The 288,358-nt window shown below is 42.6% G+C and overlaps 1 protein-coding gene across 1 annotated transcript; it reads right to left on the bottom strand.

The window, feature by feature from the left end:
- Positions 1 to 60,409: 60,409 nt before the first annotated feature.
- Positions 60,410 to 284,560, bottom strand: FBXL7 (F-box and leucine rich repeat protein 7). The gene is made up of 4 exons (XM_044295171.1): positions 284,230 to 284,560; positions 228,395 to 228,484; positions 75,544 to 76,155; positions 60,410 to 61,800 (listed from the first exon to the last, which is right to left on the bottom strand). The coding sequence occupies exons 1-4, from the start codon at positions 284,261 to 284,263 to the stop codon at positions 61,064 to 61,066; spliced, it is 1,473 nt and encodes a 490-aa protein (XP_044151106.1). The 5' UTR covers positions 284,264 to 284,560; the 3' UTR covers positions 60,410 to 61,063.
- Positions 284,561 to 288,358: the final 3,798 nt, after the last annotated feature.

Here is a 288,358-nt window from a genome sequence, read left to right as displayed (position 1 = left end):
TGCAATAGGGGGTCAATATACATTTGGTTGCAATAAGGGGGCTAACATACTTTAGGGTGCAATAATGGTTTTACATACATATATGCCAGTGGAGACTTTTACCTATTTTTTTTTTCTGGCTCACAGTCCCCCATCACCTGGTAAACCTCCTCCCTTGCCGTATCCTTTGAGGCACGGTCATGGTAGAAGTTGTAGTGTGTGTTCAATAACTTGGGTGTCTCCTGGACCAAGCCGGGGCATTTTGGAGATATTTTTGTGGAGCAATATGTTGCTGTTATATGGTCTTCCTTGCTTGTCTGCCCAGTTTGCCCATGGTTCAGAGGGCTTTCCCTGGCATTTCCAGGACTGCTGACTGCAGATCAAACTGCAGATAGCAAAAGAATAGCTTCTGTGTGACATTCCCTTTTTTTGCAGACCAGTTGACTTTAATGGGACCAAGTACTGCAGTTTGCAGACAAGTATCATTTGAGGAAATTGCGCAATGGACATATGGATGCGGACAGCACATGGACGTCAACTGTGTGCTGTGTTTTTTTTGTTTTTTTTGCATACCATTGAAATGGATTGGAAAAGTGTCCAAACTGCAGAATGAACACTGATCTCATATACTGATGATACATTTTAGCTGATATAATACTAGTTGAATATACACCTACACTAACCAAAGTACAGATCAAGTCAGTTCCTGATTTTTGCCAGTAGATGGCACTGCATGCAAAATATTTAAGTTACTCCTTTGTTAGACCCATTCTTTAGCCTTTTTTGTTCTCCAGAATTATATGAAGTTATTTATTGTTTCGCTTTTGGTAATCCTCTTGACCCAAGGATTGTACTCTTATAAAGACAGTACTGCAGTAATGATGAGTGCAAGGAATTCTGACTGTGTCTGGAAATTGCAGAAATTATAGACCAGTAAATGAGACTTTATTGCTCTCTCCTCCTTGTCATAAATGAGGGTCACCAGCATCAGTATCTGTGATAGGATAGGTGACAGGGCCTTGAGTTGGATGCTGTCTTGAACATTCACTACAGACATTGTAAAATAATAATCCATACACAAAGCACCCACCCCACCAGCAGCTGGAAGAAGGCTGTGCCGCCCACATAGTCCTTCACTTTCCACACATTTCTTTAACTGTACACTTTTTTCATAACTTTCCCCACACCCAGGACTCTCTGATTTTTATCACTTATTATATGATGTACTATACAATTTTTTTAATTTAATTTTTTTTTCGTACATACTGTTTGAAAGCCATAACTTTTTTTGTTAACATTTAAATATTTTTGGTCTCTTTTTTGATTATACATGGAGCTTTATCTTTATGGCATTTTTATTTTAGTATTCTTTGGTTTTAATTTTTGATGACTGAGAAACAAAAAAAAGCGTAATCTCCTTTTAACTCTTTGTTTTAAAGAGTATCTGTCAGCATGATATATTAAATTCCATTGAACCAGGCATATTGGTTGGTAGGGTTGATCATGCTGAGTAAAATGATACCTGTCTTTGTCTGTAGAGTGAACTGCTGCCGAGATATCTTTTTTGTTAATGCAAATTAGCAATTTTGAGTACCAAGGGGCTGGTCGGAGCCTTTGGAGCACCGCTAACACAACTCACCTGTGCTCTGCACTCTGTCCCTCCACTTTAAAAGGGCTAGATATCTTATCTAGTCCTGTGTTGTTCTGTCTGCCTTATGGCTCAATAATGGAATGTGACAAATAGTCATTGGTGGTCCAGCGTTGTGTAAATAATATTATGGTATACCAAGGCATTGGTGTCAGTGTGTTAGCAAAATCATGCATTCCAGTGGGAATGCATGATTTTGCCAATGTGCTGTGGCTAAGATGTGGGTCCTGGCACTCATTGGTAGTAGTGGAGGTTCTGAACAAGGGAGAGAGGACTGTTCACTCTAGAGAAAAAAAAATTGGTATCATTTTACTCAGCATGATCAACCCAGGATCAGCCTGTATCCAGTGCAGAGCTATCAACTTCCTAGCCACATATAACAAACGACCGATAGTCACTTTGAGCATGTTTTCCGTTCCTAGTTCTGACACATAACCCAGAATGCACATCTTGGGATCTCATGGTATTTGCACTGTGTAGGCTTTCTGTATGACATCCAGTACCTCACCCCAGAACCCTGTTAATGCCGTACACTTCCATAGCATGTGTATCAAGCCCACAGATTCCATAGAACACCGAGGACAATTAGCATCAGATCTATAGCCCATCCGGTGTAAGAAAACCGGTGTCTTGTACACTCTGTAAATAATAAATAATTGCGAAAGCTTTCCACTTTCACTCAAGGAGGATAAAGGTGATGACTCTAATATATTAGACCATTGGTCTTTTGAAATTACCCCGTCTTGTTCCTATTTATGCATCCTGGTCAATGGGTGAGATTCCAGGTGTTTGTCAAGTAACAGTCGGTATATCATGGATATCAATACTCTCCTTTTCCCTTTTGAAACTATAAGATGAAGTGCAGTGTCCCGCTGAGACATCTCTGAACCATTCTTGACCATGGTATATGCATGTATCATTTGCAGGTATTTATATAAATACCGTCTAGAGATGCCATACACTTCTTGCAATCTGGTGAAGGATCTAAACACCGCACCCTCTAATAGGTGCTCCGTTCTTGACAGCCCTTTCTCCCTCCATTCTTCAAACCTTCCAGTAAGCTAAATTCAGTCAAGGTCAGATTGCGCCATAATGGGGCATATTCAGTGATTCCTTTAACCCCTCTCAGATGTTTGATCTTGTTTCAAACGTTATACTTTGTGCGTCATAGGGAAATGTCCGATCTTTCCAATCTCACATCCACCCCTTCTAATATCATCATTAAATCATGTCCTTTTAGGTGGGATTTAAGGATCCGGCTAGTTATATCCGTGGTCCCCAATTCCACCCATCCAAATAGTATATCCTTTGATTTGGCACTGCAAGGCCCATTTCTGATTCTGGGTACTGCAGAGTCTCAAGTTTTATTCTGGGATGTCCCTTACGCCATATTAACAGACGCAAGATTTTGGGCAGAGCCGGAAATCGTTACAGGAATATTTCAGCACCACCCTGCCAGCCAATGATCATCGCTGGCAGGTTGGTGACTTTTACAAAATCGAATCAGAAGCCATATAACACCTTATATTTATAAATATAATGTGTTAAATGGCTTCTGTGCTCCTCTGATGGTCCTTTTCGTCGGTTGGTCCCAGCAGAGGAGCACACATCACAGTGAGTACACAAACACCACACATTTAGCCCCAGATCACCCCCCATCACCCCAATTAACCCTTTGATCACCCCTTGATCACCCCTGTCAATCACTAGTGAAAGGGGAAAAAGTGATCAGTGTAAACTGTCCTTTTTTTTTTTCACTGGTATTGACCGTTAGGTTTAGGATAGTTTAGGCTCCTTTGTTAGGTAGTTTGCGTCGGTTAGCACCCAGCCCGCCGCACCGCAGTCACTGATTCGCTGATTAGCGTATCGCTAATCAGCATTGGTACTTTTATAGTATCTGTAAGTGATCAGAACTGATCACAGTCAGATTTATAATAGTATTAGTGTCACCTTAGTTCGCCCTCCACCGAAAACTCAGTGTTTGCCCGATCAGGCCTGATTGGTCGCCCACACGTGCGTTCACCCACGCCCGCCCCGCCGCAGTGGCAAATTTTTTTTTATTTTTTTATCACTGCACAATCACTTTACAAGCGCTGCGGCGAAAAAAAATAAATCTGTTTTGATATTTTTTAGCAATCGCAGCGGCTTCCGGTACTAGGCTAGCCTCCCATTTATAAGGCAGGCTTGCTTTTTTTCTTGGGTAGTCTCAGGGAACACCCCCTAAATGTAGTTGAACAAATGGCAAGTAAGGGGTATTCTTCTGAAGGGGCCTACAGGCTTCTGACCCAGTCGGATGAGGAATGGGAACCGTCATCTGACAAATCCAGTGGGTCAGAATACAAACCTGTAGAAAGCAGTGGCAGTCTGACCCAAAGTTCGGACGAGGAGGTTGAGGTCCCTGATAGCACCAGGCGTACCCGGCCCCATGTTGCTAGACCACAGGTTGCGCAGGATCCGCTTCAAGGACAGCAGAGTGGGGTTGGCGCTGTCGGATTATGTGGTGAGGCATACACCAGCAGCGCAGCCCATCCTGGACCTAGTACCAGCACTGCCGTACAACATGGTGAAGTGGCGAGCACCAGAAGGGCAGTTGAAGCTGGTACAGTGGCACGTGCATTAGTTCCCCCGTCGCAGCCACCACACAGACAGGCCCATAGAGCCCCTAGAGTCCCTGAGGTGCTCGCAAACCGTGATTGGCAGCCCCCAATTTCAGCCGCACCAGTAGTTCCCCCTTTCACCGCCCAGTCTGGAGTTCGGGTTGAGACAGCTCAGATCGGATCGGCACTGGGGTTTTTTGAGCTGTTCTTGACTCTTGGACTTAGTCGTGGCAGAAACAAACCGGTATGCCACTCAATTTATAGCCGCCAACCCAGTCTTTCTGGTGGAAACCCGTCCAAGTTTCCGAATTTAACCCCTTAAGGACCGAGGACGTACCGGTACGCCCTATTTCCCGAGTCCTTAAGGACCGAGGACGTACCGGTACGTCCTGACTTAAAATCTGAATTCCGGCGCCGCGGGGGTTAATCGAAACGGGATTTCGGCTGAAATCATTCAGCCGGCATCCCGTAACAACGCAGGGGGGGGTCATTGGACCCCCCCGTATCGGCGATCGCAGAAAACCGCAGGTCAATTCAGACCTGCGGTTTTCTGCGTTTCCGGTCCATTCGGGTGTCCTGTGACCCGATGAACCGGAAAAAGACTGCGATCGGTGGCGTAATTGTACACCACCAATCGCAGTCCGAGGATTTGAGGAGGCGGTGCTGGCCCTGGTGCTGAACGCCGCTGTCCAGGGTGCTGATTGGTGCAGGGGAGAGAGGCGCGAGATTCAAACTTCCTGCGCTCCTCTCTCCCCTCCTCTTCCTGTCCAGCACCCTGACCGTGCAGCATCGTCTAGCACCAGCTCCTGTGTCCCCCTAAATCGGCATCCATCACCCTCCTGCACCCATCGCCACCCAGGTAGGTTAGGGTCAGTGAGGGAGAGGCACCTTTAGGCAGGGATAGAAGGGAAAAGTTAGAAAAAAAAAAAAAAAAAAAGCACATTTATTCCAAACTTTTTTGTTTCAACTTTCAGACCCCAGACCCCCCCTGCCACTTGCCCCCCCCGCATCCCCCCCACCACCAGCTTCCCCCCCCACCACCAGCCCCCCCCCCACCCACCAACCCCCTCCCCCCACCACCAGACCCTTCCCCCACCACCACTTTTTTTTTTTTCTGCGTGCGCTGACTGGCCGGCACTTTTTAGCGTCCGTCCACTGTTAGCGCATCGCCCGCCCCACCACCCCACCGACCGCTGATCAGCGTTGAACCGCTGATCAGCAAGTTTGAACTTTTTTTTTTTTTTTCCTAACACTTGCCCATTTTTTTTGCCTGGACTTTTTAGTACGTGAACACCCGTGCCCCCACACACACGCACATAGAATAAAGGTTTACACGCACGCACATACACACGCACACACACACACCCATGGCCCGCCGGGTGTTCTCGGCCGAGGAGGCATATGCCCAGATTGCCTCCGACTCTGAGAGCCCCAGTGAGGATGAGGATGACCCCACGTTCCTTTTGTCATCCGCATCCTCCTCATCATCATCGGATGACGATGAGCCACCAAGGCAGCGGAGACGCCGCAAGGCGGAGCCAGGGGCCACACATGCTAGGGATCCTGTGGCCCACCCTAGTACGAGCCGCCCTGGGGTTCGTACTGGTTTCCCGGCCCACCAAATAAGTTCACCGGAGCCCCCTGCCGATGAACTTAGCTGGTGTCCCCCAGTGGACTTTGAGCCTGAGATTCCGGATTTCGCTGGCAATCCTGGAATCCAGATTCCCACAGTGGGGTTTACTGAAATAGACTTTTTTAGTTTTTTTTTCAGTAACCCACTGGTGAATTTGATGGTGGAGCAGACGAATCTGTACGCCCAACAGTTCGTCGCTCAAAACCCAGGCTCAGTTTTGGCTAGACCCGGTGGCTGGACGCCAGTCAGTGCAGCCGAGATGAGGACATTTTGGGGCCTCGTGCTGCATATGGGTCTAGTCCAAAAACCCAGTGTCAGGCAATACTGGAGTGGGGACGTCCTGTACCAGACCCCACTGTACAGTATGGTCATGACACGTCACCGGTTTGAGGCCATCCGGAAATGTCTGCATTATTCCGATAATGCAGCATGTCCACCCCGAGGTGATCCTGCCTATGACCGGCTGTATAAGATACGGCCGGTCATCGATCACTTTGGGGCCACATTTCAGCAGGCCTACGTACCTGGAAGGGAGGTCGCGGTTGATGAGTCTCTCGTTGCGTTCAAGGGGAGACTCAGTTTCCGCCAATACATTCCCACAAAGCGGGCGAGGTATGGCGTGAAGCTATACAAAATTTGTGAGAGTACCTCAGGGTACACTTACAAATTTCGTGTGTACGAGGGGCGAGATTCCCGTATTCAACCCCCAGAATGTCCCCCCACTCTGGGTGTTAGCGGGAAACTCGTGTGGGACCTTATGTACCCACTGCTGGATAAGGGTTACCACTTGTACGTGGATAACTTTTATACCAGCATTCCCTTGTTCAGGTCCCTTGCCGCCAGATCCACGTTCGCTTGTGGGACCGTGCGGAAAAATCAACGCAGGCCTCCCTGCCTACCCCCTCCAGGTACCTATCCCCAGGGGTGAGACCCGTGCACTTACCAGTGGAAACCTGTTGCTGGTCAGGTATAAGGACAAGAGGGATGTCCTTATGCTGTCCACAATCCACGGTAACAGCACCACCCCAGTCCCTGTGCGAGGTACCGCGGCAACGGTCCTCAAGCCCGATTGTATCGTCGACTACAATCGGTATATGGGAGGAGTTGATCTCTCTGATCAAGTCCTCACGCCATATAACGCCATGCGCAAAACCCGGGCATGGTACAAAAAAGTTGCGGTCTACTTGGTGCAGGTTGCCATGTACAACTCTTTTGTACTATCCCGAAGCGCTGGCAGCACAGGGACATTCCTCCAATTCTATGAGGCAGTCCTCAAGGACCTGATCTTTTCGGACCGGGAAAGAGCAGGCCGGAGTACCTCGGGAACTGGAGGCGCCCGGATCGTCCCTGGCCAACACTTTCCAGGTGTGGTCCCCCATACTGGAAAGAAGGGACGAACCCAAAAAAAGTGCAGAGTGTGTCACAAGAGGGGGATACGGAAGGACACCACAACTCAATGTGACACGTGCCCCGATCATCCGGGCCTCTGCATTATCGATTGCTTCAGGGAGTATCACACTTCCATGGAGTACTAAATTTTTATAATCCCCAACAGTTCACTAGAGAACATAAAACACTATGGCTCTCAGACTTTGGAGACACGAAAACAATTTTTCTTTCCCCAAAAAATATTAGTTTTAGTGCAGGCATCCTCAAACTGCGGCCCTCCAGATGTTGTAAAACTATAACTCCCAGCATGCCCAGACAACCTACAGCCATCATCAGGGCATGGTGGGAATTGTAGTTTTACAACATCTGGAGGGCCGCAGTTTTAGGATGCCTGCTTAGTGTCTCCAAAGTCTGAGAGCCATACATATTGGGCATCGTCGCGTGCGTAAAAGTCGTCGCTATAAAAATAACTTTTTACCAAACGCCTCGGATGAACGGTGTTAAAAATATAAAATAAAAACGGTGCCAAAACACCTATTTTTGGGCAAAATTTAAATTTAAATCCATTTTGCCGGTAATAAAGCAAGGGTTAACAGCCAAACAAAACTAAACATTTATTGCCCCAATTCTGTAGTTTGCAGAAACACCCCATATGTGGTCGTAAATGGCTATATAGCCGCACGGCAGGGCATAGAACGAAGGGAACTCCATACGGTTTCTGGAAGGCAGATTTTGATGGACAGTTTTTTTTTTTACACCATGTCCCATTAGAAGCCCCCCCTGATGTAGCCTAGACTAGAAACTCCAAAAAAGTGACCCCATCTAAGAAACTACACCCCTCAAGGTATTCAAAAGTTACTTTACAAACTATGTTAACCCTTTAGGTGTTCCACAAAACTAAATAGCGAATGTAGAAACAATTTTAGAATTAAATTTTTTTGTTACATTGCCTCAAAAAAGAGTAATATAGAGCAACCAAAAATCTAATTTACCCCAAAAATTGTCCCAAAACAACAACCACCTTATCCCGTAGTTTCCTAGATGGGGTCACTTTTATGGAGTTTCTACTCTAGGGGGGCATCAGGGGGCTTGAAAGGGTACATGGTGTAAATAAACCAGTCCAGCAAAATCTGCCTTCCAAAAACCGTATGGCGTTCCCCTTCTTCTATGTCCTGCCGTTTAGCCAAACAGTAGTTTACGACCACATTTGGGGTGTTTTTGCAAACTACAGAATCAGGGCAACCCATTTTGAGTGTTGTTTGGCAGTTAACCCTTGTTTTACTCCTGGAAAAAACTGATTATATTGGAAAATTTTCCAAAAAATAGAAATTTCTAAATTGTTTCTCCATCTGCCATTAACTCTTGTGGAACACCTAAAGGGTTAACAAAGTTTGTAAACCCAGTTTTGAATACCTTGAGGGGTGTACTTTCTTAGATGGAGTCACTTTTTTGAAATTTCTATTCTAGGGGTGCAACAGGGGGCTTCAAATGGGACATGGTATAAACAAAACCAGTCCTGCAAAATCTGCCTTCCAAAACCCATATGGTGTTCCCCTCCTTCTATGTGCTACCGTTCGGCCAAACAGTAGTTTACGACCACATATGGGGTGTTTTTGCAAACTACAGAATCAGGGCAACCCATTTTGAGTGTTGTTTGGCAGTTAACCCTTGTTTTACTCCTGGAAAAAATTGATTATATTGGAAAATTTTCCAAAAAATATAAATTTCAAAATTGTTTCTCCATCTGCCATTAACTCTTGTGGAACACCTAAAGGGTTAACAAAGTTTGTAAACCCAGTTTTGAATACCTTGAGGGGTGTACTTTCTTAGATGGAGTCACTTTTTTGAAATTTCTATTCTAGGGGTGCAACAGGGGGCTTCAAATGGGACATGGTATAAACAAAACCAGTCCTGCAAAATCTGCCTTCCAAAACCCATATGGTGTTCCCCTCCTTCTATGTGCTACCGTTCGGCCAAACAGTAGTTTACGACCACATATGGGGTGTTTCTGCAAACTACAGAATCAGGGCAACCCATTTTGAGTGTTGTTTGGCAGTTAACCCTTGTTTTACTCCTTGAAAAAATTGATTATATTGGAAAATTTTCCAAAAAATAGAAATTTCAAAATTGTTTCTCCATCTGCCATCAACTCTTGTGGAAGACCTAAAGGGTTAATAAAGTTTGAAAAAACAGTTTTGAATACCTTGAGGGGTGTAGTTTCTAGAATGGGGTCATTTTTGGGAGGTTTCTATTATCTAAGCCTCACAATATGACTTCAAACCTGAACTGGTCCATAAAAAGTGGGATTTTGAAGATTTCTCAAAAATTTCGAAATTTGCTTCTAAACTTCTAAGCCTTGTAACATCCCCAAAAAATAAAATATCATTCCCAAAATGCTACAAACATGAAGTAGACATATGGGGAATGTAAAGTCATCACAATTTTTGGGGGTATTACTATGTATTACAGAAGTAGAGAAACTGAAACTTTGAAATTTGCTAATTTTTCAAAATTTTTGGTAAAAAATGTATTTTTTTATACAAAAAAATTAACTTTTTTTACCCAATTTTAGCAGTGTCATGAAGTACAATATGTGACGAAAAAACAATCTCAGAACGGCCTGGGTAAGTCGAAGCGTTTTAAAGTTATGAGCACTTAAAGTGACACTGGTCAGGTTTGCAAAAAATGGCCTGGTCCTTAAGGTGAAAATGAGCCTGGTCCTTAAGGGGTTAAAACTTTTCTGGGCCTTCTCCTCAACATGGGCCTAACAAAAAAGCATGAATTGCGGTCATATTGATCTACGAACCCAATTCATCACATGCCCATGTTCTCTGCTTCCATGTCCAGGACACGATTTGAGACCATCCTGCGTTTCCTGCACTTTAGTGACAACAGCACCTCTTGTCCCAGAGGCCACCCAGCTTTTGACCGGCTCCACAAAATTCGGCCCCTCATAGACCACTTTAACACCAAATTTGAATACCCCTGAGCAAAACATCTGCATAGACGAGTCCCTTATACATTTTACCGGGCGCCTTGGCTTCAAACAATACATCCCAAGCAAGCGCGCCCGGTATGGGGTCAAATTGTATAAGCTCTGTGAAAGGGCCACAGGCTATACGCACAAATTTCGAGTCTATGAGGGTAAAGATCAGACCCTGGAGCCGGTCGGTTGCCCTGACTACCTGGGGAGCACTGGGATGACAGTCTGGGACTTGGTGTCACCCATATTTGGCAAGGGTACCATCTTTATGTGGACAATTTTTGCACAAGTGTGCCCCTTTTCAGGCATTTGTTTCTAGAACAGATTGGCTGCTGTGGGACCGCGCGACCTAGTCGCCGGGGCTTCCCCCAACAGCTTGTTACCACCCGTCTTGCAAGGGGGGGAGAGGGCTGCCTTGTGTAACGAAGAACTGCTTGCGGTGAAATGGAGAGACAAGCGTGACGTTTGCATGCTCTCCTCCATTCAAGCAGACACGACAATCCAAATTGAATGAGCAACTGGAGTCATTGAAAAGCCCCTCTTGGTCCACGACTATAATTTGCTCATGGGAGGAGTGGACTTCAATGACCAGATGTTGGATCCCTATTTACTTTCCCACAGAACCAGACGCTGGTATAAGAAGGTGTTTGTATATTTAATTCAATTGGCTCTGTATAATAGTTTTGTTCTCTACAGTAAGGCTGGGAGAACAAGATCCTTACTCAAATTTCAGGAAGAGATCATCGCGAACCTCCTGTATCCAGGAGATTCCGTGGCCCCAATCACCAGTGTAGTGAGCCGTTTACACAATGTCGTTGCTGGTACCTCAAACCAACCGCCACCCCGAAAAAAATGTTGTGTCTGTAGCAGGAGTGGAATAAGGCGTGACACCCGCTATTTCTGTCCTGACTGCTCTGACCACCCTGCCCTATGCTTAGGGGAGTGTTTCGGAAAGTACCACACACAGATACACTTGGCATAGGGATTGTGTCACACAGGACAGGCACACAGGGCTCTTAGGGCCATTCCACTCACTTCTTTTGCAAACCTCTCCTTTCACCTGGGACAAAGGGCATAATGTACTTCGCCACATCTCTGGGCGATTTGCGCTTTGCACATTGTCCCATGGGGAAGGAGAGGTAAAAAAAGCGAAACAAAAAAAAAATCACCGGTAAGCAAAAAAGTTAATGTTCTGTTCCAAAAGTTCTATAAAGTTTATAAAAGTTAATGTACTGTTTATAGTTAATGTTATTATAAAGTTAATGTTAATAAATTTATTGCGTTGCGGCCTGTTTTTTTTTTTTTTTTTTTTTACCTTCTAGGTGGACCAACCGATGAACCAGCTGCAGCACTGATGTGCATTCTGACAGAAGCATTACACAAAAGTTGGTGTATGCGGCGCTGCAAGACGAGATTTCTCCTCTGCAGTAAAAAAGATATGTTTGCCGAGGCTTATGAGCTGAGGGGCGGTGTTCATATGCTTTGGCAAACACTTTGTATATAATTTTTTTTTTTTTAAATCCCGGCAATGATTTATTCATCCACATCGATTGAGGTGAATGGAGAAATCTGGTTTGCCAGGGCATACGAGCTGAGTGGGTTTGGATGTTGGGCAGAGCTCCTATGTCCTGGCAGACGCCTTTCCCCTCCATTTTTTTCATCCACATTGATCGATGCGAATGAAGAAATCTGTGCAGTTCATTTTTTCTTTCAGCCCAGAGGCTGAACGGAAAAAAGAAAAAAATCTCATTACCCATATGCTCAATATAAGGACCTAATGCTAATCATACATGTAATGATTGCGGAGACCCTCAAATGCCAGGGCAGTACAAACACCCCACAAATGACCCCATTTTGGAAAGAAGACACCCCAAGTATTCGCTGAGGGGCATATTGAGTCCATGAAAGATTGAACTTTTTGTCCCAAGTTAGCGGAAAGGGAGACTTTGTGAGAAAAAAACTAAACAAAATCAATTTCCGCTAACTTGTGCCAAAAAAAAATCTTCTATGAACTCGCCATGCCCCTCATGGAATACCTTTGGGTGTCTTCTTTCCAAAATGGGGTCACATGTGGGGTAGTTATACTGCCCTGGCATTTTAGGGGCCCTAAAGCGTGAGAAGAAGTCTGGAATCCAAATGTCTAAAAATGCCCACCTAAAAGGAATTTGGGCCCCTTTGCCCACCTAGGCTGCAAAAAAGTGTCACACATGTGGTATCGTCGTACTCAGGAGAAGTTGGGCAATGTGTTTCGGGGTGTCTTTTTACATATACCCATGCTGGGTGAGAGAAATATCTCTCTAAAATGACAACTTTGTATAGAAAAATGGGAAAAGTTGACTTTTAGAGAGATATTGCTCTCACCCAGCATGGGTATATGTAAAAATACACCCCAAAACACATTGCCCTACTTATTCTGAGTACGGCGATACCACATGTGTGGCACTTTTTTGCAGCCTAGGTGGGCAAAGGGGCCCAAATTCTAAAGAGCACCTTTAGGATTTCACAGGGGATTTTTTACACATTTTTTTTACACACAATTTCAAACTACTTCTCATGCATTAGGGCCCCTAAAATGCCAGGGAAGTATAAATACCCCACAAGTGACCCCATTTTGGAAAGAAGACACCCCAAGGTAATTTATGATGGGCATAGTGAGTTCATGGAAGTTTATATTTTTTGTCACAAGTTAGTGGAATATGAGACTTTGTAAGAAAAAAAAATTAAATAATCATTTTCCGCTAACTTTTGACAAAAAAATAAAAACTTCTATGAACTCACTATGCCCATCAGCGAATACCTTAGGGTGTCTACTTTCCGAAATGGGGTCATTTGTGGGGTGTTTCTACAAGTCTGAGCTGCTTCAAAATGCGGAAATTCACATTTTTGTACCATAGTTTACAAACGCTATAACTTTTGCGCAAACCAATAAATATACACTTATTGCATTTTTTTAAATCAAAGACATGTAGAACAATAAATTTAGAGAAAAATTTATATAGAAATGTAGTTTTTTAAAAATAAATTTACAACTGAAAGTGAAAAATGTCAATTTTTTTGCAAAAATTTCGGTAAATTTCGATTAATAACAAAAAAATTAAAATGTCAGCAGCAATGAAATACCACCAAATGAAAGCTCTATTAGTGAGAAGAAAAGGAGGTAAAATTCATTTGGCTGGTAAGTTGTATGACCGAGCAATAAACCGTGAAAGTAGTGTAGTGCAGAATTGTAAAAAGTGGTCTGGTCATTAAGGGGGTTTAAGCTAGGGGAGCTGAGGTGGTTAATTCCCTAAATATCGAGTTAATCCTATCAAATCTATCCCTGGTGAGCCAGACTGGGGAGTTGTGTAGAACATATATATAAAAGCTGGGGCATCAATACCATCTTCAGAAGATTTGTCCTACCTATCACTGATAAATAAAGTTTGTACCAGGCCTTGATTTTATTAGTTAGTAGTGGGGCAAGATTAAAATCTTCAAATTCCTTTATGTTAGGAGATATGTTAATGCCCAAATATTTGAATGTCCCTACACAAGGAATATTCCTATCAAGTATCACTTGTGATTTTGGCTGACCATCTATGAGCATCAGTGCCGATTTACACCAGTTTATTGTTAAGCTAGATAACTGACCATATCTATCAATAAGATCCATTGCCGCAGACAAGGACGTTGTTGTATCCCCCAAGAACAGCAGGGTGTCGTCTGCATACATTGCTATTTTGTTATGTACAGTACCATAACAGAACCCCTGTATAATAGGAGATTTACACAGTGCAGCCGCCAATCGTTCTATCGCCAGTGCGAATAACAATGGCGACAGAGGGCACCCTTGTCGGGTACCCATTTGTAGTTGGAATCTCATGGACACACCCACATGCGCCCTAATTTTCACCTTTGGGCTGGAATAAAGGACTTTCACCCAAGCTATGAGTCTTTGCTCAAACCCCATATGTTCCAGCATCTGCCACAGAAACTGTCACTACACGCTGTCAAAGGCCTTGGCCGCATCTAATGAAAATATGGCCCTATCCCCCATATTATCTGCTGGTATTTGTAAACTAGTAAAGACTCTTCGAAAATTGATGGGGGTATGAATCCGGTCTGGTCTGGATTAATAACAGATAGTATTACTTTGGAGAGGCGCGTAGCCAGGACCTTAGCCAGTATCTTGACATCCGTGGACAGCAGTGAAATAGGTCTATAAGAGTCAGGCAGTTTCGGGTTTTTTCCCGGTTTGGGGAGAACCACTATCAGTGCTTCTTGCATGGAATCAGGTAAGAAACTTACCTCAAGGGAATAATTAAACACTGCCAGTAATTCAGGAAGTAGTGTGTCCACAAGCTGTTTATATATCTCAACAGGGAGACCATCCAGTCCCGGGGCCTTATCATTAGCCATGGATCTCACTACCTCTTCTAATTCCTCTAATTGTAAGAGGGCATCCAGAAGCATACAATCCTCATGTGACAACTGAGGGAGATCCGTCCCTTGCAGAAATTCCCCAATTTCTGAGCCAGAGCACAATGTCTTTAAGGTATACAAAGATGAGTAAAACCCTCCCAATATCTCCAAAATGCCAGTAGTGTCATGCCTAAGCATTCCGCTCGAGTCTACTAAGCCCGTAATGCAGGAAGATCCCTGTTGTGCTTTAGATATCATAGAAAGCATATGTCCTGCTCTTTCCCCCTCTTCAAAAAACTTCTGCTTATAAAATAGGCGTTTCCGCTCTGCCACCTGAAGGAGGTGACACCTTAGTGCCTTCTGTGTAACCTGCAATTTGGTACTATTCTCCATGGACGGATCCCCTGTGAAGGCTTCTTCAGTTGCCTGCATTTTTGCATGCATCTGGTCATCTTTTTCCTTAGATTGGACTTAATCCTACTTATACAGGGAGTGCAGAATTATTAGGCTAATGAGTATTTTGACCACATCATCCTCTTTATGCATGTTGTCTTACACCAAGCTGTATAGGCTCGAAAGCCTACTACCAATTAAGCATATTAGGTGATGTGCATCTCTGTAATGAGAAGGGGTGTGGTCTAATGACATCAACACCCTATGTCAGGTGTGCATAATTATTAGGCAACTTCCTTTCCTTTGGCAAAATGGGTCAAAAGAAGGACTTGACAGGCTCAGAAAAGTCAAAAATAGTGAGATATCTTGCAGAGGGATGCAGCACTCTTAAAATTGCAAAGCTTCTGAAGCGTGATCATCGAACAATCAAGTGTTTCATTCAAAATAGTCAACAGGGTCGCAAGAAGCGTGTGGAAAAACCAAGGCGCAAAATAACTGCCCATGAACTGAGAAAAGTCAAGCGTGCAGCTGCCAAGATGCCACTTGCCACCAGTTTGGCCATATTTCAGAGCTGCAACATCACTGGAGTGCCCAAAAGCACAAGGTGTGCAATACTCAGAGACATGGCCAAGGTAAGAAAGGCTGAAAGACGACCACCACTGAACAAGACACACAAGCTGAAACGTCAAGACTGGGCCAAGAAATATCTCAAGACTGATTTTTCTAAGGTTTTATGGACTGATGAAATGAGAGTGAGTCTTGATGGGCCAGATGGATGGGCCCGTGGCTGGATTGGTAAAGGGCAGAGAGCTCCAGTCCGACTCAGACGCCAGCAAGGTGGAGGTGGAGTACTGGTTTGGGCTGGTATCATCAAAGATGAGCTTGTGGGGCCTTTTCGGGTTGAGGATGGAGTCAAGCTCAACTCCCAGTCCTACTGCCAGTTTCTGGAAGACACCTTCTTCAAGCAGTGGTACAGGAAGAAGTCTGCATCCTTCAAGAAAAACATGATTTTCATGCAGGACAATGCTCCATCACACGCGTCCAAGTACTCCACAGCGTGGCTGGCAAGAAAGGGTATAAAATAAGAAAATCTAATGACATGGCCTCCTTGTTCACCTGATCTGAACCCCATTGAGAACCTGTGGTCCATCATCAAATGTGAGATTTACAAGGAGGGAAAACAGTACACCTCTCTGAACAGTGTCTGGGAGGCTGTGGTTGCTGCTGCACGCAATGTTGATGGTAAACAGATCAAAACACTGACAGAATCCATGGATGGCAGGCTTTTGAGTGTCCTTGCAAAGAAAGGTGGCTATATTGGTCACTGATTTGTTTTTGTTTTGTTTTTGAATGTCAGAAATGTATATTTGTGAATGTTGAGATGTTATATTGGTTTCACTGGTAAAAATAAATAATTGAAATGGGTATATATTTGTTTTTTGTTAAGTTGCCTAATAATTATGCACAGTAATAGTCACCTGCACACACAGATATCCCCCTAAAATAGCTAAAACTTAAAACAAACTAAAAACTACTTCCAAAAATATTCAGCTTTGATATTAATGAGTTTTTTGGGTTCATTGAGAACATGGTTGTTGTTCAATAATAAAATTAATCCTCAAAAATACAACTTGCCTAATAATTCTGCACTCCCTGTAGACTTGATTAAAACCCCTCTCAGAAAGGCTTTCATAGCCTCCCATACCGCATGGACTGAGAAGACTGAGAGCGCAGAGTAACCTACCCAGGGTTTTTGAAGCATATGTACTCTTTGTTTGGTCATATGTGTCTCCTGTAAACAGCAAATGGCAGGTTGATATCTAGATAAATACTGGAAAATGCTATGCCGTTTAGTGACCTCTGCCATTCCCCGCACATTCCAGCTAAGTACCTTGACCAGAGACGCCATTGTAATTTTCTCGTACACGTAAATGACTACCAAGCATCCACACTAGCCCATCTTTTTACCTCTTTACTGTAAGTAATGGTAAGCAAATACCAGAATGTACCCTCCCCCCTCTGAGAAATCAGAATACAATAAAAAAAATAGCAATACTGCCATTATAACATAGGGCTAATAAAAATGAACCAGCCCAACATTGTCTGCTGCATAATCCAGTCCAGAACAAATGCAGACGTTAAATTATCTTCATAGTGCAAACAACCTCCACTACTAACGCTCCTTTTATAAGACATCCCCAGCAACGTGCCCGAGACAGCCATTCTTAGTCCACAGACGTAACCCAACAGTAGGTTAGTGTTCAGACACTCATTAGGTAAATACTTCAGTTGTCCATATTCTGGTTCCTGATTGTTGTTCATTCACATCCAGCCACTGTAGTGCAGTCTCCAGATCTTCAAAAAATCACGTGGATCCCAAGACTACAATCCTCAGCTTAGCTGGAAACATCATGGAGTATGGTATTTGTAATCCACGGAGTGTTCTCTTTATTTCCACAAAGTGAGCTCTCTTCTTCTGCACTTCGGATGAACAGTCTGGGAATATTGAGATCTTTATCCCATTAATCATGAGCTCTGGATGATCCCGGGATTTCTTCAGTATAGTGTCTCTATCTTTATAATGTAAAACCTTTGCAAGAATCGGGCGAGGTGGTCTTCCGGGAGGTAGAGGTCTGGTGGGGACTCGATGAGCTCGCTCAATTGCATACAGAGAGGATAGACCTTTATCCTGGAACTTTTCGGCCAACCATTTTTCTATGAACTCAGTGGGATTTATTCCTTCTGCTTTTTCTGGCACCCCAACAAGCTTGATGTTGTTCCGGCGTGACCGGTTCTCTAGGTCATCTGTTTTGGCAAACAACACATCAATATCTTTTACGGCTGCTTTGGCCGCCTTATGAAGTAGTTTGGCGCCATCTTCCAGCTCCGAAACTCTGCGCTCCACCTCGAATGTGCATTCTGCCACTTTATGTAGATCATGGTGTATTATAGAGAGGTCCTCTTTAAGGCTCCCAAACTGAATATTCAGGCTTTTTAGTGTACAATTGCAGCTTGCTATTGCTGCCATTACATCTTTCAGGGTAGGTTCTGCAGCATCCTCTCCCTGTTCTTTCCCCTTATGGTTGCTACTATTGTGCTGGTCAGTAGCTGCCTGTAAACCTAGTTCTTGCTGCTCCTCATCTGAGGATTTTCCATTGCCTACTGAAGCAGATTGGGCCCCTTCTGAGTCTCCCCACCGTTCTTGCATACCTTTCTGGGATCTGTGAGCGAATCTCTCCAGTCGCGCCGCTATCTCTTGGCGCGCTGAAGCCGGCTAACTTCCGTCCTCCTCCTCATCAGCGCTATGTTGGCCCCGCACCTCCTGCTCTGGCTTCATCTGCGTTTTGCCTTTCTTTGGCATGTTTATGGCTGGATTGCGCACCCCTCTCCTCTACACTGCTGGATGTAACAGTGAAACAAGTGAAACAGGGCTATCGGCAGCCTGGCAGATAAAATGTCAGGATCGTGGCAGGAGCTCCTGGGGCGTGCATCTCACTCCATGTGCCGTCAGGCTACGCCCACCCAGAACATAGGTTTTCAGAGAGGAGTTATGTTCACCTAGGGTCACCTCTCCTAATGACCATAGGCACTGGAGTTTCCCGACTTCCTAGGACAGTTGTGGACACGATGCCCGGAACCACCACAGTATAGTCAAAGACCAGCAGAGAGTCAGTGCCGTCTTTCCTCAACCCACAGCCTAAAATGGTTCACCTACATGGGTTCAGGATCAACAGACATAAGAGGTGGAGCCACCCAGGCCTTGGGTGCTCTAGCAGAAGACTTCTTCTCACTAAGGGATTTACGGGACCATTCAGAGAGACAGATATCGATTATAGTAGCCAGAGTCACTAAGGCATCCAAAGCAGATGGAATCTCTCTTCCTGCAAGCTCAAGATTGATTATGCCATTGAGGCCTTCCCAGAAGGTAGCAATAAGAGCATCTTCATTCCAGTACAGTTCAGATAAGGTATGGAATTCAAAGGCATATTATCCAACAGAGCGTGCACCTTGATGGATGCGAAGAAAAGCTGAGGAAGCAGATGAGACAAGGTTCTTCATAAAAAGAAGAAGTGTTGCTGAGGCTCACCAGTCGGTCAATATGGATAGAGGTGCTCTATCACCAGTACACCTAAAAACCGTGAGAAAGTGTTATATTGGAAAAGAATGTTGTGATGGCACACTCACATTTGGTTTAATGGACTATATTTATTGATTTTAATTGGATGAATCGATTTACGTAGTTGTATATAATTGATTATATATTTAAATATGCTGTATTAAAAATAGCATAAAATTGGAATTATAAAAAGGAAGTAAATAAAATGGATTGTGTTGTGTTCAAAGTGTTGAGATAGTCTATTCAGTTGATCCTGGAACTCAAGGTCGTAAGAAATCAGTCGGTTGGAACGTTTTTCGCGGAGTATTGATAGTCTTCAGTACGTACACAGTGACGTTATAAATAGAAGACAGTCCAGTATAAATTCAATCACGTGTAAGGCGTGCAAAAGTATATATATACGTGAAGAAAATTGTATTCAAGAAAAAAGGTTTAAATTGGTGCGCATACACTTAATATTATTGTGCACAATAAAAAGTAAAAACGGAAAATCAGTGTTGATTATAATATTGGATTTCAAATGAGGTGGGTAATAATAAAAACAATGTCAAACATTTGCTGATCTCGAAGCTGCAGCGGTTGATCTTCTATTTGTCGGATGTCCCGGTAATAGAATGTCCGCTCCTTAGTGGGAGAGCAAGTGTCTTACCAATAGTATATATAGATAAAATCTATTAAATGGTTAGCCTGATATAGCTCTTTCATATAACCGTCCTGTTTGGTAAAACAATTGTATTCATATGAGGAGGAATAATTGATAATTGGGAGAGTTTACTTTACCCCTCTTCATCCGTTGCGATGTACTCCTTTGAGCAAGGACCTGCGTGGCGTCCCACGTGATCGCTCGCCTTACCATGTGATGTAGCACGTGATGATGATGCTTGTCGACGTCACACGGTGTCTGAGTTCCTGATTGGCCAATCTCTTTTGCTGCGGGATATTTGAATGATTATCGCCGGGACAGATATGTTCTTCTCCGATGATTTTTCATTCCAAATGGTGGATATCCTTTTAGTCCTCACTCGTTCCTCAGACCAGACGCGTTTCGGGACACTATTGGTCCCTTCCTCAGTGGTCAAGTTGTGGTGTGTCAGGAGCGAGTGAGGGTTTAAATGCTGGTTGCTTTAAGGGGTGTTGCCTTCAATTTGTTTGAGTTGTGTATAAATCCTGGACTGGATTCGGTTTTTGTAAATCCTGGTCTTTTCCTCTACCTTTCCCTTTGGGGGGCATGAGTCCGCAGTGTCTGCTAGATCCAAATAGGCTAAAGGACCTGTGATTACGTCATGACGTAATCACAGGTCCTTTAGCCTATTTGGATCTAGCAGACACTGCGGACTCATGCCCCCCAAAGGGAAAGGTAGAGGAAAAGACCAGGATTTACAAAAACCGAATCCAGTCCAGGATTTATACACAACTCAAACAAATTGAAGGCAACACCCCTTAAAGCAACCAGCATTTAAACCCTCACTCGCTCCTGACACACCACAACTTGACCACTGAGGAAGGGACCAATAGTGTCCCGAAACGCGTCTGGTCTGAGGAACGAGTGAGGACTAAAAGGATATCCACCATTTGGAATGAAAAATCATCGGAGAAGAACATATCTGTCCCGGCGATAATCATTCAAATATCCCGCAGCAAAAGAGATTGGCCAATCAGGAACTCAGACACCGTGTGACGTCGACAAGCATCATCATCACGTGCTACATCACATGGTAAGGCGAGCGATCACGTGGGACGCCACGCAGGTCCTTGCTCAAAGGAGTACATCGCAACGGATGAAGAGGGGTAAAGTAAACTCTCCCAATTATCAATTATTCCTCCTCATATGAATACAATTGTTTTACCAAACAGGACGGTTATATGAAAGAGCTATATCAGGCTAACCATTTAATAGATTTTATCTATATATACTATTGGTAAGACACTTGCTCTCCCACTAAGGAGCGGACATTCTATTACCGGGACATCCGACAAATAGAAGATCAACCGCTGCAGCTTCGAGATCAGCAAATGTTTGACATTGTTTTTATTATTACCCACCTCATTTGAAATCCAATATTATAATCAACACTGATTTTCCGTTTTTACTTTTTATTGTGCACAATAATATTAAGTGTATGCGCACCAATTTAAACCTTTTTTCTTGAATACAATTTTCTTCACGTATATATATACTTTTGCACGCCTTACACGTGATTGAATTTATACTGGACTGTCTTCTATTTATAACGTCACTGTGTACGTACTGAAGACTATCAATACTCCGCGAAAAACGTTCCAACCGACTGATTTCTTACGACCTTGAGTTCCAGGATCAACTGAATAGACTATCTCAACACTTTGAACACAACACAATCCATTTTATTTACTTCCTTTTTATAATTCCAATTTTATGCTATTTTTAATACAGCATATTTAAATATATAATCAATTATATACAACTACGTAAATCGATTCATCCAATTAAAATCAATAAATATAGTCCATTAAACCAAATGTGAGTGTGCCATCACAACATTCTTTTCTTCATAAAAAGAGCAATATTGTTAGTGATTGGACTGTCTCTCTCCCAGATAGGATTTGCACACGCCAAGGCCTCTCCTTCCAGATGGGAAATAATAAATGCCACTTTAGCACATTAAGAACGAAATTGGTAAGGTAAAAGTTCAAAATGGATAGTGCACAGGTTCAGGACTTGGAATTTCCACTGTAGTGAGGAGGTGGCGACAAAGCTCCAGAAGTAGTAGCAGTCAGAGGAGTAGTAACCGACGAGACCATAGGAGTCTGTGGAGGTTGAATAGCTACAGACAAGGAATCCAGATGAGCAGTCACATGCTGAGGATACAATGTTACTTGCTAGATATGCTGCTGTTGCAGTTCACATAGGATTTTGGCCAATGCCAAAGTCAGCGAATTCCATGGCCTGAGCATACTGGCAGCCACTAACCCCTAGGGCAGTGATGGCGAACCTATGGCACGGGTGCCAGAGGCGGCACTCAGAGCCCTCTCTGTGGGCACCCACACCCTGGAATAAAAGTCTGTGTTGTACCAATATGCCATAGACTTTTCCTGCCATTCATCAGCGTAGGGCGCACTATGAACAGCACAGGCAGCGCACTGAATGTAGGCTATTTAGCTATTATAGCTAAATGATAAAGTACATGGAAGATATACTATATTGGTATATAGGTTAAATTGCTGTGTTGGCACTTTGCGATAAATAAGTGGGTATTTTGTTGCAGTTTTGGCACTCGGTCTCTAAAAGGTTCACCATCACTGCCCTAGGGTGTTATTCAGCACTCTCACAGGAGACAGAACAGAACGCAGCAAGAGCGAAACTGAACCACTATCTACAGGATTAGCTAATATGGTTGACAGCTGAGTCACCAAGTCAGATAACAGGTAACACTCCAATAGCTCAAGTTGCCGTTAGAACCACAGTTAGTGTGAACTGAGTCCAATGGCAAACACGGTGGTGAGAAGTGGTATTGCAGATAAGACTGGAGTAAAGGCAGCATATGATGATAATGATGATTGTCAGAGGCAGAAGTGGTGGTGTCCACATGTTGTAATTTGTTACCGAAAATAAAGACGAAGCAACGAATCGATTTACAAGTGCTGGAACTTTCTTCATATTGTTTATGTCTGCAGAAGCTGAAGCATAGTCAGAGACAAGTCAGAGGTCAGAAGCCTGTATCAGATAGTAGCATGGTACAGATGATCAGACAGGCTCAGGGTCAGACAGGTCCAGTAGTCAATGCAAATGGCAGGCGAATAGAATAGTCAAACAAGCTGGGTCAAACACAGGAGATCAGAACAGAAGACCTTTGCTATTACTGTTAGTAACTCAACGCTCAGGCAACTTCCTAGGAGAAGCTGCTATTTAAACTTGTAACCCCGCTGGCAGGCAGGAAGCACATTACCCTGGAAGCATAAATGACAGGAAGTGGTGGGCGAGCACCCCTATGGGACTCCAGCATGGGATGGATCATGAAGGCGCTCACCTGCCACATCTGCCGGAGACAGTAATGGGCAGCGAGGCAGGAGATGCTGGGGATATGACAGGTGAGAAAGCAGGAGGCAAGGCAGAGGGTCCAGGCCTAACAGGTTATTAACGATTCATACTCCACCTGGGTCGGTATTGGGCCCTATTCTATTCAATATATTTATTAATTATCTTGTAGAGGGGTTGCACAGTAAAATATAAATTTTTGCTGACAATACTAAATTGTGTGAAGTAATTAACACAGAAGAGAACAGTATACTGCTACAGATGGATCTGGATAGATTGGAGCCTTGGACAGAGAAGTGGCAGATGAGATTAAACATTGACAAATGTAAGGTTATGCATATGGAAAGGAATAATGCAAGTCACCAGTACGTAGTAAATGTTAAAACACTGGGTAACACTGACATGGAAAAGGACTTTCAGTTGACAATAAACTTAAAGGATTTTGCTGGGGTTTTATATTGATGACCTATCCTCAGGATAGGTCGTAAATATCTGATTGGCAGAGTCCAACACCTGGCATCCTTGTCGATCAGCTGTTTAACGAGGAGGCGGCTCTCCGTGTGAATGCATCTTCCTTGTCTATTTACTACGCATTGTCTCCTGTGGAGCGGCGCCGTAGTGTAATTACACGTACTCACTCCTTTCAAGTGAATGGAGAGAGCACTTGTTATTAAACTGCACTTCCAAGACTAAGTGCAGTGTAAGGAACAGGAATGATCTCTTACATGGAGTGCTGCCTCCTCTACAAATAGCTAATTGCTGGTGATCCCAGATGTCACCTGTTGATTAGACAGCTTAAAAAATATGCCCTATAAGACGCACCTAGGTTTTTGAGGAGGAAAATAAGAAAAAAAAATGTTTGAACCAAAAGGTGTGCTTTTGGTGGGTTTTGAACTAATGGTGGTCTGTGGATGACACTGTTATGGGGATCTGTGGATGATGCACTGTATGGGGGCATCTGTTAATGACACTGTTATGGAGGGGGATCTATGGATGACACTGTTATGGTGGGGATCTGTGGATGACACTGTTATGGGGGGGATCTGTGGATGACACTGCTATGGAAGATACGTGGATGACACATATATAGCATCCACAGATCCCCCCCATAACAGTGTCCCTGTGTAAATAGTGACCCCCAATACAGTGGTGGAGGCCAGCAACTGGTGTTGAAATCGCGGCGGGGCCCAGTACTCTATTACACTGGGCCCCCACACAGCAGTATTCATATGTAAAGTGTAGGCAATCCATATGTAAAGAATAGCAATCCTCTGCGGTAGCGTAATCCCTGTAGTACTTACTATGAAACTCCCATAGCAGCAGGCAGGCTGCCCGATCACTCACTTCGTCATGCATATGCTCACGCACTTTATTAATGAAGCAGGCGGAGCATGCACTTGATGGCCCGATGTATTAGAGTACAGTGATAGCACCGGGTCCCGCAGCGATTTCAACAGCAGTTGCCGGCCTCCAGCCCCTCCTTTCTCCCCGCTGATACATTGCAGGCCATGCTGTGCAGTATGTGTTAGCAGAGTAAAAATGGCAGCATTCGCCCCATAAGACGCACTGCCACCCCCCACACTTTTTTGGGGGGAAAAATACGGTGGGTATTCTGGATCTTTGCAGGCGCTACCTGGGCACCCCTGTTGATTAGATATGGATGACCTATCCTGAGGAAACCAGGGTTCTTTTATTTTTTACACAAACTTGTTTACATGAGAACATAGTCCTCGCACTTTACAAATCACTTGTCAGACCACACATGGAATGTGTATAAATATATCAGGGACCAATACAGAGATCTCTACCATGATCTATTTATATCCAGGACAGTGACCATGGCAAGGGGATATCCTCTACGTCTAGAGAAAAAGAAGGTTTCTACCCAAACATAGGTGCATATCAATAAATTAGAATATCATCGAAAAGTGAATTTATTTAAGTAATTCAATTCAAGAAGTGAAACTCATGTAGTATATAGATTCATTTCCCTCAGAGTGATCTACTTCAAGTGTTTATTTATTTTAATGTTGATTATTATGGCTTACAGCTAATGAAAACCCAAAAGTCAGTATCTCATAAAGTTAGAATATTATATAAGACCAATAAAAAAATCATTTTCAATACAGAAATGTTGGCCCACTGAAAAGTATGTACAGTATATGCATATATACTTGGCCGGGGCTCCTTTTCCAAGAATGATTGCATCAATGCAGCATGGCATGGAGGCGATCAGCTTGTGGTACTGCTGAGATGTTATGGAAGCCCAGGCTGACTTGATAGTGGCCTTCAGCTCATCTGCATTGTTGGGACTGGTGTTTCTCATCTTCCTCTTGATAATAGAATCTTTATCCTCTAAAACATTACGGGTGAGGGCCTGCTGCTCAGCTGATCCTCTTAAACATTATGGTTGTGAGCCTACTGGTGAGCTAACCCTGGAAAACATTGGAGGTGAGGGCCTGAAGGTGAGCGAACCCCATAAAACATTGTAGTGAGGGCCTACAGGTGATCAGACCGTATGAAACATTGGAGGTGAGGGACTACAGCTGAGCAGACCGTATGAAACATTGGAGGTGAGGGCCTACAGGTGAGCAGACCGTATGAAACATTGGAGGTGGGGGCCTACAGGTGAGCGAACCCCATAAAACATTGTAGTGAGGGCCTTATGGTGAGCAAACCCCATAAAACATTGTAGTGAGGGTTTACAGCTGAGCAGACCATATGAAACATTGGAGATGAGGGCCTGAAGGTGAACGGACCCCATAAAACATTGTAGTGAGGGCCTACAGGTGAGCAGAACATATGAAACATTGGAGGTGAGGGCCTACAGCTGAGCAGACTGTATGAAACATTGTAGTGAGGGCCTACAGCTGAGCAGACCGTATGAAACATTGTAGTGAGGGCCTACAGCTGAGCAGACTGTATTAAACATTGGAGATTAGGGCCTGAAGGTGAGCGAACCCCATAAAACATTGTAGTGAGGGCCTACAGGTGAGCAGACCGTATGAAACATTGGAGGTGAGGACCTACAGGTGAGAGAACCCCATAAAACATTGTAGTGAGGGCCTACAGCTGAGCAGACCATATGAAACATTGGAGGTGAAGGCCTACAGGTGAGCGAACCCCATAAAACATTGTAGTGAGGGCCTACAGCTGAGCAGACCGTATGAAACATTGGAGGTGAGGGCCTACAGATGAGCGAACCCCATAAAACATTGTAGTGAGGGCCTTATGGTGATCGGACCCCATAAAATATTTTAGTGAGGGCCTACAGCTGAGCAGACCGTATGATACATTGTAGTGAGGGCCTACAGCTGAGCAGACCGTATGAAACATTGGAGGTGAGGGCCTACAGGTGAGCGAACCCCATAAAACATTGTAGTAAGGGGCCTACAGGTGAGCAGACCGTATGAAACATTGTAGTGAGGGCCTACAGCTGAGCAGACAGTATAGAACATTGTACTGAGGGCATATATACTGTATGGAACAGGAGGAGGATGAGTAAACAAGATTCAAACATATACCCTTTTTTAGAGGTGAAAAGGGTTCATCTGAATCTTGTGGATTGAGTACATTGTAAAGCATACATTTAAATTGTGTGTTTGTTCCTAATTAGCTTAGCGTTCCTCTGGTGGAGTGGAGAAGTCAGCAGCGATCCAGGCCTTGTTAATTTTTATCTGAGTCAACCTGTCAGCATTGCCAGTGGACAAGCGGATACGCTTATCTGTTATGATGCCACCAGCAGCACTAAATACACGCACAGACAAAACGCTGGCGGCAGGGCAGGCCAACACCTCCAAGGCGTAGAGCGCAAGTTCATGTCACGTGTTCACCTTGGACACCCAGTAGTTGTAAGGCACTGAGGGAGGTTGAGGTTGCTGGCGGGGTGTCATGAAAGTGTCCCATGCCTTGGAGAGTGTTGCCCTGCCTTTGTTGGAACTGATGTGTGTTCCCATTGTCTCCCTTGCCTAAGGAAGTATGGACTCTGCCGTACCTTCTGGTATTGCACCATTGTACTCGTCCTCTCCACCACAGGAATGAGAGATGAAAAGTTTTCTTTGTAGCGGGGGTCCAGAAGGGTGAACACCCAGTAATCCATGTTATCTAAAATGCGTATAACACAAGGGTTGCGGGTAAGGCAGCCTAACATGAATTCAGCCATGTGTGCCAGAGTACCAACAGGCAAGAAGTCGACATCAGGATTACTCTGCATCTCCTCTTCCTCCTCCTCCTCCTCCTCTTCTTGGGCCGATCCACACTGAACAGATGGAATTAAAGTTCAATGGGTACTAGCCTCAGTAGCAGAGGCAACAGTCTATCTTCTCCTCCTCCTCTTCACGGTCCAATTTGTGCTGAGAAGACGAACTGTGGGTGGTCTGAGTATCACCCTGTGAGATGTTCCTCGTCTGCCACATTCAGAGCGTCGTCCTTAATTGTGAGCAGTGATCGTTTGAGTAGACACAGCAGTGGGATGGTTACGCTGATAATATCGTTATCGCCACTAACCATCTGTGTGGATTCTTCAAAGATTTTCAAAACCTCACACAGGTCTGACATCAATGCCCACTCCTCGCTTGTGAATAGTGGCAGATGACTTGAAAGGCGACGACCATGTTGCAGCTGGTATTCCACGACTGCCTCTGCTGCTCACAAAGCCTGGACAACATATAGAACGTAGAGTTCCAGCACGTGCTCACGTCGCATAACAGTCAGTGAGCTGGAAGCCGCAATCGCTGCTGCAGCGTTGACAGGCCAGCTGAAGCTCTGGATGACTTGCGGAAATGGGCACACACGCGGCGTGCCTTCATTAGTAGCTCTGGCAAATTGGGGTAAGTTGGGGTCTTGCAGAGACCCTGATGGACGTAGGGCCCACAATCCTGGGCTTAGGTAGCACCTGTGCCATCTCAGGGTACGAGTCACTCCCAGCTTCCACCACATTTACCCAGTGTGCGGTCAGGGAAATGTAGCGTCGCTGGCCACCAGCACTTGTCCATGTGTCCGTGGTTAAGTGGTCCGTCCCAGTAACTGCATTGGTCAGGGCACAGGTGATGTTCTGGGACACATGCTGGTGTAAGGCGGGCACAGCACACCGTGAAAAATAGTGGCGGCTGGGGACTGCGTACCGAGGGACTGTGGCTGACATCAGGCTGCGGAAGGCCTCAGTGTCCATAAGTCTATATGGCAACATTTCAAGGGCCAGTAATTTTGAAAGTTGGCAATTAAGTGCTATGGCCTGTGGGTGGGTGGATATTTGCTCTTGCGTTTAAATGACTGTGTTATCCGGACCCATTCATTTCTATGGGGCTGTGCACATGAGCGGTGATTTTCACTGCATGCTCTATAGAAGTGAATGAAGCTGCGTGAAAATCGCAAGCATCCGCAAGCAAGTGCAGATGCAGTGCGATTTTCACGCATGGTTGCTAGGAGATGATCGGGATGGGACCCAATCATTATTATTTTTCTTTATAACATGGTTATAAGGGAAAATAATAGCATTCTGAATACAGAATGTATTCAATATGTGAGAGAGAATCTAAATCGCACATCCTTATTACTATGCTTTTTATATAACAACTGTTTTTATTATCAGCATGATAAAACATGGCTTTTCAGCACTATTATTAATAAATATAACCTTATGCTATGCACTAAAAGGAGGCATTAGTATACAGTTTGATCAAAGAGCATAGGCCCATTTACTACAACAAGGTTGCCTCTTCAAGTGGGGACCTACTCTAACTTTGGCGCGGCACTGTGCAGCGACCATCGCGCCCCCGCACTACACCAGCAGGCAACGGGACCCAGCAGCCACACAGCACCCTCACTGTGCGGCAAAGCCACCTAGGCCCTATCACTCCACCAGCACAACACAAAAGCAGCAATGGCCACCGCCCAGCACCGCATAATATGAACAGGTGCAAAGAGCTCACCTGTTCACAGCCTCTCAGGAACACCAACTGAGAATGCTTAGTAAAATAGGGATGTATCATGTGATGGACCATGTGATGAGCGCAGTGACATCACCAAATGTCATTTTCCTCCCAGGTCATCAAAGAAGAAGACAGAAGAGAAGCGGGGCTGCGCGAACAAGTGGATGAGGTGAGTTATTTTGAAGTAAAAAAATAAATTTAACCCCTCCACCCCTATTTTACTAAGCATTCTGTATTAAGAATGCTATTATTTTCCCTTATAACCATGTTATAAGGGAAAATAATAAAATCTACACAACACCTAACCCAAGCCCAAACTTCTGTGAAGAAGTCTGGGTTCGGGTCTGGGTACCAAACATGCCGATTTCTCTCACGTGTGTGCAAAACGCATTAAAAAAACGCTTTGCACTCGCGCGGAAAAATCACGCATTTTCCCGCAACGCACCCACATCCTATTCGGCCCTCACACACCACACCCGTGTGAAAGAGGCCTAAATGAAGTTGCCAAACAATACCCCTCTATGACATTGCTCAGCATTCTGCAACTAGTAGCTGAAGTTGTACCTCAGAGACATCCTCAATTCCCCACCACCATAACAAAATGAGCATAGATGTGGTATTAGCTTGGGTTATGGGGGGGGGGGGGGGGGGGGGAGAGGTTTTATAATAGTACAGTGTTCATAACATCTTTGATTCAACTTAGTTTCTTGAGGGGCTGATCTTTCCCAAGTATGGTAGGATGTAACAGAGTATATTAATATTTCTAGAAATTCTGGGCATCGCCAAGTCATTGAACCCTTAATTGTTTTGTGTTGTACAGAGATTATTTTTACCTCTTATTGATAGGGCACAGCTCCTGCGGATCCAGGTGGCAATAGTTGGTAAAGAACACACTATGAGCTTTCACAAGTTTAACTGAATTGATATTTACCAGTTTTGGGTAGAAACCATGAACCTCCGTTTTTTGGGAGGCAATTTATTTTTAGGACCATCAAAACAACGAATGATATTCAGAAGATTACCGTTTCTGTAACTTGGACAACACAACATTATCACATTACATGGTTTTCCTCAATAAAACAATTCCCTCTGCCTCAAATGAAATGAGATTTATAAGATTTAAGTAATTTTCATACTGTAATGTACATGACTTAGTGAATAAATCGGATCCTGTAAACCTTATTAGAGGCTATGATTGCAAGTAACCTGAACCTTTTATATATTTTCTTATACTTAATACCCAGCTGTAGCAATTGGCCCTACGAACAGCGGGAAGCTGGCAATGGTGAAACTTCTTGACAAAAACATTCTCTTTTTTGAAACAAGAAAATGTAATTCTTCTCTGGGATGTTATTGGAATTTGGTTAAGACTAGTCAGTAGCAGCATTCTAAAGGTTTACCTGTTCTACCACCTCAATGACTGCTTAGTGGATGGAATGCCCAGATCGCACTTCTATAAGTAGACTGGTGATTAAGTTGCATAGTGGCAAATCTAGGGAAGAAGAAACCCCACAAGAAAGTCATCAAAATTCCAGAGTAAGAACCCGTTAAGAGTTACCCAAAAGAAACATTTTAGATTGTCAGAAACTCAGTATAGGGTCTGGGGCTGTATTTAGGAATCAACCCAAAGGTCTGTAATCATTTTTTTGGCCAATATGGTCTTTAATGGCAAAGCATTAAAAGAAAAAAAGAATAAATGTTGAAAAAGACCAGAAATTTCCTTTTTTCCACCCACTGAATTTTAACATAATTTAGTAAACCGAGTATGGGAAAGAAAACAAAAAGCAATTTATTTGTGGTTAAAATGTTTAGCTTTTTGACGATCGTGGTAAAGAGCTGTAGCATGGCATTTGGCAAAACAAAGGCACATACAGAAAACCATATTGAAGATAAGACCGTATGTAGGGAAAACAAATATGCTTTCTAAGTGTTCAAATTTTTATATGCAAAGCCCTGTGTCCTGTTTAATGTATAAAGGAATGTGTGGAGGAAAGCCAGAAAATAGAAAAAATAATGCAGAATATAGCTTCCATACCAAGCAGAGATGTATGCGAGTATGGAAAATGTATGCGGATAGAGGGCCTTCTCTGTATACTCCAGTACTGTGAGACCATAGAATGTGATATATAATTAAGATTGTCTTCTTGACAGTAAGCATTATCACACTTTTGTTTTGTCTAGGGCAGCAATACTAGACATAGCCATGTTCCACAGAGGATTCAAGGTTAGAACATGTTTATCGGTGGCTTGGAAAACTAGTTAGATTTGGATGAAGCTTGACAGATCCACAGATATTTTAGATTACATTTATGTTTTAGTTTCTATAAATGTTAGCTTGTTTTTAAAACAAAAATTTGTCAAATTATGAACAATCTTGCAGATGTTTCAGAATAAGAATGTGTACTCATATACAATGTCTAGATTCCAAGTTTTTTTTTATTATTATTTAAATCTTAGATAAAATACACATAGTACAGAAAAAAATAATAGATACATACATTTCCTAACTCCACCAACCACCCCACTCACACTGGAGATAGAGGGGGGAAAAAAAATCTTATGCCAGAAAAACCTAAACTTCTTCACATAATGGTGATATCCAGGGAGACCAGGCAGCTAGGTATATCATAATATCCTTTATACATACATATGGTGATAGCAATCCATATTATTCCACATATTTTTCCAAACCACAATCGAAGAAATGCTAGTAGACATCTACGACTTAAAGGGACTCTGCAGCTCTTTTTAACTGATGATCTATCCTGTGGATCAGTTGTTTGAGAAGGCAACGTTGCTCCAGGAGCAGTGCAGCCTTGTCTCTGTTTCATTCAGGCCTAGTGACGTCACAACTAGTATCTCTGGGCGGGGCTAAGTTCTGTTCCCTTTAATAGGTTTTAGCCCCATCCAGGCCAGTGATACTAGTCGTGATGTCATTGGGCCTGAGGTAAACAGAGAGAAGGCCTGGAGTGCTGTTGCCTTCTCAAACAGCTGATCTGCAGAGATACTGGGTGTTTTTGCCCCCGTCGATCAGATGCTGATGATCTATCCAGAGAACTGGATAGAAAGAATTGCAGAAACCCTTTAAGAATCTTCATCTTGGTAGACATCAAGGCTTTCACTGTGGCACCAGATATGCACTTTGGAACTTTAAAGGGGTTGTGCAAGGATACCCCCCACTTTACTGCACTTGTAAGGGGAAGATTGCTTACCTGCTTTCAGATGCTGGCTCTCCACTCCTTCTCCTCCAGGCCTGCTAAGATCTGCTGGGCTCCCTTGATATAAACATTTGGTTTAACATCAGCACAGCCAATCAGTGGCTGTGGCGGTGACCAGCTGCCCTTACTTCATGACAAATGGTCACATGACTCAAGGGGATCTGGTCTCAGCCACGGCCAGTGATTGGCTCTAGTGATATCAAACTGGATTTTTTTATCGAGGGAGCCCAGTGGAGCATTGCAGGTTGGGAGAAAAAGGAGCAGGGAGTCTGGGAATCAGGTAAGTAATCTTCCTTTTCCAGGGTCCGGTAAAGTGGGCTGTTTGCCAAAACCCTGTCCCATTCTTGTGCATCTCCTTTAAGGGACATAGTATCTGTTAATATACTTGTATACAAGTAGCAGGACAGAGATGAACTGCTATTAGGGTTGAGCGAACCTGAACTGCAAAGTTCGAGTTCGTATCAAACTTTGCGAGTTCGGGTACCCGGACCCGAACCCGGACTTTTTCACTGAAGTTCGGGTTCGGTGTTCAGGTGATTTTATTATTTTCCGGTCTAACATGGTTATGATGGAAAATAATAGCATTCCTAAGACAGAATGCTAAATAAAATGGGCATGGAGGGGTTAAAAATAATTTTAAAAAAACTTCACCTCATCCACATGATCGCGCAGCCTTGATTGCACAGGTCTTCTTTCTTCAGGACCTGTGAAAGGACCTGCGATGATGTCACTGCACTCACCACATGGTGAGTGCAGTGACGTCACCACAGGTGCTGCTGAATGAAGATAGAATCTTCTATACTCATTCAGCAGGACATGCTGTGATGTCACCGTGCTCACCACGTGGTGAGCGCGGTGACCTCATTGCAGGTCCTGAAGAAAGAAGACCTGCGCGATCAAGTCTGCGTGATCAAGTGGATGAGGTGATTTTAAAAAAAATATTTTTAACCCCTCCATGGACATTTATTTTAGCAAGACTTCATTGTTAATATCTAATGCAGAATGGGGATTTGGGGAAGTCCGTATTGTTGTTTCAATACCTCAAATGAAATAGACTCCCCCGTAAAAACTTCACTTGAACAATTTTGGTAATATGAGGCAGTGTATTATTACCACTGAAAGATGATGTACATCTTGTGATAACAAAAATGTGTTTCTTAATCTCTGTAAGCCCAAATTGTCCCTTATCCAACAAGTCAAACAGTGACATTTTTCCACCATATACACACAAGCTTTATATCCCCACAACCTAATCTCTTCAGGACCTCCTACAGATATTCCCACTCAATGGAGCCAAAACCCTTTGAGCATCTAAAGAAATCACTAGAGATGAGTGAATCGAAGTTAATGAAGTGGAATTCGATCCAAATTTAAGAAAAAATTTGATTCGCACCAAATCCGAATTTACTCACGCTTTGTGGTAATGAATAGCATTTTTTCCTAAAATTGTTGCTGCACGTGTTAGGACATGGAGCAAAGAACTCTTGAATTGAGGGATCACCCACAATGCCATGCATGCAGCCAATCAGCAGCCGGCCAGCCGTGTGATGTCACAGGCCTATAAATTGCCTCAGCCATCTTGGAGTCAGCTATTTTCCAGTGTACTTAGTGCAGGGAGGGACATCAGCAGGCGCTGACAGTGGTAGAAAAGACTTTAAAACTTTTATTTTGCTTTATAGAAGTTCAGAGAAAGGATCAGGAAAAATAATTCCACAGTATTAAAGCAGAACAGGGTTCAGTAGGGGAATTTACAGCCTGGGTAATAGAAACAGTCCTATTACACCTTGCTGCACTGACTGCGGATCCAAATTGCCATTACAGTATATAGCACTGTAATTTCAGCAAACCGTTCTTGTTATTAGGGTGCAAGTGCTGTTTAATACAGCCATTAACAGGGTTTATTATAAGGAAATATTTCTGCGTCTTATTTGCCCTTGTGCGGTGCAGTTATATGTTCGAAAGCATTTTTTGGCTTGTATTAGTGGGAAAAAGGGCTTATTAGCCGTTGTGTGGTTAAGTGAGAAAATTACAGCCCTTTTTGGGTGGTATTAGTGGCAAAAAAATATGTATTATTTGCCGTTCAGCGTTGCAGTTATATGTTCTAAAGCCCTTTTTGGCGTCTATTAAAGGAACAAAAATATACACTGCCTGTCCAAAAAAATCACCAAGATCTTGCATTGATGATGGTAGAGTCTCACTGCTGTGCAAAGCCTTCCCCAGAACATCCCAAAGATTCTCAATGGGTTTAAGGTCTGGACTCTGTGGTGGCCAATCCATGTGTGAAAATTATGTCTCATGCTCCCTGAACCGCTCTTTCACAATTTGAGCCCGATGAATCCTGGCATTGTCATCTTGGAATATGCCCGTGCCATCAGGGAATAAAAAATCTATTGATGGAATAACCTGGTCATTCAGTATGTTCAGGTAGTCAGCTGGTGTCATTCTTGGAGCAAATACTGTTGCTGAACCTAGACCTGACCTACTGCAGCAACCCCAGATCATAGCACTGCCCCCACAGGCTTGTACAGTAGGCACTAGGCATGATGGGTGGATCACTTCATCTGCCTCTCTTTTTACCCTGATGCGCCCATCACTCTGGAACAGGGTAAATCTGGACTCATCAAACCACATGACCTTCTTCCATTGCTCCAGAGTCCAATCTTTATGCTCCCTAGCAAATTGAAGCATTTTTTTCAAGTTTGCCTCACTGATTAGTGGTTTTCTTACGGCTACACTGTTCAGTCCCAATCCCTTGAGTTTCCTTTGCATTGTGCGTGTGGAAATGCTATTAATTTCACTATTAAAAATAGCCCTGAGTTCTACTGTTGTTTTTCTTCAATTTCATTTCACCAAATGTTTAAGTGATCGCCGATCACGATTGTTCAGAATTTTTTTTCCTGCCACACTTCTTCCTCGAATACGATGGGTCTCCACTATCCTTCCAGTTTTTAATAATGCGTTGGACAGTTCTTAACCCAATTTTAGTAGTTTCTGCAATCTCCTTAGATATTTTCTACTGCTTGATGTATGCCAATTATTTGACCCTTCTCAAACAGACTAACATCTTTTCCACGACCACAAGATGTGTCTTTTGACATGGCTCTTTAAGAAATGAGAAGCAACTCATTGCACCAGTTGGGGTTAAATAACTTATTGCCAGCTGAAATATATTCACCCATGCAGTAATTATCCAATAGGAGACTCATAACTATTTGCTTAGTTAAATCCAGGTGGCAAGTTTTTTTTTTGGCAGGCAGTGTATATTATTTGCTATTCAGCGGTGCAGTTATATGTTCTAAAGCCCTTTTTGGCATGTATTAGTAGCACAAAAATATATATTATTTGCCGTTAAGCGGTGCAATTATATGTCCTAAAGCCCTTTTTGGCATGTATTAGTGGTACAAAAAAAGTATTTGCCGTTGTGTGGTGAAGTGAGAATATTACAGCCCTTTTTGGCATGTATTAGTGGCAAAAAAAATCTATATTTGCTGTTTAGCAGTGCAGTTTTATGTTCTAAAGCCCTTTTTGGTGTGTATTAGTGGCATAAAAACATATATTATTTGCCGTTCAGCAGTGCAGTTATATGTTCTAAAGCCTTTTGTGGCATCTATAAGTGGAAAAAAATAAGGGCTTATTTGCCGTTCAGCGGTGCATTTATATGTTCTAAAGCCCCTTTCGGCATGTATTAGTGGCAAAAAAATATATATTTGCTGTTCAGCGTTGCAGTTATATGTTCTAAAGCCCTTTTTGGCATGTATTAGTGGAAACAATATATATATTATTTGCTGTTTAGTGGTGCAGTTATATGTTCTAAAGCCCTTTTTGGTGTGTATTAGTGGCAAAAAAAATATTATTTACTGTTTAGCGGTGCAGTTATATGTTCTAAAGCCCTTTTTAGCTTGTATTAGTGGCACAAAAATATATATTATTTACTTCACGGAGATCATGTCAAACTAATCTTATAGATTTTTTTGATTGGGTGACTAAAATAATAGATGGCGGAGGTGCAGTAGACATCGCTTATCTAGACTCTAGTAAGGCTTTTGATACTGTCCCACATAGAAGGCTTATCAATAAATTGCAGTCTTTGGGCTTGGACTCCCATATTGTTGAATGGATTAGGCAATGGCTGAGGGACAGACAACAGAGGGTTGTAGTCAATGGAGTATATTCAGACCATGGTCTTGTTACCTCAGGGATCTGTTCTGGGACCCATATTGTTTAATATCTTTATCAGCGAAATTGCAGAAGGCCTCGATGGTAAGGTGTGTCTTTTTGCTGATGACACAAAGATTTGTAACAGGGTTGATGTTCCTGGAGGGATATACCAAATGGAAAAGGATTTAGGAAAACTAGAGGAATGGTAAAAAATCTGGCAACTAAAATTTAATGTTGATAAGTGTAAGATAATGCACATGGGGCGTAAAAACCCAAGAGTAGAATATAAAATCAGTGATACAGTCCTAACCTCAGTATCTGAGGAAAGGGATTTAGGGGTCATTATTTCAGAAGACTTAAAGGTAGGCAGACAATGTCATAGAGCAGCAGGAAATGCTAGCAGAATGTTTGGGTGTATAGGGAGAGGCATTACCAGTAGAAAGAGGGAGGTGCTCATGCCGCTCTACAGAGCACTAGTGAGACCTCATTTGGAGTATTGTGCTCAGTACTGGAGACCATATCTCCAGAAGGATATTCATACTTTGGAGAGAGTTCAGAGAAGAGCTACTAAACTAGTACATGGATTGCAGGATAAAACTTACCAGGAAAGATTAAAGGACCTTAACATGTATAGCTTGGAAGAAAGACGAGATAGAGGGGATATGATAGAAACTTTTAAATACATAAAGGGAATCAACAAGGTAAAAGAGGAGAGAATATTTAAAAGAAGTAAAACTGCTGCAAGAGGACATAGTTTTAAATTAGAGGGGCAAAGGTTTAAAAGTAATATCAGGAAGTATTACTTTACTGAGAGAGTAGTGGATGCATGGAATAGCCTTCCTGCAGAAGTGGTAGCTGCAAAAACAGTGGAGTTTAAGCATGAATGGGATAGGCATAAGGCCATCCTTCATATAAGATAGGGCCAAGGGCTATTCATAGTATTCAGTATATTGGGCAGACTAGATGGGCCAAATGGTTCTTATCTGCCGACACATTCTATGTTTCTATTTGCTGTTCAGCGGTGCAGTTATATGTTCTAAAGCCCGTTTTTAGCATGTATTAGTGGCAAAAAAATATATCATTTTCTGTTTAGCGGTGCAGCTATATGTTCTAAAGCCCTTTTTGGTGTGTATTAGTGGCAAAAATATATATATTTGTTGTTTAGCGGTGCAGTTATATGTTTTAAAGCCCGTTTTAGCGTGTATTAGTGGCAAAAAAAAATATGTATTTGCCATTTAGTGGTGCAGTTATATGTTCTAAAGCCCTTTTTGCCATGTATTAGTGGCAAAAAAAGATATATTTTTTGTTGTTTAGAGGTGCAGTTATATGTTCTAAAGCCCTTTTTAGCATGTATTAGTGGCACAAAAATATATATTATTTGCCGATCGGCGTGCAGTTATATGTTCTAAAGCCCTTTTTGGCATGTATTAGTAGCACAAAAATATATATTATTTGCCGTTAAGCGGTGCAATTATATGTCCTAAAGCCCTTTTTGGCATGTATTAGTGGTACAAAAAAAGTATTTGCCGTTGTGTGGTGAAGTGAGAATATTACAGCCCTTTTTGGCATGTATTAGTGGCAAAAAAAATCTATATTTGCTGTTTAGCAGTGCAGTTTTATGTTCTAAAGCCCTTTTTGGTGTGTATTAGTGGCATAAAAACATATATTATTTGCCGTTCAGCAGTGCAGTTATATGTTCTAAAGCCTTTTGTGGCATCTATAAGTGGAAAAAAATAAGGGCTTATTTGCCGTTCAGCGGTGCATTTATATGTTCTAAAGCCCCTTTCGGCATGTATTAGTGGCAAAAAAATATATATTTGCTGTTCAGCGTTGCAGTTATATGTTCTAAAGCCCTTTTTGGCATGTATTAGTGGAAACAATATATATATTATTTGCTGTTTAGTGGTGCAGTTATATGTTCTAAAGCCCTTTTTGGTGTGTATTAGTGGCAAAAAAAATATTATTTACTGTTTAGCGGTGCAGTTATATGTTCTAAAGCCCTTTTTAGCTTGTATTAGTGGCACAAAAATATATATTATTTACTTCACGGAGATCATGTCAAACTAATCTTATAGATTTTTTTGATTGGGTGACTAAAATAATAGATGGCGGAGGTGCAGTAGACATCGCTTATCTAGACTCTAGTAAGGCTTTTGATACTGTCCCACATAGAAGGCTTATCAATAAATTGCAGTCTTTGGGCTTGGACTCCCATATTGTTGAATGGATTAGGCAATGGCTGAGGGACAGACAACAGAGGGTTGTAGTCAATGGAGTATATTCAGACCATGGTCTTGTTACCTCAGGGATCTGTTCTGGGACCCATATTGTTTAATATCTTTATCAGCGAAATTGCAGAAGGCCTCGATGGTAAGGTGTGTCTTTTTGCTGATGACACAAAGATTTGTAACAGGGTTGATGTTCCTGGAGGGATATACCAAATGGAAAAGGATTTAGGAAAACTAGAGGAATGGTAAAAAATCTGGCAACTAAAATTTAATGTTGATAAGTGTAAGATAATGCACATGGGGCGTAAAAACCCAAGAGTAGAATATAAAATCAGTGATACAGTCCTAACCTCAGTATCTGAGGAAAGGGATTTAGGGGTCATTATTTCAGAAGACTTAAAGGTAGGCAGACAATGTCATAGAGCAGCAGGAAATGCTAGCAGAATGTTTGGGTGTATAGGGAGAGGCATTACCAGTAGAAAGAGGGAGGTGCTCATGCCGCTCTACAGAGCACTAGTGAGACCTCATTTGGAGTATTGTGCTCAGTACTGGAGACCATATCTCCAGAAGGATATTCATACTTTGGAGAGAGTTCAGAGAAGAGCTACTAAACTAGTACATGGATTGCAGGATAAAACTTACCAGGAAAGATTAAAGGACCTTAACATGTATAGCTTGGAAGAAAGACGAGATAGAGGGGATATGATAGAAACTTTTAAATACATAAAGGGAATCAACAAGGTAAAAGAGGAGAGAATATTTAAAAGAAGTAAAACTGCTGCAAGAGGACATAGTTTTAAATTAGAGGGGCAAAGGTTTAAAAGTAATATCAGGAAGTATTACTTTACTGAGAGAGTAGTGGATGCATGGAATAGCCTTCCTGCAGAAGTGGTAGCTGCAAAAACAGTGGAGTTTAAGCATGAATGGGATAGGCATAAGGCCATCCTTCATATAAGATAGGGCCAAGGGCTATTCATAGTATTCAGTATATTGGGCAGACTAGATGGGCCAAATGGTTCTTATCTGCCGACACATTCTATGTTTCTATTTGCTGTTCAGCGGTGCAGTTATATGTTCTAAAGCCCGTTTTTAGCATGTATTAGTGGCAAAAAAATATATCATTTTCTGTTTAGCGGTGCAGCTATATGTTCTAAAGCCCTTTTTGGTGTGTATTAGTGGCAAAAATATATATATTTGTTGTTTAGCGGTGCAGTTATATGTTTTAAAGCCCGTTTTAGCGTGTATTAGTGGCAAAAAAAATATGTATTTGCCATTTAGTGGTGCAGTTATATGTTCTAAAGCCCTTTTTGCCATGTATTAGTGGCAAAAAAAGATATATTTTTTGTTGTTTAGAGGTGCAGTTATATGTTCTAAAGCCCTTTTTAGCATGTATTAGTGGCACAAAAATATATATTATTTGCCGATCGGCGTGCAGTTATATGTTCTAAAGCCCTTTTTGGCATGTATTAGTAGCACAAAAATATATATTATTTGCCGTTAAGCGGTGCAATTATATGTCCTAAAGCCCTTTTTGGCATGTATTAGTGGTACAAAAAAAGTATTTGCCGTTGTGTGGTGAAGTGAGAATATTACAGCCCTTTTTGGCATGTATTAGTGGCAAAAAAAATCTATATTTGCTGTTTAGCAGTGCAGTTTTATGTTCTAAAGCCCTTTTTGGTGTGTATTAGTGGCATAAAAACATATATTATTTGCCGTTCAGCAGTGCAGTTATATGTTCTAAAGCCTTTTGTGGCATCTATAAGTGGAAAAAAATAAGGGCTTATTTGCCGTTCAGCGGTGCATTTATATGTTCTAAAGCCCCTTTCGGCATGTATTAGTGGCAAAAAAATATATATTTGCTGTTCAGCGTTGCAGTTATATGTTCTAAAGCCCTTTTTGGCATGTATTAGTGGAAACAATATATATATTATTTGCTGTTTAGTGGTGCAGTTATATGTTCTAAAGCCCTTTTTGGTGTGTATTAGTGGCAAAAAAAATATTATTTACTGTTTAGCGGTGCAGTTATATGTTCTAAAGCCCTTTTTAGCTTGTATTAGTGGCACAAAAATATATAGTATTTACTTCACGGAGATCATGTCAAACTAATCTTATAGATTTTTTTGATTGGGTGACTAAAATAATAGATGGCGGAGGTGCAGTAGACATCGCTTATCTAGACTCTAGTAAGGCTTTTGATACTGTCCCACATAGAAGGCTTATCAATAAATTGCAGTCTTTGGGCTTGGACTCCCATATTGTTGAATGGATTAGGCAATGGCTGAGGGACAGACAACAGAGGGTTGTAGTCAATGGAGTATATTCAGACCATGGTCTTGTTACCTCAGGGATCTGTTCTGGGACCCATATTGTTTAATATCTTTATCAGCGAAATTGCAGAAGGCCTCGATGGTAAGGTGTGTCTTTTTGCTGATGACACAAAGATTTGTAACAGGGTTGATGTTCCTGGAGGGATATACCAAATGGAAAAGGATTTAGGAAAACTAGAGGAATGGTAAAAAATCTGGCAACTAAAATTTAATGTTGATAAGTGTAAGATAATGCACATGGGGCGTAAAAACCCAAGAGTAGAATATAAAATCAGTGATACAGTCCTAACCTCAGTATCTGAGGAAAGGGATTTAGGGGTCATTATTTCAGAAGACTTAAAGGTAGGCAGATAATGTCATAGAGCAGCAGGAAATGCTAGCAGAATGTTTGGGTGTATAGGGAGAGGCATTACCAGTAGAAAGAGGGAGGTGCTCATGCCGCTCTACAGAGCACTAGTGAGACCTCATTTGGAGTATTGTGCTCAGTACTGGAGACCATATCTCCAGAAGGATATTCATACTTTGGAGAGAGTTCAGAGAAGAGCTACTAAACTAGTACATGGATTGCAGGATAAAACTTACCAGGAAAGATTAAAGGACCTTAACATGTATAGCTTGGAAGAAAGACGAGATAGAGGGGATATGATAGAAACTTTTAAATACATAAAGGGAATCAACAAGGTAAAAGAGGAGAGAATATTTAAAAGAAGTAAAACTGCTGCAAGAGGACATAGTTTTAAATTAGAGGGGCAAAGGTTTAAAAGTAATATCAGGAAGTATTACTTTACTGAGAGAGTAGTGGATGCATGGAATAGCCTTCCTGCAGAAGTGGTAGCTGCAAAAACAGTGGAGTTTAAGCATGAATGGGATAGGCATAAGGCCATCCTTCATATAAGATAGGGCCAAGGGCTATTCATAGTATTCAGTATATTGGGCAGACTAGATGGGCCAAATGGTTCTTATCTGCCGACACATTCTATGTTTCTATTTGCTGTTCAGCGGTGCAGTTATATGTTCTAAAGCCCGTTTTTAGCATGTATTAGTGGCAAAAAAATATATAATTTTCTGTTTAGCGGTGCAGCTATATGTTCTAAAGCCCTTTTTGGTGTGTATTAGTGGCAAAAATATATATATTTGTTGTTTAGCGGTGCAGTTATATGTTTTAAAGCCCGTTTTAGCGTGTATTAGTGGCAAAAAAAATATGTATTTGCCATTTAGTGGTGCAGTTATATGTTCTAAAGCCCTTTTTGCCATGTATTAGTGGCAAAAAAAGATATATTTTTTGTTGTTTAGAGGTGCAGTTATATGTTCTAAAGCCCTTTTTAGCATGTATTAGTGGCACAAAAATATATATTATTTGCCGATCGGCGTACAGTTATATGTTCTAAAGTCCTTTTTGGCGTGTATTAGTGGCAAAAAAATATATATTATTTGCCGTTCAGTGGTGCAGTTATATGTTCTAAAGACCTTTTCTGTGTGTATCAGTGGCACAAAAAAAAAGTATTTGCCGTTGTGTGGGGAAGTGAGAAACTTACAGACTTTTTTAGGTGTTTTAATGCCCTTATTAATTTATTTATTTGATGTAACAGTATGTCAGACAGAGATGTGCCAGGCCCTGCACAGGGGAATGGCAGAGGCCTAAATGTTTCTGGCGCAGGCACAGGTCGCAGCAGAGTAAGGGGGTGTGGCAGCAGGCGTCACAGCGAAAGGCCTGAGCTCCTGGTGTCATCTAGTGGTCGTGTCTTGACCAGCAACTAAGAGGTTCTTGAATGGTTGACTCGGTCATTCACTTCATCCCAATTGACATCAGACACCCCCAGCCAAGAGTCGGTGGGTTCGTCAGACACATCCTTTAGTTGGCATGGCCTGGAAGCAGACCCTGTGCCCTCACCTGTCCTCAACATGCCTCTGTCCTTTTCTGTTCCCTCAGCCAGACAAGTATTATATGCTGTGGGCTCAGCTCCACTATACAGCGAGGATGAGCTACTAGAGGACAGTCAGCAGCTACTGGCCAGCCAAGATGTGGAGGAGACGTCCGCCGATTCCTCCGGTAGGCGGGCAAGTAGTGATGAGGAGAGTGGCGTGGGAGCTTGTGTTGCGAGCGGTCAGGCACCTGACCCAGAGACCGTTGAGGAGGACATCAGTGACATGCAGACAGTACTCGATGATGATGATGATGTAGCTGATCGCACTTGGGAGCCGGGTGAATTAGGAGCTTCATCATCATCGGGAAAAGAGGGTGGCAGCTTGCCTGTGAGGCAGTGGCGGAGCTAGAAAGTCGCTAGCGTGGCCCAGGAGTCAGCAGTGGGAGGTTGGGAGCCAAACATGTCCAGGGTAGACCACCTGCTTCCCAGGAGCCTACCTGCCCGGAAAGTAGTGGTGCAGGGTTTCACAAAAGCAGCGGCGGTAGCAGTCAGTCAGTGCAGAATGTTGGCGGTATAATCACCTACTCAGCGCTGTGGCAGTTCTTTGTTAAGCCGCCGGAGGAGGTCAACATGGCCATTTGTAGAATCTGTGGGCGGAAGGTAAAGCATGTCCAGGGTGCCAATGTTGGCACCACGGCCCTGCATCTACATATGCTGCGTCACTATGAAGTGGCCTGTGAGAACCGTGGCTCCGATGTGGTGGTCCAGCCTGCCGCAGCAACCACTACATCACCCAGTGGCACACACCCGATTTCAGGCAGTCTAGGCTCCACCACCTCAGCCAAAGAAAGCTGTCTGTCCTTCCCATCATCTGCTGGTCCTGATGCTCCTGCTCCTCCTCCTATTCCTCATCAGTCATTCCGTCAGCAATCGATCACCGAAGCGATTGCCAAGAGACAACAGTATGTGTGCACTCATCCAACGGTGCAGAAGCTGAACATGCTCTTGTCAAAGTTGCTGGTGCTGCAGTCCCTCCTTTTCTAAGTGGCGGGCTCTGCACCAAAATGCCCGTACCAGCCCACATATGTAGAACAGAAGGTGGGCCAGTCCTTGAGCCTGTCGGTGTCTACCAAAGTGCACGGCAGCGCCGACGGGTGATGCTGTAACTACGATCAGTGACAATACATGTCCTTTACGGTCCACTGGGTAAATGTGGTTCCTGCATAGCCACACCAGCAACTTAGCCAGGTGACGCCGCTTTTGCCTCCATGTTCTCTCGCCATTGGTCCTGCGACAATGTCCGCCTCTGCCTCCTCATCCTCCACTATCTTCTTAATTGTAGTGAGACCTCAGCACACGTCTAGTTAGATGGTTTTTGTGGGTGCTCGTCTCCTGATAGCCTCCTTCCACCCGCGGAGTGAAATAGTAGCTTTCAAATAAGTTTTCAGAGACAGCACACCAATGTAGCTTTATATTCAACCTTTATTTACCAGTGGTATATTCTCAATATATTCTTATGACATTTATTGCTATGTGCAATGTTTCGGGCCCATTTGGTGCCCTTTGTCAAGCTGGATTGTCACGGCGTGCAGTGGAAACACGCAGACCAGCAATCCAGCTTGACAAAGGGCACCAATTGGCACCAATTGGACCCGAAACTTTGCACATAGCAATAAATGTCATAAGAATATATTGAGAATATACCACTGGTAAATAAAGGTTGAATATAAAGCTACATTGGTGTGCTGTCTCTGAAAACTTATTTGAAAGCTCATCCTCCACTATGTCCTCAGCCTTCATTGCAGGGACAAGTCACAGTGCCCCTCCAGCATATCACATGTGCATGGCACGGCGGTGTCAAGCTGTTCTGTACCTCGTTTGCCTGGGTGAACGGAGTCACACAGGGGTGAAACTGCTCCGTGTCCTTCATCAAGAAATGTAATCCTTTCTCCACGACAACTCAAAATCGGAACCATGGTGACTGACAACGGGAAGGACTACAGCGTCATTCCACTGCTTCATGTTCTGGATGCTGGTAAATCTGTCTGGTGAGGGGACTGGAGATGTGGCGCCTAGATCTCACTGCCACATGAGCCCTGTGGGGGCTGAACTGAAGGAGGACATTGGAGTACAAGCAATGTGTAGCGAAATGGGTGGTTTTTATACACAGGTGACACGAGAGGAGAAGCAGCCAGAGGAGCTACAGGGCGATGAGGAAGAAGAGGCAGAGGACCCAGACACACAGTGGCAGTATGCAGTGTGAAGATAGAGGCAGTCAGTCCCTCTGAGTCACTTGCACAAATAGCCCGATGCATGCTCACTTGCTTGTGTAGTGACAGCTGAATTGTCACCATTTGGCAGAGGGATGACTTCTGGCTCTCCGTCTTGTTGGACCCTTGCTACCGGTCCAAAATAGTTTTTTTTTACACCCGCTGAGAGGGAGGACAAACTGAACTACAGAGACATCCTATGTAGTCAGTTGGCCGTTGCCTATCTGCGCCATCGTCCACCCTCTCGCAGGTCTGACTGGGGGGCCCTCTGCACTCATGTTCCTCTGCCATGGCTGCTGTGGAAGGGTGGGGGGGTAGGAGCAGTTCCAGCTCCATCAGCAGCAACTGGAGTCTAGAGTCGCTGATGAGCAGCTTTCTTCAACCGCCTAGTGAAGAAACTAATCACCAGCAGCAGCAGTTAGACCTGGAGCAGGACCTGATCCAGCAGGTGGTGGCATTCTTGGAGAGCACCCTGCCACAACACATTTAAGACCGCTGGACTAATGGGCAGCTAAACTGGATTTGTGGCCGCAACTGGCAGAGTTTGCCTTGGAAAAGCTGTCCTGCCCGGCCAGTAGTGTGGCATCAGAGAGGGTGTTTAGTGCGGCGGGGGCCATAGTTACCCCAAGAGGAACTCCCTGTCCAGCTATGTCACCTTGCCACTCTGTAGTCTTCTGATGCTGCTGCCACCTTCACTCTGTCATTGTGCCACCCTGTGACCTCCTCCTGATGCTGCTGCCGCCACCTCCACACTCTGTCATTGTGCCACTCTGTGGCCTCCTTATGATCCTGCTGCCACCTTCACATTCTGTGATTGTGCCACTCTGTGGTCTCCTCATGCTTCTACTGCCACCTGCACAGTTATTGTGCCACCCTGTGGCCTCCTCCTGATGCTGCTGCTTCTGCCGCCGCCTCCAGACTCTTTCATTGTGCCACCCTGTGGCCTCATGATGCTGCCACCACCTCCACACTGTCATTGGGCCACCCTGTGGACTCCTTCTGATGCTGCTGCTGCCGCGACCTCCACACTCTGTCATTGTGCCACTCTGTGGCCTCCTTCTGATGCTGCTGCCACCTGAAGTCTCTGTCATTGGACCACTCTGTGGTCTCCTCATGCTGCTTCCACCTCACCACTATGTCATAGGGCCACTCTGTGGACTTCTTATGCTGTTCTCACCCTCCCCACTTCATGACTGGGCCACTATTTTGCCTTTCGGCCTGGCTGACATCATCATTTATTTGACTGTTTTTCTGATCTGTCAGAAGGAAGGAAAAATGAGAGGCACAATGAATCCTGTCTATGTTACAGCTGTAAGGCCTGTATAATATGGTCCCTATTTTGCATCAGAATTGGCTTAAGATTTGGTAGCCAAAAGCAGCAGTGGGTACAAAACACATAAGAAATGCAAATATTCCATTGACGTGTCATCTCTGTTTTGGATCCACTCCTGTTTATTTTGGCTTTAGCAATACTTATGGATTAATGACCAAATGTTGACCGAGTGAAGGCAGACAAGATCAGTTTTTTTGGGGTTATTGCTCTGACGCATCAGAGGAAGGGCAAAATAATCAGTGACATCAACACAAACCTCTGCTGACACCCTCTCCACTCTGTCGGGGGGGGGGGGGGGGCTCTACTTGTATAAGCGTTTAGTAGAACAGGTTCTATAGACATCTATGTGTAATCAGCTGGCGACAGTGTAAAAGAAGTGAGCTTTTTCTTGATACTAACATTGACCTGTAAGTTCACACTTGTTTGGTCAGTTTTGGCCCCGTAACTGCCCAAATAAGTGAAGTGTGCAGTGATTCTAAGAGCAACGCCTGTCATCTGCATGTCATACTGACTTACAGTATTGTTTCACTACCATAGCAGACTCCCTATGAGTTGAGTGTTACTGCAAGACACACCACTATAAAGGCTCCCTGCAGCCAGGAAATAGCAGTTTTTAACACGATTTGCCACAAATAAATTTGGATTGAACCAGAAAAATTCAGTGAACCAGCCAAATCAAATTTTTTTTAAATTCGCTCATCTCATGAATTAATCGTCCAATAGGAGCCCAATATTGGAGGGATTTACCTAAAGATTCCAAAAAAGAACTCTCAAGTTATTACTGACTTGCCAGACATAAAGTCATATTGGTCTTTGTGTTTCAAGTAGTTTCAACCTCCCCACCAAAACCTTTGCAAGGAACTTAGTACAACATTTAATAAAGAAATTGACCTATAGGAGTCCAACATTCCTGGGTAAAAAAAACATTCACTAGAGACACATTAAACATTTGTAGCAGAGGAAGAATGAGTATCTCCTGAACCTCCCTATATATCTCCAGAGGGATTCCATCCAACCCAGGGGTTTTACCTTTTTTGGAACCGGGGCATCCAATTGCAGCCTTTGATCCCTCAGTATTTGCATATTTCACCTTAGAGGCATACAGGGACTTGTTGAGAGCATTTTTGTAATATATAATATGTAATATATTTATACTGTATTATATGTAATATGTTAAAATAATTCACCCTCTAACTGAATAGTAGCATTACCTGGATGCTGAAGCAAGTCCAGACCACTCTTATTCCCAAAAACTTTCTTTGCACATTTTACATTTTATCCTGAATAAAAGTATTATAGGATGCTTGAAGTTCATTCCAATGTCTCTTTATTTCAATTGTATGGATCACTCAGATATGATATCTTAGCCCTTTGAACCTTTTCCCACAGAGAGTCCTCAAGCTTTTTAGACTTCTTTCCTATACCTCTATTGAGTCCCTGAAACCCTCCCTAGAAAGGCCTTTGCTGCATCCCAGACAATACATACCCTTGCTGTTCCCTCATTAGCTGCCAAAAAAACACATCAACTGCCTGGAAATTAGCTTTTACTCATTTGCTTTATCCAAACACAACAAATTAAGTATACCTTTCATTATGATTTCCCTTAGCCAATACCCAAGCCCACCACTAATTGACTATGGTCTGAAACCCCTCTAGCTAAACAGATCTTGTTTTATCAAGCGGGCTCCCTGTTGATCTGTTACCAGGATATCAATATGCATATATCATTCTCTTCGGGTGCACAATCCTCCATACATCGACCTAGATAAGCTAACAACCTACAGAGAGTAGAGTCTACCCAATTATTCTTTAGCTAAACTCTTGACCATCTATCAAAATTATAACCCATCAACATATTAAAATTCCCATTGACCAATTATAGGCCCACATTCCTTATCAACCCCAAACTGATAAAGCTGGTTTGTTTTTCAATTGAGTTGTACAGTTTATAGGTCACATTAAAGGTAGAAAAAGTTCTGAAATGATTTATCTTTGTCTCATTTTTTTTTACATCACAGTTAAACTAGACTTTTTATATCCACTGTATATAGTATATAGAACAGTGTACTGATATATCTGTACCCACTGCAACTATTAGTACTTGTACCTCACAGATCAGTACACTTCTGTAAATACTATATATCTGTACACAATGCATGTTTCATATGGTATAATAGATGCAGTGGGTACAGATATGATTGATATATATATATATATATATATTTATATATAAGTGTATAACAGTATACTGAAATGTGAGATATAAGGTATAATACACGTGACCATTGGCAACCTGTCACCTGTGGTGTCACACCTCCTTGTACCCACTAGCTTTTACCAGATTCGAATGGAGTGGTTAAAAGGTGGGCCTCCCTCTGGAGTCAGAAATCTAGGGACCCATTAATCCTAACCTGAAACCCACTGACCCCAACTCACTAATTCTAATCTTAAACCCTCTAACCCTAAATCCATTAACCATAACTCACTAATCCCTAACCCTAATCCACACAGGTGCATTTAGGCTAAACTAAAGGAAGTGCTTACATACTGTACTTTATCTATGTAGCCTAGAGCCACGTGACTAATGGCAACATGTGAACAGTGACGTTGTGCCTCCTTTTACCCAATCCATTTTAGCTTCTACTAGAGCTGCAGGAGGTGCTCTTTCCCTCCAACTCCAGTCTTACTGCTCCTATCCTACAAGTCCAAAAGAGAGGTAAGACATATGGGGAGAATATTGCTGACAGGAGGATAGGTAGTCAGGGGAGAATGCTGCTGCCAGTGGAGAAGGGGTTGTCAGGGGACAGTAGTGCTTTCAGGAGGATTTAGCAGATTGGGTTTATTACTGCTTATTCCTTTGCTCGGTGCATAGCGCTCAATGAGCGCTATGTGGCGAATGGTGGGTGCTTCCACATATCCCCTGCTCTGTGCCATAAAAAAGGGGAAACAAGCAATAGAAACTAGTACTGCCGCAGCAGAAAAAAATCATTATCTAATTACAACCAAGATTTTAGCTGCTCAAAAAAGCTATCCAATGTCCCAGTCTGAGGCCTCCTTGGTTGTAGTGAAACAAAAATAGTTTATATCCGGTTTTGCTGGATCTAATCTCTTTTTCTTCTCAAAGAATGAATTATGATACATTTGACTCCCTTTTGGAGCGAGGAAGTAAAGCTCTGCCCTGCTGCTGTTGGGAAACACCACAACTAATTCCCATGTCAATATCACGGATCCATATATAATAACATAGTTAACCAAAAAGGATATATGGATACCCACTAAGCAATATAAAATAATGTACCAACGCAAAATATACTGAAACCATACACAATTTTATTTTAATCACATAAATATTCACGATTGACAAAACAGAAGGTTAAAAACACAATTAAAAAAGCACATAGATCAAATCAGTGACTACATCACTGCTGATGAATAAAATCTCTTGCTGATCGCATTTTGCACTTGCACTTTATTCCTTGACCCGCCAATCATGCCCCACCAGCCCCAATTATTTTTTTAATTGTGTTTTTAACCTTCTGTTTTGTCAACCGTGAATATTTATGTGATGAAAATAAAATTGTGTATGGTTTCATTATATTTTGCGATGGTACATTATTTTATATTGCTTAGTTGGTATCCATATAGCCTTTTTGGTTAACTGCTGCTGTTGGGGACAGAAGGATGTCCGTGGAGTAGGAGGTGGATAAGCACCTGGTGTGGGAATCAGACCAACACGAATGTAGGTGTGTCAATAGGACCTGTCATTGTTGCTGGGTGTTGCCTCACCGCTGCCACAAAAAATATCTGCCGGACTGCGTGGTGAGGTTTTGATGTCTCTACTTTGGAAAAGGAAGGTGCCTCCCTAGAAGGTGACAGTGAAGACAGAGGGGACACCATCACATTGCCATCCAATCACCAATCTCATTCTCTTTTTCCTCTATGATGTTGCGTTCCGAAGCCAGGGAGAACTGTAGCCTACTACTACTACTACTACTATTGCTGCCTGGGTATATGATCCTGCTACTACCCAAATTCTGGCTCTGGGAGGACAGGGCCTGGCCCTAGGTCTTTTGTTTGGAACCCTTCAGTATTACAGACATTTGGTCTAATGTACACAGTTACACAAAGTATGAAACGGTTTGTCTTCACATTACCTGTAAATTTCCAATAGAAAATACTATTGTTTATTTTATATTTAGGGTACCTGCACAGAAAATCTGCATGAAATCCGCACCCAAGCCACAATAAAAAACGCACATAAATCCACACTATTTAATGTGGTTTTGTTGCAGATTTTCTGTTTATGTTAACAACCGAATTAAAGCCTAAGAGGAAAACCTACAACAAATTGACATGTTGTGGATATGAAAATCCGCATGGCAGATCAATTTCTACCCGGAAGAAAAAAGCAAAGGTCAAATGTCATTCACTTTGCTGGTACTGTATTCTTCTGCGTTTTTTTCCTCACGAAAATCCATGCTGAAAAATCACGAGTAATCTGCATAGTGTACAGTTACCCTAAAGGGTACATGTCACAGCAATTTCAGGATCAAAACCGTTATCGCAGTCATAATGCCCAAAGTAGTAACCTGTATAATTCCTTCCCTTAAGGCCTCATGCACACAACCGTTGTTTTATTCCGTGTCCGTTGTTCCGTTTTTCGTGATTTTCTGCAGACCCATTGACTTTCAATGGGTCCATTGAAAACTCGTCATCCGCGTCCGTGATCTGTGGTTCCAGTCCGTCAAAAAAATATAACCTGTCCTATTATTTCGCGGAAAATGGCTTGCGGACCCATTCAAGTCAATGGAACCGTTAAAAAACACGTAGGCACACAAGATTGTCATCCGCGTCCGCTTTTTTCCTATCATTTGCATGGAAAACCTGTCTTAGAAAAAAAGAAAAAAGAAAAGGTCAAATGTCATTCACTTTGCTGGTACTGTATTACTCTGCGTTTTTTTCCTCACGAAAATCCATGCTGAAAAATCACGAGTAATCTGCATAGTGTACAGTTACCCTAAAGGGTACATGTCACAGCAATTTCAGGATCAAAACCGTTATCGCAGTCATAATGCCCAAAGTAGTAACCTGTATAATTCCTTCCCTTAAGGCCTCATGCACACAACCGTTGTTTTATTCCGTGTCCGTTGTTCCGTTTTTCGTGATTTTCTGCAGACCCATTGACTTTCAATGGGTCCATTGAAAACTCGTCATCCGCGTCCGTGATCTGTGGTTCCAGTCCGTCAAAAAAATATAACCTGTCCTATTATTTCGCGGAAAATGGCTTGCGGACCCATTCAAGTCAATGGAACCGTTAAAAAACACTTAGGCACACAAGATTGTCATCCGCGTCCGCTTTTTTCCTATCATTTGCATGGAAAACCTGTCTTAGATTTTTTTTTTACTTTCCTTTATGTCTGGTGATCCTCCAAAAATAAAGACACACAGAAACAAAAATGGAAACGGATCACGGAACAACAGAACCCGATTTTTAGAAATCTATTAGGCACTTGTGCATACGTTGCTACTCAAGCATGGTGCACGCATGGGATTTTTTTCAGCGCATTCAGAAGGGGAGAATGTCAATCATCTTAATTTTACTTGTAGGAAAAGTAACATGCAGGAGAAGTTGGTGACTGAACTTATGAATATGCTGCACTCTTATGCCAGGGATGCCAAACATCTTGGTGCAAAATAACATACAATGAGAGAAAGTTTTGGTGCAAGAAGGGGTGCAACATGTTACCTTTTAAAGAGCCACTGTATTTTCACATAATTTCATTTGATTTCATAGAAAATTGTATAAGTAGCAAATTTCTAAATCACTTGATTTAAAATCTGCCTTCATACACCTGAAAAAAGCTGTACAGTCATGGCCACTAGGCGTCTCACTTCTAACTGTTGCAGTCCACTGCCTGTTGTCAGACAAGATTTGTCCCTAGTAATAGAGATATAGAAGACAGCTCACAGGAAATGGGGAGTGTCAGAGCTAGATGGGAACCTGAGCCTGATGAAAGAACTGCTTCTACACAACTTTTGAAGTTTAAAGGGGCCTCCTGTGTGTCTGTGTGATTTCTCCCTCTGTTCTGCGAGCTCCGGAGCAGAAAACAAACATCGTGGGTAGTAAGGGAAAGGACGTCACAGCAGTACAGTTCTGACAGATTCCACAGAAGGGAGAAACCCCTGCTTGTGAAAGAAATGCATCTAGCTGTGCAGCTGAAAGAGGAATAATATGGCTGAAAGAGACATTAGGGAAGCCCCAAAAGACCTATTACTTCACAGTTATGATTATACAAAGGAGCTAGCCAGCCCATTACGCAATAAAAAATAAAAAATCAGGTACGCTTTAAGTATATCACTATGTCCATAAGTGAAAGTCTACGTCCATTGTTTGAATTCTTTTCCTTTCAGGATCTGACTACCATATTATGCTTCCAACAATACATGAAATTCCTACAACCAAGCAAAGAAAAACAAACCACCAAATCTGATATGAAGCATTTAAAATGTATTTGTGCAGTTTTATAAGAACATCACATGTAACAGTTAAACATGTTGAATAGTCAAAACAGATTATTGGTTCATTAACATAACTAAAAGATGGAAAATTAAATACTTTTTACATTTGGATTTCTTATATGCATTGTGAAATAACCAGGTTTCCTCTATGTACATCTTTATATACGGTAATTGATCAACGTGATTTGCTATTGTGTCAGTTATGGTGAGCAAATAGAATCATTTTATTGGATAAAGTCATACTAAGAAGAGAATGCTGGTACATCACTGGCAAATGTCAAATTTATTTATGACTATGTGCACCTGCGTATTCACTTTACCCTGTTCTGCTCTCTTTGAATTTAGACGTCTATGTACGGCATAGTGATGGGTATTAGAGTAGGTACCTATCCGTACTGCTTACTGTGGTGGATGGACAAATATAATTTTTGATCAAAATATATTTTCTAAGCTCCTCATGTTTAATTGCATATTAGATGTATTAGTTTAAATATAGACCATATACTGTACGTTTATAGAATCCTGCCATGACCTGATTTTCCTTTAATTACGACTATGTACTGTATGTGAATTTGTGTATTCATTTCACCCTGCAGGATTTACTGTCAGGTTACTATACAAAGCATTTGCTGATTTTTTTTCATACAAAACAATACATCTTTGTACAGCTGCAGTCATTAAAATTGGTGAAGGGTCCTAGAACATCTTCAAGGAGTTGTCTCGCTTCAGCAAGTGGCATTAATCATGTAGATAAAGTTAATACACGGCACTTGCTAATGTATTCTGATTGTCCATATTGTCTCCTTTGCTGGCTGGATTCATTTTTCCATCACATTATGCACTGCTCAATTCCATGGTTACGACCACCCTGCAGTCCAGGACCACAGGAGTGCACAAAGGCTGATACTTTTTCCTATAGTGTGCAAGCACAGCCACGCTGATGGATTGCAAGGTGGTCGTAACCATGGAAACGAGCAGTGTATACTCTGATGGAAAAACAAATCAAGACAGCAAAAAAAGCAATATTGATGATGATAATAATACATTAGTAAGTACCTTGTATTAATTTTCTCTACATAATAATTGCTATTTTCTGAAGTGACACAATCCCTTCAATTGTATCTGCCACTGAAAGGTAACAAGTTTAGAAATGCTCTCACACTGGTGACACACTGGCAGTCATGAGTGTTTGATGGAGGACTGAACCATTTGTAAGGGCCGGATTTATCAAAATTGTCAAAAACTTCTTGTTGCCCATCAGCCATATCAGAAGCCAGCTTTTATTTTTTCCAGGACATTTAAAAAAATGAAATCAGAGTTCTCTGAGCAATGTAGACAGTTTTTTTGTTAGGCCGCTTTCACCCAGTATCTGATTTCCATCAGTGATTGTGAGCTAAAACCAGAATTGAAGCCTACACAGGGATAAGGTATAAGGGAAAGATCTGCACCTGTTCTGTGATTTGGACCTACACCTTGTTTTGGCTCACCTGGAATTCATCGCTCAGATGCTGTGGTCACAATTGACAATGGCCATTGAGGGATTAAAAGTCTGAGGGCGGGCGCCATCTTTAAAGTTCTGACTTTCACTGTACATGCATGGAGGCGGATGGGAAGAGGTTCACAGCATTCAGAGATATGCTTTACAACAGCCACCGTAGGGCATAGACACAATGGACAGGGAGGCGCCATATTGACTTAAATGGTAGAGCTTTCTAGTTAGGCTTTGTGACCTGTGTAGCGGTCAAGAGGGAGGAGACAAGCTGTGTCCATCACCTATTGTGAATGGTGGATCCTGTGTCACCAATATATAGGTGATATCTGTCATTGTGATGATAATGATGAAAAGTGATCTGTACAGACCAAGAAGTGGCACCTTAGACTTAGTGGCGAGGGCAAAGACTGCGGAGTTTATGTTTTTATTTTTTAACTATATATATAGGCATAAATAATTAAAAATAACATCAATAAAAATTCTTTTAAAATATCTCTAAATGTTTTTATTTTATTTTCTCATCTCGCCCACATTGGCGAGTCTTACAAGAATTGCATTTTGATGAACTTTTACCTGGTGCCCCCTGGTCTAATTATGGGCATGTGATTCTAGCCCTGTTTTAACCCACAATGTTTGCGGGCTGCACCTGCACAGTCAGGCAGCCTCAGGGGCAGACAGCTCACAGTGCCTGAGGCTGTTTGACTCTGCAGGCGCAACCACCGTACACTGTGGGTTGAAGCTGAGCTAGGATCACATGGCCTATGAACGGCACGTAATCCTGGAAGCGCCCGCAACATGATTAGTCTGGGGTGTACAGGGGTTGCCCGGTATGGTAAAAAAAAAAATCATCATAGTGCATTAAGACTCGCCACTGTGGGGGAGATTTAAAAAAATAACTGGATAACCCCTAATAACATAAAAACATGATTTAAACAATAGGCCATTTTCTGATGACATATTCCCTTTAAGAACTACGCCAAGCAGGCAGAAGATGTGCCAGATTTATTACAGTACATTGACCTATTTTGCTAGACATGTTAGCCACTTTTCCTTTTGCCACCTCCTTGCTGGTTTACTTTACATTAATATTTTGCTGCATATTTGAAGTGGCACATACAGGAGAAAATGCACTGTACTGTAGCCTGGAACCGGTCAATAGGACCATAAGATGACTGCAATATTATCAGTGTACATTTGTGTTATAGATATAGGGATGTAAAGCAGAATTATCAAATTTATGTGTCACAGATTTAAAAAAAAAAGCAGCAATTTACTGTCTGAAGTCTGTACAGTTAGGGTCCATTCACACGTCCGTTGTTTCTTTCCTGATCTGTTCCGTTTTTTGCGGAACAGATCTGTACCAGATCTGTACCCATTCATTTTCAATGGGTCCTGAAAAAAAATCTGACATTGTGCTGTCCGAATTTTTTCAGGACCCATTGAAAATGAATGGGTCCAGATCTGTTCCGCAAAAAACGGAACAGATCAGGAAAGAAACAACGGATGTGTGAATGGACCCTTAGAGTGTATACTAGTGTCTGATGATGGCCCTCACATTGTCTCAGGGTGGAGGATTGAGTGGCAAAAGGTGTGTTCATGAATCGTAATGAGACCCCCTTTTTTAAAAATAATATTGCTTTCTGTCATTTTTAAGCTCAGGACTACTAGTGCAAGTCACATGTAGCTCCCAAGCCAAAGGTGACCACTGTTGTATGCTAGCTGATGTGGTGGAAGCTAGAGCTCCCAGCAGTTGTGACATGACATAGATGAGATAAGCTAATATTTTTCTGGCTCTCATTGACCTTCTAATATCACCAGGAGAAGCTGCAGATTGGGAAATGTATTATAACATGCTGACCAGTGAAATGAATAGTCAACCACATACACTTGGCAACCAGCATGAAATCTGATCTTTGTCAGCGTCAGATCTTTATTCAGAAATGGACTCTCCCTCTAAGCTACAACCCTACAAATGTAACACTATTAAATGTTTAATTAGAATTTTTAGAGAGTGTGATCTGCAGTGTTCAGATGAAACTATCTAGAGATAAGCTAACCGAATCCCACAAAGTGGAATTCAATCTGAATTTAAGGATAAATTCGATTAGCCTAGAAGCCAAATTTCCTCGTGCTTCGTGATAGCCAATCAATTTAACCTGAAATAGTGTAAAATACAAAAAAATTCAAACTTACCGCCTCCATTTGTTCACAACGTGCTGCCAGCTGCCATCTTGATTGAAGATCTCGGCGGGAAATCCCGGGCGTGATGATGTCACCTTGCGCCGGCCGAGATTTTGCGCCAGATCTTCAAGCAAGATGGCAGCGGCCGGCCAGTTACGAGCAAATGGAGGCGGTAAGTTTGATTGAATCTTGTTTTAATGTACATTTTACACTGTTTTTACACTCAGATGCCGCAATGATGTATGAACGGGGCATATGAGGGGTACATCTATGGGGAGCCGCACTATCACAGCTCCCTGTTATTGCACCCGCTACTTACTAAAGAATGGGCTTCGTGACAAAGTAATTCATCACAAAGCAAATGTTTTTGTCAAATTCGGCGAATCAGCTGAATCGAACTTCTCAATAATTTGCTCATCTCTAAAACTATCCTATCATGGTTGCCTGAATAAACTATGTAATAAATATATTACTTTCCAATGTACAACAGTGTCAGGATACTTTCTTCGTCCGGTTAAATAATTGCTTATTGCATTGCTATTGCAATCAATTCTTTTATACCAATTTCTTTTAAAGAGGCATTCCTTCTCAGACATCGATGATCTCCCCACAGGCTATGCCTTACATGTCTGACAGGTGCGGGTCCCAACCTCGTTCCTGACCTATTCTGTGGATATGCCATACATGTCTGAGACAGGAATATTCCCTTAACTCAATTTAAAGCAAGCATTCCAATGGAATTCATTTCCCTTATTCTGTATGACTGACAATATAGAATATAGTGCGTTATTTGGCTTAGACTTCACATAACTTGTTCTCATATTGATAAGATTAACACCGTCTATGATGAATTATATAAGTACTATACGTTCATAAAACATCTTTCTTTCCATGTGTATGCCATCTGCACATACAAAAAGAAGGATTCATTGAATCTACTTAAGGCACTTAGAATTTGGCACATCATTGTCTTATACACAGAGATGACTGACCTCATTGACATAATGCTTGTTGTATGTTTGCGATTATGACATACCAGAATCCATTTTAATAAAAATATTAGTAGGAATTTTCATAAAGACTACAAGATGGTTGGATACAATACACTGACCATTTAATATTCTCTGAGTTCTTGCTGTCAATGGGACTTTACAGGAAGAGTTTGATATTGAATGTTTTGGATGAAAAAATAGCACATTTACTGTTAGAAGAATCCTAATATTTGATGCTATTCCGTGTTCTGGTCTAATGCTAGACATACAATGAAGGTGAACATAGAGAGGGCAATAATAAAATTATTATGTGTTTAAGAAACTTTTTCCACATACCCAAACTGTTTTGGAAAAGGTCTTTAAAAAGGAGTAACTTATAAAAGAAAAAAACTTCTAGCCAGCTCCCCTAACTTGTGCTCCCAGGATCTGTGTTGCACGGACTCCACTTGTAAACACGGAAAACTAAAGTAGAAAATAGATAAGCGTCTCAGAATCCAAAAATCTGGGCTTTATTCAGGAAAATCCATAAATAAGAAGTGGTTTCAAAAAGATCCAATCAACGCACACGCGTTTCAAACAAACACAGAAGCTGAACGGATCGCAGAGGTGTTGTCTGGATCTTTTTGCAACCACTTGGTATGTATAGAGTTTCTTCAACAAAGAAAGGCCCGATGTATGGATACTGAGATGCTGGACTATTTTCTACTTTTGTAACTTATAAGAGCTATGACAGTCTTCTTCTGCAGAAGAGGGATTCAAATGTCTATTTGACATGCACCATGTTTTAATCTGGGATAATAAACATAAATGTGTCTTGCTTGCCTAGCAAGTTATCATGCCACGTGAGCTTTTTTTGGTTTATAACTCTCCACAGTGTATATATTAATTTCATTAAATGGGTATATTGGTAATCTGAAGTTATCCCCTATCCACAGGATTGCATTTATCTAGGGCTTACATTGGGTGGCACTCTTTATACACACATGCTGAATGTAAGTGTTTATTCGAAAAGAGCTTTTGCAGAATATTAGAGGTGGTCTCCACACCTTGACTAGTGACAAGGGTAGAGGTACCCTGTATAAAATAATTCATGAGGAGCTTTACTGCTATGACATACTGTATGTAAAAGAAGGTCCACATCAAATAACAGACTTTATTTTCTGATGTGACAAGTTTTGTGGTCAGATGCTGAGAAGTACATGTAGAATATTATATAACATTCTGAAAATGCCAAAAGAAGTGGGCTTACATTTTAAAGGGCCTCTTAAGAACACAACTGTTCCATTTGGAATAACACATGAAAACTATAAGCTCATTTGAAGGGAATAGGATAGGACACAGAAAAGTTAAGTGACAGACACAGCAAAGTGATTGATTGCCTCTCTAATTATCACAAAGCAGCAGTCCTTGAACAGTGGATGGGAATTTGGGAAGTCACTCATTAGAACACCCAGGAGAAATGTATCCATTAAATTACAATTTGTCAAATATCTCATAATAAACTCAGGAAAAGAAAGTCAGGAGAAATATTGTGTCTTGCCACTATAACTAACGTCTCGAACATATGTATCCATAGCATCTAAAATGTCTTCTACAGGATTTGTAACTATAAGAAATGTTCTTGCATTATGAATATAATAAAAATAGAGGAGAATACAACCCCTAACCACGTTTGGGCTCCGCACCTGGTGAGGGCAACACTTCAAAGATAGTCCTTAAAAAGAAATACACTGATGTAAAAAAATTGCATAGTAAATCTGTAGTTGTTGAATCATCAAAAATAGCATTTTTTATGGTTTAGAATCTGTCACACTTCTCCTATCTTCATGTATAAAAGTAAACTAATATAAAACACATCTTACCAAATGCATACTGCCAAGCATCTTTTCCCTCTTAGAGGTAAAATTTGCTTTTCGGAGGTTATGTTTTCCTCTTGCTGAACCAAAGGGGTGTCCCAGCCCATACAAATTATTTAAAAAATGACTAGAATATCTTGTTGGCTAGAAAAATCTGCCCAAACATGGTCTCACTTACAAATATAAGCTAAAAACTGGAGCAACAGAATTTTCTCTTGATCGGTTCACACTGGTGTTATTGGCTCTTGTCAGATTCTCCAGTATCTCTGACACAGAGACTGGTGCTTCTGCTCTTAGTAAATGTTTTTACTATCTCACCCCTGTCCTAGTTCACAGCAACACTGCTTGTTAGTGCTGTATAATGTCCTCAGTGTATACAAGGGAGAGTTAGGGGAAAGGGATCTCCTTTTATCAATGTGTGCAGTGTACGGGAGACAACTTAGGCTACTTTTACATTGTCCAGCTGAATCCCAGGATATTTGCCAGGCAGAGGCCAGATCTCCGCCAGACTCCATTATAGTCAATGGAGCTGGCAGGCATTTTGGTAACATCCAGCAATGCCGGATCGGGAGAGCTTTGACAGGCTGTTCTCTGCCTGTCTGCCAGAGAGCTGTGCGGCAAATGTGAAAGTAAACTTAGCAACCAGTCTTCACCCATTCTTGAGCTGACAATTAGATATGAAGCCTACATTGGGGAAAAGTGGTGATTAATGGCATATACAAGTCAAATAATTGTCAGACATAGTGTTATTCCTCATGTGCACTGCACATATGATGGCTTATTCTTAAAGGGGTTGTCGCACTTCAGCAAATGGCATTTAACATGTAGAGAAAGTTAATACAAGGCACTTACTAATGTATTGTGATTGTCCATATTGATTCCTTTGCTGGCTTGATTAATTTTTCCATCAGATTACACACTGATTGTTTCCATGGTTACGACCACCCTGCAATCCAGAAGTGGTGGTCGTGCTTGCACATTATAGGACAAAGTGTTGGTCTCTCCGGTGGCTGGGAGCATGCATAGGTACGCATGCGCTGCAGCTCCTGTCCCGATAACCTCGAGTCTGTGCTGCAGCAGTGGCCATAATCCCTGGAAATGAGCAGTGTATAATGTAATGGAAAAATGAATACAGCCAGCAAAAGAGACAATATGGAGAATCACAATACATTAGTAAGTGCCTTGTATTTCTCTACATGATAAATGCCATTTGCTGAAGTGAGACAATCCCTTTAAGTCATCTAAAATTTAGGTTACACTTAAAGATGTCACAAAATATCCCATAATGCACAGGAAGGTTTCCTTTGTTATAAAATGACAGTGCCTGACACCGGTATAAAACAGACATGCGCATATTAAGCATTCATCTCATAATACATGATCACATATGAATTACAGATGAAAACGATCAATTACCTCTCCTACTACAACATAAAAGCAGAACCTTGTAAAGATAATTTGATGAATGTGCAAGTTTTCCTTCTTTCCTTATGTGGTTGTAGTACTGGAAATAACATGTTTTATGGATTACACGGTTTCTCAGAAGAAAGCGGGATTTGTGTGTTCAATTATGCATCTCTTACAGTGGCGTTTGACAAAGCGTAGAGCATCAACTGACACTTCACAGTCCTGAACATTTAACATCTGAAGGTCAAAGCAATTGGCAGCAACTATCTGTAGCCCTTGACCTGTGATGCTCTCACAAGATTTCAGGCTCAGGCGCTTTAGGTTGAAGCAGTTCAAGGCTAAAAATTCCAAACCAATGTCCGAAACTAGAGGGCATTTCCCAATGTCCAAAGATTTCAGTTTTGTGCAATTTTTTGCTAGGTACTCCACTCCATGATCGGTGATGCCTTCACAACCACGAGCATTAAGGTAGCGGAGTTTACTGCAGTACTTGGCAATGTAACGGATGCCTACATCTGTTATCCTCCCACAGTGAGCTATGCTTAGGTACCGCAGACGAGACTCCAGTTTGGCAATTTCTCGCATGCCAAAGTCACTCACAAAGCGGCAGTCACTCACACTAAATTCTTTGATAGATGTACAGTATATCATAATATACCGCAGGCCTTCATCGGTAATCCGGATGCAGCGGCGCAGGTACAGGTGAGTGAGCTGCGTGCAGTGGGCTGCAATTGTATGGAGCCCCTCATCTTCAAGCACAAAACAGTCAGTCATGTCCAAATAACGGATGGATATCTGTTTGCCATGCATTGGAGACAGTTTAATGGAAGCTTCACGGGTCAAACTGATACAAGTCACTTTAGAGCAACCTACAAAAGAAAATATGTATCATTATTATTGTAATTATTATATTATGCATTATTTAAAGCAAAAATTGAGGACCCTAAAACCAATACATAAGGCAAAAAGACCAATGTGTACCATTCATGATATATATATATATATATATATATATATATGTAGTGACAGCATCAAACAAAGGGACACTTCCATTAAAAAAAAGGAAGGTAGATGGTTTTGTGGATATCATTTTTTTATGTCACTCCTTGCATTCTACTTCCTGTACTGGCTCTTTAAAGGGGTTGTCCAGGATTTTGATGCTGATGGCATATTCCGATACGATACGATAGGCCATCAATATCAGATCAGTGGAGTTTAGACACCACACAATCCTGCCCATAAGTTGTTACACTGTTGATCCAATGCTAAAACAAAACAGTTCCATTATTGTATAGTGGATGGAGCTGGTAACTGCCATACTGCTCCCATTCCCTTCAATGGGAGCAGCATAGCAGTTACCAGGTTTGTCCATCGCACAACCGAAAGAGCTGGTAAACTCCAGAGCAGACTTCCAGGACCAGAGCTAGAAAGTAGCAGTTGATGTGCAGGGTGTCAGACGTGTCACCAATAGAAAAATACTAGACAACCACTTTATAGAGGGTGTGACATAAACTACTTTCACTCTAAAGTGTAATTGTATCAACTACTCTAGCTGTCCCTTCTCAAACATGTTTTTTATTTTTAGTTCACTTCCTTTGCAGTTTACTCTTATCCCCCATGCTTGAATCCTACTTCTTGGGTTGTCATTTGTCTGCTGTGCCATCATGCTTTATGGCAGGGAGATGTGTCCTGACATCAGCAGCACACATGACACTAACCACCCCTCTTGTTATTGCCAATGACGCTTCCTATGTCCTACATTACGAGGTTCCAATGTAGGACATAACCTACAGCAACTAAATATCCAAACAGATTTGCCACAGGGTGCAATGGTTGACTAATAACTTCAGAATGAGGCAGTTCTGATACATGGTAGTATTTGTGGAAAGTGATATAATAGCGATATCTGTTGCGTCGGATACATTTATATTAGTGGCAGAACCTCTTTAATGGGGTTGTCTGGGTTCAGAGCTGAGCCTGGCTATAACCCTTTCTTCCCTCATTCAGCATGCTCCCCCTTGCCCTGGGCTGAATTATGCAGGTCAAAAGCTTTTCCTTTAGATCCGGTGACGTACCAGGTCTTACTATGGGTATGCTAGGTGGGGACTTCCACCAAGCAGTGATCCAAGCGACGTCACCAGCACTAATGGGTGGTTTTTAGTGCTGCCTGTAAACACATGAGAATGTAAACAAAACAGCCCTTTCCTGCGCGATTCAGCGCAGGGCAGAGAAGAGCATCAAAGCAAGAAATGCTCCGATGCTCCTTTCATTCATGCTCAATGAGTGAAGAAGGGATGATGTCTAGGTTCAGCTCTGAACCGGACAACCCCTTTAACTTCCTCTTTGATGGACTTTTAGCATGGCAGTGAGTCTTGCTTGACTTTTTCATTAACACCATTCACTTAGAGCAGACATAGATCCTGTGGTGACTCAATTAGAGCATTACACTAATCAATGCAATGCTTTCCTGTGGACATCTTTATCTAGGACTACTACACATATTATATAGGTTAGATAGATAACATCTTACCCAAGTAAGCTGACAATGGGTTTAGGGCCGAAATGATTACTCAATGAAATCTAGTAACTCGACACAAAAAAATGCTCGATGCAAAATTCTGTCATGTAACCAAGGAGCGTGAGTGAAGCGCTTGATATTACTCACTGCTCTGTGGTCACCCGCCAGCCCGCACAGCGCTGCACTGGATCCTGACACATCGTCAGGACATAGTGCATGTAAGCGCGTACTATGACCCGACGCCTTGTGATGTCAGGTCGCAGTGCAGGGCATGAAGAAGAAGATCTCTGGAGTGTCGGCAGCACCCCTACAGGAGAGGTATGGTAAGTATTTTATTTCACTGGTGCTGCAGACTTATGGCTAGGAGGGGGAGATGGTAGAACTGTCGAGGGTAGAGCCTGATGGCATAGGGGGGGGAAATGCTGATGGGGCGGGGTGCAGCTGATAGCACTGGGGGGGCTGATGAGTTTTTTTTTATGAAAATGTTCTTTTAATGAGATTTTCTTATTAGAGTACTCAATTGATCGTGGGATTAATCGATAGAATTACTAAAATAATCGATAGCTACAGCCCCAAATGGGTTATATGTCTATTCAAGAGGTCTTATCATTTGTGCTGACTGCTGCAGAAGGACAATGTTTTGCATTTCATTTTCAATGACTACTGCTGAAACAAAACACGAAAACAGACACAAATTCTAAAAATCTTTAATATTGAGTTTCAAAAAATACCTCTTTCTGTTGTGAAGTGCGCCTTTAACTTCTTGTTTATCTGAACCACCAACATGTTATATCATTATGTATTTGTCATAAATCTGAACTGCACAATATGCCCCCTAACAGTCTTTACACATTGCACAGAAAAGCCTTCATGCATGACGTATACAGACAAATGACTGCAATCTGAGATCTTTTGGACCAGTTATCTACAGTTCACCTTAAATGTTCTCAATGCCTGCCACAGATGACTATATGCCTGTCTAAAGCTGTAAACCCAGCCACATGGCTTTTACAGCCACATTTGGATCCTAAAATTCATAGACTATCCAGTGATTTGAAATAAAACTCCAGGCAAATATAATGCATCTTGATATGCCTACGGCAGGTCCTGGTTCAGCAGAGCTGGATACATGGGGGCACATTTATTAAGACCAGCATTTTAGACGCTGGTCTTAATAAAGCCTTAAACCAGCTGTGGATCCGCCAAAGTAATGAGGAGGTGCAGGCCTCTCCATATCTTTGGCGCATCCAGTACCAGTTTAAATGTAAGACAGTTTCTGAGCTGTCTTACATTTAGACATTTTTGTGTGCCTAAAACAGGCGGCCCTGCTGGCCCGTCCCCTTCACCACCACGCCCACATTTTTAGACCTGGCGTGAGTGGGGAAAGTCGCAGATGCGGCTCAACTAGCCGCTGTGCCACCATCTGCGCCTAAAATACGCCTAATTTAGCATAGTAAATTCAGCATAGTAAATGACCCCCAGGGATTGTTTATAGATAGTATTTTTCTCCTGGTTTAAAAGAATTAAGACAATGGTGTAAGATAAGATAAATAAACTATTTTTGATATTTTTGGAACTGTACAAGGTGAACTTATTTTTCCTTTTAACACTAATCTCTCCTTGAACCTGCTAACATACAGGAATTACTCTGCTCATGTTCCTTATACTTGGGTAAAAGTTGAAAAACTTGAGAACAAAATATTTGTGAAAACAATACTCTTTCATCATCCCACTCCTATCTCCAGGACTTTTCCTGCACCTACTCTTGAATGCTCCTCTCTCAGACTATTCTGCTTTTAGATCCCTAAAATGCACATCTTAAAGTTAACCATGTTACTTAGTCTGCCATAGTGATCTGCACTAGCTGGTATACTTTCACTAGACACCTGTCAAAATCAGTGCATTTTCTTTAGAAATATATAAAGAAATGACAATCATGCCTTTTTGGTGGTTTTTTTCCCTATGAACATCATCTGCATTTTTCCTAATCCTATGGGGCTCTCTTTTCCCAATATCCACAAGCTGTAGGTCAAGGGTGGCCAACCCGCGGATCTTTGCCGCTTCAAGTGTGTCTCTTGCGGTGGAGATGGGAAGCAGCTGCGCAGCCTAATAGAGAACATGGCATGCGCCGCTCTCAGTGCCTACCATGTTCTCTTCACTAGCACAGTGGAGAAGGAGGTAGTCCCTCCCTCTCCACTGTGACACGGCTGCCACTGTCACCAATGGGGAGATAGCAGGGAGCAGAAGGGGAGCGGCTGTAGCCACTGCACCACCAATGAATGTAATTAATTCAAGTATAGGAGGCAGCGGGTGTCAGCGGCGGTATCACATACCCGGCACCCTGCCTCAATATCAGAAATTGCTGCAGTTCGGCGGATCGCAAGCCCTGTTATTGAGGCCGGGTCTGTGATACCGCTGCCGGCACCCACTGCCTCATATACTTGAATTAATATGTTAATTAAATTCATTGGTGGCGCAGTGCGCCCCCCCACCCATTATTATAAATTTTAACTATTGGTTGCGCAGTGCCCTCCCCTAGTATTAGTATCATTGGTGGCAGTGGCCATAGGGTCCCCTCCCCCCTCTTTATTGGTGGCAGTTCCGACCAGAGCCCCAGCAGTGTAATCCTGGGGCTCCGATCGGTTACCATGGCAGCCAGGACGCTACTGAAGCCCTGGCTGCCATGGTAAGCTCCCTGCTGCTGTGTGCACTATGCACAGGGCAGCAGGGAGAGTGTGAAGTCCTATTCACCTTAATAGAGCTCTATCAGGGTGAATAGGACAAGGGTTCTAGCCCCTAAGGGGGCTAATAGTAAATAAAAAAAATAAAAAAAGTTGATATATACAAACAATAAAAAATTAACATATTACATATTGCCATGTCCGAAAAAGTGTGAACTATTAACATATAAAAAAATATTTCCTATGCGGTGAACGTTGTAACAGAAAAAAAATCACAACCGCGCGATGTATAGCTTGTGGCTCCTGGTAGTCATACGTTTTTTTTTCTGTCTCTTTGTGCCCATAAGGTTGGCCACCCCTGTAGTAGCTGAACTACAAAGTAGAACAGTGAGTGTCCATCATTCAACACTGTTGGTTTTAGGTCCCATATTTTGCGCATCACAGTGGTTCAGGCTGGATGATACATGTGGTGCAGGAATAGACACTTTTGTCCAACCTTATTGCATATTAGGCCACACGCACTTTTCCTACAAAGACACATCCAGTAAGCCATGCCTCTTGGTGGGCTAGGCACTGACAACTTCTCTAAACCTAGATGTGCCAAATTTTGGCATGATTTACACCAGAACTTAGGTGCACTTAGTAAATGTGGGCCACTTTATTTATTATTGAGTTGGGTATTTAGTATTGTGTCGGACTGAATACTTTATTTAGTATTGTGTCGGATTGGGGTTCCTTGGACTTCCCTGGAGAGAATGATTCTGAGCGCCCACCAAAAATCTATACAGAACAATGTGCATGTCTATTTGTCATTTCATTGCATCAGAAATAAAGAATTCTTAAAGGGGTTTTGTCACTTCGGCACGTGGCATTTATCATGTAGAGAAAGTTAATACAAGGCACTCCCTAATGTATTGTGACTGTCCATTTTAATTCTTTTGCTGGCTGGATTCATTTGTCTATCACATTATATACTGCTCGATTCTACGGTTACAACCACCATGCAATCCAGCAGTGGCGGTCGTGCTTGCACACTGTAGGAAAGAGTGCCAGTCTATGTGTACTCCGGAGGTCCAAGCCACAAGAGAGGCCAGCACTTTTTCCTACAGTGTGCAAGCACGACAACTGCTGATGGATTACAGGGTGGTCGTAACCATGGAAATGAGCAGTGTATAACGTGATGGAAAATTGAATCCAAACAGCAAAGTTGGCAATATGGACAATCACAATACATTAGGAAGTGCCTTGTATTAACTTTCTCTACATGATACATGCTGAAGTGATACAACCAATTTAACCCCTTAAGGACACAGGACGTACCGGTACGCCCTATTTCCCGAGTCCTTAAGGACACAGGACGTACCGGTACGTCCTGACTTAAAATCGGGATTCCGGCGCGGTGGGGGTTAATCGGAACGGGATGCCGGCTGAAATCCCGTAACAACGCAGGGGGGGGGGTCCCGTATCGGCGATCGCAGAAAAACGCAGGTCAATTCTGACCTGCGGTTTTCTGCGTTTCCGGTCCATTCGGGTGTCCTGTGACCCGATGAACCGGAAAAAGACTGCGATCGGTGGCGTAATTATACACCACCAATCGCAGTCCGAAGATTTGAGGAGGCGGTGCTGGCCCTGGTGCTGAATACTGCTGTCCAGGGTGCTGATTGGTGCAGGGGAGAGAGGCGCGAGATTCAAACTTCCTGCGCTCCTCTCTCCCCTCCTCTTCCTGTCCAGCACCCTGACCGTGCAGCATCGTCCAGCACCAGCTCCTGTGTCCCCCTAATCGGCATCCATCACCCTCCTGCACCCATCGCCACCCAGGTAGGTTAGGGTCAGTGAGGGAGAGGCACCGTTAGGCAGGGAAAGAAGGGAAAAGTAAGTTAGGAAAAAAAAAAGAAAAAGTACTTTTATTCCAAACTTCCATCTATCCATCTATCAGACCCCAGACCCCCCCCCCCCGCCACTTTTTTTTTCAGTAACCCACTGGTGAATTTGATGGTGGAGCAGACGAATCTGTACGCCCAACAGTTCGTCGCTCAAAACCCAGGCTCATTTTTGGCTAGACCCGGTGGCTGGACGCCGGTCAGTGCAGCCAAAATGAGGACATTTTGGGGCCTCGTGCTGCATATGGGTCTAGTCCAAAAACCGAGTGTCAGGCATTACTGGAGTAGGGACGTCCTCTACCAGACCCCACTCTACAGTACGGCCATGACACGCTCCCGGTTTGAGGCCATCCGGAAATGTCTGCATTATTCCGATAATGCAGCATGTCCACCCCGAGGTGATCCTGCCTATGACCGGCTGTATAAGATACGGCCGGTCATCGATCACTTTGGGGCCAAATTCGTGGAGGCCTACGTACCTGGAAGGGAGGTCGCGGTTGATGAGTCTCTCGTTGCGTTCAAGGGGAGACTCAGTTTCCGCCAATATATTCCCACAAAGCGGGCGAGGTATGGCGTGAAGCTATACACAATTTGTGAGAGTACCTCAGGGTACACTTACAAATTTTGTGTGTACGAGGGGCGAGATTCCTGTATTCAACCCCCAGAATGTCCCCCCACTCTGGGTGTTAGCGGGAAACTCGTGTGGGACCTTATGTACCCACTGCTGGATAATGGTTACCACTTGTACGTGGATAACTTTTATACCAGCATTCCCTTGTTCAGGTCCCTTGCCGCCAGATCCACGTTCACTTGTGGGACCGTGCGGAAAAATCAACGCGGCCTCCCTGCCTACCCCCTCCAGGTACCTATCCCCAGGGGTGAGACCCGTGCACTTACCAGTGGAAACCTGGAAGGACACCACTATTGGGCATCGTTGCATGCGTAAAAGTCGTCGCTATAAAAATAACTTTTGACCAAACGCCTTGGATGAACGGTGTTAAAAATATAACATAAAAATGGTGCCAAAACACAAATTTTTGGGCAAAATTTCAATTTGAATCCATTTTGCTGGTAATAAAGCAAGGGTTAACAGCCAAACAAAACTAAATATTTATTGCCCCGATTCTGTAGTTTGCAGAAACACCCCATATGTGGTCGTAAATGGCTATATAGCCGCACGCCAGGGCATAGAACGAAGGGAACTCCATACGGTTTCTGGAAGGCAGATTTTGATGGACAGTTTTTTTTTTTACACCATGTCCCATTAGAAGCCCCCCCTGATGTAGCCTAGACTAGAAACTCCAAAAAAGTGACCCCATCTAAGAAACTACACCCCTCAAAGTATTCAAAAGTTACTTTACAAACTATGTTAACCCTTTAGGTGTTCCACAAAACTAAATAGCGAATGTAGAAACAATTTTAGAATTTAATTTTTTTGGTACATTGCCTCAAAAAAGAGTAATATAGAGCAACCAAAAATCAAATTTACCCCAAAAATAGTCCCAAAACAACAACCACCTTATCCCGTAGTTTCCTAGATGGGGTCACTTTTATGGAGTTTCTACTCTAGGGGTGCATCGGGGGCTTGAAAGGGTACATGGTGAAAATAAACCAGTCCAGCAAAATCTGCCTTCCAAAAACCAGATGACGTTTCCCTTCTTCTATGTCCTGCCGTTTAGCCAAATAGTAGTTTACAAACACGTATGGGGTGTTTCTGCAAACTACAGAATCAGGGCAACCCATTTTGAGTTTTGTTTGGCTGTTAACCCATTTTTTCCAGTAATACAGTAAGGGTTAAAATGGAAAATTTTCCAAAAAATAGAGATTTCAAAATTGTTTCTCCATCTGCCATTAACTCTTGTGGAACACCTAAAGGGTTAACAAAGTTTGTAAACCCAGTTTTTAATACCTTGAGGGATGTACTTTCTTATATGGAGTAACTTTTTTGAAATTTCTATTCTAGGGGTGCAACAGGGGGCTTCAAATGGGACATGGTATAAACAAAACCAGTCCTGCAAAATCTGCCTTCCAAAACCCATATAGCGCTCCCCTCCTTCTATGTGCTCCTGTTCGGCCAAACAGTAGTTTACGACCACATATGGGGTGTTTTTGCAAACTACAGAATCAGGGCAACCCATATTGAGTTTTGTTTGGCAGTTAACCCTTGTTTTACTCCTGGAAAAAATTGATTATATTGGAAAAGTTTCCAAAAAATAGAAATTTCAAAATTGTTTCTCCATCTGCCACTAACTCTTGTGGAACACCTAAAGGGTTAACAAAGTTTGTAAACCCAGTTTTTAATACCTTGAGGGGTGTACTTTCTTAGATGGAGTCACTTTTTTGAAATTTCTATTCTAGGGGTGCAACAGGGGGCTTCAAATGGGACATGGTATAAACAAAACCAGTCCTGCAAAATCTGCCTTCCAAAACCCATATGGTATTCCCCTCCTTCTATGTGCTACCGTTCGGCCAAACAGTAGTTTACGACCACATATGGGGTGTTTCTGCAAAGTACAGAATCAGGGCAACCAATTTTGAGTGTTGTTTGGCAGTTAACCCTTGTTTTACTCCTGGAAAAAATTGATTATATTGGAAAATTTTCCAAAAAAATAGAAATTTCAAAATTGTTTCTCCATCTGCCATTAACTCTTGTGGAAGACCTAAAGGGTTAATAAAGTTTGAAAAAACTGTTTTGAATACCTTGAGGGGTGTAGTTTCTAGAATGGGGTCATTTTTGAGAGGTTTCTATTATCTAAGCCTCACAATATGACTTCAAACCTGAACTGGTCCATAAAAAGTGGGATTTTGAAGATTTCTGAAAAATTTCAAAATTTGCTTCTAAACTTCTAAGCCTTGTAACATCCCCAAAAAATAAAATATCATTCCCAAAATGCTACAAACATGAAGTAGACATATGGGGAATGTAAAGTCATCACAATTTTTGGGGGTATTACTATGTATTACAGAAGTAGAGAAACTTAAACTTTGAAATTTGCTAATTTTTCCAAATTTTTGGTAAAAATTGTATTTTTTTATGCAAAAAAATTAACTTTTTTGACCCAATTTTAGCAGTGTCATGAAGTACAATATGTGACGAAAAAACTATCTCAGAACGGCCTGGGTAAGTCAAAGCGTTTTAAAGTTATGAGCACTTAAAGGGACACTGGTCAGATTTGCAAAAAATGGCCTGGTCCTTAAGGTGAAATAGGGCCGTGTCCTTAAGGGGTTAAGGAATCATCTACATGTTTGCATGGTTGATTTTTCCATCTGAATAGGCTAATCCATGTGTGGCAACAAGAATTCACATTTACTCTTTTTTTCCTCTGCTCAGCTTTTAAATTGAGGATTTCCAGAATTAGAAAAAAGGACTTGCTTTTGTTTCCTCAAGAAACCGCACCACTTTTATCCACGAGCTACGTTTGGTATTGAACGTCTTTCATTAAAACTATATATATAGATATATATATTATTCTTATTTATTATAGTCTGTATTAGTTATAATCTTATTTAATGAGAACAATTTAGGTTTCGAGTATAACTTGCAGAAAAGTGCTAATTAAGGAGTATTGTCATCCAACAAGAAATACTGCTTAAGGCCTAGTTCACACGAACGTATGGCTTTTATAGTTTTTTGCGGTCCGTTTTTCACGGATCCGTTGTTCCGTTTTTGAGTTCCGTTGTGTTTCCGTTTCCGTTCCGTTGTTCCGTTCCGTTTTTCCGTATGCCATGTACAGTTTACAGTAATTACATAGGAAAAATTGGGCTGGCCATAACATTTTCAATAGATGGTTCAGAAAAAACGGAACGGAAACGGAAGACATACGGATGCATTTCCGTATGTGTTCCGTTTTTTTTGCGGATCCATTGACTTGAATGGAGCCACGACCCGTGATTTACGGCCAAATATAGGACAAGCTCTATCTTTCAACGGAACGGAAAAACGGAAAAACGGAAACGGAAGGCATACGGAACACATTCCGTTTTTTTTGCGGAACCATTGAAATGAATGGTTCCGTATACGGACCGTATACGGAACACAAAAAAACGGCCCGTACACCCGCAAAAAAAACGTTCGTGTGAACTAGGCCTAATACTGTATTTGTAACTCAGAAGTAAGAGATGTTCTAAAGTTCCATCATTCTGTCTTTTTATGCCTCACTCAACAAAGGAGCATGGCTTAGGCTACTTTCACACTTGTGTGCAGAGCGGATCCGTCTGAGACGGATCCGCTCATATAATGCAGACGGTGGATCTGTTCAGAACGGACCCGTCTGCATTATATTGTAAAAAAATTTGTAAGTGTGAAAGTAGCCTCAGACGGATCCGTCCAGACTTTACATTGAAAGTCAATGGGGGACGGATCCGTTTGAAGATTGAGCCATATTGTGTCATCTTCAAACGGATCTGTCCCCATTGACTTACATTGTAAGTCTGGACGGATCCGTTTGCCTCCGCACGGCCAGGCGGACACCCGAACGCTGCAAGCAGCGTTCAGGTGTCCGCCTGCTGAACGGAGCGGAGGCTGAACGCTGCCAGACTGATGCATTCTGAGCGGATCCGCATCCACTCAGAATGCATTAGGGCTGTACGGATGCGTTCGGGGCCGCTTGTGAGCCCCTTCAAACGGAGCTCACAAGCGGACACCCGAACGCTAGTGTGAAAGTAGCCTTAGAGGGAATGGGGCTTGACTTAGGATGCAACAATCTTTGCTGAAATTGCACCACAAAGTCAGTCAAGCAATAGGTGGAGTACATTTAGGCAAAAGTATCCAACAATGTACCAAATTTATCACTCGCTGTGAACCACTGGGATGAATTTGGGGCATCTTTAGACTGTGTTTAGTTTAAGTTTATGCTTTCTAAAGATTAGACAGAATTAGTAAAAATTGACCCACTCTATTTGTGGCAGTGGCAGATATTGAAAAAAAAAACACAGAAAATGCTGCCATATCCCTTTGAATGAGCTTCTGACCAACTGATAGTAATTCTTCTACTTTGATATGCTGACAGAATGACAATTTGCCATCAGTTTTTGAGAATATAATACTAATATGGTTACACTTCATGTTGTAGCTTATGCTAAAATGGTCTCCACAACAAAACAGTAAAATTCTAATATGCCTGTAGGAAAATAAATAGCAGCTGCTCCACTACAAATTGACTAGCATATTTACATTTTAGACTGTTTGATATAGAGTCTTGTGGAGGAGGATTCAGTATAACTTGTATTCATTTATTTAAATCTCTGGTCTTTCTGTGCTCAGTCCAGTAGATATACAGTCAGGTCCATAAATATTGGGACATCGACAAAATTCTAACATTTTTTGCTCTATAAGCCACCACAATGGATTTGGAATGAAACAAACAAGATGTGCTTTAACTGCAAGTCTGTTGGCTTTAATTTGAGGGTATTTACATCCAAATCAGGTGAACGGCGTAGGAATTACAACAGTTTTCATATGTGCCTTTCACTTGTTAAGTGACCAAAAGTAATGGGACAATTGGCTTCTCAGCTGTTCCATGGCCAGGTGTGTGTTATCCCAATTACAATGAGAAGATAAAAGGTCCAGAGTTCATTTCAAGTGTGCTATTTGCATTTGGAATCTGTTGCTGTCAACTCTCAAGATGAGATCAAAAGAGCTGTCACTATCAGTGAAGCAAGCCATCATTAGGCTGAAAAAACACAACAAACCCATCAGAGAGATAGCAAAAACATTAGGCGTGGCCAAAACAACTGTTTGGAACATTCTTAAAAAGAAGGAACGCAACGGTGAGCTCAGCAACACCAAAAGACCCGGAAGACCACGGAAAACAACTGTGGTGGATTACCAAAGAATTCTTTCCCTGGTGAAGAAAAGACCCTTCAAAACAGTTGGCCACAACAAGAACACTCTCCAGGAGGTAGGTGTATGTGTGTCAAAGTCAGCAATCAAGAGATGACTTCACCAGAGTGAATACAGAGGGTTCACCACAAGATGTAAACCATTGGTGAGCCTCAAAACAGGAAGACCAGATTAGATTTTGCCAAACAACATCTAAAAAACCCTTCATAGTTCTGGAACAACATCCTATGGACAGATTAGACCAAGATCAACTTGTACCAGAATGATGGGAAGAGAAGAGTATGATGAAGGAAAGGAACTGCTCATGATCCTAAGCATACCACCTCATCGGTGAAGCATGGTGGTGGTAGTGTCATGGCGTGGGCATGTATGGCTGCCAATGGAACTGCTTCTCTTGTATTTATTGATGATGTGACTGCTGACAAAAGCAGCATGAGTAATTCTGAAGTGTTTCGGGCAATATTATCTGCTCATATTCAGCCAAATGCTTCATAACTCATTGGACCGCGCTTCACAGTGCAGATGGACAATGACCCAAAGCATACTGCAAAAGCAACTAAAGAGTTTTTTAAGGGAAAGAAGTGGAATGTTACGCAATGGCCAAGTCAATCACCTGACCTGAATCTGATTGAGCATGCATTTCACTTGCTGAAGACAAAACTGAAGGGAAAATGCCCCAAGAACAAGCAGGAACTGAAGACAGTTGCAGTAGAGGCCTGGCAGAGCATCACCAGGGATGAAACCCAGCGTCTGGTGATGTCTATGCGTTCCAGACTTCAGGCTGTAATTGACTTTAAAGGATTTGCAACCAAGTATTAAAAAGTGAAAGTTTGATTTATGATTATTATTCTGTCCCATTACTTTTGGTCCCTTAACAAGTGGGAGGCACATATGCAAACTGTTGTAATTCCTACAACGTTCACCTGATTCGGATGTAAATACCCTCAAATTAAAGCTGTCAGTCTGCAGTTAAAGCACATCTTGTTCGTTTTATTTCAAATCCATTGTGGTGGTGTATAGAGCCAAAAATGTTAGAATTGTGTTGATGTCCCAATATTTATGGACCTGACTGTATGTGTTGTCTGGGGGGTACTGTTTCTCATTATGGAGAGTGCCTAGAATACATAGCATGTGTGCAGAGTACTGTAGGCCAGGCCAAGCTTGGCAAAGATATTGAGGTTAGCTTTCGAATTAGCTATGCCTAGGCTTTTCTCTCTAGAAAGAAAAATACACAAATAAACTTTACTAATCAATCATCTGAGATCCAGAACTGCTTTGGTTGTGCTTCCGCATATCCCGTACTTCTTCCTCACTCAGTTTTCCTTTCCTTTTGGAAAGGAGACTGGCTTACATGCCTCTTTTCCAAGCATTATGTGTGGACATAAGCACAGCAATAGATAAAACAATGTATTATGAAAACGCACTGATTGAACAGTTCAAGGCTACCACAAAAACTAAGTGGATTAAAAAATAGGGAAAATTTGATCTATAAAGTACAAACACAGCAATAGGTAACAAATATTATTATGAAAAAGCACTGATTGAAAGTTTTGAGGCTACTACCAGGGGAAAATCTTATTACGAAAATGCACTAACAGTTCAGGGCTACCACCAAAAACTCTCTCTTTTAAGAAATGTGCTCATCTCTAGTTTTGTAATATTTACAGTTGTAATATTTGCAAGTACGGTACCTGAAACATCCAAATGCTCCAAGTTTGGGCATAATGATACCACGTCAAACACGGCTTCATTAGAGATGTTGTAACAATTGGAAACTTCGAGTCTTCTCAGTTCTGGACAGCACTGAGCAATAGTGTAGAGCCCTCTATCGGTGAGCCGCCTGCAGCCACTAACAATTACTGTCTCCAACATGAGACAGACGTTGGGGGTATCCTGACAAAGTCTACGTGTCAACACTTTTAAAGCCCTGTCCACGCTTAATGTTTCACCAGTCAGTCGAATAGTCCTCCATAGCCGAGGGTCCCAGGCTAGGTTATACCAACGGCGACAAACCCGTGCACAACGACAAAGTTGGTTTGTAGGTAGGTATGAAAATATCTGAATTATGCATTGATCTGGCAATCGATCTATGTTTGCCTGTTCCTTTTGATGTTTTGATGCAAGGCGTATCAGTGGATGAGTGAGACGTGTGGGAGGTGGCGAATGGACTATAGCAACAGTCTCTCCTGTAATTGAGGATGATGAAGTAGATGATCCTCTCCCATTTTGGAAGCTATGCAGGTTCTGAGGGCAAATTAGTGCAGGACTTGGTGTACTGAGTGTCCGCATGCTCAGGTCAGAATCTGAAAGAAAAAAAAGAGAACAAAACATATTAAAGCTTTTATCCGAAATGAAAACAGGATACATTATATAATACTGAAAGTGGAGACACCATGTATCACATCCAGAGGTTGTTGCTGAAGCGACAGAGAAGATGAATGATATGAATGTGTGCATAAACAGTGAATATTGATTTTCGATGTAATTATAATGAAAACTCTAATATACACACAATGATACATGGCACGACCTCTATTCATACGTATCCCTACAGCAGCATCAATAGTTGCTGACATATTAGCCACCTAAAAAAATTGCTGTATCGTCTTACTCCAAGCCAAACCTCACAAATCTTTTGGGGCATTTAAGAATCCTCTAGGTTAAATAGATGTTGTCTGATGGTCAGTAGCCAATCCACCAGTCTCATGTTTCTTCCAGTACAATAGGGAATATATTTGGAGACAGAATTATGAGTGTTCCCTCAGTAGGTAAGACTCGAATAACGAGAAGCTATAAAGGAAAAGTAAACCTGTATATACTATCAATAGACTGTAACTGACGGTAAAACAAGGCAATAAACTATTTTCCCTCCAACTTGTTCTACAAATCTTGAGCAATCCCTAACAGTGCTTCTCTTGTCAAACTGTCAGTGAGGAGGTAAATGGTGGTGCCAGCTGTTTTATGATCTTTGTGACAGCTGACATTAAACTGGGGAATTTCTCAGTGAGTGGAACTGCAGAGATAACATGAAGATTATGTGTAGAGATGTAGCCTCTAGAGCCATCATCTCGTTTACTTTCCAGTAATTCTCCTTGTCAAGATCACCTCCTGGGTGGCCTGCCTCCAGTTCAGAGGTTGCTGAATTACTGCTAAAGTCAGGCACATCTGCACACATCCACATGTGATTGGCTTGGGGCAGTAACTAGTACACAGCAAATATATCATTCCCATAGAAATGTGTTTGGTAAAAAAAACAAGGCAATATATTAACAGTTTCCACTTGGAAAATGATTTATACATTTATAGTTTCAAAAATCTGCAGTATCTGTTTCAAAAAGATAAGGTACCGGGTAATGTCAGGTTCATACATTGTTTTGTTCACTAGATTAAAAGAGACAGAACATGAATTATCTATAGGTCAATATATATAACAACCCATGTAACCCATTAAACAATCAGTTGGGGTCACGTGGAAGCAAAATGAAGGCACATCTAGCCACCCACAGTCAACATTTGGTTATTCAATACATGGAGCCTAAAGGGAGAACAAAAGCAACAAATTGAGAACTTGGGGCTACCGTGCAGAGGTGCGGAGTCTGAGTTAAATAATGGAGTAAAAAAATAAATGGGATGAGAAAACTTGGAAAGAGTTGGGAGAAGTTTAAAGATAATGGTTTAAACCAAGGGAGTCATTTACTATCAGAAATACACCTATATTAGGCATATTTCTGACGCGGATTGCGATGCAAGGGTTATTTGTGAAGCAAACTGCGACTTTTCCCCGCTCACGCCAGGTTAACAAAAGTGGTTGTGGCAAGGGGCAGGGAAGGGGGCAGACCGGTAGGCCCGTCTCATTCATCATTTTCTACGCCTGTTTTTGGTGTAGAAAATACTCTAAATGTAAGACAGCAAAGAAGCCGATGTAGAAGCCGGATTATATCAATGTGCTGGTATCAATAGTCACTCTAACTACATACAACTGGTTTGGTTGTGCATGTCCGCCATGCCTGTGACATTTCTGTGTGTGGCCTAGAAGGAATGGTACTGGTGTTGGGCGTTGACATGTATCAGTCCTATGACAACAATATTAATATAGATCATACAAAGATATCACAATGATTATGTATATGAATGTATACAAATGGGGGTATATAGCAATAGTAATAGGAGGTTATGATGTATACAAATGGGGGTAGATAGCAATAGTAATAGGAGGTTATGATGTATACAAATGGGGGTAGATAGCAATAGTAATAGGAGGTAATACCCTGTTTCCCCGAAAATAAGACAGTGTCTTATATTAATTTTTGCTCCCAAAGATTCGCTAGGTCTTATTTTCAGGGATGTCTTATTTTTCCATGAAGAAAAATACGGTACACATTTATTGTTGAACAAAAAAATCAGGGTGGGGAGGGGGATCACTTAAAATGGCACAGGGGTATCAGGGTGGGGAGGGGATCACATAAAATGACACAGGGGGGTCAGGGGGGCAAAATGGCACAGGAGAATCAGAGGGGGGGGATTACCGTGCCATTTTAGTACCCCCTTCTGATCCTCCTGTGTCATTTTGATCCCCCCCGATCCCCCTGTGTCATTTTAAATGATCCCCCTACCCACCCTGATACCCCTGTGCCATTTTAAGTGATCCCCCTCCCCACCCTGATACCCATGTGCCATTTTAAGTGATCCCCCTGTGTAATTTTAAATGACCCCCCTCCCCTGTGCCAGGTATTTAGTCCCCCCCCTTCACCAGACATCCCCCACCTTCTATCAGATATCCCCCCCCCCCTTACCTGTCACCCCTGTGTGTCTGTGCCAGCCAAGTTGTCAGTCAGCCAGACTCCGTCATGGCAGAGCGAGCAGTGGGCGGAAGAAGGCGGCAGCTTGTCCTGGCAACGGCGCGGTCTCTCTGATTTAAAGAGACCTCGCACCTCCTGCGCTGCAGCCAATCAGTGAGCTGCGTGGCGGCGCCCGTAGGGTCCAGATGAGTCAGACGCCTTACGGTACCGTAGCTTCGGGGGCCTTATACTGGGGTGGCTTTATTATCGGGGAGGCCTTATTTTCGGGGGGGGGGGGGGATGTCTTATTATCGGGGAGGCCTTATTTTCGGGGGGATGCCTTATATTACAGTGCAAGGCAAAACTAGAAGTAGGTCTTATTTTCGGGGGATGTCTTATTTTCGCGGGAAACACGGTAGGAGGTTATGATGGAGGATACATGTGTGTGTGTATATACAATATGTATGTATGTATATACACTGAGCAAAAATATAAACGCAACACTTTCGGTTTTGCTCCCATTTTGCATGAGCTGAACTACATTTTCTACATACACAAAAGACCCATTACTCTCAAATATTGCCCACAAATCTGTCTAAATCTGCGTTAGTGAGCACTTCTCTGAGATAATCCATCCCACCTCACAGGTGTGGCATATCAAGGTGCTGATTAGACAGCATGAATATTGCACAGGTGTGCCTTAGACTGCCCACAATAAAAGACCACTCTGATCGTGCAGGACAGGAAAACGTAGCAAGCAGCGTTTTTCTGTGCGGCACTATTTGACATCCGGCATCATCAGTGATGGCACTAAATTTATATGAACATTCCCATAGGAAACTATTAGATCTATTTTTGCTTCAGTTCCTCTCTGGTGTTTTCTGCACCACTCTTGAGAAAAACTGAGCCTCGTTCGCCGGACAAATGGTATAAAAAATAGGTTTACTCGTAAATCTTACGCAAACAGCAAAATTTTAGCTCCATACAAGTTTAGGTTCTATACAGCTGTGATACAGAACCCACATACATCTATTTAGCCATATGCTTTCTATTTTAACACATGAAGCTTTCTGTTATATTAAAGGGGGGTTCTGGGAATTACAGTCATGTGAAAAAATTAGGACACCCTTTGAAAGCATGTGTTTTTTTGTAACATTTTTAATAAAAGGTTATTTCATCTCCGTTTCAACAATACAGAGAGATTAAAGTAATCCAACTAAACAAAGAAAACTGAAGAAAAGTCTTTTCAAGATCTTCTGTAAATGTCATTCTACAAAAATGCCTATTCTAACTGAGGAAAAAGATAGGACACCCTTGCCCCTAATAGCGAGTGTTACCTCCTTTGGCTGAAATAACTGCAGTGAGACGGTTCTTGTAGCCATCTACCAGTCTTCGACATCGGTCTGAGGAAATTTTACCCCACTCCTCAATGCAGAACTTTTTCAGCTGTGAGATGTTTGAGGGGTTTCTTGCACGTACAGCCCTTTTCAAGTCACCCCACAGCATCTCAATGGGATTCAAATCTGGACTTTGACTTGGCCATTCCAGGACTCTCCATTTCTTCTTTTTCAGCCAATCTTTGGTTGATTTACTAGTATGTTTTGGGTCATTGTCATGTTGCATGGTCCAGTTCCGCTTCAGCTTTAATTTTCTAACTGATGGTCTCACATGTTCTTCAAGCACCTTCTGATACACAGTAGAATTCATCGTGGATTCTATGATGGTGAGCTGACCAGGTCCTGCTGCAGCAAAGCAGCCCCAAACCATGACACTTCCACCTCCATGCTTCACAGTTGGTATGAGGTTCTTTTCTTGGAATGCTGTGTTTGGTTTACGCCAAACATGTCCTCTGCTGTTGTGTCCAAATAATTCAATTTTGGACTCATCTGTCCAAAGAACATTATTCCAGAAGTCCTGGTCTTTGTCAACTTTATCTCTGGCAAATGTCAGTCTGGCCTCGATGTTTCTCTTGGAAAGCAAAGGTTTCCTCCTTGCACACCTCCCATGCAAGTTAAACTTGTACAGTCTCTTTCTGATTGTAGAGGCATGTACTTCTACATCAACAGTAGCCAGAGCCTGCTGTAGTTCTCGAGATGACACTTTAGGGTTTTTGGAGACCTCTTTTAGCATCTTGCGGTCTGCTCTTGGGGTGAACTTGCTGGGGCGACCAGTCCTGGGCATGTTGGCAGTTGTTTTGAAAGCCCTCCACTTGTAGACTATCTTCCGGACAGTGGAATGGCTGATTTCAAAATCTTTTGAGATCTTTTTAAATCCCTTCCCAGACTCATAGGCTGCTACAATCTTTTTTCTGAAGTCATCTGACAGCTCTTTTGCTCTCACCATGGTGCTCACTCTCACTTCAACAGTCAGGAACACACCAAACTAAATGTCTGAGGTTTAAAGGGAACCTGTCACCCAAAAATCGCCTATTAAGCTGTTTACAGTACCTTATAGTGCTGTATAGTCGTTTCCTGATGCACTTTTTGTTAGTTTTGCAGCATGTATGCTCAGTCAGAAATCGATGTTATATTCAGCTGCTGCCCCGTGCTTCAAGTCAGGCTTGAAGTCACGGGGGCAGCGGCCTCGGCGTCTTACATGGCCCTCTCCCCGCCCCCTGCCTCTGTGACTGACAGCCGAAATCCGATTCCGGGACCGCGCTCAACGGCCGCATGCGCAGTAAAGGGCGGCAGGAGCGCGGTCCCGGCTGCCGCGCGTACTACGCGCCGTCTTACTTTCGCCGCACTGCGCATGCGCCCGACATCCTGTATCAAACGCGCCCGCGCCCGGCATCTGGGCGCGGGCGCGTTTGATACAGGATGTCGGGCGCATGCGCAGTGCGGCGAAAGTAAGACGGCGCGTAGTACGCGCGGCAGCCGGGACCGCGCTCCTGCCGCCCTTTACTGCGCATGCGGCCGTTGAGCGCGGTCCCGGAATCGGATTTCGGCTGTCAGTCACAGAGGCAGGGGGCGGGGAGAGGGCCATGTAAGACGCCGAGGCCGCTGCCCCCGTGACTTCAAGCCTGACTTGAAGCACGGGGCAGCAGCTGAATATAACATCGATTTCTGACTGAGCATACATGCTGCAAAACTAACAAAAAGTGCATCAGGAAACGACTATACAGCACTATAAGGTACTGTAAACAGCTTAATAGGCGATTTTTGGGTGACAGGTTCCCTTTAAATAGGGCAAGCCTCATTCAACATGCAGAGTAACGATCTACTAATTATGTGCACCTGGTGTGATATACCTGTGTGAGATCTGAGCCAATTTAAGAGGGAATACATGTGAGGGTGTCCTATCTTTTTCCTCAGTTAGAATAGGCATTTTTGTAGAATGACATTTACAGAAGATCTTGAAAAGACTTTTCTTCAGTTTTCTTTGTTTAGTTGGATTACTTTAATCTCTCTGTATTGTTGAAACGGAGATGAAATAACCTTTTATTAAAAATGTTACAAAAAACCACATGCTTTCAAAGGGTGTCCTAATTTTTTCACATGACTGTAAATACTGAAGACCTATCCCCAAATAGCAGCAACCCCCACTATTTAGCTGTTGGAACTGGCCACAGCACTCTTATGAGCATTGTGGTCTCTCATTCTATTCCAACCACAGTGCCATATATTATAAAGAGGACATGTTGAGTACTGCAGCCTGAACATTATATAAAGACTGTGCTGGGTACTGCAGCCCGTACATTATATAAAGACTGTGCTGGGTACTGCAGCCTGAACATTATATAAAGACTGTGCTGGGTACTGCAGCCCGTACATTATATAAAGACTGTGCTGGGTACTGCAGCCCGTACATTATATAAAGACTGTGCTGGGTACTGCAGCCCGTACATTATATAAAGACTGTGCTGGGTACTGCAGCCCGTACATTATATAAAGACTGTGCTTGGTACTGCAGCCTGAACATTATATAAAGACTGTGCTGGTACTGCAGCCTGTACATTATATAAAGACTGTGCTGGGTACTGCAGCCGTACATTATATAAAGACTGTGCTGAGTACTGCAGCCTATACATTATATAAAGACTGTGCTGGGTACTGCAGCCCGTACATTATATAAAGACTGTGCTGGGTACTGCAGCCCGTACATTATATAAAGACTGTGCTGGGTACTGCAGCCCGTACATTATATAAAGACTGTGCTGGGTACTGCAGCCCGTACATTATATAAAGACTGTGCTGGGTACTGCAGAACCCGTACATTATAAAGACTGTGCTGGGTACTGCAGCCCGTACATTATATAAAGACTGTGCTGGGTACTGCAGCCCGTACATTATATAAAGACTGTGCTGGGTACTGCAGCCCGTACATTATATAAAGACCGTGCTGGGTACTGCAGCCCGTACATTATATAAAGACTGTGCTGGGTACTGCAGCCGTACATTATATAAAGACTGTGCTGGGTACTGCAGCCCGTACATTATATAAAGACCTGTGCTGGGTACTGCAGCCGTACATTATATAAGACTGTGCTGGGTACTGCAGCCGTACATTATATAAAGACTGTGCTGGGTACTGCAGCCGTACATTATATAAAGATTGTGCTGGGTACTGCAGCCCGTACATTATATAAAGACTGTGCTGGGTACTGCAGCCCGTACATTATATAAAGACTGTGCTGGGTACTGCAGCCCGTACATTATATAAAGACCGTGCTGGGTACTGCAGCCCGTACATTATATAAAGACTGTGCTGGGTACTGCAGCTCAGTCCCATTCACTTGAATGGAACAAAGGCCACATAACCAATGGATGTGACATTACAGGCTGAGGAAGAGGCCCTGGCACTCACCAGAACACTGTGGCTTGTTCATACAGCCGGTCAGTGGGGGTGCTGGGAGTCAGACCACCACCATTCAGATACTGATGATCTATCCTGAGGTTATCAATATTTAAATCCTGGAAAACTGCTTTAATATGATATCATGCTGGATTGTAGTGGTATTCTCCCATAGAAACATTGCTATTACCTCTGTATCTATCTGAAGGCATCCTACGTATAGTTGGAGCTGTAGGAGATCACTGTCACCATACACGGCCCATGCACATGGCTCCACAAGTGCTTGAGCTCCTACAAACTCTCATTTATTACAATTATGTAGAGCTCATTAGATGACAACAAGACGAGAAGAGTACCCCCGAAACAAGGGCCCCGGCTAAGACAAATGATGTAAGAGAGCAAAATCCCAGAAGCCATTTAAGGTAATAAGTTACATTTTACAACTTGACTGATTTACAAGTCCATAAACGTTTGAAGGCGCAGTTTTCCATAAACCGATGAAGGCAGACAAATAGATTGTCAACAACAGACACGCTGTAAATAGTTTATCAGACCAATCTCCGAAATGATACTGAAAGGGTTTCTGTCATGGGAAATAACGTTATGTAGCTGACTGACACTAGCGATGTGCTAAGGTCAGCAGAACATAACTGTGTGTTTGTTAACTCCCTGCCTGCCGCCGTTCTCTTTTATAATATGCTAACAAGTCTCTAGGTGCTATGAGGCGTTGCTGCAGCACCTAGAGGCTCGGTCTACTTGCCTTTTGGCACGCTCAGGTCCAGGAGCAGTGAGGAAGCTGGCAGCAGCCGAGGGTCCTTCACTCACTGCGCCTGCGCCGAATACTAAACGGGACGGCGCAAGCGCGGGATTATGAGGACAATGCGAAGAAGAAGGACGTCAATCAAGTGGACTTGAGCGTGCCAAAAGGCAAGTAGACGGAGCCTCTAGGTGCTGCAGCAACGCCTCACTAGCACCTAGAGACTCATTTGCATATTATAAAAGTCATTATTTAGCGTAAACGGCGGCAGACAGGGAGATATAAGGCATACAGTTATGTTCTGCTGACATTAGCACATCGGTAATGTCAGCCAGCTACATAACGATTTTTCCCATGACAGAAACCCTTTAAACCATAGGAAGCGGTTTTGGATGATAATTTTAGATGATCATTTTCCCATGGCTGGAATAAAATGCTAGGCACATTCTTAGTGATTTCTATTAATATTGTGAATTAACAAAACACTTTCTATTGTTCCCATTTATTTTACATTTTATTTGTCTTTTGGTGTCAATTACAAAAAAAAGTCTAAATACTAACAATTATTTTGGTTTTAGTTACTTTAAAATGAACAGCAAAAATACAATTGTTCTCCCAAGTTCTTCTCCACATTGTCCTAGTGGTGGGCACACTTATCCATAAATGTGTGATTGTTGGGGGTCCAACCACTGAGACGCCAGCAATCACTAGAACACTCACATGTTTTTGGGACTCCTATAGAATGTGAATACAGCGGCAGTGCTGACAGTCTCAGGCCGGGTTCACACATAAGTGAACATAAGCGCTGTTTACAAGCGTGCTTATCGGGCGTTTACATACGTGCGAGTGGAACACACAAACGCCCATTGTCGCGCATTCCCGCTCGGTCTATGTGCGGGAACGTGCGACAATGCGCCCCAAAGAAGCTCCTGTACTTCTTGGAGCTTTGGGGCGTTTTACAGCGTGATCGTACGCGAGAACCATGCCGATAGGGAAGCATTGTTTTTTGCTTGTTGAGCGTTTTACAGCGCGTAGGAACGTGCTGTAAAATGCTCAGGTGTGAACCCAGCCTCAGACTGTGTAAGGGCCATGGAAACACCCTGTTGTCAATTCATTTGTACATTTCAATGGGAATAAAAGAGGAATGGCACAATGCAGTTCTATAATGGCTCTGGAGAAAACAAAGCTGCAATACAGTTGTGTGCATGAGCCTGAATGGTTAAAGGGGTTTTCTGGAGAAATAATATTAAAAAAAATTCAAGTAAGTCCTTTTCACCTGACTGATTCCCCGCCAGTCTCTGCTTCCTGGTCCCTCTCAACACAAAGTTCATTTTCTTTCTACTCAAAAGAAGTCCGGTTGGCACTGTCCTCAGTGCATGTGAATGAGCGGGGGAAGAGAACGTCATACAATCTGGCGGTGCTCTCGCATAGAACTAAATCTCTATACGTAGATAAGAGTCATGGCATTCACTGGAGTAGCAGATAAGTTGATTTAGGCTACTTTCACACTGGCGTTTTGGCTTTCTGTTTGTGTGATCCGTTCAGGGCTCTCACAAGCGGTTCAAAATGGATCAGTTTTGCCCTAATGCATTCTGAATGAAAAAGGATCCGCTCAGAAGGCATCAGTTTGCCTCCGTTCTGTCTCCATTCCGCTTTGGAGGCGGACACCAAAACACTGCTTGCCGCGTGTAGGTGTCCGTCTGACGAAAATGAGCCAAACAGATCCATCCTGATACACAATGTAAGTCAATGGGGACGGAACCATTTTCTATGACACAATATGGCACAATAGAAAACGATCCGTCCCCCATTGACTTTCAATGGTGTTTAACACGGATCCGTCTTGGCTATGTTAAAGATAATACAAACGGATCCGTTCAGAACGGATGCAGACGGTTGTATTATCTGAACGGATCCGCACCAAACGCAAGTGTGAAAGTAGCCTTACTTACCAGCAGGTATGGAGGCAGCCTTTATGCGCTGTGCTTTGCTTCCTCTGGGAGGGGACCAGAACACACCAGAATGACAGTGACTTTACATTGCTTTACATTGTTCTGAACTTCTTTTGTTATTTAATCTGCTTCACAAACCCTTTATCATTAATTCTGAAGTCTTCCTTTCTAGAATACCATTTTGTGTAGCATTTCATTATGTGCAGTATTCCGGGGATACTAGATCTCCTTATGGAGAGTGCTTAAACGACGTAAAGAGACTTAGAGGCCAGGCAATGCTGGGACGACAGTATGCAAATGAGCAGTAGTAACACACTCTAAGGGCCCATTCACATGACTATATTTTTCTGTCTGCATCTGTTCCGCCATTTTGCAGATTGGATGTGGACGCATTCATTTCAAGGGGCTGCTGTCTGCATCCGTACTCCCATTCCACGGCACTGAAAAAAAGATAGAACATGCATTATTCTTGTCCGTTTTTCTGGACAAGAATAGGTATTTCTATCATAGGGAAGGGCGCTCTGATTCGCAAAATGAGGAATGCACACGGCCGGTATATGTGTTTTGGGGATCTGCAATTTGCGGTCTGCAAAAACGGATATGATCGTGTCAATGAGCCCTAAGACATACTTTTCTCAAAAGACAGCACTGAAACCAGCTTAGGAATACACTATTTCCAAGATAATGTAAATCAAGATCAGTAATGTCTTTTCACAAATATATTAGGCTCCAGCAAGGATTTGGTAAGAAGATGCATGATAAATATTAACATGAGCCCTGTTGACATTCAAAGTAGTTCTCATGATATATTATCAACATGTGACATTGGAACGGTCCAAGTATCTATCTGCAGAGTATCAAAGCAAGCCGCATTCTCTAAACTTAAGCTTTCTTAGCTTTGTAAGGAACAGAATCATATATTTAACTGCTAAGGAAGTTACGTCTGAGACAGAAAGATTTCTTCTTTCCATTATTTGTAGTTACTGCTCACAATGGCCAAATCTAGTTATTATGCGTGACCAAAACCACAAGAAGAAAATCTAATTCAAGCAACTTGCTGAACTTCCAACCCAATCAGCGGAGATACCAAGACCCTAGATACAGTGATGGCTAACCTTGGCACTCCAACTGTGGTGAAACTACGACTCCCAGCATGCTCCATTTATTTCTATAGGGTTCTGAGAGCAGCCAAGCAAGGGGGGCATCTTGGGAGTTGTAGTTTTACCACGGCTGGAGTGCCAAGGTTAGCCATCACTGTCCTAGAAGCAGCCTGGACCAAACTCTAACTTACTATGATATATTAATGAAATGGTGCCCCACAGAAGGCATTCAGGTCGGGGTACAACTCTAAAATGCAGTGGTCGCGGGGCTCCTGCTGGAAGTGACTAATTGGTGATCTCTTCTATGCAAAGTGCCCTCCTTCCTTGACAGCATTGGAACCTGAATTTCTGTGCTCTGTAGCCTATCTGAAAATCCCACCCCTCCCCCCCAAAAAAAGAAATTACAGAGGTCATAGGATACAATGGCACTAAAACATTGGCATTGACAGGCAACAAGGATCAGCATGTGTCTCTGCTGCCTGTGCCACTATACCCACACACATGCCAGGAGCAGAGGTTTTAGGTGTATATGTCTGGCACTGCTCACGGGACACACAGATATGGAGGCACATGACAAATTTATGGGGATTTTATAAGAACAAACATATGCATCTGTTCACAAATGATTATTACCTGAAATATCAATACATTTGTGGATGACTGTTGGCTCCTTTCACTCAACACGAGCGCTTGCATTTGGCATGGTCCTGCCCCTTGATATACCAGTATGCATCGAACCTTCACTGTACTGTACAAAACCGTAGACAGGGACGAAGTTTTAAATACGTTTCTTTCATTTCCCATATACTGTCCGAATAAATCCATAAAACACACCCAACTGCATATCACAGGGGTCACATTTAATTCTCCCCCACAGGAAAATGTGTCTGATTAAAAGATTCAGGTGCATATTCTTCAAATATGGTTTCCTATGCTAGGCCCAATTTTGTATGTATCCTAATAAAATAGCTTCATAAATGATAAAATAATTCCTACGGGTGTATTATATAGTAGAAATGGGATCTCCAATGTTCATGTTTTTTAATAAAACATATGCTAGGTGTGGCACGATCCAAGTTTCAGAGGTGACACCAGAATCTAGGTGCACCAGTGACGGTAAGCCACTGTGTACATTTGGTGGACATCTGGAATGATAACATCATCCCTTTCCAGCATAAAGTCTACGCTGTGCTGCTATCTACATTCAGTGGCTGATGAATCTCATCCGTGGGGTGCAAAACACATATTTGATGAATCTGTAGGGAAGGAGGAACTTAAGAGTAATTGGGACTCGTGCCTTTCAGTGCCTATTACATAAGGCTGATCTGTCAACCAGTAACTACGCTTTGCATAAGTAAATCACAATAACATCAATGGAGATCCAAGCCCTGCCGATTGCTAAAACGAGGAGTTAAAAGCAATGATTGACTGGTCCTTCCTTGCTACTTTCTATTGAGGCCATCTTCAGTAGCAAGGAGAGGAGACACGTGTTGGGGACGGCAGTGGTGTCGGTTTGGGTGTGGGTTTTCTTCCTTGTTACTCCAATTTTGGATCTTATTGGTATTATTTGCATTTTCCCACCCTTATCTTATCTGACACCTCTTTTGTGGATGTGTCTATACGCTATTTGTGTCTTTTCATTTTTATCAGTCTTTTGTGGCAGCGTGCATTGTTTTTGAATGCAGGGGATTGTATTCCGCATGCATCTCCATTTTTTGTATGTGTTATGCCTGTGTTCTTGATAGTAGCAAGGAAAGACAGCACTCATCAGCTGAGGGTTTCTAAGTCCTCATTTTAGTGACTGGCAGGGGTCTCAGCACTTGGATCCCCATCAATCAAAACCTTTGGTATGTCACTATGACATACTGTATAACAAATCCACGTAACGTTACTCTTTACGCACAAAGGAAACGTACAGGTCCTGTTGGACTGGGGCCCTAACAGAAAAGTACCACCTCAAGTGCCCAAATAGCCGCCCCACTCACATCCCCCCCCTTTCACTGAGCAAACACAAAAGGCTGTGACATGGAAATATCATTATGATTATTGCCAATTTTAGCCGGCCATTTCTACTCTTGGTTCACTGGGATTGTATCTGTGAACCTCTTGTTTAAACATGCTGTGCAAATGTGTTCTGCATACATGTGCCGGTAACATATGAACCTTTGGAAGCATCTATACGGCATTAACAAACATTCCCTGAATGATGAATGCATCTGACATCAGTTATCCCAGGAGAATTAAAGCACACACGGACTTAATCCAGTTTAGGCATTAATAAGAGCATTTTTAACCGATTTGCACAAGAAGCATCTATGTGAATAAGGTGCTCATGTAAACACACAAATCATACAAATGCTCTGTTCTGCAGAAGATCACATCAAAGGCATCTGCTACAAGCGCCCTGTGAAGTGACGGAGCACTATCCTCACTTAGTGGGGTGCACAGCCATCATGATAGTTTATCACCTGTCAGCACCTTTCCTGCAGGCACTGGGATTACTGCCCTGCGTAATGTTAAGAAGGAATGCTAGAAAAGATTGTGTAATATTCCTACTGTGATGAATTCCGATATGTATTCTGACAGAATGCAGAAATACAAGTAATTCCATGTCACAGAATGTATATGAACTTCAGTATTCGTGCATTAAAGGGGTTTTCAAAGATTTTGACCTATCCTCAGGATAGGTCAACAGTATCAGATCAGAGGAGACTAGACTCCAGACATCCTCGCTGATCAGATGTTCTAAGAGACTGCAGTGGTTTGGCGAGTTCCCAGCCTCTTCCTGGGCCGTGTTCATCAGTCACATGGCCTAGCGCAACCACTATTTGATGGACGGCGCTGTGCTTCGATGAGGCCAAAGTGCTCACCAGCGCACTATGGCCTCTTCAAACAGCTGATTGTCGGGCATGTCGGGAGCTGGACTGCAACTGTTCACTCTTATGACCTATCTTGATGATAGGTCATAGGTATTACACAACCTGAAAACCCTTTTAACTTCATCAAAGACTGAAAAATACTCATTATGAAGGCTAAATTTACATCAAGTTCAGTGCTCATGTTCGGTGGGACCTTTGCAACAGTCCCCCAGAACGTATCGCCAGATGTATACAGCTGTATGATGACAAAGTATGCAGAAGATAAGCGAGCAGTCTAATAGGTGATGTATCTAGATTCAGGATGTTAACCAGTGTAGTGCTGTTTTACCTTTCTATTCTGGTTTCAGCTGCAGGCTGTATATGTATGTGTGAACTTTTTTATACAGTATACCATTGTATTGAACCGTGTAGACACCGTTGTAGCTGTGGGATTACAAGTACATATCTACAAAAACAATACAAAATAATTGTCATGTCAGGAGGTCTAGCATTACCTGTACCATGCAAGATGGGAATCAACGCAAATACTTCATTTCTAGTTGCTAGTCTAGTTAGTAAAGCCCGATTGACACATAAATATAGGAGAAGACAGGCAGAGGAAATGGAAGTCTTCCCAACATTCAAGAGCAGTAGTGCTACAAGACAAGTAAATGTAGTATTACACTCCGCCATCTGTTCTGACGCTTTTCTTATGATTTCTACCGATCTGCTCATAAATAACTCTCGGCATGTTAAGTCTACGCTACACATTTGCCACCTGGCAAAGGCAAGATAAAGAAGTAACCAGGCCTCTGCCTTTCACGTTTTCCGATATGTGAACTCAGCCAGGAAAAACATTACAGTTTTTGGAAGGAATAAAATACTATGTATAAACATTTTTCCGCTCAAATGTTTATTTTCTTACATAATTTGCTAGGAGGAACCTTTGCATTACAAGGTAGCATTTCAGTTGCTTTGCTGTGGCATGCTGCACAAGAAATATGATGGTATTTGCCCCGCTATTAATGAACTGTAATGTAATAAACTTGTTTATGCTTTTCGTATATTAGTGACCAGAGTTAGGTACATATTACATAGTCACACTGCCAGCATGCGGAGATTCCATTGAACGTTATTGCTTCGCCTCTCATTTTTAGATAGATATTTACAACCAAACACAAGTAAATAAGCACAAACTTAGATTGGGCAGTCTAAAAATGTGCCAAATTTATCACAGTTACTCACACTGTATGATCTGTTGCATCTAAAGAAACGTTAGACACTTTCGCCTTATTTTATACCCTTTATTGGATGGCTGTGCCACCCCCTTGTCAAGCAAGTAATTTCTAAAACACATAATAAGGCCTCATGCACACGGCCATTGTTTTGGTCTGCATCGAGCCGCAGTTTTGGCGGCTCGGATGCGGACCCATTCACTTCAATGGGGCCACAAAAGATGTGGACAGCAGTCTGTGTGCTGTCCGCATCCGTTGCTCCGTTTCATGGTCCACCAAAAAAATTTAACCTGTCCTATTCTTGTCGCGCTTTGCGGGCAAGAATAGGCAGTTATAATAAAGGCTGTCCGTGCCGCAAAACACACAACGGTCAGGTGCATGTAGCCTAAATGTGGTAAAAAAGCATGCAAATTTAGCCAAAATCCAGGCTTAGTAAATGTCCCCCATAGTGTTTAGGTTTTGCCCCAAGGCCCAGGCTAAATAGCAACTCATGTTGTAGGAGTCTCAACATATGAAAGCGGTAAATCTAGAGTCACAGGATTTCACTTCTGCACAGTGGAAGTAGTTTATTTTGTCTCTTAATAGAAGATAGTGTACATATTATACAATCAGATCAGTCGTGTGGGATAAACATCGCTCCAAATGAAAGTGCATTCATAATGGTGTTGTGTCATATGAAAAGTACAGTCAGCTACAGTAAACCATACGAGGCTGTGGAGTCAGAGTGCGATCATTGGTATGGATGTAGAACAGACGGTGGGCCATTTCTTGAGCCTGCCCTTGAGCCTGTCGGTGTCCGCCAAAGTGCACGGCAGCGTTGACGTGGAGCTGTAACTACGGTCAGGGACAATACATGTCCTTTACGGCCCACTGGGTGAATGTGGTTCCTGCACAGCCACACCAGCAACTTGGCCAGGTGACGCCGCTTCCGCCTCCACGTTCTCTAGCCGTTGGTCCTGCGACAATGTCCGCATCTGCCTCCTCATCATCCTCCACCGTGTCCTCAGACTTCGCTGCAGGGACAATTCACAGCGCCCCCCCCCCCAGCATACCACATGTGCAGGGCACGGCGGTGTCATGCCTATCACCTTGTTTGCCTGGGCGAACTGAGTCACACAGGGGAGGAAATGCTCTGTGTCCTTCATCTCATCAAGAAAAAGAATTCTGGCTTTCTCCGTGATTGACAAGGAGAAGAACATGGTGTCGGCGCTGTGTCAATATGTTGGACTGACTATACGAACAGAGAAAGACCATAAACAATTTCTTGATTATCCAAGCAGACAGGAGTACTCCCCTGTGTAACTTCGATGTCAGCCAGTGGCAGCTCATGCGTGACTCCTGCCGTTTGCACGCTATTTGTCATTCGCCAGGCCTACAGGATGAACCGCATCATTCCACTGCTTCATGTCCTAGAAAGGATGGTGGTAAATCTGTCTGGTCAGGGGACTGGAGACGTGGTGCCTAGATCTAACGGCCACATGAGCCCTGTGGGGGCTGAACTGGAGGAGGAGGAGGACATTGGAGCACAAGCAAGGTGTAGCGAAATGGGTGTTTTTTTCTACACAGGTGACAGGAGAGGAGGAGCAGGAGCAGCCAGAGGAGCTACAGGGCAATGATGAAGATGAGGCAGAGGACCCAGACACACCTTGGCAGTATGCAGTGGAGATGGAGGCAGTGAGTCCCTCCGAGTCACTTGCACAAATGGCCCGATGCATGCGCGCTTGCGTAGTAACAGCCGAATTGTCACCATTTGGCAGAGGGATGACTTCTGGCTTTCCACCTTGTTGGACCCTCGCTACCAGGCAAAAATGGGGGCCTTTTGTACACCCGCTGAGAGGGATGACAAACTGAACTACTATAGAGACATCCTATGTAGTCAGTTGGCCGCTGCCTATCTGCGCCATCGTCCATCCTCTTGCAGGTCTGACCCGAGGGGGTCCTCTGCGCTCACGTTCATCTGTTAAGGCTGCTGTGGGGGGGGGGGGGGGTAGGAGCAGTTCTAGCTCCATCAGCAGCAACTTAAGTCTAGAGTCGCTGATGAGCAGCTTTATGAGCAGCTTTCTTCACCCGCCTAGTGAAGAAACTACTCACCAGCAGCAGCAGCTAGACCTGGAGCAGGACCTGAACCAGCAGGTGGTGGCATACCTGGACAGCATCCTGCCACCCCACATTAAAGATCCGTTGGACTACTGGGCAGCCAAACTGGATTTGTGGCTGCAACTGGCAATGTTAGCACTGGAGAAACTGTCCTGCCCGGCCAGTAGTGTGGCATCAGAGCGGGTGTTTAGTGCAGGGGGGGACATAGTTACCCCAAGAAGAACTTGCCTGTCCACCCAAAATGTGGAGAGACTGACCTTTGTCAAGATGAATCAGGCGTGGATCAGCCAGGATTTCCACCCACCAATGCCTGATGCATCAGACTAGAGCGCTCATGGTGCCACACCAACACTTTGACAAAAGAGACCAGGTTCTTCTGACTACCTGCCTCAGCTACTATTCTGATGCTGCCACCTGCCTGATACCACATATCTGATGCCAAGTGCTCCTTCTCTTACCCACCACCTTCAGCTGGTACTGTCACTTGCCACCCACTTCCCCACTCTGTCACGGGTCACTCTGCGGTCTCCTGATGCTGCTGCCACCTCCACACTATGTCACCTTGCCACTCTCTGGTCTCCTTATGCTGCTGCCACCTCCACCCTATGTCCCCTTGCCACCCTGTGGTCTCCTGATGCTGCTGCCACCTCCACACTATGTCACCTTGCCACTCTCTGGCCTCCTGATGCTGCTGCCATCTCCACACACTGTCATTGTGCCACTCTGTGGTCTCCTCATGCTGCTGCTGCCACCTCCACACTGTCATTGCGCCACTCTGTGGCCTCCTAATGCTGCTGCCACGTCCACACTGTCATTGTGCCACCCTGTGGCCTCTTGATGCTGCTGCCACGTCCACCCTGTCATTGTGCTACTCTGGGTCATCCTGATGCCACCTCCACACTGTCATTGAGCCACCCTGTGGCCTCCTCCTGATGCTGCCGCCACCTCAACACTCTGTCATTGTCCCACTCTGTGGCCTCCTAATGCTGCTGCTGCCACCTCCACACTGTCAATTTGCCACCCTTTGGCCTCCTCCTGATGCTGCCACCACCTCCACACTCTGTTATTGTGCCACTCTGTGGCCTCCTGATGCTGCTGCCACCTCCACACTGTCATTGGGCCACTCTGTGGCCTCCTCCTGATGTGGCTGCCACCTTTAGACTCTGTCATTGGGCCACTCTGTGGTCTCCTCATGCTGCTTCCACCTCACTACTATGTCATAGGGCCACTCTGTGGACTTTTTATGCTGTTCCCACCCTACCCACTTCATGACTGGGCCACTATTTTGCCTTTCGGCCTGGCTGCCATCATCATTTATTAAAAAAAAGAGAAGAAACTCCCATGGGGCAAAAAACATTCTTTGATGACGATATAAACATGAGCAGTTTGTACCTGATGAAGGGGTGTTTTCTGCCCCGAAACGCGTTGTACCACCTGCTAATTTATTGACTTAAGTTTATATTGTTTTTGTGTTTTTCATAGAGAAACACCGCCTGTTACGTTGAATCATCATTTATTTGACCCTGATTTGTCAGAAGGAAGGAAAAATTAGACGCACACAGATCCTGTCTATGTAACAGCTGTAAGGCCTGCATGGTTCCTATTTTGCATCAGAATTGGCCTTTGATTTGGTAGCCAAAACCAGGAGTGGGTACAAAACACAGAAGACGTGCAAATATTCCATTCCTGTGTCAACTCTGTTTTGGATCCACTCCTCTTTTTTTGGCTTTAGAAATACTGATGGATTACTGACCAAATGTTGACCGAATGAAGGCGGATGCTCAACAGACAGGATCCGTTTTTTGGGGGTTATTGTTCTGACAGATCAGACGAAGTGCAAAATAGTCAGTAAAGTTAACACAAACTTACTGCTGATACCCACTCCACTCTGTCGGGGGGCTCTACTTGTCTACTAAGAGTTTAATATAACAAGTGCTGTTGATATCTATGTGGAATCAGCTGACGACGGTGTAAAAGGAGTGCGCTTCTTCTTGACGCTAACATTGACCGCTAAGGCTGAGTTCACACTTGAGTTATTTGGTCAGTTTTGGCCCCGCAACTACCCAAATAAGTGAAGTGTGCAGTGATTCTAAGAGCAACGCCTGTCATCTATATGTAATACTGACTCAGTATTGTTTCACTACCACAGCAGACTCCCTATGCGTGTCACTGAAAGGCACAGTGTTCTACACCACTATAAAGGCTCTCTGCAGCCAGGAAATAGCAGTTTTTTAACGCGATTTGCCACAAATAAATACGGATCGTACCAATTTTTTTAGAAAAATTCGGAGAACCGGTCAAATTTAATTTTTCAGAAATTCGCTCATCTCTAGTCATATTACATGTGAATACATGAAACTGTATTATATCTTAGGAAAAAGTAGAATCTGCTTACGTTTTCAACAAATTGAAGATTCCTTATCCCTTTCTGTAAACTCACTGTAACTATTCAGAAACCTCTTTAGTCACTAAAAACCAGTGTAATAAAAGACAAGAAAAGGGGAGAAGGACAAATGCAGCTGCAGCATCTCCCCTACAGTGCGTGTGAGACTGCATGCTGTGAGAGGGTAAGAGAATCAAAAGAAAATTAGTAGGAGGAGGCTGCTCACTGGCACTGACCACAGCTCTTAAATCATATCGGCAAGGTCTGCCAAAAACACTAAGCTCTAATACAATAGCTGAGGATGTATATCTAAAGAAACCAATTTAATGTGTAAAATACTTTAAAGGTTATGGAGACCTCTGAGGGGCAATTTTTCAAGCTAAATACATGTATTTTTGCCAAACATAATTTATGTAATTTGGTTTTATAAAAAGGTTGAACTATTTGGCTTCTGCAGCCACTATGTAATCACAGTACACAGCAAGCTGCAGAATGCCGTTCATCTGTCAGAAAACTTATCTCACAACTCGATCTTCTGCCAATTCTGTGTTCTGCTGTTTGATCAGCTCAATTAAATCCAATTTTCTCAACTTCGATTTAACTGGGCTTATATGAACCTTCAAGAGAATGGAATGGCTGGACATCAAGCCGTGAGATGAGTTCTCTGACATGTGAACGCCATTCTGCAGCTTGCTTGTAGTGTGATACACGGAAGCTATAGAAGACATTCGTTTTAACATTTTTAATAAAATGAGGGGCAAGATAGTATAATCTTGTGAATACTGCTAACCTAAATATCCTAACTGAATAGCAACAACATATTCCTTGGGTTATCACATTTCAATGCTAGTGAGCAAATATACAATTATATTTCCTTTGGATATATATTTATTAAACGTTTGGCTGCCTCTTCAATAACATTTGGAATCAAAATGATGATGACCATATGTTCTCTATAACAGCACTGCTTGTACATATAATTTTAAATATATCATGTCTTCCTCGTTTTCTTCCCTAGGTAACAATGTCTGCTATTTTGGCTTGCCTTCAGGAAATCCCCAGAGCTTCTCTCTTCTCAACAGGAATAAACACAAGGAGTAAAATGCCTTTCCAGAATGTAAACTTGGCAAACATTCCCAGGATACACAACAGAACAATTGACTTTGTATTGGATAGACTGATAGCATTGATTCTGTCTCAATTGGCTAGCTGGAATGTATAAACCTCTGCATGTAAAAGAGCTATTAGGCCATGCTTGTGTAGAAGTGAAGGAGGATTGTCTCTATCAATATGCTGTTTACTGCTTTATTACAGAGAAACATAAAACCTGGAATGTATTAAAAAAATTATGATCTTGGAGATGCTAATTACTAATAGTAATATTAATAATTATTCTGTAGTTAATACTATGTTCATTTAGTTAGGACAGGAAAAGCATTGACAATAATACATTGGTCGGTGATTGTATTGGCTGATGTAAAGTGAATGGGAGAGGAATAATTGCTACCATACTCATTCTTTCCCCATTTGGGATTAGCAGCACATCCCTGATTACAGAGGAAAATGTGCTGCCAATAATTTGGTATCTTTCATCCCGATGATAGATGCAAATCAGCCAACAAAACGCATGTTTGCTCATTTATTGGCTGATCGGCAGTACAATTATATGGGTCAATTGTTGGGAACAAGTTTTCCTTTGAATGGTCACCTCAAAAACAAAGTAAAACTGCAATGTCTGTACCTCATATACTAACTTCAGTGAAAATGCACACTGTGAATATTTTTATAGCTGCATGACAGATCCTGGATAATGCACACAATGATATCTCACCAAAGGGATAATAAACATATCAAAGTCATAATACATTCCTGTGAAATGATATGGATAAAAAACTTAAAGGGGTATTCCCTCATTATGGCATATGCACAAATGTGCTCAACTGTTTCTGTAACTCCTATAAAAAGTGAATGAAGAGAGCATGCAGCGATACAGTAGTATATCTGCACAAGGACAATAAAGATAGTGATGTCACAACAGTTTGAATTAACGCGTTGTACTGCATTAATACACTGTGCAGTTTTACTTAACACATTGTACTTCATTAATATACCAGTTTAATTCAATTCATTGTAGTAGAGCAACATTGGCAGCACAGTAGGAACCACATATCTGGCTCATAGCAGTAGTAGCAGCAGGCCACAGTTCTCCCTTGCTTCCAATAGGTGCCACATTATTATTAAGGTCAACGAGGATATTGTGGACTGGATAAGTCGCTCCTTCTCTCAGTCACAGCAGGATGATATTGAGGTCCCCTCTGACATCAAGCCTGTGAGTCAGGAATCACAGCATTCCTCCTGCTCCTCCTCCTTGGACCCCAAAGAAGCTTTTCCCTTGCATCATCTCTGTCTTCACTGCCCCTTCTGCAGAATTAAAATAAGGCATGGGCATTCAAACATGAATATAGGCAATGGCTCTATTGCAGCACTAGAGGCAGCGTCACCGAATCCTGTGTAAAGATAGAACTGGCCAGTATTTGGAACAAAACTGACCTCCTTTTCCTGGTCTTTTTTGTGCCAGCCCAGCTGCATCCCCAAAGAGCACATTGCCCTTGACATCATCATCAGCTACTTCTCCTGCTCCAACTCCTACTTCTTCTGGTCCTATGCTCCACCATTAGAAATCCATAAAGGAATGTGTAGCCATTACTATCCAATTAGGTTGTGTACAAGCAGAACTTCCACGTAGACAAGTGACTGGCGTATCACATAGTTGTGGTAATTCTGGTGCAGTTCTGTGCCGTCACCAGTGCCGTAACTAGAAATGACTGGGCCCCGCATCAAATTTTTGAATGTGCCCCCCCCCCAGCAACTTCTTCGCAAACCCCTCCTCCCGTGCTTCCCCCACTCCTGTGGCTAGTCTAGATCACTCTCTCAGCCGATGCCCAGCAGCCATTTTGTCCATTTCCTACAGTGTCACTGTATATAATGTCATTTTATAATACTGTTAAGGGGGCCCTGACAATAAAATCTTTTAGTCCTCCTCCTGGGTGGGCCCCTTCTAAGTTCGGGCCCCAAAGCAGCAGCTTCCCCTGCTTCCATTCTAGCTAATCCCCTGCTTGTCACCCAAATTTTTTTTCTTCTTTATGGCATTCGTAATTTTTGCCAGCTTTCTGTAAAATTTGTCTAATTTTTTTCCAGTACACACACAGTACCATACCTTCACCCAAATTTTGTTCATCAGGCAGTAGTACTTCTGTCCAGCTGCAATTGTCTCATTTTCTAAATGACACCATGGGATTCTGGAGAGGGCAGATTGGAACAGTGGCTATAACTGGCCCTGTTTGCTATAACTGGACTGTCTTGTCCAGTCTTCAGCGTATTGTCAGAGAGGGTTTTCAGCACGGCAGGTGGTGTTATCACACCCAAATGGAAATAAAGTTGTCCCCACAAGTGTACAAGACAAAACTTGTACAATGAATAAGACATCTATCTGTGAGGATTTTTAGACACCTCTGGCTGAGGGTGATGAATATACTACGTGCAGAATTATTAGGCAAATGAGTATTTTGACCACATCATCCTCTTTATGCATGTTGTCTTACTCCAAGCTGTATAGGCTCGAAAGCCTACTACCAATTAAGCATATTAGGTGATGTGCATCTCTGTAATGAGAAGGGGTGTGGTCTAATGACATCAACACCCTATATCAGGTGTGCATAATTATTAGGCAACTTCCTTTCCTTTGGCAAAATGGGTCAAAAGAAGGACTTGACAGTCTCAGAAAAGTCAAAAATAGTGAGATATCTTGCAGAGGGATGCAGCACTCTTAAAATTGCAAAGCTTCTGAAGCGTGATCATCGAACAATCAAGCGTTTCATCCAAAATAGTCAACAGGGTCGCAAGAAGCGTGTGGAAAAACCAAGGCGCAAAATAACTGCCCATGAACTGAGAAAAGTCAAGCGTGCAGCTGCCAAGATGCCACTTGCCACCAGTTTGGCCATATTTCAGAGCTGCAACATCACTGGAGTGCCCAAAAGCACAAGGTGTGCAATACTCAGAGACATGGCCAAGGTAAGAAAGGCTGGGAGACGACCACCACTGAACAAAACACACAAGCTGAAACGTCAAGACTGGGCCAAGAAATATCTCAAGACAGATTTTTCTAAGGTTTTATGGACTGATGAAATGAGAGTGAGTCTTGATGGGCCAGATGGCTGGATTGGTAAAGGGCAGAGAGCTCCAGTCCGACTCAGACGCCAGCAAGGTGGAGGTGGAGTACTGGTTTGGGCTGGTATCATCAAAGATGAGCTTGTGGGGCCTTTTTGGGTTGAGGATGGAGTCAAGCTCAACTCCCAGTCCTACTGCCAGTTTCTGGAAGACACCTTCTTCAAGCAGTGGTACAGGAAGAAGTCTGCAAGGTAAGAAAAACATGATTTTCATGCAGGACAATGCTCCATCACACGCGTCCAAGTACTCCACAACGTGGCTGGCAAGAAAGGGTATAAAAGAAGAAAATCTAATGACATGGCCTCCTTGTTCACCTGATCTGAACCCCATTGAGAACCTGTGGTCCATCATCAAATGTGAGATTTACAAGGAGGGAAAACAGTACACCTCTCTGAACAGTGTCTGGGAGGCTGTGGTTGCTGCTGCACGCAATGTTGATGGTGAACAGATCAAAACACTGACAGAATCCATGGATGGCAGGCTTTTGAGTGTCCTTGCAAAGAAAGGTGGCTATATTGGTCACTGATTTGTTTTTGTTTTGTTTTTGAATGTCAGAAATGTATATTTGTGAATGTTGAGATGTTATATTGGTTTTACTGGTAAAAATAAATAATTGAAATGGGTATATATTTGTTTTTTGTTAAGTTGCCTAATAATTATGTACAGTAATAGTCACCTGCACACACAGATATCCCCCTAAAATAGCTAAAACTAAAAACAAACTAAAAACTACTTCCAAAAATATTCAGCTTTGATATTAATGAGTTTTTTGGGTCCATTGAGAACATGGTTGTTGTTTAATAATAAAATTAATCCTCAAAAATACAACTTGCCTAATAATTCTGCACTCCCTGTAGATCTGCCAATGTTGATGGTGGCTCTTTATCAGCAAAATTCTAAGTGTGAAAGTAGCCTGAACGGATCCGTCCAGACTTTTACATTGAAAGTCAATGGGGGACGGATCCGTTTGAAGATTGAGCCATAGTGTGTCATCTTCAAACGGATCCGTCCCCATTGACTTACATTGTAAGTCTGGACGGATCCGCACGCCTCCGCACGGCCAGGCGGACACCCGAACGCTGCAAGCAGTGTTCAGGTGTCCGCCTGCTGAGCGGAGCGGAGGCTGAACGCTGCCAGACTGATGCATTCTGAGCGGATCTGCGTCCACTCAGAATGCATTAGTGCTGGACGGATGCGTTCGGGGCCGCTTGTGAGCCCCTTCAAACGGAGCTCACAAGCGGACACCCAAACGCTAGTGTGAAAGTAGCCTAAGGCAAAACATTTTTGAACGCTTGTTAAGAACAAAACACTTTTTACCCCCATAACACCGTGTGTTTAAAAACCATCTGCCCCCAATAAGGGACAATTTTTGGAACATTTTTTTATTTTAAAAAGCATAACAAATGCAACAGTGCGGTGTGTTTGTTAACACTGTCAACCATGCATATATCCATAGCTATATATGTCAGGTATCTCTGACATTATTTGCTATTGCTGTCACTGTGTTAAAGGGTTTAAAAGAAGGGAGTGGGGGAGATAGAGCAAAAAATAAAATAAAAGGAGAGAAAAACAAGAGAGAAATTGATTGAATGATTCTGGTAGAGTCAATTTGGACCCAAATAATTTTTATTATTTGGCGAATTGGACCTGAAATAAATATCAAGAAGTTCAGTCATCTCTAGTGTGGCTGCATGCAACCTCCGCATGTCCTATAGTAATACCTTTGCAAAGTTAATTATATTTCTGTTTGTAAATCACAGAAAACTCATTTACCTGTTAGTAAGGATAGCTGTCTAGTATCAGGCACGCATGAATTTGGTAAAGATAACTGCCTACTACTACTAGTATTAGCAGTATTTTCAGTAGTGTCAATCACTGGCTTGTCCTTCTACATTACCTAGAGGAAAATCACCATAGTTCCTTACAGCTGGGTGTGGACCAATAGATAAGTCATTTTCAAGTACAACTTTCCAGCACTATAGTAACAAGAACATCAGAAGATGCTGTAGGAAATGGGATAAATAGGAATAAAATCGATAATGTTTAGCAGATTTGGATATTAATCATAAAAAATATATTTTATGATTAATATGGGAGCAGCATATAGAAAAAGACTTTTAAGGCTTCGTTCACATCGCCGTTTAGCCTTTCCGTTCTCCTGCTCCGTTTAGGGGCAGGAGAACGGAAAGGACAGATAAGCACATAACTGACACCAAACTGAGTCAAATGGAGCCCTTAGGCCCCCTAGACTATAATGGGGTCAGTTATGTTTCCGCTCAGAAGATGATTTTTAAGCGGAGACAAAAGTCCTGCATGCACAACTTTTGTCTCCGCTGAAAAAGTAGGTTTTAGAAATTTTCTGAAAAATTTCAAGATTTGCTTCTAAACTTCTAAGCCTTGTAACATCCCCCAAAAATTAAATGGCATCCCTAAAATGATCCAAACATAAAGTAGGCATATGGGGAATGTAAAATAATAACTATTTTTGGAGGTATTACTATCCATTATGAAAGTAGAGAAATTGAAATTGGGAAAAAATAAAATAAAAATTCAACTCCATTTTACCCCTGTCATGAAGTATAATATGTGACGAAAAAACAATCTCAGAATGGCCTGGATAAGTAAAAGCGTTTTAAAAGTTAGTCACACATAAAGCGACACTGGTCAGATTTGCAAAAAATGGCCTGGTCCTTAAAGTGAAATATGGCTGTCCTTAAGGGGTTAAATGTTCAATATGTTAGATGACCCAAGTCCCTAAAAGCAGACCTCGCATTTATGCAATTGCCGACTTTGGTATTCTTAGCTGTATTCGTGCAATTCCCAGTCGCACCTGCTACGGTCAGGTATCTTATGACGTATGCATCCAATATTTCGCCGGAGTGTCAGGTATTAATCCAAGGGGATCTCCATAAGTAAGTCGCTGTTCACAATGTCCTGTAATCCCAGCCACCAGACGCGTTTCGGAACAGTGATGTTACTTCCTCAGTGGTAAAAAAAATCACAATGAATATAGCTGGGACTTCGTGATGGGTTCTTTTAAACAAATTTAGGTATCATCAAACAACTGGACTAGATCATCTTATACTGAACCACATTTCATATACTATATTATTCACATGCGTTTTAAAACACTAGTCAACTCTTGAGTGGTAGGTAAATATTAATCTATCATAACTTTTTTATAAACACCTTTATATTATATTGATTTAGGAATAAATTCATTTATACATGGCTTGTGTTCTCTCCCAAGTGTGCCACAAGTGAATGCAATTGATGTTATTATGTACGTGTTGTTTTTACCTCATTGAGTGATATTCATTCGGTGTGTGGTATTCACATAATGCGCTTACTATCTACAACTCCCTTTTATAATGTATGTATTTTGCAGATACCCAAACATAATAATGGCTCTATACACACTGGGAACTATAATGAATGTAATCAAATATACCGGCTTGATTTCAAATAGCCGCATGTTATATCGGTCGTAGCATAGTACCATTTATACATATCCTGCATCTACTCCTAACTGCATCACAGGTGGATGCAGTCAGTGCAGATACATGGGTGGTGTTTATCTTTGCATGCATATTGTTCATATGGTGCATTTTCTATGGATAGCTGCCTTTTATAGGATTTTTACAAGAAATCACATTATACTGATACTTGTAAGGATTTCTAAAATTTATTTATCCACATAGATTGTCATTGATAGCTAACGAGATGTTATATCGGCCTCCATATGATGTTATTTGTATAATTTTTAAATATTGTATATACATAGTAATAGGGCAATTTCATCAGTATATCTCATAGCCCATAAAAATAAAATAAAAAATATTAATAGAACTATTATATACTTCAATTGTGTTTGTAGTTATGGGGTGAGGTGATTCCTAACACCCCAGTTAAAAACACAATGTTTGTTAGGCAGTATATGGTGATGGTGGCATTCATGTGATATACCAACGAGACCACTTCCTTGGATGTCCCTGACTGCATTCACATCTGCGCAGGAGCTGAACGTTCAGTGCATGCACAGATATAGCAGATTCTGATGGATGTATTCAGTTACTGTTCAGTGTATACCCAGGGGTGGCTACAGCCAAGAACAGCCATGGAAATAGACACATGGGTAAATCACTTGACTGCAGTCATTATAAGGAGGAGATGTAACCTCTACTAACATGTCTGTTATAGCTACTTAGGGTACTTTCACACTAGAGTTTTTCTTTTCCGGTGTTGAGTTCCGTCACAGGAGCTGAATACCAGAAAAAAACTGATCAGTTTTATCCTAATGCATTCTGAATGGAGAGCATTTCTTTCAGTATGCATCAGTTCAGTCCCTCTTACGTTTTTTGGCAGGAGAGAATACCGCAGCATGCTCAGCATGCGCAAACCTTTAAAAATGCAAACAAAATTTAAATACCAGATCAGTTTTTCTGGATGACACCGGAGAAGCGGATCCGGTATTTCAATGCATTTGTCATACGGATCCGGATCCGTCTGACAAATGCCATCAGTTTGCGTCCGGATTCTGGCGACGGAACTGCCTGACGGAATTTTCTCCCGCAAGTGTGAAATGTGAAAGTACCCTAATTGATACCTGTTGAGCTGTGTCCCTGCACAGTCTGATACGATACGAACAACATTAATTTGATAGTGTCAGACTGAACAGGGACACACTCCCAACTGGTAACACTTATCTGGACCATCTTTGCAAACTGCTAGCAATTCATTCATAACTTCTATCAGGAATAATAAGAATTCATAAGACATAATGGCACATTCATAAGAATACATACTTCAGAACTGTTATTACATGGGGAATGCAAGTAGTTACTAAAATACACTGCCTGTCCCAAATGCCACCTGGATTTAACTAAGCAAATAGTTATGGGCCTCCTATTGGATAATTACTGCATGGGCGATTATCTTTCAGCTGGCAACAAGTTATTTAACCCCAACTGGTGCAATGAGTTGCTTCTCATTTCTTAAACAACCATGTCAAAAGACACATCTCGTGGTCGTGGAAAAGATGTTAGTCTGTTTGAGAAGGGTCAAATCATTGGCATGCATCAAGCAGAGAAAACATCTAAGGAGATTGCAGAAACTACTAAAATTGGGTTAAGAACTGTCCGACGCATTATTAAAAACTGGAAGGATAGTGGGGAGCCATCGTATTCAAGGGCGAAATGTGGCAGGAAAAAAATCCTGAATGATCGTGATCGACAATCAGTTAAACGTTTGGTGAAATCAAATCGAAGAAAAACAACAGTAGAACTCAGGGCTATGTTTAATAGTGAAAGCAAGAGCATTTCCACGGGCACAATGCGAAGGGAACTCAAGGGATTGGGACTGAACAGCTGTGTAGCTGTAAGAAAAAACAGGCAAACCAGAATAAAAGGCTTCAATTTGCTAGGGAGCATAAAGATTGGACTCTGGAGCAATGGAAGAAGGTCATGTGGTCTGATGAGTCAAGATTTACCTTGTTCCAGAGTGATGGGCGCATCAGGGTAAGAAGAGAGGCAGATGAAGTGATGCACCCATCATGCCTAGTGCCTTCTGTACAAGCCTGTGGGGGCAGTGCTATGATCTGGGGTGGCTGCAGTTGGTCAGGTCTAGGTTCAGCAACAGTATGAGCTCCAAGAATGAGGTCAGCTGACTACCTGAACATACTGAATGACCAGGTTATTCCATCAATGGATTTTTTCTTCCTTGATGGCACGGGCATATTCCAAGATGACAATGTCAGGATTCATTGGGCTCAAATTGTGAAAGAGTGGTTCAGGGAGCATGAGACATCATTTTCACACATGGATTGGCCACCACAGAGTCCAGACCTTAACCCCATTGCGAATCTTTGGGATGTGCTGGAGAAAGCTTTGCGCAGAAGTCAGACTCTACCATCATCAATTCAAGATCTTGATGAAAAATGAATGCAACACTGGATGGAAATAAATCTTGTGAAATTGCAGAAGCTTAGCGAAACAATCCCACAGCGAATGCGTGCCGTAATCAAAGCTAAAGGCGGTCCAACGAAATAGAGTGTGTGGCCTTTTTTTTTTTTTGGTGGCGACTTTTTTTTTGGACAAGCAGTGTAGTTATGTCAAGATTGCTTACAGACCCTTTTTACAGCATCTCCTACAAATGTGGATAATGAGTTTTGTTAACAAAAGAGTTGTGTAAGGCAAAACGGCAGTAACCATTTTATAAACCAGAAACTTTAAGGGCCTTTTTGAAAAATTTTCCTATACAGTGGCCAGCCATTTGTTAGCTAATGGGGTGGTCATCAACAGAAATTATTGTATACCTCTTAAGTAGATGACCCCAACACATATTGCTATACCAAAGTTCTGTAGCCCATGCTATGAGTAAGAACCATATGGTCTGAAACATGTAAGCATCTTTCGCACCAAATGCAGTTTTTTTTTATTCATTGGAATAAAGATTAAGTGAGCTCCATTTGGTTGCTGGACATTGCTTTTTCTTCCTATAGTATATTTTGACGTTCCTCCAGGTCTTTCTGTGCACTGACGTGGGTCCTACGGAGGAGTGGTGGGCTGGATTATTTTTGTGGCCCTTTGTGTCTATTAGTTGTGATTTATTCCATATAAGAGAATATAAAAAGCAATTGTGATGGCCATCTGTAACAGCGGCTGCTGTGTGCCGCTGTTCTCCTGCTTACCACCGTGGTCCCGGGTGCCGTGCTCAGAGGTGATCTGTGGCCAGAGCTTCCCATTCACCGCTGTAGCTCTGGGCTCTGTTTTTGTAGGTGCTGTGGTTCTGAGGATCTGCTCCACAGTTTCATCTCAGACCTGGTGACAGCATGCTTGCTGCTGTTTTTTTTGCAGCACTTCCTTAAGGGCTGGCGCGTCACTTCCTGGGTTTTATAGGTTAGGTCATGTGACCTTGCTGACTAATCCTAGTCCTCATGCGCATATATAAGTGGCTTAGCCCCCTTCCCAGATGCTCAGTGTCAAGGTCCTTGTGTTCTGCTCAGGTTCCTGATAACCACTTGTGTTCCTGACTCGTTTCTGTGTTCCTGGATTGTTTCTCATCTGATCCCTGCTAGGCTTGCCTTGACTCTCCTATTGCCGACCCAGATTGCCTGAACTGTACCTGGGCCGCCTGCCCTGACCTATTGCCTGTCTGACTACGCCTCTGCCTCATCCTTCGGTCCTGCACTGTTGCTCCTAGTAACGACTTTGCCTGCCTGACTATGCCTGTACTTCTGGTACCTTCCTCAGGTACCTCCTGGTCCACATGGACCAGCTGCCTCGTGTATCTATCCTCCTCAAGAGGTAGCGACCTGGTGTTCCCCTCGGGAAAGTCTATCCCCACCATCAGGGGTACTGTGAAGATCGAGGGGTTCACTTAGACAACACCCTTAGAGGAGGTAGGACACGTGGCACAGTGGGTTCACACCCGCTGGTTAGTGACACCATCATTGCTCTTTATTGCAGTCATTGAAATATCATGTAAGACCTTCATGCAAGATCTATGATTTTTCTGCCTTCCTATGCCTAAAATTACTGACAGCCCCTTTAATGTAGCCTTACTAACAGTTTATAATCACTTGTACAGTTATATACAAATACTTCTTTCACTTCATACAGCTGTTTCTACAAAAAAAAAATTTAAACATAAGGGCCAAACTCCAAACTAGTTGTTTTATTACGTTACCATCAGATATGCTAGTTTTTAATAGGGCTTTGAAATGTATACTCTCCACAAAAACCCACAAATTATTGGAGGGAGGATGTACCATATAAAGCAGCCATTTAGGATAACAGTTTATACAAGTGTTAGCAATCATCATTCCAGACCAGTGCTAGTCCTGCTACATCACTATAAAGCCTTCAGCTCATAAATTCACTGCCACTGATGGTCACTGCCACTACCCACCTGTAATGTCCCTTTTAGTTTTTATACATGTAACTTTACATTTTATTGAATGTTTAAGGCAATTTAATTTGGAACTCTGAGAAAATGCACCTTTCCATACTTGAAGAAAAGCTCACAAAGAAACAAAGTTTTCTGCAAAACCCCTCTATGCCCCCCTCCAATACTGCCCCATTTACTGTTAAAGGGGTTGTCCAGGCTAAATATATTGATGACTTGTCCTTAAAGGGGTTGTCTGGGTGCAGAGCTGAGCCTGGATATATCCCCTTCTTTCCCCACTCAGCCTCCCTGATATGAGCATCGGAGCATTTCATTCTCCGATGCTCTCCTTTACCCTGTACTGAATTGCATAGGGCAAAGGCATTTTCTGTAGATCCGGGCTCTCCATGGCGAAAGCTAGGAGGAGACTTCCACCTAGCTGTGAGCCCGGTGACATCACCGACACTAATGGGCGGTCTGTAAAATGGCTAGGGCAGTGCTAAAGACCGCCCATAAGAGCCGGTGACGTCACCGGGAACACTGCTAGGTGGAAGCTACCACCTAGCAGTGTAATAAAATAATCAAAAGAGCCCTTGCCCTGTGCGATCCAGCGCAGGGCAAGGAAGAGCATCGGAGCAGGAAATGCCCTGATGCTCATGTCAGGGGGCCCGGACTGAAAGTTAGCATTTGTCCGGGCTCAGCTCTGAACCCCTTTAAAATAGGTAATCGGTATTAGATTGTTGGGGGAACGTGAATGGGAGCTGCACGGCACTACGCTGTTGCTAAAAGCTACACAGAGCATGGAGCTTTCTGCTTCCACTCCATACACTGTATAGTTTCAGCTGACCAGTGGGGGTGTCAGGTGTCAGACCCCCACCAATCTGACTACCAATTACGATCCTACACATAGCTGATCATCAGTCTGTGTGAAAGTGCAGACAGGATGGAGAAGACTGCAGTGGGGCTGTGGTAATATGCACACGCTGCTGCTCATTGGCCACCCCCACCACCGATCCGTGTGAACATCACCTTAACATGATTAGGTGTTACCTTTCATTACACTGGCTTCCAATATCCGTTCTACTTTTATGTTCTTGCTCTGGCTTTGCGTTTAATTTGCATTCCTTCCTCCCTTAGACTTTACACTTTACTTTCAGCCCAAACATTCTCTTAAATACTATGTTCAAAATACATGTAGTTTAATATACGGAATAAATCACATTAATAATACAAGTTTAAAGTGTGTGCAACTGAGCACTAGAGAATTAGTTTGATACATCTTAGGACCATTATTGCAGCCAAGTGCAAATTTAAAACAGCTATTGGGCTGGACACAGTTTACGTCCATCTATTTCCTCTTCACTGTTTTGTGGGGGGTGGGATAGGAACACTGTTGGGGTAAACACAAAGTGCTAGTTTTTGGGACAATTACTCAAAATGAGAATGATGGGGCTTGCCCCACATTTCAGAAACCGCAGCTGGGTCACTTTGACACGGACATCCGTACAGACAAGAACTGCATGTGCTCCGTCAAGATAGATTTGGCCAGCAGGTCCTATGTTCTGCTTTGGTCAGAATGCTGAACCCAGGGAAAACATTTGTTACATTTAGCATTTTATCACAAGGGGAAACCAGACATCGAATAGCTATTTGTCTTGGAACGCTATGCTCAGTCGTGATGTTCTTAGTCCAACTAAGACTAAAATGACACCGGCCTTGTGTTAAAGCGAGTGACTATTTGCACTTTGGAGAATTCTCCTATTCTCCAACTGCCTAAGCCAGCATCTCCAGAGCATGCCGATCGTGTCCTTTAACTGCTCAGTAGTCCTAAATCGGTTATACTTTTAATCACAGGATATTACATGAATTAATCACAGTTACAGCCTAAAGCCTCAGCTCTTGATATTGGCTTGTGTAATAGGAAATAACAGATGATTCACAGGAAGTGTCGCCTACATTAATTTAACATATAATGCCTAAACTTACAAAGCCTCATAAGAAAAATGTCCCATACTATGACTGAGTTGCTGTTTTACTAAAGACATCTTGTATGTACTTTTTGGGGTAAATAATATACTAGCTTTTCTTAACAAAAAAGCATACAATCTGAACTTAGCTAGGGTTAGTGCCGTAAACTACTTTTCACTCTAAAGTTTATTTTCATTAAGTACTTCTCATTTCTCTTTGGATTGTTTTTTATTTAAAACATTTTTTGATTCACCTAATTTGCAGTTTTCTCTTATCCCTCATGTTTGAATCCTATTGGTTCATGTGATTGCTGTCCCATCATGCCTTACAGCAATGAGATGTGTCTTTACAACAGCACGACATGTGACAGTAACCACCTCATTTTCTACCTCCACGTATTCAAAATGCTCTGTGCAACTAGCTTTATAACAGACATAACTGAAAATGCACATAAAGGAGCGGTTAATGAAGGGAAGTAAAAAAAAAAAAAAAAGAACTGTGAGCTTACTTGTCCTGTATTACAAGACTCCACTACAGGACGGAACCAACAGCAACTGAAAATCAAAACAGACTTTTCACAGGGGCAATGGTAGGCTAATACCTATAGAATAAGTCAGGTCTGACACATAGTGCTGTTTGGGGGAAGTGATATAACAGTGATATCTGGTAGGCAACATACAGTTATATTAGCGGCACAACCCCATTGAAGTGTAACTGTCAGTTTATTCTTAATATAGTGTACTGACATTGTTGTAAGATACTTTATTAGGGAAAGATGTTTCTTTGTTCTAGAAAACAGGATATAAGGAGAGTTTGTCTTCAGCATTTTACTGAGTGGCTAATACGCTTGTAGAGGCTTCTAGTCTGCCTCTTATCACTATCCCAGCCCCTGCCCCATATATGCCCCAACTATCACTACCATCACCCTGCCTAACTAACTTGTTACACACAGACGTCTTCAGCGCTCAGCACTCTCCTTAGGAACGCTCAGATAGCGCTTTGCTAAGAAGACTCTAGCACCAGGAACAACCCTATTAAACCAGACATACTGGCTGGTAGGGTTATCATGCTGAGTAAAACGACATCATGCTGAGTAAAACGGTACCTTTCTTTTGTCTGTATGCTAAACAGCTGCAGAGATATCTGTGTTTTCATTCATACGCAAATGAGAAATTCAAGCACAAGGAGGCAGGGCTGAATCGTCTGAGCACTGCTGTGTAACACCCCTGTTTTCTGCACATGCCCGCCTAGCATTGATTGACAGGGCTACACATGCTGAGGGCAAAGCTGTGTCCTAGCATCTACATATCATATACATTATGTACTATAGCTTAACCAAACTGAGATCTGCTGAGAAAGATAATATACAAATTACTGCTTTGGGCCTCTTTCCCACGGGCCTATGCGCTCCGTGGTCGCGCTGCTGCCTGCAAAGTGCGGGCCACAATGCACGAGCACAGTCCGTGGGGCAGCCTCAGTGGATCGCGAAAAGATAGGACATGTTCTATCTTTTTCCGGAATGGAAGTACAGGACGAAACTCCACGGAAGCACTCTGTAGTGCTTCGGTAGGGTTTGGTTCTGTGGTTCCGTTCCGCACCATTCCGCATCTCTGGATTTGCAGACCCATTGAAGTGAATGGGTCCGCATCAGTGATGCGGAATGCCCACGGAACGGCGCCCGTGTATTGCAGATCCGCAAATGTGGTCCGCAACACGGCAACGGGTCGCACACGCCCGTGGGAAAGAGGCCTTATTCACAAGCACAAGATATTACTATAAAGACACCAGTAATATGTGTTAGCTTCTAAGCATTTTGGAAAAAACATGCATCTCTATGTTATAATGCTATAGGTTGGTGGTAAGGACATGGTTTTGCATGTAGATTTGAATACTGGGAGAGACTTACAGTACAGTACCTGTTTTTCTGTTATCTTTTTCTCTTTTATTTAACCCAAAATAAAAGGCTATACCATAATAAATAATAACAATAAAAGGCCTTACTATATTGAGAATATATTTTTTTTTTTTCTTAGAAACCTGAAAACTATTACTGGTAATAATTATTAGCTTTGTAAGCCTAAAAACATTATTCTCAATATGATAAGGATATAGGGGGTCATTTATGACCAGATATACACCACCATCTAAAAAAAGGGGGTGTAGAGTGGGTGGTGAAGGTGGCATGCTATAGGCATTAATAAATGTACATAAACTATATATCAAACTATACAAAAATGTCTTCTATAAAGATGTATGCACTAGTGATGCATAGAATTACAAGGTGTTTTCATAGAGTATTATGTATACAGGCTGCTGCCTTGTCGGTTACAGTGATGTCTACAAGATGTTAGTGGCCTTCATACGGAGAGCTATGTACATATGGTGTAAGCTTGTAGTATGCATTGAGCAACATGCTGATATGAAGTAAAAGTATATGATGTATTCAGTCTTGTAAAACCAAACTGAAGATTGTTGTCACCATTAACTGTTTAATGTGGATGGAGTATAATCATACTTGCCAACTCTCTCAGAAAAAAAGGAGCTCTTCCTGGAGGCTGCCATACATGTACTATAAAGGTATGTGGCGCCAGGATTGTGCATTATTAGATGCAGGACCGGCACCCTAATTGCAATGGTGGAGGCTGGAGGCAACACACAAGGTGGTCAGTGGGCAGTACATATGGATGGAGCAATGCACACAAGGGGAATCCATAGAAAGGCACCTTTGCACGCCACACTCAACATTCTTCTGCAAACCAACTTCCCAGTGTTGGCACGTATAGGCATAGTCATGTACTGCAGTGTACGTTGTAAAAGAAGATGGCTGTACGGATACAGAACACGATGTGCATGTAGTGCAGCAGGTCAAATCTGCCTTTACTTATACAGAGTATGGCGCACTTGGGACATAGTAAAACAATGCTCGCCATATGTAGCGTCCCTGCTATTTGTGCATTGCGCAGCAAGGTCTTCTCATCTGTTTGTCATGATATATCCAAAAGTAGATATTTTTGTTAAAAATAACACAAATACAGGAAAAAAATATAAAAAATACAAAAGCATGCTTAGGGCAGATCATTAAGTAAATAGGTACATGTTTGTAAAAGGCTGTAAATTGTTAAAGAAAGTTGCCCAGAATGCTATATCTCTGTTTACAGCCACAGCTCAATTAGTTTATGGCAATGGCTGTTTTGCTTGCAGACACACTCCATTAGGTTTGAGACAGAGATTTCTGGTGGGTGGCCTTGTAGTGTGACTGGAGATTGCTTACACTGCACTGGCAATGCTGCTTGGAATTAAGTGTGTATATGGCCGTAATGTGTTAGTTTACATTTATCTACATTAAGCTGGGTTAAGCTAATTGACCCCATGAGGCTTTGCTGCTGTATCTGAGATTGTCAGTTTACTTAGGCAGTCGTGGCAGATTAGTGGTATAGAATCACAGTTAATACTGTTATGTCTTTAAGAGTTAGCATAATAATAATAATCATAAGTTAAATATTACTGAGTGATAGAACTCAGCGCTTGTGCAGGAATGTTCTTCATGTCTAACGGGAAATACATAACCGCTTGGGACACATTTTATTTCTAATCCAATAGATAAACAGCACGAGGTCCCAGCTCTGGATTAGGTCACATAGGTGGTCATGGTGTAAAGGAGGTCTAGCTAACAGGTGGCATAATACAAACACAGTACAAGTAAAGCCAAATAATCCTTGTGATGGTAATTGGCCAGATTGTCATCAAACCAAGGATTTAAGATTCTAAAAATTGTGATTTGAAGAGAAAATCATCGCTACCAACAACCTGCTTAAAAATAAAATGAGTGTCCTAAAAATGACATATGATAGAACAGTAATGGGAGCAAGAGCCCCTGTGTGTAATTTACTTACTTTGTGATAAGAGAAAAATACAAGAAGATATACAGTGTATATGCAACATGATGATACTTCCTCTACATGGTATGTTATATTCACATCTGAATTGGTAGATTCTGCTGCTTTTAATAGTAAGATTAGCACTATTTTTCCATTCATAAAAACGGACACTATGGAGGAATCCGATGGACCCCTTTAAAAGTCAATGGGATCCAATGTTGATGTCAACAGAGGCTTAGATGTTGAGATCACCTCTAGTATGTGATCATGTATTTGGGTTAACTAGTGAAAAATGGAAAAATTAAAGGCGCCGGAACCACTTAAAATTATACCAGAACATTTTTAAGGCTTTATTCACTTTTGCATCATGGCGTCTGTTAATAATGGAGCCAAGACAGCTGTGACCGATCTGATTCTGAACAGATTGGAGCCAGTTCTGACACATCAGACTGACTTATCTTATGGAAACCAATAGTGTGGTCTTTTATTGTTTTCTCCAGGTAAATTTATTTTGCCTGAAAACCCTAGTGAAAATGAAGAGACATCATAGGTGGCGTATACCTGAACCAGAACGTCAGACATAACCCTGTGGATGGGCATTGCGTACATTATTTGATTAATCTGATTTTAAAAAATACATTTAGAAAAATGTTTGAAAAAATGAAATGGCCAGCAGCAGCCGCAGGAACAACCACCACAGCTCACTTTTCAGTGTTAAGGCCCCCCATAGGGGGCTTCGGCAAACAATCTAATGTGTATAGGGAGCTCCTGACTCTCTCCCGACAGAAGAAGTTGGAGAAGAAAAGGATCGGGCTAGGTGAATATTTTTGCCCAACTCTCTTGTTCTCCGAGGACAGAAGCCACAGCCAGAAGTGCCAGCAGCAGTTTTCTCCTCTCTTCCCTCTGACCACACATAGACACTCGGCTGAACCGGACATGTACGAGTATGGAGGAGTTGGGAGGGAGATGTTTGGCGGACAGCTATCACATGTGTGTGGCCAGCTTTACAACACATAGTACACTGTCTGGCTGTTCAACGACTTTGGGTCTGTCTTGTTGAACAAAGAAAAAATAAAAGTGTAGCTAAAATCTGTCTTGATGTCCGGCACTTTGGCAATGTTACCCACATTATATTCAGACACTATAAATTCAGCAGATGTGCACAAAGTCATCCATAATGTTATAGAATGAATGTGTACTGTACTGTTCATGTAATTACATACAGCACAATGCATTCACTCTCATGGGAACAATGAGCTGAAAGAATAATTGTTGCTATTATGTAATTATATTAAAGTGGAAGAACTTTATTGACTTTATGTTTTACCACTTGTTTTAAACACAGACAAATGGAAACACTTTGCACATGTCTTCCCGGCCTGGCTGCTGAGAACTGGAGTGACGAAATCTTCATTCTCATGATCAATTACAATTATAAACGCTTCAGGTAGAAAAACCTATTCCCCGACGCATCTTATCACATTACTTGATTTCTTTGTTTACAAGTCCAGTTATATCCATATTACATTGAATATATTGAGAATTTCAATATGTTATTATGGTTACCCAAAAGGCAGCATAACCTGTCATGTGTACAACAGAGCTGGCAGACCAACTTATAGGGTTTTTCCGGGATTTTAATATTGATGACCTATTCTCAGAATAGGTCATCAATATAATCAATATCAGATCGGTGGGGGTCTGACAATCGGCACCCCTACCTTTCAGCTGGTTGACGAGAAGGCCAGATTCCGTGCAAGCGCATCCTTCTCTTGTTTGTTTACCTGCTCGCCATGGACAGCGCAGAGGTGAGCAGGTGTAATTACAAGCCGTGTAATGTAGACTTGAATAGGAAGGAGCCGCCCCATTGAAATGAATGGCACAGCTTGTAGTTTCATCTGCTCACTGCTGCGCTGTCGATGGCGAGGGAAGGCTACACTTGTATGGAGCACGGCCTATCCTTCAACCAGTTGATCAGCGGGGGTCCCGGCTGTCAGACCCCCACCAATCTTATTTTGATGACCTATCCTGAGGAAAGGTCATCAATATTAAAATCCCAGAAAACCCCTTTGACCCTGCCCAAAGGCGCTTGGCATAAAAGTAGCCAACAAACCTTAGCCAAACTTTGAAAACTGCTCGCCTATCTACTGTACACCAAGTGTTTTTTTATTTTTATGTGAATAGGGATTCAATGGAAGCAGTAATAATGTTGGGAATCGTTGTAGTATGGGTACTGATTCCTGTGTGAAAGCAACGCAATGAAATGGACCAATATTGTTGACTAGTATACAATTACTATTCAAGACATTTCTGAACCATTTTGTTTTTGCGTTTTGCACTCCCTGCCTTCCCAGTACCATAACTTTTTTACGTTTATAAATGTTTCCGTTCACATAGTCGTATGAGGGCTTTTTTTTTGCAGGACAAGTTGTACTTTCCAACGCCACCATTTGATATTGCATATGATGTAGTGTAAAAATTCCAAATGGGGTGAAATTGGAAAAAAAGCTATTCCGCCACAGTTTTACAGGTTTTTTATTTACGACGTTTGATGTGCAATAAAACTGACAGTTAATTGCATTCTACAGCTCAGTACGAATCCGGCAATACCTTATATGTATAGTTTTTCTTGCATTTTGTGATAAAATAATAAATGAGTTGGAAAAAATCTGTTTTATTTTTCTTTGCCACATTTTGACCATGTACTATGTGTACGGAGCTGTGTGGGGGCAAATTTTTGCGGGGTGATCTGTACTTTTCATTCCATTCTGGGGTGTGTATGAATTTTTGATCACATTTTATTTCATTTTTTGTAGAAAATGAAGCGACCAAAAATGGCAAATTGGCCATTTTGGTGTTTTTTTCCGTTTCGCCATTTGCCGTATGGGGAAGATATTTTTAAATTTTTATACTATAGGTATTTTCACACATGGCGATACCCATGATGTGTATTTTTTTTTTTACTTCTGTTATTTTTATTTTGGGGAAAGGAGGGTGATTTTAATTTTTATGTTTAGTTTTATTTTTAAAAACTTCCCATAGCGAACTATAACAAGCAATCATTAAATTGCTATTCTCATAGACCCCAATGCATTAGCATAGGAGTCTATGAGAAAATTACTAGTTTCCTATGGAGCCCTATTACAGGCAAGGCGTCCATGGGAAACACTGTGCAGCAGCCTCTTGTCAATCACTAAGACAGGGACTGCTGCACACAAACTCTGACTCCTCTGATCGCCGTACGGGGGATGCCAGACTCAGATGCCGTGGTCAGAATTGACCACGGCATCTGAAGTGTAAAATGTCCGTGACCGGCGTTATGCCGGTTGTGGACATTAGCAGCAGGTGTCTTCTGTATGAAACAGTGGAGCGGTCGCCATCTTTAAAGACCCAGCTACTGCCGTACTAGTACGGTGCTGGTCAAGAAGGGGTTAAAGGACACCTCTATCCTAAATCTGTCAGTGTTTGCGTGGGTTACCTCCAAGTACTCTGGTTTCCTCCCACACTCCAAAGACAGAATGATAGGGAGCTAAGATTGTGAGCCCCATTGGGGACAGCCTGATGCTAATGTCTGTAAAGTGCTGCGGAATATGTCAGCACTATATAAGTGCATATAATAAATAAATAGCCTTTTTTTTTCTAATCTGATTTTTTTTCTGATTGCAGATTTTGTATTCTATTTCATGAACATGATTATGTGGGCTGTCATCTTGCCTGAGCTATTCTTAACAGCATTTACAGTATCTCACAAAAGTAAGTACACCACTCACATTTTTGTTAACATTTTATTATATATTTTCATAGGACAACACTGAAGACAAAACATTTTTTGAGCATTCAATTAATTGAAAATAATGATTAAACTGAAACAGGCTGTTTTTCAGCTGATCCAAATTTTAGGACCACAAGGCCAAATCTGTGCAAAGATGTTGATTCATTGTCATTCTCCGTCAGGTAGTCACACGTTGTGATGGCAAAGGCAAAAAAACTGTCCCTAATTGAACGTGGTCAGATTGTGGAACTGCATAAGCAGGGTCTCTCACAGCGCGCCATCGCTGCTGAGGTGGGACGCAGTAAGACAGTCATTTGGAATTTCTTAAATGATCCTGAGGGTTATGGAACAAAAAAGTCAAGTGGAAGACCCAAAAAGATTTCATCAGCACTGAGCCGGAGGATCCAATTGGCATGTGTCAAGACACTGGACGATCCTCGACCCAAATTAAGGCCCTTACTGGTGCTGACTGCAGCCCCATAACCATCAGACGGCATCTGATACTGAAGGGCGTCAAAAACAAAATACGTCTTCAAAGACCTTGTCTCCTTGAACGCCACAGAACTGCTCGTTTGGACTTTGCAAGAGAGCACCAAACATGGGACATACAAAGGTGGAAGAAAGTTTTATTCTCTGATGAGAAAAAACTTAACCTTGATGGTCCTGATGGTTTCCAACGTTACTGACATGACAAGCAGATCCCACCTGAGATGTTTTCTGCGTGCCACAGTGGAGGGGGCGCCATAATGGTCTGGGGTGCTTTTTCCTTCAGTGGAACAATGGAGCTTCAGGAAGTGCAGGGGCGTCAAACGGCTGCTGGCTATGTCCAGATGTTGCAGAGAGCATTCCTCATGACTGAGGGCCCTCGTCTGTGTGGTAACGACTGGGTTTTTCAACAGGACAATGCTACAGTACACAATGCCCGCAGGACAAGGGACTTCTTCCAGGAGAATAACATCACTCTTTTGGCCCATCCTGCGTGTTCCCCTAATCTAAATCCAATTGAGAACCTTTGGGGATGGATGGCAAGGGAAGTTTACAAAAATGGACAACAGTTCCAGACAGTAGATGGCCTTTGTGCGGCCGTCTTCACCACTTGGAGAAATGTTCCCACTCACCTCATGGAAACGCTTGAATCAAGCATGCCTAAATTATTTTTTGAAGTGATAAACAATAACGGCGGAGCTACTCATTACTGAGTTCATGTTTGGAAGTTGGATTTCTGTTTTGGGGGGGTTTAGTTTTTTTTTTGTGTGGTCCTAAACTTTTGACCAGCTGAAAAACTGCCTGTTTCAGTTTATTCGTTGATCAGGACTGTATCTTCAGTGTTGTCCCATGAAAAGATAGAAACAAATATTTACAAAATGTGAGGGGTGTACTCACTTTTGTGATATACTGTAGGTTCCACCATTGAACTATATTACCTTATTTTATTGTATTTAGCTTACTTGCTTTCAAACCTGATTACTAGACCATAGGGAATGTTAAAGGGGAATTCTGCATCTTTCTAATGTACTTTGTTCTTCAATCTATTAACATTTCAAGATCCTTGCTCGAAGTTGGCAAATGGAAACATTCCTTTTTGTGTCCAGACGCAAAAAATCAGTCACATGCTCATAAAGTGAAACTCTGATATACTGAATGAGCTGAGCCTCTGTAATATGATGGCTAGAGTTCAGCCTCTGGGTGTAAATAATATAATTTCCATTTATTGGAAACAGAGAGCTTGAAACAGAGATCTTGAAAATAATGAGGAGTTGAAACACAAAGGGGATCATTTACCAACTGATTAACGTCAGTTTTATGGTGTATATCTGTTGCAGATTGTGGTGCAAAGGTTATTTGCGTTGCAATCTGCGACTTTTCCCCGTTCATGCAAGGTCTAAATTTAAGTCGGCGCTTCTTCAAAACTACGACAGATGCACTGCCAGCACGAAGGTTTATTAAGACGTCTAAAATCCCAGTCTTAATGAATGACCCCTAAAGTGTATTTATTAGAAATATGTAGAACGTCAGATAATACTATTACTACAGTATGCTCTATGTGAGCATGAACTAAAATAATCCTAAATGCCTATCCAGACTATGATTTAGACAGTACTTTTATTTTTATTTATGAATTATATTAATCTGATAAATTAAGAATAAAATAAATCTGACACCTAGGTGCCAGGTGCTGTAGATGCTTCACATGCTTCTATCCATCCCCTACTTCTTACTCACATACATTTGGCCTGTTAGCAACAAGTTGGGCTACAGATGTAAGAGAGTACAGTATGACTACAAGATCAGACTACATTAGCTTTTTTTGTAGTCTGTTGTCATGGAGATATGTTCATCTGCCCAGGAGCTATAGACACAAAATGGTAAGACATTTTTAAATCAAGACTATGCAGTTGTTTCATTTTTAATGCATTATAACAATAACTAAAATTGATTTGAAGATGCATAGTGTCTTTAACCCCTTAGGGATCCATGACGTACCGGTACGGAATGGATCCCGAGTCCTTAAGGACCCATGACGTATCGGTATGTCATGAGGTTAAAGTGAGATTGTGGCGCCCCAGGGGTTAATCCGCACAGGATGCTGGCTGAAATCATTCAGCCGGTATCCTGTCACAACGCTGGGGGGGTCATATGACCCCCCCATATCGGCGATCGCAGCAAACCGCAGGTCAATTCAGACCTGCGGTTTGTTGCGATTTCTGCAGTTTCTGATCGCCGCTGTCCCCGACCGCGGCGATCAGAAACTTTAGTGTGGCGAAAATATATATTTATCACCCCCCCTGCACCTCTGAATGATTTTAGCCCGGTGGGAGGTGCAGGGGGGTGTTGCGGGCGGTGCTCCCGCCGAATAATCGTTGGTGTACAGTGGGTACAGTGGTTATACTAGGGTGTAAGCACATTGCTGCCATAAACGGCTGACATCTGTGAATGGATGTCAGCCGTTTAACCCTTTCCATACAGCGGTCCGTACGGACCGCTGTATGGAAAGAGTTAACAGTAAGATGCAGCTCCCTCCCTCTCCCATCGGGGGGCTGCTGTGCCTTTGCAGCCCCCCGACAGGATGGGGTGACAGAGGGAGGGAGCCCCAGTCCTTACCCTTCCCCGTCTGCGAAGTTGTGGCCACAACTTCGCAGACGGGGAAGGTTCCCATGGCAACAGGACGCCTGTTCAGACAAAGTGTAAGTAAAATACAGTACAGTACAATATATATTGTACTGTACTGTATTATACAGACATCAGTCCCACTGGATCTTCAAGAACCAAGTGGGTCTGGGTAAAAAAAAAAGTAAAAAAAAAAAAGTAAAAATCAAAAAACACATTTATCACTGATTAAAAAGGAAAAAAATTAAATTCCCTACACATGTTTGGTATCGCCGCGTCCGTAATGACCTGATCTATAAAACGGTCATGTTACTTTCCCCGCACGGTGAACGCCATAAAAAAAAAAAAAAACTATGAGAAAATTGAAATTTTGCCCACCTTACTTCCCAAAAAAGGTAATAAAAGTGATCAAAAAAGTCGCATGTACGCCAAAATAGTGCCAATTCAAACTGTCATCTCATCCCGCAAAAAATGAGACCCTACCCAAGATAATCACCCAAAAACTGAAAAAACTATGGCTCTTAGACTATGGAAACACTAAAACATGATTTTTTTTTGTTTCAAAAATGAAATCTGTGTGTAAAACTTACATAAATAAAAAAAGTATACATATTAGGTATTGCCGTGTCCGTATCGATCGGCTCTATAAAAATATCACATGAGTTAACCCCTCAGGTGACCACCGTAAAATTTTTTAATATAAACGGTTTAAAAAAAGCCTCTTTTTGTCATCTTATGTCACAAAAAGTGCAATAGCAAGCGATCAAAAAGTCATATGCACCCGAAAATAGTGCCAATAAAACAGCCATCTCATCCCGCAAAAAATGAGACCATACTTAAGATAATCGCCCAAAAACTGAAAAAACTATGGCTCTTAGGCTATGGAGACACTAAAACTTTTTTTGTTTTAAAAATGAAATCATTGTGTAAAACTTACATAAATAAAAAAAATTGTATACATATTAGGTATCGCCGCGTCCGTGACAACCTGCTCTATAAAATTACCACATGAAAAAACGGTGCCAAAAAAGCAATTTTTTGTTACCTTGCCGCACAAAAAGTGTAATATAGAGCAACCAAAAATCATATGTACCCTAAACTAGTACCAACAAAACTGCCACCCTATCCCGTAGTTTCTAAAATGGGGTCACTTTTTTGGAGTTTCTACTCTAGGGGTGCATCAGGGGGGCTTCAAATGGGACATGGTGTAAAAAAAAAACAGTCCAGCAAAATCTGCCTTCCAAAAACCGTATGGCATTCCTTTTCTTCTGCGCCCTGCCGTGTGCCCGTACAGCGGTTTACAACCACATATCAGGTGTTTCTGAAAACTACAGAATTAGGGCCATAAATATTGAGTTTTGTTTGGCTGTTAACCCTTGCTTTGTTACTTGAAAAAAAATATTAAAATGGAAAATCTGCCCAAAAAGTTAAATTTTGAAATTGTATCTCTATTTTCCATTAAATCTTGTGCAACACCTAAAGGGTTAACAACGTTTGTAAAATCAGTTTTAAATACCTTGAGGGGTGTAGTTTCTTAGATGGGGTCACTTTTAGGGAGTTTCTACTCTAGGTGTGCATCAGGGGGCTTCAAATGGGACATGGTGTAAATAAACCAGTCCAGCAAAATCTGCCTTCCAAAAGGGCAATAGAGATACAGTCTTGTTTGGCTGTTAACCCTTGCTTTGTTAGTGGAAAAAATGGGTTAAAATGGAAAATTAGGCAAAAAAATGAAATTCTCAAATTTCATCCCCATTGCCAATAACTCTTGTGCAACACCTAAAGGGTTAACGAAGTTTGTAAAAACAGTTTTGAATACCTTGAGGGGTGTAGTTTATAGAATGGGGTCATTTTTGGGTGGGTTCTATTATGTAAGCCTCGCAAAGTGACTTCAGACCTGTAGTGGTCCCTAAAAATTGGGTTTTTGTAAATTTCTGAAAAGTTTCAATATTTGCTTCTAAAGTTCTAAACCTTGTAACATCCCCAAAAAATAAAATATTATTCCCAAAATAATTTAAACATGAAGTAGACATATGGGGAATGTAAAGTCATCACAATTTTTGGGGGTATTACTATGTATTACAGAAGTAGAGAAACTGAAACTTTGAAATTTGCAAATTTTTTTTTTTTTTACTTCATTTTACCAGTGTCATGAAGTACAATATGTGACAAAAAAATCTCAGAATGGCCTGGATAAGTCAAAGCGTTTTAAAGTTATCACCACTTAAAGTGACACATGTCAGATTTGCAAAAAATGGTCAAGTCCTTAAGGTGAAATAGGGCTGAGTCCTTAAGGGGTTAAAGGGAATCTACCCCAGGTTTATGATGCCCTCCTAGAGCATCATAAAGTGGTGACAGAAATCCCAAATCCAGCACTAGGTCATTTACTTTTTTTATAAAATCAGTTTTTCTGCTGCAGTGGAAGAAAAGGCTCAATGTTCATAAGTTGCTGACTGCCTCTGCTGCTGAATGACAACTTTCTCCCTATGCACAGTATTGGAAGAAAGCTGTCAATCAACGGCAGGAAGTCAGGGGTGCCCTTCACTCCTAAATATCAGGACACTAGCCTTGGCTTCCATTGCAGTAGATAAGCAATGATTTTATCAAAAGTATGGCAGGAAGAAAAGTGAAATACCACTGGAATCAAGGTCCTGCCCTCAGATAGAACATCATAAACCTGGTGACAGATTTCCTTTAAAGCAGGCTCTGGAATAAACTTCAAGTCCTCAGACGTAATAAATTATGGACAGGTTGATTTTTAACATGTTGTGCATGCAAAGTGGCCCAAACATTTTTTTTTCTGCGAGAAAGAGCAAGAACATGAAGCTAGCTCCCTGTGCCAGAAAAGTGGCACAAAAAATTTTTTTTATTTTTTTTTCAACAAGTGCATGTGCCAAGCGCTGTGACGTCTTCAACATGGGACCTTAGGCGCTCACTGCCGTTTTACTGAGTTAGATGCCCTGTACAAGCACAGACTGCTGCCTGTTCTGTGCTTACGCAATATTTCACAGATAGAAAAGGTGACCAAGTGAATGGACTTTAAAGATGGTGTCGTCGTAGAGGAGAGGGGTGGACTGGAAGGTGCAAGGGAAGGCACTGGGCTCCTGGAACAGTTAATCCCTTAGAGGCTCATTAGTATAACTAACAAACTTCATTTTCAGGCATTTGGCTACATGGATTACCCACACAAAGGTATCGTTGAGGAGTCACCATTATTAAGAGGTGTGCACCAATCTTGATAAATTCCTCCCATAGACAGTTAACTGGGTACAAGAAATGCTTGGGGGCTGTGATGTCTGTTACAGGACATTGACTGAGAAATAACAGAATACAAATGGTGCATAAAAGATGTAACAATGTGGTAAATAAGTTTATTTCACTTTATCAAGGAGTGCCCTTATTTTTATCATTAGACTCTACATCTAATTTTCATAAAAGCATTGATTGAGTTTGCATGTTTCTGTTTGCAGGATTCTGCATTTATAATGTAAGGCACCAATGAAAATGTTGAACAGATTATCTATATATAACGTATTCTGGGAAAACATATGATTAGAATATTTACGGAACAGCAATACATTGCTAACATTTTTTAGGCTTCCTGCTCTGCATGGATTTTGTTTGTCTTGGAATGCATTCGAGAACTATTTTAATGGTTCCTTCTAGATGCACTCTTGACACTGTTTACATGGGGCTGCTCCCACCAAAAACATTGCTAACCATGTGTATAATTTCTCACTGGGAGATCAGGATACCATTGACTAAAGAAGAAAAAACAGCAACAAAAACACAACATACGGTTGTGCTATTCAAGCACTGTGAAAACAACAAAAAAAAAAAATTTGGTTTGTTCCCTGCCAGAGCATAGGTGTCAGTGACTGTAATTTAGTAGATTATTTAAAGGGAGCATGAATCAGTATTAAAGTTTGGTACTGTCTGATCACCGCTTGGATTACTGCTCTGTAGCTCCTTCATCCTTTATGTGTTCAGGTTCAATGCATGATATAAGCAGAAACCCAATCTAAGTTTCCCTGGAAGTCAGATCAATGGAGAAAATTTATCAAAGTCGCTACCTCAGTTTTATTGTGTATAATTTTTGACCATTTATGCCATGTGTAACTTTACTAAAAACTTTACTAAAAACTAAAAAAACTGCCATAAATGACACTTAAAGAGGACCTTTCACCAGAATTAAACTTCTAAAGTAACTATACAGGCATGTAGAGCGGCGCCCAGGGACCCCCCTGCACTTACTGTTATACCTGGGAGCCGCTCCGTTCTCCCGTAATTGCCTTCGGTATCTTTACAGTTAGGCTCCACCCAGGGGAACCTGCCGGTGCCTCCTTCTCCTATGCTGCAGCGCTGGCCAATCACAGCGCTCAGCTCATAGCCTGAGAGGCTTTTTTCTCTCTCAGGCTATGAGCTGAGCGCTGTGATTGGCCAGCGCTGCAGCATGGGAGAAGGAGGCGCCGGCAGGTTCCCCTGGGTGGAGCCTAACTGTAAAGATACCGGAGGCAATTACGGGAGAACGGAGCGGCGCCCAGGTATAACAGTAAGTGCAGGGGGGTCCCTGTACGCCGCTCTACATGCCTGTATGGTTACTTTAGAAGTTTAATTCTGGTGAAAGGTCCTCTTTAATATCGATGCCAGCTATTAGCATACATTTTAGGTTCTGGCACAAAAACCTCCCAAGATGCACCTCAACAAATTTGGTGCATGTTATGCCAGCTTTAAAACATATGAAACACCAGTTTTAACAAATTCCTCCTTTTGAATCTTGATTTGTATTGCAGAAAGGATGGTATGAATGGAATCTAGGGTTAACTGAACTGCCAGTGAGAAAGAAATGATCAGACACAAAGTGAGCAAAATATGGAGGGAGGCTCTGGAGTTTTGTAATAGTTTTTTTAAACAATAGTAATACTATAGTATATTAAAGGGGTTGTCCGAGTTACATAAAACTTCGAGCAGCCCTGTACATTGCTAACATAACAAAAGAATCAATACTTTTCTCCTCTGCCACTTCCAGCATCCATCCCCGTCACTGACATAATTTTCCTGGCAACAGCAATGACAGTCCGTGGCCTCAGCTGTACATGGGATGTCACTGTTGAGGTCAGTGATTGGCTGCAGCAGTGATTTGTGTGCATGGAATGTCACCACTGCAGCCATGAGAACTAACAGCAGCAGGGAGAACTGGAGGGCAGGGCAGAAAGCGGCACAGGATAAAAGGGGTGTGTATTGTTTCTTTTGGCTCCCCATACATTAATAAATATCTGTGGCACATAATGCCTTATTGAATTATTATTTAATAATTAGAAAAAATAATGTCCTCCTCCTTCGGATTTTGCCATGGATAAAAGGCAAAATCAACAAAAAAATTAATGATTTACATGCAAATTTGCTGCAGATTTCACCCTCTGCAATGCAAAAGATGAAACATAGAAACATAGAAACATAGAATGTGTCGGCAGATAAGAACCATTTGGCCCATCTAGTCTGCCCAATATATCTGAATCCTATGAATAGTCCCTGGCCCTATCTTATATGAAGGATGGCCTTATGCCTATCCCATGCATGCTTAAACTCCTTCACTGTATTTGCCGCTACCACTTCTGCAGGAAGGCTATTTCATGCATCCACTACTCTCTCAGTAAAGTAATACTTCCTTATATTACTTTTAAACCTTTGCCCCTCTAATTTAAAACTGTGTCCTCTTGTGGTAGTTTTTCTTCTTTTAAATATGCTCTCCTCCTTTACCGAGTTGATTCCCTTTATGTATTTAAAAGTTTCTATCATATCCCCTCGGTCTCTTCTTTCTTCCAAGCTATACATATTAAGGTCTTTTAACCTTTCCTGGTAAGTTTTATCCTGCAATCCATGGACCAGTTTAGTAGCTCTTCTCTGAACTCTCTCTAGAGTATCTATATCCTTCTGGAGATATGGCCTCCAGTACTGCGCACAATACTCCAAGTGAGGTCTTACCAGTGTTCTGTACAGCGGCATAAGCACTTCACTCTTTCTACTGCTTATACCTCTCCCTATACATCCAAGCATTCTGCTGGCATTTCGTGCTGCTTTATTACATTGTCTTCCCACCTTTAAGTCTTCTGAAATAATTACTCCTAAATCCCTTTCCTCAGATACTGAGGTCAGGACTGTGTCAAATATTCTATATTCTGCCCTTGGGTTTTTACGCCCCAGGTGCATTATCTTGCACTTATCCACATTAAATTTCAGTTGCCAGAGTTCTGACCATTCTTCTAGTTTTCCTAAATCCTTTTCCATTTGGCGTTTCCCTCCAGGAACATCAACCCTGTTACATATCTTTGTGTCATCAGCAAAAAGACAAACCTTACCATCGAGGCCTTTTGCAATATCACTTATGAAGATATTAAACAAAATTGGTCCCAGTACAGATCCTTGTGGAATCCCACTGGCAACATGACCTTGTTTTGAATGTTCTCCATTGACTACAACCCTCTGTTGTCTGTCCCTCAGCCACTGCCTAATCCACTCAACAATATGGGAGTCCATGCTCAATGACTGCAGTTTATTGATAAGTCTTCTATGTGGGACAGTGTCAAAAGCCTTACTAAAATCTAGATATGCGATGTCTACTGCACCTCCACCGTCTATTATTTTAGTCACCCAGTCAAAAAAATCTATAAGATTTGTTTGACATGATCTCCCTGAAGTAAACCCATGCTGTTTTTCATCTTGCAATCCATGGGATTTTAGATGTTCCACAATCCTATCCTTTAATAGGGTTTCCATTAATTTGCCTACTATTGATGTCAGACTCACTGTTCTATAGTTGCTCGATTCCTCCTTACTACCTTTCTTGTGAATGGGCACGACATTTGCCAATTTCCAATCTTCCGGGACGACTCCTGTTACTAATGATTGGTTAAATAAATCTGTTAACGGTTTTGCCAGCTCACCACTAAGCTCTTTTAATAATTTTGGGTGTATCTCATCAGGCCCCTGTGACTTATTTGTCTTCACTTTAGACAGCAAACTTAGAACATCTTCCTCTGTAAAGACACATGCATCAAACGATTTAATAGTCATCCTTTCTAGTGGAGGTCCTTCTCCTTCCTTTTCTTTTGTAAAAACTGAACAGAAGTATTCATTAAGGCAGTCGGCTAGCCCTTTATTCTCTTCTACATACCTTCCGTCCTTTATTTTTAATTTAGTTATTCCTTGTTTTAATTTCCTTTTTTCATTTATATATCTGAAGAATGTCTTATCCCCTTTTTTCATAGACTGAGCTAGTTTTTCTTCTGCCTGAGCTTTAGAAGTTCTTATAACTTGCTTGGCCTCTTTCTGCCTAATCTTGTAGATTTCCTTATCTTCATTGCTCTGGGTTTTTTTATAATTACAAAATGCTAGCTTTTTATTTTTAATGATTTGGGCCACTTCTGCTGAGTACCACAGTGGTCTCTTCCTTTTTTTGCTTTTACTGACAAGTCTAATGCAATTTTCTGTTGCCTTCAATAATGCACCTTTTAAGTAGTCCCATTTCTCCTGGACTCCATGTAATCCGTTCCAGTCTGATAAGGACTCATTTATGACTAATTTCATTTTTGAAAAGTCTGTTTTTCTAAATTGAAATTGACAGAACAAAATTGGCAGGATGGGGATTTTAAATCAGCACTGCACATCAATTTAAACTGCAGACTTTTTTTTGAGATTTCTTAAAATATTATTAAATTTTCTGGTACAATAAAGTGCTGCGGATTTTCTGCACCCAAATTTGTGGCAGCACATCCACAGCATTTCAGTCCTGTGTGGTCATACGAGGACCTTTCACCTGACAAAAATTGTGAACTGTCATGATCTGTAGAGCGGCGCCCAGGGATCTCACTGCACTTACTATTATCCCTGGGTGCTGCTCCGTTCTCCCGCTATGCCCTCCGGTATGTACGGTCACTTGGCTATAGAAGGCGGAGACTTAGGACTTGGTTATAGTAGGAGGGGACTGCCCTTGTTCTCCTGGGCGTCTTCTTCTTCCAGGCTGTAGCGCTGGCCAATCGCAGCGCAGAGCTCACAGCCTGGGAGGTTTTTTTCTCCCAGGAGAGCAAGGGCAGTCTCCTACTACGCCCAGGAGAGCAAGGGCAGACGCCCAGGAGAGCAAGGGCAGTCTCCTCCTACGCCCAGGAGAGCAAGGGCAGACGCCCAGGAGAGCAAGGGCAGTCTCCTCCTACTATAACCAAGTGACCGAACATACCGGAGGGCATAGCAGGAGAACGGAGCGGCGCCCAGGGATAATAGTAAGTGCAGTGAGATCCCTGGGTGCCGCTTTACAGATCATGATACTTAGTTCACAATTTTTTGTCAGGTGAAAGGTCCTCTTTAAGTTTCCTTTACATAGTGTCCATTTCTGGCATTGCAAAGTGCACTATAAGGCCTCATGCATTTGGCTGTTCGCCGGCCGTGGCCGTATTGCAGCCGGCAAACAGCAGCACCGGCCATTTATCACGGATGCGGAACAGAAGCACGGAACCCCACGGAAGCACTACTGAGTGCTTCTGTAGGGTTTCTCTCCGTGCCTCTCTACCGCAAAAAAATACACACAACACACAAGTCATAGTACATATCATGTACATTCTACATTTCACAGACAATTCTTACAATGATAAGAAAAAAACAGATGTACTGTATGAAGAAAAGGATTCTGCACCAGCAGCTAATGGGTAAGAGTTATTCTGTTCAGACTGATCTGAAGAAACTTTGTTTAGAGACTTCTTGAAATGCATGTAGTAAATTCTACAATAAAATGTGTATTTCTCAGTACACCTGAGAAGTGGCGCGTGCACATTGCAGACATGCCCTCGCACCTTTTACAATGTTTTTACTGCTGACGTGCAGTCATAGTAAAGGTACCACAGAGTAAGAAGAAAAATATAGAGAGTTGAAGATTTGTGTAAAAATAACATTAACAATCACACACTGGTAGACTTAATTCTAACATAAACTAGAATATGAGTCAAACGCATATTATTAGTAAAATGTCTGTGCACCTGCTAATACAAACATAGAGGGGAATTTATTGTTCCCCCTACGCCAGTTTTCTGGCATAGAAAAGACGAAAACCACCCCATTGTGTATACATTTTGGCATTTCTATGCCGTTCTCACCAGTTTCCATGAAGGGGGTGAAATGAGGGAGGTTGGGGGGGCACATTTTTCTTCTTTTACGCCAGTTTTCTGGCCTAAACGAAGACTGAAATCTACAGCAGCTTGGATGTACCGTAGGTTTCAGTCTAGGAGCACGGACTACTGGAGGATGCACCTCATCTGTGTAAAATACCAGTCTTTGATAAATTCCCCCTATAGACTGAAGCAGTATATATTATTTATATACTGTATATGCGTGCACAGCTAATCGATTATTACACTTTCTCAGGACTGAACAGATAAATGCAACCAGCAACTTAGAAACCTTTTTGAGTGTGAAACATGGTTTACAAAGAAAATGTCAAATTTTACATTTTTGGACTGTTAGGGAACGAGCACATGGGACATTTGTGGATTCCAAGCAGATGGTCACACAGAATCCACACCAAAATCCACAAGTGTTACGTGCAGATTTTGTAGCAGATTTTGACAAAGATTTCCGCCAGATTTCACCAACTGCTCTTAAAAGCCGCATAAACAATTGACACGCTGCAGATTTAACAATCTGCACCACAGGCCAATTTACATGTAGAAAATGTCTGCACTGTCCATCAGATTTTGGGAATCTCATTTACTTAGCTGCTACTGTATTATTTTGCAGATTTACGACATGAAAATCTGCATGGAAAATCCTTGCATAAATTTCACTCTGTGCATGGGGCCTTAGCTGTCAAGTTGGTCACTTTATCTGGCCATTTTATCTATAGTGAAAAAGCTGCCTAATTAGTATGCAAACCATAAAGAGAAGGTCATTTTTCTATCATACTTGGTCACTTTACCTGAATGTTTCAGTGGTTCCTCAAAGTGAGATCTCCTGTCTTCAACATGGTTAGAAACCTGTCCAACTAAGGCTGACAGCCATAAGTGGCTTCTGACGGACATTTGATGATGAACTGTCATTTAGTTTTTTTTCATAGATCAAATAGGGTTACGTGCTTCCCACTGAGGTCAAAGGAAGGAGAGGGGAAAGGAGGAGCTACTGGAGGGACACAGAGACACAGGGACACCGCTGATAACACTTTTAAGTCACCCCAGGACTGAATTCACGGCTAAAGGAGAGGATGGGCACTCCATGGATTTTCTAATCTACAGAATGTTCAATCTTTTTGTTGATTCCACTCTGGAAAGCTGCACATTTTGCCCATTGGACTTAAGTGAAGCTACGGTAATCTGCATGTGAATATGTGTATATACAGCTGCCAGTGAGCTTCTCAAGGCTTCAGATTTAATCTGAAATTTAGAAATGAAGAAATAACTGAAATAATAATTAACTGTTCAAAGAAGTCTTACAGCCCTTAAAGGGAACCTGTCATCAACTTTATGTGGCCCGTACTAACAGCAGAATAAAGTAGACACAGGTGAGTTGATTTCAGCGATCTGTCATTTATAAGTTAAAAATAAGTCTTTGCCGAGAACCAACATCACAATCATTGCAGACTGGGCCTGGAAAAGAGTCCCGGCCACCTGAGAAGATCATGGTTATTCCTATCTCCTGCTCTCCTGCCAGAGGCGTACATAGGAATCACTGGGCCCCATAGCAAAAATCTGAATTGGGCCCCTTAACCCCGCCCACTACCCACCATGGCCCCTCCCACTTCCTGCCTTTGCTCCTCCCATGCCACACCCCCATTAAATAAATTTATACATGACCTACAGAAACTGTTAGGGGTTTCCTGGGGGTGACCTGTCACATGGGATATCTGCTGCAGCCTGCAGGTCTCCTTATTTGGGGTGCCATGTTAGGCTACTTTCACACTTGCGTTCGGGTCTCCGCTTGTGAGTTCCGTTTGAAGGCTCTCACAAGCGGCACCGAACGGATCCGTCCAGCCCTAATGCATTCTGAGTGGATGCGGATCCGCTCAGAATGCATCAGTATGGCTCCGTCTGTCCTCCGCTCAGCAGGCGGACACTTGAACGCTGCTTGCAGCGTTCGGGTGTCCGCCTGGCCGTGCGGAGGCAAACGGATCCGTCCAGACTTACAATGTAAGTCAATGGGGACGGATCCGTTTGAAGTTGACACAGTATGGCTCAATTTTCAAACGGATCCGTCCCCCATTGACTTTCAATGTAAAGTCAAAACGGATCCGTTTGCACTATCATGAACAAAAAAAAAAAATGTTTTTTTTTTTTTGTTCATGTTAATGCAAACGGATCCGTTCTGAACGGATCTAAGCGTTTGCATTATAGGTGCGGATCCGTCTGTGCAGACACCAGACGGATCCGCTCTGAACGCAAGTGTGAAAGTAGCCTTAAAGGGAATCTGTCACTAGCAATTTACCCCCAATTTTTTTTTCATGAATCCATGTTTAACAGAGTACCTGTTTTCCATCTGTCTTGTTCTTTTGATTGTGAGTCTTGTCATTTCTTCAAAAAATCGATTCTTATGATATGTAAATGAAGCTGTAAGGAGCCCAGAGGGGCGTTATTCTTTCTCCACGGTGCCCAGGAACGCCCCTCTGAAGTGCCGTGCCCGGCTAAGTTTGAAAACTAATAACGCCTCCAAGTTCATCTAAATCGCCTCCCAGAGGCACGGCTAAGTGCTCAACACCCCCCCTCCTCAGTGCCGCGCTCTGCGGCAAACACCCCGATCCTCCTCTCGCCGGCATCCCAAATCCCGCGCAGGCGCAGTGCCGTCAGTCATCTTATCATAGCGCAGGCAATCGCCGGCACTGCGCCTGCGCGGGATTTGGGATGCCAGCGAGAGGAGGATCGGATTTGGGAGGCGATTTAGATGAACTTGGAGGCGTTATTAGTTTTCAAATTTAGCCGGGCACGGCACTTCAGAGGGGCGTTCCTGGGCACAGTGGAGAAAGAATAACGCCCCTCTGGGCTCCTTACAGCGTCATTTACATATCATAAGAATCGATTTTTTTGAAGAAATGACAAGACTCACAATCAAAAGAACAAGACAGATGGAAAAAAGGTACTCATGGATCCATGTTTAATAAAGTACCTTTTTTCCATCTGTGTTCTTCTTTTCCATGTCAGTCTTGTCCTTTCTTCTAAAAATCGATTCTTAGGATATGCAAATGACGCTGTAAGGACTGGAGCCCAGAGGGGCGTTTTTCTTTCTCCACGGTGCCCAGGAACGGTGCCCCTCTGAAGTGCCGTGCCCGCCTAAATATGAAAACTCTAACACCTCCATGTTTAGCTGAATCGCCTCCCAGAGGCGCGGCTAAGTCCTCAACACCCTCCCCCCTCCTCAGCGCTGCGCTCTGCAAACACCCGATCCTCCTCTCGTCGGTGTCCCAAATCCCGCGCAGGCGCAGTGCCGGCGATTGCCTGCGCCTGCGCTCTGATAATACGGCTGAGGGCAACAGCTTCAACATCGTCACCGGGCTCGGCGCATGCCCAGTGACGATGTTGAAGCTGTTGCCCTCAGCCGTATTATCAGTATTATCAGAGCGCAGGCAATCGCCGGCACTGCGCCTGCGCGGGATTTGGGACGCCGACGAGAGGAAGATCGGGTGTTTGCAGAGCGCGGCGCTGAGGAGGGGGGCGGGTGTCTAGGGCCTTAGCCGCGCCGCAGGGAGGCGATTCAGCTAAACATGGGGGGGGCCCTGGGGAGAAAAGCAGCCGCATAGCAGGTCATGAGTGGGCGGGGCCTTATCTGCGCTACGGGCCCCCCAGTGCCGCGGGCCCCATAGCAGTGGCGTGGTCTGCCTCTATGGGCGGTACGCCACTGTCTCCTGCCCACCTACTGATGGCTGACAGTCTTCTACCTAGTTTTCTCTCTCTCTCTCTCTCTAGGACAGAACTGCCAATCATTAGCAGATGGGTGAGACTGCAGGAGATTATGAATAACTATGACTCTTCTCAGGTAGATTTGACTCTTTCCAAGTCCTGGGCTGCAATGATTATGATGCTGGTTCTCAGCAACCACTTACTTTTAGCTGATGAGTGACACATCGCTGACATCAGCATTTCTGTCACTAATTTATGCTGCCCTCAGTGAGGTCAGCATAATGGTTGATGACAGGTTCCCTTTCAATAAGATCAATATATACAATAATATCATAGCAGACATCCGGGATGTGGACAGGAATATGATTGATTTCTTGTATGTTATGTGTGCTGCATGGAATGGAAAGGACACTTCAGATGACAGGTGCACTTTCAGCACTGCTTGCACCTGGGATATTTACCGGATGGTGCTTGTTGGGCGGAAAAGAGTCATACCTGCGAAACATTGATTCTGGATAGGGAAATGGAATAAAAATAAACTGATTTATGTCTGCTCTGCAAGTTACCCGAGCATTCTTTTCCTACTGACATTTTTGGCAGAGCTCATGTGCTCTCATTTCACTTACGTTTTTAAATAATCTCGCTCTTTAGTCATAGCAGAGGAGAAAATAATGCCTTGGCAGACAGGATCAGTAAACAAAATAATCAGAGCCAAAGAGGTTTTCTGGCAAGCGTTCTCTTAAAAGAAAAAGTCATTTTTAATGTGAAACCCAGTTCCTGAGATTACGGTAAAATACTAATAATAAACTCCTGTCAGTGTGATTAGATCAGCATGGGCTAAGCTGGGGCTTGGATTATGCCAATCCACAAGTCAGGGCTACATGAGTGGCACTTGGGTGCAGAGCAGGGTGCAGCTGTATTTATCTGCCAGGTAACACTATTGTGCCAGAAACACCACTTCAACTGTCAGAGTAGTTATAGCTTACAACCCAAATAAATATTGGATATTCTGGTACTCTCACGCCATTAAGGGGCATCTGTCAGCAGATTTGTACATATGAAGCTGGCCGACCTGTTGCATGTGTGCTTGGCAGCTGAAGACATCTGTGTTAGTCCCATGTTCATGGCATGATCACTTTTACACTGCCTGGCCCTGACGATCAAAGTGCAGAGGGCGCGGCAGTTGCAGAGAAAGCAGAGCCTCCAGGAGTATCGGCAACGTCCCCATTGCTCTTAGAGGCTCATTTGCATATATCAAAACATTATTTTTCTCCGCAATGTGGGCACATGTGAACATGGGACCAACACAGATGCCTTCAGCTGGCAAGTGCCCATGTAACAGGTCAGCCAGATTTATAGGTACAAATCTGCTGACAGATGCCCTTTAAAAGCCACTGCTGAAGTTCCTCTAGCAATGTCAACTCCAACCATACACTAGTTATGTAAATAGCATCAGGAATTTTTGAGATGAGTGCTCATGAATGTCTCTTATATTTTTTTCTCCTGAAAAAACTTATCAGGCCTAAAACTATGACATCTGACCTCTCCTATACACAGACATGCTCACGAGGAGTAAGCTGCTGTCAAATAGATCTGGTGGTGGCTTATCTTCACTGAGACCAAAAGAATCAGGTATGTTGAAATCCAAACACCAGGGAAAGGTCAGGACAACCTCATACACATTAGATGGTCAGCTGGTTCTACCAAAATCCCCAGGTTTATCCATGTTAAGTCTTCAGCTACATAGAGTCATTTACAATTTGAGTCCGCTAGATGGGTTACTTTGTAAAATTTCCTGTAATCTCACATACAGGGGCGTAACGATCGCGGTCGCAGGGAGTGCGACTGCGACCGGGCCCGGCGGGGGGAGGGGCCCGCTGTACTATCATGTAATGAAGCGCTGTGACGGGGCCCAGCATGAAGTACAGTGACAATGCCGGGCCCCCATCAGGGCGCTCCATTACATGTTTAATATGAAGCAAGGTGGGGGAGGTTTGCGCAGAGGGGGGGAGGAGGAAGAGGGGGGACGCGCGCACTCACTCACTCACATACAGTCCGCCCGGCATTTCTTGTCACTGCCAGGCTGTATCCAGATCATCAGTGAAGCAGGAGCTCTAGAGCTCCCTCTGCTGGCCGCACATCGCGCTGCTGGCTGTGGGAGGAGCTCTGAAGGCCCGGGAAACTGCCTTCAGCACAGCCAGCAGTGCCATGTGAGTGTGGCAGCGCAACACCAGGGAAGAGGGTAAGTATGTGTTTTTTTCTTTTCTTTTCCTAACACTGCAGACTGGGGGCAAAGGGGAAGGGGGTTGATGGGCACAACTAGAGTGAGGGGGCACAAAAGTGGGCATCTCTACTGAGGGGGCACCTAATATGTCATAACTACTGTGAGGGGGGCACATATAAAGGCATAACTATGAGGGGGCACATATATCAACTACTGTGAGGGGGGCACATAATCTAGCATAACCACTGTGAGGGGCACATATGTGGGCATATTTAATGTGAGGGGCACATAATCTGGCATAACCACTGTAGGGGGGCACATATCTGGTCATAACTACTGTGAGGGGCACATAATCTGGCATAACTACTGTGAGGGGTAACATATCTGGCCATATCCACTGTGAGGGGCACATATCTGGGCATAACCACTGTGAGCGGGCACATATCTGGGCAAACCCCTGTGAGCGGGCACATATCTGGGCATATCCACTGTGAGGGGGAACTTATCTGGGCATAACTACTTTGAGGGGGCACATATCTGGCATAAATACCGTGAGGGGGCACATATTTGGCATAACTACTGTTAGGGGGCACATATTTGGCATAACTACTGTGAGGAACACATATCTGGGCATAACTACTGTGACAGGAACAAAGGTAGGCATAACTGCTGTGAGGGGCCACAAGAAGGACATAACTTTTGTGAAGGGACCACAAGGTGGGCTTAATTACTGTGAAAGGCCACAAGGTGGGCATTAGTACTGTGAGGGGCCACAATGTAGACATTAGTACTGTGTGGTTGCACTTAGGGGAAATGTCCTAAATTACCCTGCTATACATTGGCATAGCTCAGTCTACCAGGCCAGCACAGCGCCCCCTGCTGGTAGTTTCATAGGGGCAGTCACCATCCCTTCCTTATGTGATTATTCTTTTTTTCTCTATCACCACAGGAACCTTGTTCTGGATCCAGCGGACATCACGCCGACGCCAGAGACACCCTGGATGAGGTAGGACCAGATTTTATTAGGACTGGGTGAGTGTAGCCATGCATTGGGCTTAGGGCTCTTTAACACGAGCGGATCCCGTGTGGCTAAACTGCTGTGTGAAAGAAAGCCAAGCCCCGCTCCGGACAGCAGAGACACTGAGTAGTAACATGATTGATAATGCTCTTTGCCTCTCTGTGATCGTTTTGCTACAAAATCACGGTGACAACTTTATCTCATTGTGATTTTGTAGTAAAAAGGTCACAGAGAGGCACGGAGCTGTCTCTGCTGTCCGGAATGGGGCTTGGCTCTCATTCACGCAGCGGACTAGCCGCACGGGAAAGAGCCCTTAGTAAGAAATTCTGCCGCTTCTTTGTATAAATGGGGGGGGGGGGGGGGGCCCCGATCCAAAGTTTGCACTGGGGCCCATAACACTCTAGTTACGCCACTGCTCACATATATAATTGGAAGAAAATGTGGGATTGTTACAGCTTTACAAAAATCACCCCTAAGGCAGAGGAGTCAGGACCCAATGTGTAAGAGGTAGCTATAAGGTTACTCAACAGTAAAGACACAGGAGGAGTAACTGGACTTTACCGTGTAATAGATGGCAGACTGGCCAGATTTGACAGAAGAAGGACTAGGCAGGATGCAATTGTTGGATTAAAGCTTGACGGCTTTGGGTTAGTTTATTCTAAGAGATTTCTGGTATTCACTCTAACCCTTTTCAAGGAGGTATAAACGTTGATGCAGGATATCCCTTTGTCCCTCTCCCTAAGAGCAACAAGAGATTTAATTTAGGAATTTTCAAGATGCAGTGCCATGATATCTATGAGGGTGCCCTAGATGTTAATAACATTGCCTTCAGATGTCAAATAACTGTTTTGGTTCGCCAGTGAAAATAAACTACCTACACTGTGTCAGGCATAATTTCTGCTTTTACAACATAACCATCTACCATATAACAGGCATAAAGTAGACTATTATGAGGCATAAGTGCCTGACATTTTATTCATTATGTCCCTTTAATGATGTTGTTCATATAATCTATGCATTGTTGTACATTATAATGACCATGTAGAAGGCAGGAAGAGTGTGGACATAAAGTACTGTGCAAAAGTCTTAAAAAGATGTTGGAAAATGTTCTGAAGTAAGAATGCTTTCAAGAATAGACGTTTAATAAGTTTAAGTGAATGCATTTCTCAAAAGAGAAATCTGAACCAAATCAATATTTGGTGTCTTCAAAACAGATCCAGTTCTTCTAGGTACACATGCACACCGTTTTTGAAGGAACTTAGCAGGGAGGTTGTTCCAAATATCTTAGATAACTAATCACAGATCTTGGATTCCGTGGATGCAGACTTGCTCAAATCCTTCTGACTCTTCATGTAATCCCAGAATGGCTTGATGATGTTGAGATCAGGGCTCTGTGGGGGCCATATCATGACTTCCAGGATTCTCTGTTCCTAACGATACTGGCTATATGCTTAGCATCGTTGTCCTTGCTGCAGAATACATTTCAATTTAAACTATTGACACTTTATTTTTGAAAGCATTCTTTCTCTGCATCATATTTTCCACACCTGCTTAACGCGTTTGCACAGCACTGTATGTCTGGAGGTCAGGGTCAGTTCCTTTCACTGTATAATTGTCTTCTTTTGTAGAATAAGGTGTCTGGCATTAACACTGTCATGTCTGTCTGAAGGAAAATGATATGATAGTTTCGTTCAAGTGAGACCTTAAGACCAATGTCTGTCCGAATGTGTATACCACATTTTGGCCTATTGTACCTATCTGGCAGGCTTTTTCACAGGCAGAAGGGCACTGGTTTTGGACACATTCTAATCTTGGGGACATCACTTGGTTAAGGGTGTCTATTGGCAACTAAATACATGTATTTCAATCCTGCTAAGGCTGTGCCAGTTTAAACAATGATGCTCTTATAATACAAATATTATAATGCCTGCTATCGGATGTATGATAGCATATACATAATGGAGCATATGTACTGAGCTAACTGTACCAGAAATATGCCTCAATTTGCAAAGAAAACTAACAAATGTGCGCACGTGCCTTGCACCAGATTTATTATGTCACAACTTTTTGTGTCTCAACAGACGTATTGAAAAGTCTATAAAAAGGGACATGGCTTAGAGGACATGGCAAGAGAAAAGAAAAGCATCTGGTGTCTTCCAAAATACACCAAATCGATCACACAGTATGAACTATTGTGATAAATTAGATAAATGTGGCACACATTCTGCCTCTCTGGTCTGGTTTAAAGCTTTCTACATGTAAGACAGTAATAATAGACCTTCCCCAAAAATGTGTTGGTAAAAAAACAACTATTTTTTTAAATCTATTTGCATGTTTACTTGCCTAGAGAAATTCTATTTCAATATGAAAAGTCCATGGCCTAACTTTCATGGGCTGCCTTTGGTCAGGTTTAGTGTCTAAAGCTGAACCAGAAGTATCCTAATATTGTTTGACTAAATATGCTAATGCTTGTGATTTTCTGTAGTCTAATGAAAGGACTACCCCCAATATTTACTGGCAAACTACTATTTACACAAACGCTAATATTAGCCCTTGTGTAAAAAGATGTGGAGTGCGATAAACCTGGCTTATCAATTCTCATTATTATGTCTTGGAAGCATTTTCATTAGATTACCTCCCAGCCTGAACCGCTAGACTGTAGTAAGGCGCCACATTATTGCTGACAGGAGAATTTGTATTGATTTAAAGGAGGCATTAAGTTAATAGAACATTTTGGATAACCAATTTTGCCCTACACTTATCTACAAGTGTTTGAAATTCTACAGGTAATTAGAGAAGGATCAGTGCCAAGAGCAGGAGTAAGGCATGTCATAAAAGAGCTTTATATCTGTTCTAATGAGAAACAACTCTGACATCTAAGAAAGGTATTGCAGATGCTCTTTAGAACATGGAAGAAACACTAAAGGTCTATACATGGGACAAAATTACAGCAGATTGTTGTGAAGGAAACGTTCCTTTCTGACAATCTGCTGACTGCTAGCGGAGGAGACCGCTGCAGTTACAGAGGATGAGCAATCGCTAATGCCATCACTCTTCCCCATAAGGACTCGTTGTTTAACGGAAGGTGATCTTGTTTATTTGGCACAATCTGCTGCTGGTAAACAATTGCTTTTGCGTGCACACAAACGATCGGAATACCCGATGAAGAAGCGTTTCGCTCATTCATCGGGTAATCGGTGGTACATTTACACCGCCGGATCACTGCAAACAAGTCTTACTCAGAATGCTTTTTAGCGATAATCAGTTTAATTCTTGGCCCATGTAAAGGCCCTTAAGGATGTGCTAAAGGCTTTTATGACTGCAACTGGCATTATTGCCAGTAGTGGACATTTCCCATGGGCCTCTGCTGTTCTTTAAAGACCCTCCCAGTGCTGTACATGTACAGCGCTGGTAGCGAAGGGGTTAAAAGCGAGTTTTTGAAAAAAAAGTCAAAAGTGCCTCTTTTTATGCTGCCCTCCAAAATGGTGTATGGTAGGTGCAGGAAAGAGGCATGGCCAACACCAAAGACAAATCTACAGGAGCTCAGAGCCGTTTAGACGCATGGACTGCTGGAGAATGCACCTAATTTATGATGAAACTTGGCGCATTCTCCGGCAGCACAGGGTGTATCAAAACCGGCACAGAAAGTGAATTTCTCCCTTTGTGTGCATCAATAACATGAATGCATTAAAAAAAATAAAAACACCTGGCATCTACATGACATCGACCATGAAAGATGATACCAAGCAGAGTACAGCTGTCAATGGTAGTGCCTGAAGTATGGATCCAGTATGGTAAGTGCTTTTTGCTGTAATGTATAACAGAAAACGTCTTGAGAACTGTAAAACATTGATCTTATCCTTACATGAGATGAGCAGAACAATAAAACAGGTAAGAACAAAGCACAGGCACTGCCAGGACTGTCACTCTTTGGCATACAACACACAGGTATTTTAAGGCCGAAAGAGAGCGAGCCATATAAATGTCTGTTTGGAGAAAAGAATGAGGTCCTAGGTAAATTACCACTAGCATTTTTAGTGATATAAAGCTGGAGATTTTGGTTGTGGCCAAATATCACACTTGGTTTTATGAATTAAGAAAAGTTTACAGTCCTGAACACAGCAGAAAGAAGTTATGACGAAAGCCAACTTTAAGAGGCCAGGGCTGAGATTGTAGAATTAGGATAAATGTTGTTATAAAAACAACTATAAACGCATGCCTAAAAAAACAAGCATATATAGCCAACCCAAACTCCCTGGAATTTCTCAGGCAATGGTCTAAAATGAAACAGAGGCATAATAGGCTCTTTCCAAATACAGGACTCATTATTTAATGTCTGGACGACCTGCACATTCCTCACAGAGGATGTATTATCAGCTTCAAGGCAAAGAACATGCTGACAATATATAGCTATATACCAAATAAAAAGGGAGTACTCAAACACATGGGAGTCACTGAAAGATGCCACATTCTCATTGTCCACTACCAGCCCAACAGAACTACCGCTACTTTTGTGGGGGCGTGACGTGGCCAGTAGGGATGGACCGGCAGGTCCTTCTCATTCATCATTTTCTATGCCTGGGTTAGGTGTAGAAAATAGTCTAAATGTAAGACAGCTAGGAAACTGTCTTACATTTAGAATTAGCGCTGGATGTGCTGAAATTATGAAGAGGCCGGCGCGTCTACATACATGCGGCGATCCACCGCCACCTATAGGGCTTATTAAGGGCCCCATTATCTTTAAAGCTATTATTAGACTGGTCTAATACTGCCGCCGATTACCCAATTGCTCGATCATCGAGTAATCCAAATTTTTAAGCGATTGCTGGAAAGGAATGATTCCCTCCTAACAATCGTCTGCCTGATCTGGCTGTCTAATACAACCTTAATGCAATCATCATTATAACAATATGTGTAGAATTGGGATAAGAGTATGACCGCTCTATTGTTCCCTTGATAGGCCTAGATAAAAATTTCCACAGAGGAGCATTGCATTGATTATTTTTACGTGTCATGCCCTAATTGAGCCACTATAAGTGGGCTCTGTCTGGCTGCAGTGATGATCTGAATGAGAGAGACTGGCTGCACTAACAAGTCCAAACAAAGAGGAAGTTAAAGAGGCATGGAAAGAAGCAGAATATATGGAGTGACTACTAGAGATGAGCAAATTTCCGCGTATGAAATTCGTTCACACTTTGTTGGTAAAAGGTGAATTGCGTTTTGGATTTCGTTACCACGGACCATAACGCAATTCTATGACGGAATTTATAACAGAATGCCTTTAGAGACATTCCGTTATTAATTCCGTCATAATAGAAGTCTATGGCCTCCATAACAGATTCCGTTATGCAGAATGTTCACATATAGTTCAGTTGAAGACCTCTTAGGCTTTATTTCCTTCTAGCTGCAGACCTTATTACTATCAATAAGGGGCAGAGTGGGAGGACACGTGAGTTTCTACAACCCTTTACTTTCTCCCTGCTGAGGGAAATTATTACAATAATGTATATCTCTCCAACATACTCCTCAGCACTTTAATTTTCACATGATACATGTAGAAGCAATATTATAAGGTCCTCCAGAAGAATCTGAATGCTTTTCCATGCAGCAGGTTATACCCACATGAAATAGTCCCATTGTACAGGGCTAATCACAGACCCTCTTGTAAAGACATGTAGGCAAAGCTAACACATGTGAAGATACCCTGTGGGAATATTGTGACCCACACAGTGCCTATGACTGCATAAGTGCAGTAATTGCTGCTGTACAGTAAATGATGTACTTGATCTTAATGGATAGGTGATAACTCTTACATCAGTGGAGGTCCTAGCGCTGGAACCCCTACCGATCAAGAGAACAGGGCCCCATACCCCATGGAGCCCTCCAAAACGAATGTAGTGGCCGGTCAGGCAGACATGTATTCAGCTGCTCCATTCATTTCTATAAGAGTTCTTGAAATAGTCAAGTGATGCTCTGCTACCTTCGGAACTCGGATACAAATGAATGGAGTAGCTGACCACATGCCCAACAGGCCGCTCATTTAATTTTGTGGGCTCCACATTCTCATAATCAGTGGGGGTGCCAGTAATTGAACCCCCACCAATCTAATAGTTATGCCCTGTCCTGTGGATAGGGGATAATTTGATATAACTGGAAAACCCCTTAAATTATCACAGTAAATAATTCCTTCAGGCATGCAATTTACAGGGCACAGCCTTCGCACATGTTTAAATGGCATTTTTGCAGGTACTTTAATTAAAATAACTCAGCTAGAAACAAAACAATTAAGTTTTAGTATTAAAAGACCTTAATAAGATTATCAAAGAATGAACATTTACCAAGGCTTGCACATACAGTATGCCAGTGATTAATTTTTAATTAAAAATACTATATTAAAATGCATACCAAATAGTTGCTCCCTAAACTAATATTATTTAAAGGGGTTGTGTCACTTCATCAAGTGGCATTTATTATGTAGAGAAAGTTAATACAAGGCACTAATGTATTGTAATTTTCCATATTGCTTCCTTTGCTGGCTGGATTCATTTTTCCATCACATTATATTCTACTTGTTTCCATGGTTACGACCACCCTGCAATCCATCAGTGGTGCTTGTGCTTGCACACTAAAGGAAAAAATGCTGGCCTCTCTGGTGGCCAGAACTGTGGGAGCTCACATAGGCTGGTGCTTCTCTCTATAGTGTGCAAGCACGACCACCGCTTCTGGATTGCAGGATGGTCGTAACCATGGAAATGAGCAGTGTATAATGTGATGGAAAAACAAATCAAGCCAAGATAATATGGACAATCACAATACATTAGTAAGTGCCTTGTGTTAACTTTCTCTACATGATAAATGCTGTTTGCTGAAGTGAGACAATCCCTTTAAAGATAATTTTTCTACTGTACAAAGTACATTATATTGTGAAGAAGACAAGTATATCAGTAATGCAATTAGATACAACCATGCAGAAAACTAAATAGAATTCCGTAATTACAATTATTTCTACTTATATTATTCACATAAGAATCTTATTACAAAAATAGTTTTATTTTTCAGATCCAAGGACTTGTTTGAAAAATGCTGAATATTTTTTGTGGGACAACAGCTTTAAGGCTTATGCATAAGGCACAGCACAAAGTCCCCAATGGCTTTGTACTTAGGAGGCAGAGAGTGTGTGGGCCCCATATAGTATGTCATAGATAAAATTCATGCTTCTAAGAGAGAATACGTCTGTTACATAATGAAATACTGCACAGTTTTTGTTTCCAAAAACCTCTATATTCCTCTGCATGAAATCAGAGGAGTCCAGAAGTACAGTTGAGTTCTATAGAAGACTATGGAAGCCCCATAACATTCAGAAGACCATCATCAAATCATCATTACATGATTTACGGTAATCTGAAAAGTGTCAAGCATAACTGAAAAGTTGCAAAACGCTATTTGCCATTTTGATACCTACTTTCATCCTAATGCTGGCCATATATGTAGGACACCTCTGAGGGGCTTATCTCCCAAGAGAATATTTCTAAACCTCCCTTCTGATACATCATTGGTATAAACCCTCCACTATTAGAAAAGCCTTGTTTAGCTAGTGAGAGTTGTCGGTAAATGGTTGTTTCACAACCAAAGTTTCATTAAAATAAAGTCAGAGGATTTGAATGCAACCAAGGGCAACATCTGATAGGAGTTTTTATGTTCTCCCCGTGTTAGCGCGGGTTTTCTCTGGGTTCTCTGGTTTCCTCCCACACTCCAAAGACATACTGATAGGGACCTTAGATTGTGAGCCCCATTGGGGACAGTTGGATGCTAAGGTCTATAAAGCGCTGCAGAATATAGTAGCGCTATATAAGTGCATAAAATAAATACATAAAGAGTAGACCTCCTCCCCAGCAATAAAAGATGTAATCATAGAAGATTGCTCTATACTACAATGTCCTTATTAGAAGCTGTTCTTCCCATACATATAGAGCACAGGTTTACCCCCTGATGATGTGGGTATAGGACTGCTTTCAGCCCGTTGATGGAATTAATCACATCAAAGTGGTTTTTCCATCTCAGAAAGTGAGGGAATATTTCTAGGATATGCTATTGCTTTCTTGCCAGTGGGGATCCAACTGCTGGGAACCTCACTGACCCTGAAAATGAGAGTTTTCCTTCAGAGCCGTGCAGAGAACTGCAACACAGCTCCATCAATTGAATGATGACATGCTAGATCAGGAGTGCAAAAACCACGGCCCATGGGACGGCACGAGGCCCCTGACTTGCTGGATAGAAACACAGCTGATCATCTGCCCGCGCGGGATTAACGCTCCTACTCTTGCAATCTAGTAGAAGCAGGTCAGGTCCCTGGCTGTCACTGACCCCGAGGAAGGACCTGGCACTCACTGAGTAGTATAGCTTATTAATTTTATTGTCACATGGATACAGATAAATGTGATGCGTTTCTGCTCAGGCACAAGCCTTCTTCAAAACATTGTATTGCAGGACGCCATCCCTGGACCAGAGCACCACGCCATTCAAGACAGAGTGCCATCTTTGTGACTGACAAGACAGAAGTTTTTTTTGTTTTTATTACAGCTTTTGCCTTCTCCTTTTCTCAGTGCATAGCACTCAATAAGCACTGGGCTCGCCTGCTGCCGTCCTTCACTCACTGCTCATGTGCCTAATACTAAAATGGCCTGCGCGGGTGCAGGATTTGCGGGGCACGGAGGAGACTGAGGATGTCAATCACCTTTACAAGGGCGTGCCAAACGGTGAGAGGACGGAGCCTCTAGGTGCTGCAGCAACGCCCCACTAGCCCCTAGAGGCTCATTTGCATATTATAAAAGTCATTATTTAGCGCGAATGGCGGCAGGCAGGGAGATATAAGTCATACAGTTATGTTCTGCTGATATTAGCACATCGGTAATGTCAGCCAGCTACATAACGATTTTTCTGATGACAGAAACCCTTTAAACAACAGCTCATTCTGTAATGAAATATTCCCCAGAAGTCCAAAGAAGTGGGCTGCACATTCCACTATGTACATATGCCTTGATGTATGGGGCTCAGATTTGTTGAGGCGGAACCAAAGTTTTGCCCACTGCTGAATCGATAAATCAAGTACAGCTATGGAGACTATCTCTAAGCTGCACTGTATCTACAGGATGAGCATTTACTTTCTCTAAGCTGCACTGTATCTACAAGATGAACATTTACTATCTCTAAGCTGCACTGTATCTACAGGATGAGCTTTTACTTTATAAGTCATACAGTTATGTTCTGCTGATATTAGCACATCGGTAATGTCAGACAGCTACATAACGATTTTTCTGATGACAGAAACCCTTTAACCGCTTTAAGTCCGCCCATAGGATATAAACGTCCTATGGGTGGACCTCTATTTCTGAACGGACGTTTCTGAACGTCCTTTCAGAAACAGCAGCTGCACGCTAATCGTGCAGCTGCTGATCGGGTTGCCCGCTGTCAGTGACAGCAGGGCAACCCAGAGAGAAGGCAGGGACAGTGCCCAGGTGTCCCTGCCTTCCGGATCGCTGCAGACACAGCGCTCACCGAGCGCTGTGTCTGCAGAGCAGGAAGCGCTATGCGCTTCCTGTTCCGGCCCGACGGTCATGTGACCGCCGGGACCGGAGCGTGCAGGAGCTGCGTGAGGTCTTACAGAGACCTCGATCAGCCCTGCTCTGAGGCTGTACAGCGCAGAATCACGCTGTACAGCCTCTCTGGGGGGTGCATTTCTTCTGTAACTGGGGCTACTATGTCAGCCCCAGTTACAGGAGAAATCAACAGTGAAAAAAAAAAGAAAAAGTGAAGCAAATGTCCCCCAGAGTTCTTGTATGACCTTATGGGGGACGTAAAGTGTAAAAAAAAATAAAGGGTTGAAAAAAATAAAATAAAAAAAGTTTCACATGTAAAAAATAAAAAGGTCCCCAAGTAAGGAATAAAAAAAAAAAATATATAAAAAATAAAATAAAATAGACATATTTGGTATTGCCACGTCCGTAAAAACCAGCTCTATAAAAATATCACATGAGCTAACCCCTCGGGTGAACACCGTAAAAAAACAAACAAAAAAAACTGTGTCAAAACAAGCAATTTTTGTCACCTTGCATCACAAAAGGTGCAACACCAAGTGATCAGAAATGCGTATGTCCCACAAAATGGTACCAATAAAACCGTCACCTCATCCCGCAAAAAATGAGACCCTACATAAGAAAATCTCTCAAAAAATAAAAAACTATAGCTCTTAGAACATGGAGACACTAAAACATCATTTTTTGGTTTCAAAAATGCTATTATTGTGTTAAAGTGAAACAAATAAAAAAAGTATACATATTAGGTATTGCCGCGTCCGTAAAAACCAGCTCTATAAAAATATCACATGAGCTAACCCCTCAGATGAACACCGTAAAAAAAAAAAAAAACTGTGTCAAAACAAGCAATTTTTGTCACCTTGCATCACAAAAGGTGCAACACCAAGTGATCAAAAACGCGTATGTCCCACAAAATGGTACCAATAAAACAGTCACCTCATCCTGCAAAAAAATGATCCCCTACATAAGAAAATCTCTCAAAAAATAAAAAAAACTATAGCTATCAGAACATGGACACATTAAAACATAATTTTTTTGTTTCAAAAATGCTATTATTGTGTAAAACTTTAATAAATGAGAAAAAGTATACATATTAGGTATCGCCACGTCCGTAACAATCTGCTCTCTAAAAATGTCACTTGACTGAACCCCTCAGGTGAACGCTGTAAAAATAAATAAATAGAAACTGTGCTAAAACAACCAATTTTTTGGTCACCTTGCCCCATAAAGTGTTATAATGAATGATCAAAAAATCATATGTACCCAAAAATAGTACTAATAAAACTGGCACCTTATCCCCTAATTTCCAAAATGGGGTCACTTCTTGGGAGTTTCTACTGTAAGGGTGCATCAGGGGGCTTCAAATGGGACATGGCATCTAAAAACCATGTGGAGTTCCTTTTCTTCTGCACCCTGCCGTGTGCCCATACAGCAGTTTCTGACCACATGTGGGGTGTTTCTGTAAACCACAGAATCTGGGTAATAAATATTGAGTTTTGTTTGGCTGTTAACCATCGATGTGTTAAAGAAAAAATTGGATTAAAATGGAAAATCTGCCAAAAAAGTGAAATTAAAAAATTTGATCTCCATTTTCCTTTAATTCTTGTGGAACGCATAAAGGGTTAACAAAGTTTGTAAAATCTGTTTTGAGTAACTTGAGGGGTGTAGTTTCTACAATGGGGTCATTTATGGGGGTATCCACTATGTAGGCCCCACAAAGTGACTTCAGACCTGAACTGGTCCTTATAAAGTGGGTTTTGGCAATTTTCTTAAAAATTTGAAGAATTTCTTCTAAACTTCTTAGCCTTCTAACGTCCTAAAAAAATAAAATGACATTTCCAAAATGATGCCAACATAAAGTAGACATATGGGGAATGTTAAATAATAAATATTTTATGAGGTATCACTTTCTGTTTTAAAAGCAGAGAAATTGAAATTTAGAAAATTGCGAATTTTTCAAATTTTTGGGTAAATTTGGGATGTTTTCATAAATAAAGGTGAAATATTTTGACTCAAATTTATGACTATCATGAAGTACAATGTGTCACGAGAAAACAATCTCTGAATGACTTGGATAAATAAAGGCGTTCCAAAGTTATTACCACATGAAGTGAGATATGTCAGTTTTGCAAAATTAGGCCTGGTCAGGAAGGGGGTAAATGGCCCAGATGGGAAGTGGTTAAACAACAGCTCATTCTGTGATGAAATATTCCCCAGAAGTCCAAAGAAGTGGGCTGCACATTCCACTATGTACATATGCCTTGATGTATGGGGCTCAGATTTGTTGAGGCGGTATCCAAAGTTTTGCCCACTGCTGAATCGATAAATCAAGTACAGCTATGGAGACTATCTCTAAGCTGCACTGTATCTACAGGATGAGCATTTACTTTATAAAAGCTTTGATGCAATGTAATAGAGTAGCTACAGCTGTAAAGGAATCGGTAGCATCTTCATCCCTATGTAAGTAATGACTATAAATGCCAGATTAACCAAATCCACCCAGAAGTTAGAAGTGCTAGAAGACTACTTGGTAACACCAGCCATATCGGCACCATAATAGTCAGTTCAAGGTTAACTTCCTGAAGATGAATGAAAACAAATGTCTCTGCATTAAAGTCTTTACCGCTTCATTTCCACTAGACGCTAATATAATTATATCATAAAACAGCCTTTCCTGACCATGAGCCTCTTTTAATGACAATAGATGACTAGGCCAGCAAATGAAGTGGTATAATGGAACAATGTGCTATCTAGTGCCAAATGCACCCGAAAAAAGAAAGAAAATTCAAAGGCTGATGCGGCTTCTTTTCTAGCATGTAATGTCTTTCTCTGTGTCTAAATAAAATCTGATTGGTTCTGTTCCCAAAACTACAAATCAGAGATGCCACATGTCAAGTGTGTAAAGCTAGCTAGCGTCAAGTAACCTGCCTCCGCGGCTGGAAAAGCAATTAGATCCCTTACAGGATCAAGGAAGGTGTATAATTCTTGTTTCAAAAATATTAACCTTCGGGTCTGCACAAAGCCAAAAATTAACATATGGAAGGTGATTTTATGTCACTGGAGCAAGATTGATGGACAGTGAAAGTACTTGCTAATACAAAGTCTGAACAGTCCTGAACTGCAGAACCTGAAGCTTAGCATATTCCATGTATTTTACCTCCATGGACACACCACTTCACTTATACACTGAACAAAAATATAAACACAACACTTTCCATTTTGCTCTGATTTTGCATGAGCTGAACTCAAAGATCTGAAACATTTTCTACATACACAAAAGACCCATTACTCTCAACTGCCCTCAATAAAAGGCCACTCTGAAATGTGCACAGTTTTGTTCAGTGTAAATAACACATTTCAATAGGAATTCTCTTTAATGCAATGTTTGAATCATGACCAATGTCTGAGATTCTAGCAATGTTCTTCATTCTTGAGATTCGGATATAGGACTATTGGGGGGCAGCATTTTTTTGTATTGTGATAAACCATTATGGGTTTTGGTCCCAGTTTTATTGGGGATATGGCCTCTTACATATGTCCAGTCAATATCTTTGGAAATGTATGTGTGTTATATTAGAAATGCTTCCCCTCCCATATGTCCAAAGGAGAGATGACAATGCATCTTCCACCATACTCCCACTACAACTTGAGGCTGTACGTTCTTAAAACCAAAGGTCCATGAGTGCTGTGTAGTTAGTGGTCACTTACTTATTTTTATATGTGGGTACTTTAGGCTGGTGGAAGTTATCTTGAGGGGGATTACTGACTGGAAAATCTGAAAAATCCCTGCCCATAAGACTTGCCTCAATTTTACTTTATGTACCGTACATATGTCAAATAGTTTTCTGAGTCTTTACTGTTAATGCCCTTATCCTTATATTGCTCAATATTTATGAATGGGTTTGACTCCCGGGACCCAGATGACCAGCAGAATGAAGGGGTTGCACCCTATTTAATCCGTACACAGGCACAGTGCACTACATATGGTGGTTGTGCCTGGTCTTCTGTGACTTCTTCCTTTCCTTGGTCAGAGACCTGAATTCAATGTTTCTACTCCTGCCTCCTACAATATATCTTTGATCTGAATTGAGTTACTGCAGAAATTTTTTCGCACTTACAAACTGAAAAATGATGACCAAACAACATACACAGTATATATACTGTATGTGGTCCATGTGTGTGTTATTATCTGTTCACAAAATTTTGGGGGAAAAATCCCAGTCTGTCTGAGGATGGGTTCATACCACATTTTATGTCTCATTTGACATATACCTTAAAAATGACAATGGTGAAAAAAAGTATACTTTTTTTTTTATAATGGCACTCTATGGTGAACTGATGCCACTGTATGGCATCGGTCTTTGGCATCCGTATAACATATACAGGTCCTTCTCAAAAAATTAGCATATTGTGATAAAGTTCATTATTTTCTGTAATGTACTGATAAACATTAGACTTTCATATATTTTAGATTCATTACACACCAACTGAAGTAGTTCAAGCCTTTTATTGTTTTAATATTGATGATTTTGGCATACAGCTCATGAAAACCCAAATTTCCTATCTCAAAAAATTAGCATATTTAATCCGACCAATAAAAGAAAAGTGTTTTTAATACAAAAAAAGTCAACCTTCAAATAATTATGTTCAGTTATGCACTCAATACTTGGTCGGGAATCCTTTTGCAGAAATCACTGCTTCAATGCTGCATGGCATGGAGGCAATCAGCCTGTGGCACTGCTGAGGTGTTATGGAGGCCCAGGATGCTTCGATAGCGGCCTTAAGCTCATCCAGAGTGTTGGGTCTTGCGTCTCTCAACTTTCTCTTCCCAATATCCCACAGATTCTCTATGGGGTTCGGGTCAGGAGAGTTGGCAGGCCAATTCAGCACAGTAATACCATGGTCAGTAAACCATTTACCAGTGGTTTTGGCGCTGTGAGCAGGTGCCAGGTCGTGCTGAAAAATGACATCTTCATCTCCATAAAGCTTTTCAGCAGATGGAAGCATGAAGTGCTCCAAAATCTCCTGATAGCTAGCTGCATTGACCCTGCCCTTGATAAAACACAGTGGACCAACACCAGCAGCTGACATGGCACCCCAGACCATCACTGACTGTGGGTACTTGACACTGGACTTCAGGTATTTTGGCATTTCCCTCTCCCCAGTCTTCCTCAAGACTCTGGCACCTTGATTTCCGAATGACATGCAAAATTTGCTTTCATCCGAAAAAAGTACTTTGGACCACTGAGCAACAGTCCAGTGCTGCTTCTCTGTAGCCCAGGTCAGGCGCTTCTGCCGCTGTTTCTGGGGAATGCGGCACCTGTAGCCCATTTCCTGCACACGCCTGTACACGGTGGCTCTGGATGTTTCTACTCCAGACTCAGTCCACTGCTTCCGCAGGTCCCCCAAGGTCTGGAATCGGTCCTTCTCCACAATTCCACAATCTTCCTCAGGGTCCGTTCACCTCTTCTCGTTGTGCAGCGTTTTCTACCACACTTTTTCCTTTCCACAGACATCCCACTGAGGTGCCTTGATACAGCACTCTGGGAACAGCCTATTCGTTCAGAAATGTGTCTTACCCTCTTGCTTGAGGGTGTCAATGATGGCCTTCTGGACAGCAGTCAGGTCGGCAGTCTTACCCATGATTGCGGTTTTGAGTAATGAACCAGGCTGGGAGTTTTTAAAAGCCTCAGGAATCTTTTGCAGGTGTTTAGAGTTAATTAGTTGATTCAGATGATTAGGTTAATAGCTCATTTAGAGAACCTTTTCATGATATGCTAATTTTTTGAGATAGGAATTTTGGGTTTTCATGAGCTGTATGCCAAAATCATCAATATTAAAACAATAAAAGGCTTGAACTACTTCAGTTGTGTGTAATGAATCTAAAATATATGAAAGTCTAATGTTTATCAGTACATTACAGAAAATAATGAACTTTATCACAATATGCTAATTTTTTGAGAAGGACCTGTACATATTTTGTATACGTAAAACCAATAGAAAAAAACGTGATGTGAACCCAGCCTGAGCTGTGATTATTTTTTGTTTGTCACTGTTTGTATTAATAGTTATTGTATGAAGGGACACGCACTTTGTCATATGAAAAGTTGTGTTTTCTTTGTTTCCTTTTAGTAAAACATAACTTCATTACAAGAGCACTCTCTGTTCCAGCAGGGTGATGCACACTGCAAGGTGACCTCGTGACCAACCGTTTACAGCAGTAGGGTACACTTATCACAATGCACATTCTTATATACAGATGTGCAGGGGTAAAAGCATAGCAGCACTGATTTCATGCAAATTAAAACAGTAAATCATATTCTTTATAACTCAACAGGGACGATGCTTATACTACAAGACAATAGTCTTAGATGCCTCTGAAAGCTTGGTTGTAAGCCAACTAGCTTCCGTCGTATATACATTTTTATACCAAGATTGTGTTCAGACAAAGGCCTCTCTGTTCTAATCCAAGATCTTTAAGCAACAGAAACAATAGTGTGAGCAATAATGCAGGCTCTATCCCATTATTAATCTGCGTTTCAATCATTCATTCCCTAAAATTACTCTCAAGAAGACAATTGTGACACAAATAGTTGTGTGTGATAACGTGACCTGTCCTAAAACAATGCCATTTCAAGACTAATGTTACTGCTGAGTGAAAATCTAGAACTTACTATGGAGATATCATTGTAGGCCATACAATACATTCTGAACAAATTAAAGAAATAATCCAGGATTTTTTTCTTTGCCTACAGATATAGTGCAGTACAGGCCATTATTAAAGAATAGGATAGAGACTTGTTTATACCTGTTTTATTTGTTGTGTGGCTTGTTTTTTTTTTATTCCTTTTTCCTCTCAAAGATGGTTTTCCTAATGAATCCTGCATGGCTTTGCAGAAGCAGAGGAGGCCGAGTCTCACCACCATTCACTGCTCTGAGTGCTGTGTGACAGCAGCCATGACTAGGGTGGCCACTTGCAGAACCCCAACAAAGAGGACATCACATCTCGAAAAGGTGGACATTATACCAGCATGGTTCATATCACTATATACAAGGAGATGTATAACATATAACACCCCTACAAATATGCACAGGTTATACCAGCATGGTCCATATCATTATATACAAGAAGGTGTATATTATATACCAGCTGTACATGTATATATAATTATATACAGGAGATGCCCAGGTTATACCAGAATAGTCCATATCGATATATATATATATATATATATATAAGAAGATGTATGACTTATACCAGCTGTACATATACAATTATACACAAGATATTCCCAGGTTATACCAGCATGCTCCATATAACTATATACAAGATGATGTATAACTCATACTAGCTGTACATATATAATTATATACAGGAGATGCACAGGTTATACCAGCATGGTCCATAGCAATATATACAAGATGTATAATTTATACCAGCTGTACATACCGTATTTTTCACCTTAGAGGAGGACAATAACAAAAAAATATTTTTAATTAGACCTTAGGTCAGACCACCAATCAGACCTCAGCTCATACCCCAATGTTGACCACCAATCAGACCTCAGACCACCAGCAGCCCTCATCGCCTCTCATATTAGCTCCCATTGTCTCAGATCAGCCCCCAGCAGCCCCATATTCCCTCAGATTACCCCCCCAGTAGCCCCATATTGCCACAGATGACCCCCCCAGCAGCCCCATATTGCCTCAGATCAGCCCCATATTGCATCATATCAGCCCCATATTGCATCAGATCAGCCCCATATTGCATCACATAAGCCCCATATTGCATCAGATCAGCCCCATATTGCCATGTTTTATAAAATAAAAAAAACACTTACCTCTCCTGCTTCTGGATGCCGCCCGGGATCTTCTTCCTCCTGCTGTTGGCTGTGCTGTGAACTGGCGTGCACAGCGTGAGGTCACAGAGCATCCTCACGCTGTGCGCAGCCACTGCACAGCCGAAGACCAGGAAGCAGTGAGTACAGAGCCTTCACCGCTTCCTGGTCCTCCGGTACTAAGGAACGCTTCCATAATGGAAGCGCTTATTAGTATTCGCCCCATAAGACGCATTTTCCCTTACTTTTGCGTCTTATGGGGTGAAAAATACGGTTCTATATAATTATATACAGGAGATGCCCAGATTATACCAGCATGGTCCATATCAATATATAAAAGAAGATACTGTATATAACTTATACCACCCGTACATATATAATTATATACAGGAGATAGCCAGGTTATACCAGCATGGTCTATATCACTATATAAAGGAAGATGTATAACTTATACGAGATGTACAAAATTGTGAGCAGCAGACTAATACCAGCATTTATATTGATAAATTAGGGTTGGTGTAGCGTGTGTACAGTAGATAAGTAAGTACCTGTGGCCCTGGGCTGTGCGGACACTCACTTAGAGTGTCTACTACAGAGGCAATTCAGGCAGAATCAGAGCACAGACGCTGGCACCCCATCTCCGTTCCCACCTGCTGAGATAACCATTTTGTCAGAGGCAGCGCTGGATCATAATGTTGTGATGTCACGTCACATGTCTAAAAACCAGACTGTCCAGCCTAAAAGGGGACATCTGGCAACCCTAGCCACAACAGATTTGTGACACAGAGCTGCAGTCCCTTATACAGCAGGTTTTCCCTGTTTTCCTGTGTGATACAGTTTGAGTCTGTCCCCCCTCTCTGCCCTGTCATCTCTCTCTACTCTGTCAGCTCTTATAAGCTGGAGGCAGGGAGACCAGTGTGAAGCTACATCTCACAGAACTACACTGGAGAGTCAGCACACACAGATGGCATAGACAGGCAGTGTGAGTCAGGAAGTTTATACAGGGTGCCCCACGAAAAAGTAGTCTGTCTCCAGCAATAGTATGACAAGATGAAAGAGCAAGTGGATTGTGTTTTTTTTTTTTAACTACCCAATAGTTGTTTTTTTAACTACTGACTACTCAACAAAGTTGCTGAAAGTGGTCCCTCTTCATGTCTATGCATGTAACGAAAACAAGCTTTGTCCATCATGAAGTACAGCAATGGGTCCAAATGGGGCCCAACCACCATATCATCAATGAAATCTAATTGGTTTTGATTCAAAGGAACAAAACCTAGTCGTTAGTAATTGGCTCCATAGGTAGCTTTGAGTGTTTTTTTAACTCTGAAACTTTTGGGGCCGCTTTTAGGTCCTCAAGAGGATGATCTAGTACTCTGATGGGCCAGGCCGACACTGATTCTAGGGGATAACAAGCTACATTTTATCAGCATCACCTGCTGGCTCAATGTTTGCACAGAGCTTGAGTTTTCAAATTGCATTCAGGGTTGTCCTTTATCTAAAATCTCGTAAAGTACAGTACAGCACAGAGTATTTAACAGCTCAAACGGATTGTGCAGAGTTAGAAAAGCATAGCTGGTTTCTTCTAGAAATAACACCACACTTGTCCACACGTTGCGCCTGGTATTGCAGCTTACTTGCATTGAAGAGAATGAGGTGGAGCTGCAATACCTCACAGAACCTGTGGACAAGTGTGGAAGAAAGCAACCATATAAAGGTATGCCCTTAAAGGGGTTGTCTCATCAAAATCTTTCAAAAAGCAGACCCTGCTCCCAGCAACCCTGGAAGACGTCTGATTTTGCTGAGACAATTCAGATGAATAACTTTCCTTGTAATACAAAGCAAGCAAGAATATAAGCTGCTCATATAGTGGGGGGGATAGGGCCTGGGTCATATGACCATCCTTTTAAAATGAAAGTGGATTACACCTAAACAAATGGTTTTACATGTATATCAGTGACTGACCACATCTGGTAATATAGGTTAGATACCAACTGCCCATTGTGTTCCGTACCAGTCCCCTAACTCCTAGTAACGCTATAAGGGAATATCGCAACTGAAGTTCATCAAAATCTTGGGCCTGTAAGATGGCTTCTTACAATTTATTTTACTTTATAAGGCCAAGTATAAGGCACAGTCAATGATTGATCAGTGATTTCCATCAGTGAATGTAAGTAAAAAAATCAGAAGCAGAGTCTATACAGAAATAAAGTATAATGGACCTATTCTGTGTTTGAGCCAAAACCAGATGCAGGTTACAAACACTAAAATGGTGCAAATCTTTCCATTATTTCTGTATAGACTCCACTTCTGGTATTTGGCTCACATTCACTGATGGAAATCACTGATCAAACACTGACCAAACATTGACTGTGTGAAAGTGTTTAAGTTTAGCTGGCAAAGAAGAATGCAAACAAACAATGAAGCAGATCAGTAATAATTATGTAAAAGATAGTTGAAATCCAATATTTGCCTTAATGAATTGAGGACTTCAGAAATGGTAAATGTTGCCTTTGAAAAGCAGTGCTACCCCATGATCATTTTTAATGATGTAATATTACTTCAGTGTTATGAAAGAGATTTCATAAATGTTCCATGTGGGAATTTGTTTGGTAATAAAATAACATATATTATTAAAGACAAAATTTGTGTCAACCTTAAAGGGATTATCTCACAACTTAAAGGGGTTGTCTGATCTCAGATAATGGGGGCATATCGCTAGGATATGCCCCTATTATCTTATAAGAGCGGGTCCCACACCTATCTCCTAAACGGACCCCTACAAAGTGGTGGCTGGAGGACTCCGGTCTGGCCACCACCAAGCGCTCTCCCCATAGAAGTGAAAGGGAGCGCACCGCGCATGACCGACCACCACTCTCATTCACTTCTATGTCCTGACACAAATAGCCGAGCCAGTGCTCAGCTATTTTCAGCAGCCCCTTAGAAATGAAAGGAGGATGGCTGCGCATGCGCAGTGAGCCCTCCACCACTTTTTGGGCTCCGTTCTCAATATAGGTGCGGGACCCACACCTATCAGGCAATGGGAGCATATCCTTGCGATATGCCCCCATTGTCTCAGATGAGACAACCCCTTTAACAAAAAATTCTGGAGTTATATGCACTATTATTTTAACTACATCAATGCAAAAACAACTGCTCTGAATGTTTGGTCTTACTCACTTCTTATAGCGCTCTTGTCTCTTCAGTTTCCATGGGCGGGCAGTAGCTCATGCAATGTGTCCTGCAGTCAGATCTTGCCAATCCCTTCATCCACTGCATAGAAAATAGTCCCTCACACACAGCCCCACTGAAGATTCTACTAAAAGCTAGCACTATGTTAACCAAAGCCCTCTTCCATTTTTATTTCTCCATTTGCAATATATTTCTATGAATATAGGTGTAGGGATGAATAAATGAAAAATGTCTGGGCCGCTTCACTATGAGATCACTACACCAGCATTTCGATCCACCACTGTAAGCTGGGGAAGGTGGACCAGAATTTCTGTCACAGGAGAAACTGCAGGGGGCGCTAGTACAGTGTAAAATGAAAGTACTTAAAAAGCGATATTTTTTTTTTTACATGTACATTTCAATAAGGCTCCATTCACACGTCCGCAAAATGGGTCCGCATCCGTTTCGCAATTTTGCGGAACGGGTGCAGACCCATTCATTCTCTATGGGGACAGAATGGATGCGAACAGCACACAGTATGCTGTCTGCATCCGCAATTGCGTAGCGCGGCCCTGATCTTTGGGTCCGCAGCTCCGCAAAAGATAGAACATGTCCTATTCTTGTCCGCAGCTGCGGACAAGAATAGGCATTTCTATAGGGGTGCCGGGCGGTTGTGTTATGTATAAGCAATTTGCGGGTCCGCAACACACCACGGACGTGTGAATGGAGCCTAATACTTTGTAATACTTTTGTAATTACCACTATGTATAAGAAATAAATAAAAAACTAAGAAGATGGATTTGCCAGAACACAATAATTTGTAGCATGTCATTGGTTAACTTTAGGAAGCAATACTGTGCTTATCAGTGCTATTTCTACATGAGGAGAAAATGAAAATATCTGTCAGGGTCCATTAAACATCTACTTTTACAACCTACTGTAGCCTGCAACTTACAAAAGCATCCGTGGAGCACAAGTCCAATCAATCGAATCCCAGGCAGACCCTTCCTTATGAAACACAAAGCCTTTGCGTGCTAACCTTTCTCCTTGCATTGCCTCTCACTCCCGAGCCTTCACTCAAGCTCCTTCTAGAGTTTCTGACTTTGAACATCAAGACGCACATAGCACAGGCCTTGGAAGTGTTTCCAGCACATTGTCTGATCCAAATATTACTACTGTAGAGAGGGACAATTCATCATGTTCAGATGCAGGTATGCACAGATGTTACTGCATAGTCTATACTTCACGGTCTGTCCGACCACAAGCCACCCCCTCCACTCACACTCACCGTCGGGACTCTGTAACTTTTTGGTCCATGTCCGATCCGCATTTTCTGCGGCTCCCACATGGACCATTCATTTCCATGGTCCGCATCTGTCTGCATTCATGCAGCCGGACTGAAAATGATAGGACCTGTACTACTCTTGTCAGGGTTTTTAGCAAGAATAGGCTTTTTAATAGTGGGTCCCACAAAAATTGCGGGATGCACATGGACAGCTGGGGAATTTTTAAACTGGTGTAAAGTAAAAATGACTTCGTTACCCAGATTCCACCTTTCATTTATCACAGCCCCTTTGGAAAATGAAAGGTGGGATCTGATTGGTTGCTATGGGCAATTGATAAAACTCCCCCAACATGCCTATTTTGCAGATCCGCGGTTTGCAGACTGTAAAATGGATGTGGATGTGTGCAGGAGGCCTAGAAGAAAAAAACTTCTGAAAGCTGCCCTGTTCCTGTCCTCATTGAACCGGCCCAGAGGTGTGCTCTCCACTTGAATCATGAAACAGGCCTCGGGAACCACTACCTCCTGAACGGTCCTCATTTATCTTTGCTGTGGGCTCACTGTCTACTATGTCACTACATGTATAATTGTATGGAAGGCTAAGGATTCAGATTTCAATCTAGACATTTACCCAAAGTTTTCCTGTAAACGCTCATGTGAAACAGCTCACTCCTGTTATGTTATCGTGCAGTGCTACCGATGAATGCTTGTCCTTTCCCTTCATCTACAATGTGAAAAAGCAGGAATACCGGAGAGATCGAAGTGAGATATCACATTTATTATGTACAAACACGCTTATCTCCTTCCTGCATATGTACTTGAACACTGCATGAGGTGATAATGGCAAAATCAAAATGTGAATCTGTAATAGGACAACATGGCTCTCTTACAACTAACGGTCCTGACACTTTTAATTGCCAGGATAAATGAGAAAATATGGCTGATTGTGGAATGTGGAAGGATTTTTCAATGTGAGGTTAAGGAGTTAGTTTTGGCTTCCTCTAGAAACAAGCTGTAGGTTAGATAGAAATTGTTGGGCTTCATAGACATGAGTCATCTCCAACCTTCTTAAAGGGGACTAGAAAAATAATACTGTATGTCTCACAATAGGTGATACATTCTCTTTAAAGTTTACAAGTTGTATGTGATCTCCAACCTTACATATAACACAGTGTTTTGCCCAGCAGGGTTAGAAAATGATTCTAGTTCATTCTACCAGAGTCAGGGTAATTCTGAAGTGTTTAGTGTGGATATAGCACCAGCTAGCGGTGTTAAGTTGTATTACACTTTGTTTGCCTGTCACAAAGACTACTGCATTGTGGGAGTGCAAGGCATCCTGGGAAAGAGAAGTCTCCAGTCTCCAGGACACATCATCAGAGCTGTCCTATGCATGTTTCCTTCTCAAACTCCACTATCCTTGTAAAAGTATATCTGGTAAGAGATCTACCTCTATTTCAGGGATATTGTGCTATGCAGAGCTGTTCAGTTGTATTGTTACTTAGGCTACTTTCACACTAGCGCTTGATCGGATCCGTTCTGAACAGATCCGATCATATTAATGCAGACGGAGGCTCCGTTCAGTACGGATCCGTCTGCATTAATAACTTAGAAAAATTTCTAAGTGCGAAAGTAGCCTGAGCGGATCCGTTCAGACTTTCAATGTAAAGTCAATGGGGGACGGATCCGCTTGAAGATTGAGCCATATGGTGTCATCTTCAAGCGGATCCGTTCCCATTGACTTACATTGTAAGTCTGGACGGATCCGCACGCCTCCGCACTGGCCAGGCGGACAGCCTGAACGCTGCAAGCAGCGTTCAGGCTGTCCGCCTGGCCGTGCGGAGGCGAGCAGAGCGGAGGCTGAACGCCGCCAGACTGATGCAGTCTGAGCGGATCCGCATCTATTCAGACTGCATCAGGGCTGGACGGAAGCGTTCTGCTCCGCTTGTGAGCTCCTTCAAACGGAGCTCACGAGCGGACAGCAGAACGCTCGTGTGAAAGTAGCCTTAGGGAGTTGTTATTACTATTAGCTAGCCATGCAATCTTAGGTATAGGCAGCCATTTTACCATGTACCTTCTCTGTTAATGTAAATGTTATAATTCATGCTATTCTATACTTAATACTTATACATGCTATTTGAATTCTTGCAGTCTTACCACACATGTACAATCTCTCACGCGCACCATGCAGAGAGTACAACCTGTTGATCAATAAACAAGTCAGACTACAAAGAACAGTCCTCTTATTTGGAAGGTTTATGTTGAATGTCAGACTGCACACTGTGTGAACATGTAAGAAGACAGAACACACAGATCGAGCCAAGTGCCAAATTTGGCGGGTGATGACAACTTTTAGAAATGCTTATCGGCAGCAGATACCACTCTGTAAAGAGGGAACTGTGCTTCCTACAAATGGAAGCTGTGTGAGGACAAACTGCATTACTGATCGTTTTTCCTCTTATGTAGGCCATTCACATGACTGTATTTTTGGTCCGTACGCGATCTGCATTTTTTGTGGATTGGAACCGGACCCATTACTTTCAATGGGTCCGCAAAAAAAGCAGCCAACACTCCAAGTACTGTCCAATTTTTTCCCCTGACGGGGTAGATCATGTGATATTTTTATAGAGCCAGTTGTTACGGACTTGGCGATATCTAATATGTATATGTGTATATATATATATATATATACTGTATATATATATATGTATGGCAGGCTGGATTCCCAGCCTGCATTTGTGGGAGGGGCATAGGGTATTTAGCCGGCCCCACGCTCTCCTCCCAGGTGTCGGCATCGCGCAGTGTGACGTCTTACCTGTGCGACTTCTGGTTCCGGCTCCCAGCTCCAGCGTGTAGCGGCGACTGCGTCTCCCGGCTCCGTCGATCTCCTCTGCGGCGTCGGTAAGTAGGCACGGTGCCTTCATCTTCTTGCAGGTCGGGTTCTTGCGCGGCCGCCGTCTGCCGCACGCCTCCACGCCTTCCTCCGGGCTTGAGAAGTTCGCCGCTCACCATCGCCCGCATCTGCGCATGACCGCCCGCTGCCTCGAATCCCACCCCGGCCGGGACTGACACGCCTCCTCTCCCGCCCATCTCCCGCCCGCTCCTGCGCCGTTTCTCGGGACCGGTCTCCTCATCACTCTCCCCGCTGGGGCATGGGGGTCCGGTCTGGGATACGTGTCAGGGCAGTCTGGGTGTCTGTTGTGGTTAGTGGGGGCGGAAGCAGAGACGCACCTGAGTCCCCAATTTGTCCAGGTGAAGGATCCATCCTGCATGGGATCCCGCCATAGCACGGGTGCCTCCGTCCAGATCACCCACTGACCGGTGCAGACATTCAGACTGCTGGGCGTCTCTGAGCCATTTGTCAGGAGGCACTGTCTCCACCACATTAACCCCTGCCTCGCCATTCCCCTCCTTTTCGTCACCTGATACGTTCAGGCTCGTTTTCATGTCCCGTCACCTGATACGTTCAGGTTCGTTTTCATGTACTGTCACCTGACACGTTCAGGTTTTCCTCTTGTCCAGTCACCTTGAATTCAGGTTCCCTTCATGTCCTGTTACTCCTCACGTCCTGCCACCTGATACGTTCAGGTTCGCTTCATGTCCTGTCTCCTGTTACGTTCGGTTTTCACTTCGTGTCCTGTCACCTGATACGTTCGGGTTCTTTTCGTTTTCTGTCACTCTTCATGTCCTGTTCACCTGGTACGTTCAGGTTTTTCATGTCCGCCTGCCCTGTCAGGCCCCGTTCTTGTCTCCTTCCCATCACGCACGGATTTTCATGGCCGGTTGCCTGACACTCCCACACTCACTCAGTTTCATGGCCATCCCAGTCAAGGGCCTTCACCTGTCTTTGTTTCACCCACGTTTCAACTCATCTCTCACCATCCTGTTACGCCTTATTTTCTGCTTCATGTGTACCTATCACGGTCAGGTCAAGCTCTTCACCTCTCACACTCGGGTCCCGTTTGGCTCTCAGTTGCTGTCGTGCGCGGGTCATGTCGCCTCACTGGCCGTCACTCTGGTAGGATTCCACTTTGGCGTCCAGTTGAGGCCTCGTCACCAGAGGCATCTCGGCCTTCGGTCTTGTTTCACAGGACCCAACTCTTTCCAGTTACCTGTCAAGCAGCTCATGCTTCTTCATTTCCTCACGCGCTCAGGCCTTTTTTGTTTTTCATGTTTTGTCCTTCACCTACCTCCATTCTCGTTTTTCATCTTGCCATCACGGCTTCATAAGGGCCACTCGGCCATGGCACCGTCTTCTTCTTCTCCAGCAACCATCTCCCGGCACACCATGGGGTCTTCAGTCCGATCATCCGGCACGTTCCATCACTCTCGTTTAATTCCTGACCCGCTCAGGTTGTCATTTCTTTCTTCCCTCATTCAGGTCTCGTTCTTTTCCTGATCGTCATCCACGTAAGTTCCGTTTTCAGAAATGTTGTTGGTGTACCTCTCCACGTTAAATTTCCACCTCACTCACAAATCCCAGGTTACGAGGTGCAAAGTCTCACCCTCTCCGTGGACCTTCCCGGGTTTTTGCTCATTCCCAGGTTCCCCTTTTTCCACCCCAAAATTCCGCTTGGCTCAAGGTAAGAAATTTTTTAATTTTTTATTATTTCCCCCCCCCCCCTTTTTTGGGGGTTCTTTTGCATGAGTTTGTCTTTTCAATTCAGATCCTCCCAACAGGGTCCGACTCAAACGGCGTGCCCTCTCCCCGATATCATGTCTCACGTATCGGACATTGAGGACTCAATGTCCATCCCAGAATCAGCGGTCTCCGAGGCAGCCAGCCGCGCGTCCTACAGACACTGGACCATCCCCAGGCTGGTCGCCGAGCTCAAAAGGAAAGGGATCCGCCACTCGGCATCAGCACGAAAGGTGGAATTGTATCGCCTGCTCTTTCCCCAGTCACCCAGGGCTCCCGAACCACCCGGAGCCTCCGAAGACCTGGTCTCCATGTCAACTATTCAGCTCTCCTTGACCCAACTCCACGCAACCATCAACAACCTGGCGTCTTCAATATCACACATCGACTCCAGGCTCCAGGCCGTCGAGAACACGATTGCCACGCCTCCTCCTCCCGCAGAGCCCGAAGCTGTTCCTTCAACTTCCCACGCTAACACCCCAGGTAGAAGCCTTGCTTCGCCCGACATTGCCCCCGCTTTCTTCATGCCAGAGAGCATCAGGCGGGATATCCTGGCAGGGAAGGACATCAATCTGGCCGCCATCCTGATCTCCACCCATGACACGGTCGAAAACCGGACAATCGCCTGCGGTGATGTGTCAGTGGTACTGAGGTCCAAAGACGTCCGCCTCAATAAGAAGCTGACCATCCCCGAATTCATGCTGACCTTCAGCCTGTACAGGGACATCGTGTGTTCCATTCATCCCCACCGCAGGGAGGAACTGGACACATACATGTACAAGGTCACCGAGTTAGGATACAAATATGGCAGGTTCCGCTTTTTATGAGTATCACCGGTCCTTCTCCGCCAAAGCGGCAGCAGCGTTCCTCCAGCACCAGCATGTCACCAACTGGGCGGTTTTGGACATGGAGATTTTTTGCAGGCATTTCGCCGGGCTGAAATCCCCAGCCTGTGCCGGTTGCCAGTCAGTTCTCCATTCTTCTGACTGGTGCCCCCATGTCCCTAACCCATCCCCTGCCAGGCCAATGTTTAGCTCCGGAGCGCAGAAACCCAACCCCGCCACGGACAAACTAGGTCGTCCCATCACCTTTCTAGGGAAGAATCAGATTTGCAATAACTTTAACCTGGGTTTCTGCAGTTTCGATAAGTGCAAAGCCTTGCACATCTGCTCCATTTGTTTTAGGGCCCATCCTCAGTCCTCTTGTTCCCAACGCACGGCCAAACGCCCATGACTAGGCGGGGTCAACATTGACCTGTTACTCTCCCTCCTCCAGCAACATCATGACCCCAGTTTTGTCCTGTTCCTCAAACAGGGTTTTGCGGAGGGGTTTCATACAGGGCTAGTCACCCTTCCACAGACCACTCATGAGTGCCCCAACCTTCTCTCTTCTCTTGCGGATCCCGGGGCGGTGGACGAACTGTTGGAGGCGGAGCTACAGAAGGGCTTCATGATCGGTCCATTTGCTGAATCCCCTTTCCCTGTGTACCGAGTCAGCCCCATAGGTTTGGTGACCAAAAAATCCTCCAATAAAAAGAGATTGATCTATGACCTGTCCGCTCCTCATGCATCCAGCACCCCCAGCCTAAATTCCCTGGTCCCGTCGGACGAATTCTCCATGCGGTACTCTTCACTGGACGAGGCCGTGGAACTCATCTTACAGGTCGGGGCAGGAGCTTGGTTGTGAAAAGCGGACATCTCCGATGCCTTCAAGTTGCTGCCTATCCTGCCTCACCTGTGGAAGTTCTACGGCATCAAATGGAGGGCAAAATATTATTTTGCCACCCGCTTGACGTTCGGGTCAAAGAGCAGTCCTTGGCTCTTTGACCAGTTCGCCCAAGCACTTCACTGGGTCCTGGTCAATCACGTCCACTGCCCGAGGGTCATCCATTACCTGGACGACTTCTTGCTCATCGAGCAGCCCGAGCATGCCCCGGACAGGCTGGACAGCCTCCTCAGCCTGTTCGGTCGCCTGAAAGTTCCAGTGGCCCCAGCAAAGGTGGAAGGCCCCTCCAGGGTAATCACCTTTCTGGGCATCACCCTGGACACAGTCAAAATGGAGGCCAGCCTTCCCCTGGACAAATTAAGCAGGCTAAAGGACTCAGTGGCCAGGCTTGTGGGTACCCGCACGGTGTCAAAGTTGGAACTCCAGTCTCTATTGGGGTCCTTCAACTTTGCCGCCAGGATCATGCCGCAGGGCAGATCATTCACCGCCGGCCTGCTCAGACTCCTCCCAACAGCCTCTGATCAGCATGCCCTCATCCACCTCGGACGCGATGCGTTGGCAGATCTGGCCACGTGGTCCCTATTTTTGTCCAGTTGGAATGGCATCTCCCTCTTCGTTCCTCAGTGGGACGATGCCTCCCCCTTGGTTTTCTCCGATGCTGCTGCTTCCCTCGGTTTCGGGGCCATCTGCGGGGACCAATGGTTTGCGGGTCCTTGGCCCACGCAGGTCTCTTCGGACCAGGAGGCTGCCAGGTCCTCTCCCCTGCTCGAGGTCTACCCCATAGTCGCAGCCGCTCTCATCTGGGGGCAGTCATGGAGTAACAGGCCGGTGTGCTTCATGACCGACAACCAGGCAGTCGTCGACATCCTCGCCAGGGGTAGGTCCAGCTCACCAAAGGTCATGTGTCTGGTCCGTAAGCTCACCTGGCTGTCTCTCCAGAATAATTTCCATGTCACCTGCAGGCACATAGAGGGCAAGAAAAATACCGCAGCCGATGCTCTGTCCCATTTAAACTTCAATTTGTTTTTTCAGGTCATGCCGGGAGCACAGAGAGTCGGGATCAACCCACCAGGGTTCGAAGCCCTGATCATAGACTAGAGGAGTACATTTCCGCAGCCCACGGTCTCATCCGCAGGTCACTCTCGGTCAATTCAGCCCGCAACTATCTAACGGGGTGGAACACCTTCAGGCGGTTTGCACACCTTCATCCCAGGGGGGACAGGGACAGAGTCTCTTTCATCCTGGCCTTCCTGGCATACTGCCACAAGGAGCTCCGATTGTCCCACAACACCATCAGACTTTACCTAGCGGGCATCCAGCACCACCACATGATCAGTCATCCCAGTCATACCTCTTTCTTTTCCTCCCAGGCGGTCAAGGCGGCCTTGAGAGGCATCCAGAAGCTCTCTTCTCCTTCCACTCCCTCCAGACAACCAGTCACAGGGGATTTATTCCCAAAAATTTCTGCCGCCCTAGATGGCAGTCCTTTTGGCCCTTTCCGAAGTCTGATCCTCAAAGCTGCCCTCTATCTCAGCTTCTATGGGTTCCTCAGGCCTGGGGAATTCTGCTGCACCTCAACCCAGAACCCAGGGCCGGCAATCAGTCAGCTCCGTCGTAGTTCAGACCACTTCACCTTCTCTCTACTTTCCTCCAAAACCTCCCAAGTCGGTCCACCGGTACAGATCGAGTATTTCAATTCGTCCAATCCTTGGTGCCCAGTGTCAGTGTTCAATCAGCTACTCTCCACTCTCCACGAGAGAACTCCCGACAGCCCCTTACTGCCTTTCCCTGTGCTTTCACTGACATCCGTGCAGTTCATCAGGCACATTCGTTCCATAGTTTCAGGTCTGGGGTTCCACGCTGCCTCCATCTCCGGACACTCTTTCCGGATAGGGGCCGCATCCGCAGCTTCCAAACATGGCGTTCCCGCTCACGTCATACGAAAGATGGGACGATGGCAATCTTCATGTTTCTCCCGTTACATCCCACATCCACGGGTCGAGATCGCCAAAGCTTTTTCCAGTTTGGTCTTGTAAATTCTCAAATAATAAACTGCCTAAATCCATGTTTTGCCCCCTTTTTTGGCTACCCGCGTTACATGGCTAAAGGCACACCACTAGCCAGTTAGGTCCCACCACGTCCAGTTTCTCCTCCTTCGTTTCCACACTCCCCCCGGAGCCTTGACCACAAGTATGGCAGGCTGGATTCCCAGCCTGCATTTGTGGGAGGGGCATAGGGTATTTAGCCGGCCCCACGCTCTCCTCCCAGGTGTCGGCATCGCGGCATCGCGCAGTGTCCCACCCTACCCTCCCTCATTTCCAGTCTCACTCTTAACTCAGACTCCCCGGGTTAGCCCCCTTTTTTGGCTACCCGCGTTACATGGCTAAAGGCACACCACTAGCCAGTTAGGTCCCACCACGTCCAGTTTCTCCTCCTTCGTTTCCACACTGCCCCCCGGAGCCTTGACCACAAATATATATATTAATATAATTATTTTTATTTTTTAAATTTTATTGTATGTGTTAATTATGGTAAACGGGCGTTTTTACTTGAAACGTTAATTTTTTTATTATGTAGAACACTTTTTTCACTTGTGATTTACTTTTTATTTTTGACCCACTGTGGGACTTCAACTTTTGGGGGTATGATCCCCTCTACAATGCATTACAATACATTGCATTGTAATGTATTGACCGTCAGTGTAATACACTGACAGTGCGCCTATGAGACGCAGCCTGGGGGCTGGGTCTCATAGACTTCTATAGATGGCAGGCTCCAATGCCTGTGTAAGGCATTGAGCTGCCATAGCAGCCATCAGATCCCCACCCCCCTGCAGCGCGGGGACCTGATGGGGTCGGAGATGGAGCCTCCTCCCTCCGCAAACGCCGGACATGCTGCAGTCAGTGTTGACCATGGCATACAAGGGGTTAATGCGCCAGCATCAGTGTATTCACCATTGCCGTCGTATACAGCATGGGCTCGGCAGTGAGTAATAGCCGGGCCCCTGGCACTGAGCATGCGGGCCCAGATCCTGCACCCGCCCGAGCAGAGTGCCGTACATGTACTGCGCTGGTCAGAAGGGGTTAAGATCCGGCAAAGCGCTGTGGCTTTCTTTGTGAACAGAGGCCAGGACACAAATCTGAACGGTGGCTTAGAATATCCTTGAAAACATTACAAACACCAAATTCTATACAAACATAAAAAATCAGCTTGTGGAAATCAGAAAGAAGTTGAAATGTTTTTACTAAATATAACACTGTGAATCTACAAATGATAAAACAAATTTTGCACATGTAATGATGTAATATATTGAGCTCACCTTCAAATTGAAACTGGAGACCTACTCGTGTAACCGAATCCTGACCTACAATCATTCAAGAAAGACCTTTACTCAGTATCCAAGTTTTTCAGCTGGTTCTGATACAGCGCTTGTCATCTTTACTGCTGTTTCCACATTAAAATGCAGGCCCAGAATAAGTGTTAGTAGCCTACATATTTGTATACCGTCTACTTTCTCACCCAGGGGTTTAGGCTGCTGGTTGCAACAAACCTTTAGGGAGCAGTGTTTGGAGTACTATTGAAAAGAAGTAGGGAAAAAACTAGTGGCAAAAACCCACAAATTGTGTCAAGTAAAACTTAAGCTTTAATAGTTTAGTATAAAATGCTCAAATTTAAAACATAAATATATGTACACATCTAGAAGGGGTGAATTGTGCTGCTGTGGCCAATCACTGGCCTTAGTGGTGACACAGTACAAGACAATGACGTGTAGTTTGGAGGCATGACATGTTAGTTAGTAAAACTATACCGATGTACTGTCAAAGGTGCCCTCCGGACACATGGAAGAAGATTCTCTGGTCAGATAAGACTAAAATGGAACTTGCCCATCAAGGTAAACTCTAAAACCAAATACTTCCCATCACCCCAAGAACACCATTTTCATTTTCCTCGGCAGGAACTGGAAAAATTGTAGGATGGCCTAGTTAAAGTTCATAAACAAATCCAACTGAAAATCTGTTGCCTGACTTGAGGACTGCTACGCACCAACACAACCCTACTAACTTGACGGAGTTGGTTCGATTTTGCACGGAAGAATGATCAAAATCTCAGTATCTAGAAGTAAAAAGGTAGCCTATGACTAAGGGCATAAAGATGCCTGAAACGTGTAAGCGATAGTCCCTCCTTGTCACTTATGGATTTTATGAGGATTTCTAATAAAGCCTGCATCTTCGAAGTGGTAGGCATGTTGTGTAAATCTTATGGTACATCGCCCCCCTCCCCCCAAAAAAAACTAATTCTAAATTCTAGGTTGGTGGTGAATACTTTCACAAAACACTATAAAAGCTTTTTAAAGGACCATAACACCTGACCCTTGGAATAAATCAGACATCCCAAAACCAGAAATTTTGGGATGTAGAGGGGGCCCACTCTTCTACTACTGCAACCAGAGCCAATTATCATCTTTTAAATAAAATTCTCCTTGCTGAACTTACTCCCTAGTTATTTTATTTAATACAAAACATAAATCTTAAGGAAGTATAGGTCCCCATCCACAACTTTTCCTCACAGACTATAAAAGTATTTACATGACCGTTCTTAAGTTGACCGTAAACTTTAGAAAGTTGTTGACTGAACTTCAGGATAAAAGCTGTTTGGGAAGAAGATGGTAAGTCACTGTAAGACACTTCTGGTGACACTTATCTTACCTGAAAATAAAAGGATCAGTTGAAATCCAGCATCTTGATCCCTCTTTAACCTGACGTCTGCCATCAAAGAAAATTTGGGACACCACTGGGTTTCTTCAACAATTTGCTAATGTGTACGGCCAGCTTTAGCCAATGCCATTATTTACAGCTACAGTCACAATTAGATGTTGATGTGCTTTTATTGTACATAATAATTTTATTTCTTAAATGAGGTACTATTGTGATAGCCAGACACACACAGTATAGCTCTTTCCCCACCATGAATAAGGCAAACTATATATTGACGTCCTCAAAATTTATGGCTCCTATGATCACAAGCTTAAAACATTTGCATTAGTACACTATATTTGTGACATTTTTACTCCAAATGCTGTTAATGTATTAATTTATAGCATGGGACACAAGGCTGATAACTTCTGTGATAGATGTGGAGCAGATGGGGCGGACCTGTTGCATGTCATGTGGTCTTGTCCTACTCTGCAATGATTTTGGACAGAGATTATTGATCTTATTGGGTCAGTATATCGCTGCATGTGATCACATTTTTTTGTTTTGGGTTGTACTTCCGATTTGTTGGTACTAGAGGGTCATAGATTCTCAGCTTCCTTTATTTGGCCCGCTACTGGAAAGATCCGGATCCCCTGGTCTTAGAAGAAGTTATCACAAAGTAATCTTTCCTGTGCTGAGGCGGAGGGTGGGGTTGGTAGGTAGCTCTTCTTCTGTACTCTATGTTATACTTATGACTCTAGGTTTGTAACTATTCCTGTGTGGAAAAGATGATTATTTATGGATTTGATCTGATGTAAGATGATTAGTATGCTGAGAGTATTTATGTGCTGGGCTCTCTTGAAGACAAGCATCCTTCTTATTGAAATCTGCTCCCTGGAGATGAACCTTCCTGGAAATAGTGGATCTCCTTTTCTACAGCCGGTGCCTCTATGTATCTACTAGGGGGGGGGGGGGGGGGGGGGGTTGGGGTGGAATGGGGAGGGGAGTTATTTTCTTTATTTTCTTTTTGCAAAATGTTGAAAACAATAAAACTATCTTATTGAAAAAAACATTCATGCTATTAGCAGCTATTTAGTTCTTTCAAGTCTTAATATCTTTCTTAGTTTAGGACAATGTATGTGTACCATCTGGTATAGTGTTATAACACCTAATTTGTCCAGAACATGTTATTCTCATCTGTGTCTTTCATCAGCCCCTAGTGTATAAAGCACAATGTTACCTGCCACTAAACAATTTACAATTTTAAATGAGAAATTCCATGTGATCAAAACTATTTGGTGATGCTGCAACCATTTTCTGCTTTAGAAAAAACATAATCTGTAAAAGTGCCAGGTAACTAATGACATGTCATATACGGACAGAACCCATTTGATAAGCGTATGGTTAGGAATTTGCCATTTCACAGGAATGGGAACCTTAAATCTTTATATCAGATGAATAAGACATGCTATGGACCATTCAATTTTGCTCTTGTGTGTTCTGAGGTTACTCAAAATAGCAGTATTACAATGGTGTGGAACCTATCTTAATGGTTTACACAGTGGAAATTATTTATTTCAAAAAGGCATTTTATTTGGCCTTAACATTATTCAGAAATATATATATATATATATATTAATATTTTTTTTCATAATGGTATAGCAATACCCTGCAAGCATCTGGGACCAGTGGTCTCCCTTCATGGAAGCTCATCTATCTATCTATCTATCTATCTATCTAAAGCAAAAATCTGGCAGCACTACATCCAACTTAAACAAAAAAGGGTGCATGCCCGAAAGGACTAGACTATTGCCCAATACACAAAGTAGATCCCCCATAACAGTGCCATCCACAGATCCCCCATAACAGTGTGTCATTCACAGATTCCCCCCCATAACAGTGCCATCCACAGATCCCCCCATAACAGTGCCTTCCACAGATCCCCCCATAACAGTGCCATCCACAGATCCCCCCCCATAACAGTGCCATCCACAGATCCCCCCATAGCAGGTGTCATCCACAGATTCCCCCCCATAAGTGTTTTGATCACTTTGTTTCTTACACTGTTCACACAATTCTAATGTACAGGATTCGTAGGATTCAAGATTCGAAAGATTCAATATATTCAAGACCCTTTTCGGATTCGGATTCGTCCCACCTCTAATTTTTTCCTTCTCTCTTTTTTAACCTTTATTTGGAACATACCGGTAGGTTGGGTGAAGTAGGACCTGTGGTAGTAAGGGCTCGTACCTAGTAATAGTTGGATAGAACTTGTCACGTGATCAGGATCAGCTGTTGAGTCATGTGACAGGAGGAGCTTTTATGAATGATATTGGCGGAATCTTCCTGGAGTAATTTTAAACAGTTTTGAATAAGGATAGGAGACATGATATGTATTAGTAAGTATGGTTTTTGATGTATGGTATTTAATATTTTTATTGTATTATCTTTGCACATTTGTGGGTTTATGAACTTGATTGGATAATGTCAGCAATGGGTGGGATGATGATGAGGTTTATAAGATCGGGTTACTAAGTGTGGTTGTTCGCTCCTGAAAAGCACATAAGCGAAACCCGGGTCGGGAGATACCTGTGTGTGTGCACCTTTATGATTTTATATGCTTTTAACAAGAATTTGTTTGTGAGCATAATAAACCACTTTAATATACGGAGGAAGTCAGTGCTTCACTATGGTTGCAATTCCTTGATTACCTACAGGAGGGTCGGGTAGAGGAGAGACGCCTATCCATGGAGCTTGATGGTTCTTCCCCATGCTAGTGACTAGCCTTGTACTGTGAAAGGAGAAGGAGTGAGCAGCAAGGTGGTCTTCCACTATAATGACACATACACAAAGAATGCTATTAATCACTGATAACACTTTCCCCATGTACAGTTATCAGTGACTGACAGCTATCTATGTATACACACTTACAGAGAGAATACTATGAATCAAGGATAACACCTCCCCTGTGTACAGCTACCAGTAACTGACAGTTATCCATGTATACACACTTACACAGAGAATGCTATCAATCACTGATAACATCTCCCCCGTGTACAGCTATCAGTGACTGACAGCTATCTCTGTATACACACTGTGGTAGTGGAGCTGCCAGAGGGCCATTAAAATAGTGTTTTTTCTCTGTGTGCAGCAGCTACGCTGGTAATTTCGATAATTAGCAGCCAGCTGAGGAGCTCAGTTAAATGTGGGCTGAGCTCCTTAATCAGGGCTCCCAGTCTGGGGAAGAAACAGGCTGCGCCAAGGTCTGTGGGAGCCAGGACCCTCTAACCCTGTGTAGGGTAAGCACTGTGTTGTGGTTTGGGGAGCTGGGTGGTAGATCCAGATCCCGATAGAGAGGGAGAACTACTGTGTAGTCAGTGGCCAGACGGCCTAAGATTTGTGTTTATGATTTATGTTTGGTTTGCTGTAAAAGTGACAATAAAACTGGTCGTTGCCAGTTTGTACCCAAATCTGCAGTGTTGGAGTGGCCTCTTGAGGTGTGCCAACCGTCTAAGGCGAGAAGACGGCGATCCTGGAGAGCTAAATGACCCTGAGTTGTCACAATACTTACACAGAGAATGCTACCAATCACTGATAGCACCTCTATCAGTGACTGGCAGCTATCTCTATATACACACTTACACAGAGAATGCTACTAATCACTGATAGCACCTCCCCATGTACAGCTATCAGTGACTGACAGCTATCTCTATATACACACTTACACAGAGAATGCTATCAATAACTGATAACACCTACCCCGTATACAGTTATCAGTGACTGACAGCTATCTCTGTATACACACTTACACAGTGAATTTTATCAATCACTGATAACACCTACCCCGTATACAGTTATCAGTGACTGACATCTATCTATGTATACACACTTACACGGAGAATGCTATATGCTATTGAAAAGTAACTGCTGTAGCAGCCAACACATATAATAAGACCTGCTATGTCAATCCTATAAGTAATCCGTTGTCAGTTTAGTGCTGTTGTGGGAGGAAGATGTTTTCTGAAGCATAATCCTCATGTACTTATCAGGGCAGTGCTCTAAAAGAGTCACTACATAGTGGCTGTCTCTGGTCGCAGTAACGGTCTGATTGAAAAAGGTCAGTGAGCCTGTTAGTCATGCTAAAAGTCAGAAGAAGGAAGTAAGTTAGAGCCTAGAAATAAAGTAGGATACATGGAGTGAGTTTTAAAAAAATTATATCCAGAAAAACTTCCAGTAATATTTTATTTTTTAAAAACATGAAATAAACATGGGGGGAATTGTCATCTGCAGTTAAAAAATGAAAGTGAAATCTGATTGGTTGCTATGGGCAACCAAGGCTACTTTCACACTAGCGTTCGGGTGTCCGCTTGTGAGTTCAGTTTAAAGGCTCTCACAAGCGGCCTCGAACGCATCCGTCCAGCCCCAATGCATTCTGAGTGGACGCGGATCCGCTCAGAATGCATCAGTCTGGCTGCGTTCAGCCTCCGCTCCGCTCAGCAGGCGGACACCTGAACGCTGCTTGCAGCGTTCGGGTGTCCGCCTGGCCGTGCGGAGGCAAGCGGATCCGTCCAGACTTACAATGTAAGTCAATGGGGACGGATCCGTTTGAATATGACACACTATGGCTCAATTTTCAAACGGATCCGTCCCCCATTGACTTTCAATGTAAAGTCTGGACGGATCTGTCTGCGGCTACTTTCACACTTAGAATTTTTTTAACAATATAATGCAGACGGATCCGTTCTGAACGGAGCCACCGTCTGCATTATATGAGCGGATCCGTCTTAGACGGATCTGCTCTGAACACAAGTGTGAAAGTAGCCTAAGGCAGTTACTGCTGTAGCAGCCAACACATATAAAGTTCAAAGAGGCAAGCAGTGATGTCAGAAAAGGCAGCCACTGTAATCAGGATAAAGGGGGAGGAACTGGGCAAGCGGAACCCAGAACACTTCCCTGGATTGGCACCTTGTGGCACTTACTGCTTAATCTCATAAAGGATTAAACTTCGGCCACAAATGAACTTGATTTGCGCACTAGGTGCCTTAACAAATGATGGGAATCATCTGGTAGGGATAAATCATCCAACAGTCTCCCTACTGTATATAACAAGTATAAAATATGGCTAGGGCTACACGGCGACATCTGTCGCAGCCAGGATGGCTGGGTATCGGTGATCCCATAGAAATGCGCGGGATCACTGCGTCAGTCTCAAGAAATTCAACACGGCTGGAATTCTCACGACTCCCATTCATTTCTATGGGATCACTGCTACCCAGCGACACTGGCCGTGACAACATCGCCATGTAGCCCTAGCCTTAGGCTCACAAGAGCTTGTTTAGGGGACACTTTTCTCATTAGCATATTGAAAACAGCAAAAAAATGATCCTATTATTTTTTAGCTCTCAAAGTAGAAATTGTTCGTCAGACAGCTATCCCTCCTGACTTACTAATACACATACATGTTGGATGAGCGGAGAAAGCTGCTGTCAGACACTTATGGCGGTGGCTTATATCCCAGCAAAGCAAAAGTATCAGGTGAAAATATTCATCTCACCCCATTCTTCTCTTCCGCAACATCATCAGTTGGGGGAGATTTGGGAGCTCCCCATACACATCGGAGCGTCGGAGCTGTTATTGGTGGGTTTGGCTGAGTGTACAGTCGTGGCCAAAAGTTTTGAGAATTCCATAAATATTGGAAATTGGAAAAGTTGCTGCTTAAGTTTTTATAATAGCAATTTGCAGGATTGTCTCCTAAAGAGGATTCAGCTGCGGGATCGGAGTGCCACCAGTGCAGAGCTTGCTCAGGAATGGCAGTAGGCAGGTGTGAGCGCATCTGCACGCACAGTGAGGCGAAGACTTTTGGAAGATGGCCTGGTGTCAAGAAGGGCAGCAAAGAAGCCACTTCTCTCCAAAAAAACCCATCAGGGACAGATTGATCTTCTGCAGAAAATATGGTGAATGGACTGATGAGGACTGGGGCAAAGTCATATTCTCTGATGAAGCCTCTTTTTGATTGTTTGGGGCATCAGGAAAAAGGCTTGTCCGGAGAAGAAAAGGTGAGCGATACCATCAGTCCTGTGTCATGCCAACAGTAAAGCATCCTGAGACCATTCATGTGTGGGGTTGCTTCTCATCCAAGGGAGTGGGCTCACTCACAATTTTGCCCCAAAAACACAGCCATGAATAAAGAATGGTACCAAAACACCCTCCAACAGCAACTTCTTCCAACAATCCAACAACAGTTTGGTGAAGAACAATGCATTTTCCAGCACGATGGAGCACCGTGCCATAAGGCAAAAGTGATTACTAAGTGGCTCAGGACCAAAACATTGACCTTTTGGGTCCATAGCCTGGAAACTCCCCAGATCTTAATCCCATTGTGAACTTATGGTCAATCCTCAAGAGGCAGGTGGACAAACAAAAACCCACAAAGGCCCCATGCACACGGCCGTGAAACACGGCCGTGTGCATGGGGCCTAATTCTGACAAACTCCAAGAAGTGATTATGAAAGAATGGGTTGCTATCAGTCAGGAATTGGCCCAGAAGTTTATTGAGAGCATGCCCAGTCGAATTGCAGAGGTCCTGAAAAAGAAGGGCCAACACTGCAAATACTAACTCTTTGCATAAATGTCATGTAATTGTCGATAAAAGCATTTTGAAACGTATGAAGTGCGTGTAATTATATTTCACTACATCACAGAAACAACTGAAACAAAGATATAAAAGCAGTTTAGCAGCAAACTTTGTGAAAACTAATATTTGTGTCATTCTCAAAACTTTTGGCCACGACTGTACACTAATGTGTATGGGCCTTAATAGGGAACGTTCACACATTACAGAAAAACAGATTTTCCTTCCAGATCCGTAAATCTCCACATTCTATATAACCTGTTTTATTCTAGTGCGTACACTATACTGTATTTGTCATCCAGTAAGCCCTCTACATATGGCATAATGAAAAGTTAATCGAAGATTACGGGAGTCAGAGAAGTCCAGTTTTGTTTTTTGGTTGTTGTTTTTTGTAATGGGGGAAAAACTACTTAATGACAAAATAATGAAACCTAAAAATGAATGCTTATAATAACAAACCAGCTACCTATGCTTATGTTGTAATCCAATCATTAATTGTGCACTTCTGTGTTGATGAATATTATGCATTAGAAGTACCTGACCCCGCTTATGGAGTGAGTCACTGAGAAAAAATTACACATTTCCTGACCTTAATTAGACAATGTAATTCAGGCCACTATTCACTAAAATAAGTTGTTGAGCCTTACTAGCTAAATGGAAGGCATTGTTCGAGAAGCGTCTTTGCTTACACAACTAATTTCCACTGATTGGCTGCTGCTTGATAATTATATAAATGTTAAATGAGATAGCAGCTTCAATTTATAATAATCACATGCTTTTCATTTTTGTGTATAAGGAATGTGGTTGTGAACTATATAACAAATATTTCCTGCACAATGTTCAATTACATTGATAAAAGACAGAAATTACTAGGTGACACATCACAGAATGGGATGAACAATAGTAAAATTACCTTTACACGGGACAATATTACAGCAGATTGTCAGGGAGGAGCGATGGGTAATGCCATTGCTCTTCCCCAAAATGACTTGTCGTTTGCTGGCAGGAGATTGTGTTTAAAGAGGACCTTTCATTGCAATAAAAAAATCTAAACTAAGTATGCTGACATGGAGTGGGGCGCCCAGGGATCTCACTGCACTTACTATTATCCCTGGGCACCGCTCTGTTCTCCCGGTATAGGCTCTGGTATCTTCAGATTTTCGGCTCAACCGGGAGGAGCCTGCTCTTGTTCTCCTGGGCGTCTCCTTCTCCCAGGCTGGAGTGCTGGCCAATCGCAGCACTCAGCTCATAGCCTGGGAGAGAAAATAAACTCTGAAGATACCGGAGCCTATACCGGGAGAACGGAGCGGAGCAGGGAGATCCCTGGGCGCCGCTCTCCATGTCTGAATACTTAGTTTAGATTTTTTATCATAATGAAAGGTCCTCTTTAAATGGCACGATCTTCTGCCAGTAAACACTAATTTTTGCGTGCACACAAATGATCGGACTACCCAATCAACGAGCATTTCGCTTGTTTATCAGGTAATCGGCGGTGCATTTACACCGCCCGATCATCAAGCTGTACTATGAACGCTCATTAGCGATAATTTGTTAGATTCTCGGCCCGTGCAAAGGGCCCTCTACACGGGTAAACAATGCTCATACCGCCCTTACTGTTCTCACTGAATGAGTCAATTTGATTAGCATTTTTACTTTTATAGTTAATCAAAAAGCAGACACTACAAAATGGTGAATACGATAAATTAAAACACAATGGGAAATAGATCATAGTGAAATGCCATCAATGTCCCAGATTGGAATACCTTATTAAGTTTTAAGATAAACCCCATGAGGGGTCTATTGAAACAAAAGCCAACAACAGTGGTGGGTATAACCCCACAAAATAGTCAATGTCTCAAAAACTTGTTATGTGGCCTTGGGCATCAATTACAGCTTGACAACGATGTCTCATGCTGTTCACAAGTCGACCTTTTATCTGCTGAGGCATGGCATCCCACTCTTCTTGCAGTGGGGTCCTCAGGTCGTTGAGGTTCTGGGGTACAGAGTTACAAGCCTCTACACATTGACTTAGCTGATCGTTCACAATGAAGTGGTCATCAGTGTGGGATGTGGCCAAAGGACGTCCACTTCTATGCCTTTCTGTGTCTCTTTCCAGTCTCTCTGTATCTCTGTTGCCATCTGCTGATGACACTCTGTGACACTCTAAGCTCTGTGGCCACTTCCATCTGAGAACATCTTGCTTGAAGCTTCGCAATGGCGAGGTACTGTTGATCAATTGTTAGGTGTCATCTTGGTCTCATGATGTCAAAATGTGAACAGCATGATGAGGAGGACCGTTTAAAAAACAATTCTAATTAAACCAGAAAATTTATTGGGCGATTTATGGATTAAACACCTGTTGTGAATTTTGCTGTTAAGCATCCTGTTAGAGAACAGCAAGTTGTGCAAAAAGTACTGAAACACTGAACAGTTGGACATGTGCATTCAAAGGTTTAGAGAAGGTCACATTAAGTTCACCTGTAAAGGTTAGAGTACATTTTAGGTTCATCCTGAAGTTTCACCCACAAGCCAAATATCCCTAGGTTTTTGTGAGTAGTGTATAAAGCATCCATAATAGAACCACTTAATACTGTACTGATATGGTTGTGATTTATCCCAGAGACTTGAGATACAAATACATGGGGGAGATTTATCAAAACTGGTGTAAAGGACAAATGATTTAGTTCTCCATAGCAACCAATCAGATTCCACTTTTCATCTTTCGTTGGAGTTATGGAAAATGAAAGGTAGAATCAAATTGAATGCTATAGGCAACTAAGCCAGATCTACTTTACACCAGTTTTGATAAATCTTCCCTATTATGCATAACTGATTCAACTGAATAAAATTAAACTGTGACTGAAACAGTTTTCAGGGACAATTATTCTTGCTTTCAAAACCTTATTCACTCCAGCTATTCGACCCTTCACTACACTGGATCATAGAAATTCAGGCAGCACAAAGCAGAACCTGGGCAAATTCAGAGAAAAAATATTCTAAACTACTATACAAAGTTCTCCAAAATTCTGACCCATTATGTGACAAGAAAAAAATGCATACATGTTTTTGAACCACATTTATTAGTGCTTTAAACACTTTTCTATACTTTTTGCCTCTCATCTGATAAGAGGTATGGCTCTGTGGAAAGGGGCATGACTTCGCTGGAGAAGGGTATGGCTTGGATGTACTATCATAAACAAAAAATAAGCCGAAAGCTTGATGCATTTCCTGGGGTAAGCTACGTCAACAAATAAATGGTGTAAAGCTAGACTAGACAGTCTATAATGTGCAGATTTATCATTCTGCATCAGTCAATGTGATAAATCCGGCACAATTCAAGACTTTCTACTGTAAGTTTTCATATTTAACTAGCCACCAGCTATCCTGCACTTTAAATATACACTGCCATTGTTAAGTGGAGCGAAGGTGGTGAGCATCATATTTTTCTAATATTGTTGTTACTCTGTCTTTCTTTTACACAGTATTAGTAGTATTTATGTCTAGTTGGGATCAGGAGCGCCACCGGTGCCGGGAGCGGGGTAAGTATAATCTATATGAGGGGCCCAGGCATTGGGGGGCATCTTTTAGACATTGAATAACCCCTTTAAACTAGAATTATAGCTCAAACTAAGGGTTTATTCAGATGATCATTTGGTTGCAAATTGCGTAAAACACAGATACCAATTGTGTACATTCCACATTGACCCACATGGCCAGTCCTGTGATGTGCCTCAATTGTGGACAAGAATAGGACATGGTCTATTTTTTGTGGGGCCACGGAAGGGAAGTACAGATCTTCTTTTGCAGCCCCAATGGAATAAATGGGTCCACATCCGTTCCGCCAACATTGACACATACATATGTTCATCTAAATGAGCCCAAAGGGGTAGATTTATTGTGGCCCTATGCCAGTTTTTTGGCACAGAAAATTAGCAAACTTTATCCCAAATGCTGGTTTGCAACAAAATGTTAAACCTTTTTAGCTTTTTCCAACAAACTTGTCATTTTTCCAAATAGTGGATGGGTCATGAGTAGAAGGAGTCTGACAGTGGGCAGGACTTTCTGGTGCACATTAAGATCTACATTACAAATCTATTCCAACTCCTGGCTAAAGTAGATTTCAGTTATGGCGCACATAATATGCGCCACAATTATTACGAGTCCTGCACCTCTTAATAATTGTGATGCATCTTACACAAGCATAGGACAAGTTCAAGGGCTTTTCAGAGATTTTTTAACTGATGACCTATCCTCAAGATAGGAGGGTCCGTCCCCCACCGTTCAGCTGTTTGAGAAGGCACCAGCGCTCGCAGTAGTAACACAGCCTTCTTGCAGCTTTGCCTAAGCTGTGTGATGTCACATTCATCAATCACATGGCCTAGGTGCTGCCCCGCCCCATTGAAGTGAATGGAGCTGAGCTGCAATACCAAGCACATCCGCTATAGCAATTTGCTTAATGAGCTGAGAGAAGGGTGTGGCTCTACTCTGAGCAACGGTGCGATCTCAAGCAGCTGATCGACAGTGTCCGGGGTGTCGGACCCCCACCAATCAGATACTGATGACCTATCCAGAGGATAGGTCATCAGTTAAAAAATCTTGTAAATCTACTTTAAGACCAGCATACACAATGCCTGTCTTAGAAAGTCTCTGTCAAGGTTCAAGAAACATGTGGGAAAGGTTATTATTTAATAATACAAAAAGGTCAAAGACTTCAAACATCAGGGACTTTAAAGCCAAATCCCTGGGAATTTTATAACCTAGAGTGGATTGAGAAGTCAAAGAGGCCCTGAAAAAAAACCATATAAATTTCCATGTTGTAGGCGAAGCCAAACGGTCAGAAGGTGTGGCCAAACCAAATAGGTGTTTTTTTATTGATACTATTTTGGAATATGCCTTTTTGCAATTTTTTTATTCAGTTTTTTGGGAGATGAAGCAACAAAAAACATGGAGAATCTGCAGTTTCAATTTTTTTCCATTATGGAGTTCATCATACGGTATACATAAATTTATATTTTTGTACGGGCGTTTTGTGCACAACAAGGACAATGATCTTTATTTTTTAGTTTTGTTATTAATATGGGGAAAGGGGCTGATTTTAATTTTTAGAAATGTTTAATTCTTTATGGTTTTAAAAACTTTTTTTCATTTATTTTCATTTATTTTAAGTCACCATAGGGGATTTTAACATGCAAACGTTTGATAGCTGTTCCCATAGACTGTACATGTATAGCAGAGGCCTGGAAGGGGTTAAAATAAAAGTAATTCCCCCATATAACTAGGGCCTTGAGTATTATAATAATGATTGAGAACACCCTTGTGTATTTAAAATCTTATATTCCCCTTTTATCTAAATTGTCACTGGCAGGTCTTGAACTTCTGTACCAGATGCATACCCTTACTAGCTGAGCCACAGGCTTCACAGCTTTAGGAAGGTGCCATTTCTCTAACTAAAAACCTTTACTATGTAGATATACTGTATTACTATAGTGTATATATATTAAACAGGTGGTCCCTCAAAAAATATTCTACAGTTTTCAAACCAACACCTGGATCTGAATACTTTTGTAATTGCATGTAATTTACAATTCTCATTATCTCAACTGCAGGTGGCTGAGATCATTTTTTGAGACTGGACTCAGTTGTAGCCACTTCTCAACTGAGAGCAGCCTGGATATGTACCGTTTTGTACCGTATGCCCTTTCAGCAAACGTACATCTTGAAAATGGTGATTAATTGAATCATAACGTATATTAGAGCATTGTGATATTTTATCATGATACAGTAATAAAGCTTTATTAACAAGTGGAAGATACATAATCCAATGGATTTCCACAGTTACTCTGCTTATGTATATTATGTAATTATACTCTATATATGCAACCTGAAACGGTGGGCATTGCTATTAATACGGCATTGGTTACAAACCAAGAGTAAGGATTATATTAATGAACCTTGTCAGATTCATTTTATCAATGTATATATGAAATGTACATTTGTCTGTCAGTGTGTGTGGTTTTCATTTTGTCAGATTAGTGGATATACTGTTATGCTCACAATTAAACCTACATAGGAATCATAGGAAGTGAATTAAACCGTGCCCTTATCTGCAGCACACGATCTTTTAGGAATGGATTTGAATGCATTACTGATAAAAAACAGACTTTTTCCATCTGTTACTATATTGTTCTATTAAGTAAGGAAATGTGTTCCAGATAGATATTTTTGTTTTTGACCAAGGAATATAGTCTTAGGAAATGTGTTATTCCTGGCTGAAATTCTTGAAACGGTCTTAGCACATATGACACAGTAAAACGCCACAAATACTAACAGTTAAACATTCACAACATTGTAGAGACCCTATTTTTTATACGGCTTTTATAGTGCACCTACAATAATAGAAAAAACACATTATACACAGAATGAAAAAGACTTTGAAGAACACCTAGAACAATTCGTTTTCCCAAAATCGAAAGAATTCTTTTCTTTTGTTTGATACAATAAGCTTTGCATCATCCAGTATTAAATAAATCAGACTAAGTGCTCATTCACACGAACATGGTCCGCACCGTCCGTGGGGCAGGCACATGGGCATCGCAGACCCATTCTTGCGGGACGGGACGGAACAGCTGGCCCCTGATAGACTATTCTTGTCCATTATGTGGACAATAATAGGACATGTTCTATCTTTGAACGGAACGGAAAAACGGAAATGCGGAAACGGAAGGCATACGGAGTACCTTCCGTTTTTTTTGCCGATCCATTTAAATGAATGGTTCCGTATACGGTATATATACGTAACGCAAAAAACGGAATGTAAACGGAAAAAAAAACGTTTGTGTGCAAGAGGCCTAAAGTTGATAAAAATGGTTGTGTTTCAATTTAACAACGTGTCACAGAGCGGTTCACTGTGATAATACATTGCGGTGTAGGCTGGCACGCTCTCGAGTACTGGCTGAGGTTGACAAGTTCCCGTGTATGCTGGTTGCTTGTGTTGTGTGTGATGGCTGTAGACTTCTGTGGTTGTGTGTGAACTGTTCCTTCTATCTCGCTCTTGTGTGGATCTGTTTCTGTCTCTACCCTTGAAAGATAGGCTATCCTGATTGGTTTCTGTATGCATCGATGTCTAAGGGCTCTTTCACACTTGCGTTGTCCGGATCCGGCGTGTACTCCACTTGCCGGAATTACACGCCGGATCCGGAAAAACGCAAGTGTACTGAAAGCATTTGAAGACGGATCCGTCTTCAAAATGCTTTCAGTGTTACTATGGCAGCCAGGACGCTATTAAAGTCCTGGTTGCCATAGTAGGAGCGGGGGAGCGGTATACTTACAGTCCCCGCGGCTCCCGGGGCGCTCCAGAATGACGTCAGAGCGCCCCATGCGCATGGATCATGTGATCCATGCGATCAATTCATCCATGCGCTTGGGGCGCCCTGACGTCACTCTGGAGCGCCCCGGGAGCCGCACGGACGGTAAGTATGCTGCTCCCCGCTCCCCACTACACTTTACCATGGCTGTCAGGACTTTAGCGTCCTGGCAGCCATGGTAACCATTGAGAAAAAGCTAAACGTCGCATCTGGCAATGCGCCGAAACGACGTTTAGCTTAAGGCCGGATCCGGATCAATGCCTTTCAATGGGCATTCATTCCGGATCCGGCCTTGCGGCAAGTGTTCCGGATTTTTGGCCGGAGCAAAAAGCGCAGCATGCTGCGCTATTTGCTGCGGCCAAAAAAGTTCAGTTCCGGAAGACATCCTGATGCATCCTGAAGGACGGACTGTCCATTCAGAATGCATTAGGATAATCCTGATCAGTATTCTTCCGGCATAGAGCCCCGACGACGGAACTCTATGCCGGAAGACAATAACGCAGATGTGAAAGAGCCCTAAAATGTCTTTATCGTGTCTTTGGTTTTGTCCAGGTTTGCCTGTGTACGACATGCTTCCTGAGTGTATTCTGACCTGCATGGTTTATGTCTTGATCCTGGTTCTGATCCTTATTGTGTCTTTGATCTGGTTTACTTGTGACCTTGATTCTTGTCTGTTTAGTATGCTTGAGTTGCGGCTGTGTAAACAGGTCCCTGCAGTTCTTACTGCAGGTGCTTGAATTGTGTCCCTGCACTTAGGCAGCATAGGGACTGTCAACCAGTTGGGGGATGCCATTTAGGACAGATCATCCAAGCAGGTAGGGGCAGTGGTCGGATGGATATTAGGTCTACACTGTTCCCTTCCTGTATGTCCTGCTTGATTCTGATCATGTTAATGTCTTGTAACCATCGTGGAATTACTTTTTGCTTATTCTGTGTCCTGAAGTCTTGACTTTGCTTGTGATACGTTCAGTGGTTCTCCTAACCCCTAAATGTTGTAGTCAACTGATAATACACCTTTATTGTTTGAAAAGAAGTTGTCCATGTTTAAAATTTTCGTATAATAGTCAAATAAAAGATCTTTTGTTCAAAGAAACCTTTCCCTGAAAGATTTTCTATTACCCAACTTCATTAAATGTGTATGGCCAGTTTGAACAACTGTAACAAAAAATATAGACTAAAATGTGTATGGTCAGTGAAATGAACATTCACCAGATGTTTATTCAACTGCTGTTCAACCAATCAACCAACTTTTATCTACTGTGTATGGCCACCTTAGACTCAACAGTCTTGGCCAGAAACAACTCCCCATTCCTAAAAATTCTTACAAGATTACTTGTACCTTTTACCTTAAGGACCAGGCCATTTTTTGCAAATCTGACATGTGTCACTTTATGTGGTGATAACTTTAAAACGCTTTTACTTTATTTTACTTATCCAAGCCATTCTGATATTGTTTTCTTGTCACATATTGTACTTCATGATAGTGGTAAATTTGAGTCAAAATATTTCCTTTTTATTTATTAAAAAGTAATAAATTTACAAAAAAAAAAGAAAAATTCACAATTTAAAAAATAAAATTGTCTCTGCTTTTAAAACAGATAGCGATACCTCCTAAAATAGTTATTACTTTACATTTCCCAAATGTCTACTTTATGTTTGGATCATTTTGTAAATGACATTTTCATTTTTTGGGAGTTGTGAGAAGGCTTATAAGTTTAGAAGCAAATCTTAAAATTTTCAAGAGGGACGTGAGAAGGCTTAGAAGTTTAGAAGAAAATCTTAACATTTTTAAGAAATTTTCCAAAACCCAATTTTTAAAAGACCAGTTAAGGTCTGAAGTCACTTTGTGAGGCTTACATATTAGAAACCACCCATAACCTATAAATGCCCCATTTTAGAAACTACACCCCTCAAGGTATTCAAAACTGATTTTACAAACTTTGGTAACCCTTTAGGTGTTCCACAAGAATTAAATGAAAATGTAGATGACATTTCTGAATTTCACTTTTTTGGCAGATTTTCAATTTTAATCAATTTTTTCTAGTAACTAAGCATGGGTTAACAGCCAAACAAAACTCAATATTTATTACCCTGATTCTGTAGTTTACAGAACCACCCCATATGTGGTCGTAAACTGCTGTATGGGCACACGGCAGGGTGCAGAAGGGAAGGAACGCCATATGGTTTTTGAAGGGCAGATTTCACTGGGATAATTTTAAGTTGCCATGTCACATTTGAAGAACCCCTGATGCACCCCTAGAGTAGAAACTCCCAAAAAGTTACCCCATTTTGGAAACTATGGGATAAGGTGGCAGTTTTGTTGGTACTATTTAGGGTACATATGATCTTTGATTGCTCTATAAAAAAATTTGTGAGGCAAGGTAACAAAAAATAGCTGTTTTGGCACTGTTTTTATTAATTTTTTTACAATGTTCATCTGACAGGTTAGATCATGTTCTATTTTTATAGAGCTGTTACAGACGCGACAATACCAAATATTTGTTGTTTGTTTCAGTTTTACATAATAGAACATTTTAAAAAAATATATGATTTTTTTAGTGTCTCCATATTCTGAAAGCCATAGTTTATTTTATTTTATGGGCAACTGTCTTATGTAGGGGCTAATTTTTTTCGGTATGAGATGACGGTTTGATTTGTACTATTTTAGGGTGCATATGACTTTTTGATCGCTTGGTATTACACTTTTTGTGATGTAAGGTGACAAAAAATGGCGTTTTGACACAGTTTTTATTTTTTTATTTTTACGTTGTTCACCTGAGGTTAGGTCACATGATATTTTTATACAGCAGGTTGTTACAGACACGGTAATACCTAATACCGTAAGTATACTTATTTAATTTATTTAAGTTTTACACAATAAATGCATTTTTGAAACAAAAAAATTCATGTTTTAGTGTCATCACTATTTTTTGCGGATCCGTTTTTTGCAGACAACAAAATACATACGGTCGTGTGCTTGAGGCCTTAGGTAGGATCTCATTTTTTTGCGGGATAAGATGATGGTTTGATTGGTAATATTTTGGGGTGCGTATGACTTTTTGATTGTTTGGTATTTAACTTTTTGTGATGTAAGATAACAAAAAATGTTCACCTGAGGGATTAGGTCATGTGATAATTTTATACAGCCGTTTGTTGTTTGTTATGGACGTGGCAATACCTAATATGTATACTTTTTTATTTATTTAACTTTTACACAATAAATGCATTTTTGAAACAAAAAAATCATGTTTTAGTGTCTCCATATTTTGAGAAACATAGTTTCTTTCTTTTTTGCCCGATTGTTTTATATAGGGGCTCTTTTTTGCAGGATGAGGTGATGATTTGATTGGTACTATTTTGGGGGGCATACACCTTTTAGTTTTTATTTTAGTTTTTCTACGGCGTTCAGGTGAGGGGGTGGATCATGTGATATTTTTATAGAGCCGGTCGTTACGGACGTGGCAATTCCCAATACATGTATGTCTGTTTTTCTTTTTTTTGTACAATTTTATGTATTTTATTTTGGGAAAGGGGCTTTTTTTTTTTTACTTGAAACTTTATTTTATTTTTTTCTATTATGAAAAACACTTATTTTTTTACACAACCTGTATTGTAATGCATTAGCTATCAGCTTTTATGCTGACAGCCTGCCTGTGAGACCAAGTCTAAGAGCTGAATCTCACAGGCTTCCGTAGAAGACAAGCCCCAATGCCTATGGAAGGCATCGGGCTTCCTTCTCTGCCATCGGGTCCCCGTCACTGCAGCGCGGGGACCCGATGAAAATGCAGAGGGCACACGTACCCTCCGCAAACCCTCTGCATGCCGCAGTCAGCTTTGACCTCTGCATACAAGGGGTTAATACGCTGACATTCGTGTTTTCCGGGTCCGTGCCGCTGATTAGGCGGGCGCAGCTCCTGCACCCGCCAGGTCACCCCTCCGTACATGTACAGCGCTGGTCCTTAAGTCATGTCCACCAGCGCTGTACATGTACTGCGGGGGTCCTTAAGGGGTTAAAGTCGATTTAGATGGGGTGAGGAGAAGCCGATAGTTGTGAAGGAACGCTCGTCTGCAAGGGGCCTAAGACTGCTGATTTAGGTCAGCAAGAACGAGTATGTCAATTGTGGGGGGATTTTCTGCAACGCAGATTTTTTTATCTGCAGGCAGGAAAAAACTGTACCACATGAACTACGATGCAGATTCCAAATTATAATGAATGGGAGGTTAATTGGAAATCTGGGAGGTGAATTGGTGAAATCTTTGTCAAAATCCACTCAGAATAATAACTCTGTGTGAATATGCCTTTACACCCATCCATACCTAATATTTACTGAAAAATATGAGGCAGATATTTAACTGAATACTTCCATTACAAAATATTACAGGCTCAAAAAGGTGTCAAGAACTAATATGAAGGGGGGGGGGGGGGGGTTACTGCACCAAACGCCTAACATGCTATGTGTCTATACAAAAAGTTGCATAAGGAGGTCGCTAGTGAAGGATTCTGATTAACCCTTTTTCTACCTAGGACAAATTGCACCTCTGATAGCGAATTTTTCAATGTTGAGATGTACAAATAAAACCTAAATTGAAACATTACAAAATGAAAAATCACCCTAACCTCCTAAACCCATATAGCAGACAAGAGGCACGTTGTCAAAATGCCACTCAGAACTTTATACTTGTATCGGGAGAAATGTGTCTGAGGAATTTATTTTGCACGTCTGACCAATGTTCGTACATCCCACATACTGTAAATTGCCAGCACGTTGCAGTATATAAAATAATCAGACCAGCAGTTTTAAAAAGGAGGAAACGTGAAACTTAATGACAGTGAACATGAAAGTAGATATAAACCAAGTTGTCATGACATACCCATTCTCTGTCATGAAGAGATACCACCCACTGGAGTTTCATATGCCATGTCTGTAACTACATTTTGTGCCATCTTCAGCTGTGTGTGTGCCAGAACAAGAATCTACTTCAGCCACCAACCAGGATTACTCTTGGTTGTACGCTTGTGTAGAGGATGCTTATCTTATACAAAACTTTCCCATGCTTTTTCCAGTTTTCACCATGTAAATAAATTACTCTAGTTTGTTTCCATCCTGTATGTAGCACTTCCTGTTGCTGGATCCAACCAAACCCATGATGCACTTCTTCTTTTTCACCACAGCTTCAGCACCGCCCTAACAATGCCAAGCTAGTTACAGTGACACTGCCCTATCACTGACACATCCATGGACATAACATCACACGAAATAAGAAAGAGCCATGTGGACACATGTTACCACAGCCTAGAATAGAAGCCAGACACAATAAAAGTTAAAAAAAAAATACATTACTAAATTACAGGCACCTTCAAAAATTATTTTTAATTAAGTTGATACAAACTGGAAAACCCCTTTAATATTATAATGTATTTTATCATAACCATATGAACAATTCTTTGCTATTTATGTGTTTGGCGTATGTGTAAATTTATGAGGGCATCTTCCTGTTTTGTGCCCTCACCATGTATATTGTGTCTCACGTATGACTTGTACTGAATATATATAGCCTGATGAGGATGCAGATTCCGAACTGAAACCCTTTGCCGTTAATCAATATTCCCCTTTAAATTCATATCATTATCTTAGTTGGCAGTGTTTGACTTTTTTAATTTCTGAACATTTATAGCTTTGCTATCCCTGTAAGAACATGGATTAATAACTGACAGAACAACTCATCCAAATACCAAGGAGATATGGATGCACTGCTGAATAGATGATTAATACACGCAGTAAAAACTCATCCCAACCTAAAACAGCATTGAGCATGAACAATAAAATTTGGTCTACTTTGTATGACTGCATTCCATCATAAGAGTCATTTGCTGCCAGGTATTGATCTTGTTCTTCTCACATTTCTCCACTTGACATAAGTTCCTTTGTGCAGGTTTTCCAAAAGCATCATAGCAAGGCCAAGTACTTAACTGAAGGACAGGCAATCCCAAATAGTCTGTGATAAATAATTTGAATAAGACATTTCTTTTACAACAGCTGGAAGAGCTGAGTGCACTTAATACAAGCTGGATTACCAAAGTTTAGCTTTATTTTGATTGAATGTTCCTACTATTGTTCAAAGACTGAGCTATGCTATAGCTAATACAATTAGGTAACTCCCCAAGTCCACCTAGGCACCAATTTTTAACAAGTATATAATTCTCCCATTCTTCCTTGAGACATCTGAGGAGAATCCTGAAGAACAGTTCCCTAGTTCCTATTTAGAGGCTACCTTGCAGCATGCCTTTACTGTTCATAACGTGGAGGTGTGAAACCTGATCCCTCTTTAGTCTTCCTTTTTTTCTTGCCCATGAAAGAGATTTCCATCCAGATGTGCCCTTTCTCGCAGCTATGAGCTCTCATACTGCTGCAGTCTTATGACTAGGATTTTTGGTCTTGATGTTTAGTATGCGATTTCACATAACAAATTTTTTAAATGCGAGTAGAAAATGCTTCTAAAATACTTGCCTGTATGGAGCTGGCCAAATGGTGGCCATACACTCCAACATGCTATATCAACACAGAGATAATAGTATAATAATAATAATAGTAATAATAATATTTTTTATATAGTGCCACCATATTCTGCAGCGCTTTACAAATTCATAGGTTTCATGTACAAAATAATTGGCTAATATACAACTGAAACACTAGGAGTCAGGGCACTGCTCGCAAGAGCTTACAATCTATGAGGAATTGGGGGTGACACATAAGGTAGTAATAAGTAGGATTCGAGCCATTATTGAACTGAAAGGAGTCGTGCCAGCCGATCTGCTTCGGGTTTGGGACTGTTAGAAAATCGAATTCAGGCCAGAGGAGTTGGTGGGGGAGAGGTTTAGTCAGCCTGTCTGAAAAGATGTGTTTTTAAGGCACGTTTGAAGGTGGAGCAGTTGTGAACTGACCTAATATTGCAGGGCAGAGTATTCCTGAGAGAAGATGCAGCTCGAGAAAAGTCTTGAAGACGGGAGTGAGAGGTACGAATTATGGAGGTTATTAATCTTAGGTCACTAACAGAACGGAGAGCACGAGTAGGATGGTAGCTGGAAATGAGGGAGGAGATGTATGGAGGTGCAGCACTGTGGAGAGCTTTGTGGGTGAGGGTGAGAAGCCTGAACTGTATTCTGTGGTGGATGGGCAACCAGTGAAGTGACTGGCACAGGCTAGAGGCATCAGTGTTTCGGTTGGATGGATAGATGAGCCTGGCTGCAGCATTTAGGACAGACAGAAAAAGGGGCGGAGTTTAGTGAGAGGGAGACCGATTAGTAATACGTTGCAGTAGTCTACATGAAAATGAATCAAGGCAACAAGAGTTTTTGCCTTTTCCACCGTAAGAAAAGGGTGGATTCTGGCGATATTATTGAGGTACAGACGACAAGAGCGTTTAAGTGATTTAATATGGGGAACAAAGGAAAGATCAGCGTCAAATGTGGCCCCAAGACAGTGGGCATGTTGCACAGAAGTTAGGGTGTTTTCACACTTGCGGCAGAGGATTCCGGCAAGCAGTTGTCGTCGCTGGAACTGCCTGCCAGATCCGTCAAAATGCATGCAAACTGATGGCATTTGTCAGACGGATCAGGATCGTGATCCGTATGACAAATGCATTGAAATGCCGGATCCGTCTTTCCGGTGTCATCTGAAAAAATTGATCCAGCATTGGTCTGAGCATGCGCAGACCGCAATGCCAGAACACTCGAGGCCGGATCCAGCATTAATGCTTGTCAATGGGAAAAAATGCCGGAAAGTGTTCCGGAATTTTGGACGGAGATAAAATTGCAGCATGCTGCGGTATTATCTCCGTCCTGAAAAGTCAAAAAGACTGAACTGAAGACATCCTGATGCATTCTGAATGGATTGCTCTACATTCAGAATGCATTAGGATAAAACTGATCAGTTATTTTCCGGTATTGAGCCCCTAGGACGTAACTCAATGCCGGAAAAGAATAATGCTAGTGTGAGTACCCTTATGATAGTGCTGCAGACCGAAATTGAAATATCAAGTTTAGGTGGGTTAGTAGATGGGGGGAAGACAATAAGTTCAGTTTTTGAGAGGTTCAGTTTTAGATACAGAGAGGACATGATGTTAGAGACAGCTGCCAGACAATTACTGGTGTTTTGGAGTAAAGGAGGGGTGATGTCAGGGGATGAAGTGTATAGTTGGGTGTCGCCAGCATAGAGATGGTACCGAAAGCCAAAACTACTGATAGTTTGTCCGAAGGGAACTGTATAGAGGAAGAAGAGTAGAGGACCTAGTACTGAGCCCTGAGTAATGCCAACATGAAGAGGAGAAGAAGAAGAGCCAGCGAATTATACACTAAAGGAGCGGCCAGAGAGATAGGAAGAGAACCAAGAGGGAGACGTTTCCTTAAGGCCAATTGAGTGGAGCATGATGAGGAGGAGTTTATGGTTGAACTTTGAAATACTGTACACACTATACCCATTGTTAGACTATCTTCACTGAAACTTTCCCAAAAGACCAACTCTTTTTAGCAAAATATTTTCAGCTCCCTTATAACCTATACAGGGAGTGCAGAATTATTAGGCAAGTTGTATTTTTGAGGATTAATTTTATTATTGAACAACAACCATGTTCTCAATGAACCCAAAAAACTCATTAATATCAAAGCTGAATATTTTTGGAAGTAGTTTTTAGTTTGTTTTTAGTTTTAGCTATTTTAGGGGGATATCTGTGTGTGCAAGTGACTATTACTGTACATAATTATTAGGCAACTTAACAAAAAAACAAATATATACCCATTTCAATTATTTATTTTTACCAGTGAAACCAATATAACATCTCAATATTCACAAATATACATTTCTGACATTCAAAAACAAAACAAAAACAAATCAGTGACCAATATAGCCACCTTGCTTTGCAAGGACACTCAAAAGCCTGCCATCCATGGATTATGTCAGTGTTTTGATCTGTTCACCATCAACATTGCGTGCAGCAGCAACCACAGCCTCCCAGACACTGTTCAGAGAGGTGTACTGTTTTCCCTCCTTGTAAATCTCACATTTGATGATGGACCACAGGTTCTCAATGGGGTTCAGATCAGGTGAACAAGGAGGCCATGTCATTAGATTTTCTTATTTTATACCCTTTCTTGCCAGCCACGCTGTGGAGTACTTGGACGCGTGTGATGGAGCATTGTCCTGCATGAAAATCATGTTTTTCTTGAAGGATGCAGACTTCTTCCTGTACCACTGCTTGAAGAAGGTGTCTTCCAGATACTGGCAGTAGGACTGGGAGTTGAGCTTGACTCCATCCTCAACCCGAAAAGGCCCCACAAGCTCATCTTTGATGATACCAGCCCAAACCAGTACTCCACCTCCACCTTGCTGGCGTCTGAGTCGGACTGGAGCTCTCTGCCCTTTACCAATCCAGCCATCTGGCCCATCAAGACTCACTCTCATTTCATCAGTCCATAAAACCTTTGAAAAATCAGTCTTGAGATATTTCTTGGCCCAGTCTTGACGTTTCATCTTGTGTGTCTTGTTCAGTGGTGGTTGTCTTTCAGCCTTTCTTACCTTGGCCATGTCTCTGAGTATTGCACACCTTGTGCTTTTGGGCACTCCAGTGATGTTGCAGCTCTGAAATATGGCCAAACTGGTGGCAAGTGGCATCTTGGCAGCTGCACGCTTGACTTTTCTCAGTTCATGGGCAGTTATTTTGCGCCTTGGTTTTTCCACACGCTTCTTGCGACCCTGTTGACTACTTTGAATGAAACGCTTGATTGTTCGATGATCACGCTTCAGAAGCTTTGCAATTTTAAGAGTGCTGCATCCCTCTGCAAGATACCTCACTATTTTTGACTTTTCTGAGCCTGTCAAGTCCTTCTTTTGACCCATTTTGCCAAAGGAAAGGAAGTTGCCTAATAATTATGCACACCTGATATAGGGTGTTGATGTCATTAGACCACACCCCTTCTCATTACAGAGATGCACATCACCTAATATGCTTAATTGGTAGTAGGCTTTCGAGCCTATACAGCTTGGAGTAAGACAACATGCATAAAGAGGATGATGTGGTCAAAATACTCATTTGCCTAATAATTCTGCACGTAGTGTATATATATTGCTTTTTGTAAGGGACACCTTCTAGAAGACCACCATCTTTGAAACCTAAACTAAAATGTGCATGTTAAGGTCAACATAATGAGGGTATAAGGAAAATATCTCAACTTCACTTTTAGTAGACCGTGAATAAGATCCAAAGTGTTTGTTTATCAAGCTTTAGGTCATATGACAGGACAGTCCTGAGGTTAATCTAAACAACCAGGCTGCCTAAGCACATAGGGACACCTCAGTGTGCACATTTTAACCTTTTACCACCCTTAAAGTACATACCTACAGATCAAGAGAACAAATAGTCTAGTGGTACATGTTCAATGGGTAAGAATGATTGGGGGAGCAATTATGTGACCATCACTAGTTTCTGGTGTTCACAAAGGTGAGGGTTCCCTTTTAACCCTAGTGACACAATCACAGACATATTCTTGTTTGTCCAAGATGCCGTTCTCCTAAGAATGGACCCCAAATTTTTATTTTGTTTTCATAACTACAATTTGTAATTATACAGGGTGAGTCACATGTCACAGGACACCCTTTTATTTCAGAAATGAAAGGGACAATGAAATATCTGAATACCCCAGCAAGTAATGGGTGAGGTGGCCTATCTTTTGGGCTATGTCCAGAACATGGCCACCATCTTGAAAGCTGCCAGATTGGATCAAGGGCAAATTTTTCCAATGGGAAGCGGGTCATGTCGCATATAACAGAAGACCAGAATTTTCCCAGAAACCAATTACCGCAATCAGATTTGCAATATCTTTTGTGGCTCAAAAGTTATCAACGCAGAAAGTTGTAACAACATCCGGGAACATTCCCTGTGATGCACAGCTATTTAAATTGTTCAATGTATTGTCCCTGGTGCTGGACGAAGAACTTTGAACTTATGAACTTTCTAAGTTGATAACATTTGAACCACAAGAGATATTGAAAATCTGATTGCAGCAAACGATTTCTGAAAAAAAATCTAGTCTTTTTGATATGCTACATGACCCCATTCCCATTTGAAAAATTTGTCCTTGATCCAATAATGCTGTTTTCAAGATGTCGCTCATGTTCCAGACATAGTCTAAAAGATAGGCTCCCTCACCTATTACTTGCTGGGGTATTCAGATATTTAATTTTCCTTTTTTTTTTTTTTAATAAAGGGGTGTCCTAGGACTTTTATACTTGTGGCCTTTAATCAGGATAGGTCATGAATATCTGAATGGCAGGGTTAGAAAGCCCGCACAGCCACCTATCAGCTCTTAGGGAGTAGCCCTGGTGATGGAAGCAGGCACTGGAACTATACAGCTCTATTGTGCAGTGGACGGAGCTGGTTACTGTAGCAGTACTCAGAGTGAAGCGCTAGGTACTGTACACAGGCCATCAATATAAAACAACTGGAAAACCCCTTTAAGGACAGAGTCTATTTTGTACGCGGTGACTCTTTTAAGTTTTTTTTTTACTCTACATTTTAAAAGCTGTACATATTTCAACGCACCTACTGTGTCCTTCTCCCATACCATGTAGATTGTAAGCCCTCACGGGCAGGGCCCTCTCTCCTTCTGTACCAGTTTGTAACTCATCTTGTTTATGATTAGTACAATTGTCTGTTATGTATGTGCACCGCTTATCATATGTACAGCGCTATGGAATGAATGGCGCTTAAATAATAAATAATAATAATAATAATAATAACATAATTAGCTCTTTTTTGAAGGATGGATTGTATTTTTAAATTGCACTGTTTTGGGGTACACTTAATAACTTTTCTTATTTTTTTGGAGGGAAGAGTGAGTGGTAGGCCAGCATGAAAAACTGAAATTCCATCATTAGTGTTGGGTTTACTATGCAGTATACATTACATTATCACTTTATTCTGCAAGTCAGCTGAATGAGTAGCTCAGTTGAATGCAATGATTCCTTTCACTGAGCGAACCACTGCTTTATTCATCTTGGAGAAAAAGTACTTTTAACCCATATGCAAATGACCCTTGTTCAAGCCCCTCTCTCTCCTTCTTGTTTGAGAGGGCCTAGTTCCTGCATAGCCATCTCAACTGGTCCTGTCAATCAAAAAAGAGAGGAGGTTTGCAAAGGAAGTAGAAGGAGCAAGGGTGCACCAAGTGACAAGCCCTTGGTGCACTTAACTGCTTATCTGCACATGGATTAAAAGTTATTTTTGTCCAGAATGAAACAATGGATTGCTCTGTAAAAGAAGGGTGGACTGACAATAGATCGTACAGGGAAATTTTCCAGTAAGCCAACACCCACAAGGCCACCCAAGCCCTCCTTACGGCCACCAGCTGGGTACATAATGATCTGGTGCTCTCAGCATTAATGTAGGAGCATCAGGTACTTATGCACCTGACCAACGGCCACAGGTGCCCTTGTGAACTCAACTGTTTCCCCATCATCCGGACAGTAATGCAGTTGAATACTGTGGCGAAGGTGGCAGTATTTTTGATGCACTGGGGTATTTGGTTCTGCTGGTGTGGTATTTTGTGCTGCATTATGATATTGCTGTCCCTGTCTACATATGTTGACCCTATCTACTTGTGTTGCCCCATTTAGACCCATCTACAACACAGGACCACTTTTAGGTTTTTCCCAGGGCCACTTCCCAGTCCATCCCTGTGTAAAAGATATCATATTCATCTGAGCTAGCCTTACAAGGTATTGTGCCTGGGTTAACAATGCAATTCCTGCTGATCGATTCCCTAGATAAACATGGCCTAAACCAGGGATGGGCAAACTGCGGCTCTCCAGCTGTTGTAAAACTACAACTCCCAGTACGCCCAGTCTGCCTACAGCTATCAGCCTACAGCAGGGTATGATGGGATTTGTAGTTTTACAGCAGCTGGAGAGCCGCAGTTTGCCCATCCCTGGCCTAGACAGACATTACATTTGAAAGAAAAAAAAAAGCTTATCAAACCTAGGTCAAATGTGTACATGGTGTGGAGTACATACACAACTATACATGAATTGGCACGTACAGTAGGAACATTGGTGATCCGACGTGTATAATACTTACAGGTGTTGAGTTATTTAGGAGACTGATACAGAAATGTACAGTATTTTTCACCCTATACGATGCACTCAAAATGCATCTTATGGGGCGAATACTAATGAGCGCTTTCATTATGGAGGCACTCATTAATACAGGAGGACCAGGAAGCGGTGAATGTAGTACTCCCCTGGCTCTGTACTCACTGCTTCCTGGTCTTCCTCGGCCACTCACTGGGGGTCTGATCTGAGGTCTGCTTGGGGGTCATTCACGTTGGGGGTCTGAATGGAGCGGTCTTTTTCACATTGGGGTCTGATCTGTAGTAAGAATGGAGGTATTATTAAGACTAGGGGTCTAAGCTGAGGTCTGAATAACATTGGTGGTCTGAGCTGAGGTCTGAATAACATTGGGGGTCTTCTTGGGGCTCTGAACTGAGGTCTGCTTAACATTGAGTGTCTGATTGGGGTTCTGAGCTGAGGTATGATGACAATTTTTATTTTTTTTCCCTTATTTTCCTCTTCTAAAACTTTGATGCATTTTATGGGCAAGTGCACCTTATAGGGTGAAAAATATGCTACCTCAAAAACAGAACAATGGATTTCCCAGCTAGACTCTAGTTATTACCTGTAGTAGCACAGTGTAGTAGAGTAGGCAATGTTTATTCTTCTGCTGCATATTCCATATTGCTAAACATTTACTTTTTAGTTGATTTTTTTACAGACTGTCATCACTCACTGTCCTCATTGGTGCTTACAATTTTAAATTCCAAATCAACCTACCAGTATGTTTTTGGGTGTGGGAGGAAACATAAATTCACCATAGTTACAGATAAGAACCGTTCTCCGTGTACCATTTTGTACACTGTCTGAAGTACCATTGCTAAAACATTTTTGGAAATTCCTGTATTATATTAATACTTTTAGGCTGCTTCCATTCCTTTGTTAAGTCCTTCAATAATCACAATCATATAGCAGTTCTAAACTTTGCTACTCAAACCTAACTTTTCTGTTCCTGTAAATGAAAACCTTATTCCCTCAGCTGAGGTTGTTGGCAGTGAACCAGACTTGGTTTTTACCATTTATGGTTCTAAAGTCCAGCCAGCTTTTTTCATTTTTTTTGCAATAACTGCTTCATTTTATTGTATATTCCTTTTGTTAGTAGATAAGTAATGAATGAATGCTGAATATAGGAATCTCATCTCAATTCCTACATCATGAACTGTTTGCACAACTGGACTGCATACTGCATCAAGTTTACAGTTTGTTCATGAATATATTTAGTTCAGTGATACAAATGAGACAATAGGTATACTATCATTAATGAGCAATGATATTAATAATCCTGAAGTTAAAGCATACCTGAAATAGCTGTGCTTCTTTGTACAATCATAACCAGAAGGAACAGGTCTTTTTTGGGCTTCCTCCCTTCTGTGGACTTTGTCAGCACTGTACTGCTATAACATCCTTTCCCTTACTTTCCACTATGGAGCTCACAGAAAAGATAAGGATGGGGGGGATCACACTTACAGAAAGGCAGGAGGCTCCTGTGGTCTTCAGAAGCAGTGTAGAAGCAGTTCTTTTATCAGCTCAGGATCTCAGCTAGCTCTGACATTAGGATGTTACGCAGTGTTGTGTAACTGACTCAAAGCTTCAATAAGGCCCTGACTGATGTGAATGGATGGATTCTATGCACAGCATTGCCTTATATGTTCACACTCTATGAATGAAAATGAATAATACCAATCATCAAACATAGCGTCACCAAAGGAAATAGTTCCTCCTATTACACAGGGCAGATTTACAATTCCTGGGCAAGTTTTTAACAGTGTAAGGGGCTGAAGCTGGATGATACATTTTACATTAGACTATAGATAGCTTACTTTAATGCAGAATTTGGTGCCATTTTTGCTGCAAATTGTCTCATTATAAGCAACGCCTGCTTTCCAGTACGCCAAACCCTTTCCCACTAAGCCACGCCTCTGATCAGGCAACTCCAAAAAATTGTCTAAAATACTAATAAATGTGGTGCAAAGCATGTACACCATTTTCTGGCAAATTGCACCAGGATTCTGGCATATGTCCTCCACTACATATAGTAATAAAGCTTAAAGGGAACCTGTCACCGGGATTTTGTGTATAGAGCTGAGGACATGGGCTATTAGATGGCGACTAGCACATCCGCAATACCCAGTCCCCATAGCTCTGTGTGCTTGTGTAAAAAAAAAAAACGATTTGATACATATGCAAATTAACAAAAAAGAGTCATATCTTACTTGTGCGACCAGAGAAGAGTTCAAGCTCTGACTCATCTCAGGTTAATTTGCATATGTATCAAATCGTTTTTATACACAATAAAAGCACACAGAGCGATGGGTACTGGATATTGCGGATGTGCTAGCGGCCATGTCCTCAGCTCTATACACAAAATCCCGGTGACAGGTTCTCTTTAAAGGGTTTCTACCACATCGTTTTGACAAATTTAGCTGTCAGACACTAGCGATCCACTAGTGTCTGCTCTACCAAACAATGCTATTATAATAGCGTTTTGTGCAGCCGTTTCCATAAAAAACAAACTTTTATTGATATGCTAATGAGCCTCTAGGTGCTATGCGGGCGTCTTTTCAGCACCTAGAGGCTCGGTCTACCTTCACAAAATGCCGCCCAGCGCGTCCCTCTAGCCCACCCATCTCCTCTGGAATGCGATCCTACCTCTGAGTCAGCGGACGAATTCTCGTGCCTGCGCCGTGTGCGTCTGTCTTCGGCGCAGGCGCAGTGAATGTCTGGCTGCTGCCTGCACAGACATCTCGGTCATCGGCGCAGGCGCAGTGAATGTCTGACCGCTCCCTGCACAGACATCTCCACTGCGCCTGTGCCGATGACAGACGCGCACGGCGCAGGCATGAGAATTCGTCCGCTGACTCAGAGGTAGGATCGCATTCCAGAGGAGATGGGTGGGCTGGAGGGACGCGCTGGGCGGCATTTTGTGAAGGTAGACCGAGCCTCTAGGTGCTGAAAAGACGCCCGCATAGCACCTAGAGGCTCATTAGCATATCAATAAAAGTTTGTCTTTTATGGAAACGGCTGCACAAAACGCTATTATAATAGCATTGTTTGGTAGAGCAGACACTAGTGGATCGCTAGTGTCTGACAGCTAAATTTGTCAAAACGATGTGGTAGAAACCCTTTAAGTGTGACACTCATGCCTATTAAATCTAATTGCTCAAAGGTAATACTTTGATATAAACAAAAATATTTTTGACATAGCAAAAAAACTTTGGCACTGGAAAAGTGCTGGTACTGTACAACATATTGTTTTATGACAGAAAATGTACATTGAATATTGAATACCAAAATAGGTGGAAAGCTAAAGGCCTGGTACATTGGATGGTGTGAAGTTGTTAGGTCAGCAATACGTTCTTGGGTTACTGAATACGTTTTTAAATGTCAGCTGCTCCTCAAGGGATTGAAGAGAAATACCTAAGCTAAAAAATAAAATAAAAAAGCAAAAAAACCTCTGACCATCTGTTAGAGCCATTAGTGACTGACTGGCTGGAGTTGAGAAACAGAAAAGAAATGTAGTCTACTAGGATGCTAGATAGCAAGGGATTTACTGGAAGTAATAATGGTGATTAGACTAATTGGACTAGACATGAAGTTGAAGGATGCAAATTCCTTCTGATGAAGCAATATAATGAAACATTAGCAAAAAAATGGTATTACAATACAATGCGTTCCAGATGCTGGTGCTTAATTATTTCTATACATAGGGCCTAGCATGACATTTTTATTTACTGACAACCAAAGTGATGCCAAGAGAAGAGACTGGAACGGCACATAATGGGCTTTGTGATTACACGATTTTATACCTATATCAGAGTCACAGTTTCTTATTCACTAGAAAGAAATAGGCAGAGATCTAGTTACATAGCATATACAGTCATGTAACCTAATATTGCTGCTCCAACACAAACAACGGCCCATTTTTTCCAGAAATATTTCTTCTTCATCCACACAGTTTTTTTGTATTAATGATTTTCATATACTGGCATTGCATAGCCACCAGCTGTCCCTAATTTCCACAAAAAGAAAAATGTCGTTGCTGGAAATATTTGATCTTTGAAATACCTCTGTTTCCTCGGCCTTGGCTAGCTGCACAGAAATATTCCTCTTACCATTAGCCATTGGTTTATGTTGCTTTAAAGGGACATTCCAGCAATTTAGGTAATCACTGAAAAAGGAAAATTCTTCACACTTGGTGCGCTTCCCGTAGATCCAATCATTCCAATTAAGATGCCAATAAAGCTGATATTAAAAATACACATGTCTTTTATTGACATTCATAAAAACTCAACTACATGAAGCCCCAAAGCTGAGAATTTCAGGGTTTAACCCCTTCCTCTAGTCAAAAAAGGACATAAGTATAAACTTGTCCACAAAGTTATATAAACGCAAACTAAGGTAAAGCCTGGGGTCAGGATCACCAGAAATGAAACAAGGTGCTAGATAATTAAAATTATAGACAAGTCCTCTGATGCAGGCACTGTGGGAGGATGTGCTCTGGCACAGACCACTGGCTCATGTGCCCACATCTGTGAGAGTGAGGGCTCAACCACAGACATATCACGCATGAGCCACCTGAGTACAATGGTCAGCGTATGCGCCAGTGTAATCAGGAGCCGTAAGGTGCCAGAGCTCAGGATTGACAGGGAATAAGTATGAACCTGTCTATATAGGTATATATATATATATATATATATATATATACACATACACAGAAAGGTGAAGGGAACAAAAAAGGTATGCAAAATAAACTCAAGAAAAAAATACACCAAAAAGTGCTTGTTAAAAATGTGTGGTCTGTAAGCCAAAAAAATGTAGTGTGGCCACATACCTATAATAATATTCAATTTTAATAAGGCTGCTTTCACACGGATCTGCACAGACGGATCCGTTCAGATAATACAACCGTCTGCATCCGTTCAGAACGGATCTGTTTGTATTATCTTTAACATAGCCATGACGGATCCGTCTTGAACACCATTTGAAGTCAATGGAGGACAGATCCGTTTTCTATTGTGTCATAGAAAACGGATCCGTCCCCATTGACTTACATTGTGTATCAGGACGGATCCTTTTGGCTCAGTTTCGTCAGGCGGATACCAAAACGCGGCAAGCAGCGTTTTGGTGTCCGCCTCCAAAGCGGAATGGAGACGGAACGGAGGCAAACTGATGCATTCTGAGCAGATCCTTTTCCATTCAGAATGCATTAGGGCAAAACTGATACGTTATGAACCGCTTGTGTGTGAGAGCCCTGAACGGATCTCACAAACGGAAACCAAAACGCCTGTGTGATGGAGGTTGCTTAAGAGGAATAGTCTGTGTGAAACAAGGTGATCACGATCTCTGTGCTTAGGTTTCAGCAGTGTAATATGGCAACCCACCCTTACATGAACGTATATAGTACTGAATCCTCTACACAGCGCAGAGGAATAATGGCCACATTGAGTGCATAATGCAAAGCTCATGCACACAAACAAGTCACAACAATGCACGCAAACATATCACTGTAGAAGAATAATGCTCAAAGTGATGTTACAAAACAGGAAAAACACATTGAAAAGTCAGTAGAAAATTGTTGTGATGTCACACTTCAGCAAAAATGCACACAGTGATGTCACAGTAGGAAAATAAACATGATAATTTGGACCACAGTGATGTCACAGTACAGATTTAACAGACACAGTGATTTCACCAGGACAATTATTGTAGTGATGTCACAACTCAAGGGTGATAAACATGGTGATAAAGAAAAATGCACACAGTAATGTCACAGTAATAATGGAAACCATCACTTTGCACACTGCACCCTTCCTCATTTATTCACAAAGTTGTAAGCAACGACTTCCTCAAGAAGAAATCAGTTTGGTATCAACGTGTAATTTAGAGAAGGTTGGAATTCTTAAAAGTATTCAGGTCAGAGAAGTTTTCCCAAGTCGACAAACCTATTGATAACCTGTCCTTAAGGTAGATCATCAATATCAGGTCGTTGGGGGTCCAACTTCTGGTACCGTCCCAATCAGTCATTCTGGTCCCGGAACCAGACACCAGAACTACACAGCTCCGCACACTACTGTATGTAGTGTCTGTACCTTTATACTGCAGTGCTGCTTTCTAACTATCCTAAGGATAGGTCATCAATAAGTCAGTTCTGGAAATCCACTTTAACTATTTGAATAGCAAAAAGTTTGAAATGACAATTTCGATAACCAAATTATGAATTTGAAATGAAATGAATTATGAAAATATATTGTTATGACAAACATATTGTTTTAGACGTATAAGCCCTACAGTATTATCACTTTATAGCCGTGGGGCACATGTGCATAAATTTATTTATTTTTAACTTTTTACCAGTATTTTAATATGCAAACTATCAAAAGGCATTGTGTCAGACTGTTAGCTGTCTCGTGACACACTGTAGTTATGATCAGTTCTGCAATGACTTGGGTCAGATGGTCTACTTGTACAGCAGACTCTGCACTCCTAACCCCCGGTTTAGTAAATTATTATTCAAGCTACTTGGCTTTCTCGCTTCTGATGCATTTTCCTAGAACACTCCTTGGTGTGACACAACAATTTCATTCTAGCTTAAGTTTCAAAATGTTGGATGAGAGTTGCACTCAAGAGGTCTTCCAACAAAGAGATGGATTTGTGATTGCATCCCTCTAGGATAGGATCATGCAAGGTCTATCCTAAATGTTTGTTAGTATCAATTTCATGGTTTTTTTAAAAGATTTTTTTGGACTGTGCTCACATAATTGCGACTACAGGGATGTCTCAGTGAAAGTATAACTTCTACACTATTAAATTAATGAAGTGCTTGAGATCAGATTTCTTTGTAGGCTTCAGATGGGTGTATGTTTTCCTACTGTTACTCCTTGGATGACAAATCACACCTGTGACTACAAATAGCTGAACAAAAGGAAGATCTGCCTTCCAGGTAATCCTTCTATCCCAGTCATTTTCATTATTTTCTCCAAATTCTTTTCCGAGGGTCTTGCTTTATTACTTTACAGTTAATATTTCTCACTAAGTGGAAAATTTGCGTTTGAAAATTTGATGAGTCATGCATTATCTGTAAAGGCCATTAATGGGCTGTTCGGGAAGGGGGGGGAATAAACCTTTTTAGAAAAGGAGCAGAATGGGTTAAAAATAAAATAAAAGATGCATTACTGGCTTCACCATTTTCCCTCTGCTGCCTTCTGGGTCTCCTGGTCCAACCTCTATCCGCCCAGCCAATCACTGGCTGAGGCTACTTTCACACTAGCGTTCGTCGGTCCGCTCGTGAGCTCCGTTTGAAGGGGCTCACGAGCGGACCCGAACGCAGCCGTCCAGCCCTGATGCAGTCTGAATGGAGCGGATTCGCTCAGACTGCATCAGTCTGGCGGCGTTCAGCCTCCGCTCCGCTCGCCTCCGCACGGACAGGCGGACAGCTGAACGCTGCTTGCAGCGTTCGGGTGTCCGCCTGGCCGTGCGGAGGCGTGCGGATCCGTGCGGATCCGTCCAGACTTACAATGTAAGTCAATGGGGACGGATTCGTTTGAAGATGCCACAATGTGGCTCAATCTTCAGGCGGATCCGTCCCCCATTGACTTTAAATTGAAAGTCTGGACGGATCCGTCCGAGGCTATTTTCACACTTAGCTTTTTTTTTGCCATTTTAATGCAGACGGATCCGTTCTGAACGGAGCCTCCGTCTGCATTAATATGAGCGGATCCGTTCAGAACGGATCCGCCCGAACGCTAGTGTGAAAGTAGCCTGACTCGCAGCAGAGGGAGCAGAGATGAGTAATGGTTACTATTTTAGCCCATTTTTTCTCTTTCTATGCAAAAAATAAAAGCACTACCATGATTTAAAGGAATATTTTAGATTTGTGAGTGCCCAAGAGAGCCCTAGGTAAGAATACTGATATATAGTCATATATTTAAACATATCTTAAGTAATACTTCACTGTCAACTTGCACCCCCACATCTCCTTTAATTGGGTCTAACAAGCCATTGCTGCCATACATACAGTAAAACCTCCCCTAAAGACCACCTCTTTATCCAGACCAGATTTCCTGTAATAGATTTTCAGTTTCATTAAATACTTTTGAATGCAATTTTGGGTGGCTTTCTTAATGAGCTTTATGTTACAAGTTAGGATACTTTCACACTAGCGTTGTTCTAATCCGGCGTTCAATTACGTCAACGAAACTGCCCGCCGGATCCGGAAAAACATGTGAAAACTGATTACATTTGAATCCTGATCAGGATTTTGATCACAATGAAAAAATGCGTTGGAAAAAAACGGATCCGCCATTTATGTACTTTTTCACCTTTTTCGGCTTTAACATGCAAAAGCCGGATCCGTTTTGACGGAACACACGGCGCTGGATCCGGTGTTAATTCAAGTCAACGGGAAAAAGGCCGGATCCAGCGTTCAGTCAAAGTGTTCCGGATTTTTGTCCGGAGGTAAAACTACAACATGCTACGGTTTTCTGAAAACCCTGATCACTCAAAAAGACTGAACTGAAGACATCCTGATGCATCTTGAACGGATTTCTCTCCATTCAGAATGCATTAGGATAAAACTGATCAGTTCTTTTCCGGATTTCAGCCCCTAGGACGGAATTCAGCGCCGGAAAAGAAAAACGCTAGTGTGAAAGTAGCCTTAGTACTAGTGGACAATGCTATATTCCTAATTTCATGCCAATAATATTCTTTTTTATATGTGGTTCATGTGATGTAACCTGATACTGTGGAGACAAAGTACACGCCTCATTGTACAATTCCCAATATAATATTTTAAATTGGTTTTAACCTCTCAAGGACACATGGCGTACCGGTACGGCATGTTGTCCTGTTATTTAAGGACACATGACGTACCGGTACGTCATGTGTATTTCCGATCATCGCCGCACGAATCATTGAGCAGGCACCTTGGCTAAATGCGCGGGGGGGGGGGGGGGTGTCCCGTGTCAGACCTGCGGTTTGCGGCTTTTACTTGCGGTTGCGGCGGCGGGCGGTGCCATTCGGTCCCCATGAGGCTGTAGGGGGGACCCGATGGCATGGAAGGCAGCGTGCTGCCTTCCGGTGACGAGCCTGTGAGATCCAGCCCCCTGGATCTCACAGGCCCCGGAAGCTGTATGAGTAATACACACAGTATTACTCATACAGCCAATGCATTCCAATTTAAAAGTATTGGAATGCATTGTAAAGGATTAGACCCCCAAAAGTTCAAGTCCCAAAGTGGGACAAAAAAATGAAGTGAAAAAAAGTTGAAAAAATAAAGTTTTCCCCACAAAAAATGTAAAAGTTTCAAGTAAAAATAAACAAAAACGTCATTTTCCCCAAATAAAGTAAAAAAAAAGACAAAATAGGAAAAAAAAAAGTATACATATACATGTATCGACCGGCTCTATACACATATCACATATCACATATCACATGACCTAACCCCTCAGATGAACACCATAAAAAATAAAAACTGTGCTAAATAAACAATTTTTTTGTCATCTTACATCACAAAAAGTACCAATCTAACCGTCACCTCATCCCGCAAAAAAATGAGCCTCTACCTGAGACAATCGCCCAAAAAAATATATATATATGGCTCAGAATATGCAGACACTAAAACATAATTTTTTTTTGTTTTAAAAAAGCTGTTATTGTGTAAAACTTTCATAAATAAAAAAAGTATACATATTAGTTATCGCCGCGTCCGTATCGACCGGCTCTATAAAAATATCACATGACCCAACCCCTCAGATGAACACCGTGAAAAATAAAAAATAAAAACTGTGCTAAATAAACCATTTTTTGTCACCTTACATCACAAAAAGTGTAATAGCAAGCGATCAAAAAGTCATATGCATCCCAAAATAGTGCCAATCAAACCGTCATCTCATCCCACAAAAACTGAGACCCTATCTAAGATAATGGCCCAAAAACTTAAAAAACTATGGCTCTCAGAATATGGAGACACTAAAACATGATTTATTTATTTTTGTTTCAAAAATGAAATCATTGTGTAAAACTTACATAAATAAAAAAAAGTATACATATTAGGTATTGCAGCGTCCGTAATAACTTGCTCTATAAAAATATCACATGAACTAACCCCTCAGGTGAATACCGTGAAAAAATAAAAATAAAAACGGTGTAAAAAAAAGCCATTTTTTGTCACCTTACATCCCAAAAAGTGTAATAGCAAGCGATCAAAAAGTCACACGCACCCCAAAATAGTGCCAATAAAACCGTCATCTCATCCTGCAAAAATCATACCCTACCCAAGGTAATCGCCTAAAAACTGAAAAAATTATGGCTCTCAGACTATGGAAACACTAAAACATGATTTTTTTTGTTTCAAAAAAGAAATCATTGTGTAAAACTTACATAAATAAAAAAAAAGTATACATATTGGGTATCACCGCATCCATGACAACCTGGTCTATAAAAATATCACATGATCTAACCTGCCAGATAAATGTTGTAAATAACAAAAAATAAAAATGGTGCCAAAACAGCTATTTCTTGTTACCTTGCCTCACAAAAAGTGTAATATAGAGCAACCAAAAATCATATGTACCCTAAACTAGTACCAACAATACTGCCACCCTGTCCCATAGTTTCTAAAATGGGGTCACTTTTTTGGAGTTTCTACTCTAGGGGTGCATCAGGGCGGCTTCAAATGGGACATGGTGTCAAAAAAACCAGTCCAGCAAAATCTGCCTTCCAAAAACCATATGACATTCCTTTCCTTCTGTGCCCTGCCGTGCGCCCGTACAGCAGTTTACGACCGCATATGGGGTGTTTCTGTAAACTACAGAATCAGGGCCATAAATATTGAGTTTGATTTGGCCCTTGCTTTGTAACTGGAAAAAAATTATTAAAATGGAAAATCTGCCAAAAAAGTGAAATTTTGAAATTGTATCTCTATTTTCCATTAATTCTTGTGGAACATCTAAAGGGTTAACAAAGTTTGTAAAATCAGTTTTGAATACCCTGAGGGGTGTAGTTTCTAGAACGGGGTCATTTTTGGGTGGTTTCTATTATGTAAGCCTCGCAAAGTGACTTCAGACCTAAACTAGTCCATAAAAATTGGGTTTTTGAAAATTTCTGAAAAATTTCAGGATTTGCTTCTAAACTTCTAAGCCTTGTAACATCCCCCAAAAATAAAATATCATTCCCAAAATGATCCAAACATGAAGTAGACATATGGGGAATGTAAAGTAACTTTTTTTTTTCTAGGTATTACTATGTATTATAGAAGTTAAGAAATTGAAACTTGGAAATTAGCTATTTTTTTACAAATTTTGGGTAAATTTGGTATTTTTTTTATAAATCAGTCAAAGCGTTTTAAAGTTATCATTACTTAAAGTGGCACTGGTCTGATTTACAAAAAAATCGCCTGGTCCTTAAGGTGAAATAAGGCTGTGTCCCAAAGGGGTTAAAGGTGAATATTCATTTTAGATGCACATTTCCATAGTTGTTTTTTTAAATGTCTAAGGTCCAAATGGGAAAGTAGTGTATAACACCGAGCAACAATGATTTTGCTCCTGAGAGAAAAACATGTGATTTATACTGAAATGAGCGCGCTGATTCCAAATATGAACTCAGAATATGCCTGACACGTCTAGATTTTAGGTTATACATGCAAAGCCTATTCAGTTATAATATTAATGAATTATATTGGAAATATTCCAATGGACATGTCCAAACCTGTCCGTACGCACTCAGGCTGATGTCAGCAGAAGCAGAAAAATCACCATTCAGACTATTACTTTTGCATGACTAAAATCACCGGATATTCAAAGAGAAACAAGTCACAAATTGTGTAATCACCATCACAATCTTGGTATAGAGGCAGTATAACATACTATCCACGGAAGTGACAATTATTGCATATCAACACAATGTATGGTGTCTAAAAGTAAACCATTATTGAGGCAAACAACAAAAAGGGGACAGTGGGGAGGGAGAGGGAGGGGGAAGGAGGGGGGGGGGGTGTAGAGGGAATTAGAGTCTACCAACTCTGTCAATTGAACTTTCTATAGGTTGTCCAAGATGACCAGATTTTGAGAAATTGCGGACGCGAGAAATTTTCCCAATGGGCTAGTTCCTCAAACCTGTAGATCTGATCTACCTTGTCCCTCCACATCTGAACCGTAGGAGGCTCGACATCCTTCCAAAGTAGCGGGATTAATAGTCTCGCAGCCGTGATGAACATAGTGGGGAGGTCAGATCTACAGGGAGAGATCGAGTCATTCGGACACCACAGTAGGATCAATTTGGGATCTAGTTTGACCTGTGTAGCGCAGACCACATTGATCAAAACACTTTGATCTTTTCGCAATACCACCAAATGTGTGAAAGGGAGCCTATGCCAATACCACATCTCCAGCACGTATTCGGGATGTCTGCGTTAAGCCTGTGCAGAAATTCCAGGGACTTGTACCATCTGGTGATATTCTAATACAGCGGCTAAAGCCATGGGAGTGGGACAGGATGAAAGATTTTTCAGGGTCCGAGAGGCGTATGGAGAGCTCCCTTTCCCAAGAGTCGAGAAAGTGTAGCTAAGGAGAGGAGGTCGAGAGCAATTCTTTATATATGGTAGACAGCGGTTTAGGGAGTTTACGTGTGTCTGAAAGCCGTTTGTCCAACCATGAGGGGAAACTCGCGTCAGTCGGGGATGGTAGTTTAAGCAGTTTAATATCTTTCCGCAGGGCAAATACCTGAAGAAAAGGAGCTTTTTTGATTCTAGGACCATTGAAGACCAGTTCCCAATCTAGGCTCCCATCCGGAGTCTGGATCACACTTATGGGAATATTAGCCAGGAGGGCCCAAATGCCCGAAAGTGCCTTGTGAGTCTGCTCTTAAACCAGTACCACACGATTTAGAGAATCCAGTGCCTGCCCCTCCTACAGCAGGAACGGCAATCGAAACAGACGGTTCTGATCCTGATGAAGATGTTGATTGTCACAATGTATTTCCTGATCCAGAACAACTGGAGGGTCAGCCGCACTTGCTGTGCCAATCAGATTTAGATGGTAAGAGATCTGTCATTATTTAAAGAAAAGTCAGAACTGCTAGCTTCTAGACTTCAGGAATGGAATTTTCTACAACGAGGCACCACAACTTTACACTTTCATCATCGACACACCAAGTTAGCTGCATACTATGCAATGGATGTCTGTTTCTGTACTGATGTAAATGGTTTTATGATGGAGTTAGATGGTACACATGTTCCCAGATGAATGGAGGCTATTCATAGACTCTAGCAAAACAAGTTTGAAAGCTGTCTTGTTTCACAATGGTAATGAAAAACCATCTATTCCATTGGCTCATGCGGTTGAAATGAAAGAGACCCATGCTTCTATGGAGTTAATTTTAAAAATGATCAGAACATAAATGGAAAATTTGTGCTGACCTGAAAGTGGTAGCACTGCTGCTTGGCCTACAGTTAGGGTACACAAAGCATATGTTTTTCTTGTGCCTATAGAACAGTCGTGATGACAACAATCATTACAATATGAGACAGTGGCCTCTCAGAGTCGAGCACACAGATGGTCAATACAATGTACAACACAAATCACTGGTCGATCCACTTCAAGTTTATCTTCCACCACTTCACATTAAACTTGGTTTAATGAAAATTTTGTAATTGCACTCGATCGTGATGGAAATGGTTTCCAGTATTTGAAGAAGAAGTTTAGCACACTTAAAACTGATGCTAAAATAAAGGCCAGAATTTGTATTGGCCCTAAAATCAGCAAACGAATGCATGATGACACATTTAGAACAAAACTCAACCCCCTGGAACTTGCAGCTTGGGATGCATTTGCGCTAGTAGTGCAGAACTTCCTTGGGAACAGACAAGCTGCAAACTATGCTGAATTAGTAGACAACATGCTTAGAGCATAATGTCATTGAAAGTGCATTTCTTACATTCCCATCTTGACTTTTTCCCACCCAATTTGGGACCCGTAAGTGACGAACATGGAGAGTGGTTCCACAAAGATATTTCTACAATAGAGAAAAGGTATCAAGGCCGCTGGGATCCCAACATGATGGGGGACTACTGCTGGTTTTTGCAACAGGAAAATATGACCGTTCACAAACACAAAAGCAGATACCTGAAGCACTTTTAACAGTACTGGGCCTTGCTCAAGTAAGACTTTTAAACTGAAAAACTAGACTTTTTGAAGTTTTGCTATCCCATAAATTTTTCATACACTGTTTACTACGCAAACTTTGATGTAGATCAGGTAATTGTTGGAGTAAAACTCGTTCTGTTCAAAATTATTCAAAGCTTTCCAAGTGCTTAATTCATTTAGGCTACTTTCACACTAGCGTTCGATCGGATCCGTTCTGAACGGATCCGATCATATTAATGCAGACGGAGGCTCCATTCAGAACGGATCCGTCTGCATTAAATTGGCAAAAAAAGCTAAGTGTGAAATTAGCCTGAGCGGATCCGTCCAGACTTTTACATTGAAAGTCAATGGGGGACGGATCCGCTTGAAGATTGAGCCATATTGTGGCATCTTCAAACGGATCCGTCCCCATTGACTTACATTGTAAGTCTGGACGGATCCGCACGCCTCCGCACGGCCAGGCGGACACCCGAACGCTGCAAGCAGCGTTCAGGTGTCCGCCTGCTGAGCGGAGCGGAGGCTGAACGCCGCCAGACTGATGCAGTCTGAGCGGATCCGCATCCATTCAGACTGCATCAGGGCTGGACGGAAGCGTTCGGGTCCGCTCGTGAGCCCCTTCAAACGGAGCTCACGAGCGGACAGCCGAACGCTAGTGTGAAAGTAGCCTCAGGCATACTTATGCATAGCAAAATTTCGTGAAGTGTTACAACAATTCTGACTTGAGATTTGTAATCCGCACACTCGATTTAGTATAGGACAAATGTTTTTTGCCCAGTAGCAAATGAAAAGTTTTTTTTTTGTTGCGTGGTGTAATGTACTAAGATTGTGCTAGTATAATGCATACCGTTCAGGAGAACTATACATTTTACTGTACAGCATTTCCATGCAATTGATCCATGGATCAGCTTTATATTCGATGACTATAACAATGGATAGTCAGTTATAGCACGTGAGCTCTCATAAAGTATTCTGTTAGTTCGGTTTGTCTGGCTGGCATATCAGGTATGCATATGAAGTACCGACATATGTTATCGACACTCATTTCAGATCAGCTTGCTTCAAAAACGGCTGGAAGTGCCATTTTTATACCTTATTTACTGTGTCTTTTAAATCAACAGAAATCAATTCACGGCACTCGAAAATTGCAGAATGAAACTTGAATATTTATTTAAGCCACCAATGGTTTTGAGTTTTATTGGGCCAACGTTTCTGTCCTCCCGGACCTTGTTCACAGCCTTAAATCTAATGCTGACCGGAAGAAGGGTGGCGTTCTAAATAAACAGAGGCATGGAAAATGTTTTTTATAAATCACTGGTCTCCAGCTATGAGGAACCCTTTCCATGGCCCTCTGCAAACATGAATGGCTCTTGAGTTATGGCAGAAGACTATGAATATGACCTGATAAGCACCAAGGAGCTGACACATATTTATTTTTTTAGGCTCCATGTAATAATTCTCTCAAATTATTTATATAGCATAATTTCACTGGGAGCCCGTCTCTGAAGAACCTCAGCCACATAAATTACTTCTGGAATCATTACAATGTTCTGCCTGTGGCTGAATCACTCCTCTGGAGCAATAGATGTCCAGTAAAATAAAAGTCCTGGACTGAGGATTGGCATGTCCCTACAGGCAACAAAATGCCACTTTGTATTTTCATAATAACATGCATAAAATCTGGAAAATCTCAAACTTTGCAGATTGTAACCGAATTAACACCATGGAAAATACAAACCAGTGACATTGTCAAAGGGATATATATCGGTATTTAACATTAGTAAGAGCTGGGACCCTGACCAAAGACTTCTTCGAAAGAATACTTGATGCAAAACTAATACACCATGTTATGTCTTGTGCCTAAAGAGATGGTGCTTGACACAAGGATTTTGTCTGGCACAACCTCCTCTGGCCCCTGCACTGCATTACGCATAACACAGGGGGGGTTCCTGAAGTCTGCTTTATTTAAATTTGCCGTTAAAGAGGTTTCCCCACCATTATATCTTATGCATTACATAGATCAAATGTGCCATTTACATGCTATTAATAATATATTTACTTACACAGTATGGCAACACCAGGTGTTAGTGGACAGCAATGTGCAAGCGCACCTAATAAGCTGAACACTGGTCAACACACATGCTTCTTCTCTAATGATCCTATATTCCCTGCAGAGCAGCCAACAGACATAACTTTTCTGCCATGCTTGTTGAGGAGGGAACAGAGCCTCTGCAGTAACATCACATCACAGTATAGTTAAGAAGACTCCTTCTGTAGGGGAAATATATAGCCAGTTGCCAGAGGGGAAAGAGACTGATTCAGTGCAGGGCCTGCACCCATCAGTGCAGGAAAGCAGCATCAAGGGGAAAACATGGTAGCAAAATGGGGAAAAAGGCTAATTCCAACAGCTATTAACAGCCTCTGGATTTTTTAGATAAAAGCAATTCACAGGAAAACCCCTCAAAGTTTAATCTAAACTTTTTTGTCCCTATTCAGTGCAGTAACTGGAAGTCCAGACATGATTATGTCTAGTGCTGAGCTAATCGAAGTCCCAAAAATTGATTTTAATCCGAATTTCAGGAAAAATTAGATTTACCGCAAAGCCGAAGTTCCTTGTGCTTCATGGTACTCAATTATCTTTGAAATGGCAGTAAAAAATAAATAAAATACATACTCTCCTCATCCATTTAAGTGCGAAGAGGCCACCGAGGCCATCTTGATTAAAGATACCTTGCAAAATCTCGTGCACGGTAACGTATGACGTCACCACATTGGCCAGTGCGGTGTCTTCAATCAAGATGGCCGCAATGGCCTCTAAGCAGTCAAATGGATAAGGTATTTATTTATTTTTACCCTGATGAACCCTTGAAAGGCCTAAATGGTAGCCTCAGATGCCGCGATTAGCGATTAATCATCTGAGGGGTTCAATAATGGGGGGCAGCACAGTCGCCATTCCCCGTAATTCCCCCCATACATACAAAGAAATGCGCTTCATCACGAAGCAAATTTCTTTGTGAAATTTGACAAAGCAGCCGAATAGAATTTTCCATAACTTCGCTAATCTCTAATTACTGTATGTCCCATCTTGAAAACTCCCAGAAATGTTTACGTAGTAGATGTGATATAATGAGCTCCACTATTGTATAAGATAACTGCAATCTCTGACACAGCATTTCTTCAGAACTTATAAAATAAAATGATCAAGCAGCTGCACTCCCAAAGAAGCACTGTGTAGATAAGCAAAGAGTGTGGGATTTCCTGTGGACCACCGCCCTAATGAGAAATATTGGCCAGTGCTGTAGAGGAACCAGACAAATTAGAAAATACCAGATTTGTGGTTTTCTCATCTATGAGATCCATGCTGTTCTCTTGCACTTTTAGTGCAATGAGATTTACACAAAGGGCGGCACATCACAAAGTGGTACAAAATATGAGTGGACAAAATAAAACCTCTTATTAATGCCACCAGAAGTGTCCTAAATGAGGTTCTGCTAATTAATCATTAATTCTGAATCAATTACATAAAATATCCACTCAACCTAGGACATCCGTGATACTTACTTGGTGGTGCTGAAAAAGAAATCACACTATATTCTTCTATCAAGTCTATCTTTAATTTACTTAATGGTCCTCAACAAGACCAGGGCCGATAAGAGCATTAACAATAGTAAACTTGAGATTACAACTAGTGTGTATTCAAGAGGTCAAGTACAGCACTAGACCATCTGGCTCCCTTTGGTTAAGTAAAGGGAGATTAATTAGAACATATTTAGGCTACTGCCCAAGTGAACTTCTACTTGTCATTTGTAACTGTCAAGGTTCTAGAAAATCTACAACTTTTAGTTGGTAGGTAAAATAGTATTTTCAAAGATTGAGAACACTGAAAACAAAATACTTTATAGATTGCATTAATCAATTGTGTTTAATTATCCAAAGCCATGATATGGTTAACTGTATAAAGTTGTCCATAGACATCTGATGAAGCACATCTATATCAGCCAACCATCTAATGTGCATGGGGACCTCTTGACTCTCCCCAATGGCAGATGCTGATGAAAGAAGGATCAGGCAGTTAGATTTAAACATGGCCAATCTTTTTGTTCTTTGTGAGATAAGTCACCACCAGAGGTGTCTACCTGTGGCTTTCTTCCCATTCAAAACCCATGCATGCTCATCCAACGTAAGTGTAAAGGTGAACTTGGAGTGTAAGAGAATGACTATTCAGACAACAGCTATCTACAGTAAAATGTGTTGCCATCTTTAGTCTTCTATTTATGTTCATCAAGTGTTTATAGTCTAAATGGCTCAGGTTAACTGGCGTTCCACCAAGTGGGGGGTTACATTAAATGCTTAAGGGCTCAAGCGGATCAGATGCAGACCCATTAATTTCAATAGGGCTGCAAAAGATGCGGACAACACACTGTGTGCTGTTTGCATCCATATGTCCATTCCACAAAAAACAAACAAAAAAAAAACGTCCTATTCTTGACTGTTTTGCAGACAAAGATAGGATATTTCTAGAGGAGTTTGAAAAAGATGGTGGCATGCATGCGGCTGGGATCTGTGTTTTGTGGACCACAGAACAGATAGAGTCAAGTCAGTGAGCCCTAATAGAGCACAATAACAAAGATAGGTCACTGATGAGAAAAGTAAATATGTTTGCCGTCACTGACAAACAACTAATTCACTGAATAAGATTGGACGGCTTAAAATAAAAACACAATTCTTTATAAGTACAGTCGTGGCCAAAAGTTTTGAGAATTACATAAATATTGGAATTTGGAAAAGTTGTTGCTTAAGTTTTTATTATAGCAATTTGAATATACTCCAGAATGTTATGAAGAGTGATCAGATGAATTGCATAGTCCTTCTTTGCCATGAAAATTAACTTAATCTCAAATAAAACTTTCCACTGCATTTCATTGCTGTCATTAAAGGACCTGCTGAGATCATTTCAGTAATCGTCTTGTTAATTCAGGTGAGAATGTTGATGAGCACAAGGCTGGAGATCATTATGTCAGGCTGATTGGGTTAAAATGTCAGACTTGACCTGTTAAAAGGAGGGTGATCCTTGAAATCATTGTTCTTCGATTGTTAACCATGGTGACCTGCAAAGAAACGCGTGCAGCCATCAATGCGTTGCATAAAAATGGCTTCACAGGCAAGGATATTGTGGCTACTAAGATTGCACCTCAATCAACAATTTATAGGATCATCAAGAACTTCAAGGAAAGAGGTTCAATTCTTGTTAAGAAGGCTTCAGGGCGCCCAAGAAAGTCCAGCAAGCGCCAGGATCATCTCCTAAAGAGGATTCAGCTGTGGGATCGGAGTGCCACCAGTGCAGAGCTTGCTCAGGAATGGCAGCATGCAGGTGTGAGCGCATCTGCACGCACAGTGAGGCGAAGACTTTTGTAAGATGGCCTGGTGTCAAGAAGGGCAACAAAGAAGCCACTTCTCTCCAAAAAAAACATCAGGGACAGATTGATCTTCTGCAGAAAATATAGTGAATGGACTGCTGAGGACTGGGGCAAAGTCATATTCTCCGATGAAGCCTCTTTCCGATTGTTTGGGGCATCAGGAAAAAGGCTTGTCCGGAGAAGAAAAGGTGAGCGCTACCATCAGTCCTGTGTTATGCCAACAGTAAAGCATCCTGAGACCATTCATGTGTGCGGTTGCTTCTCATTCAAGGGAGTGGGCTCACTCACAATTGTGCCCCAAAACACAGCCATGAATAAAGAATGGTACCAAAACACCCTCCAACAGCAACTTCTTCCAACAATCCAACAACAGTTTGGTGAAGAACAATGCATTTTCCAGCACGATGGAGCACCGTGCCATAAGGCAAAAGTGATAACTAAGTGGCTCGAGGACCAAAACGTTGACATTTTGGGTTCATGGCCTGGAAACTCCCCAGATCCTAATCCCATTGAGAACTTGTGGTCAATCCTAAAGAGGCGGGTGGACAAACAAAAACCCACTGATTCTGACAAACTGTAAGAAGTGACTATGAAAGAATGGGTTGCTATCAGTCAGGAATTGGCCCCGAAGTATATTGAGTGCATGCCCAGTCGAATTGCAGAGGTCCTGAAAAAGAAGGGCCAACACTGCAAATACTGACTCTTTTCATAAATGTCATGTAATTGTCGATAAAAGCCTTTGAAACGTATGAAGGGCGTGTAATTATATTTCACTACATCACCAAAACAACTGAAACAAAGATCTAAAAGCAGTTTAGCAGCAAACTTTGTGAAAACTAATATTTGTGTCATTCTCAAAACTTTTGGCCACGACTGTATATTAAGTTAAAATTAATCCCCTTACAAAAACAAAAAAAAAGGCTACAATAGGTGTCCCATCTGTGCTGCGGACGTGCATTCAATTGTACTGTTGGTGCACAATGAACCAACTATCGTCCACATCACTACACGTGAGTCGTGCAGCAGCACCGGCACCAGTATGGCCATACTATATGGCCATACTAGTGCCAGTGCTGCTGTGTGACTCACGTGCAGTGAACGCCAGTTCTCTCTGCTTGATAGGCTATGTGTATGCTCCTGATGAAAAAATACCTGCTACAGGGATTTTAGAAACGCGTCAAGCAGGGCTATGATAGTTAGCCCGATCGCAGTTTAGCAGAGGCATGGTCCTTAGGGGTGTTAGTACTACAGATCTCTCCTAGTGAGGATAGGGACCCCGCATTACTTTTAGATGTGGTGAGGAAACTGGGACTGCACAATATAATCGCCCCATCCTGTTCATAAACATCACAATAGTGCACTGTCCTGTGGACGATTGGTTCATTGTGCACCATCAGTACAATTGAGAGCACGTCCCCACCACAGATGGGACATCTATTGTAGCTTTTTTTTTTTGTTTTTGTAAAGGGATTAATTTTAACCTAATATACTAATAATTATGTTTGTTTTTTTTAAGCCGTCCAATCTTATTCGCATTCACAAAGACACAACTTCCTGGTCTACATTGTGTTACAAATTTGCACCGTTTTTAACTCTAGGGCTGAATTAGAAGGTCACAACCTAGAACGCTGTCATCATGCGTGTATTGTATCTCTGCTCACAACCTGTAACTGACTCCTATCAGAGGTATATACATCAGGAGAATGTATACTATGACTTGTGTTGCAGGTAGGGCTGGGCGATTATGACAAAAATGAATATTGTGATTCATTGAACATGATTTCGATTATAGAACGATTATTTGGGCGTGTGGCTTGGTGCGTGGCTCAGCATGGGGTCTTATACTACACCAATAATTGGATCATATTTTGAGTTTTGCGCTTTAAAAAAAAAAAAAGGCTATTTTTTTTGCTCCATTGGGGATACTCTAGTGTACTTGATGTACATATGCTTAAAGGGTAATTGTCATTTTTTTATTTTATTTGCTAGTTTATTAGAACTAGGCATGTACACCTGAGTTAGTCTGTCGATGATTGCCAAAAGATCTGTAATTACCTTATAATAACAGCTTTCATTAATGTCCTCTGTCCCTTTCCATTGCTCCCTTAAAAGACCGTTGCTATGGCTCATCTGTCTCCGGCTAGAAAGACAGAGGGGCGGTCCTTCACACTGTATGCCTGCATAAGGCTTCATAGTGAGGAGGCGTGTCTCTCAGTAATCCAATCTGATTGGCTGGCAGGGAGCTGCTGGCTACAGCAAGTGTGTATGGGAAGTGAGGGAAAGCAGTTTTGGCCTCAGAGAACTGGCAGAGGAGCCATCTTGAGAAGGTCCTCATATTGTAAATGTTTAAACAGCTGTAACTAAGGGAAAAACTCAAGGGAAACAGTGGTATGTGAAGAAACTAAAGATTGCTTTATGCATAATGCTTTATGCATAATGCTGCTGCACAGTAACATATGCTAAAATAGATTATTTTTTTTAAAGAAAACATGACAGTTATCCTTTAAGTATGAAATCTGGGATATTTTTAGTAATGAAATTGTACATATTTTAAAGATGTTCTCTTGTTCTCTCCCACGTTACCCATTATATGTCACCAATTTAGTGCCCCTTACTACCTCTCAGGGTATATACAGGAGTGCACAGCAATATAGAGGCTCTCTACACTCCTGTATATATCCCTCTATATTTCTGTGTATACCTGTATATACTATACCACTCTATATAGCTGTATACCCGTGTACTCCTGTATATACACCTCTATTAGAGGTGTCCTGATTTCCACTGTACATGTATGACGCAAATTGGGAGGGGGTAAAGGGGAAGTCTGGAGAGTTATCTTATGTGTTTGACTAGCATTAGACTTTATAGGGATTGTCATGCCTATTAAAATGTTTATAAAAAGGGTCAAAATAGTGTAACATAAAATAAGTGATACCTTACTGATCCCCAAAACCTTTGTTCCAGTGCTTTCTAGGTCCCCACCAGTCTCATCTTCCTGGTCCCTGTGAAAACTGCTCAGCAAATCAGTAGATGAGGTAGGTTACAGCTGCGGGCAGTGAATGGCCACAGCAGTAACTCGTCACATTTCCTATATCGAGAGGGACAAGGAGATACAACTTGGTGTGGGGACAAGGAAAGAGTCAGAATTGGAGTGGATGGTGAGTAAAGGCTGTATTACCCTGACCGCTTTTTCAGCGATAATCGCTAACGAGCATTTGCATAAACTCTCGTTAGCAATCATTTTGCAGAGTAAGGCTCCATTCACACGTCCACAAGTGTTGTCCACACCCGTTCCGCAATTGTGCAGAACGGGTGTGGACCCAGTCATTCTCTATGGGGCCGGAAGAGATGCGGAGAGCACACTATATGCAATTGCGGACAAGAATAGGCATTTCTATGGGGGTGCCGGCCGGGTGTATTGCGGATACACAATACACTACGGACGTGTGAATGGACCCTAATACTGCCGCCAATTGCCCGAACAAGCAAACGATTTAAGCATGGTTTGCCACCGGCAAACCACTAGAGAACATGGGGACCAGCGATCGCTCCTTCCCATGTTGCGGAGGGGATCGCTGCAAGTAATAGCAGCAATCTCCTCAATTGCCGCTAGGGAACGCTTCCCTCTTGACAATCGTCTGCCACATTGGCCTGTCTAAGGGCTCATGCACACAAAAGTACTTTCTTTCCGCTTCTGTTCCGTTTTTTTTGCGAACTATATGCAGAAATATTCACTTAAATGGGTCAGCAAAAACAACGGAAGGTGCATTCCATTTCCGTATTTCCGTTCCACAAAAAAGTAGTGCGGGTCCTATTATTGTCCACAAATCACGGTCCGAGGCCCCATTGAAGTCAATAGGTCTGCAAAAAATACCGACCGCACACGGAACACATCCTTATGTCATCTGTATTTCATGGATCCATACTGTAGAAATGCTATGCTCTGCCCATATTGCTCATGTGTTTGGTAATTAATAAGTTACTGTTTCTGATCCACAAAAAATGGATCGCATATGGAAACCATACGGATATGTTTTGTGGAATAACGGAATGGAAGAGGACTTAAATCAGAGAAAAAAAAAACTCAGATACGGACTGCAAAACAACGGTCGTGTGCATGAGCCCTAACACAGGCTTTACGCTATTATTTTACATCATTCTGAGATTACAAAAATAAATACAGAAATATTGAGTGGCTGGACAATTCCTTTAAATATAGGAAAATAAAATAAAAAAAGATAAAGAAAAGAATCTTTTGGTGCACATAATTCTAATCTGTTTGCAAAACTACTTGCGCCACACTATGCGTGCACACTCAGCAAAAGTTAAGCAAACATCAATAAATCCTCCCCAGTCCTTGTAATTCAATTTCGGTTACACTACACCCAGAATAAACATCCTTTATCTGGTGCTGCATACGTAATATCCAGTTTTGTCTTGCTATCGTCTTCTGGTACTGATTTAGAAAATCTGCATGGCGTAAGTGTACTGAAAATTTATCCTCTACTCTAGACAAGAAAAATAATATAGCGTGGCCGCATTCATATATGTGTCTTGGGAGGGGATTAATTCGATTTTGATTTCCTTCCCTTGTGTTTGCTTTAAAGCTTTTAGTCTGTTGTTAAAGCTGGACGGTGTGCAGAATGTAACATGATGTCTGTCAACTCAGTTACAATTGGTTAAACAGGCCACAGCTTCAAATAAAATCACAAAGAAAGATCTGACGGGATTTTTTTTCAGCTGGCACATATACTCCGTAATGTGTGTAAAGAAATATACACTTGTCTGCTTAGCTGAGGGCTCTTTAAAAAAATATATATCTTTAGAATTTTTAGGTATGTGATGAATAAAAGCTATGCATTTTATTTTTACAAAAATCTGATTAATAATGCAGGCACACATTTAGAATGTGACAGACCCAATACTGCTACTAGCAACAGTCTTTCCATCCGTTCCTAGGAGCAAATCTGGCAAAGACTACTGGGATACTTAGGCCTCATGCACACGACCGTTGTGTGCATCCGTGGCCGTTGTGCCGTTTTCCGTTTTTTTTCACGGACCCATTGACTTTCAATGGGTCCGTGGAAAAATCGGAAAATGCACCGTTTGGCAGCCGCATCCGTGAGCCGTGTTTCCTGGCCGTGAAAAAAATATGACCTGTCCTATTTTTTTCACGGCCAACGGTTCACGGGCCCATTCAAGTCAATGGGTCCGTGAAAGAACACGGATGCACACAAGATTGGCATCCGTGGCCGTGATCCGTGGCCGTAGGTTTTAGTTTCATACAGACGGATCCGAAGATCCGTCTGCATAAAAGCTTTTTCTGATCTAAGTTTTCACTTCGTGAAAACTCATTTCCGACAGTATATTCTAACACAGAAGCGTTCCCATGGTGATGGGGACGCTTCTAGTTAGAATACACTGCAAACTTTGTACAAGACTGCCCCCTGCTGCCTGGCAGCACCCGATCTCTTACAGGGGGATATGATAGTACAATTAACCCCATCATATCCCCCTGTAAGAGATCAGGGCTGCCAGGCAGCAGGGGGCAGACCCCCCCCCCCTCCCCAGTTTGAATATCATTGTGCGGCCCCCCCCCTCCCCTGTTGTTAACTCGTTGGTGGCCAGTGTGCGCACCCCCCTCCCTCCCTCCCTCTATTGTTTTAATACATTGGGGCCAGTGTGCGCGCCCCCCCCCCCCCCAACCCCCCCTCCCTCCCTCTATTGTTTTAATACACTGGGGCCAGTGTGCGCGCGCCCCCCCAACCCCCCCTCCCTCCCTCTATTGTTTTAATACATTGGGGCCAGTGTGCGCACCCCCCCAACCCCCCCCCCCCTCCCTCCCTCTATTGTAATCATCATCGGTGGCAGCGGAGTAGAAGATTTTCATACTTACCTGCTTCTTGCTGCTGCGATGTCTGCGTCCGGCCGGGAGCTCCTCCTACTGGTAAGTGACAGGTCTGTGCGGCGCATTGCTGTCACTTACCAGTAGGAGGAGCTCCCGGCCGGACGCAGACATCGCAGCAGCAAGAAGCAGGTAAGTATGAAAATCTTCTACTCCGCTGCCACCGATGATGATTACAATAGAGGGAGGGAGGGGGGGGGGGGGGGGTTGGGGGGGTGCGCACACTGGCCCCAATGTATTAAAACAATAGAGAGAGGGAGGGAGGGGGGGTTGGGGGGGCGCGCGCACACTGGCCCCAATGTATTAAAACAATAGAGGGAGGGAGGGGGGGGGGGTTGGGGGGGCGCGCGCACACTGGCCCCAATGTATTAAAATAATAGAGGGGGGGTTGGGGGGCGCGCGCACACTGGCCCCAATGTATTAAAACAATAGAGGGAGGGAGGGGGGTGCGCACACTGGCCACCAACGAGTTAACAACAGGGGAGGGGGGGCCCACTGGCCACCAATGAGTTAAAAACAGGGGGGGGGGGGTCTGCCCCCTGGTGCCTGGCAGCACCTGCCAGGCAGCAGGGGGCAGTCATGTACACAGTTTTTTTGTATATTCTAACCTGAAGCGTCTCCATCACCATGGGAACGCCTCTGTGTTAGAATATACTGTCGGAAATGAGTTTCACGATGTAGCTCATATCCGACAGTATATTCTAACATAGAGGCGTTCCCATGGTGATGGGGACGCTACAAGTTAAAATATACCATCGGATTGGAGAAAACTCCAATCCGATGGTATAACAGAACTCCAGACTTTACATTGAAAGTCAATGGGGACGGATCCGTTTGAAATGGCACCATATTGTGTCAACATCAAACGGATCCGTCCCCATTGACTTGCATTGTAATTCAGGACGGATCCGTTTGGCTCCGCACGGCCAGGCGGACACCAAAATGACTTTTTTTTCATGTCCGTGGATCCTCCAAAAATCAAGGAAGACCCACGGACGGAAAAACGGTCACGGATCACGGACCCACGGACCCCGTTTTTGAGGGCCGTGAAAAAAAACTGTCGTGTGCATGAGGCCTTAGGCCAATTTTGGTAGAACTGAAACCCTTATATTGAACCTATAATCACAATCCATCATTGGCTGTCTAAAAGCATGTGTAGTCTGAGCACGCCTTGATTTATTTTTGTTTTTACTTGTTGACAAAAGTGAAAACCTATCTTCAGCAAATTATTTTGTATGTGCAACACCTGTATGTGGTAAATGTAATTTTTCCTGACGCCAGTTGCATTTCAGCAATGAGGAACTAAGTTCCACAATGTAGAAGGTAGTGGTGGAACCCAGGTGTAGGAATTCCAGAGTGGTGTAAGGGCTGCCTATAGTGTCCTTTTAGATGCGGCTTGGCACTTGTCACGGTGCTCCTACATGGATATCCGGAACCCAAGGCATCGCCGCACGAAGCAGAACAAATAGGGTGAATAGGTGGTGGAGAGGATGATGAAAGAGATTGAGTCCAGACTTTGTATATAGTTCTACTGCAGCTTTACTTTGCAGAAACGTTTCTTCAAACAGTTTACAGACTTGGTCTTGGTTTCCAGCAAGTTTTAGCATTAAAAAAATATGGCAGGCAAACACATTCGGTAATGCTACATCTGTCAGGATTAAATAGGAGATTTTTCTTTTCTGCTGCAACTTCTCTCTTTCTGTCTGACTGAACTGGAGGTGTTCTGGCTGGTGTGGGCAGCACACGTCCAGAAGGGATGCAGCACTGCAGACCTGCTCCCTTAGCAGGGGTCAGCTAGCACTCAACTCCCTGGAACTCACTGGTCCCCACCCCTCCTGCAGGACCTGGGACTCGCCCATTCCTCCACAGGGGGGGGTTAGAATGGAATGGAAGGTTCCACTCTATTCTATCTACTGCTCTGCCATATTCGCTGCCACCTGCTGGTGAACCCGGCACATTACATTTGAACATAAACATATGCATAACAGGAAATGCACAATATATGGGACCTGGATTAAATGTATAAAATGACATTGAGATTGTATACCCAGACAGGAACAGGGCGTAGGAGTGGTAATGCCACTCGGGGCGTAACATATTCACATCTCTTCATGGCAGTTTTCTTGTTTTGCTCATATTGCATTTTAATGATCCCAAACCATTATTGTGCATCGATAAACTAAATGTAGGTGGACTAAATGTAAATGTTACATGGCAACTGCTTCTGTACCTCCAACAGAGCTGTATAGATTGGCAGTGTGCATGACTGACCCCTGTTGGTTGTAAAGCACAGGAGGCAGAGGACCCACTTTTTGGGATGGTTTGAACCCTATCAATATTATGTTTATCACTTATTCCACAAACGAATGAGAAAGATTATTGGCTGGAATACTTCTTAAAAAACAACATGACCACATCACCTAAGAGATATACTGGTACGTATAATTACATCCACTAATCAGACCCCCAACATGTGAGCTGAAAAGCCTTGTTCTGTGGAGTTATGCAGTGTATCACATGATACCTTTTAGCCAGTCAGCAGGTATGAAAATGATCATCCAAGTGACAAAGTTGCAGATGGAGGAAAAGGTGTCCACAAAAAAACACACCAAATGCACTTTTCAAGATGATCCCTTCCTCACAGCCTGTGCTGAAGTCACACGTCCAATTGTTGTAGTTATGCTGGATTTACACCGCCCAATATTCGGGCTGACTACCGGAATGAGCGCTCCTACGAGCGCTCGTTTCCACCAAATGGCCCGTGTACAGGTGCCGCAGATCACCCAATCAATGAGCGAAATGCCCATTCATCGGGTAAAGCAAAAATTGGTGCAGAAACCTAAATTATTGTTTCTGGCCAGCAGATAGTTCTGCCTAAACCCGTGCTTCATACTGTGGAGGCTTCACCTCGACTAACGAGCAGACAATAGTTGGGAAGGAACGCTTCCTTCCCGACAATCGCCTGCTCTTCGGCGCAGTGTAAATGCACCTTTAGCCTTTGTATTTGATAACCCAACCCAGGCATGGGGTGGACTCTGGCGTGTCTGCGTGCTATGAATTTGTTCCTGAAGTGAACTGTGTAATCAATTCCAGAGCATGTCTAGTGCTGCGTGCCCAATGCCAAGCTTCATGGGTCATGCAGACTATTCAAATATATTTTTTGGATGAAGGCTAAGGTTCTGAGATACAGTAGTGATATTTAAAAGGGTTGTTTCACTTCATCAAGTTGAATTTATTTTGTGTATAAAGTTGACATGAGTAACTTATTAATATATGTGCATTTTCAATAATGGCTTTAGCCCCCAGTATCTTCAAATGTGTTCCTTTTTATACACTGCTTGTCTCTAGGGGTAATGCAGCAGCAGTGGCCGGGCTTACTCACAACAAGAGAAAAAGCCAGCCTCTTCTGGTGGCAGGGAATCTCGGGAGTGAGCGCACAGAGGCCTGCCCGCATGTGCATTGGGTCTGGTCCCCATCCACAACTCTATCTTCTCCGGCATTAGCTCCCATCCCCAGCCACCTCATTTCATCTATGGCAGCTTGTACAGAACACATGTTGAATACATCTATGGGAAGATTGAGAGGTAGCAAACAGATCGCGGCAACCATTTACCATTGGTTGTCATGATCTGCACAGCTCCCACTCAGCCGAAGCTGCTAGTGATGCTGATACACAAGCAGCCTCGGGACCACTCATGCACAACCGCTTCCTGTACCACCATTCACAGCAAGAAGAACCGCCGCCACTTCATCTTAGAGAGTGTGCTGGGAGGGATGCAATGCAACACTGAAATCAGGAGGTGAGACAACCCCTTTAATGTGCGATGATGTATGGACATTTAGTGCAGCATAAAAGCTGAAGGCATCACAAACCCTGTCCTATATCAGATAGTCTTGCACTTTCCTATGGATTCTGCATCAATGTAGTGCATAACCAGAGTGTAAATACATCGCATGCTGACAATGACAATGTAAACAGTAATTCACTATGTGGGTTTCTCGGCTTGTCAGAAGAGGTCAGTATAAAATGATTTCATCCCTTTCTACGCCAGCACAGCACTAACAGAGGTGGGAGGAGGGGAAAACATTCAATAAATAACATTCTTGAATTGTTTGAGAGCAGGGCTGGCTGGACGCCATTATGATTCAGCCAATGAGCATACATCTGGACCCATTCCACAAGGCTATTTTTTTCCAAATTCCTGAAGTATTAAGATGAGACATCGTGTCTTACAATGCACTTTGTTCCTCGGAAAAGATAGGAGGAAGAGAAAAGGATCACTAAACAGAAATCTAGTTTATGACTGCAATGTCAGCCCGGCATAGCAGCCTGGGTCACTACGTCTCCAGCGGGCTGGGTTGGGCTGGTTCTTTTGTTACAGGAGAAAAAAAGGCCAAATGGAAAAAATGTAAGTTCATTCTCACTGTGGCTGGAATTTACATAGGGAAGTGGGGTCAGGAGTACTGCCGGGTCTAGTCTTACACACTTAACCTTTTCAGGTGCGTCTACATGAACAGTGGCTGGACACCTAAATACATTATTATTAGCTTTATCCATAAGATAACATAAAATAAATGTTAGATTACTGGTGGTCTTATTGCTGGACCCAAGTCCCTAAAGGTATCTCTTACCTGCTATCAGGTAAGCGGATTGGTAATGTTCTTTATGTGTACTGCCATTCCACTGTAAGCTCATGGACAGCACTCTTATCTAAAGGCCCCTTTACACAAGCGAGAATCCGCCAGATAATCAATTCATAGGAATGCTTGTTGGCGATTATCTGACGGTGTAAAGGTGCAGCCAATTACCCAATGAATGAGCGAAATGTTCATTCGTCGGGTAATAGGCTCATTTGTGAGGCACAATCGTCGTTTTCGGCAGCAGATTATGGTGTCTAAACAGCACTCTACTGCCAGAAAACAACGAGTCTGTATGGGGAAGTGATGGAATTAGAGATCGCTCCTTCCCATACTGTGGAGGAGATTGCTGCATGTAAATACAGCGGTCTCCTTCAATGACGAGCAGGTGATTGCGAGGAAAGAGCGCTTCCCGACAATTGCCTGCTGTATTGTCCCATGCAAAGGGACCTTCAAGCTACTTCCGCGCTTCAATGTCTTCATGTACTCCTAAACTGTTTGTCTTAGGCTAGTTTCACATATGCGGCACAACTCTATGCCAGAGCAGCCTGCCTGAGGGGTCTGCCACAAAACAGAAAGAAGACTATTGGGGTCATTTATGAAACTGGTGTAAAGTAGAAATGGTTTAGTTTTACATAGCAACCAATCAGATTCCACCTTTCGTTTTCAAAAGGAACTGTGAAAAATGAATCTGATTTGTTGCTATGGGCAACTAAGCCAGTTCTACTTTACACCAGTTTGATAACTGACCCTATAAATGTGTTACTGGGTAAATGATTATCCTATATAAATGGTAATAAAAAGAAAAAAGCAATAAGCAATAAAACATTATATTGTTACACAAACCCATTTTTGTATGTTGTCAGAAAAGTGGAAGTCAACTCCGTGAGGTTCAGCCTGGCATAGCTCCATAATGTGCACCATATCCCCAGTAGACTTGTGCTATAGTGCAAACCACACTACAATCACACACTCAGGAATACACTGGTACACATGTGCCTAGACGTAAGGATGACCATGAACTATTCATATCAGGGTCTATAGTGACGGTCAGACAGCAACAACACAGTGGCAACAGCCACACTGAAATGCCCGTACCACTGTGTCCACTATACTGTATATAAAATTAAGGTAGCAATACAGCAGAGTAGTAACTGCTATAGCAGAGCCCATACTCAGGGCATAGTGTCCATACCATGCAACGCATGGTCCTGCACGGCTATCTACAGGAACTTAGCAGATCAACTAGAAAAGCTGAATGTTTCTTGGAATATTACAAGACATATTAATTACCAGAAAAACAAAAATAGTGTCATTTTCATAGTTAAGTATAGTCTCAATCAAAATAAAATATTTCGAGAAATGCTTTAGACTCTTGTCTTCATGAATACAATAGCGACACACTACCAAGGCTGACTCCAGGGGCTGGCAACAGCAGACTATTATGAAGAGCAGATGTGTACCTTCACTAGTAGCCACATTCTTCAGGGCCTTAGTCGGCGTGTGATCCGTACTCGAACTCACGTCGGATGAGATGCTTGAGCTGCCTTTGCCTAAAATAAGGAACAAAAAAATAAGAACCACAGGAAATATATTATATAAGTTATATGTGTTACATTTTTTTCAGCGTGAATCAAGCTTAAAAGGACATCAGTATCAGATTTGTGGGGCCAAGACAACCAGCACCCTCACCGATCAGCACACTAGAGGGAGCTGCAGTAACCTAGCGTGGACATTACACCGTGGACTGTCTACTTCCAGCACTGGCGACTGTATAGCAACCGCCACAAACCTCTGATCAATGGGGGTGTCGGCCCACACCGATCTGATATTTATGACGTACCCTAAGGATAGGCCATCTATCTAGAATCTGTCCAACCCCTGTAACATGTACCTTTATCTATTGCAGGGATAGACAAACCTGCGATTCTCCAGCTGTTGTAAAATTACGATTCCCACCATGCCCGGCTGATAGAAGTAGGCAGTCTAGGCATGCTGGGAGTTGTACTTTTGTAACAGCTGGAGAATCGCAGGTTGGCCATCCCTGATCTATTGGATGTGCATAGCGATACTATAGCCAAATGGGGACCTGAAATGGTTAAGAATTAAAAGCCCTATTCGGAGAATGCTGTCCCAGACGTTACAAGTGAAATGTTTTGTGTAGAGAAGATATTTTATATAGTGACTACTAATTTATGGCAGCTGTAAGTGAAGTGGAAATACAGTGCCTTGAAAAAGTATTCATACCCCTGGAACTTTTCCAAGGTACACCAACAAACATAAATGTAGTTCATTGGGATTGTATGTGATAGGCCAACACAAAGAAGCAAGTATGTGTGAAGTGAATAGAAAATGATACATGGTTTTCCAAAGTTTTAATAAATAAAAATCTGAAAAGTGTGGCGTCCATTTGTATTCAGCCCCTGAGTCGGTACTTTGCAGGACCATCTTTTGCTGCTATTACGTCTGCAAGTCTTTTGGGGTATGTCTCTACCAGCTTTGCACATCTAGAGGCTGACATTTTTGCCCATTCTTCTTTGCAAAATAGCTCAAGCTCAGTCAGATTGGATGGAGAGAGTCTGTGAACGGCAATTTTCAAACCTTGCCACTGATTCTCAATGGAACTTCGGTCTGGACTTTTACTAGGCCATTCTAACACAGGAATAAGCTTTGATCTAAACCATTCTAAACCATTCTATTGTAGTTCTGGCTGCATGTTTAGGATTGTTGTCCTGCTGGAAGGTGAACCTCCGGCCCAGTCTCAAGACTTTGCAGCCTCTACCAGGTTTTCCTCTAGGATTGCCCTGTATTTAGCTCCATCCATCTTCCCATCAACTCTGACCATCTTCTCTGTCCCTGCTAAAAACATTCCCACAACATGATGCGGTTTCATGGTGGGGATGGTGTGTTCATGGTGATATGCAGTGACTTCCGTACATAGCACTATTCGAATTTAGGCCAAAAAGTTCAACTTTGTTCTCATCTGACCAGAGCACCTTCTTCCACGTTTGCTGTGTCCAATAAATGGCTTATGGCAAACTACAAACAGGACTTCTTATGGCTTGCTTCCAAAATGGCAATAGGTAATAAATAGGGATAATGCCTTTAAGCATAAAGTTGAGGTGCAGATACAACTGAGGCTATTCAATCCTATTTAACACTTGTGCCCAATCCTCAGAGACACAATGCTTGCTTCTGATTGAATTTCTGCATCTAGACCTGTATGCAAATCACCTTATTCCGGACCTCTGTCATACATGTACGGCAGAAGTCCAGTCTTTAAAGATGTAGAAATCCATTACAGAATACAAGTGGTAATCTTAAAATTGCATGTTAGAGTCACCTGGGGTGGATTAAAAAATAGCAAAAAAAATAAATAATAATATATATATATATATAACAAATTAAAAAAATATAAAAGTTCACCCCCCTTCCGTAGAATAAACAATAATAAAAAACTAAACATCATGGGCATTGCCACGTCCGAAAACGACTGTACTATTAAAATATATTTCAAATACAGTGAACGGAGTAATGGAAAAAAAATCAAAATGGTCGATTTGCTCTGTTTTCATCTCTTCATCTGATGTAGCTCTGACATGTCCCTACTGTTACTAGAGACGGATCTAAATTAGGGCTCATGCACACGACCGTATGTATTTTGCTGTCCGCAAAAAATACGGAATACGTCCGTGTGCAGTCTGCATTTTGCGGAACGGAACAGCTGGCCCCTAATAGAACAGTCCTATCCTTGTCCGTAATGCGGACAATAATAGGACATGTTCTATTTTTTTGCGGAATGGACATACAGACATACGGAAACGGAATGCACACAAAATAACTTCGTTTTTTTTTTTCGGACCCATTGAAATGAATGGTTCCGTATACGGTCCACAAAAAAAGGGACAGACACGGAAACAAAATACGTTTGTGTGCATAAGCCCTTAACAACAGGCAGTGGACAACTAATTGGGTGGAAATGAAACCCATAGTGGCCATGACTACGGCTTTTTTCAGGTGGATGCAGGTAGATTTTTTAAATTCTCTATTAAATTAAATAATGTGAAAGTACAGTGTCTTTAAATGTCAGCTATGTCATCATTTACATATGCTGTATTATGTAGGAGAGCCTACGCAACTGAAACTAAATGTTATAAAGATGTTAGATAAATATGGACAGAATTCAGCTTCAACTGCACCATACTGTAGGACTTTAGTGCTGTTCATTACTTCTTGTCTGTCTTGCCATTACTGGAGATCTTGACAGTGGACTTCCACTGAACTTGCCACATGACATACATATACCATTCAGAGTGTTGCTTACTGGGGAACTGTAGGTGCTGAATGTGGCGGCTGACTTCGGTAAATAAAACAAGTTTTAAAATTTTATGTTGGGTTGAGTATGTTATCACCCCTGTTCCAGGGGCAAGGTGTTGGTGGAGAGAACTCAAGACAAAAAGTTTCCAGTCTTGTTTGGGTTATGTAGTGGACCGCTAATATTATGGAATTTTTTCACAGTTTTTTTACCATAGTGGATAAAAACTGGTTACTCATCTGGTATTAGCTCAAAAAGATTTAAAAAAATCTAACTGATTTTATTTTACTGTGATAATACACAATCTAAAAGGGGGTTATAAACTATAGCGATTTTCATATTATATTCTTCACGTTATGCAAAGTCATTATTACACTCATAACCTTACATCCGAATATTGGTAAAGGTTGACCATACAATTTATCCAAACCATGAAATGTTTGCCGGCTGTATAACACGTATGATGTCCGGCAGACTTTAGAGAGACAAGATAAAATATAGACTAAGCAATGGTGTTGACTTACGCAAAATGTCATGTTGTAAATGCTTATCTCCTGGTGAGCATACAGTCAGAGAGCCTGTTTATTAAGGAGTCATATATTCCCAAGTTCAATGGCCCATTTAGTCAGTTAATGATGCAACAAAAATAGCCATGTGTGGAACATAAATCCAGGAGAACACCGATGTGTTGAGTAAAAATTGTTTAAATTCCTCTGTGAATAGACCGCACAGGCATCACACCACAAATCTTTGAGTACTTCATAGCATCCTTAGCATGAAGAAGTTGTCATTGTTGTCAACAATGTTCCACTAAATGTCTTTAACCTGCAATTCAACGCCATACAGTTCTCACTTTTAAATTACCGGTAATCTATATTAAAAATGCATTACTACATAAATCAGTCATAATATTCCTATTAAAGTGGATGGTCGTGTTGAAATGAACCAGCCTTTGATAACAGTGCAGGTTCTTAGTCTGCAGCAATGTCTTCTGGCATTGCTTGAGTTTTTCAGTGAGTGCTTGTGGAAAAAGTACTGATGGCCAAGGTTCTGCTTTAAAGGGGATCTCCAAGTTTTTGATATTGATAGCTTATCCACAGAATAGGTCATCAATATCAGTTGGGTAGGAGTCTAATGACGGGGACCCCAATGATCAGCTGTTCGAAAAGGCTGCAACGCACCAAAGCACTTAGGCCCCTTTCACACGGGCGAGTTTTCCGTGCGGGTGCGATGCGTGCGGTGAACGCATTGCACCCGCACTGAATCCGGACCCATTCATTTATATGGGGCTGTGCACATGAGCTGTGATTTTCACGCATCACTTGTGCGTTGAGTGAAAATCACAGCATGCTCTATATTGTGCGATTTTCACGCGACGCAGGCCCCATAGAAGTGAATGGGGTGCGTGAAAATCGCATAGCATCCGCAAGCAAGTGCGGATGCGGTGTGATTTTCATGCATGGTTGCTAGGTGACAGTCTATTCACTGTATTATTTTGCCTTATAACATGGTTATAAGGGAAAATAATAGCATTCTGAATACAGAATGCATAGTATAATAGTGCTGGAGGGGTTAAAAAAATAATTTAAAAAAGTTACTCACCTTATCCTCTTGTTCGCGTAGTTCGTTCCCGGTCTGTTCTTTGCTAGCTGTGGGCTTGGGCTAAAGGACCTGTGGTGATGTCAGATCACATGCTCCATCACCACGGTGATGGACCATGTGATTGGAGCATGTGATCTGACATCACCACAGGTCATTTAGCCCACAGCTCATTCAAGAAGTAAAGAGACCGGGAACTACGCGATCAAGAGGAGAAGGTGAGTTAACTTTTTATTTATTTATTTTTTAACCCCTCCAGCACTATTATACTATGCATTCTGTATTCAGAATGCTATTATTTTCCCTTATAACCATGTTATAAGGGAAAATAATACAATCTTCAGAATATCAATCCCAAGCCCGAACTTCTGTGAAGAAGTTCGGGTTTGGGTACCAAACATGCACAATTTTTCTCACGCGAGTGCAAAACGCATTACAATGTTTTGCACTCGCGCGGAAAAAATCGCACATTTTCCCGCAACGCACCCGCCTCTTATCTGGGCAAAAAAACTGACGCCTGTGTGAAAGAGGCCTTAGGCCTTTTCCAAGTCCAGTGACGTCACTCTACATCCATCATGTGGCCTAGGTGCAGCTCAGTCCCATTAAAGTGAACGGGGTGAGCTGCATAGATGTCATCAAATGGACAGTGTTGTGCTTGGTGAACTGTGAGAAGGCTGCAGCATTCACTGGAGCTCTGGTGATCCCGATGGCTTCCTCAAACAGCAGATCGGCAGGGGTGCTAGAAGTTGGCCACTGCTGATCTAATATTGATGACTAATCCTGAGGATAGACCATCAATATAAAAATCCCCAAACACCCCTTTAATGTTGAGGGTTTAAGAAACCTCTGATCCCAGCAATGTTCAAAAGTGGTCATGACATGATGACAGAGTAGCTTCTTCAGCTGCCTCAACTGGTTTTCAGTGACATGATCAGAGACTGAAGGATCCCTGTGCAGTCAGCCTAGAGGACCTAAAAAGACCCAGAGCTGTCTGTACAATAAGCTTGCTATTAGAGCACAATAAGTCTTGCCTTAACAAGCATCTATCAGCATGAGCAACCCTAGTAAACCAGGCATACAGCCTGGTAGGTTGATCATGCTGAGTGCAATCTTGTTGCAATCCCATGTGTCTTTATTGATAAATTCCTACTTTTATGCTAAGGAAGTTCTTAGAGAGCCAAGGGGCAGGCCTAACCTCTCAGAGCACTGCCTTAGTTACTCTTTCTGATAGACAGGGCCAGGCATCATCACTGTTCCGATGCCTTGCCTTGGAATCTCAGTAGATCTTATTTGTCTGTCCCCGCTCCGGAGATGTGAATTGTGTCACTTAAACTCTAGCTGGCACATACTTCAGATTACAGGGCCTGGCATCGTCACTATTCTGCTGGCCCTGAAATATCGCCAAAAGCATAGTTCCTCTGCTCTCTTCCATAAAAAAAAAACTATCCTTTTTTGCAGGATGGTTGTTTTGACTAATTGCTGGCCTTCTAAACCGTTCTAACCTACCTATTATAAGGTTTTGGGAGCAGTGGTTACGTGATGAAATGCAGACACAGATAGCCCAGAGAGACCACCAGCAGAGAGGATCATCTTACAAGCATGAGTAGCTCCCACAGTTTTGTTGTCCACCATCCAGACACAGGTGTCACCTTCATTACACACCTCTGTCCCTGCCTGGACCATTTCTAGGCAATAAAAGAAGGAAATTTCGTGTCATGGTGCCCATTATGCGTCTTGCCATTGACAGCCAGTCACCAATCTTATTTGCAGTGGTGTTGTGAACAAGAAACCTAGACTGCTACAACCTGGAACCGTATCCCATTTTATATCCAAGCTAAAGGCATAGAAGTGAATGGGGCTGAGCGGTATAGCAGTCACAGCCGCTATACAATGGGCAGTGCTGTGCTTAGTAAGCTGCAAGAAGGCCACGGTGGTGGTGTCTTCTCAGACAGATGCTCGAAGGGGGTCCCGGGTGTCAACCCCCAACCAATCAGATACTGATGACCTATCCTCAGGAAACTGATAACCAGGGGCGTAACGATCGCGGTCGCAGGGAGTGCGACTGCGACCGGGCCCGGCGGGGGGAGGGGCCCGCTGTACTAACATGTAATGAAGCGCTGTGACGGGGCCCAGCATGAAGTACAGTGACAATGCCGGGCCCCCATCAGGGCGCTCCATTACATGTTTACATAGGCGTGTGCCGGGTGTGCCTGGGCACACCCTAATAGGTTCGTCACCTCCGTGCTCACTGCCCTAGTCCCCTGTCTGTTATGCTGGCTGCCGCCGCCCACCGCACATAAATTAATCTACAATACCTGGCTGTGAGCTGCCGGCGGGCGGCGGCTAGTATTCACATAGGGGGGCGGAGTCCTGGACCCAGCTGACGCAGAGAGGGAGCAGTACGGGTCATGCTGTGCGGCGCAGGAGGAGTTGACGTCACGTCACGCTGCATCTGTGTGCCTGAGCCTCGCGCGCCTGCTAGCTGGTGAGGTGAGGGCATATAAAAAATAAGTATGTTCCATTGTACCCCCCTGTCCCACAGTGCTATGCCTTCTCTATTGTCCCCTGTATTACCCTGATACCCCTCAGTTATATAATATATCTGAGTGGTATCAGGGTAAATTATACAGGGGGCAATATAACTAGGGTTATCAGGGTAACATGAGGGGTAATATAACTGAGGAGGGCTAGGCTACTATCAGGCATTATACAGGGGTAATATAACTTATCTTACCCCTCACCCCTGTATTATGTCTTGATAGCCCTCCTCAGTTATATTACCACTGTATAATGTACCCTGATAGCTACCCCTCAGTTATATTACCCCAGTATAATGTACCATGATACCCCTCAGTTATATAATATAACTGAGGGGTATCAGGTTAAATTATACATTATTATACAGGGGGAATATAACTAAGGGCTATCAGGGGACATTATACAGGGGGTAATATAACTGAGGGGTATCAGGGTAAATAATACAGGGGGTAATATAACTAAGGGGTATCAGGGGATATTATTATACACGGGTAATATAACTGAGGAGGGCTATCAGGGGACATTATACCTGTGTATAATCTCCTTGATAGCCCTCCTCAGTTATATTACCCCTGTATAATGTACCCTGATAACCCTTAGTTATATTACCCCCTGTATTATTTACCCTGATACCCCTCAGTTATATTACCACCTGTATAATGTCCCCTGATAGCCCTTCTCAGTCATATATCATCAACAGGTCCTCCATAACAGTGTGCCATCCACAGATCCCCCATAACAGTGTGCCATCCACAGATCCCCCATAACAGTGTGCCATCCACAGATCCCCCATAACAGTGTGCCATCCACAGATCCCCCATAACAGTGTGCCATCCACAGATCCCCCATAACAGTGTGCCATCCACAGATCCCCCATAACAGTGTGCCATCCACAGATCCTCCCATAACAGTGCGTCATCCACAGATCCTCCCATAACAGTGCGTCATCCACAGATCCTCCCATAACAGTGCGTCATCCACAGATCCTCCCATAACAGTGCGTCATCCACAGATCCTCCCATAACAGTGCGTCATCCACAGATCCTCCCATAACAGTGCGTCATCCACAGATCCCCCCATAACAGTGCGTCATCCACAGATCCCCCCCATAACAGTGCGTCATCCACAGATCCCCCCCATAACAGTGCGTCATCCACAGATCCCCCCCATAACAGTGCGTCATCCACAGATCCCCCCATAACAGTGTGCCATCCACAGATCCCCCATAACAGTGCGTCATCCACAGATCCCCCCATAACAGTGCGTCATCCACAGATCCCCCCCATAACAGTGCGTCATCCACAGATCCCCCCATAACAGTGTGCCATCCACAGATCCCCCCCATAACAGTGTGCCATCCACAGATCCCCCATAACAGTGCACCTGCGCACTGAGGAGAGACTGAAAGGAGGGGAAGATCCGCGGAAGGAAGCAGAGGACGGCGCAGCAGACGACTGAATAGCTTTTTTTGTAAGTAAATTATTTTATTATAGTGCTGAAACTGCTTTAAACTATAAAGAAAAGTTTTGGAGAGTGTTTCTCTCTTTCTCAGGTCTGAAGCCATACTGAGGAAGAAAGCAAAACTCTTGAAAGCTTGTCTTTTAAGTATTAGGTTGGTACAATAAAAAGGTATCTCTGCGTACAGCAATACTCGTATTTTGTAATCTTATTTATATATACTTATTTTGTTTTTTTCAGTGGTATGATTAAGTGGTGAAAATTATTAGTGCCCCCCCCCCCCAGTTTTGACTGTGCCCCCTATATATTGTTCCTAGAGTCGCCACTGCGCAGAGGCGAGTCACAGCAACGCTAGGCTGAGGCCTGGCCTGTGTGTGTGTATGTATATAATATATATATATATATATATATATATACGGGCGTGTGTGTTTGTACTTTATGGTGCACACCCTAATGCAATAGGCTGCGCACGCCTATGCATGTTTAATATGAAGCAAGGTGGGGGAGGTTTGCGCAGAGGGGGGGAGGAGGAAGAGGGGGGACGCGCGCACTCACTCACTCACATACAGTCCGCCCGGCATTTCTTGTCACTGCCAGGCTGTATCCAGATCATCAGTGAAGCAGGCGCTGCTGGCTGTGGGAGGAGCTCTGAAGGCCCGGGAAACTGCCTTCAGCACAGCCAGCAGTGCCATGTGAGTGTGGCAGCGCAACACCAGGGAAGAGGGTAAGTATGTGTTTTTTTATTTTCTTTTCCTAACACTGCAGACTGGGGGCAAAGGGGAAGGGGGTTGATGGGCACAACTAGAGTGAGGGGGCACAAAAGTGGGCATCTCTACTGAGGGGGCACCTAATATGTCATAACTACTGTGAGGGGGGCACATATAAAGGCATAACTATGAGGGGGCACATATATCAACTACTGTGAGGGGGGCACATAATCTAGCATAACCACTGTGAGGGGCACATATGTGGGCATATTTAATGTGAGGGGCACATAATCTGGCATAACCACTGTAGGGGGGCACATATCTGGTCATAACTACTGTGAGGGGCACATAATCTGGCATAACTACTGTGAGGGGTAACATATCTGGCCATATCCACTGTGAGGGGCACATATCTGGGCATAACCACTGTGAGCGGGCACATATCTGGGCAAACCCCTGTGAGCGGGCACATATCTGGGCATATCCACTGTGAGGGGGAACTTATCTGGGCATAACTACTTTGAGGGGGCACATATCTGGCATAAATACCATGAGGGGGCACATATTTGGCATAACTACTGTGAGGGGGCACATATTTGGCATAACTACTGTGAGGGACACATATCTGGGCATAACTACTGTGACAGGAACAAAGGTAGGCATAACTGCTGTGAGGGGCCACAAGAAGGACATAACTTTTGTGAAGGGACCACAAGGTGGGCTTAATTACTGTGAAAGGCCACAAGGTGGGCATTAGTACTGTGAGGGGCCACAATGTAGACATTAGTACTGTGTGGTTGCACTTAGGGGAAATGTCCTAAATTACCCTGCTATACATTGGCATAGCTCAGTCTACCAGGCCAGCACAGCGCCCCCTGCTGGTAGTTTCATAGGGGCAGTCACCATCCCTTCCTTATGTGATTATTCTTTTTTTCTCTATCACCACAGGAACCTTGTTCTGGATCCAGCGGACATCACGCCGACGCCAGAGACACCCTGGATGAGGTAGGACCAGATTTTATTAGGACTGGGTGAGTGTAGCCATGCATTGGGCTTAGGGCTCTTTAACACGAGCGGATCCCGTGTGGCTAAACTGCTGTGTGAAAGAAAGCCAAGCCCCGCTCCGGACAGCAGAGACACGGAGCAGTAACATGACTGATAATGCTCTTTGCCTCTCTGTGATCGTTTTGCTACAAAATCACGGTGACAACTTTATCTCATTGTGATTTTGTAGTAAAAAGGTCACAGAGAGGCACGGAGCTGTCTCTGCTGTCCGGAATGGGGCTTGGCTCTCATTCACGCAGCGGACTAGCCGCACGGGAAAGAGCCCTTAGTAAGAAATTCTGCCGCTTCTTTGTATAAATGGGGGGGGGGGGGGGCCCCGATCCAAAGTTTGCACTGGGGCCCATAACACTCTAGTTACGCCACTGCTGATAACCTATCCCTGGCATAGGCCATCAGCATCAAAATCTCAGAAAACCTCTTTAACCCTACATGAACACATAGCATACAAGTTACAGGGAACTGTTCACACACCCACAGAAGTCTGCAGACAGCACGCACAACACAAGCAATCAGCATACACAGGACACATCAACAGCAGCCAGTACACAAGAGCGCAGGCAGCCAGTCTACAAGGCAACGCAGTGTCAAAGTAAACCACACTGTGACAGGAGAGCTAAAGTGTTGCAGAATGTGCAGACTACTTCATCTTTTACACATCCAATAAATGAAGAGGGAAACTGTAGATACAGTATAGGGTAATGATAGGTAAATAGCTATACAGATATGTATGACTGTATAAAGAACAGCCTATGAAAGATCCTGCAAACCTCTAAGTTATATAAAGGTGGAGATTTTTTGGGGTAAATTCTTTATTTACGATATTCTATAACTAGGAGTGTATGAAATATAGAGCAGAACAGGTTTTCTTATGAAGGTCGGTAAGAAAGCACAATCCTATAAAGAATTAGAAAGGCATAGTGTGATATTTCTTGTGGCTTGTTACATAATCTTCCCAATAAAATGGTGAAATGCTTGGTGCCTTGAACAAGTCTGTAATCAGGGAATGCTCAGCGGAGACTTCCTGCCCTGTAATTCCAATCATGCATTCTTTGTGGTTTGTCTGCTATGTCTGATTCTGATAATGCCCAAATACATCGCTCTAATCATGCTTTTATAGGTTTTACTGAAGGCGGACATTTAGATTTCTACATATATGAATATAATACTGAATTTCCCTGACGGATCTGGCTTTCCCCTAACTAGTCATCCTGCCTTTCAAGTTATACACACAATTTACTTAAAGGGGTAGTCCTGGATTTTATTAGTGATGGTCTATACTCAAGTTAGGCCATCAATATCCGAATGTCAGGAATCCAACAACTGGCACCCTGCCAATCAGCTGTAGCCGCCCGAAGTTAGTGCCAGCACAACTGTGGAGTGGACAGAGCTGGTTACTGCAGTACTGTCTCCATTCACCTCAGCGGCAGCAGTGCTGTAGTAACCAGCTCCATTCTCTACACAGTGGACCAGGCTGTGTAGCTCCGGCACCAGAGCTACTGCAGAACAGCTGATTGGCAGAGGGATGCTGGGTACTGGACCCTCACCGATCAGACATTGATTGCCTATCCTGAGGATAAGCCATCAATGGTAAAATCCTGGTATACCCCTTTAAATAGATGGATGCATGGATTCTTTATCATGCACAGTATTTCTAGGTACAAAACAGCTAATTTGGGCATACAGAATCTCGAAAATTACCTGCTGGATCGACTTTACATGCAGATTTGCTCCCATAAACCATCTGTGACAAACCCCCTGTTTTAGGAATGCCCAGCCTTTTGGATTTCATCTGCTGTTCGTGTAGTTAGCCCTATTTCGCCCTTTAAATGTACACATACCACCACCTCTGCCTGTGACGCAGTTAGCAAACACAATGGGCATTGCCTGTGATACATTTAGCAAACACAATGGGCTTGGTCGTCGACCGCATGGAACTATGTCCGGCCCCTTTATCCAATTATCTCCAGGATAGAGAGGAGAGGTTTTACTGCTCATGTGGGAGTGTGTTATATCTTACTGTATATTGATTGGTCACTGTATTTTGTGTGCCTGTTTACCACAAGTGCCCCGTGGAAGTAACCCTTGCCGGAGGACTTGCATGAAAGGCCGAGCTGTGGCCATCAATAAAAGAGATCGTTTTGCCCCTTCCTGAAGTCTTGGCTCCTTTTTGGGGGGGATTGGGAGCTATATATTCACAACACCTTTGGATTCACTTGGATTTCGGGAGACGCTGTACGGATTTACTCAACTGGAGTGTAAGATATCCGTAACACCAGCTCATCTAAAAGTAGCAGAAAGCTTAGGGTAAGAAGAGCCTAAGACAAGCATTTTCTTTTCAAAGATTTGGAGGACATGGTCACAGAATAATATATTTCAGTATGCAGATCAGATCTTGCCCAAGGTTCACGCCAAACGACAAGCATATGTGGGAATATTCACAGTGGATGATCGTGTTGCACTGCATAGCAATAAGACCATGAATGACATGATAATTAAAAACATGTCTGCCATGCGTACGAGTAGCTCTCTCCTAGCACGACTTGTGACTCCACTCGATTTGATGTATTACAGGTCAGTATGTATGGAAGGCAAAACTAGAAATGGGAATAAGACACCAGAATGTTTTCTTTCTTGACATCATTATTCTCTCTGTTTTCAAAATGTTACAAACAGGAGATTGTCACCTATTCTTCCTAGACTCCTGAATGACAAATTTGTTTAATATAATTATAGGCGACTCCAACGTATCAAACCAAAACTTTCCTTCCAGGAGTTTGGGAGAAATGGATAAGAAGGTGCTTAACCCCTTCATGACTGAGCAATTTTCAGTTTTTTCATTTATTTAATTTTTACTCCCAGCCTCCCCAAAGCCATAATTTTTTTACTTTTCCATTCACATAACTGTATGAGGGATTGTTTTTTTGTGAGACAAGTTGTACTTTCTAATGGCACGATTTATGGTTGCATACAGTGTAGTGGGAAGCTGGCAAAAAATTCCAAATGAGGTGGACTTATAAAACCACCGTAATTTTATTGGTTTTGTTTTTGCGTTTCCTATGAGGTAAAACTGACCTGATAATTTCATTCTCTGGGTCAGTACAATTATAACAATACCACATATGTATAGTTTTTATTGTGTTTTAATACTGGGAAAAATATGAAAGCTTTGGAAAAAAATATTATTTTTTCTTTGCATTGCCATATTCGATTCGGCTGAAAAGTTCGATTCGGCTGATTCACCAAATTGTACAAAAAAAATCACTTCATGACGAATGACTTCGTCACAAAGTGCATTTTTTTGTAAGTAGCGGGTGCAATGACAGGGAACTGCGATAGCGCCACCCCCATCATTGTACCCCTCAGGCATCTTAGTGTAAAAACAGTGTAAAATGAACATTAAAAAAAAAATTCGATCAAAATTACCTACTCCATTTGCTCGTGACGGGCCAGCTGCCGCCATCTTGCTTGAACATCTGGCGCGAAATCTCGCGTGGTGCGAGATTAAGTCATACGTCACCACGCATGGTATTTTGGCAGAGATCTTCAAGATGGCAGCTGGCGGCCCATCGCGAGCAAATAGAGGAGATAAGTACGATTTTTTTCTTTTTTTACACTATTTCAGGTTAAATCAATTCGCTAACACGAAGCACGAGGAAATTCGGCTTCGAGGCGAATTTAATTTATCCTGAAATTCTGATCGAATTCCACTTTGTGGGATTTGATGCACTCATCTTTAATTCTGATCACCATAACTCTTTTTTTTTTTATGTGTACAGAGCTGTGTGCGGGTCATTTTTTGTGGGGTGTATCTGTACTTTTCATTTATACCATTTTGGAGTGTGCATGACTTTTTGATCACTTTTTGCTGTTTCACCATATGGGATAAATATTTTTATGTTTTAATAGTATGGGAGTTTTTGCATGTGCCGATGCCTATGATGTTTGTTTAGCTATTTTAATTTTAATTTTGGTGAAAGGATGGTGATTTAAATTTTTATATTTTTTAAAACTTTTTCTTTTCTTTTTTAGTTTTTAATCGTTCCCCTAGGGAACTTGAACAAGCAATCATCAGATTACTTCTCTCATAGACTCAAATGCATTAGCATTGGCAGCTGCCTGCTGTTTAAAATACCTGGTGGCTATGGCACCCTCTGCACTCCCGAGCGGGCACCATCTTTAAATACCCAACCGGCAATGTATATATACGTTAGGTGGTCGGGAACTGGCTATAGGGGTTGTCCGGTTCCCTATAATGATTACCTATCCTCAGGACAAGTCATTAATAGTGAATCATTGAGCTGAACGATCAGCTGTTTGAATAGACCAAAGCAGCTATAATTACACAGCAGTGGCAATATCCATGGCGAGCAGGTAATCAGTGAAGAAAACACAGTGTTCATATGAGCGCTGTGTTCTCTTCAAACAGCTGATTAGCGGGGATTCTGGGAGTCGGACCCCCGTCAGTCTGATACTGATTATGTATTCTGAGGATTGGTCATGAATATGGGAAACCGGACAACCCCTTTAACTAAGAAATTGCTGGACTGAAATTACTACGTAATATATTTACTGGTGACTTTTCATTCCAGTCACCAAAAAACCCACCACTTGTTTATTCGGGTTCAGCTCATTTTGACAATGTTTGAGCTGTACTTAAAGTGTGCAAATCAATAAAATGTGTATGTGAGTAGTGCACCACCTATATTCTCCGTCTCTCCATTTTTCAACTTTTGGAATTGTAGAGGGGGTGGAAAAAAGTGAACTGTGGTCCACATTTACTTAGACCAGTATTTTTACGATTCTACTTAAAGTAGACGGCTGGAGTGATTTGTGTCTAATTTATTGAGGGGTGCATGCCATATATGTGGTGCATTTTTCTCTGTCAGTAAATGAAATTTACTCTATAGGAAACCTCCTTTTTTTAAAGAGGCTGAACACTTTACCACTACCGCATACCACTGATATGCCACTTACTAATATATCCTTATTTCAACTTGTGCCTCATTTTCTAGATGAGTAAAGTCATGTCCAATCCGTCCATAAAGTGGCTGTAGAGTGAGGAGTATGTGATCAAAACTATCAGCATGCTTCTTCCATAGAAATGCAGCGCATCGGCCATCTGCACACACATCGGTTCTGGAGGTGGAATGAGGGAGGGTTTGGACATCTGCAGTATCTTATGGACGTAAGCACTGTGTGGATGGGACATGAGTCTGCTTGAGCTGGGGGAGGATGGATTTTTTTCACTTCAATCATCTAAAAAATGGTGCAGAAGTTGAAATTGGACAAAAACTTTTGGAGTCCCTTTAGATTTCTTAATGGTATATCTAACTATTGCTCCTAAGCCTAGAAGGGGCTCTGACAGGTGCTTCTTTACCAACATAAAACGTAATCCAAAGTACAAGCTATTTTGGAAATGTGAAAATATGTAACTTCCTCTGTCTCCTGCTCTGTATGATACAATGTTGGGTGGAGCAGGTGCTTCCTCCTAGCCCAAGAAAGCAGGAAACACTTGTATGACATGAATTCTCCCTTGCAGGCTTCCTCCTATATGCTACATATGTATCATTTTTCAAAGAAGAGTAAAAGATTTATTTTAATTACATTCTTTTCATAAAAGTAGTTGTCAATCAAGTGGTTTCCACTCTCCTGCAAAAAGTAAAGCGATGTAGCATGTCCTAGAATATATTGTACAGTTGGCATATATATCAGCGAGAGTAACTTGGGTAGTTATGTTACAATCCTCATTTTTCAGGAGTAGATTGTAGAATGACATTTTTGTATATTACTCTGCTAGGCTACATTCACATTAGCGTTTTTTTGCGGATCCGTCATGGATTTGCAAAAACGCTAGCGTTACAATAATACAAACGCATGCATCCGTCATGAACGGATCCGGTTGTACTATTTCTTCTATAGCCATGACGGATCCGTCTTGAACACCATTGAAAGTCAATGGCGGACGGATCCGTTTTCTATTGTGCCAGATTGCGTCAGAGAAAACGGATCCGTCCCCATTGACTTACATTGTTTGTCAGGATGGATCCATTTGGCTCCCCTTCGTCAGGCGGACAGCAAAACGCTGCAACGTTTTGGTGTCCACCTCTAAAGCGGAATGGAGACTGATCGGAGGCAAACTGATGCATTCTGAGCGGATCCTTTTCCATTCAGAATGCATTAGGGCAAAACAGATCGGTTTTGGACCGATTGTGAGAGCCCTGAACGGATCTCACAAACGGAAAGCCAAAACGCCAGTGTGAAAGTAGCATTAGTCACCGATACTCATTACTGTCATGCTAAGGGTCAAGTATATGATTATAGAGTAACTCCAGTCAGATATTACTCAATAAATATTCTGTTATCTCCAAATCCAACAAGCACTTGAAATCAGGATTCACACTTGCAAAGGGGCATACAAAAATGGATTTGTGGAAAAATTAACTATTTTCTTCATGGAGATCTTCGTGAGTATCATATTGTTTTATTGCCCTGCACTTGGTAGATTTGGTTAATGGTGATACATTTTAATACAAAAGAACACTTGGAGCGCTAACAGTCAGAAAATAACTTATTGATTATAGTTATGTCTGTGGCTAACTGGGCCTGACAACTGAATGCCACTGCGCTGAGCCACGAATGTAATGACAGCAGATTTCCCTTCATTTCCTCCATTATACTCACTAACATTTTGCAGGTAAATTTGAGGCATATAAAGGCTATGTACACCTTTGGATGCAAGTTTTGTTTATGATTGCATTTTACTAATTTTTGGCTAAAAATGATATCTTCAAATGTCCTTCATTAAAAATATTGCCCATTTCTGTCACAAAGGGTTAACTGTTTTTCTAACTGTGTGAATGGTAATTTCACTTTGTGTCCTCATCTAATAACCCTTATCTCTTAACTACTAAGAGGTCATAAACACATATTTAAGTAACATTCTTATCAGTAAAATAAGAACTGAGCTATAATGAGTGTTTATAATGTCAGAGAGCAGAGATAAGGAGCCCTTCAGCTCCCCAGATGACAGAACAGACCACAAATCCACAGGCAGCTACTTCAGCATCTCAGCTATGTACACAAAAAAGGATTCTATATTTTTAATAAAGACCAATTGAAAAAATATTTTTAGCTCAAAATAATTACAATGCAATAATTAAAAAAAAAAACATTGCCCCCAAAAGGTCTACATAGCCTTTAACTCCCACTCCTGGACATGGCCAACCCCACCCAGAAACACCCTCTTTGAGGCAGCATTTAGATAAACCCCACCATTTTCAATCTGGGACAAGCCAAATTTGACAGGATTGTTTCTGAAATACATGACAATTCTAGCAAATTTGGGACTGTTGGCAACTATGGCATCTGGAGAGGCCAAACAAAGGACTCAGCAGAGAGTGAGGAACTGCACTAAAGAGGAACCTGAACCAAATTTATCAGAATGGTGCACGCATAATGATACATTTGGCAAAACTCACTAGACATGGTCACATCACAATTTTGCCATCCATTTAACGTATAAGTTTGGAAAAAAAATCTGGTAAAAAAAAAAGTATCAATTTTTACAATAACATATAACAATAACAATAACGTTTTTTGTATACGTTAAACGGATGACAAAAATGCGGTGTGAACCCAGCCTTAGATACTTTTCGTTATGCTGCCTTTTAGCACAAAAAAAAAAAATAGGTCACACTGTTACTACATTTTGCACCACATTTTGACTCCAATTAGCAACACCTCTTTTTTTAGACACTGTTTAAAACTGTCAAGGAAGGTACAAAAAGTGTCTAAAACACATAATCATTTTGGTGTACACCATGTACACCCTTTTTTGGCACAATATGAGCCAGAATTCTGGTACGTTTTTCTTAGTGGAGCTCTGCCAATGTCCTCAGAGAAAGGAGAACAAAGGAATCCTGGAAGCAATATACATTTCCACCTAGAAGCCCCCATGGCACGGTTACTATATTATGTAGCTCCTGCAGTTGCAGTCCTTTACTCCATACTCTAGAAGGGTCACATTACTAGAACTTCTAATCCCATCTGCTTTCCTGAGAATTGGTAAATGCTTCTATCTCAATACAATACCTTATATTGCAGATCATGTTTCTATTGCCGTGTGGCATATTATTTCAATTATCTTTACTGCTGTACATCCGTAACGTCCTGAGAATTCCTTTGGGACTGGCATATAAGAAGAGCTAGTATAATGTTACATAGCCGACAAGAAAACCCCAAAAATGTCAAGGTTGCTATTTCTATGCTTTGCCCCTCTTTACATTTTTTGATCATTTAGCTAAGATGTAAAATAAAACTCTACATCATCCATTTCCAACCCTCATCATTATGACAACATACTAAAAGCTCATAAGAACTCTAGACAATAACATTAGCACGCAAGGTCCCATCTGACTAAGTACTGTAGGTTAATATTTTTCTCCTGTTATTTGTTCACATGGGGAACATACCCTAAATTCACTAATTGTGTAACTCTGCGTCCTTTGTATAGTCTTTGTATAAATACTTATGTTCCTTCAAGACTTCAGGCAGACTAGAATAGTAAACTATTTACTTGTGTCTCAGTTGTATTTATATGTACCACAAGAGCAAAGGCATCACATTTATCATAAAGGACATGTTTCGTAAAGCACAACAATGGTATCTCACATGCTCGGACGTAGAACACGGAATCTAAAAGCGACATGTGTTAGTGATATGAAAGGGGAACGATTTAGGCATCTGCATTGAGATCTGAGTGGCCTAGAGGTATTATCCCACTTTGGTAATTTATGAGTCTTCATAGAACTTTCTTATAATCTTCTCGAGACGATTGCTCATGTCTTGTACATTGCACCCTGGCGCCAGAACAACACACTGCATTTGCTGCTACATCACCATGCCTCTGGCTTCCTGTCTACACAAGCTGCAGCCCTTTCATGATGATGATGTTTCTTAGGTTATACATCAATATGCTGGTTATATCATGCCGTAAACCAATGACTGAAGGATGAGGGTTCTCAGGACTGACTATTGAGAGTTGTCTAGTAAATGAGGTGCAACCCTCGGATCTCTCGCACACACTCAGATCTGCCTGGTTTCCTCTGCCATGACACAAGACATCCAGGGACAGCCAGGGAGCCCCAGGAAACCTTAGATTGATTTTCATCTAGTGTGTATGCCCAGTTTAAAGGGAATCACCAGCTACCACATAGCTGTAATCACCTGGATAAAACGCTGTTTTCCTTTTGTGATCTGAGGCTCCGTTCAAAAATTATAATACTTGTTCTTAATATGCAGATTAGATCTTTGGTGCAATGAGGACATCACCATTGGTCTTGTTGCACCCAAGCTTTAATCCTTTCTGTGAACAGCCCCTCCCATACTGCTTTGCCACTGTGCTAGTTATATATATATATCTTTGAGGCATATATCATACTGTCTTCAAGCCCTGAACGTATATATATGCCGTTCAGATGTACTTTTTATCTGTTGGTCGCCACCTTATATGTTTTTGCCATTAATTCATTTTGTTATTAACATCCAATTGATAAGATCGGTATGACACCTCGAATAGTCACGGATCAGCTTTTGCAGCCTCTAGCCCTGGCATTAGCCCTCTGAATGGAACAGGGAGCACAGCTGCGTTCAAAGTTTAGTAGCAGTGCTGGGTTACTGCAGCTCATTTCCACTTGAAGTGAATGGTAGCTGAGCTGCAGTAACCCAACGCGACCACTACACTTTGAACGGAGCTGTTCCTCCTGTTCTATTTGAAGTGCTAATTCCAGTATTGGAGGCTGCAGGAAGTAGTTGATTGGCAGGGTGCAGGTTGTCTGGACCCAACTGCTTGGATAGGTCATCACTACCAGAAGCCCTGAAAACCCCTTTATATCTATAAATTGAAGTGAACGAGGCTGAGCCACGCCCAGGCCAGTGATAATAGTCATGACATCACTGGGCCTGCGGGAAACAGTGAGAAGGCCACCGTGCAATTGCAAACACCTCTCCCTTCTCAAACAGCTGATTGGTGGGGGTCCTGGGTGTCGGACCCCCACCGATCAGATGCTGATGATCTATCGAAAAGACAGATCATCAGTAATAAAAGGCTGCAGAACCCCTTTAAAGAAGTCCCACCTATTCTATATCACAGACGCACAGGAATGCCATGTACCACTGAAAAGGATTCATGCATGGACTTTAGCCAGACTCAAGCATTGTGCCTGTGTCTGACATGCTACATAATCGGCAATCAGTTGTCTTGGGGGTTCTTCTATTAGGCAATACTCCCAATCACCTAAGGAATGCATTTAATAATGATTTTCTATGTTTTGCCCACAAACAGACTAAAAGTCTTTTGCTTTTTTTTTTTTTTATTCACGTTCAAACTTTCTGTGGGATCCCCTCTTTCATTCTGTAAGGTGTGTTCCTCTCCAGCAGCGCCAGAAACAGGTAAAACAAAGTTTAGGGGGTTAAAAAATATTCCGAGCATTATCTTTTAATAATTTGGCAATAGTGCTTTCACCATGCTCTGCAACACCATAAAACCAGCAGAAATATCATATAATCTATTTTTAACTTACGCTTCAAATTGGGTGACCTTCAGTTAGCCTGTAATGTATGAGAAATCATACAGTTTAACTATCAGACGCCTCTAGATACCTGGCGCTAAAAGGCTGTCACGGAGCCCAGATTCGAGGTCTTGGAACCTTATGTCATTCTAAAATAACACATGCAAAACATCTGCAAGAAGACGCAAGGCCGATATAATGGTTACTGTATGTATCGGTGAAACTAACCATTCATGCATCCAGAATGATCTGTATACCGTACATATCAGGGGGAACCGTCCACGGCCATGAGGTAAGTTAAGCCACTCACCTCAGACGGAGCTCTACCAGCACTGAAGAGGCAGCAATTTAGCCCTGCATACATTAGTGTCTTTGGGGATTATTGTACAGATGCAGCAACCATTATTTTAATGTTCCCATTTTAAATCCCCCGCAGCTCCAGCACCAATACTCCAGGGTTCCCCACCAGTCTTTTTTACATGGCAGCACCATTAATACCAGTATGCATCTTCACTGCTGCGGTGTAAACAAAGCATTGGCACTGGACTGGCGGATGTAACAGGTGAGAACTGCATGGCGGATAAAGGGGAGAATAGTATTTTTAGCCAGATCAGCAACTGCCAGCACTCCAGCTGTTCACAAACTACAACCCCCAGAATCCTCCTTTCCCTTCCATTGGAGTTACAGGAGCAGCCTAGAAAGTGTGCATCCTGGGAGTGGTAGCTTCACAGCAGCTGGAGTGCCAAAGGTGGCTGATTCCTGGTGTGTCTGTAGCTACTTGACATCCTCCTTAGGCCTCTTGCACACGAACGTGCTGCGCCCCGTGGCCATGCTGCGGCCCGCAATGCACGAACACCAACCGTGAGGCAGCGGATCGCGGACCCATTCACTATAATGGGTCCGCGATCCAGCCTTCCGCAAAAAGATAGGACATGTTCTATCTTTTTGCGGAACGTAAGTACGGGACGAAACCCCACGGAAGCACTCCGTAGGGCTTCCGTTCTGTGCTTCCTTTCCGCACCATTCCGCATCTCCAGATTTGCAGACCCACTCAAGTGAATGGGTCTGCATCCGTGATGCGGTATTCCCACGGAACAGCGCCCGTGTATTGCAGATCCGCAATATGGCCACAGAGCGCACACATTTGTGTGAAAGAGGCCTTAATTTGGGAATCTTTGCAATTCAAAGGCAGTACTCTGAGTGTGTGGTGTCTGGGCATAGTTCCTAAAAAGGGAGGGTATGCCTGTTCATAAAAAATTTGGTCTGTCCCTGATTTTTGGCTCAGTTGTTCACAAAAAAGTGGATCCATAGACAGCCAACAAACTGTCCCCTGCCAAATCTCCCGAATGCTAGTGTGAAACTAGTCTTAGGTCGTCTAATTATTTTGGGGTCTGAAGTTGTTTCAGTAACTATACTTATTTTGGGGTCTGTGGTGTGTATTTTTTCTGGAGTTTGAGTCTGAATACACCTTAGAGCCTGGTATGGGGTATATGAATTTTGGTGTGTGATAAAGGAGTTCTATGTAGATGCACATGCCTGTTCCAAGTGTACGGCTGTTCATGGCGGTCCCTATGAGTGTTAGTGACTGCCTGCGTTTTCTATATGGCTGCTGTTCATAATGTATTTTTACCAGCAAGAAGAGTGCATTACACATTATTCTTTCCTACAAGAATACTGGAAATCCTGGTGGAACCACTAATGACAACCTGAAGAGAGTCATGCCATTTATTCCTAAAATAAGGAACCAGCACATGGGTCTTGTTACCCAAATCAACCAATGATGGATTCATTTTCTTTCTTAAACTGCTGTGGCAAACAGTTTGACTGAGGCCCATGTTTCTTGGACGTAGGTAGATATTAGATTCTTCATGTTTGTAAAATGAGCAGTTCATATCTGTCATATACCATCTGTGTACTGTAAACATGTCCTAGGGATCTCAATTTAGGATTCATGGAAACTGGCAAGAAAAGCCTTCACATAGCATAAACACTCTATTCCCACAGCATACATCTATTCAGCTCTCTGATACTGTATGTATTTGCCAAGCAATCCAAATAAAAAAATATTACAATACCAAAATAATTAGAAATAAATGAAAAAGTAAAACGGTTCTTGACACAAAGGGAATAACACAGAAAAAGTCTGATCTAAAATGTACCGTAATAGGATGTCTACATTCAGAACAAACAACTGTTACACACTATGGAACTGGATTTATATCATACCCAGATATTTATTACTTAGACACTAGGATGGAAACTAAAAATATGTGCATTTCTTACCAAAATATATCCTCACTATAGAGATTGCCTACTAATCATCATCATTTTATACAGTGTTACCATCTCTGTGCATTGGTTAGTACTGTGATTTCTTGCATTATGCTGGAAAACAATAATATATAACTGGTTACAATGACATGTTTGCAGAAAATGTTATGAAGGTGACATGTGTGCACACCCTACTAGAAGTGAGAGGGAACCTGCGTGGTATGGGCAGAGCAACGGCGCTACAGTGGACGGGGTCACCGGGAGGGAGCGCCAAGATGCCAGCAGCCACCTCTGCACAGGGAGCAGAAAAAGGCAGACGAGAGCTCTAGAGGCCATACTCCTTGGGAGGTGTGATGCAGAAGGTACAGACCGCTGGTATAACAGAAAAGAAACATTAAAGAGGACCTTTCATCAGTCCAAACATTGTGAACTAAGTATCATGACATATACAGCGGCACCCAGGGATCTCACTGCACTTACTATTATCCCTGGGCGCCGCTCCGTTCTCCCGTTATGTCCTCTGGTATGTTCAGGGACTTGGTTATAGTAGGAGGAGACTGCCCTTGTTCTGCTGGGCATCTCCTTCTCCTAGGCTGTAGCGCTGGCCAACTGCATCACAGAGCTCACAACCTGTGAGGAAAAAAAAATTCCCAGGCTGTGAGCAAGCGCTACAGCCTAGGAGAAGGAGACGCCCAGCAGAACAAGGGCAGACTCCGCCTACTATAACCAAGTTCCCTAAGTCTCCGCCTACTATAACCAAGTCCCCGAACATACCGGAGGACATAACGGGAGAACGGAGCGGCGCCCAGAGATAATAGAAAGTGCAGTGAGATCCCTGCGCGCCGCTGTATATGTCAGGATTAGGGCTGAAACGATTATTCGAATAACTCGATTAAATCGAGTCAAAAAATTCATCAATGCAGTTTCCCTGCATCGAGGAATCGTTTACATCACGTGATCACGGAGCGGGAGTGAAATTAAGCGTCTCACTCACCGCTTCCGTGTCCTCCGGAGGCCAGAGAGGCAGGACTGAGCCGGCCGGCAGGGAGGAGGGGGGAGGAGGGAGTCTCTCCCTCCCCACTGTGCGCGGCTGCCGCTGAACACCAATGAGGACAGAGTAGGAGGAGGAGGGGAGGGACTGTGGCCACTGCGCCACCAATGAATGTGCTGGCCATATCCCACAGGGTCCCCCTCCTCCCCCCCATCATTGGTGGCAGTTTGCAGTTCCGATCGGAGCCCTAGCAGTGTAATGCTGGGGCTCCGATCGGTTACCATGGCAGCCAGGAGTCACGCTACTGAAGTCCTGGCTGCCATGGTATGTTAGTGAGCAGAGAGCAGCGCATTATACTCACGTGCGCTGTAGCCGCCGGTCGCTCCTTCTTCTGTCTGTGCGGCGGATTGCTAATGCTTACAGCATTAGCAATGCGCCGCACAGACCTATGAGAAGGAGCGACCGCCGGCCACAGCGCACATGAGTATAATGATTAATACTTTGTGTTACCAGAGGGGGCAGGCAGATCAGAGGCTGGGGGGGAGGCAGATCAGAGGCTGGGGGGGGGGGCAGATCAGAGGCTGGGGGGGGGAGGCAGATCAGAGGCTGGGGGGGAGGCAGATCAGAGGCTGGGGGGGAGGCAGATCAGAGGCTGGGGGGGAGGCAGATCAGAGGCTCGGGGGGAGGCAGATCAGAGGCTGGGGGGGAGGCAGATCAGAGGCTGGGGGGGAGGCAGATCAGAGGCTGGGGGGGGGAGGCAGATGGAGAGAGAGTGGCTGCAAGCACCACCTTGGCATGTATAAAGTTATTGGTTTAGAGAGGGGTTAATGAAGGCACCTCCAAGGTGCTTTCATTAACCTCTCCAAACCAATAACTTTATACATGCCTAATGCCAAGGTGCTTCCATTAACCCCTCCAAACCCAATGGGCATGTATAAAGTTATTGGTTTGGAGGGGTTAATGGAAGCACCTTGGCATTAGGCATGTATAAAGTTATTAACCCCTTCAAACCAATAACTTTATACATACCTAATTACGTACGTTATTTTAAGTAGCTTTTTCTTATTAGATTACTCGATGAATCGAGAAATATAATCGATAGAATACTCGATTACAAAAATATTCGTTTACTGCAGCCCTAGTCAGGATACTTATTTCACAATGTTTGGACCGATGAAAGGTCCTCTTTAAGGTTAACAATACTGTCCCTTCTTCCAGGACCCAAAGTTGAATCGTTTGAGTTGGTCTCAACATAGGAGGAAACTGCTCCTCTACCTTCTGTGTCAGTAGAACTTGTGACCCAAGGGGTTTGGCCCTCTTTCCAACAGTGTTCCAGCTGACAACTCTAGTATGGTCATCCTTCTATTTGGAATAGTACCGCCCCTCACCTGCATCACATATCATGTGACTACAGACTGCCTTCCACCAATATGGCAATACTTCCTCCTAGCCGTGTCACATAATCATACGACTGCAGATCATAGCAAAGTCAGACTTTATGTACTAAGACCTCCCATGTCACTTCCCTCAGTATGTCATCTCTGACACAATGGGAGCAGGCCACCGGTCACGTGCCCACTATTAATAGGATGTTAATTTCAGAGCAGCAGGCAGATGAAGAGCTGGCCATGGAGCGATGGAGACCAAACCCTGTGGCAGGGACCAGTTGAGTATGATCACCACCATGGGTCGCCCACTCTGGAAAGTCTATTATAGTGATGGATAACCCCTTAAAGTTCTATAATGTCCTCCATTGCTGCTCCTTTTTCTGATTTTGTGCTTCAGAGAGTAAGGAAGTAGGATCCCCTGCTTCTCTAAGTTTATTCTAAGGACAGACATGATGCTAGCAAATTTCTGCCTGTCAAATCAGAAAAAGTTAGAATTACAGAAAAATTATAAAAAGAAAAACAACTAAAAATGCAGGATACAAGTCATATAATTGCCAGAAAGGCAGGGCTTAATAGGATCTGCACTATGATAGGCCGCAGAAACCAAACAGCTCCTACATCTCGCTGTGAGGGGGCCGTTTGGTCACCTGGAACAATCCACTCCTCGTAAATTACTACTCAGATGCTGTGGTCACAATGAAACACAGAATCAGTCCATCAGATTTGTCTCTGATCACTCTGCTGGTGGGTGTCTGCTGTAAAACAGCTGTGGAAACTGGCCAGCTTCTGAGCGGGCACCATCTAATATCCACTGTACATGTAATGTGAATGTCAGGAAGAGGTTAAAAGGGTTGTGGAGCACTAGTATACTAATGAGCCAAGAGACAGCGGCATTTGTGCGAGTGCTGCGTCCTCTTCACTGTTTAACTGAACGCTGTCTAACTTGTAGTGGCAGAGCAATGTAACTATAACTGCTTGTCCTGTTTGCTTGAATCGAACTAAGGGCTCATTCAGACGAACGTATCCGTTTTGCGGTTTGAAAATTGCAGATCTGCAAAACACGGATATCGGCCATGTCCATTCTGGATTTTACAGAACAGCACGGCCAGCCTTATAAGGCCTCTTTGACACTACCGTTTTTTTTTTCCGTTTTGCGATCCGTTTTTTGCGGTCCGTATACGGAACCATTCATTTCAATGGTTCCGCAAAAAAACGGAATGTGTTCCGTATGCATTCCGTTTCCGTATTTCCGTTTTTCCGTTCCGTTGAAAAGATAGAACATGTCCTATATTTGGCCGCAAATCACGGTCCGTGGCTCCATTCAAGTCAATGGGTCCGCAAAAAAAACGGAACACATACGGAAATGCATCCGTATGTCTTCCGTATCCGTTCCGTTTTTTGCGGAACCATCAATTGAAAATGTTATGCCCAGCCCAATTTTTTATATGAAATTACTGTATACTGTATTTGCCATACGGAAAAACGGAACGGAACAACGGAACGGAAACGGAACCACAACGGAAGCAAAAAACGGAACAACGGATCCGTGAAAAACAGAACGCAAAACACTGAATTCAACATACTGTAGTGTGAAAGAGGCCTAATAGAAATGTCTATTCTTGTCCACAATTGCGGACAAAAATAGGATATGTTCTATCTTTTTTTGTGGGGCCACGGAACGAAATTAAGGATGCGGACAGCACGCGGTGAGCTGTCCGCATGTTTTGCAGCCCCATAGAAATAAATAGGTCTGCATCTGTTCTGCAAAATTGCGGAACAGATGTGGACACAAATATATGGTCGTCTGAATGAATCCTACCAGCTTTTGTTACACTGCACCATGGCTACAAGTTAGACAGTGTGCAGTTAAACAGTGAAGAGGCCACAGCCTCACATGAGAGCTGTGGCCTCTTCAAAACAGCTGATCAGCAGCATAGGTCACCAATATACTACATAGCCATTTTAAATTGACAATACCAATAATATTTGACTAATTTTAATACTATACAAATTACCTTGTATATGCAGTGGACCACTCTTAAGCGTCTGGGGTATCCCTTGCCCCTTATGAGGTTTCTACTAAATAGGTCCCTCTTATAGAGCAAGTAGGACATGGAGTCCCCTTTGTAGATGGTAATGTTGGTACCCAGATGTAGGATTGCCAGAGTGGTGTAGAGTGGCCTACAATCTCTCTGAAGGTGTTGTATGCACGTGTCACAGTGCTCCTACCTGGATATCCTTGGATCCCATACGTGGTTGTCCGAAGCAGTGCAAAGAGGGGGTGTTGAACTTGGGTAGTGAATAAGTACAATAAATGGAGTCCAAACTTTGTATTAATGTTGAACACAGCTTTACTTGAATAAACGGCAATCCAAACAGTTTCCAGACTTTATCTTAGTCATCAGCAGGTATTGGCTCAACTTCTGGCAGGCAAACAGTTCTGCAACAATCTCAGCTCTGCTGTAGCTTTCTCAGCCCTGCTATGTCGGCTGGGTTAATTAAGGAACTTTCCCTCTTCTGCTGGAACTTAGCTGTCTGTAGTCTGTCTAAATTTATCTTTAGTCCTAGGAACTTCTTCCTGGCTTTAATCTCACTTAGCTTCGATATAGGCAATGCAGGCCCAGGAGGGGACCTGTAACCATGTAGAACGCAGGTCTCGTCCAGGAGGGATGAGGGCCTGTTGCTTCCCCTTACAAGGGGTAAGCTAGACTCTGCACACAACCTCTCCCCAAGGAGGGGAAGGCTAGACGGACTTTCACTAGCTAAACTCCTCCCTCTCTAGAAAGGGGAATATAATGTAAGGAGGGTTCCATTCTATCTAACACAGTTCTGCCCAGATTGCCGCCACCTGCTGGTGAACCAGGCACATTACACTTTAACAGTTACAAAATCAGAAAATACATACACACATTGCAGGAAATGGCAATAAATATATATGAGATGACACTTGATGCACCAACCAAGATAGTGGGGGGTACAAAAGAGGTGGTAATGCCACTCTGGGGTATTACATATACCAGTACATTACAATCCAAGTAAATTCCGAAAACTACCCTCAATGGAATGTTTGACTTCGGTAATCTGAAAGACTCAAGTTTAGAACCTGAGGATCACATGTAGTCATCTAGACACTAGCAGTCATCTAGTCTCATTTTAATTAACTGAGAATCAAAATTACCGAATATAGAAGTTATTTATTTGTGCCTTGGGCCACTCAGCTCAATGTACAAAATCCTATTGTTTGTGTGCACTAATCCATGTACTTGTGTAATATCAGAATTACTCAATGGAAAGAAGTTAGCTGTTCTTTTGCCTTGTACTTTTCAAAGGACATGCTGAGCTTACGTAAACATAGGCGGCCAGACCAGTCCGCACTATTAGAAAATGAGAAAACTATTTTTTCATTATAAATACTGATAATACAAATTTTTATATTTAGCCTCTTCTGGACTGCACATAAACTAGAAAATGTACGTTTGAGCAATGTTTATTTCTGTCAAGACTATCGTCTTGCAGAATTACCAGCTGCAGTGATAGCTGGGCTCCCCATTTAGAAGGCAGAAACGTTTTAAAATAATCTTTACATTGCTGTGTTCACAGAGTTAATGAGCTCTTTGTATACAGATCAGGAAGCAGCAATGCCGTTTTCTGCTCCCACTCCAGCGATCACGTGATTGACGAATAACTGCAGTAGCTACTGGGTCTTAGCAGAACCAGATCAGTGCTGCAGTACATGTCAGGGGGCTGAATTCCTCTTGTAAATGGAGCTAATATGTCAGTATCAGTGACAGGAGTAATCAGCAATCAAAAAAATTATGTATTGTTAAATTGAAATGACCCCAAAGGACTTCTATGACCTTATGGGGACATAAACTGTGAAATAAAAAGGAACAACATTTAAAATAATGTAAAAAATAAGAAGAATGCAACCACTGGCCTGCATCACAGCTTGTAGACACACTCCCATTAACTATAAACTATACATCCCTATATCATATAACTAAATGGAAAGGGAATACAATTTAGAAATGTATTTTAGTTGTACTTTATGCTAAAAAAAAAAAAAAACATGTAAAAGATACTATTTTTTCCTTTATTTTTTTCAGGGTTAAAAAAAATGCTAAAATATAAGTGTCATAAAAATTATATAAAGAGAGTCTGTCAGCAGAAGCACCTCTAATAAACTAAGCCTAAGTTCACATATGTATTGATTACCTGAGTGCAAAGAAATATGTGTTTCAAAAGTTGATTTCTCTTTTGCAGATTTTTGAGTTATTTAAAATATGCAAATGAGCTGTTCTGCACACTGAGGACGTTGCTGCTGCTCTAGTGCACGAAAGATCTCCTTCCTTTGCCTCCCAGTCACTCCCTTTACAGTCTAAAAAAAAAATGCTTTTCATTGGAAAAATTAGCAAAAATAAAAACCCCTTCAAATATTTGGTATCATAGCACCTGTAATGACCCACACTATATGAGTATCATGTTATTTATTCCGCACGGTGAACACCGTTAAAAAAAAAAAAGTTTTTGCACAGAAAAATCAAGCCCTTTACCAAAAGGTAAAAATGTTATGGATCTAGCGAAAAAAAGTTTTTCTTGTGCAAAAGTAGAAAAAAATATATCACTGCAATCATAGTGGCCCAGATAATAAAGTTTTCGTGTTATTTATTCAGCAAAGTGAACATCACAAAATTAACAATCTAAAAACTCAATGGCCTTATTGCTGTTTTTTTCCCTTTCCACCAAAAAAAGTTAATAAAACGTAACCAATAAGTTATGTGGACCCCGAAATGGTGCCATTTAAGAGTACAACTTGTCCACCAAAAACAAGCCATCATACCACTACATTGTTAGAAACCTAAAAGTCATAGCTCTTGAAATGAGACGATGAAAAAATCTAAAAGATTGCTAGGTTACTAAAGGCCCCAAATGCAAACGGGGAAAGGGGTTAAATAACCAAACAAGAAAGTTACAGCTTTTGGAGACACATGTACTAATCAAAAACCAATAAGTGTCTGGTCAGGAGTGGGGGGAACTGGCCAAATCGTAAACTGGTTAAAGAAGCCTTCTTCTGTTATTTCCTTGGCAATGAATCATAAACTGGTAGTGTTATTAAAGGTGTTGGCCCATCTCATACATGGGTGGCCCGGTTATTTCTGGAAATTGCAGACTACGTTCGCACGTGTGGTGCGCCCTTCTTCGACCCATTCTAGAGATAGGTGCAGGTTCCAGAGGCGGTACCCACACCAATCTGACACTGGTGGCATATCCTAACAATAAGTCTCTAATGTGTGAGATGGGCCAACCACTTTAATGAACTTCTATTTTTCCTTACTTACCATTACCACTAACTATTGCATGTTTGGATTGATTGCCTTTCTGGATCTTGGGACCACCTTCTTGGTCTTCCTCTCACTCAAACATGTACAGTTCACACAACCCCATCCATGGAGTCCTTTTTTAATTATTGCATCAAGAAAATTAATGGAAACCCAAAAAGAAGTCTTTGTATTGATAGCTGTTTGATGTGGTATGAACACTCCTAGCTCAATGTATGAGTGCCGTTATTATATTTCACCCACCAAATGATCATTTTGGTTGAAATTTTTCGTTTTGAATAATCGACTAAGGAGGATATTTTACTTTTACTCAGCATGTTATCCTGAGCTTTGGTTATCAGTTCCATTCTTCATGATACACTGAAGTCACATTAGATGTCTATGAGATACTGCTCGATTAGGACATAAAACTACACATGGAGTTTTCAATATTATAATTTATTCCCAGTAGAAGACAATGGAGAAAGGGAAAGTAGACCTGCAGTAATCTTAATACAATTTTCACTACTCTGCAGGTCTTTGGGGTAAAATACTGTGAGTGCGCTGAAATTGTAGTGCCCTGGAGCAGGGAGTACTTTGACATTTGGACATTTGTCTATTTCCCCTATGCAAAGTTACAACTTCTTACTTTATTTCACCTAAAAGAGTTAACTTATACTGTTTATTACTATGTTACTGCATTTTATATATATATGTTGTGATATATATCCTGTTCATTATAACTGTATTTACATGACTCTACGGAAAGGGTTAATGAATACTGAGAGACTGTTAGGGCTTTGATTGAGAAGCTGGTAATTTTCCACAGCTGCCATAGGGTTTAAAGAAGACCATGTTTTGGAGGGAAAAACCCAGGCTTATTTACCACCTGGTTTGGAGGTAAAAACCTAGGCTTGTTTCCCACCAAAAAGCAGACAGCCTGTCTGGTTTAACTATGTTGTTATGTCTGGAAACTTGTTTTTGTGTGGAAAAACCTGCTGTGTCATTGCCATTGAGTATCATTGAAGCTTTAGGCTGTAAGTCTATAACAGACGGGAGCTGAAACAATGTATCTGTTTGTGCTGAGTTTTTCTACTCCACCCCTCCCACTAGAAGGTTCTAGTCTAGCAAAAACTGTATATAAGGAGAGCAGTCAGAGCCCCTAGTATGCTGCAGTTAGGGAACAATGCTTGGAAGAGAGACTCTGCCAGACAACTGAGTAACCAGAAGAAGACGCTGAGACAGAGATACACTGCCACAGACCCTGGATCACCAGCCTTGGACCAGGGTACCTGCCTGAAGAGAAAGAGGAACAGCTAGCTCAGGCCTTTCCTTAGCATCAAACCCTTCTTCTGCCATGGAGGAAACTGGAGAACCCCAATGCCCCGTCTTTATTGTTTTGTACCTGAATTCCTCCAGTAAAGAACCACCCTGGTTTACTGCAGACCCTGTCTGGACTTATTTCCTATTGGGGTGCACCACGACTTACCATCCCTTCCGGAGAGCAGCAACACACGTGGTGACACCTTGACGGTGTCCGGGGGACCAAGCGTAGCGTTGGAGCCCCCCTAAACCCGGCCACTGCAAAATACTCTGCATTCACCTAGTTTAGACTGAATAAAACGCATTAACCAAAAAAGAACTAAAAGCTCTCCTAACTTTTCTTTTTTTTTTTTTTTTTAGGTAGAACTGACCTAAACAATATTAAATATGGAATTCTTTATTATATACTTATGATTTAAGACCTTTTCATTTAAAATATTAAAAACACCTGAAGGAGAAATTGAAAAGGAAAATACACGTAGAGGCCGGCATAGGCTCTTTTTATAAATGGCATAAATTGCTAGCAGTTGTACCAGCTCTTTGTGTATGGGATTTTTTTATGATACTAAAAGGAATATTAATGGACTCTGCAAGTCATTTTGAGCTATAAAGCTTTATTTCCCTCAAAGCTTTACCTGCCAGCAAGGCTAGAAGCTGGTATCACTTAACAATTGGGGAATAAAGAGGCTTCTGATTGTAAAGATTGGAAGATTTCTTAAAACGCATCACAAAGAAAGAAAATAATGACTTCTAAAGCGGCGTGGCACCTACTCACTTACATACAAGAGCGGGAAGTAACTACTATTATACTTGTCAGCGGATTTCATCACAAAGTAATAGACCTCCAATACCAGAGACCTTCCAGCTCACATCATAAGACTTCTACATCAGGTGCCCACCCAGCATCTCAAGAAAACACATGAGGCCCATTCCAATAGCATCACCAGGCCGAGCTTTTAACTTATACTGGTATTTGGTTTCACTTGTTTTTATGCAGTTTCTGCACTTCAACAACACAGAAATGTATCTAAGGCATATGAATGTCATATAGGGGTTCTCCTTTTGGAAACTCCTCTATTAGCTAGAGCAGTTGCAGGCAGCGACATATTTCAAGTAACTGGCGGAAAGTGCATGCTCATTATTAAGACAGGTACGAGCAATGTAACAAGGGGGCTCTGTGAGGGGGACACTAATTGAACTTTGAGGAAACTATGCAACCAATATAACTTTAGAAAGGGCACACTGGGAGACTCTAAATGTAACTTTGGATTACTAAGGAGAAAATATGAATTGGTGTTAGAAGCACTATGGTAGCATACATTGATGGTGAGACCAGGGTAATAAGGGGCACAGTGACTACGGTGAACGGTGCACAATGTGGGAAAGCCACAATAACTACACTTCTGTAGAGACATAATAACAGCCTGTGTAGCTACTATAGAGGTATCACATGGTCTATGGAATGAGAATGGGACCGTATCTCATATACAGGTTCTGGCAATGTATGGCACCAACTAGGTGGTCATTTATTAAGACCGGCGTTTTAGATGCCATTCTTAAAGCCCCTGCTCTGGCAGTGGATCACCAAAGGTATGTAGAGGTGCAGGCGCCGGCCTCTACATAACTTCGGCGCATCCAGCACTGCTTCGAATTGTTAGCCAGCTTCCGAGCTGTCTTACATTCAGATCATTTTCTACGCATAAAATAGGTGGAACGTCCCATTCCACTTTTTTAGTGGTGTGAGTAGAAAAAAGTCGCAGATTGCTGCTCAACTAACAGTTGCGTTGCAATCTGCGCCTGAAAAACTGCTAATATAGGCATATTTCAGGTTAATAAATGATCCCAATGTCTTGGAAAACCCATCCCTGAACCCTTACCAGAAAACTGTAGAAAATTTGTAGACAGAATAAAAAAAAGATATATTCATGCTTGAGTTCTGTGCGGAAAAACTGGCAAGATTTCCTGTAAAGTATTATGCGAAGCTTGTGGAAGACTACACCAAGTGCTTAATTCACACTGAAGGCGTTTCTGGACATTTGAAATAGATGGCCTATCCTCTGTATTGGTCGTCAATATCTGATCTGTGTGGGTCCTACGCCTGGAACCCTGCCAATCAGCTTGCCAAGCACAGCACAGTACATAGTATGGCGGCTGTGCTTAATACTGCAGTCCAGGCTTATTCCCTTCAACAGGACTGAGCTGCACATAGACCATGCGACCAATGAACACAATGTCACTGGCCTAGGAACAAGCCAAAATGCTCACAGGAACTCAGTGGTCTCTTCAAACAACTTATTTGCAGGGGCGTCGAAAGTTGGACACTCACCAATCACATACTGATGACATCAATTTCAAACTCCTTTTTAGGGCTCATGCACACGACAGTATTGCTTTTTCAGTATTTTGCGGTCCGTTTTTTACGGATCCGTTGTTCCGCATACTGAACTACAAAAACGTCCAGTATACTGAAAGAAAAATACTGTCGTGTGCATGAGGCCTTAAACAGTTAAAAGGCAATCACCAATGAAATGTATGTAAACTTCTGATATGGTGAAAAACTGATTATTTAAATAAAATTTGACGTAAAAGTTACCGTTATAATTATTTATGCAAGAGCGACACTAACAGGCAAAAACATGGCGCTTATCTAAGAGATGTAGTCAATCTGAATTATCCTACAGAGCCTAAAATCAGATGATACAGTTCTTATTCTGTCAGTCACCAACCTAACTTATCCTACAGAACCTAAATTCACAGGATATAGGGCGTCACTGATAAATCTGAAATACGCCTAAATTAGGCATATATACTTTTAGCATAATTTCCACTATCACTATATCATAGAAACCATGGGGTCCTATTTTGTATTGATTGGATATAAAATAATTGGACTGACTGTAAGTTGGATTTTTGGGTTTGCATCTGTGACCCTATGAAAAGTTGGGTTTCTGTTCATGCTGCTGGCCAATTGGCAAGTAAAGAGAAGTTTGAGTTTTATGGTAATTCCTTAAAGATGTAAAACTTAGAGAATCCCTTTGGTTTATATAATAAAAGAGTGGAATTCATGACATCTGAGCATATAAACCATGACGTTTAAAATAACATTGACTTCAAGTATGTGGGATTGGCCGTTATTTGCTATTTTATTTTAGCCATATTCACTTCTAAAACATTTCTGTGCTATGTGTTGATTTTACATTCATTCCATCTCTGTAACACATTTCTGCTCACACCTTGGGTACTAAGAGATTTGTCCTTTAATTTATTGCAAGGCATTAACTGAAAAGTACTGCTGGATTTTCCTTCGTTATAAATCATTTTGTCATTACGTCAACACAATGGTTGGTGCATTACTGCCCATGTGCTATTGGTAACCAGACAATAATGCCTGCCACCAATGGCAGATAATAATAGGGGCGTTTCAGTTGGCAGCCCTGGGCCCGACATCTGTGTGGGGCCCAATGCCCCCCAAAACTCCCACATTACAGAATACATTCAGCAGCACTGAGCGCTGCAGTGTCCGCCTGAGTTGCGTGGCCGCACAGCTTCTGTTCCCATTATTCTACAACCAGCTTAGGGCCTCTTTTTCTGCCCCACCAGGTTTGAGCAGCGCAGACTGCGGGTACCATCTACTCACATTATCTGTACCCAGAGAATTATCACTGTGTTAGGTGGAGTGTTACATGGGACTGCAGGGAATATCTACTATATTATCTATGGTCAGAGAGATATTACTGTGCTATCTCTGGTGTTACATAGGACTTCAGGTGCCATCTACTACATTATCTGTACTCAGAGTTATCACTGTTATCGGTGGTATTACATAGGACTGCAGGTGCCATCTACTACATTATCTGTACCCAGAGAGTTATCACTGTGTTAGGTGGAGTGTTACATGGGACTGCAGGGAATATTTACATTATCTGTGCGAAGAGTTATCACTGTTATCTGTGGTGTTACATAGGACTATTATCTGTACCCAAAGAGTTATCACTGTGTTAGGTGGAATGTTACATGGGACTGCAGGGAATATTTACATTATCTGTGCGAAGAGTTATCACTGTTATCTGTGGTGTTACATAGGACTATTATCTGTACCCAAAGAGTTATCACTGTGTTAGGTGGAGTGTTACATGGGACTGCAGGGAATATTTACATTATCTGTGCGAAGAGTTATCACTGTTATCTGTGGTGTTACATAGGACTATTATCTGTACCCAAAGAGTTATCACTGTGTTAGGTGGAGTGTTACATGGGACTGCAGGGAATATTTACATTATCTGTGCGAAGAGTTATCACTGTTATCTGTGGTGTTACATAGGACTATTATCTGTACCCAGAGAGTTATCACTGTGTTAGGTGGAGTGTTACATGGGACTGCAGGGAATATTTACATTATCTGTGCGAAGAGTTATCACTGTTATCAGTGGTGTTACATAGGACTATTATCTGTACACAGAGAGTTATCACTGTGTTAGGTGGAGTGTTACATGGGACTGCAGGGAATATTTACATTATCTGTGCGAAGAGTTATCACTGTTATCTGTGGTGTTACATAGGACTATTATCTGTACCCAAAGAGTTATCACTGTGTTAGGTGGAATGTTACATGGGACTGCAGGGAATATTTACATTATCTGTGCGAAGAGTTATCACTGTTATCTGTGGTGTTACATAGGACTATTATCTGTACCCAAAGAGTTATCACTGTGTTAGGTGGAGTGTTACATGGGACTGCAGGGAATATTTACATTATCTGTGCGAAGAGTTATCACTGTTATCTGTGGTGTTACATAGGACTATTATCTGTACCCAAAGAGTTATCACTGTGTTAGGTGGAGTGTTACATGGGACTGCAGGGAATATTTACATTATCTGTGCGAAGAGTTATCACTGTTATCTGTGGTGTTACATAGGACTATTATCTGTACCCAGAGAGTTATCACTGTGTTAGGTGGAGTGTTACATGGGACTGCAGGGAATATTTACATTATCTGTGCGAAGAGTTATCACTGTTATCAGTGGTGTTACATAGGACTATTATCTGTACACAGAGAGTTATCACTGTGTTAGGTGGAGTGTTACATGGGACTGCAGGGAATATTTACATTATCTGTGCGCAGAGTTATCACTGTTATCTGTGGTGTTACATAGGACTATTATCTGTACCCAGAGAGTTATCACTGTGTTAGGTGGAGTGTTACATGAGACTGCAGGGACTATCTACTACATTATCTGTGCTCAGAGAGATATCACTGTGCTATCTTTGATGTTAGATAGGACTGCAGGTGCCATCTACTACATTATCTGTACTCTGAGACTCTGATGGAGGGAGGAGGCCCAAGTTGGGTAAGCAGCCCCAGGCCTATGATGCACACCACAATAAGAAGGTCACATAACTTTGTCAGTGTAAGGCTACTTTCCCACCTGCGTTTAGGTGCGTATCCGACTGGTATCGGCACAGACGGATCCTCACCTATAATGCAAACGCTTGTATCCGTTCAGAACGGATCCGTTTGCATTACCATTTTTTTATGGTAATGCAAACGGATCCGTTTTGACTTACATTGAAAGTCAATGGGAAGCGGATCCATTTTCAATTGCACCATATTGTGTCAGTAAAAACGGATCCGTCCCCATTGACTTACATTGTAAGTCAGGACGGATCCGTTTGGCTCAGTTTCATCAGACGGACATCAAAACGCTGCAAGCAGCGTTTTGGTGTCCGCCTCCAGAGCGGAATGGAGGCTGAACGGAGGCAAACGGATGCAATCTGAACGGATCCTTATCCATTCAGAATGCATTGGGGCTGAACTGATCCGTTTTGGGCCGCTTGTGAGAGCCTTGAAACTGATTTTACAGGAAGACCCAGAAACGGCAGTGTGAAAGTAGCCTAATACAACTACTTCTACAGTGGTCCCCACGCATTAGGCTACGTTCACATCAGCGCCATGATTTTCCGTTCTTATGCTCCATTATAAGGCCCCTTTCACACGGGCGAGTTTTCCACGCGGGTGCAATGCGTGAGTTGAATGCATTGCACCCGCACTGAATCCGGACCCATTCATTTCTATGGGGCTGTGCACATGAGCTGTGATTTTCACGCATCACTTGTGCGTTGCGTGAAAATCGCAGCAATCTCTAATTTGTGTGTTTTTCAAGCAACGCAGGCCCCATAGAAGTGAATGGGGCTGCGTGAAAATCGCAAGCATCCGCAAGCAAGTGCGGATGTGGTGCGATTTTCACGCACGGTTGCTAGGAGACGATCGGGATGGGAACCCGATCATTATAATTTTCCCTTATAATATGGTTATAAGGGAAAATAATAGTATTCTGAATACAGAATGCTAAGTAAAATAGGGCTGGAGGGGTTAAAAAAATTAAATGAAATTTAACTCACCTTAATCCACTTGCTTGCACAGCGCATCTCTTCTGTCTTCATCTGTGAGCAATAGGACCTTTAATGACGTCACTACGCTCATTACATGGTCCATCACATGATCCATCACTCCTGGGCTTTTGCGAGCCCTCATTTACATATGAATAAAAACCAGTTTTTGCAGCAGGTGAACTGCAGAAGAATGCAACAAATGTACCATTTGATTAATCTAAAGTTATGCCAGAATGCTATGTGATGTCCAAATGTGGTGACAGACTCCCTTTAAAATCTTTAAGAAAATTGCCAAAACCCACTTTTTGAGGACCAGTTCAGGTCTGAAGTCACTTTATGGGGCTTACATAGTGGATACCCCCCATAAATGACCCCATTGTAAAAACTACACCCCTCAAGTTACTGAAAACTGATTTTACAAACGTTGTTAACTCTTTAGGTGTTCAACAAGAATTAAAGGAAAATGGAGATCAAATTTTTAAATTTCACTTTTTGGGCAGATTTTCCATTTTAATCAATTTTTTTTCTTGAACACATAGAGGGTTAACAGCCAAACAAAACTCAATATTTATTACCCTGATTCTGCAGTTTACAGAAACACCCCACATGTGGTCCTAAACTGATGTAAGGGCACACGGCAGGGAGCGGGGGAAAAGGAGTGCCGTATGGTTTTTGGAAGGCAGATTTTGCTGAACTGGTTTTTAGATGCCATGTACCACTTGAACCCTCCTGATGCACCCTTACAGTAGAAACTCCCAAAAAGTGACCCCATTTTGGAAACTAGGGGATAAGGTGCCAGTTTTATTAGAACTATTTTGGGGTACATATGATTTTTAATTGCTCAATATTACATTTTTTGTGAGGCAAGGTAACAAGAAAGTGTCTGTTTTGGCACTGTTTTTATTTTTTAAAACAATTATCTGACAGGGTAGATCATGTGCTATTTTTATAGAGCAGGTTGTTGCGGACGCAATTATATCAAATATGTCTACTTTCTTTGTTTGTTTGTTTCAGTTTTACATAATAAAAATTTTTTTTTTTTAATTATGTTTTTGTGTCTCCATATTCTGAACACCATATTTTTATTTATTTTTATGCCGATCCTCTTGTGCAGGGGCTCGTTTTTGCAGGAAGAGTTGACGTTTTTATTGGTACCATTCTTGGTTATATATGATTTTTTGATCATTCATTATAACACAAGGTGACCCAAAAATTGGTTGTTTTAGCACAGTTTTTATTTTTTTTGTTTTTACAGCGTTCAACTGAGGGGTTAGGTCATGTAAGATTTTTATAGAGCAGATTGTTACGAACGTGGCAATACCTAATATGTATACTTTTTCTTATTTATTTAAGTTTTACACAATAATAGCATTTTTTAAACCCAAAAAATATGTTTTAGTGTCTCCATAGTCTGAGAGCCATAATTTTTTTATTTTTTGACTGATTGTCTTAGTCAGGGTCTAATTTTTTGTGGGATGAGGTGACAGTTTTATTGGTACTATTTTGAGGGGCATACACCTTTTTGATCGCTTGGTGTTGCACTTTATGTGATATTAGGTGACACAAAAATTGCTTTTTTGGCACAGTTTTAATTGTTTTATTTTTTACGGTGTTCACTCGAGGTGTTAGGTCATGTGATATTTTAATGAAGCTAGTTGTTACAGATGCGGTGATACCTAATATGTATACTTTTTTTATATTTCACTTTAACACAATAACAGCATTTTTGAAACAAAAAAATTATGTTTTAATGTGTCCAAGTTCTGAGAGCTATATTTTTTTATTTTTTGAGCGATTTTCCTATTTAGGGACTCATTTTTAGCGGGATGAGATGACGGTTTTGTTGGTATCATTTTTTGAGACATATGATCACTTGGTGTTGCACTTTATGTGATGTAAGGTGACAAAAAAAATTTGGACACAGTTTATAATCTTTTTTTTAATGGTGTTTATCAAACTGGGTGGATCATGCGATATATTTATAGAGCCGACCATCATGGACGCGGCAATACCAAATATGTCTATATATTTTTTTTTTCTATTTTTTCAAATTCCTTACTTTATTTTTTTTTACATGTGAAACCTTTTTTTATTTTAACAATTTATTTTTTATTTTACACTTAGCGTCCCCCATAAGGTCATACAAGACCTCTGGGGGACATTTAACTTCACTTTTTTTTTTTTTCCACTATTGATTTCTCTTGTAACTGGGGCTGACATAGTAGCTCCAGTTACAGGGGAAATACACCCCCCAGAGAGGTTGTACAGCACTATACAACGCTGTACAGCCTCAGTGCAGGGCTGATCGAAATCTGTAGAAGACCTGACAGCTCCTGCACTCTCCGGCCGGAACAGGAAGCGCGTAGCTTCTCTCTGTCACTGAGCAGGGCAACCCACTCTGCAGCTGCAGGATTAGCGTGCAGCTGCCATCTCTAAATGGACGTTCAGAAACATCCATTCAGAGATAGAGATCCACCTCCCAGACGCTTAAAGTCAACGGGCAGACGGGAGGTGGTTAAAGAGGTTGTCCGACAAAACATATTCTACAGTTTTCAAACCAGCACCTATCTGAATAGTGCCACCGAATTTCCTATTTTTTTGTCCTGCTCACTGAGATGGCCGCACATGCTCAGTTTCATCTTTCAACTGCCTCCTGAGCTGGGATTAGGGAGAGCATGGACACGCCCCCTTAGCTGCAGCAGAAAAGACACTCCCCTTGAGCTGTCAGCTTGATATAAATCTAGCAGAGCAATGAATGGGGAGATCTCTGGATCTATGTGAGGTACAGGGCTGGTTCTAGCTTTGTTAGAAAGAGATTGTCATGTACTGTATGATTTTCACTTTTTACACTATTCATGGGATAACCCCTTTAACTTTATCTGTTAGGAAGCAGAAGGACAGACAGAAAGAAGGAAGTGTGACTGCAGGATCAGACTACATACGGTCTGTTTGTAGTCTGTTACCTTGGAGGCTCGTAGGTCTGCATATCAGCTATTATATATAACAGCAGGATATTTGTGATTTAGGCTATTAGTTCAAAACATTATATAATAATAAAATAAAAAATCAATAAAATGGTGAGCATAGGGTTTAAGGTCATGTTCAGCTACATGGAAAACTAGATATGAATATGGAGTGTTAAGATATTATAATTCATACTTTATTATAGGCCTATAGTTGAAACCACAATCTTTAACGTTCACACATTGGATTTTGTAAAGTGAAAAATCTGACACGGATTCATAAGCAAATGTACAGCCAAAATCGGAGATCGATCTTAAATAATAATAATAAATCATGTACATTACCGTGTTCGTATTTCAACCCACAAACCACAAATCAGCGAAATACGGATACCTTCCGTGTGCACTCTGCATTTCTCTCACATCAACAGAAATTACTATTCTCGTCTGCAATGAGAAATCCGTGGAATGATCTCGTGGGCATGGTACCATAGAAATGCAGATAGCACAGTTGTGTGCATAAGGCTTTATACTTATGCCACGGATTTGAATCTTGCCATGCTGTGCAGATTTCAAATTCAGGGCATAAATTCTGTTCCCACTGAAAACAGTAGTCGGCTTTTCTTGCAGAATCCACGTTAAGCTTTGGCTGTGTGGACATGCCTTGAAGCTTCTGGCCTGGCTTTCTTCAGAAACAAGAAACAAACAGAAAACAAAAATGCGATTGCTTTTCACGTTAGTGGAAATGAAATGACGGCATGTAAGAGACTTTCCGAATCATACAGGGGTCTATAGTTTTTAGTAAGTCAGGCTACATCCAGCGCTTTTAAAATCAGATCCCTGGGAACTCCAAGAGGGAAATATGTGTCTACTGACTCTCCGACCAACTCCCTACAGACATATTTCCATCATACAAACAAGCTGTACGGGGAATGTACGTTTTATAGAGGTTGAAGAATTTTTGTGCTTTCTGACTGCTTGGATGGGCATAAGGGCCCCAACATACTGATCACCAACCTAATTTGTTAAGCCAAGTTCACACTTTGGTTATTTGGTCAGTTATTTCAATTCAGTTAGGGCTCATGCACATGAACGGGCACCGGCTGTGGGGCTGCCGCATGTGGATCGAGGACCCAGTTCACTTGAATGGGGTCCTCAATCAGCATCTGACATGCACTACTTTTTCACGGTGTGAATGCATAGACAGAAAACCCACGGAAGCACTCAGTAGTACTTTCGTGGGCTTCCGATTCGTGCCTCCGTTCTGAACCGCATCTCCCGGATTGCGGACCCATTCAAGTCAATGGGTCCGCATCTGTGATGTGGGGTGCACGCGGCTGGTGCCCATGTATTGCGGACCAGCTGTTTGTGGGTTGCAATACGGCCACGGCCGGGCAACGGCCATGTGCATGAGCCCTTATTGTAAGTAAAAACCAGGTGTGAACTCACACTTCCTGGTGCATCCTGAGGAATAGAAAATCTGTACTACAGACTAGAGATGTATATAAATAGAATTCACAAATTCACGTTATATAGTTAATAAGGCTAATTTCACATCTGCGTTTTTGCTGGATCTGTCATGGGTTCAGCAAAAATGCATCCAGTTTATAATAGAAGAGTCTGCATCTGTTCAGAACAAATCAGGTCGTATTATATCCCAAATGACGAAGACGGATCCGTCACTAAATTGTAAGTCAATGTTCGCCAGATCCGTTTTTTTCATGTCTGAAAAAATGGATCTGTCACCATTAACTTATATTGTTTATCCTGAACGCTGATTCCACATTTTTGTTTTACAATAAAAAAAAGTCTACAGTATACACTATCTGTCTATAAACACACACATTGTATATGTTATACAGTATAAAAGAGGCAGTGGGTGCAGGTATATAGTCTATCCAGTAGTGTACTGATATGTAAGTGAGGAGGTGTAATTTATACCTGTATACACTGCATCTATTATACTCTTACTATCTGACCACTGGGAACATGTGGCCTAGGACAGGGGTCAGCAACCTTCGGCACTCCAGCTGTTGTGAAACTACAATTCCCAGCATGCTCCATTCATTTCTATGAGAGTTCCAAGAAGAGCAGAGCAAGTATGCATTCTGGGAGTTGTAGTTTCACCACACCTGGAGTGCCGGAGGTTGCCTACCCCTGGCCTAGGACATCTCACCTCCTTTTACCCACTCCATTCTACCATCTCCCAGAAGGCTCTCCCCCTCCTACTCCACCCTCACTGCTCCTGTCCTCCAAGTCCCAAACAGAGGGGTGACAGTTAAATGAGGACAATGCTGCTGCCAGTGTGTGGGGGTTATCAGGGGCCAATAAGACTGGGAATAGTGGGTGTTTCAGGGTGGATTTTATTTGTCGCTGTTTGGGAGATATTTTGTGTTGGAATATTGTATTTATATTGTATTTATATGGTGACGTTGGCAATACATGCTGGTATCAGACGCTGCTTAGAGGCATTGTATGTGTTGGGGAGGTTAACGCATGTCACTGACCACGTGATTAGGCTTTTTATGTTCCACTTCCATTTCCTTTCTTGTATTGATGCTTTACATAGGGCATGACCAAGTAAAACTGAATTCCCCTCCGCAGTGTGCATTGTGCACCATTATTCTTATGCAATGTCATATGTGGCTGATGGGGTTTGTGTGGCAGGCCTGATGGCACATATATAACACGCAGCAGCAAGCACAGCCTATAGAACAAGGAGAGGGGCCAGGATATTCTAATTTCCTGAGCTGCAGGTCTATGGAAAATGATTCAGAAAAATGTGTAACTTACTCAAGGATAAGACTTTTAGCCTACTCAGGCCATCTTGTACATCTCTGCACCAAATCCACATATGTCACTAACAGAGGGGAAGATTTATCAAGACCTGTGCTTTGTGTGCCCGGTCGCGATATCCCCTGCGCTGCGCACACCTCGTCATCCTCCAACAGTCTATGCGCCTAAATACAATTTTACAACTGCTCAGAGCTGCTGTAGATTTCTGGCTTCATTTGCACCAGAAAACTAACATAAATGAAGATATATTTGTTGCTGCTGACCACAGCCCCTTCCCGCCTTTACCTTTTAGGAAAAGTGGCGAGGGCAAAATAAACACCGGGAGATGAGACTATTTCTAAAAAAAATACTAATGAGTGCTTTCATTATGAAAGCGCTTATTAGTACCGGAGGACCAGGAAGCGCTGAAGGCTCTGTACTCACCGCTTCCTGGTATCGGCTGTCGGCTATGAAGGTTGCACACAGCATGAGGGCGTTCTGTGACCTCACACTGTGCCCGCCAGTTCACAGCACAGCCGACGGCAGGAGGAAGAGGATCGCGTTGTGAGGAGCGGTGGCGTCCAGAAGCAGGAGAGGTAAGTGGTTTATTTATTTTGTGATCTGAGGCTGCTGAATTATGGCTGGGGGCTGCTCACATATGGCTGGGGGCTGAGTACATATGGCTGGGGGCTAATTAATACTGGGGGCTGATTGGGGGTCTTTTTTATGTTGGGCTCTGAAATGAGGTCTGATTGGGGGTCATTCACATTAGGGTCTGATCTGAGATCTTATTAACACTGGGGATCTGATTGGGGCTGTGGGCTGAGGTCTGATTAACATTGGGGGTCTGATTGCTTATCTGAGGTCTAATGAAAAATATTTTTTTCTTATTGTCCTCGTGCGTCTTATAAGGCAAAAAAATATGGTAAGTTATAAGGGAAACATCTGCACCTGTTTTGTGTTTAGAGCCGAACCTGGTTTGGGCTCAAAATCACTGGCATTACAATCAGAGGGTTCACGTACAAACAAAATCATACATTAGATAGCAACAAACAAGTCAACAAAACAGGAGGAATTAATGACAAGAGCTTACAATCTTGGTGCATATGGCAAAGAGTGAAATCTGCAGTGGAGATCCACGGCATAAATTGACCAGCTGTCGGTTTGGTGCAGAGGCTGTTTAGACCTCATGCACACAAACGTATTTTCATTTTTGCGGCCGTATAAGGAACCATTTCAATGGGTCCGCAAAATAAACGGAAGGTACTCCGTGTGCAATCCGTTTCCGTATGTCCGTATTTCTGTTCCGCAAAAAAATAGAACATGTCCTATTATTGTCCGCATTAAGGATAGGTACTGTTCTATTAGGGGCCAGCTGTTCCATTCCGCAAAAAACGGCATGCACACGGATGGATCCGTTTTTTGTGGACTGCAAAATACATACGGTCGTGTGCATGAGGCCTTAACTTGCAGTTTGAATAGGGGTTTTCATATACTGAATGATCAGTGAATTATAAATCTATGCTCAAATTAAAAAACAAAACAACACACAGCACAGGTTAACCCCATAAGGACCCGCGCTGTACATGTACAACGCTAGTGGACGTGACCTAACCCCTTCCCGCATTATCGCGTACATATACGTCAGCGAATACGCCTCCTTGCCACATCCTCACGTGCATGTGCGTGATTGGATCCGGCGGGTGCACCCGCACAATCTACAGCACGGGCCCTGCTCCACCTTCCGGCAGTGGTGTGTGATGCCGGCGGATTAACCCTTTTGCATGCGTCGGTCAACGCTGACCGCGGCACGTGCGGGGTATACAGAGGAAGGGAGCTCCCTCTGACTCCATCGCCCCCCGCCCCGCACTTACACAGGCATCAGAGCTGCCAGCCTACGGAAGCCCAGGAGATTCAGCCTGAGCGCTGGGTCTCCTAGGCAACTGTCAGTGTCTTACTGAAACAGGGATCAAACCCTTAAAAGATGAAGTCCCATAGTGCGACAAACATAAAAAGTAAAATAAAGTTAAAAAAGTTTTTTATAATAAAAAAATTTTTAAATAAAAAAGCGTCCTTTTTCCAAAATAAAGAAAAAAAAAAAGTAAAAAAATAGGGAAAAAAAAAAAGTAGACATATTAGGTATCGCCGCGTCCGTATAGACTGGCGCTATAAAAATATCACATGACCTAACAACCCCTCAGGTGAACACTGTCAAAAAAGTAAAATAAAAACTGTGCTAAAAAAAACCTTTTTTGTCACCTTACATCACTAAAAGTGCAACACCAAAAAATCAAAAAGGTGTATGCTGCCCAAAATAATACCAATCTAACCGTCACCTCTCCCGCAAAAAATTAGCCCCTACCTAAAATAATCGCCCCCCCCCCCCCCCCCCAAAAAAAAAATATGTCTCTCAGACTAGGGAGACATTAAAACATGATTTAAAAAAATAAATAAAAAATATTAGTGTATAAAACTTTAATAAATAAAAAAATATACATATTAGGTATTGCCACGTCCGTAACGACTTTCTCTATAAAAAATATCACATGATTTAACCCTCAGGTGAACATCGCAAAAAAAACGGTGTAAAAAAAAACTATCCTCTGGATAGATCATCAGCATCTGATCGGCAGGGGTCCGACACCCGAAACCCGAAACCCCTGCCCATCTATCCAGAGGATAGCTCATCAGTTTAAACAAACTGCAGAACCCCTTTAAGGTGAAAAATGGCAGGCTCCTGAAGGGGTTAACATTAAATACTACAAAGGGTTTTGGCAATTAAATATGAAGCAGAACAAAATACACCAACTAGTGCTACCAGCAAAAACCCCACATGTAATACATAGCCCTCTCAACTAGAAAACAAAGGGAGAATGCTGATGTTGCTCCAGCACTCCCTCACAAGCCCTAGGGATGAAGAATAAAATACTATATCCAAGTCAAATTTCTGCAACTATTTCCTGACCTCATCACGTGGAGGGAAAATGGTTTCCTGGGAGGTTTTGTTTTAGCTCAGTTCAAGCAGTGACAAAGCAGAACATGAAAGAACCTCCCTGCTTTGCTCCTACACTACGGTGAAATCTCGCGCCGTTCAGTATTCAGCGCAGGAGTGGTGAGGAAGCTGGCAGCCTGTGAGCGTCTTTCCCTCACCGCGCCTGCGCCGAATGCAGAACGGCGTGAGATTTCACCAGAGCACAGGGCTGGCAGACAGATGCGAGCGCTGCCTGGCCCTGTCAATCAGGACTTGGAGGGAGGTGACAACGGTGGAAGAATGGAGCCTCTAGGAACAGGAACAATGCCCCCCACTGCTCCTAGAGGCTAATTAGCATATTATAAAAGTTAGATTTCTGGCGTAACGGGGGCATGGATAAAAGTAGGAATAGGCTAGTTAGGTTCAGCTGACATTAGTACATTGCTACTGTAAGCTAGCTTAATAGGGTTAAATCTGGTGACAGAACCCCTTTAACCCTCCCAGCACCCCCACCCCCAGCAGCTAAAGCTCTTTTCTCCTGTTTGCTTCCCCTGCAAAGATAACAGTACGTCACATACAGTCCCATCGATTCCACTAATATAATATGTCTAGAGAGAGTTACAGCTGGACATTTCTATGAATTTAGAAGTAGGGATGAATGATGGATGAATGATGGATGGATGGATGGCTGTGTCACCTGCCTTACTATGAGATAACTATGTTGGCACTGAGAGGAGGAAGGGGCCAGGAAAGCTACTGCACAATGCAGAAGGAGAACTGTAGCTCCAGGAGAAACAGAAGGGGGCACTGGAAGAGAGGAAAATGTCATACATAAAAAAAACAATATTACTATTGCATGTGTACTGCAATAATACTTTATTTGAAGTGCCCTGATAGCCTCTTGACAGGAAAATGAATGCATATCTTAGAAAGTCTTTCCTGATGCAGTCCACAAAGTGGTAAAAAATGCCAACTATTTAACAGTCAGGTCATGTATCTACAGCATGGAATGCAGGGAACAGGACTCCCTAATGGACTCTTGATTATCGGTGAGGTTTAGTCAAACAAAGGAGAAACATTTTTACACTGACATTTCCTTGCTGTGTGCCATGCACTGAACACTGGAACATAAAGGCACTGCTGGGAAGGTTAATGGATGTGCAGTACCCCAGTACTGAGGTATCTGCAATTGTTTGGAAATGTTATGTTACTTAACGTGATTCTATGCTTTGTAATGCAAGCTCAGTATTGTGCACGGCGTAGGTACAGTTAGGGTTAATTATCTTGGCTCAGCTCTCTTAGGGAGCTTAGGGTGTGGGCTGGCTGCACCCCTAGCTAGACAGTTCTTGCAGTCTGAGGGACAGCTTGAGGGGGGTAGGAAGCAGACCCCATGTGCTCCTCTCCTCAGGCCGCCAGCTTCAACAATCCATAGACTAACAGATCTACATGGGATCCTCTGCTACTACAGCAAGAGAAGGAGAGACAACATTGAATAATCTACATGGCCAGGTGAGGAGTCGGTTAGTAAGGCAACCTGCATATCCAGACCCTGCTACTGTGGAGGGGTAAGACGTTAAGACACCCTACACACCTCAGGAACTATTTGGACAGTCGTATCTTTAAACCTGCACACCACTGTGCAGGTGTTCTTGACAGAATACAGTAATCAGCCAGAGAGTCTAGAGAGAGACTTTAGCAAGAGGATACTATTATTGTAACCAGAGGGCCATCGCTTAAAATATTGTCTAACTCATGCACAGACATCTGGGGAGAACTTGCACTGTGTACAGACTGTTTTTAGATATGTTGCATTCAAGTAAAGAAGGACATTTGTTGTTTTAAAGCTGATCTGCTTTACTGACTCCTACATCATTATACACTGACCACTGCACCACTACACCTCCTGCCATTCAGCCATACAACCACCAACATCAAGGGCACCCCAGGCAAGAGAGAGTGCCCTGAAGGAAGAAAGGTGGAACTCTCTTTCCACTGCACTGGCCCTAGGGCCTAAGGGTACTTTCACACTAGCGTTATTCTTTTACGACATTGAGTTCCGTCCTAGGGACTGTATACCGGAAAAGAACTGATCAGTTTCATCCCCATGCATTCTGAATGGAGAGCAATTCCTTCAGGATGCATCAGGATGTCTTCTGTTCAGTCTTTATGACTTTTCAGGACAGAGATAATACCGCAGCATGCTATGGTTTTATCTCCGTCCAAAATTCCGGAACACTTGCAAAACGGATCCGGGATTGCGGTCTGTGCATGCTCAGACCGCAAATAAATAAGTTAAAAAAATAAATGCTGGATCCGTTTTTCCGGATGACACCGGAGAGACGGATACGGCATTTCAATGCTTTGTCATACAGTTCAGGATCCTGATCCGTCTGTCAAATGCCATCAGTTTGCATGTGTTTTGACGGACCCGGCAGGCAGTTCCGGCGACGGAACTGCCTGCCGGAATCCTCTGCCGCAAGTGTGAAAGTACCCTAAGGGGAAACCACAGTTACCTATCCTATAGTTAGGGCCGCTACCACTCCCATACTCCGGGCCCCGCACCCTCAAGCTTGCTGCAGAAAAACGGCAACGTCATCTTTTTTAAGGCAGACTTTTATCATACTAAAGTCCCAGTTCATACAAGTGGCACACTGGAACACATGTTCTATAGGTATCATTATGCCACCCTTCTGTTATAGAACAACTGATTATTGCTACTAAATTCACATTCAAATTATGCAGATTTGCCACAGATTTTGCCATGGCAGATTTTTCTTCCTCTAATTACGTTCGTTGCGGACATGGCTTTTGGGGGAAAGATAACAAAGCTGATGCAAAAGGATTGTAAAATGATGAGGTATTACTAAATGTTAATATCCGTGCACTATAACAAAGATCGATTTGTACCATCTCTCGAGTAGCTGTCCCAAAGTACTGTATATGTGGCCCGGTAGATGCTCATGGCCTCAAATGCCCCAAGGCGGAATCATATTCTGAATAAACATTAATAATATAAGCTGAATAATCATTTTTTAATACGTCAGTTTTCAGGTAGCGTCTGATCAGTTGGGGTGGTGAGTTCCCAAGGAAGGAGACTTGGAGATTGTGAAGAACAGAAGCCAGCAGAGCTGGAGGTCTTATGAGGACCAGAGATTACGTGTGCAGCAGAGCGAAGGGTGGATTGTTCAATTAGGGGCCACAGAGAAAGATATCATACAGGGGGAGATAAGGGCATGTACAAACATTTGGGTTCACAAAAGAGAAGTGTCGATAAGTGTTTTTGCGGTGGAAAGGACGGGAAGTGGTGACGGCCTGGATGTGTGATTTGAAGGATAGGATGGAACTATTTCTTCCAGCAAGGCAACAGACTTGTGAGATTGGGGAGAGCGTGGAGCCATTAGCGTCTGGTAGGGGAGGCTGGAGGGATAGGCGAAAGTTGATGAATTCAGTTTCACAAAACGGGTGAAAAAGAACGATTCTAGCCTAAAGTGTACACCTGGCAGCAATACAAAAAGATACATGATGTGCATCACGCTGTTCACACTAGTCTCATAGTTCTGCTCCATCATATATGTATCTGATACACTACAGCTCTGGTCAGGGAACCCAAATGACCCACAGCGACAAACCAGTCCTGCTCCATCCACATCTAGACATCAAGCTGCTGTGTATCGCTGTATACCACACAATGCGTCTGTGTACCGCTATGTTAATACTGTACTCACAAGTGCGCCAGTATAAATGCTTCTTGACAAAGATAATCACGGGCGCAGGAAGTGCCTGAGGTTGGAGAACAGTATAGAAATCCTTCATCAAATTAAAAGTGCAAATAGGTAAACTGATATTTTTCTCCCAATAAACGCCAAACTAAACAGAAGTGAACAGACCTGATTTATGTAGAAAAGAATGTCTGAACGAGAGCAGAAGAAAAGGCAGACATCTACTTTCTGCAGATCTTACAAATCACTTCTCCTAGAAAGTGAAATGTGCATTTGATCCCCCCAAAAATGTATGTCTAAAGTGAGCGGAGAGGACATTGGTAGCGCTTACACAGAGCAGCTGGAAAACATTACTTCCACCCGCTCTCTCCAGGGGTTTTGTCTATCGCTGCCTGGAAGGAATGCAGTCAGGATCTGTGCATTATATTTAGGAATTGTGGGATACATAATCACCTCAGAAACTCTTTTTGGCAAGGTTTCGCTTCTATTCTCATCCTAGACCACTGAAATGCCTCACTCCAAATTTGGTATATGAACAATATTAATATGAAGGCCTATGGAGACACAAGCCAAGGTAGAATACCAAGTACATCCCACTACTCTCTTCGCGTGCCATGGTCCACTTCTCCTCAGGCCGTACTGACCAGGGCCATGTTCCTGCTCCTGGAAGAGGTGAACTTTAATTCGTTTTCCAACTTCCAGATGTTAATTGTGTCTGAATGGGAATCCAGTACAGTAGTAGAAGCCCTGGCCGTTTTTGGGGCCTGCTATTTGTAGCTTTAAAGGGAACCTGTCACCGGGATTTTGTGTATAGAGCTGAGGACATGAGTTGCTAGATGGCTGCTAGCACATCTGCAATATCCAGTCCCCATAGCTCTGTGTGCTTTTATTGTGTAAAAAAAATGATTTGATACATATGTAAATTACCCTGAGATGAGTCCTGTCCCTGACTCATCTCATGTACAGGACTCATCTCAGGTTAATTTGCATATGTATCAAATCAGTTTTTTTACACAATAAAAGCACACAGAGCTATGGGGACTGGGTATTGCGGATGTGCTAGCGGCCATCTAGCAACCCATGTCCTCAGCTCTATACACAAAATCCAGGTGACAGGTTCCCTTTAAATCCCAGCGTCTTCAATGCTTGTGACAATTTTACTATTGACAGCAACAGATAAAATGCAAAAAGAAAGAAGAAATTCAATACTGGGCTAGAAAAGATGGCAGAGCAGACGTGGGTTCATTGGCCAGCGATAAACATGATAGGTGGACTGCAGTACCAGAAGGTTCAGCAAAACTGTGGCGGGTTTATGGGTGACCATGCCGAACAGAGATATGTCTCTTCTGGTGGTGATTTCGAGGGAAAGACCCCACTAATAATGCCTTGATGGTCTATCGCATGGACAGGCCTCAAATGAACATCCTATGACATATCACAGGTCTGTTTCAAACCGAAGCCAATGAATTCTGATAGTTTCCATTGACTTGGGTCCCACTACACCTATAGCTTGGAGGTAAACACCTTTTCAGGACACAGACTTTTATATATATATTTTTTTTTCTTCCCTGCCTTCCAAAAGCCATGACTTTTTTTTAACTTTTTCAACCAGATAGCTGTATCAGGGCTTGTTTTTGGCAGGAAAAGTTATATCAAGTTATATCTCCCATGCACTGCAATTGGAGCGACTGAAACAGAGGAGTCCTGGTGGTCGGAGCTTAGTAACGGTGAGATGGGACAACCCCTTTAATGGCACCATTTAAGTAACCATTTATTATATTGGAAAACAAGGTAAAAGCGATAAAAACACAGTTTTTTTTGTTTTACGGCATTCACTGTTTACTAAAAATGATATGATGACCTTATTCAGTACAATTATGGTGATAACAAATTTATAAAGTTTATATCTTTTCATACTTAAAAAAAACATATTCTTCTTTACATCGCCATATTCAGACACTCATAACATTTTTTGTATTAACATCTACAGAGCTGTGTAGGGGCTGTGTCTTGTTTTGTTGTGGGGGGAGCTGTAGTTTCTATTGGTACTATTTCGCGTTTCATCCAACTTTTTGATATCACCAAAAAAAGGCAAATCAGCCATTTTATTTTTTTGTAACAGCACTCACTGTGCATGATAAATATATTTATTCCTTAATAGTTTGGATATTTTATATGTGGTAATAACTATTATGTAAATTGTTTTATTGTTTATGTATGTAAAGTTGAAAGAATTGGTGATTTGAATTTTCATTACTGTAGCTTTTTTTATTTAAAGAAAACATTTTTTTCACTAATTTGTATGTGATTCTCTGCTTTCATATACCATAGACCGCAATAGTATCCTATTGCAGTCTATGGGTTTTCCCATAGCCGTGAACATGCAGCTATCATCAGGGAAAGCTGCCATCATCTTTTATTTGCCTCCAGTGTAGTACATGAGTCCCACTGAAACCAATGAACCGCCTTTATTATGCAGCTTCTAACTCCGGTTATTATAGAGAGAGTTCAAGAACATATGCACAGGCATTATCTTGAGAAGAAGACCCGGACCAATGACCATAAAAAACATCAATATAACCAAATGTCAAACCACCAGCAGAAGTTACACGACTTCTTCACCTCTGCTACCAGGTAGCCATTAAAACTGCCCTCAGATTGTTATGTATCATGAAGACACCATAGAGATCACTAGAAGCCGAACCAACTACATCATTGGTGGCTAATGTGCAGTAGGAGGGAATTGTCAGGACAATGAGATAGGCCCTGGTCCAGATGTAGAGCATCACTTAAAGATAAATACTGCCCTAAGGGATGAAGGAAAGTGTCAAATGTATAAGTTAGGGTGGACTCCAGCCAGTTACTGGGTTTTGCCATCTGAGCTTGTTGCGGCCTTCTGTGTGTGGAAACTGTCTCACCTCGCTTGGCCACGCTTGCTATGACTTCCAAACTGCCTATGAAAACAATCAGCAATGGTACCTTTGCCAGGATCCTCTTGGAATGGGTTTTCAAGATCATGAAGCGCGATGACAAGTAAAGCACACCGCCATTGGGCGCTCCCGATTTGGCAGTCTGAGGGATGAATCTGGGTCTGGTTTATGCTGGCAGAACATTTCCTGTCCAACTGCATATTGGCGAGTCCAGATTCTGATGGAGGTGGATTAATGGTTTGGCCTGTCTGTCATGGTTTGGGCTAGGCTACTTAGTTCCAGAGACATAGAGAAGGTTGTGGGTTCCATCTTCATAGTGACAGAAGTCTAAGTAACAAGGATAACCCTTATGCAAAAAGGCAGATTCAATAGTTTTGCAGTTTGGGATGGAAGAACTTGACTGCAGAGAGCCCATCACCCAGGAGACTGTAGTAGTGGTAGAGCAGAGGTGTGGCAGTGTGTTGTACCATGTACCTGACTACATTATATACTAGACTAACATACTTTTCCAGCACAGTAAAGGCATGTGAAAAGATGAGGATATTATGTAAACCAAATATATAGTAGCTTCGTGAGTTACGGCCAATATACTTAATACAGTTACTTTTTTTGTCTTTCTTCAGAACTTCGCCTTTGACTCTGACAGTGATGCTTTTCACTTCATCACAAAAACCTTTTTTTGCACATACGCCCCCTGGTGGTCTTTAGTTCCAATGAAGAATGTTCCTGTACAGTGTGAAGTTCTGTACATAGCAGCTCAAGCCATTAACTTCCAAATGATTTCTACAGCACCAACACTAGCTGTAACACTGTACAAAACAAGCAATGGCGTATAATACACAGACACCGCAGTATGTAATCAGTATATACCCATCCTCAGGTCAGCACTATCCAGCAGAACGAATAATCTGCAGAACAGTCACACTCCAATAATAGTGGAATGGTAACTTAATCCCAAAGCCCCATTCCCTGTTACACGTCTACCCCAAAATACATCACCCCCCAGATCCCTGCCCCATCACTCCCAGATTCTCTGTCTATCACCCCCCAGATCCCTGTCCCATCACCCCCAGGATTTCCTGTTCCCAGTCACTCCCAGGATTCCCAGTCCCTGTGTCACCCCCAGATTCTCTGTCTAATATATCATCCCCAGATCCCTGTCCCATCACCCCCAGGATTGCCTGTCCCTGGTCACTCCCAGATTCTCTATCGCCCCCAGATCCCGTCCCTGGTCACCCTGAGATTCCCTGTCCCCAGTCACTCCCAGATTCTCTGTCTATCACCCCCCAGACCCCGTCCCTCTATCAGCCCCAGGATTGCCAGTCCCCGGTCACCCTGAGATTCCCTGTCCCCGGTCACTCCCAGATTCTCTGTCTATCACCCCCCAGATCCCGTCCCTCTATCAGCCCCAGGATTGCCAGTCCCCGGTCACCCTCAGATTCCCTGTCCCTCTGCCACCCTTCTAAATGACATCTTGTGGTTTATAGGGTAAATGTTCTAGATGTTGGCCTCCAGCACCCGGACATTTCTGATGCATTGAGTACAAAGGGCAATTAACTTGGCAGGTTCCTCTCCTGATGAGTATGGGCCCCAGCCGATCGGTGATGGAGCTCCATTCTCCGGCCAAGTTCAGTGGGCTGGATTTGGTGATCCCTTTTGTTCTCCTTCAGAGGTGTCTGGCTCCCTCCTCTCTATAGACATAACCTGCATGTTAATGGGGGGATCAGGGCAGATGGGTGGAGGACTTCCAGCCATTAGAGGGGCACAGCTGTGGGGTCTGCACTGTGTGTAGCAGGGACTGGCATTCCTCAGTCCCAGGCTGAACTGTCAGCAGACACCTTCACAGGGTGACAGCAGACAGCCAGCTTCCTGTCACTGCTGGGGATGACTGTAGCCCCCCACAGACACTGCCCTTCCTGGGGACAATAGGCTGAACTTTCCACCCAGTCCCAGAACAATGCTGCGGCCAGGAAGAGCCCCCCGCCCCTTCCTCAGGTCTGTCACTTACCCTCACTGCCGTACTTGCCATTGTTCGCTCCCATCCTGCAGACTTCATGCTCTCACCCCCCGGGCACTCATCGGGCAGAGCATACAGCGCACAATGGCGCCCTCCATAGGCAGGGCGAGCCTTTAGTAAAGTCCGGGGAGACGAGGGTGAAATGCTGCTCCGGTCCTCAGGGGGTCCCTGACATCCTATAATCCACAGCGGTCCGTGCACGGCGTCCTCCGCTGCCCTTCCATCCACCACAGCGGATACTTGTTGCTGTCCCTGAGGCTGAGAAGCGGGTGATGCCGGCAGCTCTCCTCAGTGAGCTCTCACTATGCTGGCCGAGCATCCATACCCTGTGGAGAAATGTGGGAGGACCGGGAGGCTGCGGACCTTCCCCCGCTCCTCCCAGGGTAAGGACTATACTATACTCTGTAAGGACCCCCTGACGTCACAATATTAGGTGACATCCCTAGGTCACGTGGGTCGGCAGCCGGTGACGCGTTATACTGCCCTACCTCGTGAGATTTCCCTACCCTCTGACTTCCTGTCGCATGAGCGATGACGTCGGGGGGCGTGTCTCACTTTTCTCCATCTGCGCATGCCCAAAAGGACACTCTAGTGAAAATCTCAAGGCTGAACTTAGCAGCACGCCGGGAACCTGCGCATGCGTCTGGGAGCCGAGACGCGCCTGCGCAATGTGATGGTAGGGAAAAATTACGTCCCAGTGCGCAAGCGCCGAGGGTAAGCATGAATATCCATGCCAAAAGCACTTTTAACCCTTTGCAGGAGCTATTCTCATATTGGTTCTTGACTGATTGTCCTCCTATATATAGGTTCTATTATATAGGGGGTCTGTCTGCACAGTATATGGGGGGGTCTGTCTGCACAGTATATTTGGGGGGCTGTCTGCACAGTATATTTGGGGGGCTGTCTGCACAGTATATTTGGGGGGCTGTCTGCACAGTATATTTGGGAGTCTGTCTGCGCAGTATATAGGGGGCTGTCTGCACAGTATATTTGGGGGGCTGTCTGCACAGTATATTTGGGAGTCTGTCTGCGCAGTATATAGGGGGCTGTCTGCACATTAAATGGGGGGGCTGTCTGCGCAGTATATGGGGGGGCTGTGTGCGCAGTATATGGGGGGGCTGTCTGCGCAGTATATGGGGGGGCTGTGTGCGCAGTATATGGGGGGGCTGTCTGCGCAGTATATGGGGGGGGCTGTGTGCGCAGTATATGGGGGGGCTGTCTGCGCAGTGTATTGGGGGGCTGTCTGCGCAGTGTATTGGGGGGCTGTCGCACAGTATATGGGGGGGGCTGTCGCACAGTATATGGGGGGGCTGTCGCACAGTATATGGGGGGGCTGTCTGCGCAGTATATGGGGGGGGCTGTCTGCGCATTAAATGGGGGGCTGTCTGCGCAGTATATGGGGGGGCTGTCTGCGCAGTATATGGGGGGGCTGTCTGCGCAGTGTATGGGGGGGCTGTCTGCGCAGTGTATTGGGGGGCTGTCTGCGCAGTGTATTGGGGGGCTGTCGCACAGTATATGGGGGGGGCTGTTGCACAGTATATGGGGGGGCTGTCTGCGCAGTATATGGGGGGGGGCTGTCTGCGCATTAAATGGGGGGCTGTCTGCGCAGTATATGGGGGGGGCTGTGTGCGCAGTATATGGGGGGCTGTCTGTGCAGTATATGGGGGGGGTGTCTGCTCATTATATAGGGAGGTCTGTGCAGTATATGGGGGGGGGGCTGTCTGTGCAGTATATGGGGGGGCTGTCTGTGCGGTACGGTATATTGGGGGATGTATGTGCAGCATATTTGGGGGGGGGGGCAGTGTATTATATTTGTGGCCTGTGTGTTAGATGTGTACAACCCTATTTTAACAAAAAAAATAAAAAATTCCCTATATCTCCTATGCCATGGCATGTTTTTTGCTACGAAACTGCAGTCATCTCGTCACTTGGAGAAGGATGAGAAGCGGCCCCCATCCAGAAGGACACACCTGCCACCAAATCCGTCTCTCACTGGATTCTGTAATCCCCGTCTGCTGTGTATGTGCACCGTCCGTCTGCTGCACTGCGTCTGTTCTGCCATTTGCTCTAACTATTTTAATAAAAAAAAATTGTGTCACAACTCTGACCAGCATGTTCTCCTATGGAACACAAAGTACCTGAAGTGGTAAGAAGAAGCCCATGTGTGAGGCCCGCGCCCTGGCGGGAGCATTGAAGGGGCATCTGACAGGTGACGAGCTGCTCCTGTGTACTGTGATCACCGCGAGTTCAGAGGTCGGCAACCATAGGATGTCCACATGCTGTGAATTACATCCCCCATCATGCTGGTAAAGTATTATGGGAGGTGTAGTCCAAAACATCTGGAATACCAAATGCGTATGAATGAAAAGCATGGTGTGTGACTGGTCAGTAACAAGGGTTGAAGCCTTGACGTGGCGTTACTGCTCACATGTGTATCCATGTGCCAATTCAACCAATGTGAGTGACTGTAACTAATACTGATTAGGTAACTATAAATACTGTGACAATGGAGAATTAAACGACTGTATCTCCTACACACTGCTTATACCGTGACCGTATCTCCTACACACCGCTTACACTGTGACCGTATCTCCTACACACCGCTTACACCGTGACCGTATCTCCTACACACTGCTTACACCGTGACCGTATCTCCTACACACCGCTTACACTGTGACCGTATCTCCTACACACCGCTTACACCGTGACCGTATCTCCTACACACCGCTTACACTGTGACCGTATCTCCTACACACCGCTTACACTGTGACCGTATCTCCTACACACTGCTTACACCGTGACCGTATCTCCTACACACCGCTTACACTGTGACCGTATCTCCTACACACTGCTTACACCGTGACCGTATCTCCTACACACCGCTTACACTGTGACCGTATCTCCTACACACTGCTTACACTGTGACTGTATCTCCTACACACCGCTTACACTGTGACCGTATCTCCTACACACTGCTTACACCGTGACCGTATCTCCTACACACTGCTTACACTGTGACCGTATCTCCTACACACCGCTTACACTGTGACCGTATCTCCTACACACTGCTTACACCGTGACCGTATCTCCTACACACTGCTTACACCGTGACCGTATCTCCTACACACTGCTTACACCGTGACCGTATCTCCTACACACCGCTTACACCGTGACCGTATCTCCTACACACCGCTTACACCGTGACTGTATCTCCTACAAACTGCTTACACTGTGACCGTATCTCCTACACACCGCTTACACCGTGACCGTATCTCCTACACACTGCTTACACTGTGACCGTATCTCCTACACACCGCTTACACTGTGACCGTATCTCCTACACACTGCTTACACCGTGACCGTATCTCCTACACACTGCTTACACCGTGACCGTATCTCCTACACACTGCTTACACCGTGACCGTATCTCCTACACACCGCTTACACCGTGACCGTATCTCCTACACACCGCTTACACCGTGACTGTATCTCCTACAAACTGCTTACACTGTGACCGTATCTCCTACACACCGCTTACACCGTGACCGTATCTCCTACACACCGCTTACACCGTGACCGTATCTCCTACACACCGCTTACACCGTGACTGTATCTCCTACAAACTGCTTACACCGTGACCGTATCTCCTACACACTGCTTACACCGTGACCGTATCTCCTACAAACTGCTTACACTGTGACCGTATCTCCTACACACTGCTTACACCGTGACCGTATCTCCTACACACTGCTTACACCGTGACCGTATCTCCTACAAACTGCTTACACTGTGACCGTATCTCCTACACACTGCTTACACCGTGACCGTATCTCCTACACACCGCTTACACCGTGACCGTATCTCCTACACACTGCTTACACCGTGACCGTATCTCCTACACACTGCTTACACCGTGACCGTATCTCCTACACACCGCTTACACTGTGACCGTATCTCCTACACACTGCTTACACCGTGACCGTATCTCCTACACACTGCTTACACCGTGACCGTATCTCCTACACACTGCTTACACCGTGACCGTATCTCCTACACACCGCTTACACTGTGACCGTATCTCCTACACACTGCTTACAACCGTGACCGTATCTCCTACACA

This window comes from Bufo gargarizans, chromosome 5, assembly GCF_014858855.1.
Source record: "Bufo gargarizans isolate SCDJY-AF-19 chromosome 5, ASM1485885v1, whole genome shotgun sequence".
In the NCBI taxonomy this organism is placed as follows: domain Eukaryota; kingdom Metazoa; phylum Chordata; class Amphibia; order Anura; family Bufonidae; genus Bufo; species Bufo gargarizans.
This window is presented reverse-complemented; position numbering and strand designations above follow the sequence as displayed.

Excerpts from the sequence above, each read along its gene's own strand:
- FBXL7 (XM_044295171.1), bottom strand. The coding sequence starts at position 284,263 with ATGGGAGCGAACAATGGCAAGTACGGCAGTGAGG. Across the intron at positions 228,485-284,229 it reads TGGCAAGTACGGCAGTGAGG|GCAAAGGCAGCTCAAGCATC; the intron begins GTAAGTGACAGA and ends TCCTTATTTTAG. Across the intron at positions 76,156-228,394 it reads GAATGTGGCTACTAGTGAAG|ATTCTGACCTGAGCATGCGG; the intron begins GTACACATCTGC and ends TTTTTCTTTCAG.